Source organism: Callospermophilus lateralis, chromosome 3, assembly GCF_048772815.1.
Source record: "Callospermophilus lateralis isolate mCalLat2 chromosome 3, mCalLat2.hap1, whole genome shotgun sequence".
NCBI classification, from domain to species: Eukaryota; Metazoa; Chordata; class Mammalia; order Rodentia; family Sciuridae; genus Callospermophilus; species Callospermophilus lateralis.
The window spans coordinates 140,554,235-140,842,592 of record NC_135307.1 but is presented as its reverse complement, the minus strand read 5'-3'; the positions used below and the strand labels follow the sequence as shown (position 1 = coordinate 140,842,592).

Below are 288,358 nucleotides of genomic sequence, written 5' to 3'. Positions count from 1 at the left end.
AATATTCTTCCTTACCAGTGATGTTAACATTCCACTTCCATTATCATAGAGTCATTATTAATACAAAGAAAATCATGTCGAATTTTTTTTTTTAATCCTCACTGCATTTGGCACAATGACTGTGTTAAAAACCTCGTATCACTCTTTGACCCTGTTCTCACCAAGGCACACATTTACTTTGAGATTTATTTCTAGATTTCTGATAACCAAGGCAGTGCTTTAGTATGTCTCACAGAATATAAACTATGGCACCATTACCACAAAGTATGGAGGCAGACTTTTAGAAGAACTGACTTTCCCTATTAAATGTATGCAATTGGCTGGACATGCTGGCAATTTATCGAAAAAATTAATAGGCCCTCTATGTGACATTAAATAGCCTTTTAACAACAGTGCACTTAGATCCCACACCAACTTCCACAAAATAAATAGCACTGAATTGCCTAACAATCAAATAAGGATTTGTCTTCCATTTCAATTTAAATTACTCTGAAAGATAAGCAAACCTAAAAAGCTAATGGAGGAATAAATCCCTATCTATTATGTTCTATTTGACACATATGTAACCCCAGTTGTCTTTGGGAAAATAAAGTCACATAATTTATTTTGTATTTTCCATACACCACTCATTAAAGCATCCTCAGTAAATAGCACTAAATGGAATACAATCAGGTTATAATATTGTCACAAGTGATCACAGAGGGAGAAGAACTGGATGTTTCCACAGAGAGACTAACCCTTTTTTTGTGCTCTGAAGGATGAAGAAGGGTCGGAGGGGGAATAAGAGTTGATATTTGGAGAGGGCAAGAAAGAAAACTAACTGAACTTGAATCAGATGGCTTGAAATGGCTCACATAACCTAGAACTTATTACCCATGGAAATGAATATATTCACAGAAGGAAATACACAAAGAGAAGGGTGGGATGTTTAATGGCCATTCTATCATGTTATGAAGTCAAGAGATGAAAGAATATAATGGTGAGATCCTCACAAAGTTATAAACACATGGAAGACATGAGGTCTACATTCTTTTCTCTTCCTCTTTATTCAGGGATTTAGGGAGAAAAGCAATAGAAAATGATGAAAATGGCTGTCAGGTGGATGAGAATTAACAGATAACAACATTTGAGCTGACCTGAGGGTGAGGAAGATCCTGTGGGACATAAGACCAACCATCATGATGGAGTAAGAGCGAAGAAGGGTCCAGAGGTGCTAATCATAGCAGTTGGAAGTACTGACCCACCTATTGGCCTACTCTTTCCCAGCAAGAGTTCTTCTCCACATTTTCTATGCTTCTGTACAGGTGTACAGTGGCCATATTGATGTTGAGACTGGCCGTAGAACTTAATCTGGCCAATGTGAAGTTAGTACATTTCCTATGCCCAATAGAAGACACAAGAATATTTAGTCAATCAGGTCTTACATTTTTCCTTTGGCCATGAGAATGGTACATCCCAAGGAATAAATCAAAAAGGGGCTGAACCATAGAATAACATGTGAAGCAGCTAAAGAAACCTGACAACATAAAATGAGGACTTTGTGTTTTTCTTAATGATTGAATATATAAAGCTAGGCTACCACTTCAGGATAGATTCTGGACTACAGATATGTAAGAAAGAAGCACAGCCAATTCAAAAGGAGAACTAGAGAGCTTTCTTATGACCCAAGAATGAGGCTACCAATGACATTAGTAAAAGTATTTTTGATACAAGGAAAAACAAAGAGGACTTCAGCATATTATAAAGTAGTTGGGAGGTATGGGCCTGGAGCCCATACCTCTTTATATTACCTTGCTATATCTTCCTGGAATATACAGCAAGGTGATATGGAGGTGAAATATAAATTCACAAGGTAATATAAAGAGGGGAAATAAAAATTTCACAGTACATGTGAAATTTTCTTGAGACTTGAAAATGAGCAAACTGAAGTGGTTAGTAAATGGAGTGATATTGGGTCCAAATCCATATTTCATACCTTTTTGTTTATTTGCCCCAGTGGTGGGAAAAATCTGTGGGCTGACAAGAATGATGCAAATTAGGTAGAAAAATTAAGATATTGGTAGATGAGGGGGTGCTGGGATTGTGCCTCAGCTGTAGAGTGCTCACCTAGCACATGGGAGGCCCTAGGTTCAATCCTCAGCACCACATAAAAATAAATAAATAGAATAAAGATATTTAAAAAAAGATATTGGTAGATGGGAATAGGAATGTAGTCCAACACCTGTGAGCTAGTGCATAGGCAGGTGGATCTTCCTTGGATGGGACAATGAAGGAGAGAAATGGAATGTCTTCTAGCTCTTAATGACAGCCCAGCTTAGATAAGTGATTAAAACACTTAATTCATAATGATCTCAATATGCCTAGTAGCATAATGGGAGTTGGCAGTAAGGCTTAGATTTTAGAATAAATATAAGATGGAGAATGCAAATGATTAGGTTCACTCTGGATTAGGATTTTTCTCATGATGAGTGAGCAAAGAGGCAACAAAGTTGAGCACATTTGCAAGAATGTATTTGCTTTCATCAATAGGTAGGCACCCTGTGCATATAAATTTAATAAAATAAAGACTAATTTGTGAAGAGATAGGGAGAGTTTAAGATAGAAACTGCTGATTGGTTAAGTACTGCAGTATAGGAAATTGAACCCAGGATCTGGGAAATCCAAGGGGTTATCTTGGGAGAATTACATGTTTCCATTGGTGATTTCAGATTCAATTCAGTTTCTGGAAATGGAGATGATAGCCCATGTGCTGAAGTTCTTAGTAAATAAGGAAAGGGACAAGGAGAATAGTAATGTTTGCAATGGGGAAGAAACAAGGAAGATAACAGGTATTGGGTGTGATAGAATGCCCACTATTTTGCTCTACTCTGAATTCTTAAGGAAATTCAGGAGTCTCCTAATTCTCTGTCCTAAACTGAAACAAATGTGACACATGGCTCTGCTCTCCTGGCCACTCACTACAGACAATAGCTGTGTCCTCAGGCCAGTCTTCTGTAAAATCATAATTGATTGGGAAATGACATCAATCTTACTTCTGCACCTCAAATCAGCTTCATACATTTTTGTACCCGAGTATAAGGTAGCTTGAGTAGTGGGAGCTTCCCAATTATCAGTGTGCTTAAAAATTAACTTAATTGCTGATTAAAATGCAGATTGCTAGGCTTCTGAAGGGCTGAGTACATGGGAGAATTGATAATGTTAACCAAAACCTCCAGTGACTCTGAACAGGAGTAGTTGGTCCACACTTTGATAAAGGCTACTGTTACAGAAGGAAACATGAACTTTGATTGAGGCTTCCACCAACCACTAATGCAGCATTTTGGTGGAGAGTACATTACCTTCCTGAAACCAGGTATTATATGCAACTGCCACTTATTGGTTAGAAACGGGTTATACTTCTTGTCACTGTGAGCTCCAAATAACAATTCTTATATTAGAGCTTCGTTTCTCTGTCATACCACAGAACAAAGGAAAGCAGTACAGGTTGATAGGGTAGCAAAAAGATTAGCAGGGTCCCCCAGCTCCTTCCATCCTCCTGCCCTACCATTCCAGTATTCCTCCCATCATTTCTAGAACTCTAGTCTTCATACGTAAACTGAATTCCAAAAGAATTAAAAGCAGAATAGATTAAAAATGATCATATACACAGCTCCCTTTCTTTTAACTAGTCTTTTTAAAGCCTCTACTGTTCATCTGTATTCATACAACTGGACAGAGGACCCTAGCCAGTTGCAAAGAAGGTGGGAACTAGAGGTATTATTTTAGGTAGCAATGTAGCTAGCCCAAAGTTCAAATTCTTTTACCAAAGAACAATGGAGACTAGATATTAGAAGACTCATCTTATTTGCGTTGTGGATAGACCTACTATGTTAGTTTGTTGTGGCTGCTATAACTAAATGCCACAGACTGGGTGGATCAAACAACAGAAACGTACTAGTACATAGTTCTGGAGGCTATAAGTCAGAGCATCATCCCTATCTCTGCATTCATGTCCCCATGTTGGTCTTCCTGTATGACTGTCTGTGCCTAAGTTTCCTTTTTTATGTCAGAACACTACCAATCATTGGATTGGGGACTGTTCTGATGACTTCACTTTCTAACTTAATCATCTTTAAGACCCTATTTCAAATAAGATCATATTCACTAAGTGTTAGGACTTCATTATGTTTGGAAGGGACATAACTTCATCCCTAATATCAAAGTTGTAATGTTTGTGAACCCTCAAAGCCCGATCCCTCTCCTATATGACCAGTTCTGCTCTCTCCACAAATAGCTTCTAGTCCATGTCAGTGCCTATAATCTCTAAAATCTGGTTCTCAGAACTAGAACCCCAGTGCCTACGTCTCCTGTTCCTGCTATAATCTTGGATTTGAATCAGCCCCGGATTGGCTTCTTATCCAGTTCCCTATCTGCTTTTCCAATACACCACCAAGTCCTTGACCATGCCAGGCCTCCTGCACTTATTAGCTGAAGATGGCTTCAGCTAAACTCTGACCACAAACTTGGTCTAATCAGATCTGCAACATACCTGTGGTCCAATGGCACTCCTGGCTGATATGTAGTGCTTTGTTCAGCTCAGAAAGAGAGCACAAGACTCTTGTTGCTAACCAGGCAGGATTTATTTATTTTTTTCACCCTTTGGCTCTTACTTCATAAAAATTTTGTTACCTATGGCTCCTCAAATTGGCTGCTGGGGTGGATTGTGCTGTTTTAAGCAGTAGAGAATGGCATCCGATGGGGATTAAGAAGCCTAGGCACTCCTAAGAAGCCTGTATCCAGCTTAGATTCACACAGTTTCTGGAATGAAGGGATTGAGAGGAACTCAGGGCAGCTGAGAGAATCTATGAAGAAAGAAGTAGCTCTAAATTAAATATTTTTCAAAGTTTTCCAGGAGGCATAGGTAGCTTGTTAAATATTAAGTCGAGAAATCTCCATCTGACTGTTAGAAGCGCATGGCAAGGGAGCAAACACAGTTTTTACAATCCCTGACATGGTGAGACAGGGAGAGGGGCCACAGAGCTGGGAAAATTCATTAGGAAAAAAACAGTGGCTTCCAGCAAAAGGTTCACAGATGCTGCCTTCTAATTAAATTTTTTTTTTTAATTTTAGAATACAATTTTACAGACTATACCTGCAAAAGAATGCCTCACACCACATGGCGCCTCCCAATGAACTGTGAAGGGAAAAGCCAGGGCAGCCTTCAATGCTCTGTGCCCTTGGATCTTCTACTTCCTGTTGCCAGAAACCAAAGAAGGGAGAATTTAAATTAAAATAAAACACTAGGAGTCCAGTATGCATTTCCAAGTTGTCTTGGCCAGGAAATGAGATTGTGCTTTTTAAGAAGGCAGGACTGAGTTTTATAGGCTGTTTCTTTTGCTTCTAAAAAATTAGGAAATTTAGAGGGACACTGATCCTTAATCCCAGAGAATTGTTGAGCATGGTGTGGTCAATGTCATCCAGAAAATGGTTGTTTGGGGAATAAGATCAAGAAGAAAAAGCATGACAAAGGCCTGTCATCTTGACCAGATTCACCTTTTCATTCAGTCCAGACATAACCTTAGTGGCCTAATGACCATAATCCAGTAGCCACTACTAGTTAATCAGAGTTAGGAACTTAGATTTAGCGTATTTCTCAGCTTTGTCTAGAGTATTAGTTTTACTGAGAAAGCAAGATCCTTAAACAGCTGGCTAGAACTTCTCATGGATAATCTAGGAGAGTTTAAAACAGAAATGATCCAAATTTCTTTCTTTTTTTTTTTTTTAAGTTTTAGTTGTAGATGGGCACAATACCTTTATTTTATTTATTTATGTGGTGCTGAGGATCAAACCCAGTGCCTCACACATGTGAGGCAAGCACTCTACCACTGAGCTACAATCCCAACCCCCAACTTCCTTTCTCTATGAAAAAAAATAAGAACAGGAGGATTCTTTTGGTATGAAGTTCCCTGTTCCCCAAAGTAAAACTGCCAATTTATTTTCACCCTGAATGCTTATTTGTGGTTATTGGAAACACACTTTAAATGGCTTGAGAATTGGCATTATCTGTGAAGAGAAAGACACCTTGATTTATTAGCCTCTCTCATGGGCATGGAGAAGATGAGTGGTCCATATATGAAGGTAGTCATTCCTAAATTTTGTGCAACATGGGGTAAATGGGAACTCAGATTTGGTTTTAGATTGAAGAACTCAGACTCAGTTCCCAAGTCAGAAACCTCTGACTTTTGGGTTGGTATCAGAGGCTGAGAACCTCTTATAAAAAAAACTCGATGAAGATACTTGTGAAGGAGCTGAATTCAAGAAAATTATGTTTTACTACTGCAGTCACTGACTTACCAACCTTGACTTATAGGGCCTAGGAATAGGGGGTGATGGAGAAGCATTTCTACTCTGGGTCATTTCTCAGGTTAAAGACTAATGGATGTTGGAACTCTATTATGTTAGTGTCATATTAGCTGGTGGCCCTGGAACCCCAGTGATGCCCTTTCTTATTTGCTCCTTTCAACCCATTTCTGACTATGAAATGGAGAAAATTGTACAACATTGTTTTTCCCATTTTTTAAAAAAATATTGTTGATGGACAAATCATTATATGTCCACATTTTATGTGTTATGGCTTGTTTTTTCAGGTGGAAGAACATCTTAGGTACAATAAGATAGTTTGGTATACTTATACTTTGTGTTATAGCTAAGCCAATTAGCATATGCATCATCTCAGTTACATATAGTTTATTTTTATGGTTGGCTATTTTGAAATGTATAACACATTATTATCAGCTATACTCACATTGCTGTGCAATAGACTTAATACCTATTCCTCATGCATACCTGAAAATTGGTATGCTTTGATCAAAAACTTCCCATTCCCTTTTTCTCCAGCCCCAAGCTGCTGATAACCATTGTTCTACCTTTACTTCTGTAAATTCAACTTTATTGGATTTCACATTTGTGTGAGATATTGCACTATTTATCTTTCTATTCCTGGCTTATTTTATTTCTGGTCCTAAATTTCCAGATTCATTTATGTTTTCACAAATGATAAGGATTTCCTTGCTTTTTCAGGTGGAAGAGCATTCCTTGTGTATATATATACCACATTTTCTTTATCCATTCATCTGTTTATGGACACATAGGTTTTTTTTTCTATATACTGGTCATTATGATAAATGACTCAATGGACATGGGAAAGCAGATATTCTCTTGCATGGTTTAGTTCATTTGGATATATACCCAGAAGAGAGATTACAGAATCCTATGGTGGTACTGTTTTTAGTTTAAGAAACCATCTTACTATTTTCCATAAAATTACACTAATTTGCATTCCTTTTACAAAGCTTATGTTCCCTTTCCATCTTCTACAGCTCATTTCAGTATATAAGTCTTTATCTGTATGGATAAATTTACATTAGTATTTATTATTGCTGTTGCTATTATAAAGTGGGTTGTTTTCTTTTGTTTTTAGATAGTTTATTATTAATATATCAAAGTGATATATTATGGGTGTGTTGATACTACACCCTCCAAATTTATTGTGTTTGACTATAAGTTCAAATAGTTTTTGATAAGGATTCAAGGTTATCTTTATATAATGTCATCAGTAAATAGACATTTTCATTACTTATCTTTTAGGATGCTTTTTATTTCTTTTTCCTTCCTAATTGCATTGGCTAGGACCTCTACTATTTTGAAAAGAAGTAGAAATAGTGGGTATTATTGATTCCCCCCACCCCAGTCTTTGAGGAATATCTTTTAATTTCTCATTGAAAACAATGTTCATGTAGGTTTCATTTGCCATATATTGCTGTCATTGTTTTGAGGTACATTCCCTCTGAACCTGATCAGTTGTCTTTAACATGAAATTGCATAGAAATTAATCAAATGCATTTACTGCCTGTATTGAAATAATTATGTAATCTTTCTCCTTTTTAATGTACTACATTTATGGATTTGCATAAGATGAACTATCTTTGTACCCCAGAGATAAATCTCACTTGATCATATGTAATGTTTTTTTTTATATGTTCCTGAATTTGATTTGCTGATATTTTATTGAAGATTTTGCCCGTATATCAATCAGGGAAATTGGTCTATACATTTTTTTTCTTTTTGTGTACTGTTTCATGTTCTTCCTTGGTTTTGGTACCAGGATAATGCTAACCTCATAAAATGACTTTGTATATATCCCCTTTACTGGAATTTTTTGGAATAGTTTGAGAATAACTAAGATTTCTTCTTTAAATGCCTGGTAGATTTCAGCTGTGAAACTGGTTCTGGACTTTTTAGAAGATTTTTTATTCCTGATTTAATACTCATTATTGATCTGTTAAGATTTTATATTCATGATTCAGTTTTCATAGGCTATATGTGTTTACTGAGAAGAATATGTACTCTAATGTTGGATGGTATGCTCTGTATATATCTGGTATGGCCATTTGGTCTAAATTATAATTAAAAATATAATATGATTAAAGACCTTTTATAAAAATTATCTGGTTGCAGTGAGGGAAATTAAATTTAAGAAAGTAGAAGTACAGAAACCAGGTATATGACAGTGATGCAGACAGAGTCTTAGTACTCAGAGCAGGAGGATAGAGGTGGAGATGGTGAAATGGTAGGAATGGGATGCATTTTAAAGGTGAAGTTCAAAGTCATTGCCAATGGATTGGATGTGGAAGTAGAAATATAAAGCGTATCTCACTATTCCAACACCCACATAGGCCTGACCTTCTAGAACTTTATGAACAATTCATTGGGTACCAGAGGAAACCAGGATGTTATGGATACTTCTAAGATGTCCCATTGCCCTGTGAATGGTACCTTTTTATAATTCTATTTCCTTGAGTACGGGCAAACATGTGCTTTTCTTCTAACCAATAGAATATGGAAAAAGTCCCATGCTTATGGAACCTTTGATAAGATTCCATGTGAGCAGACTGGAATGGGAGATCCTCCTACTGGCATGAAGAAACAAACAGCCATATTATGAAGAGTTCTTGGAGAGGCCCAGTAGGCAAGGAACTGTGAGCATACTCTAGAACCTGAGGCAGCATTCAGATGACAACCAGAAGATGGGTCTTTCGGTTTTACTGCCACAGGGAAGGAAGTTCTGCACAGAATGTGAATGAGGTAGGTGGGAGTAAATTTTTCTCCCATCTGCATTAAGAAGAAAAGGCAGTCTAGATAATACCTTAATGGCTTCCAGAAACCTGAGCAGAGGACCTAGGTAAGCCGTGCTTGAACTCCTATCTCAAGGAAACTGTCAGACAATAAACTGCCAGTGATAATTTGTTATACTACCAGAAATTATGCAAAATGATAAGCTTTAACCTTCAAAGGAGAGGATGGATCAATCTGTCCTAGTATGAGTCACAAAGTTTGGTCTCCTGGCCCAACCCAACACCACTGCATTCCATAAATTATATCAGGGCAGAGGGATGGGGATGAAATTATAAATCTAATTTAAAACAGTGTTTGAAGATCAATTTTCCTCACTGTGTACCAGAAAGAGTAGAGCTGTCATCTGGGCTCTGATGCCCCAGGAAGTCCCCGTGAACATAGGGAAACCTAGAAGAAAATAAGTGATGTCCACTGGAGATGTCTATCAGTTTCCTCAGTGCCCAGCACCCGACTGAAGAGGTAGGAGCCACACTTCCCCCATGAAGGCAGTGGTCTCTGTTCAAATTGTTACCTTATTACCTAGAGGTAATACCCAGGGGAGATGGAATCAAATGGAAGTATACATCATAAATGTGGATACCAAACTTTCTGAACAAACAGACAACCAGAGTCACATGGCTTATTAAATAAACTGTGCTTAAAGCAGTGTGAATAAGCTGTAATTTTATTTTTCTCTAATCATATTCATGTGAGAAAATATCTTTCTTCCATATCAAGCAATGATAGCTGAGACTGTCTCTTCATACTAGAAGAATCTCATTTGAGGTGTTAAAAATTGAATCCAATTTAACTCAACAGGTAAAGATCTTTTCAAACTCCTGTGTTTATCCTTCCTTCTTAACTTGATTCAGAGACTAGGATTCAACAGCAGGGAAGGAAGGCAAGGTCTGTTTTGGGATTTGCATTCACTTCTCACCCATTGTAGCCCTTTTGTCTCCTCCAACACTGGGAAAGGGGGAAGGAAATTGGAGGAAAACTAAAATGCTATTTGAATAAGTAGTTTTAAAAATAATTTGGAACCCATACTCTCTGCATTGGCAGCAACTTAATTGTTAGCTCTTTTTCATAGGCATAGAATCTTCATTGGCTGTTTGGAGAATGCCTCCATGATCTCTTTTACATAGTGTATCCTGAAGTATATTCTGTAGGTGGCTGCTGGCACACACCCTATGCTCTTGAGCTGCAGGATGCCCCAGAAGTATAGACTTCCTGGTAGCAGTCTACTCAAGAATCTTCTACCCCTTGATGCTTCAGAAGGTGGGCTTGCATTACATGACCCATAGCAAAACTGCATTCTGCACCCACCAAACTGCAAATGTAATTCCTCTCAGGCAGTTTCTGCTGGTTTCCTCATTTTCTTCTTCCCTTGATGGATCCAGAAATCTGTCTCTGTACTCACACAGCATGCTGAAGCTCTCAGGATTTCATGGCAGGTTCTCTATACTTCTCTATACTCTGCTTCAAGGCTGTACATAAGGACTCGTCATGTCCCCTGATCTGCCAGTACCTTTCTATGGGTGTAGAGCACAATGGTCTCCTCTCTAGAATGCAGCCACAAGCTCAGCTGATGGTTCTGGTTCCTCCTGCAATGCATTTTGGGAAAGAGGAAAAACACTCTCTCTTCCTCCCTCTTTTCCTAGAGGTTTCTGTTAAAGGACTTCATTTAATAAATCGGAGACTTAGTTTTGAAAGTTATTTTAAGGTCTTTATTTGCCTCTGGTCATCCTTGAATATAACTACAACTTAGGAGAATCAGTCACCAATGTATTAAACAGTCTCTTTTAAAATACTCCCTTCAAATGTTTCAATATTCACTCAACTTGGCAAGAAAAATAAAAACTTGCTTTCTGCACCCCACTGGGGAGGTGAGGAGAGACAGCCAGATTCTAGGCTGCCAGTCTTTCCTTAGAAATACAGTCTCATGAGAGACTGCATTTTTATACAAGGAACATGTAATAAATGCCACAGATGATAATTTTTAGGGTAGTCTACAAAGGACTTGAGAAGGGATAAATCTGTTGACTCTAGAATAAATTATTTCCTCTAAATTAATAGAAAATGCTAAGAATCACATATATAGCACATCAAACACTGGGCTACACAAATTAATTTGACTTTCTGATTTCACTTATGAAACAAAATATCAGGTAGGCAGCATCCATATCCTACCATTATAAATGTCAGTGAATAAAACTAATCTGAAAGTAATTTAAGTGGGAAATCAGTTAAGATAAAGTCTCAGATGTCACTTGTGCATGAAAATAGAAAGAAAATAACAAATATTCTGCTTTCTCACCTAGATAAGTGAAACATGAGCAGCACACGTTGTTAGATTCTGGGCTACTCATTAAACATTCAGAATTGGATGGCATGCGTGATATATATTTTGATGACAGTTAAAAGAAATACCAGCCAACATTCCTCAACAGAAGATTCTTTATTTTTAAATTTTACTAATTTACTGATCAAGCTAATATGTGTGTTTCAGTTTGTTTTGGCTTGATGCATTTTTCAGTAACAAGTTTTATATTTTTCCTGAGTGATCAGAAGTCAGGATCAAGTGAATACCCAGAGGCAAATCAGTGTACAAAAAAAAAAAAGTTTAAAAACTATCCTGTCACAAACTCAGATGTCTCTTTACTTTAATCCTGTCTTTAATTCTCTTTCACCATCTGCCCTTGAGGATTCCAAGGAAACTGCTCAGATCTACTTTTATTCATATTTCAGTGAAAACAAGCTTTGAAACCCTAAAGAATAAGAATCTAGCTCCTATATGTAATATTATATATGCACATATATGTAATTTTATGTTTCATATATAGTTTATATCAGTTATTTAAGTTTATTGCTTCGTGTTTTAGTAGACCAACCAGCCATTCTAAAAAGTCAACCCATGTTTTGAGGTACAGGGGACCTGCCTTTTATGAATAAAAGATCCAGAATTCAAGTGAGAACCCACACCTCTGGTGAGAGCAGGAGGCCCAGGCAATGTGAACATCTCAATGCTGAGTTTCTGCAGTCATCATGTGGCAGTGCCCACTAACTCCCCTATCCACTATCATGTGGCAGTGCCCACTAACTCCCCTATCCACTATCATGTGGCAGTGCCCACTAACTCCCCTATCCACTATCATGTGGAAGTGCCCACTAACTCCCCTGTCCACTAATCAGAGGGCTAGGCCCAGATTGCCCCTCTGGGAACCTGAGATGGGCCAAGAAGGCTCTACTTATCAGAGCCTCCACAACACAAGACAGGCCATATAGAGGTGACCAACTATTGATAGGAACATTCTTCTAAGTCAAGTCAACTATAGACCACGTCATTTCAAAATAAATTTTTTTTCTGGTAACAAAAGTTATATAATCTCACAGAAGAAAAATTTCAAGGTACCAAACAATTAGGAGCAAATAAACCTCGTAATTCTACTTGCTAGAAACCCCAGTGGTATATCAGAGATAACTAGTTCCAAGCAATTTTTTTCTTGCATACATAACCATAAAACTATATGACCATGTAATCATATCCTACATAGTATTATGTACAGTATTTGTATTAAAATGTTTCCAAATTATTTAAGTTTAGTGATGCATGATATTGTAAGAATAGAATATCATTTGATTCTTTACTCTCAACAAATATGTATTGAATACCGACTCTGTCAGGATATGTGCTAGTCCCTGGGAGTATAGAAATTTACAAGATATGTTTTCTTTTTATAAGTATCTTATACTTCCCTTACTAAACAGTAGTGAGGAAAATAACTGTCAATGATTCAAAAACACAAACATATAAGCAAAGAAGATTTCTACAATATGAGTAAGTGAAAACTGGAAACAGAAGTATCTGACACGAAAGAATTAATTTCTCTCTTCATTCATCTGTTTCAGTTCAAATGTCCTGGTTTGCTACTTTCAGCTATTAAAACATATTTAATAGTTATCATGTGGTAAAGATACTTTGGATTGTTAAAATATGTGATAGGGACATTGACATGGTTGGGGAAGTCAGGGACATTGACATAGTTGGGGAAGTCAGGGTGAGGAAAAGATCATTGTGCCAAGATAAAGACAATGGCTATTTTATCTGTCTGGGTGGCAATAAGGGTGAGTAGGTTCGGGCTTCAGAGACACCCTTCCAGCTACACTGAAGAAACTGGTGGCAGCCCAAGTGGAGTCAGGAGATGTATAACAAACCAGTTTCAGGGATTCATAAAAGATTGGTTCCAAGATGATTTGTGTAGAGTTGTCATGGAACAAACTAGAGGGGAAGGTATCATCTAGGATTGTGGATTTCTCAGACACAGAACTGCTGAAAATATAAAGGCAAGAGAGCTTAAAATAACAAACCAGGACATGTGAACTGAAGCAGAGGGATGAAGAGAGGAACTAATTTCTTAGTGTCAGATACTTCTGTTTCCAGTTTTTCACTTACTCATATTGTAGAAATCTTCTTTGCTTATCTGGTTAATGTCTTAAGGCATAGCACTTAAAATGGAAGAATCAAATGATACAGGCATTGTAAAGATTACAAAGATATGCTCTGTTTGCTCCAATAAAAAGCTATATTTCTTAAGCATATTTGGATATGCATAGCTTCTCCAGCATTTAGTTTTTTCTTCTAAGTAGATAATCCTAAATTGTTCTACTGTGCATTTCTTTGATTCATAATAAAGTTGCCTGAGACTGGGGGTTTTGTAATATTTTCAGTTAACTTATGTTCATGTCCCTTGCTCATGTTTCTTCCCTAAAATTTTGAAGTTTTCCTCATTAGGAAAATCAATTTACATATTATGCATACCAGTACAATGGAATTGTTGTGAAATAATTTTCCCTTATGATATCTGTCTTTTAGTTTCTTTATCTTCAAACACAACATGGTAATTATACAGTCAACTCTACTGGTGTTTTCCTACTTTTATTCCTATTCTTAGAGTACAACCTTCCATTTGGAAACTTTTCTTTAGAAATTATCTTTTCCTTAATGTTTAGATTTTCTTGTTCATTTTATTCAATCTGGAACTAATTCTGATGGTGGCTTGTTGTCAAAATCTAATATTTTTCCTACCACTTTTCTGCAATGGACATTTTGGGGGTTGTCTATTTAGCCCCATTTCCCTTCACTAGGGAACTTCCCATGCTGTTCTCGCACTCACCAAACCACAGGGCCACCTCAGTGTTTTCATATTCTTGTACAACCCTGCCCTCCCCAGGCCACAGCTAATCAATTAAGAAATGAGCAGTTGGCAATCAATTCCTGGGATTTTTCAAACTAAAACTGACAAGGTAAGCCATTCCCTATTTGGTTGAACCTTACAATGTAGAGCATGGGCCCATCAATAACTAAAAGAAGAAATAAAACCTTAGCACTTGTATAGCATCTTAAGTAAGGATAGATCAACCATGAGACAAACAGAAGTGAGGGTGGATCCCTGGCCCTGTGGACTACAGGTTCTGGTATTTGAATTTATCAGCTATTGAAAACGTCCTCAAACTCATGATTCAATCATATTTTTTTCTACTCTAGTTTAAGTTTAGATGAGTTCTCATTTTCAGAAGGATGTCTTCCTTGTTGTGAGCATATATGTGTTTTGACTTTATTTTAAAGTAATTTTTCCTTTTTTATTATGTATCATCAGGGTTGTTGTTCCTGTTTCTTAAGAAAATTCTTTCTTACATGTAATATTAATTTGTTTTGGCTTTACATGTGAATTTATTTTTGTAGTATATAGGAAAGCCTTTCTATTTAATGATTTGAGTTTGAATGAGGACTCTTTCAGCTGAGTCTGCTCAATCTGGAGGCAAGAGAACTGGACCATCCAATACTCTGCTGGTGTTTGACATCTCAAAATACTTTTTCACCTGATCATGTGGGTCCTCTACCTTCAGGATATGTGGCATCCCTCAGAGCCCTTCCGTTGAAAGAATCACCTGGGCATCTGTTTCTCTGCTCACCCATTGATCTTTGGTGATTTAACGCCCCTCATTTAATAAAACATTTGAGGGGATTCTCACCAAAATATTTGAATAGGAAAATGGACCAATAGTTTTGCTCATTAAAAAACTACCAAAAGACCTAAAAAGAGCATACTACAGGGATACAGCTACATCAATGTTCATAGCAGCACAATTCACAATAGCTAGACTGTAGAACCAACCTAGATGCCATGCCCTTCAGTAGATGAATGGATTAAAAAAGTGACATTTATACACAATGAAATATTACTCAGCACTAAAAAATAACAAAATCATGGCATTTGCAGGGAAATGGATGGCATTAGAGGATGCTAAGTGAAGTTAGCCAATCTGTAAAAAAAAAAAAAAAATGTCGAATGTCTTCTTTTATGTAAGGGGGGCTACTCAAAACAGAGCAGGGAGGAAGAGCATGAGAAGATTACCATTAAACAGGGACAAGAGGTGGGAGGGAATGGGAGAGAGAAGGGAAATTGCACGGAAATGGAAGGAGATCCACATTGTTATACAAAATTACATATAAGATGGTGTGAGGGGGAAGGAAAAAAAGAGAGAGAAATGCATTACAGTAGATGGGGTAGAGAGAGGTGATGGGAGAGGCAGGGAGGGGAGGGGAGAGGGGATAGGAAGAGGATAGGAAGGGCAGCAGAATACAACAGACACTAGTATGGCAGTATGTATAAACGTGGCTGCATAACCAATGTGATCCTGCAATCTGTACATGTGGAAAAATAAGAATTCATACCCCATTTGAATCAAATATATGATATATGATATGTCAAGATCATTGTAATGTTTTGAGCAACTAATAAAAAATTAATTGATTAATTTAAAAAAAACTAAGTTAGGTTTAAAAGACTTGTAGTAGTGTTAAATTTCATCACATTAAGCCCTTATCTGCAAAATAAGAGTAATACTTCCCTGCTCAAATTATGAGTTGTGTTAGGGATAATGAGATGATCAGGTGTAAGCTCTTTGCCAATTATACAGTGGTATATAAAGATGAATTGCTTGTAAAACATTCTCTTTGCTCAATGATTGACTGAGAGCAGATCACAGGAAGTATACCCTGGTTACAAACAGGACAATGGTTTTCAGAGCAGCAGCTGGGGCCTTGGCTAATTAAGATCCATGACATTCAATGTCAGGAAGGCACACTCTTGTGGCCACCATAACTATTGATGCTTTTAGTTTATCGCTATGATCCACTAGAATTAATTTTGTGGGGCTGTTTGGAAGTTTCAGGGGAGAGAGCAAACATAAAAAAAAACAAAAGTTCAAATCCCAAATGCTTTGCCAAGTAATGCCAAAGTTATGTTTAACTTCAATGAAAATGATTTTCATAGAAGTATTCCCAACCATTTCATGAACACTTCTTATGCAAAGTCAGTTGATTTTGTAATTGTGCTTCAAAAATATTGATATATCTTGGCACAAGAACCCAAGAATAGATATATCATCAAACACTGAATGGTTAAGCACTAGATTACAAAATATGATAAAATAAATACATTGGTTTGAATTAGGTTCCTTTTTTATATACCTTTCAAAAAATTTATTAACATGTATTACAAATATTGATGGAGCTCAGTGTGATATTTCCATATATGTATACGGCATGCATGGATAAAATTCAACTTCACTCCCCCAACTCCAACCCTTCCCAATCTCTAGTACTCACAATTCTACTTTCAGGTTAATTTTTCTTTAGCTTCTATATATGAAAGAATATGCATTACTTATCCTTCACACTTATTTCCCTTAACATAATGCCCTTGAGTTCCATCCATTTTGCTAAGAATGATAGGATTTTTTCTTATATTTGAGTAGTACTCCATTGCATATATACCATAATTTCTTTACCCATTCATCTGTTGATGTGCACCTATGTTGATTCTATATCTTAGCTATTATGAACAACTCTGCAATATACATAGGCATCCAGATGTCTCCTTGGTATGCTAGTTTCATTTCCTTTGGATATATATACCCCAAACTTGAAAAACTGGATAATAAACTACATCTAATTTAGATTTCTGAGAAAAATCTATATTGTTGTTCATAATGGCTGCACTAATTCTCATTCCCCTATTAGTGTACAAATATTCCACTTTCTCTGCATTATTATCAGGATTTTTTAAATGTTTTATAATACCTGTTGTAACTAGGATGTAATGATATTTCATGGTTTTGATTTGCATTTCCTTATTGACCAATGGTATCAGGCATGTTTTTCATATTTGTTGGTCATTTCTTTTTGAGAAGTGTCTATTCAATTCATTTGCCCATTTTTTTTATTATTTACCCTCTGTCACATGAATAATTAGCATATATTCTCTTCCATTCTGTTTTTTTTTTTTCCTTGTTGATTCTTCCTTTGCTTTGCAGAAGCTTTTAAGTTTGGTGTAATTCTGTTTATCAATTTTTGCTTTTTCATGTTCTTTTGAGTCCTATCCAGAAAACCATTGCTTCTACCAATGTCTTGAAGTGTTTCCCATAAGTTTTCTTCTCATATCAGAATTTCTTTAAGCAGTTTGAAAGATTCAAGTCTTATATTTAGCACTTGATCCATTTCAACTTGAATTTTTGTCCAGGGTGAGAGAGAAGGCTCAATTTTATTTTCTGCTTGTGGATATCCAGTTTGTTGAAGGGGCAGTCCTTTTACCACAATGTGGTGTTATTTAAGCACCTTTATCAAGAACCAGAGAGCTGTAGATATGCACATGTTTTACTTAGATCTCTGTCCTTTTCCACTGTTTTGTTTCTGTTTTTATGCCAATACTATGTTTTGGCTACTCTGGATCTGTATATCCTGAAATCAGGTATCGTGATGACTCTTACTTCGTTCATTTTGTTAAGATTGCTTTGGATATTCATGGTCTTGTGTGCTTCTGTATACATCTTAACATTGTTTTTCTTTGTTCTATGAGAATGTCATTAGCATTTTCACGAGAATTGAATTTGTAGATCCCTTCAGGTAGCATGGACATTTTAACAATACCTCCAATCCACGAATATGGGAGGTCTTTCCAACTTTATCTTTTCATCAGTGTTTTGAATGTTTTATTGTAGAGGTCTTTTATTCCCCCAATTAAATTTATTTCTAGGTGTTTTTTGTAGTTATTGCAAATGAAATTGATTTCATGATTTCTGTCTCAGCATATTAATTACTGACATTTAGACAAATCATTGGGTTTTTTTTTGTTTTGTTTTCTTGAGTATTTTTTTATTGTTATTGTTGTTGATGATTTTTGTATTTTACTTCACTGATTTCATTTATCAAGTCTAATGGTCTTTGTAGAATCTATTTTTTTCCTACATGTAATGTTATATCCAAACAATGATTTGACTTCTCTTGATATTAGTGTGTATTTTTTTTCTCTAGCTTTATTGCTCTGAATAAAACTTGCAGTTCTATATTGAGTAAAAATGGTGACAATGGATACTTTGTCTTATTCCTGATTTTAGAGAAATGCTTTCAGTATTTCCCTAGGCAATATGATATTACTGTGCATTTGTCATACATAGCCTTTATTATGTGGAAATATGATCCATCTATGTCTAATTTATTAGGAGATTTTATAATGAAGGGATGTTGAATTACATGAAATGCTTTCCCTGAATGTATTGAGATAATCATGATGTTTTATGCTTCATTCTGATGACAGGGAATATTGCATTTATTGATCTGTGTGTTTTGAAAATATCCTTGTCTCACTGAAATGAAACCAGCTTGGTCATGGTGAATGAACTTCTTGATGTGCTGTTGAAATTTTTTATATCTTGTTGAAATTTTTTGTATCTATGTTCATCAGAGATATTGGTCTTTGTTTTTCTTTTTTAGCTGTAGCCTTTATCTGGTTTGGATAACAGAGTAAATTCTGGCTTCATATAATAAGTTTGGAAGTTTTCCCTGCCTTTGAATTGTTTGGAATAATTTGAGAATTGGTGATAGTTCTTCAAAAGTTTACTAGAATTCAATAGTAAAACCATCTAAAGTTTACTTTCTTGAAGTATCTTTGTCTGGTTTTGATGTCATAGTTACAGTAAATTAATGGGGGAGTGTTTCTTTCTTTTCTAGTTCATGGAATAATTTAAAGAAGGTTGTTTTATTTAATTGTTTATTAGAACTCAGCTAAGGATTCATCTGGTTCTGAGCTTTCTTTGTTGGAAGGCTTTTAATTGTCTTTCAATCTCATTGCTTGGTATTGGTATATTTAAATTTTTCTGTATTCCCATGATTCAATGTGGGTAGGTCATATATGTCTAGAAATTTGTCAATACCATCTATATTTTCCAGTTTATTTGAAGAAAAAAATTTTAAAGAGTTTCTAATGATCCTCTGGATTTCAGAGGTATCTGTGGTAAAATCTTCTTTTTCATCATTTTTTTTTTATTTTGGGTCTTCTTTTTTTTTTAGTTTGGTTAAGGGTTTACCAATCTTGTTTTCAAAGACCAACTATCTGCATTAATCATTTTAATTGTATTATTCTCAATTGCATTAGTTTTGTCTCTGATCTCAATTATTCCCTGTCTTAAATTGATTCTGAAATTAGTTTGGTCTTGCTTTTCTAGGACCTTGAGGTATACCATTAGATTATTTAAGGCTCCTCCCACCTTTTCATATGGACACTCCATGCTATAAAGTTTCCTCTTAAAATGTTGTTCATACAATCTCAGAAATTTTGATATGTTGTATTTGTTTCTTCTCTTTGTCTCTATATATACCAAAAAATGTGAGATATATATATATATATATATATATATATATATATATATATAATCAAGGAAGAAAGCAATACACACACACACACACACACACACACACATTGCTTTCTCCCCTGATTGCTTCTGACTCATCCTTTATTTGAAAGCAAATTATTTAAGTACCAGGTATTAAAATATTTTATTTTTATCTTGTTATTGATTTCTAACATCATTTCATTATGAGGTAAAAGGAATTATGTTTACCTTTTTGCATTTACTATGACTTACTTTTTGTCCTAAAATATAGTTATTTTAGAGAATGTTTCATGTGCATGAGAAAGTGATTTTCATGATTGCTTGAAGAAATATTCTACAGATTTCCCTAGGTACATTCAATTGATGGTATTTTTTTTTTTATTTCTGAAAGTCTTAATTTATGTCTGGATGATTTATCTATTGGAAAGGTAGCTGTGCTGAAATCACATAATATTTTGTTAGGATCTATTTGAATCTATATTGACCAGGGTTTTTTAATGTAGGTAATTATACTAATGTTCAGGCATAAATACTTGTAATCATTCTATCTTGTTCTTCAGTGATTCCATGAATCAGCATGTATTCACTACCTCTTTTGGTCAATTTTGGCTTGAAGTCTACTTTTTCATATATGAGAGTAGCTACTCCTGCTTGCTTTGGTCTTCATTTACATGGTATACAAATTTCCTTCCTTTTCCTGTAGCCTGTAGATGTTTTCACCTGTTAGACTTTCTTATAAATGACACATTATAGGGCTTTGTTTTTTAATTCATTCATAAAAACTAAGTCTTTCAGAGTGTTTAGACCATGTGTATTCAACTAGATTTAGTGGTTGAATTCTTAAAATTTCTGCTCAACATTGAATATTTTTATTTCATCTTCAATTCTACAGGAGAGTTCTGCTAGATTTAACAATCTTGATTGTAACCCCTTATCCTTTAGGGCCTGGTTTACATCATTCCAAGCCCTCCTTGCTTTATTACACTCAAGGTTGAGAAATCAGAAGAAAATGTAACTGCCTTACATCTAAATATCATTTTTATTTGCAGCTTTAAAAATTCTATCCTTCTGTATATTAGAACTATTTTAATTGGAATGTGTCTCGGAGAGGGCCTTTTCTTATCTGTGTTTGGATTTACATATCATAACTAAGGTTTGGCTTATTTTCTGGTATTTCATTGAAAAAATTTTTCATTCTTTTAATTTGTATTTTGTTGTCTTCTTCTACACTAGTAATTCTTAGACACGGTCTTTTGGTGTTATACACCTAGGTTGGTTCCTTACTTTCCTTATTGTGAATTTATTGAATAGTCTGATTTATTTCAAGATTTATTGAAAAGTGAAAATCTTTTTTTTCTTTTGTTTTGGCACCTGAATCAGTGTTTAATTAAACAGTTTTATCACTCAGTCAGTACAAAACCTTAGTTTCCCAAATCAAAATAGGCCATGTAGACCTTGTTCCTTAAAAGGAAGAAAAAAGAGGAAGATAAAGCAGCTCAGCCTCAGTGCATGGGGTTATTTTTTAAAACTATTTTTATTTGTTTTTAGATATACATGACATTAGAGTGTATTTTGAAATATTATACATACTTCAGAGTACAACTCATTCCAAGGATCCCATTCTTGTAGTTGTACATAATGAGGAGTTATACGGTCATGTATTCATATACGCACAAAGGAAAGTTATGTCCAATTCATTCTACTGTCTTTCCTATTCCCATCCCTCCTCCCTTCCCTTCATTTCCATTTGTCTAATCCCTACCTACCCTCCCTTGTTGTGGGTTAGGATCCACATATCAGACAGAACATTTGGCCTTTGCTTTTATGGGATAGCTTATTTTATTTAGCATGATATTCTCCCGTTCCATCCATTTACCAGAAATTGCCATAATTTCATTCCTCTTTATTTCTATGTAATATTCCATTGTGTATATATACCACATTTTCTTTATCTATTCATCTTCTCAAGGGCACCTAGGTTGGTTCCTTAGTTTCCCTATTGTGAATTAAGCTACTATAACCATTAGTGTGGATTCCTCCTGTATTATACAGATTTTAAGGCTTTCCAGTACAAATGGAAGAGTGGGATTACTGGGTCAAATGGTTCCATTCCAAGTTATCTAAGGAATATCTACACTGCTTTCCATATGTTTGCACCAATTTGCTGTCCCACTAGCAATGTATGAGTGAGCCTTTTCTCCCCACATTCTCACCCACATTTATTGTTATTGTATTCTGACTAGAGTGAGATGGAATATCTGTGTAGTTTTAATTTGCATTTCTCTAACTGCTAGATATGTTGAACATTTTTTTCATATATTTGTTGACCATTCATAGTTCTTGTATGAAGTGCCTGTTCAATTCCTTTGCCAAATTATTGATTGGGTATTTCTTGTTTTGTTTTTTTGGTGTTTAGTTTTTTAGTTCTTTGTATATCCTGGATATTAATGCTCTAGCTGAGGTGCAGATGGCAAAGATTTTCTTCCATTTTTTAGGCTCTCTGTTCATGTTTTGATTGTTTCTTCTGCCATGAAAAAGCTTTTTAGTTTAACACTATCCCATTTATCAATTCTTGATTTTACTTCCTGTGCTTTAGAAGTCTATTGAGGAAGTCCTGAGGCAATGTGAGGGAGAGTTTGCCCTAATTTTTTTTCTAGTAGGTGCAGGGTCTCTGGTCTAATCCCAGTCTTTCATCCACTTTGAAAAAATAGTTCAATGTAAATCGACTACGTATAGATTTCCAGTTTATCTAGCACCATTTGTTGAAGAAGCTATTTTTCCTCTGATATATGTTTATGGCATCTTTGTCCAGTGCAAGATGACTATATTTATGTGGGTTTGTCTCTGTGTCTTCTGTTCTATTTATTTTCATGTTTAATTTGGAGCCCATACCATGCCATTTTTGTTGCTATAACACTGTAGTATAATTTAAGATCTGGTATTGTGATGCCTCTTTCTTCACTTTTCTTGCTAATGATTGTTTTGGCTATTCTGGGCTTCTTATTTTTCCAAATGAATTGTATGACTGCTTTTTCAATTTCTATGAAGAATGCCATTGGGATTTTAATAGGAATTGCTTTAAATCCAAATAGCACTTTTGGTAGTGTGGCCATTTTGACAATATTAATTTTTACCTGTACAAGAACATGAGAGATTTTTTCCATTTTCTGAGTTCTTCTTCAATTTCTTCCTTTAGTGTTCTGAAGTTTTCTTTGTAGAGTTCTTTCACCTCTTTTCTTAGATTGATTCCAGTATTTTTTTGAGGTTATTGTAAATGGGATAGTTTTCCTGATTTTTCTTTCAGCTGATTCATCCTTGGTATGTAGAAATGTGATTTGAGTATTAATTTTACATCCATTTACTTTCCTGATTTCATTTCAGGTCAAGATGATTTCTTGTGGAGATTTTGAATATAGAATCATGTCATCAGCTAATAGGGAGAGTTTGAGCTCTTCTCTATCTAGATCCCTTTATTTTTGTTCTTTTATCTAATTTCTCTGACTAGGGTTTCAAGGACTATATTGAATTGGAATGGTAAAAGAGACCATCCCTGTCTTATTCTAGTTTTTTGAGGGAATGTATTAAATTTTTCTCCATTTAGAATGATGTTGGCCTTGGATTTAGCATATATAGCTTTTGCAATGTTGAGATATGTTCTTATTATCCCTAGGTTTTCTTATGTTTTGAACATAAATGCGTGTTGAATTTTGGTTTTGTTTTTTTTTCTGAATCTACTGAGATCATTATTTAGTTCTTTAAGTCTACTGATCTGATAAATTATATTTATTCATTTCTGAATGTTAAACCAATATTGCATCCCTGGAATGAAATTCACTTGATCATGGTGAACTAATTTTTCAGTGTTTCTGCATGCAATTTGTCTTATAAAGAATTTTGTATCTATGTTCATCAGGGATATTGGTCTGAAGTTTTCTTTCCTTGGTGTGTCTTTGTCTGGTTTTGCTATCAGGTTGATACTAGCTTCATTGAATGAATTTGGAAGCATCATTAAATAATTTTAGGAGTATTGGTACAAGTTGTTCTTTGAAGGTCTGGTAGAACTTGGCTGAGTTCCATCAGGTCCTGGGCTTGTTGTTGTTGTTGTTGGTAGGCTTTTGATGGTGTCTTTAATTTCATTTCTTAAAATTGATCTCTTTAAATTTTCTATGTCCTTCTGATGCAATTTGGGTAGGTCATATATTTCTAGAAATTTTTCAATGTCTTCATGATTTTCTGTTTTATTGGAGTACAGATTTTCAAAGTAGTTTCTGAATATCATCTCTATTTCAGTAGTATCCATGTTGATATTTCCTTTTTCATTACAAATTTTAGTGAATAGACTTCTGTCTTTTTTCTTTGTTACCTTGGCTAAGGGTTTATCATTTTATTTATTTTGTCAAAGAGTAAAATTTTTGTTTTGTTGATTTTAATTGTTTTTGTTGTTGTTGCTATTTGCAATTTCATTGATTTTGACTCTGATTTTAACTATTTCCTGTCTTGTACTGCTTTTTGGTGTTGATTTGTTCTTTGTCTAGGACTGTGAATTGTAATGTTATTACATTTGTGACTTTCTATTCTTTTAACTAATGTACTCAGTTCAATGAACTCTCTTATAACTGCCTTCATAGTGTCCCAAAGATTTAATTATTGCTATTCTCATTTACCTCTAAGTATATTTTTATTTTGTCCCTGATTTCTTCAAATATGCATTAGTTTTCAATAGTGTATTATTTAGTCTCCAGGTAGCTTGTATTTTTTTAATGTTATAGTTGATTTCAAATTTCATTCCATTATGATCTGATACAATGCAAGATATTGTGTCTTTTTTTTTTTTTTTTTTTGGTATTTGCTAAGAGTTGCTTTGTGGCCTAAGATATGGTATATTTTAGAGAAAGATCTTTTTGCTGCTGAGAAGAAAGTTTATTCAGTCATAGATGGATGAAATATTGTATGTATGTCTGTTAAGTCTAAATTATTAATTGTATGTTTTAGTTATATAGACTTTTTTTTTTTGAGGATCTATCCAGTGATGAGAGAGGCATGTTAAAGTCTCCCAGTATTATTGTGTTGTGTTCTATTTGATTCTTGAAATTGAGAAGGGTTTGTTTGATGTAAGTAGGTGCTCCACTAGGCATAAATATTTATGATTATTATGTCTTGTTGATGTGTAATTCCCTTAAGCAGTATGCAATGACCTTCTTGGTCCCTTCTGATTAATTTTAACTTCAAATACACTTTATCTGATATGAAGATAAAAAACCCCTGCTTGTTTATGAAATGCATGTGAGTGATATGTATTTTTTCATCCTTTTACCTTCAGCCTGTGAATTTCTTTGTTTATGCGGTGGTGTCTTGGAAAGAGCATAATATTGGGTCTTGTTTTCTAATCCAATCGGCTAGCCCATATTTTTGATTAAGGAATTTAGGCCATTTATATTCAAAGTTTTTATTGACATGACTTTCACTCACTGTCATTTTGATTCATTTCTGGTTTTTAATTTGAATTAGTTTCTCATCGATTGACTGTTATTCTAGTGTAGTTTCCCTTTGCCTATTTTCACTTTTGTCTGTCATTTTTTCATGAAATATCTTATTGACTAGGTTTTGTAGTGTTTTAGTCAGCTATTTTGCTGCTGTGATTAAAAACCTGAAAAACTGTAGAGAAGGAAAAGTTTATTTGAAGGCTCACAGTTTCAGAAGTCTCAGTCCACAGAAATCCAGTGCCATTCCTTAGGGCTCCAGATGAGGCTGAACATCACAGGGGAAGGGTGTGGTGGAGGGAGGTAGCTTGCATGATCATCAGGAAGCAGAGAGAGAAAGGTCTCCACTTTCCAAATACACATACATACCCCAAAGCCATGCCCCAAATTCCCAACTTCTTTACCCACACCTCACCACTTCAGTGGTAACTATCAGGGGATTAATTCACAGATTGAGTTAAAAATATCACAAACCAATCATTTCTTCTCTGAACCTTTTTTCATTATCTTACATTTGAGCTTTTGGGAGACATCTCACATCCAAACCATAACATGTACTCCAAGTTTCTAATTGTGAATTCTTTTAACTTGTGTTTATCATAGGACATTTTCATTTCATCCTCAATTCTGAAGTTTAATTTTTCTGGGTATGCTAGGCTGGCAACCAGTTTACTTCAGGGCTTGGTATATATTCTTCTAAGACCTCCTATCTTTGAGCGTTTGTACTGAGAAATCAGCTGAGATCCAGATTGGTTTCTCCAAAAAGGCCATCTTTCTCTGGTAGAAGTTAAAATCCTTATTCTATGTGTTAGGTGTGTTCATAATAATGTGCCTTGCTGTGGGTCTGTTGTAATTTTCTATAATTGGAGTCCTATAAGCCTCCTGTACTTAGTTTTCTATTTTATTCTTAAAGTTTGGGAAGTTTTCTGATTTCAGTTGCAAAGATTGTACATTCTTTTGATCTGTATCTCTTAGTTTTCATCTGTCCTGATAAATCTTATGTTTGGTCTAGTCATGTTATTCCACATTTCTTGAAAGTTCTGTTTATATTCTCTTAATATTTTTTCTCTATTGTCAGCTTTCTTTCTTTTAATTTTTAATTTTTTTGTTTGTTTTAGTTATACATGACAGTAGAATGCATTTAGGCACTTTGAACTACCATTTGACCTAGCTATCCTACTCCTCAGTCTACACCCAAATAATGTAAAATCAGCATAGTACAGTGATGTGACCACATCAATGTTTATAGCAACTCAATTCACAATAGCTAATCTATGGAACCAACCTAGGTACTCTTCAATAGACAAATTATAAAGAAAATATGGTATATATAATTAATGGAACATTACTCAGCTTTAAAGGATAATGAAATTAGGGCATTTGCTGGTAAATGGATAGAGTTGGAGCATATCATGCTAAGTGAGATAACCCAATCCCCCCCAAACATGCTAATTCACAGTAAGGGGGGATAGGGGAGGAAAGAATAGGGTCAACTTTATTTTCAAAATTATATATTTTGTCTTCACTGCCTGAAACTCTGTCTTTCAAGTGTTCTATTCTGCTGGTGATGCTTTCCAATGAATTTTTAATTTTTTTATTTATTCCTTCATGTCAAGGATTTCCAAATGATTCTTCTTTGGGATCTCTATCTCCTTATTGAAATGATCTATCACTTCTTGTATTTTCTCTGATTTCATTTTTTACAACATCTTTTATTTTGTACATAAGTTTAACCATGAACATCCTAAATTCCATCTCTGACATTTTCTAGACTGCGGTGTTAATGAAGTCTATTGTTGAGGTATTCTGTGTTGTTTGCAATGGTTTGTTCCATTGCTTTTTCATATTATTATGTGTATGCCCTTATATCTGAATGGATTTGATGTTGTAGAGTTTCTTTTACCTTACGATTTTATACTGTCCTTCTATGTCACCAGTACTTCACAGATTGGGAGAAGGCCAATGATAGCAGCATTCTATGCAAACAATATAAAGCAGTAGATTGATTCTTAGTTCTTATTTTGATATTTAGTGTTAATTGGTAAAGTATGTAAAAATAGTAGGATCCCCAATTTCCATCAGTAAAACCAGTAAATAATCATGCATTATGTCTGGATTAAAACCAAATAAGTGTTGTCTATGACTTCTACCATATAAATTATTGCTATGACATTGGTGGAAGGAGCAGATGTTATATACATCAATTAGTTTAAGAGGTGTCAAGGATAGAGTTGAGTATGAGGAAAGAAGTAGAGAAATGAGGGTAGAAAAGTGTTTGCAATTTCAGTGGTTGAATAGGGCAGAAGCAGTCATAACTTAGAATATATTGTTAATGTGAAAGGGGAAGAAAAATAGAATATAAAGAAGAAGAGAGAATAAAATTTGAAAGTCAACAACAGAAAAGATAAAGAGAGATAGAGTAGTGGCAAGGATGATACAAAATAATATCAAAATATATCAGTCAAAAATTCTAACTCTCAAAATCCAGGGAATGCAAAAATAATACCTTGAAGAAAGAAAAGGAATTTTTTTAAAAAAGTCTCTTGCAATGAAATCTACAGAAAGCAGTATGGAGATTCCCTAGAAAACATGCACTGGAACCATCACTTGACCCAGTTATCCAATTCCTTGGTCTATACACAAGGGAATTAAAAACAGCATACTACAGTGACAGAGCCACATCCATATTTACAGTAATTTAACTCACAAAATCCAAGCTATAGAAACAATCTAGGTAACCTTAAGCTGATGGATGGATAAAGAAAATGTGGTATATATACACAATGGAATATTATTCAGCCATAAAGAACAAAATTATGACATTTGCTGGCAAATGGATGGAACTGGAGAATATCATGCTAAGTGAAATAAGCCAATCCCAAAAAACCAATGTCTCAATGTTCTCTCTGATTTGTGGATGCTAAACCACAACAAGGGAGGGGGGGAGGGGAAGAATAAGTTCATTTATTAGACAAAGGGAAGGAAGAGGGAAAGGGAATAGGAAAGACATTAGAATTAATTGGCCATAGTCATAACTTTTCTAGCCTTGTATTGGTATACATGACCAGGTAACTCCACATCGCACATAACTAAAAAAGTGGGAAACAGAATAGAATAAGGTATACTCTATATACACATATTCTGCCAAAATACATTCTATTGTCATGTATAACTAAAAAATTAAAAAATTAGAAAATAATATTATAAATGTTAATTAGGAGAAAAGGCTAGAAATTAGAGAAAAACAAATATGTATATGTGTAGGAGTCTTTGAATCAATCAGTACCTGTTCAAATAAAATGAAAACCCAATATATAAAAACAAAAACAAAAAGCAATACAGAACAACAGCAATCAAAATCTTAATGAAATGCTAAGATATTTCATAGTTGTTCCCACTATGGACAAATTTTACCTCTCACACATCAGATATAAATACTAGGGTATATAAAGAACTCAAAAAGCTAAGCACCAAAAAAACAAATAACCCAGTCAACAAATGGGCCAAGGACCTGAACAGACACTTCTCAGAAGAGAATATACAATCAATAAACAAATATATGAAAAAGTGTTCATCATCACTAGCAATTAGAGAAATGCAAATCAAAACTACTCTAAGATATCATCTGATTCCAGTCAGAATGGCAGCTATTATAAAGACAAACAATAAGTGTTGGTGAGGATGTGGGGGGAAAGGTACACTCATACATTGCTGATGGACTGCAAATTGGTGTTTTCCATATGGAAAGCAGTATGGGATTCCTTGGAAATCTGGGAATGGAATAACCATTTGACTCAGCTATCCCTCTCCTTGGTCTATACCCAAAGAACTTAAAAACAGCATACTAGAGGGACACAGCCACATCAATGTTTATAGCAGCACAATTCACAATAGCTAAACTGTGGAACCAACCTAGATGCCCTTCAGTGGATGAATGGATAAAAAAAATGTGACATATATACACAATGGAATATTACTCAGCAATAAAAGAGAATAAAATCATGGTATTTGCAGGTAAATGGATGGCGTTGGAGGAGATAATGCTAAGTGAAGTTAGCCAACCCCCCAAAAAACAAATGCCGAATGTTTTCTCTGATATAAGGAGGCTGACACATAATGGGGTAAAGGAGAGGGAGCATGGGAGGAATAGATGAATTCTAGATAGGTCAGAGAGGTGGGAGGAAAACGGACGGGCAGGGGATTAGCAAGGATGGTGGAATGGGATAGACATCATTATCCAAAGTAAATATATGAAGACATGAATTGGTGTCAACATACTGTATATACATACAGAGATATGAAAAATTGTGCTGTATAAGTGCAAGAAGAATTGTAATGCATTCCACTGTCATTTATTTTTTTTTAAATCAACAAGAAATAGACAGTATACATATGCCCGGTCTGTGCCCAACTGATTTTATTTCTTTTTGAAGTATGAACTAAGCATTGAACTATGGGCCGTGGGCTGTTGGGTACTTCTTTTTTATTGTGTGGCTCACTGAGATAAAGGTTGGGTTTTAAGATAGCCCAATTTTCCTTCTTGGGAGATTAGTGTGGGTGGGTCAGTCTGCAGGCCAGGTATGAAGCAGCAGGCTGGGCCAGGCGGGCCTGGCAGTGAAGTGGCATACTAGGAAAGCTGGGTTGTGGGCAGGCAGCAAAGCCACAGGCCTAATAGGTGGAGCAGTGGGCCAGGTCAGGGGCCAGGGGGTCGGTATACTGGGATCTGGGAGCCTGGAGGGCCCTTGCAGGTGTTGGACTAGTGCTGAACTTGGTGGGCTTTGGGGACATGGGGACTTGTGGATACTGGACTGGGGAGGGAGCCAGGGACCCACCAAGTGCTGGTCCTGGGGTCCCCCAGGAACCCAGTGGGTGCTGGACCACCTGCCTGGGCAAGTGGTCCAGCAAGCCAAATGCCCTCACACCCACACTTCCAACCTCCCAACCCACTATAGCCAGCCCTGACAGTCCCCACGAGCTGCACGACTCCAGCCTCTCTAACCTGTGTTCCCTGAGGGATGTGCTCCCAGTTTCTGACTTTCCACAGGTGTGTTGTTAGGCTCAGCCAAGTCCTAGCTAGGTCCTGGGATGGCTCCTAGATCAGTTCTGTGCTAGTCATATTCTCTTAACATCTTTTCTGTATTGTTGATTTTATTTTCAAGATTATATACTTTGAAGCCTGAGAATCTGTCTTCCATGTGGCTTAATCTATTGGTGATGCTTTCAACTGAATTATTTAAATTTATTGAGTCTTTTGTTTCCTGGATTTATATTTGGTTCCTTTTCATTGAAATGATATTTCTCTTTCTGTATTTTCTCTTAGTCCATCCCTTGTATCTTTCAGTTCATTTTAGGATCTGTTCTGAAAGATCAAAGAAAGTCTTATTGACTTACCTCTAAATGTGTCCTACCATTTTTGCAGAGAACTTCAGTCCTCATTTTCTGCTACATTATCCAAATTTCAAGTCCCTTCAAGTCTCAAACTGTCCAGTATTAAGTTTGAGTGCTTACTGTATCACCCATTTTTCTGGTGAGCTGTTACTTCACCACCTTTTTTTGGACTGTGGAGGAGTTGAGGGTTCCTACTTAGATTCACTCTGCCATCTTTCAAATCTGTACATCTGTATCTTTTAATTGGAAAATGTATTATGTTTACATTCAAGATTATTTCCAGGTAAGGATCTTTTCCTTGACATTAATTTTATTCTGGTCATTTTGAAAATTCTTTATTCTTCCTCTCTTGTTCATCTTTGTGCTGTCCTGATTTATTATACTGATGTTGGGGTTTTTTTCCTATATAATTTATGTATGTTTTCCTCTGGTGGGATTTATACTTTCAAATGTTTTCAGGGTGCTAGTTCTTCCTCGTTTACTTCTGAATGTAGTTCTCCCGTGAGCACATATTGTAAGCCTGGTCTGATGGTCAGGAATTCTCTCCATTTTTGTTTGTCTCAAATGTACATTATATCCCCATTTATAAAGGACAGCCTTGCTGGATGTGGTATACTTTTTTGGCAGTTATTGTTTCAGAAATTGGACTGTGTCATTCTATTCTCTCTATAGGGTTTCTGCTGTGAAATCTGCTATTAGTTTATAGAGATACCCATAAATGTCATTTGACTCTTTTTTTTTTTCTCACAGGTTTTAGAATTTTTTCTTATGCTTTTGAAAGTTTAGACTACTTATGCCACAGTGAGATCTTTTCTAGTCTTTTCTATTTGAGGTCCTATAAGCCTCCTATATATGAGTGTCCACATTATTGCCATGATTGAGGGAATATTCTGTTGAATAGGATTTCCATTCAATTAACTTTTTTCTCCTCACCTTTGTCTATTCCAAACATATGGATATTTATTTTGATACGTGATTCCAATATCTTAAATGCTGTCTTCTTGTTTTTCTTTCTTATTTTTTCTTTTGTCTGAGATATTTCAAAAGATCTGTTTTCAACTTCATTTATTTCTTCTGATTGATGTAGAGGATTATTGATGCTTTCAGCTGTTTTGTGTTGTTTTTTAATTTGACTTGTTGAGCTCTTCCTTTCCAAGATTTCTATTTGGTTCCTTTTCAAAATCTCAATCTCTTTACTGGATTTCTAATCAAATTCTGCATTACTAAATAGTAACTCTATTGGACCATGTTGATTTCACAATTCTTTTTAACTGTGTATCCATATTTTTGATAATTAATTAATTTTAATTATTTATCAGCATTTCAACCATATCAATTTCTTTGGGATATTTTGCTAAAGAATTATGGTGTTGTCTTGGAAGCATCATATATTCTTTTTTATGTTTCTTGTGCTCCTATGTTGAGAATTGAGCATATGGTAGATAAAGTTTTTCTATAATTTTATGGAGTGATCTTCATAATATAAAGATCTCTAGAAGAGACAGTCTTGGGGTGCCATGCAAGAGTGGGGGTCATTCTAGTAACTCAGGCAGGTGTGGTGCAAACAGCAGTAGGTGTGGGAACTCACTGTGTTGTTGTTCTTTTATTGGGATTGATGGCCTTTGTCAGGTTATGGAGTTTACTTGGGCACTGTTTACTTGGGCACTTTGTCAGATGATAGGGTTTATTTTGTCAGGTGATGTCAGGTTACTTGGGAACTCATTCTCCTACTACAAAGAGCCTCTGGCACTGGATATCATAGCATTTGTGAGAGGCCTGAAACATTTGTCCTCTGAACAGTGAATGTATGCTGTTGGCTCTGATACTGCACGGGGCAAGTTTGTGGCGAGAATTGCAGCACACCCTCTGTGATGCACACACCCATCTTGACAGGTATGCATGGTCAGACAAGGTGTGGGTGTAGCCCCAGAACTGCAATAGACAAGATAGTAGCAGGAACTATAGTGTACTTCTCTGCTAGTAATAGTGCATACCTAAGAGTAGAACTCCAGCTAGCACCAGGTAAGTTTTTTCTGTACTTCTTTGGCCTTGTATACCTGAGGTCAGGCCATGAGCTAGGGTTTAGTTTTTCCCACCCCACCCCAACTCCTTTATTAGCTCAGGGACAGAACAATAGCTAGATATATGGAGTTTCTGGGTGTCCCTCAGAACACCACTATGGGCAAGGAGGGAGCAGGATCCATGGTTTCCTATGCATACCTTGTCAGTAACAGGTGCTAGAGCATGGTGCAGAGGTAGGAGTAGCAGAAATAGCAAGGGCACCTGCCTTTATTCCTGACATTGGCACAAGTCCACACACAGTGGGCCACATACTTTGTCTCAGAAGCAAGTGCCCTGATCTTGTTCTCAAGAGTGGCATGCTCTGTTATCCTCCACCTTGCAACAGACTATCCCCTATATTGCTCAGTATCCAGTGGGCTTACTGACTAGTCACTCTGTTGGACGATGTTGAATTGTCAAGGCAGCTGCTTCCCAAGACAGTATACCAGGTTATCTATGTAGTTCCAGAGATGAGAATATACAGGGATTTCTGATCCATTGATCTATCCAAGCTCACTGGATCATTTCCCAAGATGGCTCTTGGCTACAGCACCCTGGGAGGTCACTGGAAGGTGATGTGAGATCTATTTCCAAATCAAGAACACTGGGCAGATTTCAGGTTACTCTTCTAGGTGGACTGCAAGACTGTGATAATTGTGATACTTTCCAGCAGCTATGCTTGCCAATATCTGTGCTGATGAAATTTTCCAGGACACTCTCATTAACCCTTATACCTCACTCTCCCTTTGTTATGGAGAAGATGCTAGGTAATTTTGTTTCTTTGTATGCTGTTGTCCCAGGTCTCTGAATCTTACAAGGTTTGTCTCAGTGATTTCTAATGTTCTCCCACTATGGTAGCCTCAAAATGCAGTTATACATTAATTATAGCTCAGTGTATGAGTAAGTGCTGGACGCTTCTGTTCTACTATGTTGGATCCAGATCCCTTCTTATAAATTCTCTACTCAATAGAAATGTTAAATATTTACATTTTAGGTATGCAAAAGAAAATGTTGGAGAAATGAGAGGAAAAAAGTAAAGTAGACCTTTTGAAATCAGTTGTAGAGAAATTCATGAATAATATTTCAATAAAATTAAGAGTTCACATTGCCTTATCTTCAAAACACTGAAATAAAAAACAATTGCTTCAGATGGAGCTATACATTTGTTGCTAGTATTGGCATAGCAATATAGCAGGACCCCATTGGTTTACCTGCAACGTGTTATAACTCAGAATATGTAACAGAAATCCTGAGTTAACTTTGCCTGAAACTTTGAGTCATACATGTTATGACTAAACAGAAGTACTAAAGAAGAGTAGGGAAGAATACAGAGAACTGAAAATGGTTTGACCTCCCGACATTCTCCCAGATTGCCATCTTTCTGGCAATGAAAAGTGCAATCAGGGTATGGTCATTTCAACCTCCTCACTCAAAAGGAAGAGTGAGTCAAAACAGTAGCAAAATGGTTCCAATATGGTAATGATATTCTACATGAAGAGTCTCAAACAAGGACTCATTTGTCACAAGTCAAATTTAGAGAAGACTAAACCTTTTATTTTCTTTTTTTATTGATGACAACAGTTCCTTCTTCCTGAAGGCTCTGATTTAAGTTCTGTCTCTGCTTTCCACAGAAAGACCTTGTGTAGAGAATTTTCCCTTAAAAAGTAAAGGAAAAATCGAAGCCATATAACTTAATTTCCTCCTAATAAATTTTCAATATTTGAAAATTAAAACAAAAGAAAAGAGTAAATTTAAAAAATAAGAAAGGAAAAAGGCTGCCTTTTAAAACTTCTAGTATTTATATCACTTTGTTTTTCATTCACACGAGGGAAATAACAAGAGGTCCTCTGATGAATGTTGCAGATCGCCATGGTTACGGTTCAGAGATGCAGCAAAAAGCAATTATGGTGGAACAGAAGAAAGAAATGCACCTCTTTGTCAGAATTTCATAACAGCTGTAATAACACTAGCGCACCCAAATGAATGTAAAATAACTGAAATATTGTGGCATGTTAAATGCCAGCACATTAAAAAATTGTATTTCAATGTCACATTATTTAAAACGACAGGAAGCATTAATTCCAGCTGCACCAAGGAGCTTGTTAGGAGATACAGGGTGGGGGTGGATGTAAACCAGCATGCACACAGGGAGAGGATTTCAACAAAAATATGAAAATACAATACTTTTAGAAGAGAAAAAGGAATGTACAAGACCAAATTTAACCTTATACTCTGAATTAGTTCCTTTATGTATAATAGAGCTTAGATTTCCTACATCCTGACAAAGCTACTTTAACATTGGGACAATCTCCTAACCCTTTCCTTACAGTGCAAGCTCCAAATATTTAATTAAAAGTTCTCCTAATATGGAATGTTAGCCCACTTTACAATAGAACAAAATTGGGAAATGATGATCAGATTATGGTGTGTACTTCAATCTTATGAGCTGAATTTGAACATGGGCAGGTAAGTTTAGAGATGCTATTAGTTATGCAGTGAGAAAATTTTCTCATTCAGCTTGGATAGTTCAAACATTCTAGCTTTGAAATGTTGGTGACAGAAGATAGAATTTCTAACAATCACAAAATGCCATTTGTCTATTCAATGTCCTACAAATACAATTTCCCCTGGAGTAAAAATAAGAAACAGACAAGAGCTCTGTCAAACACAAAGAAGGTACCTTTATTCCTCTACCTTTCAGTTTGCTGCTTCCTCAAACCACAACTTATGCTCATTTTGTGGCTCTAATTCTAAGAAAACAGACTCAAAATGGACATTGAACAGTGGCTTACAGGTTTATGGCCAATATGATGGTAGCTCTCAAAAGGCCAATGATTCCAGATATTCCTGTGGTTGCTCACACTTAACTGGGCTAGAAGATGAACAACTGTTAATATCAGCATGAAATAATGTTCACCAAGGAGAAAACATAGCTCTTAACAGCTACTGTTTCCATAATGATTTATAATTTAGAAGGTACTTCTATAAGCTTTATCAAGGTTCTTATAACAACTCTGAGATGATGCTAGGGAAAGTGTCAGAAGTCCTCTCTTAGCAAATGACACAACTAAGGCTCAGATTCAACCATCATATGTGTCATCAGGACCCATGGCTCCCCACTGCCAATATCCTGTGACTTCATTTTACATTCCAGGAGGCCACAGCTCACTGTTGCACATACAAAGAAAGCCCCGTCCCTTCAGCAGAATGACACCCAAGTCAATTGAAATTTCAAATTTCCTTATGCTCTTCTTTGGATAAGTTGCTGTATAACAAGCAAGAATTACTGACTTAAAATAACCATTCTATTTGGCAAAGGGATTCTGTAGGCCAGAAATTCCATGAGGACACAATGGCGGTAACTACTTTTTTGTTCCTTGGTGTCTGGAGCCCTACCTTTGAGGACTTCAGTGTAGGATTTGAATTTTCAGAAGGCTGCTTAATTTGAATGACTGACATTTGGGCTTCAGTGACAAAAAAACATGATTCTTTATGTACTATGATTTCTTCACAGCATGGTAGTCTTATTTTCCCTATATAGCAGCTCAGGACCCCAGGCCCAAGCATTTCAATAAATTAGAAATTGTCCCACATCTTATGATTCAGCCTCTCAACTCACACCATACTGTACTGATCCAAGGATAATCACTCATAGTTATTGTATAGGAAAGTATCCCTATCTTCTCAATGGGAAGAAACTACAATTCAATACAGTACCTACAGCACTACACCTCTGTGATTTTGCTTATTTTGTCTTGAGGAACCAAATTTTAAAGCTACTATATCCATTAGTCAAAATCCACTTACTCATCTTTAGTTATATGGCTTTAACAACAACGATGACAACAAAAATGATAAAGAGAAATACAAGATCAGAATCAGATTGTATTTGATAATTTAAGATAATTACACTTGCTTCAAACACAAGTAGAATTATTTCTGAAGGGCATATAGATATATGGAGAAATTATAGAGCATGCCAGTTAGTATTAATGCTACTATAGGTACACAGGGCTGAAGACGAGCAGATGTTACTCTAAGTTGGTTACTTTTATTCACCACTAAATGTCTCCTTACCCATTTTAATGGGGAGGACTTCAACAGGCCTTCCATACATCCACTAAACTTCAAGGAAGTAAATGTCTTATTATCTACTTTTCATAGAGAATGACCAATGGGAGATCTCCTGAATCAAGGCATTAAACTGATTTTTTTTAGTTCTTCCAAGACAACTTTTTGCCTTGGCCCTAGAGTCAACTTTGAAGACTACACATTAATACTCAACCACCTTACTTTTGAAATTCAGGCAAAGATTATCTCCTATGGAACAAAAATATGTAAATGTTGTAAACATTTGTAAACAAAAAATATGTAAATGTTGCATTGAAACACAGAGAAAGGCACAACTGATAAGAGTTTGATGCTTTTTCACAGAGAATACATATGTGGAACCAGCTCAGATCTAAAAAAAATGGAACTTGATAATATTCTGTGCTCTGGTCACTCCTATTCTCCAAGTGCTCACATATCATGTACTTTAAAGTTTGTATTCTTTACAGACTATTATGTGTATAAGAATCATCTAAATTGTCACTACAATTCCTTGGCATCCTCGAAATTTGATGTGTCTTACTTTTCACACCTTATCAAAATGGAGTGATTACTGAACATGGGTCCAAGGCTGGCATTACAATTCAGTACAGTACCTACAGCACTATATCGCTGTTATTTTGCTTATTTTGTCTTTTAAATCCACATGCTATCAACATATTTAAAAATCTATGTAGTGGTAGGAACAAAATTGCAGAGCTGAGGAGCTTGTCCCATGAAAATTCTAATTGTCTGTATGCCCTTGAGGTTAAGATAATTTTAAGAGAATTTTTGTCTCTTAAAATTCTCTTTAGTAAAGTTGGCATGATCCCCAGGCTTATTTCTACCACCCAAACCCTCTGCCTTTTAAGCCATTCATACTGATTTTAAGTTACCGTACTTCTGGGTCATTCTTTAAAAAAAGAAGGAGTTAAACCTCCTATAAGCCAACTCTAGTCAAAAGAGACTATCATCCTGGAAAAGAAAACCCAACAGGAAAGTTAGGATATTTATAAATTGCAACATTTATAATGTGATAATTTTCCTATATACTAAGTAGACAAGTGTCAGTCTTCTTTAGGATGATTACAATTTTTTTTTTAAATCCTATAATGTAAGCCAACATGGCAGTGTCAAAATAATGTTGAATGGGTTACTCCTTGGGGTAGTTTCCCTCCTGCTTGTAGCAGAATAGACTGGAGAGAGGAAGCAATTTGAGCAACCACTACCGTGGCATCTGCTGGGGCCAGAGATGTGATTGTCAAGGTTTCCTTTGTGTGACAGGCTGTGGAGTTTCAACAGGGAGAAGACTGGATTTCAAAACAAAGGTTTCGTTTCAGAGTGGGGGTGCCTCATCACTTCATCATTGGCTGTGTGCTCATGTCAGATAAGTGGGCTTGCAAAGCACCTTAATTAGAATTGAGGATTATGCTGGGCAAGAATCCACTGGACAGCAGGCCTCTCTGTGGGGACAGAAAGCACAGCCTCAATAAATACTGGGCAGACGTGAGGATTTTTACTGAGGAAATGAACTTTAAGTAGCACAGGCTTCTCCTGAGTCTTCTGCATACTTTCACAGTCTATTAATAATTTTCTCTTATTGAATATCTGAAAGGAAAAGAATATTTTCCCCCAAATATTTCAAAGATCTCAGAAGACTGACAGCACAAGTATCCATGTATCTTGTGACTTCAGAGATAATAAGTTAAAGCCATGATTAAAAAAAAAAAATTGTTAGTTAGCTGCAAATATGGGGGTTGCCAGTTTCTAAGGTTCTTATTTGAAATTTCCTACAAATCTTGATTCATCTCCCTTTTTAGCACTGTAGTTAATTATTAATGGATTTTTTTCTGCCATGTCCCTCTGCCTCACCAAAATATACTCTCTACAAATGAAGGAACATGCCTCTCTAGTTGTCTAAGATATTTCCAGCACCCAGAACATTTTTCATCTTTGAGAATTGTTCTTTATGATTTTAAATTTTTATTCTAATTTATTATATATGACAGCAGAATGCATTACAATTCATATTACATATATAGAGCACAATTTTTCATATCTTTGCTTGTATACAAAGTATATTTACACCGTTCCTGTCTTCTTCATACATGTACTTAGGGTGGTTATAATGTCTATCTTATTCCATCATCTTTTTTTTTCATACCCTCTTTCCCCCTCCCTTCCCCTCCAACCCCTCTGCCCTATCTAGAGTTTGTCTATTTCTCCCATGCTCTCCCTCCCAACCCCACTAAGAATAATCCTCCTTATATCAGAGAAAACATTCGGCATTTGTTTTGGGGGGATTGGCTAACTTCACTTAGCATTATCTTCTCCAACTCCATTCATTTACCTACAAATGTCATTGTTCTTTTTACAGAAAAAGAGAACCAGAACCACTCCATATTTCAATAACTAAGACTTTATTTATACTGGTTGGTACCTTCCCTACAGGTATAAAATCCTTATTTACTTGTGTTGTGGTTAACTGAGCAAAAACGTATTTATAGGGACAATGCCTGCAGATGATCTATTGAGGGAATTTCCTGAATAAACAAGAATATGCAGTTGACTCCTTGTTTTAGGACTACTCCCCAAAATACCTTTATAAACTTCCCACTAGATTCCAAACACGTTACAAATCTGTTTGGAAGCCTCATTCTGGAATTGATCCACAAAACTTTCCAAGGTCTTCATTTATGGGTTTGTGGTTGCTTTGGGGTAACAATTACTGAATGAAGTGAAAGTTGGGAAAGAAACCATAAATTAAGTAGGATTCCCAACACCAATGATGGTTTGAAGAAGTACGTTGAGTCCCAACACTGGGGTGCTTGGTCCTGACTTACTGTAAGTTTGAGAAGAGAGCTGGAATTGCCTGATGGTGTGCTGGCTCCATGTCACAGGGCTTCTCCCTGCTCTGGCTTGGTGTAGGTAATCCTGAGAGGGGAAGGGCTCCTTAGAGAAGCATCAGAGTGTCTGAGGTTGGTGGGTTTGCACATTCTGCCCCCTCCTCCTCCCATTTTATAACTTATAATCATTATTTCCCTTGCTTATACCTAAGTCTGGACATAAAGCTGTGCAGGGCAATACCATTCTGTAAGGAGCTCTAGGGCCCACAGCAGACCCTGGTATAGAAGAGCTCTCAGTGACATTTGGTGGGTAGGTGAATTCCATAGGAAGCAGGGGCCTGATCACTCTTATAGAGAGAAGCTAAATCTCAGAGGGAAAGGTCACTTCATCTTAGGATAAAAATAAATTCTATTTATAATAGGTATCCTCAAAATATATAAGCTTGTCTAAAATCTAAAAAATTTTGGCAATTTTGTCTGTTTTCTCCATTCTTAGAATGAACCACATTACCACACCTTAGAGTATATAACCATCTCACTTGAGGGGTGGAGAGAGCTATGACCTTCATGGCTATGGGTCACTATGGCTTCTTACTTCCATGAAAAAAGTAAAAACAAAAACAAACAAACAAACAAAAAGGCTATGACTCAATCCTTATGCAAATAACTGAGTTGGAAAAAAACTCTTCTTGCCTCAAGCTTGCAACATTTAACTGCCTGGCCAAGGTTGACTGTTTAAGCAAAGATAATTATTTACTTATCACTGAACTTCAAGTCTCCTTCCAAAAACAGTTTAAGAAAGCATATAGCAATCTGCCACCTCGGGTCCATAATCCCCCTTTTGAAAAGGGCTGGTGCAAGAACTGAAGTGGGAGGTCCCTGAAAACCACTCCTATTGATTTTACAGGGTCAACTTGGTGGGCTTTTAGCCAAAGGGCATTATGGACACGAGCATCAAACTCTTCTAAAAATGTTCCTCATTCTTATCTAACACTACCTTAGCCTTCTTTGGCTAAAAAGATGAAGAATTTGGGTAATGTTAATTGGCGGGTCAACTTAAGTTTTTATTTCTGGGTAAAATAATGTCGCTAGAAAACATTTTTAAACTATGCTAATATTTTGCTAATACTACAATGTTAATATTGTGAGGCTTAAAACACCAGAGAACATCCACATCTCATCATATCTAATTGTTCCAGAGTTTTAAAAATAACATTCATAATTATCATTTTTGACCATCTTCAATGCACAGCTCTTATTGTATTTCTTACAAAGAAAATTTCAGTTCTGTGCCTGAAGCCATGTGATGGTGTCCATTTAAACACTTACTATAAACAGCAATTATGTATGTTCATCCCTCACCAGTAGTCTTGAAAGGAAAATGGGGCAGAGTATGTCAGACAAAATCAAATTTATTTAAAATAAAAAAGAGGGAGGATACTAAAATCATCCTGGCTATTCACTTTCTAGATGAGAAAATGGATTTGCTCCTATAACCAACAGAAAGTCATTTTTAAAATACTAACCATACATATAATCCAAATCCCACCTAACCCTGTAGGTAACTCGGTATCCCAGGGAGCCAGGAAGTATGTGATTGTTATAAAACTTTCTTCTTTAAACTTTCAAGAAATACAAAATTTTGTTAAATTCTGAAAAATGAGAGGGGAAGTATAGGGAGAGAGTGATTAATGTGAAAATAAGAAATTGACAATGAGACAAGTATTGATAACTGACACGACATAGAGATTATCTTCCTTCTCAGCCATGAAGGGGGCTTGGTGTAACTAAGCCAGTGGAGGACATCTTGCTCATGAGGTTGTTGTTTGGATCCCTTACTGATGACAGAACTGAAACAGATGCTACAGAGCTATACCCCACCCCAAACCTCAGCTCTCTCCAATGTAGAATATACCAGTGTTGCTCTACCCCAAACATCTACACCACGCTTCTTCCCAAGAGTTTTGTTAAGCAAGTAAGTGAGGTAGACCAGAAGTTCTGGAATTTTAACATCACCTGCAGAACTCCTATTCAATGAGGGATAAAAATTGGATTACAAATACCTCAGCTTCCTCACTCTTCTGCCAGATTCTTTATCAAGATGGATCTCCAGTTACTTGCAAGGCTAACATGATCGTTAATGCATTTTGTTATCTTCCTTCTCTGTTCCCTGTTCTCATTTCCCCATTACCCTATTGGTGCTCTTGGGAAACTACTTGTTCCTGGTCTCAGGATCTATTTGTGGGAGAACTGAGTTTAAGAGAATGAACCTAGCCAAAAATAACCACCACAGATCATATTCAGATTCTTTTATAAAACCTCACTTTCTAGGTGAGTTATTTAAGTTTACTCAAGTAGCTAAGGCAATGATAACACATTGATTTAACTTCCTCTACTATCAGCTCTTTAGCCAACTTTTAAGATATAATTATCTAAATCAGTCTATGGTGTTGGTCTCTTATGCTCTCCTACTCTCTGATGGTTAATTGAGGGCTAGGAAATATAGCCAAATATTTATATATTTATTTGCATTAAAATATGCATGTGTTTGAAAAAATATGATATCTGAATTCAAAGAAATGGCAAGACTTGTAAGAATTACTTAAAAAAGAAAAAAAAAACAAGAAAAACCAGAACATCCTTGTCTTTGATCCAAAAATCTTAGAGGCAAGAAAAAAATCCTAATGGATAGCATACAAATAGACTAAGGAACTCACTATCTTGCTGTCTCTAAGATGTGATCCCACAAGTCACTTTTGATCCCTAGGATGGCAAAAATTGCTGTCAAACATGACCTTCTTTTTTTTTTAACTAATTCATAGGAAAAAATGTTATTGGGTAGCATTTTATAAGTTTCACATTCTTTATTTTTTTAAATATCTTTGGCACCTTCTATTATCCATCCTAGACTTAAGAATAGCATGTATTCTTTTTTAGCATGTTTATATAACCAATAAGTTTTATACATTTCTTTCTTGAAAGAAAAATGTTGGATACATGTGAGCCACTATTTGACATTGAACTATAATGGAAAAAAGAAGGCTGCTAATCATATGGATTATTTGTATTGGTGATGTGATGCAAGATATTAAATAGGAAAATTTATAAATGTGAAAGGCTATATTAAATAGTAATAACAGCTGGAGAATATAAGTTAGGGTAACATAGAGAATGACTAAAATTGTAAGTAATTTAAATTGGGTTATCAGGAAATGCAATGAAGAGACAATGTTGAAATTAACAACTGAATTATTAGAAAAAGACCAGACCTTTTATATACAGATGATAGAACAATTGAAAAAGAACTAAAGTGTTACTGAACTTGATGTGTTCTATTAATGTCACAAAAATTTCAATTTCTGAAGCATGATGTACAATGGTGTCAGTTCAAGTGGTGTGTGTTTACTGAGTCATGGTATTTTAAAAATTAGACAAATTATAAGGATTTAGACTTTTGGGAAAGAAAATATTCTGTTTATTGACTCTAATTCCATAGTTCCCAAGCTATGTGCTAACAAGGCTGTGGTGGGTGTGAGGGACAATAAATCACATGGGAAATTTCAAAATTTCAAGGAAAATAACCATACTCAACAACGCTTAGGAATCATGCAAGTTCCTGGTCAAGATAGTTCACCATTTCAAAATGGAATCAAGCTACATTCATTTTGGTGGGGAGAGTCCTCAAAAAATGGAACTGTTGTAGAACCCAGGAAAACCACACCTGGGTATATACCCAAAGGAAATGCAATTAGCATGGAGAAGTGACACCTGGGTTTACTGCAGCAGTATTCACAATTATCAAAATATGGACTCAAACTAAATGCCCACTAGTGGACAATTAGAGAAAGAAAATGTAGTATATACACACTAGAATATTATTCAGTCATGGGAAAGCATGAACTCCTGTCATTTGTGCAAAATATGGCTGGACTGGAGAATGTTAAGTAAAATTAGCCTTGAGAGAAAAATACTGCCTGATATCATTCATTGTTGAATCTATAAAAGTTGATCTAATAGAAATTTAGAGTAGACTAGTGGTTACCAGTGACTTGAAAGAGAAAGAGGTAAAGTGGCAGGGAAAGGTTGATCAATAGATGTAAGATCACAGTTTAGATAGGAGTAAATTCTGGTATACTATTGCATAGAAGGGTGAACAGTTATTAATGTATTATATAAGTCAGAGTATTTAAAAATTTTTTTTGTACCAGGGATTGAAACCAGGGGTGCTTAAACACTGAGCCACATTACCAGCCCTTTTTAGTTTTATTTTGAGACAGGGCCTTGCTAAATTGCTTGAGACCTAGCTAAATTGCTGAGGCTGGCTTTGAACTTGCAACCCTCAGAGGAAGATTTTTAATGTATTCACTATAAGGAAATGATAGAATTTTAAGGAAATGAATATGTTAATTATCCTGATTCAATTATTAGCCAACGTATACATAAATCAAAACGTCACATTGAACCTCATAAACATGTACAAATACTGTCAGTCAAAAATTAGGAAAATGATTTGAAGGCTTGATACATAAAAAAGAACTAGTACCTGCTGATGAGTAGAAAAGTTATCTCTTGCACTGCTCCTTACAGTCTATCTCCTCCTCCCACTTTGGAAACCTGCTTTGTTCTCTTGTGACCTCTCCATGGTATTTAAATACTTTTAGATTTCGCACCTGATCTTCAACACATTCTCTTGACCTCACTTTCCTTGCAGTTTTCCCTGTTCCTCACATCCCCTTCTTAAAGCTCTTACAGTTGGCCCTTATCATTCTCTGTACTCACTCCTCAGCCCCATGGCTCCCACCCAACCAACCCATCACCCCACTGCAATCTCCAGGTCACAGAGACATACTTGATTTCTTAGGGATTCCTTCATTATTGACTGCCCTGTCCTTTTTAAGAAACTCTTCTACCCTCATATTTCATTACTTTAAATACCTCTGATTTTCTTCCTGTGTCTCTGTTCTAATTTCATTTTTTTGCACAATGTATTTCTCTGAGGCCCATCCATGAAGCATGGTGTTCTCCAGGTTACCCACCTGGTCATCCTTCTCATCTCATTTTCTGCCTTCTTGTCTATGCTAGTCATTGTTTTATGTCCCCAGCCAGGACCTTATTCCTGCCAGGTGTAGAGTTCTATTTACTTGTTGCACTGTACTCCCAATCAGTGGGTCCATAGTTAAATTCACTTTCTTCTCCCATCTCATATACCCCAAATCCAGCCTACTTCCTATGTCCTCCAAGTTAGTAAAAGTTGTCACTATGCATCTAGTGCCCCATCCCTCTGAGGTTCCCCCAGGCAAAAGGCTACTGCTAAAATGAAAATAGCATCATGCACTCCTACATTCTTCATTACCCAGGAGGAGGTTCTGAATCCCTAACCTGTTTCCAAGGCCAATTGTGACCTGCCCTGTTTGGATTCGTGCTGAGCCTTCACCCTTGTGCTAATCAGCTTTGTATCTCATCACCAGATCACTAACAATAACAACTCAGAGAAGGAAAGTTTACATTGGCTCATGGTTTCCGAGGTTGAGTCTATGGTGGCAGATTCCATTGCTCTTGGTCTTAGATGAGGCACAATATCACAGCATGACAGAAGGGAATGGTAGGGGAGCAGTCCTCCATTCATGATGGTCAGGAAGCAGAGAGAGGGAGGGAAAGGGGGAACAGGAAAGAGGAATCATTTCGGGGTTTGCCTTCAGTGACCCACCTCCTCAAACCATGCCCCAAGTGCCTACATTTACCACTACATCCAAATGAGTGTGGACTGATTAGGTTCTGACCACCATATCCTAATCATTTCACCTCTGAATATTCCTGGACTTACACAGGAGCTTTGGGAGGATACTTCATATCCAAATCATAATACTCCTTTATAACTAGTCAGAAAACATTTTGATCTCTCCCACTTCCCTTTCTTCTTTCCCTTTCTCTCCTCCCTACCTCTCCCTCCTCCTCTCTTACCTCTCCTGCCTCTTCTTGTCAACCCCTTCTCCTCCTCACCTGCTTTAACTCCCCTCTCCTTCCCCCAGTTTCTTTCCTCCTCTCCCCTCCTATTTGTATATATTCTTCATTTCTACTGGTAATATTTTTCTTTTTCTTTTTCTTTTTTCTTTCTTTCTTTCTTTTTTTGTCTTTAATTCCTATCCACCTGCCATGTCTCAGCTTAAAGTCACTGCTTTTCATAAGCCTTCTCTGGCCAATCAAAACTTCTTTGATATTGCAGTTTCCACTTTAAACTATTTTCATTAGAGCTGTACAGTATTTGGGTTCATTCCAACAAACACATACCTGCATGGAAACCCATTTCAGCTCATGATCCCCCCCTTTTCCCTTCCCCTTTTCTTCCCATCCTCTCTCCCTCTCCCATTTGCCCTCTTCTACTTTACTAGACTTTCTTTAGATCATCTGTTAATTTGTATTTGATTGGCTCTTTGTTATTCTATCCTTGCCACCAGCTCTTCTGTATTTTACTTTAGCTTCTGCGTATGAGAGAGAACATTCAACGTTTGAGTTTGACTTTCACAAATCCCCTTTTGTTGTTTGTTTTCATGTAGGCAGAGACTCTTGCTTGCTCTTTCATCTAATCACCCCACTGAGCATGGTACACAGCAGTGACATATCATTTAATCAAGAGGAAATGCTTACCATGTGCCTGACACACTCCTAAAATTCTAACAGCAAGCCCTTGCTAAAGTTACTGGTGTTGTCTCCATTTACAGAAGGACAAACTGAAGCAGGGAGTATAGTGAGTAAGCAAGAAATCAAGGATCAAATCTAGAAGAGTCCAGAGACCATACTCTTCCCATTATTGGTTGACTGAAGAAAGAGAATAAATGAAAATATAGGGGACTGGATCCAATGTAGAACATCTAACTTGATTTCTTTGTGGCACATAGCTTTGAAGTGCTAGAGCTAGGGATTCAGCCTGAATCTTCAGACTCCAAATTTTATGCATTTAGTGACTGATCCACCCAGCCTCTTATATTTTTAATTGTTTTAAAAGCAAATGCATTTTTGCTCTCTGTGGGCACAGTTTTAATAAGCCTGTTTAAATATTCATAATTCAAGTGCAAATTCCCCTGCTGCAGCCTTCTGTGATTCGCAGACTTCAGTGCATGGCCTCTGCTCTTGGTGGTGAGGACCCAGTGAACTGACCCGCCCGGTGCTTATCCCACTTCCTGTATGATCAGACGCTCAGAACAGACTGCTGAGCCAAGAGGTTAGCATAATCTGTCATAGCTTCCAAAATATTAATTGGATAGTAATATTTTTGCTCTATAGGCAGCTGGTTCATAACCTCACTGGGAAAGTACTAAATGGTGATAAAAAGTGTCTCAATTCTAGGAAAAATAATGTTTTAGAAATGTCTCAGGAGTTAACTGAGCTGGTCATTTTTACTTTCTTTTTTCCTTGATTCTCCCAAATTCACATTCATTGAGCATCATTAAACCTACGATAAGATGTTCATATCCAAACCTGTGATTCTCTGGCATTTCTGACTTCCATATCCCCATCAAATTCAAAAGCTAAATTCAGGTTGTGTGTGTGTGTGTGTGTGTGTGTGTGTGTGTGTGTATTTTTAACCAAAATCTTCCTTAATTATCTGATGTTTAGAAAGAAATTATATTAAAGTTTATATTCTCTGTGCCTGAATTAATGTCACTTATATAATTGTTTTCTGAATGAATGCACAATTTCTTCTAAAGTATTTGGCTAATTTATATGTGTATGCATTCAACAAAAGAAGAAATACTCATCACTTTTAAGGTCCTCGTTTCTGCCACCAGTCACATGGGCACAGAGGCATTCATAACTACCCTTTTCCATTATCCATTCTGCATTCCCTTTGTGTTCAGTAAAAGCCTCTCAGATAATCCTGGTTCTTTGTCTGATGGGGTGACCTGCATATTGTCACCCCTTCATTGTATTCTCGTTTCTTTGAAGCAGGTATCAAATATTTGGTTTGGAGCACAAACTTTTCCAACATGATTTCCATATCTGTTTGCATAGCAGACAAGAAGAAAGCATGCTCCTCTTTGTGAAAAACAAATGAAATTCAAAATACTTGTGTAATCAAGCATATACATTTTATTATGTTCCCACATCTTGGATAAGCTCTTCTTTTCCTTGGCTAGTTTGTTTTTCTTTGCTGCACCCCATTTCAATTATCAAAGTTTCTGTATTACCTTCTTTTTCTTTTTTCATCCAGTCCTGTGGTTCAGACACCCTTTGCATATTGATTTACACATTTTTATCTACATTCCTTATGTGTCCACATAGCACAAACTCATTTATATAACTTGACTACAAACTATCTCTCTTCTATATTCATCATCTTAGCAAGTGAATATTCCTTGGAGACACAATCCCAGAAATTAGGTAACCAAATGAAACACGAGACAGCACATATTCTGTGAGTCCGCAGAGGGATTTTGACAAGAGCAAGCAGGGAAGTCAAATCCATCCCCAGCCTAAGTGCTTATCCTATTAAGAGCACAGAGCCGTGCCTTCCATTATTGGGGCTGCCCAGTATAACCCACCTGTCCCCACACCACTCATACTTCTAGATCAACAGGCAGAGAAGGGGTTCACTGAACCCTCCAGGGTGATTGATCCTGGTTATCAACTATAAATCAAGCTGATACTACACAGTGAATGTGAGAGGAGGCTGACTGGAGTTAAAGAGATACCCAAAGAGTATGACGAAAATCAGTTGAAAATTACAACAACCCAAATCAGGCAGGATTAGTAATAGTTCAGATATTTCAGGAAGCGAAATGCAGGGCACCCCATCAATAAAAGAACCAAGAGTATCAGAGAGGTTTTTACTGAGCACAAAGAAAATGTAGAATGGATAAAGAAGAAGGTAGTTATAAATATCTGCTTCGACCATAGTATTCATAGCTACCAGAATACTGGTGACTATATTATTTTACTTAATATGTTTGCAAAAAGTCAAGTATTTTTGCTTTCTCCCCTCATTTCCTTATGTAACATAAGATGTATTGATGATAGTTAACTATGATATCCTGTAACTTAGATATTTTAATACAAAGGAGAAGCATGACCATCCCCAGCTGTGCTGCATTCTCCAGGGAGAGCAGCAGCATGCTTTCCTTTGGAGGCAGGATAGTAGCAGTATTGGCTGGAAGCATAGCTTTGCTATAGTCACTGTTGGAGAATAAGTATGGTTTCAAGTTTTTATGGGTGCCAGGTGATCAAGAAGTGGACTATGTGGTTTTTATGTCTTATTTTGGCATTGCAACAATTTTCAGTTATTCCAGCATTAATCTTATGTTGCTGTGAAGGTATTTTGTGAATGTGATTGAACTTCATAATCAGTTGACTGAAAAGCAGGAGAGAGTATCCTTAGGAATCTGTCTCTTAGGTATTATAAATCTTGGTGAGCCTGTTTCAGTTATATGAAAGGTTTTCAAATGCAGAGCTGAGGCTCCCTGGAGAGAAGTACTCCTGCCCACTGAGGAGACTGAGGAGAGGTTCTGAACTTGCCAGTCTTGTCAATCTGCTGCTCCTGATGGCCTGCCCAGTGAACTCTACACTCTCCTAGCCAGCGCCCCCTGGCAATACATTTCTTAATATAGATCTTCTCACTGTAGTTTAAATAAAATTCTTACTTCTTACTATAGTAAGAAGTAGTAGTAATCTAGACCAAATATTTGGTCTCAGGGCCAGAGTTTTACCTTCTTAAAACTGAGAACCCTCAACAGCTCTTGTCTATATACAATATATTAATAAATAAACCCTACTGGAAATGAAAGTATTTAAAATATACATGTCAAGTAGCCCAGTCAATAAATGGGCAAAGGAACTGAACTGTCACTTCATAGAAGAAATATGATCAGTCAACAAATATATGAAAAAATGCTCATCATCTCTAGCAATTAGAGAAATGCAAATCAAAACTACTCTAAGATGTCATCTCACTCCAGTCAGAATGGCAGCTATTAGGAAGACAAACAACAATAAATGTTATCGAGGATGTGGGGGGAAAGGTACACTCATACATTGCTAGTGTCTGTGCAAATTGGTGCAACCACTATGGAAAACAGTATGGAGATTCCTCAGAAAACTTGGAATGGAACCAGCATTTGACCTAGTTATCCTACTCCTCGGGTTAATACCCAAGGACTTAAAATTAGCATACTATAGTTACACAACCAGATCATATTTTTATTGATTTTTTTAAAAAGTAAATGACAGCAGATCACATTACAATTCTTATTACACATATACAGCATAATTTCTCATATCTCTGGTTGAAATATAAAGTATGTTGACACCAATTCATATCTTTATACATGTACTTTGGATAATGATGTCTATCACAGCCCAATGCACAATAATTAAACTATGGAATCAACCTAGATGCCCTTCAACAGATGGATAAAGAAAATGTGGTATATATGCTCAGTGTAATATTACTCAGTCATAAAGAAGACTGACATTATCATATTTTCTGGTAAAAATGGAACTGGAGAATATCTTGCTAAGTGAAATAAGCCATTCTGAAAAAACCAAAAGGCCAAATGTTTTCTCTGATATATAGATCTAACTCACAATGCAGGGGGTGGGGGTGTGTTGGGAAGATTAGAAGTACTTCGGATTAGACAAAAGGGAATAAAGGGAAGTGAGGGGGAATGGGAACAGGAAAGATAGTAGAATGAATCTGCTATTACTATCCTATGTGCCTATAAAATTACACAACCAATGTTATTCTATATCATGTACAATCAGAGAAATGAGAAGTTCTACTCCAAATATATATAATATGTCAAAATACATTTTACTATCATGTAAAAGTAATAAGAACAAATAAAAATCTACTAAAAATAAAAAAATAAAATACACATGTTAAAATAGCATGTTTAATGATGATTCCTATATTTTTCAGATAATTGGTACAGAATGTAATATTGCAATTTTTGTAGACCTTTAACATCTAAGCAGAATATAGGCATGTCTTATCTCTGTTTTTAAAATGTTATATGGCTTTTGTTCAAGTGTATAGAGGTTTAACCTTACCAAGAAATGTAGTTAAAAAAGGGGGGGAAATATTTTAATATCCTGTTTGAAATATTGGTACCAAAACTCAACAAATGATAGTTTAATTTTAAAGGTGAGTCACAATGTGGTATCTGAAACTACATAAATTAACAGTAAAATCCATTACTTTGGCTTTCAATTTAAATTGATTTTTACCCATCCATGAATTTATAATACCTTGCTTTGGTCTTTTGGGGAAAAATATTAGTTTGACATATTAGATAAGCATTTCAAATCTTGATACGTTTTATGTATAATTAAAAATCATCTTCATTTAATAGTTCCACAGATCTCTTCAGAGATGCATTCCATTCACAATGGAAGATACAAGTTTTCTAAAATTCCAATTGCCTCTTAAAAGTTTATATTTTACTTTTACAAAAAATAATGTCAGCTGTTTACCTTTAAGTGACAGGCTAATTTTGTTTTTCTTTCATGAAAATGTAGGCCAAAGAGCCAAAACTGAATAGTTTTATTTAGTCAGCTGTTCTTTCAAGTAAACATGGTTTTCTAGGAAACATTGGATAGTTCAGCTAGCAACAGAAATAATTATATAAGTGGGGTTTTGTTGTTGTTGCAATATCACTATTATCTTCTAGAATGAAACAGAAGTGCTTCATGTGAACTTCCCAGTTTGCTAAAAGAAGGAGTCATATTTGATAAGATTAATAATTATCATTGCTCTCTCAAGGGCATTAGTAATTGAAATTGCTTTTTATTTCCCTGCTGGTATGTGGAAGTAAGGAAACAATGTTTGGGGCTATTGTACTGATTCCTATTAAAACTGATGTGCCTTATGTCTCATTGTTTTTATGCAATCAATATAAATGTCAACACAATGCAATAGACAAGGAATATCTTAGCATCATTATGACAATAAATGTGACATTATGGATGCCCTAAAAGGGTCTCAGGGAGCCTCACAGCATTCAAAGTCTATACTTTGAAAAATAGATATGCCTGTTTATAGTTCTCCACCCCCAGCCACTGTATATTTTTTTGAGCATTATAGTTATACATAGTTGGATTCATTTTGACAAAAATCTTATGTGCCTGGAATTTGACACATTTCAGTTTCCTTTCCCCACCTCTTTCCCTCCCATTCTTCATCTATTTTCCTTTCTCTATTATTCTATTTTTTTGCTCATTTATTTTTGATTGATGCCTTGTGCATATACATAAATGTCCCAGTGGCATATTTACATATGCACATAGCATGATCCTTTCTCTGTACCACGCAATCTCCTTAGACTGCACTAATCTTCCTATTGTCTTTACAGTACTCAATATCACCCCTTTTCCTCCTGATCTTACTCTGGCTTCTGCATATGAGAGAAAACATTTCACCAGAGTCTGGCTTATTTCACTTAGCATGACATTCTTCATTTTCATTCATTTGCTGACAAATGGTATAATTTCATTCTTCTTGAAAAATTCATTCATTCTTAATCTATTAAGATATTTATGGCCATCTGGACTGGTTCCATAATTTGGCTATTGTAAATGGTGTTGCTATAAACATTAATGTGACTGCATCAATGTAGTGTGCTGATTTTAGTTCTTTTGAATAAATACCAAGGAGTGGGATTGTTGAGTCATACAGTGTTTCCATTCCTAGTTTTCTGAGGAATTTCCATTCTTCTTTCCAATTTGGTTGAACTAATTTCCAGTTCCACCAACAATGTATGAGTGTACCTTTCCCCACATCCTCACCAGCATTTATTATTATTCATATTCCTGTTAATTGCCTTTCTGACCAAAGTGAGATGAGATCTCAATGTAATTTTTATTTACATTTATCTGTTTGGTAGAGACGCTGAACATTTTATTTTCATATATTTGTTGGCCACTTGTATTCTTTCTTTCTTAGAAATGTCTGTTTAATTATTTTTACCATTTATTGATTGGGTTATTTTATTGATGTTCAGTTTTCTGAGTCTATATATTTTGGATATTAATCCCCTGTTAGAGTAGCTGGCAAAGATTTTCTCCCATTCTGTATGCTCTTTCTTCATACTCTCTTAGATAATTTTCTTTGCTGTGCCATGGATTTTTAATTTGATGCTATTCCATCTATGGATTTTTGGTTTTATTTCTTGAGCTTTAGGGGTCCTGTTAAGGAAATCAGTGCCTAAACCAATAGGCAGTTGCATAGTTTCTGGTCTAATTTTTAAGTCTGATCCACTTTGATTTGACTCTCCTGCACAGTGAGAGATAGGGATCCAATTTCATTCTTCTACATACAGATATTCAGTTTTCCCAGCACAATTTGTTAAAAGGCTATCTTTTTTCCAACATAGTTTTGGTGATTTTGTCAAATGTCAAATGACTGTATTTGAGTTTGTCTCTGTGTATTCTGTTCCATTATCTTCATGTCTATTTTTATGTCAATACCATGCTGGTTTTGTTACTCATGACTCCATAGTATAATTTGAGATTAAGCATTGTGATGTTTCCCTTATTGCTCTTTCTTTTTTTTTAATTTTTTAATTGTAGTTGTATACAATACCTTTATTTTATTTGTTTATTTTTATGTGGTGCTGAGGATCGAACCCGGGGCCTCGCAAATGCTAGGCTAGCACTCTACCGCTGAGCCACGACCCCAGCCCCTCCCTTATTGCTCTTTCTGCTCAGGATTGCTTTGGCTATTGTGGGTTTCTTACTCTTTCAAAAGAATTTAACAACGTGGGTTTTTTTTTTCTAGTTCTATGAAAGATTTTATTGGTTTTGTCATGGAGATTCCCTGTGGTAGTAGGGCCATTTTGACAATATTCTGCCTTTGTAAACAAATGGGGGTCTTTTCATCTTCTAAGGTAGTCTTTAATTTCTTTCTTTAGTGTTCTATAATTTTCATTGCACAGATCTTTCACCTTTCTGGCTAGATTTATTCCCAACTTCATTTGTTTGTTTGTTTTTGAGATTATTGTGGTTGGGAAGGTTTCCCTGATTTCTTTCTCAGCAGAATCACTGTTGGAGTATAGGAAAGTTATTGACTTATGATGTTGATCTTCTCTATGTCCCTTTATTGAATTCATTTATCAGCTCTAGAAGTTCTTCTGTTGGAATTTTTTGAAGTCTTCTGAATGGAGGAACAGGTCATCAACAGAGATAATTTAACTTCCTCCTCTCCTATTTATATCCCTTTAGTTTTCTTCTCTTGCCTTATTTCTTTGACTAGAGTTCTACAAATTATACTGAATGAAAGTGGTGAACATGAACATCCTTGTCTTTTTCCTGATTTTTGGAAGAAATTTTATCAGTTTTCCTCTGTTCAGTATGATGTTGGCTTGGGTTTGCTGTATATAGCCTTCATAATGTTGAGGTAAGTTCCTTCTGTTCCTAGTTTCTCCAGTGTTTTTACATGAATGTCATCCAATTTAACTTGAATTCCATGGAAAATTGAGCCCTTCAGAATCAGGGTGAGCAGTAACATGTCATGCTGTTTACATTCTCTAATGTACAGAAATCTGGGTGTCTCCCAACCGTCTCTCCATTATTGATCATAAATAATGTATTCTATGGAATAGTTTTGATAGGTTTCATCTGTATACTTGTGCTGGACTAGATAGTGTATTTGTCTGCTTTCTGATGCTAGTAACATACCAATACAGTGGGGAGGTTACAAAGACGGGACATTTAGACTCATGGTGGTGGAGGTGAAGGTTGACGGCTGCTTCTTTGTGAGGCCCTTCTTGCTGGAAGAGTCTCACGGCAAAGGAAAGCATCTGATGACAAGGAATGTGGATGTGTGTGTCTTATGGTTTCTTTCCCCCATATCCTTATAAAGTCATTGGGATTTTATCATAGTCCTAATCACCTCTAAAAGCCCCACCTCTAAATACCATAGTCAGATTAAATTTCACCGTCTTAATACCTTGAAATGGGGATTGAATTTGAACACATGAAACCTTGGGAGATAGAGTCAAATTTTATCCATATCATAGGAAATAGTGTATTAGTCAGGGTTTGTCAGAGAAAGGGTTTTATGTATATGTGAGAGAGACTGTTAATGGTTTAGAGGTGATATCCTCTAAGAGCTCATGTGTGAGACAATGCAAGGAGGTTTGGAAGATAAATGATTGATTTTAGCCTTAAACTGATCAGTGATTAACTGAATAGTAACTCGAGGCAGGTAGGGTTTGGAGGAAGTGGTTCGTTGAGGCATAGCTATGAGGTAGATATTTTATATCTGGAGAGTGGAGTCTCTCTCTGCTTCTTAATCACCATGTGAGCTGCTTCTCCCTGCCACACTCTCCCACCGTGATGTTCAGCCTCACCTAGAGCCTAAAGGAATGGAGCCGACCTTCTACGGACTAAGAACTCTGAAACCATGAGCCCACAAATAATCTTTTCCTCCTAAAATTGTTCTGGTCAGATCTTTTAGTCACTGCAATGGAATATCTGACTAAAACAGAGACAGAACAAGAGACAGGTGTTTGTTTTGTTTTGTTTTTAAATAAGTGGTTAATATGATTATGGAGGCTGGCAAACCCAATATTTGCATGCTGATCCATCATACTATAGATCAGAAAGAGCTAAAGTTCAAGTGTGAAAGCCCTCTGCTGGCCTTCTCTTTTCAAAGAAGGAAGTCTTTTTTTCTAGTTAGGCCTTCAAGTGATTAGATAAGGCCCACTCTGTTTTTATCAAAGTCCACCAATTTAAATGTTAGCTTTATCCAAAAACATTCTCATAGAAATATCCAGAAGAATATTTGACTGTATATCAGGGAACTGTGGCCTAATCAAATTTACATAAGATTAACCATCACAAATTGATCTTTGTCAGAACCTCTGAACGTGATCCTAGTTGGAAATAAGAGTCTTTGAACATATACTTAGTTAAACTAAAGTCATACTGGAGTCGAGTGGGCTTTTTGTAAAAGGCAACTAGTGTCCTTATAGGAAAAGAAGGAACACAGAGAATAAATACAGAAGGAATATCCTGTGTTGAAGGAGGCAGTGATGTGTCTATAAGCCAAGGAATGCCCAAGGTTGCCAACATACCAGAAGCTAAGTGAAAAATAGAAGAGATTCCTCCAGAGAGCCCTCAGAAAGAGGATGGCTCTTCCAGTATCTTGATTTCAGACCTCAAACCCCTCAGATCTGCGAGGGAATGAACTTTCCTTGTTTTACACCACCTAGTTGGAAGTGATTCACCGTGGCAGCCCTAGGAAATGAATATGCTTGCCCTTTTACCATATGCTATAAATTGTAAAAGGTATGAGCAAAAATCTCTTCTCGGGTGACAATTCATAAAGAATCAGGATTTCTCTGAAAAGGGTGGAGGGACAGGGATAAGACCCCTGATCCGAACTTGCTCAGTGACCCGGGGTGTGAAGAGAGAGAGAGAAAAGCTGGGGATTGAGCACAGAGCCTGGCAGAAGAGAGAGGACAGCCGCGTGTGGTATTGAATGGAACCAGCTGGAGATAGCCACAAAAATGAAGGACGCCAGTCAAGGGCACGGGGTGGAAGGTCAGGCGTGTTTCAGTCAGTTTCCTTTTTGATACAGGTATCTACCCTGGAGAGCTTTTCAGAAAGATATCTGAGAGTCACTCAGAGGGTCCCAATGTTGCCTCCTGCAAAATTAGGAGTAAGAAAGGGAAGAGAAAAGAGAGCCCGAGGGGTTGAGGGAAGAGCCAGACCTGCTGTCGCTCGGGAAGGGAAAAGAAAGTGTCAGATCGCAGCTGGTAAATAAGATGTTACAGCGAAGCTTGAAAAGCCGGGTTCTTTCTCCTTTATAAAGGCTCTACCTGCATAACATGAAGGGGCTCAGTGACAGACACATTAAAACACCATTAAACTGTGAAATAGAACACAGTGTGAAAATAGATTTAACCTTCACAGCGTATCGATCTCTACCCCGCGCCGTGCCCAAGTTCTTGGACAACTGTTTTATAATAGGTTTTACTTATTTTCCTGTTGCTATTCTGACTTCCTCAGAGGAGGGTGTTATTTCTAAAAGCTCCTGACAGCTGAGAGAAGCAGGCTTGCCTCTCAGGGAGCGCCTGGCCTTGGAATGCTCCTGCCAGCTGCTCCACAAACAGAAATCCGTTTTGTGAAAGTGAGGGATGATTGTGTGGTGGCCATAGGGATGACAGACGCCCACGCACGAGGAGGAGAGCATTGCCAGGTTTGGGGGAGGGGGGGGAAGGAGAGTGGGATGAGCCCCCCCCGTACCACTGCAGATAACCGCAGGCGTTGGGTGTCTAAGCCTCTTGTGACTTCATCTGAGCACCCAGGGACACGGCCACACTGCTACCCTGTAAGATGGCTCTTAGGCTTTATTTTGTTTCCTTCAATGTGTGCATATACACAATCAAATCTTTTTTATTCCAAGGAATCGGAGATTCAGATCTCTATCACAAAAAGGTCAAGGAGCTGTGATTCTCCAAATGATTTTCTGAAGACGTTTTTAACCCACACAGCATACTCACAAAAAGGAACAAAGATGGCCTAATCACTTACTTTTCATGGAAGCATTTATAATTAATTCTGCAGTGTCTTAGAGGATGAAGCAAATTTGAAGATGCATTTGTACATCAGAGCAAATGAGAGTTCAAGCCTCCATTGTAAGTGGGAATTTTATTACTTTCTTTTCAATCATCTTATTTACAAAATGAGTACATAAGGAACAGCCCCTTCCTACATTGCAGTGGAATCAGAGAAAAATTATAATAATGGAAACAGTGTTTAGAGGAGCATTCAGTAAACCAGAGGACTTGCAGTGTTGGCTGTGAAAAGCCAAAGAGACCCAGACTCCTTGGTGTTTTGTGCAGCTCAGAAGGCTGCACAGGAGTATGCCATCAGAGGCAGACAAGGTGCCCACGTGGACACTCACATTGCAGCTTACAAGGATGTTTCCCTAGTCATATTTCTTATAATTCATCTTTTTTTTAATGTTTGGTTTTTTTTAGTAATAGTTGAACACAATACCTTTATTTTACTTATTTATTAAGGGTCTTGCATGTACAAGGTGAGCACTCTACCACTGAGCCACAACCCCAGCACCATCTTATAATTCATCATATGAGGGATTCAAATATGTTTGATAAACTGGCTGCAGTATGCACACACATAATCCAGCTACTCAGAACCTGAGGCAGGAAGATTACAAGTTTGAGGTCAGCATCAGCCACTTAGGTAGACCCTAAACAGTTTAATGAGATTGTCTCAAAATACGAAAAGGGTTGGAGATATAGGTCAGTAGTAAAGTGCCTCTAGGTTCAATCCTTAGTTTGTTCCCCACCTAACCTTTCATACATATATATAAGATTACTTTCCATATGAAAACTCTTTTAGAGGAAATATAAATTAGTATAGCCATCCTGAAAAACATGCAGATTCCTCAAAAAACTAAAAGTAGAGCTATGATGTGATCCAGCAGTTTTACTGTTGTGATCTGAAAGAAATGATATCACAATATTTGCACTCTTGTTCATTGTGGCACAGTAGCAAAGAAATGGAATTAACTAAGGTGTCCGTCAATAGACAAATGCATAAAGAAAATGCTATGTATGTTATTTGTGTATGTATACATGCATGTATATATACAAACACACATATGAAGGAATATGATTCAACTGTAAATGGTATGAAACCCTATTATTTGCAGCAACATGGATGAAACTGGAGGTCATTATGTTAAGTGAAATAAGCCAGGCACAGAAAGACCAATGACATGTTACCACTCGTTTGTGAAACTTAAAACAGATCACATAGAATAGTGGTTTCCAGAGACCAAAGAGCAGGGTAGGGCAAGGAAAGGTGTTAGAGAAACCAAAACAAAGGAGGAATAATTCTGTATTTCTATGGCCCAATAGAGTTACTGCAATCTGTGATATATTTCAAAATAACTGTAAGAGTATGAAATTTCCTAACTCATGGCATGATTAGGATGTTTTAGGAGATGGAAGTGCTTATTACCCTGAGTTGATCATTACACATTATACATATATCAAATTAGTCTGCGCCTAATCAAAGTATACAAATATTTTGTCTTAATAAAAATCAAGAGAAAACAAAACCCTCTTTGTAAAAGGGGATAAAAATTTTCTTTTTAGCTTGTCAACAAATCTGTCCTAGACTAGGACCTGCCACACGTTGAATGGTGAAAAACTGAATTCACTTTAAGTTTAGAAACATGATAGAGTTACTCTATTCAGTTATTTAGATTTTTTGTGTAAATAACAACTAATGAAATTAAAAATGTAATAATAGCTCTAATAAGGAAAGGGAGAAAAAGTGGCTCTTTTAGAGCTTGATTACCTAAATAGAAAATTCAGTATGGTCTAATACTAAGTGATTAAAATAAAGTTTGTATTCTTGCTGGCTAAATGTATGTAGTATAACCACTGGGCACAGTGGCCTATGCCTGTAATCCCAGTGGTTCGGGAGGCAGAAGTAGGAGAATTGCAAGTTTGAGGACAGTTCAGCAACTTAGACACTGTCACAAAAAAAAAACAAAGAGAACTAGGGATGAAGCTCAGTAACAAAGCACCTGTAGGTTCAATCCCCAGTGCCCACTCTCCCCCCACAAAAAAAAACCCATATGTAAATACTTCCTATGTTACAAATATACATATTAATATATGCATAAATATATGTACATATATACATATTATAAATATGTCTACTTCTAAAATAGAAAAAGAAAATAAATCCTGCCCTTCCCAAAAGGTTGCATTCAGTTGCAACCAAAAATGTTAATGGGACTGAACCCCACAGAAAACAGGTAGAATCTTCCTGAATAAAACAATAAGGTATTGTATCATGTCATATGTTGAGAGAACTGATATTGTGAAGACAGCAAATTGTCTCCAAGGAAGTTCCATTTGGATGTTTAGAGTGTGAAAAGAATCTTACCAAAGTTTACATAAAAGAAAAAACTTGGATTGTATAGAGGGGACCAGGGGAGGGGTAGGGCAGTAGGAATGGGAAGGACAGTAGAATGTGACAGACATCGTTACCCTATATACATGTATGATTACACTACTGGTGTGACTACTGGTGTGGCTCAGCACCATATACAGCCAGAGGAATCAGAAGTTTTTTCAGCTTTCAAATCTGTATAAGCTGCACTGGGATTGTAGCTCAGTGGTGGAGCACTTGCCTAGAATGTGTGAGGCACTAGGTTTGAACCTCAGCACCACATAAAATAAATAAGTAAGTAAATAAATAAATAAAGGTACTGTGTCCACCTAAAACTGAAAATATTTTTAAAAAACTGTATAAGCTAAATGAACTTCTTATTTTTATATTTTACAATGCATTAGATATTTTGTTACAGCAACAGGAAACAAACTAACACACAGGGGAGGGTCTATAGAAAACAACTATCATTCTGTAATCAGTGTATACTAACTAGTATTCAGTTTATTGTTGAGTTGTTTCATCAAAGAATATACCACTTAAATTTTCCCCAAACTTTTAAAAACTTTTCTATGTGTGTTTGTGCATTATAATGATATACAACAGTGGAATTCATTGTTCCATAATTGTACATGCACATCCCCATTGTGTCTATATACGACATTTTCTTTACCCATTTTTCCACTGATGGACATCTAGGTTGGTTCCACAGTTTGGCTTTTGTGAATTGTGCTACTATAAGCATGGGTATGCAAGATCACCCTAGTATGATGACTTTAATTCTCCAGGATAGTTATTGAAGAGTGGTGTAACTGGGTCATATCCTGGTCACATGCCTAGTCTTTTGAGTAACCTCTATATGTGTTTCTGTAGTGGTTATACTAATTTACAATCCTACCAACAGTATAAAACTGTTCCTTCTTTTCCACATCCTCATCAGCATTTATTATTATTGTTTATATTCTTGATGACTGAAATTCTGATTGGTGTGAGATGAAATTTCAGTGTAGTTTTGACTTGCATTTCCCTAAGTTTCAATAATGTTGAATGTTTTCATATACTGCAAGCCATTTTTTCTTCTTTTGATAAGTATCCATTTAGTTCATTTGCCATTTATTAATTGTGGGATTTGGATTTGGGGTGATAAGGTTTTTTTTTGAGTTTTTTATATATTCTGCATATTAATCTGCCAGAAGACTATCTAGCAAAGTTTTTCTTTCACTCTGTTCTCCCCTCACATTCTTAATGGTTTGATTCTATTTACTGAGCTTTAAGAGTTCTACTGAGAAGTTTGTTGCTTATGTTTATGAGTTGGAGTGTTGAGCCTATGGTTTCTTCTAGCATTTGCAAAGTTTCTGGTCTAATTCCTAGGTCTGTGATCCATTTGAGGTTGACATTTGTGCAGGGTGAGAGATAAGGATCTAGTCTCATCCTTCTACAAATGAATAATCAGTTTTCCTAGCACCATTTGTTAAAAGGGCTCTCTTTTCTCCATCATATATATTTTTGGGTGCCAGTATGATACTTTATCTAATACATTTTCCTTATGTCCTTTAATTTAAATTTTTTTTTCTCCAAAAATGTGTTTATTGTTAAATTAAAATCTAGTTACTCTATAGCTTTTATTGTTCTTTTAAAAGTAATATTCTTTCTATTTACTTTTCTGAATGATATTCCCAGTGCAAAAGATTGCTTTTCATTTTTAAACTTTATTTTAAGTGGAGAATATTAAATATTGGATTAGGGAGTGCTTTTTAAAGCATAATGCCAAAGCAGGATGCATAAGGAACACGTTCGTTTGCCAAGCACACCTGTCAAAGTCAAAAGATAAATGACAATTTGGGAAAAAATATTTGCTTACATATATGACATAAAAAGGGCTAGCATTCTAAATATATAAAACATTATTACAAAGCAAAAAGAAAATTATTCAAATACAAGAAATACCACCAAGAAATAACTAAAAAGAAGAAATAGAAATACCCAGGAAACATGAATAATATTAAGTCTTTTATGCAAAGACCTGCAAATGAGATCAAAGCACATTAGTATTATCAAATGTGTTCACTGGGATTCTTGCTTTAGTGACAGAGACCCAACACAGTGTAAACTGTTTGAAAAGAAAACCTTTGGATCAGTTAACTGGTGTAGCTAGAAGTGGCTCTTGTTTCAGCATGGTGATTAACAATCCCACCGTAACTCATAGAGATTTCCTTCTAACAGGGTAACTTAAACACATACGATTTCACACTCTTGGTTATTTGGTGGAAACAACCAGTGCATGTGTGAAGACGAGCACCACAAAGGAAATCGGCTGAGAGGGTGTTTTTAAAGTTTCCCACGTTTTCTAAAATCACAAATCATTATAAACAAACAAAACCTGTAAACAGAGAGGATCTGGTACGAATTCAAATGTTTCCAAGGATATACTTGGTCTCCTTGTAATTTTCTTTAGGACCCCAGCGGCAACAAGACCTCATTACGCTGAAAGTCACCTCCCAAGCCACTCATGGGAACTTGTGGGCGAGAGTGGCTTGTTGTAGACATTATATCATGGTCCTTGGAGAGGGAGAGGGAGAGAGAGAGAGAGCGGGCGAGCGAGCGCACTTGCACAAAGAAGAAACAATTCCATTTGGAGGGGAAATGTGAGCCTTGGAGAGGTGTAAGATGGAGAAGAGAAAGGGACAGCTGATCTCAACTCTGCCAGAACTAGGCTCTCAGTGAACAATGTGGTGTGTGCTGAAGGTTAGTCACAAACACAATCTCAAGCATCTGTGAGGCACACGAACTTTTATTTTTTTCCCCCATCTCTAAATTGATAGGTTGGCAGGTGTTGAGTCCTGTGTCCTTTAGAAATCCCACTGCATAGCTCAGATATTTCATACAGCCAGAGAGAGGCAATAAATAGCACAAAGGTCATGGTAGCCTCTATGAAGCAAAAACATTTTATTTTATGAAAAACACAAAATACAAAGAAATTTGAGCCTACAAAAAGATATGAAGACTGTAGAGAGCCCATAATGAAATTCTGAATTCCCACAGAATTTTTCAGAAAAGTCAAATTCCTTTGATGGCAGGTCTGCCATCTTCCAGACTTAAATGCATTCAAATGGTAAATGGCACTTGAGTTCTACATGGAGAAATGAGGTTCAGGAAAGTTGCCCTGGTCATATGATTATATAGCTCCTTCTCTGGATTCAGGGACATATGAGCACAGAGAGAAATGTATGGATAAGGAACTACTCAGAGCCTGTCGTGTCATGAAATGACAGGAACCCTGAAAACATCTTCTCCACATTTGTTTTGCTCTGGACTCAGTGTTTCATAGAAGGTGTCCCTACTGCATCCATATCAAGAAATTTAATACTAAATGACAGCACCAGATAAGTTAGGAAGTACTGAATATTACTTTTAATTGTCCTATTTAAAAGGCAGAACTAGATTGTACTTGATTTCTGTTTTCATTCATGCCTAGCAACACGACTTGGCACACAGCCACCTGTCATAAGTCTTGACTAGTTTATTGAATAAATTTTAATGAATGAAATAGACTAGGCAATGCTTGCATTTTGGGATGTTTCTTTCCATTCAACCTAACATCTTTACCATATGGCCATCTGCAAGCCTCCACATTTAAACATATTTAGAGGCAAGGAGGCCACAGTCCAAGAAGGGCTAGAGTGGGCAAACACATTCCTCTGATGGAGTGGAGGGGGATACCAGTACCACCAGAAAGGTTCTAAAAGATACACAAACTTGAAAGCAGTAAAGATCATGCATGGTAGTGGGGATAAAAAATGTTTTGTAAAGAGGTATGATAACAAGAAAAGCATTAGAAAATGGATCAGATGGCCACTGTGAGAGAAAGAAGAGAATGGACTTTTCCAGATTGAGGCAGGGATTATGTACTTAGAATTGAAGAGCAGTGGACTTTGCTGGAGATCAGCTATATTTGGAAGCTAGTGTTATACAGGACTGGAAAGTTAGATTGGGGTCAACTACTTCCCATATAGTCTAGCATGCTCCACTCACTGGAAAAAGTTGCTCACATATATTGTTATTGTTTACTTATTGCTATAATTCCTGACTGGCAAGAATCTGTGAGTGTATTCATTTGTCTGTCTCAATCTCCTTTTAGGAAGGGTCCCTTACCCTATGCCTCTACCAGAGAGAAAACTATGAAGGGAATGGTGGTGGAGGGGATTAGAATAATAACTCTAGTTCTTCTGGCTGACTTTGGGGGGAAAAGAGATCTAGTTTCTATGACACATGTTGGGGAAGAGGACTATAACTCACTTCAAGGGAGAAAAAGAAGCAGGTCAGAGAATCCATTCTGGACCCTTGATATGTCCTTTAGTTCACAATACTCTGTATGCAAAACCATCATCCTTTAGTATATTTTTTCCTGAGCCTTAGAACATGGGCCCCCATGGTACAAGGACATACTTCTTAATTATAATGTTTGCACTTAGAACCTGACTTCATGCCCCACTCCTCTCACAGGGTCATCCATCCTGAGGATATTGTCCAGTCGATTGAAGAACAAGAAGTTTTGATTTTTTTTTTTAAACATCGATGTTTGATTTGGATTTTATTTCCTTTTTGTATATACTGAGACCTCTAGAAACTTCACATTTTGTCAGGAGCATACCAATGGAAAAAAGAAATCCACTTGCAGTTGAAAGCTTGTATTTTAATGTTCAGATGGCTGCCTGGAATTAGATGGTCATCCCTAGATCTAAAGAGTCTTTGAAAATAATGAAAGCCTGAGATCTCCAGTACTAAAATAGTTGGAGTTTGGGCATGTGATGGAAAAAAGTGAAAGGCATTGTGAGTTTACTTCCTACAGATCTCTGGACAGGAATGCATGAGCATCAGTGTAGAATTAAAAAGAAAAAGGAAAAAAAAAAAAAAGGTGGGGAGTAGAGCCCATTGAAAATGGAAAAACAATTAAAAATATATTGAAAGTGGAAAGAAAAAGAGAAATCATTCCTAATTAATTCTGGTGCCCTACTCAACCCCAGTCTCTTTGTAATCCTACTGGGAACATCTTTATTGATCTGGGGGTCCTGAAGCAGGCTTCTGATGCTTATCTCAGCATAAAAACAGGCTCTTGTGATGAGCAGTGATTTAATTACATGACAATCACCGTTAACAATGCATGGCGAATACCAAGAAATATGCAGAGCAAGACTGGCAGTGATAAATGTAAAGAGGTGGCATTGACTTTCAGTAAAGTTTCTGGCTAAAACTCAACTGACTTTTCTCTCATAGGAAACAATATTCAGTGACCTATAATGTCTGAGAACTGACTTCATTGGCTCATGTTTAGGTAATAAGTTTAATTTTAAAATATTTTAATATATTAGGACCCTTTCTAAAACCTGGGAAATATATCTAGCACTAAGCTATTCCACAAAATTGTGAGATCTCTAAAAGGCAAGAACTTCTTGTCAACTGTTCAAGATTTCACTCAAGGCTGATGCTATAATCAGTCCTGAAAAATTAAGAAAGAAACTCATAGAAATTGGATGTACTCTCATGATCAAACCTTTTTAGAATAAAATTCCAAATGACATCAGAAGTATTATAATACCTTGACTTTTACATAGGCTGAAGTACATATTTAAGTCTAGGTATATTGAAAATAAATGTCTCTCTTTATCACTAGATGATTAAGATTAGTAAATTGATTCCTACCTTAGAAGGATTATGCCATGTTAATTGACATTGTTTAAAAATATTTGAGCAGATAAATATGTGAGCAAGGAACACAGATTGTGCTTAATTTGTGTCACTTAAAACCTAGTTTACTGAACATTGTAGAGTGAACTTTGTTACAAGGACAGAAGTTGAGAACCTAGTATACAAGAGAATAAATTCATACTAAGAGTAAGGAAAGAGCCATCTCAGACAAGAGCTATGTGGATATATGTAGATGACTAGAAAATGCTGGTGTTCCATGGATAGCACTGAACTAGAGGCCCCCCTATTGCCATCAGTGGCCCTTGAAAGGCTTCAGCTAGGAGATGGTGGGATTTAAAAAGGGCCTGGATGAGAACAGGGATATTCACAAGTAGTTCATAGAGGTACACAACCAATGTGGTCCCAGCTGATAAAGCTGGAGGTCCCTTGAAAATGTCAATGAGATTACTGAAGAGAGTCAAGACCTTAGATGTAAGGGTCAATAGCACAAGGCCAGTCTGGGGATTCAAAGCCCAGGTCTTTGACTTACCAGTGTGTGGCCTTGAACAATGTCCCTAACCTATCTGTAACATAGAGGATTATAGAGCTAAATAATGATTTTTCAGCTTCATTGAAGTATAATTGACAAAGGTTGTATCTATTGAAAGTGTACAAGATGATATTTTGGTATTGATGTACAAATGCACTACAGTCATTACCAAATCTGGGTAATTGGTTTCTCCACAACATCACATAATTGCCTGTTGTATTTGCAGTGATGAAATATTTAAGATCTACTTTCTTAACAAATTTTAAATATACGTCATTATTAACTACAGGCACCAATGCTGCCCATTGTCTCCATAACTGACTCATGTTATTACTGAAAATTTGTATACCCTATGAGTAGCACATCTTCTCCACCTCTAAAGCCCCACTAACCACACACACCTACCACCTCCATCCCTCTACACTGTTTCTATCAGGTTTTTTGTTTGATTGGTGTTGGAATAACTTTCATTTGCAGCTAGCAGCTGTGAGCAGCTTGGAGTGCTTGAAGAATATACACTCCTTCAGTCCTGATAGGAATGCCTCCAGGATGGGGTGTTGTGCTCTAGCGAGCCATTAGTGAAACCACATCCTTAGCACTTGTGGTTAGCATTGCCAAGCTACCAGGCCAGGAAACCAATAGTCAGGAGCTTCAGAGCATGAAACCCCTAACTTAGAAAGCCCCCTCCCCTAGGGACAAAGACCCTTCCTGATGATACCAATATTTAGAGCATCCTCATAGTGTGGTTACATTAGGCATAAGATGATTGGCTTATTGATATTATCTTGCTTAATGTATGATTGATGGGCCCGCCCCACCTGAACCCTATAACAGTTGTATACATTCCAAAAATAAATGGGCTGCTGGATGTTGACTGCCTGCCATTGTCACCATCGAGCTTCTCACCAACCCCACCCCACCCCCACCCCCGTGTCTTGTGTTGACTCCGTGTCTTGTGTTGACTCCGTGTCTCTGCCTCTCGCAACTGAGGTAGCCGATTGACTAATTGACCACATCAGGTTGTTTTTTTGTTTTTGTTTTTGTTTGTTTAGATTCTGCCTATTTAAAAAATCATGCAGTATTTTGTGTCCTGCTTGTTTCACTTAGCTTAATGTTCTCAAGGCTAATTCGTGTTATGATAAAAGACAGGATTTCGTTCTTTTATGGATGAATAGTATTCCATTTCTTTATCTGTTTATCTGACAGAATGTATATAGATTGTTTCCATATCTCCCCCAGCCCTTGGTTCTAGGGATTGAACCCAGGACCTTGAACATGCCAAAAATGAACCTACCTAAATTTTCAAATAAAATTTAACTTCTTCCTTTTCAATTTGTATCTGTTTAATTTATTCCCTATTCTTACCTAATTGATTTGCTAGAAACTTTCAGTTATAATTTGCATAGATTGGCAGAAAGGACATCCTTGTTTTCCACAGAAGGCTTTTTAAAATATGAGGTTAGCCAAGTATTATATTTTGCCTGCATTTTTTTGAAATACATTCCTTATCCTCTTATATCTAGTTTACTGAAAGTTTTTATACCAAGATGTTCAGTTTACTGAATTTCCTTATCTCTTAAAATAATATATTTTTTTATTCTTTTAATGGGATGTACCAGATATTTAAATTCATATATGTCAAACCATCCTTGCATCCCAGGAACAATTTTTCTCCCACCAATTTTTCATAGTGTTTCAACATTTTTATGTGCTGCTGAACTCAGTTTTTCAGTACTTCTTTTGAGGTTTTTTTGAATTTCTGTTATTCAGGAATATTGGCATATAACTTTTCTTATCTGGATTTAGTTGGAATAATGCTGGCCTCACAAGATGAATTTGGAAGTATTCTCATTTTTTTTTTCAATTCTTTGGAAGAATTTGGTAAGCATTTCTTTAAGTGTTTCATTGATTTCTGCAGTAAAGCCCTTAGATCCTGGACTTTTCTTATATCATTGATTCAACCTCTTGTTTTTCTGTGTACATATTTGGATTTTCTATTTCTTCCTAAAGGAATATTGATAGGTTGTAGGTTTCTAGGAATTGATTTTATCTGGGATATCCAGTTTGTTAGTATATAATAGCTCATACTAGTATTTGTGAGTCTTTGAATTTCTATTTGTTTTAATGTCTCCTCTATCATAACTGAAGTTTTTTTGAGATTTCTGTATTTTGTTCTAAATTATTTGTCAATTATTTTATAAATTCGTAATTTATTTTATTTATATTCATAATATTTTTTTTAATCAATCTTTTTTTTTCTTTTTGCACTTATTTCATTGATTTCTTTTCTGATCTTTACTCATTCCTTCCCTCTAACTTAGTCTTTTTTCTTTTTTGCTTTTCTTTCCCTAATTGTTTAGCTATAATTTTAGGTTGTTCCTTTAAAATATTTGTTCTCTTTAAATGTAGATATTTTTTGTTATAAACTTGCCTATTAGAACAAATTTTTCTACATCCCTTAAGTTTTGGCATGTTTGTTTCCATTTAAGTTGTCACTAGATACTTAATTACCCCTTTGAACTTTTTCTATGACCCTGTTGCTCAGGAGTATCTTGTTTAATTTTCCTGTATTTGTGATTTTTTTCAGTTTTTTTCTCCTGTTATTAAAAATACAGTGACTAGAGAAGATATGTGATATGATTTAATATTCTCAAATTTAAAGATTTTGTGGCCTATGTGGATCTTGGAGAATTCCAGGTATGCTTGAAAGTAATGTGTTATTATTAGAGAATATGTTCCTTATATGTCTGCTAGATCTTTGTTGTCTAAAGTATGGTTCAAGTTCAGTGTTTGTTAATCTGTTTTTAAGAGTGAAGTGTTGATTTCCTCAAATATTATTTTGTTGTCTATAGTCCCTTTGGATTTACTAATATTTGCTTTATGGGCTCCAATGTTTGGAACATATATATTTACAATTGTTATATTCTTGTAATGAGTTAACTCCTATGTCATTCTATGACAATCTATCTTCTTATTCGTTTTTATTTAAAGTTATATATTTGTCTTATATGTGTACAGCTACTCTTGCAGTCTTTTGGCTATTTTTTTTAATGGAATGCATTTTCCTTTTCTTCATATCACACTGTGTGCTCTTAAAGCTGAAGTGATTCTCTTGTAGGCAGCTTGTAGTTGTTGATTTGTTTGTTTGTTTGTTTTTTTAATCTGTTGAGCCTGACTTTGACTACAAATTCTACTTCATATTTACATTCAAAGTTCACTGTTAATAGGTAAGGACTTTTCTGTTTTTCCTTTCTGCTAATTGTTTTCTGGATCTTTTGTATATCTTTGGTGCTTTCTTCCTCACTTCATATATTCCTTTGACATTTTTATGGTTTAATATATGCTTTGGTTCCTTTCTCTTTATTATTTGTGTGTTAACCTTATATTTTTGCTTTATGAATGTCATTTAGTTTATCTGAAATATCCTACAGTTATAACTATCTTATGATGCTGACAGCTTTACTTGTATACACTCTAATTTATTCCCCTACCCACATATTCTATTTTTGATAACATAATGTGTATATTTTCTATTATGTACCTCAACTTATTGATGAAAGTCTCATCGTATGCAGGAAGTCTTTGCCACTTTAAAGGTTATCACTGTCTTTGATTTTGATAATTTGATTATAGTAGGTCTTGGTAAAGTTGTATTTGGGTTGAACCTGATGAAAATTTGTAAAATTCACAGATGTAAATGCTCATATCTGTCTAAGATACAGGAAACTTTTCGGTCATTTTCAGTCATTTGAGCATCCTGTTCTTTTTTTTCTCATTCTTCTGAAACTTCTATGTGAGTGTTAAGTTTTATGGATTGTGTCCCATAAATCCCTTGAGATTCTGTATAATTTTTCTTTTTCCCCCCTTGTTTTAATCATCTTTTCTTAATTCCTTAGGATAATTTTATTAATTCAGTTGAAATATGATAATCACACAGAATAGTGAATTTTATTGTGTTATATTCAAACATTCATATAACATAGTTTGATCAAATTTCATTCCACATTACCTCTACTTACCATTCCCTCCTTCCTCCCCATGATGCCTTCCTTTACCCTGGTAGTCTTCCTCCTGCTTTCATTATGTACTTTAAAAATATATATATTAGTTTTAGGTGGACACAATATCTTTATTTTTTTAATTTTTATGTGGTGCTGAGAATCAAACCCAGTACCTCATGCATGCTAGGTGAGTGAGCTACCACTTAAGCCACATCCCCAACCCTGTACTTTTTATTTCTTTTTATCCTAACTTTTATGTATGAGGGCAAACATTTGATACTTGTCCTTGTGAGTCTGGTTTATTTTATTAAACACAATACTCTGCAGATCCATGTATTTTCCTGCAAAAATGTAATTTTATTGTTCTTTATGGAAAAATAAAACTTCAGTGGATATATGTACCACATTTTCTTTATCTAGTCATCTGTTGATGACTAGGCTGATTCCATAACTCGCTTATTGTGAATTATGCTGTAATTAACATGGGTATGTAGGTAGTAACATACGCCGATTTAAATTTTTTAGATAAATAAGAAGAAGTTATATATCTGGGTCATAGGTAGTGTCCCATTTTTGTGTTTTTTGAGGAATCTCCATACTGATTGCCACAGTGGCTGTACTAACTTACATTTCTATCAATATTTTAAAGTTCCTTTTTCTCCACATCACTGCCAGCATTTATTGTTTGTATATTTGATGATTGCTATGCTGACCAGAATTAAATGAAATCTCAATGCATTTTGATTTGCAATTCCATAATGACTAAAATTGTTGAACATTTTTTCTTTCTTTTTTTAAGAGAGAGAGAGAGAGAGAGAGAGAGAGAGAGAGAAATAATTTTTTTAATACTTATTGTTTAGTTTTCGGCAGACACAACATCTTTATTTTTTATTTGTATGTGGTGCTGACGATCCAACTCAGCACCATGCGCGCTTGCCAGGCGAGCGCGCTACTGCTTGAGCCACATCCCCAGTCCCACTGAACATTTTTTTCATATCATTTTTTGCCATTTGTAATTCTTTGGAGAAGTGTCTATTTATTTGTTAATTTGGGGTTATTTGTGTTACTTGCTCATTTGTGTGTGTGTACATGTGTGTGTGTTGAGTTTTTAGAGTTCTTTATATATTCTAGATATTATCTGTTGGAAAAGAAGCAGAAAACATTTTCTTCTATTTTGTAGGTGATTCCTTTATATTGTTGTTTCCTTTTAAGGTTTTTTTTTTTTTTTTTAAATTATACTATTCTCTTTATCAATTCTCTTTTTTTTTTTCCCTAAGAAATAGGGATCCTATCGGTAAATCATCGCCTGTGCCCTTACCTACTGGTTATTTCAAAATGACCTGTCCTCAAGCACACTGAGTTTCTTCTACTATTGATGCTTCTGATTATGTTTTTCATTTCATTTTTTTCAGCCCTTGAGTTTGCTTGGTTCCTTATGTATTTGTTTCTCTGTTGAATTTCTAATTTTGCTCGTGTGTTTTCCTTATTTCATTGAATCTCCTAGCTACACTATCTTGGAGTTCTTTGACCTCCCTTAAAATAATTGTTTTTAATTTTCCATCAGGCCATTTACAGATCTCCATTTCTTTGGGACCAATTACTAGAAAATTGTTTTATTTGATGCTGTCTTGATTTTGTGTGTTTTTATTTGCTGTTGTTTTCACATTTTTCACTGCAGTGCTTTAGTGTCTGTACGTATGATGAAGCAGTCACTCTGCAGAACTTCACAGACTGGATTTGGAAAGATTTTTGTTTTACATCTGTGGAATGAGAGGGCCACAGCTGGGTAAGTTGCAGAAATCTCAGCTCCGATGAGGGTACAGCACTGTGGACACTGTGAAGCCCTGCCCAAAGCAGCTGGTGTTGGCAAAGATTAAAGGCATATTAAAAACATGAGTTTAGGTTTCTGTGGTGATGGTGAGGGCTGTCAGGGTCTTAGGTGGTGAAGAGCCCCACTGATACATCTTTCCCCTTATGGGGGAAGCCATCACTAGATCTATCCCTTTTGGTGTCAGATTCACTTGATGGGCACACTGGCAGTGACAGTGACAGTATTGTGTGATGTACAGTGCCTGTGAAGCAGCTGAGTAACCAGGGTTATACATGGAAGAACCACAACTCTGGAGTCTTGTGTTGTTGCCTTAGAGAAATCAAGAAAGAAAAACATCTGTGGCCCCAAAGACCATGGGTATTACCCAAGACCTAAACATAGAAGGTATCATAATAATTTGTAGTTTTTCAATGTGCTTAAACAGCTTAACTCAATACCCCAATACACTTTTTAACTGCATGAAAATGTTAAATTCTATATACATGAAAATACCAGTTCGGCAGATCAGAAAACCAAGGCCCAGAGAAATTAATTGAGTTAAGATTACCCAGCTAAGAAGTTAACTTTTCTCTCTTCATTCAGCATTAAAAATCCTCTACAAATGTGAGTCCAGTTAAATTTATGTCCTAAATGATACTAAGTAGGATAAGTAGTTTCCTACATTGGAACTTTTGTTCATTGAGTGCTACAATGCAAAACTGATTTCCATGTGGGCACTCACATTTAAGACCAATAATAACTACAAATGGTCCTTCATGACAATAAGATAAACATATTAAAACATGAAGAATTCCTCAGGCGAACATTTCTCATTAGCCTGACCTGTTGTCTATTTGCTGAAAAGCATATGTGCATTCCCAAATGTATGCACACAATGTCTCCTTAGAAGAGTTCTGTGTAGCTTGTGTAGCTTGCTGATATCACTAGAGTCCAGAGTCAGAAAGAAATCCTGCTAGTCAGTTTAAGCGAAGACTCAGGTCTGTAACTCAGTTTAATTGGCATTTATATTATGCAGTTTCTAGCTTTGTGGTTTCTAGTTCCAACATAAATATTTCCTAGTGAGTTAAAGTAATGCAACTTTGTGTTTAACATGTAAGTTTACTATTAAGATGATCAATGACTTCAATCCACTCATGGCCCGAATCCAGAAAGAAAATTCTCTAAACCAATCTATTTAAATTACTTGAATATTTAATTTTTAGCCCCCCAAACAGCTTGTTCAGAAAGAATGATGTGATTATGGTTGCCAACTTGTGATTTCCTGAAATAGCAGGAGATACGTATAACATGGATAATTGAAGTCCAGAATTGGAAAAAATATAAACTGAAACTGTATCTAATGGTCAATTTGAACATCTACTTTTATTGAACATTGAGAGAGCATTGTTACGGAATAAAATGGACTAATCCAATGCTAAGATCTCTGTAGATGCCAACATTTTGGGCACCATGCCAATATTAATGGCTTCATTCTAAATATATCATCCTAGTAGTTAGTGGAGAAACTGAGGGTAAGGTGTCTTAGAAGTTTGGATTCAATGCCTCAATAATGAATTGTAACATCAGGAGTGAGAGCTTTGAAGTCTGGCTTTTCTTCAGCTGAGATGAGCCTCCTGACCAGGACCAACTATGTAAAACCACTTCCCTCTCTGTTACATTTGCACTTGGATTATCCTCCTTCCAACCTTCACCCAGACTAATCTTGAGACTCTCTAATGGACTTTAAATATAGTGACTATCTTTGAGATAAATAAATGCCCATGACTCTACCAAGGTCTTTCAAGTACTACCCCTACAAATGTTTTAAATTTGAATTTAACAAGGGCTAATACATATTGAGAACCTGGAATATTTGATTCCCAATTGGATATTCTTTACATCATCATATGATGCATTTCATCCTCCAATAAGCATATTTTACCATAATAATAGATAATAATTCATCACATAATTGTTTTTTGCAGTTGTGCCTATAAACTAGGAGTATGTTTGTGTTACATGTACTGTTATAACCCACAAAAGTATAAAACATTCTGCTTTGAAAAATAATGATAAAATCTGCCAAGGAAGATACACAGAAGTGTGTTTCTGTGGACACTCATCAACTTTTAGCTTAGATAAGCCCTGGTAGGTATTGAACACAGAGTAATGACCCACCAAAGATGTCTATATCCTAATCTCCAGAACATGTTAGGCTACATGATTAAGGGGAATCCGGGTTGCAGGTGGAGTTGATGTGGTTAATTAGATGTCCTTAAAACAGGGAGAGTATCCTGTGGTATCCAGGTGGAGCCAATATAATTGCAAGTGTCTTTAAAAGTGGAAGGAAGAATTGGAAAAGACAATCAGAGAAATGTCCAAGTGAAGGACCCTGCCCAACCTTGCTTGCTTTGAAGTTGCAGGAAGTGAACCATGAGCCAATACCTGGGTGGACTGTAGGAGGTGAAAAATTCAAGGAAACAATGATCTCCTATGGACTCACAGGGAGTACAGCCCTGACACCTGATTATAGCCAAGCAAGACCTGTCAGAACTCTGACTTCCAGGGCTGCAATATACATCTGCATGTTTTAATCCATTAATGTTATGGTCAACTTTCACAGCAATAATAGAAACAAATAGGACTCTCTTCAATGACACCTGTCAATTTTTACCAAAAGAGAAGAAACTGCATCAGAATTAAACTTCACTGATTCTGTCTGTTTATAAATTTGGCTTTTATCTTTTAATGATTCTAGTGGACTTTGCACTTTCAGATAGTTTCACTGTAGTTCTTTATTAAGCTTTTGCTCAATGGTAAAGAAATGGAGAAACATCATCTGCTATGTAGTGTTTAGCCAATTTCCATCAAATGTTGCTTTCTAAATAGTTGTTGTTTTTCCAATTCAGTTAATGTGATATGAAACTTCAGTAATTTGTATTTTCTGTTGCATATGAAATTCAGATATCTACAGCAGCAGAATACACAATGTGAGAACGAGTTGTTTATAATTTCTCATGTATTCTGATTGTCTTCCCTTATATTATAGCAACTGGCTATTATAAAGAAGATGAAAATGATTGTTTGCTAAGATTCTTATTTTCTTTTATTATACTAGTACTCAAACATCTTACTTTCACATAATTTAATGCACAGTGATTATGTTACTGTAGCTTTGTGTTTTTAAACACTGTGAATATTGAGAAAAGTGTTGTAAAAAGCTCTCAATAATTACAGATTTTGTTAATTCATAAATGATAAATATATTCAAGTCTATCAAGGTATTTGGTACATTGTGAAATTTTCCAATGGAGGAATTTTTTGAAGAAAATGAGATAAAAACAAATATAAATATACTATAAAATATCGTAAGTAAACCAGCTATTATAGACTCATTTCCCCAAAATTGACTTGCTGAAACCTAACCTGAATGTGACGCTATTAGAAGGTAAGGCCTTTCAGGGACAATTAGGTCATGAGGGCAGAGTCCCTGTGGCGGGTTTAATGTCCTTATAGAGATGCCAGAGACCTCCCTTCTGGATCTGCAGGTACCTTGATCTTAGACTTCTCATCCTCCAGAACTGTAAAAATAGCCACTCAGCTTATTGTATTTTATTAGAGCTGCTCATGTAGATTAATTCAAAATTATCAAACTTGTTGGAATTTGTAGAGTTGGGTTTGGATTATCTTCCACCCATCATCATTATCTGGATTTGACCAAGACATTCCCAGGTCTCAGTTTTGCCTATGTAAAATGATGATAGAAATAACTAAAACAAAATTCAGGGACGATGATGAAAATGATTTAAAAATTGTCTCATAAACCCTGAGAGGGAATTTATGACAACATAACCAGAAATGTGACTACAATGTAAGCCACCCCCAAAAAGTGTCATCACATTCCCATGAACCCCAAAATGCAAATTGTTGGTGACAAACTACTGGTACCTTCAAATACTACAGGGATACCTCAGAGGAAACATGGATCACTGATAAAGAATCTGTTATTTAAAAAAAAAAAAAAAGTCTTCAGATTTCTTACAGGTGCTCAGAGAAGTATGGCAGGAAAACTGAAATTGAAAAGATCTCTAGGTTTCAGGTAAGTGCCTGATAAGCTCAGAGGGCTGGAGCTGTCTTTGCACTAGAAACTCTGAAGTCTCTCAACAGACCAAAGTTTACTCTCTTCCACCACCAAGTTTCACAATGGGGAAGAACTGCTGAGAAGGAACTGGAATTGAATAGAAAAGCAGAAACAATAGGGCACAGTAAAAGAAAGGTTAGATAGCAGTGGTAGAGAAGGGAAGCAGAGTGAGAATTCAAAGTGCAAGGCTATGTTTTTAAATCAATTTGCAAAGAAAATAGCAAAAGCTGTCTTGAATCAGGTCACCACCCTAAAATTTCAGAAGAGATAATTTTGTGTAAAAATCAATTATAAAATGTTCACTGGATAGCCACTTGGAAAAACCAGGTCTGAGCATTATTTCATACAGCAAACCAAACAAAATTCTGGGTTGATTTTAGATCTAAATGTAAATGTAATAGAACAAAGCTTTCAGAGACAAGCAAAGAACTTCTCCCCTGACCTTCTGACTTTGGACTAAACAGGATTGTCTTAAGATATAAAAAAAAAGTCACAGACCATAAAAAATGACAAATTGTACCATGTTAAAATTTAGAACTTCTTTTCATTAACATACCATAGTAGCAAGATGTACAAATTTAAGTTGAAGTCATATAATAAAAAAATGTAAAACTTACTCTTAATGAAAGATTCACAAATAGGTAGAAAAGTTCTAAAACCCAGTGAAATAAATTCAGAGACGTTCACGTTGCAAAAGGTGACAAGTGTCTATGCATTCTCTTATCAAAAGGGCATATTGAAATAGGAAACACTTTAAAAAATTACCCAAACTTCTTTAGCCATTGGGGAAAGGCAAATTAAAACCTATGCAATGAATTCTACTACACAATAAATGAAATACTACTGCACACGTATCTAAATGATTGAGATGAAACACATGGATATAGCAAATGTTGGAAAGGATTTGGGATCATCAAAACTCTCCTACCTTGCCTGTTGAAATGCGGATTGGTACAACCACTTTAGAAAACTTGATCACTTATGAAAGTTTTGATGCCAACCTGTGACTTGGCAAGGGTACTGCTAGGAAATAACCAGAAAAAAAAATTGCATATTGATGTGAAACTGCATTTTGAAAGGACTTGGAATAAATTGAGTTAAATTAACACTGAGATATTTTTCTCTGGAAACTTGGACTTCCAAGGAAAATAATTCATTAATTATAATTAATAAATATTAGAAAAATCAGACTGATTTCAGACATTCTGACAACACTCTCCTTGCCGGAAAAGAATACCAACAACAACAAAAGGCAAAGATTTAAATATTTAAATGAAAATCAAATATTAAAAAGCAAAAAAAAAAAAACAATAAAAAAAATCATGGGTGTGTTCCTCTACCTATGAATGACAAAACTTCCTTAATGATTAATCAAAATCCAGGACAATATGAAACACTATAGAAAAAATGGCTCCATAAATCACACACAAATATAAAAATTATAATTTTTGCAAAAGTACTATAAGTGAAATTTTTAAATAACCAAATTGGAAAAAAATTTACAATGTATTTCCCAAAGGGTTAAACTGACCAAATAATTAGTTTTTAAAAATACAGACTGTACAAATATGGGTCACAAAAATTGATTAGACAACTAATTGAAAAAAATGCAAAGAGATTTTTCATATGACTAAAGCATTTATTCAAAAGAAGAACAATACAAATTAAAACTACACAAAGTAGCACAGTGTGTATATATACACATATATATAGCACACTGTGTATATGTTCCGCCATGTATATACGCCACATATTCTTTGTGTTCATCCACTGATGGGCTTCTCCACTGATTCTATATTTTAGCTATTATGAATAGTGATGCCATAAACATGAGAGCACAAGCATGTTTGGGGTATAATCATTTCATCTCCTTTGGATATGTATGGAGTAGTGAAATTGTGGGATTATGTTATCTAATTTTAGTATTTTTGAGAAATTTTCATGTGTGCCACAGTCTGGCTGGGCACAAAATAACCGAGCCGCCACTAGGCACTGGTAGGTTCAAACTTCAAACAGGAACTCCTTTATTGCCAGAACTCCACCAGCACTCCACCCACACTCCCCCCGCCCCCAACTCTCTCCGCTCTCCACAGGCTCCTTGCGAACTCAACCAGAACTAAACCGGAAACTCCACTCCCAACTCAAAAGTAGCGGGCACCAGAGGCAGCAGGAGCGGCCCTATTGCTGGACAGCAGGGGTCCATATACAACTGAATACACAGCCTGCCCCAATCCAGCATCATCCAGTCACAGCAATTATACACAGCTTAACTTAATTATCATCATCTTAATGGCTCACTGTTCACTTCTCAACCACTCCTTCTGGCAAAGCCAGGTGTCATCCTGACTTGGTTGTGGCTCTCAACACATGTGGTTTTCTATAATGAATGTATGCATTTACATTCCCACCAACAATGAATAACAGTTCCCTTTTACCCACATCCTCACCAGCATTTGTTGTTTTCCTTCTCTTTTTGATGATAGCCATTCTAACAGGGGTGAGATGATATCTCATTGTAGTTATGATTTGTATTTTCCTGATGATTGGTGAGATTGATCTTTTTTTTTTTTTCCATATACTTGGCCACTTGTACATCTTTTTAGGAGAGTCAATTCAGTTCTTTAACCAGGTTTTTAAGTCAATTCAGTTCTTTTACCAGGTCTTTGCTTTCAACTTCTAGAGTTCCCCCTAAAACTTTCTGATTTGAATGTTCCTTCTTTCTCAGGCCTTGAAGCACCTTATTTGATTGTTTATTTGAGATCTTTCTATTTTTTTTTGTGTGTGTGTGTATGCATTTATTGCTATAAACTTCTCAGTGCTAATTTTGCTGAATCCCACAGATTCTGATATGCTGTTATCATTTGCTGTTTTTGATTTGTAGTTTTATTCTGCTCTTGTCTAGAAGATATATGATATGATTTCAGGTTTTTAAAATTTATTGAAACTACATTCATGGCCTAACATATAGTCTATCCTAGAGAATATCCCATGTGCTCATAAGTAAACCTTGCATTATACTCTGATTGGATAAAATTTTCTATAAATATGTTAGGTCCATTTGCTCTATAGTGTCAACTTGGACGCAATTTTGTTGGATTTCTGGGCAGGTGATCTGTTCATTGATGAAAGTGTGTTTTTAATTCCACAGTTGTTAATATATTAGAGTCTCTCTAATCTTTGATCTAATACTATTCACTTTGTATATTAGGGTGGTCCCATGTGGGTTAGCTATAATATTAACAGTTGTCTCAACTTCTTACTTTTATTGATCCTTTCTTTCATTATATGATGATATTCTTTGTTTCTTTTTACAGTTTGTTTTAAATTCTGCTTAATCAGTTATGAATAGATAGCTACTCCTGTTCCCTTGTGTATGTCTTCCTAAACCTTCTCTTTTAGGCCATGTGTATCTTTATCAGTGAAGTGAGTTTCTCATTAAACCAGTCTGTCTTATGACAAGGTTATTACTGATAGGTATGACTTATTTCCTGTCATATTTATTCTGCTTGTTTTGTATATTTTTTGGTCCTTGCCACCTCTCCTATTTATTTTTGTGATTTGTTGGTTTTCGTCATGTAATGATTTGATTCTCCTTTTCTTTCCTGTAATTGGTTCTAGTGATTTTTGTATATTCAAGTTTTCATGATGGTACTTATCTTCCCTTTGTTTCTAGTGTAGGACTCTGTTAAGAATTTTGAGTAAGGCTCCTCTGGAGGTGATGAGTGCCTTTTCAGCTTTCTGGGAAAGGCTACATTTCTACTTGGTTTCTGAAGGTTAATTTTGTAAGGTATAGTATTCCAGGTAGGCAAGGTTTTTGTTATTGTTGTTGTTTCAGTATTTTGAATGTAACATTCCATTCTCTTCTGACCTTTGTGGTTTCTGCTGAGAAATATGTATTTCCATTGGGCAATGTGTTTGACACCTTTCTATTACTTTGTTATGGATTTTCTTTTTCTTGTACTATTAACATTATAATTTCTTCATTTAATTTGGTTGAGTCTAGTTGGGATTCTTCATGCTCCTTGTATCTGGATATACAAATTTCCATGAGGGTTTGAAAAGTTTGGGGCTTTTATTTAATGAAATAGGTTTTCAATGTTTTCTTCCCTTTGCATCATTTTCTGGAATTGCTGTAATGCATAGTTTGAGTATTTGTTTGCTTATTTGTGGTATCCATATGCCTTGTAGGCACTTATTCTTTTTATTTTTTATTTATTCATTTATTTATTTTGATTTTGTATTAGTTCAAACAACCCATTATCAAGTTCAGAAATTCTTTTATCTTGTTCTTATCTATTTTTAAAGCTCTCTATGTTTTTATTCACTTAAGTTTGAAGCTCTACAATATCTGATTGATTTTTTTATGATTTCTCTTTTTGGTGAATTTCTCATTCAAATCCTGAATTGCTTTTCTCATTTCTTCTTATTATTTATCAGTATTGTCTTTCAACTTAATATATTTCTTTGGGATCATTACTTTGAATTTTTCAGGCTTTTCATAGATTTTCTTCAATTTGGGATCTATTTCTGGAGAATTATTACTCTCCTTTGTAGTTATCATGTTTCCTTTCACATTTCTTCTGTCCTTAAGTTGATACTTGCATATCTGGTATAATGTTTGCATCTTCCAGTTTTAGGAATTGTGTTTTATAGTAAAAGACTGGGAAATAAGATATCACTTGGGTTAGTATTTGAGGTTACGTTATAGGGAAACTCAAAAGCATATCCCATGTGACTTCTTTGTCTTTGATTCACATCAGCAGTGTCTGATACCTCAGTAGCCTGAATGGCAGCAGTTCATGGGGGTAGTTGGATGACTTTGTAGTTGACTCAATCTTCAAAATTTATATGCCTCAGGCTCCACAGAATTGAGCACTGATGGCACTGGGTTTCTACAGGGAGCTGCAACAGGCTCTGTGGTGCAGGGTGTGGAAAAAAGTGTCCCCAGGTCCCATGGGACAAGTACAGGTGATGTTAAGCATTGTAGAACTGGCAGCCAGTCACAGAATATGAAGGAGATCTTCTCCGTGACTCTCAGAATAAATGCAGAAGATATCTGTGATTATAGCATCAGTATCCATACTTCAGCAGACACAAAATTGAATGGGATCTTCCCTGGGTCTTGTGGGCTGGCCTCAGGTGGTCTGTGTTATCAGGCAATTGTGATCTCAAGGTTGTAGAAAAAAGGAGGACCTTACCTACATTTTGTGGAACAATTGTGATCATTTATAGGACTTCTAAATCTGATAGCTGTTTTTGTGGACTTGTGGGATATGGAATATACCTTTTCCAGGTCTCTGGGAAAAAGAACAAGGGGTACCAGACCTTTTGGCACTAGCATCAGTGGTCCCAAGACCTTGGGCTGTGGAGATCTTCCCTAGTCCTTCAGTGCATGTGTAGGTGATATTTGGGTGTGAGTACGGTAGCCACAGTTCTGGAGCTGTAGGACATGGATGGGACCTTCTTCTGGCCCCTAAGGACAAGCGTGTATTGTGCTAGGTCTTTTGACATTAGTAACAATAACCATTTATCTCTCACAGTTGTGGAGGATGGCAGTTGTAATATCAAGGCACTGAGAGATTCATTGTCTGGTGAGAGCCATCTGCCTCATAGCTTTCTTCTTACTCTAACATAGCAGTAGGGGCAAGGGATCCCTCTTGGTCCTCTTTCATAAGAACATTAATCCCACTTATGAGGGCTCTGATCTTACGAACTCATCACACTAAAAAGTTTCACATCTTAATATCCTCCTTTTGGAGGTTAGAAGTTTAACATGTAAAGTTTGGGAGATAGAAACATTCAGATAATAGTAGGTAGTAACTACAAAGGGGCATAGGGGAGACTCCTGGGCTGCTGGGAGTGATATTTCCTGGTTTGAGTCCTGGATATTCAACTACTGAAAATTTGCAGTGAGGATATTCAATTTGTGAAAATTTTCCAGGCTGCAAAGTTATGGTGTGTGTGTTTTATATATGTAACCTGTGATGCATATATGCATATACACATGTATGCATAAACACATGTGTGTATATATGGATATGTTTGTGTGTATATATATATGTAATGCCACAGCAGGGAACCAATGTACCTGCCAATGTACCGAGTGTTCTTTATTCAAATCCTTCACAATTTGGATGCTATTCTTTACATTCTCAAAATAAAGAATGAGCTTAAGAAAAGTGAGTTGCCCAAGACACACAGTAAGTTAATGCCAAATAGCAAATCTTGAACTTGAACCTTTAGCTTTCTGGCTCCCTGCCTTTGTGGTCGTCTAATTCTAAGCCAATTACTACCGGACACTAATAGCAGGCAGCTGGGAAGAGAAAAATTGTTTTCCATTTCCATATAATCCAAATTTGGGATTGACCAGACAGAGTTTTCTCCCCTTTTAAATTGCCTCTTTTAAGACATGTAAATGTTTCTATCACTGACTCACAGAATGTGCAATGGTTAAAAAAAATAAGTAGATGAAATATGGATAAAATAAAGTTACAATTTTATAGACCATCAGGAGATTGGAAGAGAGATCTGAAGTTACTAAAGTCAAAAACATAATGGATAGTTTTAAGACTGCATGAGAATTGAACTTATGATACTCCCATAGAATTAAATCTCGTTTAAAAACTAAGGATTTGAAGAAGAGGGGGCATTAATTAAGGTGAATGAGACACTATTCATTTTGGAAATCTTTTACAGGGGTAGCCAATATGCATAGTATGTTCAACCAGCCCAATCAATTCTGAAGGAAATGGTGGTAAGAAGGAAAAAGTCAGGAAACACTGTGGTTCAAATGTCTCTTTCTAAAGTACTCAAACCTGCCACTCCTCTCTAACCACAACTCTTTTGAAATGGTTCACATAAAATAACAAACTGGAGCACAGATCAACGTCTTAAGTCTGTACCAGGCTAACTATGCAAAATATTTTTGTAATTGATTAAAACTGATTTTGAAGTGCTTTAAATATGAACGATCTTCAAAAAATCATAGCGCTCGGTGTGACTGAAACTGGTGGTAATGATAAAGCTGAAACTTGGGAATAGACAGTGGAGGCAGAAAGTAGGGGAAGCAGTTAACTAGAAATAGCCAAAAGACCTACTATGTATTATTTAAGTAGATGATTCAGTGGAGTCTCACAAAGCTCCACTTTTAAATTTAATTAAAAAAAAAAGACTGATATGTTGTAAATCCCTTATATTTTAAGGTAGCGATCATAATAAATGCTATAGTTCTAGTTAAAGAGAGATTGTCTGACCATGAGCCAAAGGAATCAAGGTCATATGGTGACCTGTTTTAGCATCTTTACTAATTATTTAGAAGAGAGGAATATACAATACAAACATTTAAGGAAATTTAAAAATGGGGGGGTGAACTAGCATACATTGACAATCTGAAAGAGAAGAAAGAAAAATCATAGACTTTTTCCTTAGAGCCATATGATAGGTAGAACTTCCAAATTCCAGGAATCAAAAATTTCTATACCAGAGGGTGATAATAAAAACAGTCAAGGACAAAAATGATAGTCAAAATAACATAGGCCTGTGTCTCTCCCTTTATGGGCTCGACTATGCCCTACATTATGACTTTGTATGAACAGAGGACATGTTTCAGTTATTTTTTTTTTTTTTTGTCTCTGTGACCAAAGACCTGACAAGAACAATTTAGAGGAGGAAAAGTTGATTTTGGCTCATGGTTTCAGAGGTTTTGTCTATGGTCAGCCAAATCCATAGCTCTGGGCCTTAGGTGAGGCAGAACATCATGGCAGATTGGCATGGCTGGAGAAAGCAGCTCAGGACATGACAGCCAGGAAGCAGAGAGAAGGTTCTGCTCCTCACAGACAAAATATATGCTCCAAATGCACAGCCCCAGTGACTACCTCCTCCAGCCATATCCTACCTGCCTATGGTTAAACTCAGTTAATTCCTCTCAGGGCAATTAAAACACTAAGTCAAGACTCTCATAACCCAATAATTTCTCCTCTAGATGTTCTTGCACTGTCTCCACATGAGCTTTTGTGGGACACCACATATCAAACCATAACATTGTGGTCATTGTAATCCAACTTTATCTCAGTCCAAAGAGAAATTGTGTCTTCGACTCCTTATACCAGATTCTAGTCCAGCAAACCCCGTTTCTATCCTGGATAAATCCAACCCAATACACATATAAAATGTGATTCATGTTTCAATAAGAAACAAAAATTATCTTCTTGAAGTACAATGAATACTGCACTATTTCTGTTAATTTTTTCAGATCTTTCGGGGTTAAAACAAACAAAAACATGTAAAGTGTGCAAAGTATTTAGCACTCTTTGGATCAAAATTTATGTAGTGGACACTTACTAAAAGAGTTATGTTACCTGTTTATTATGCAGTTACAAAAATGAGTCATGTGTTTTTACTTTTCTAACCCATTTGTCTTATTAAATGAGAATACATGGAGAAGAGGAACTTGTATTTATTACCATAATGAATTAAAGGAAAGAAAACAGGGAAATCTCAGGATTTCTCAATTATAAAGAACATAACAGGATAGGGTTGTAGTTCAGTGGTAGAGCACTTGCTTCATGTAGGTGAGGCATTGGGTTCAATTAGCACAACATATAAATAAATAAAGGTCCATCAACAAGTAAAAAACCATTTTTTAAAAATGGACATCATAATAAAATATTTCCAGAGAGAAGCTAGATTGAAGAATGTATTACATTCCAACCTTGAGCAGGAGCAGGCTACTGCCACTGGGGTCCCAGCAAAACACTTTCTCTAACTGGTGGTTGCAAAGGCAGCCAGAGGGAAACATAGAATACTTACCCTGAAAGTTGAAATTCTTGGAATCTTACTCAGTGTCAAGTTACTAAGTTTTGGAAATATATGAAATTAAAATTTGCGTGTGTGTGTGTGTGTGTGTGTGTGTGTGTGTGTGTGTGTATGTCTGTTCATCTAATCTATTTCTTCCTATGGGGGAAAAACTATGTAACTGTCCTCAGATATTCAAAAAGCAGTAGGACCTTTTTCTCTACAAATTTTAATGTGTGAAAAAAAAAATAACTTATATGAGAAATGAAGTCCCAGGCTGCTTAGCCAAATGAACATAAATACAACTTAAAAATATTTTCTGGAACATTTCAGATGCTGAGGTTATATTGGCCAGTTTTCTCACATAAAGCAAATTTTCAATGCTTTTGTGAGTAATAAGCTATTACTCTTGGTAATAAAGATATTTTGAAATGATTGATTTGTATTAAGATGAGAATTAAATATTCAACTACTATCTGCTTTGAGTTTGTTTAAAATGACTCCAAGCCCTTACACAAAATTTAAGTGGTCATTTAAATTGGTTTATGATAACACATTTAAAATGTTAAAAATGTGACTGGCTCTTTCTTTAAAATACTTAAGTGTTTGGCCTCCATTTTTTTAACTGTAAAATAGGAATAAAATTGTCATACTTTAGTTTTTTTCTTCTCAGTGAACATGCAGAAATTACACAGATAATAAGTTCATAGCTCAACAAATTTTTAGCAGTTGACCAAGCTCATGTAACTGGAATCTAGACCTAAAACAACACAATGTTGGCATCATCCCAGGAGTCTGATTTTGACCTCATTTAGTCACTGCTCTCCAAGCATCCTCAATTCTAGAACTGGAGATAACATTTTGTCTGTTTTCAAACTTGATGTCAATGAAATTATACATTGTATCAATTTGTGCTGGAGTATCCAGTTCAGCATTGTTTTTGACACTCATCCATATTGTTATAGGTAGCATTAATCATTCACTTTTTTATTGTATTCCATTTCATAGTAGCAGTTTGTGGATTCACTCAAATATTAATGGAATAGGAGTTTCAGTTTGAGAATGAGAGGGAGTGGGCTACGAATATTCATTCATGTCTTTCATTAAACACACACACACACACACACACACACACACACACAAGTGTTGTTTATATACTTAAGTGTGAACTTCATATGGGGCAAGGGTATAGGGCATATATGTCAGTTTTAATAGATACTACCAAACTTTTCAAAAAGTGGTTCTACCAATTTTCATTCTCAGGCACCTCAATGCAATGCTAAACCTAGCTCACAAATTCTTCCCATGGCTGTTTCTATAGTTTTGTCAATGAAAGGCAATACCATCTCCTAGGCTTGGCATCAAAGTCTATAAAATATCAACATTCTTGCATTCTTGAATATCCATTGAGTGGCCATCCTTGACTCTTCTCTCCCTTTTCTCATAGTCAAGAATGGCCAAGTTCTGCTCATTATATCTCCTAAACTCCTGATTTCATTGTTTTCTGTGCCAGTTTTTGAAAGTTCAGGACATCATTAATTTTTCAGGAGCATTACAATTGCCTTATGATGTCTCTGAACATTCATATTTGCTCATAAACCCACTGCACATAAAAGGATTGTTTTCTTGAAACTGGAGTGTGAGCATGTCATGCTGTTGCTTGAAAGTATCAATTTAACATCTGGTTCTACCAGGGGAACATTGTCTGTTTCATTCAGGTGCATTATCAGTGTTAATCAATGTTTATTAAATAACGGTACAAGGAAACAAAGAATGTAAAGATTGTTTTACTGTCCGCAGATATTTCTATTAACATGAAGGTAAGAAGTCTGAATATAAGACATAGTTTAATTTAGAAGTTGGTAATTAACATTGCCAGGGATTATAAATAATATTGCACAAGGTAAACTTCCTATTTAAAGCAAGAAATACATTTTCCAGGATAGACTACACTGATCTGTCCAGGTTAGAACTATGTTCTAACAGGAGCACATGAAAGAGAACAATGAAAATTTGTCTGTGAACTGGTCTATTAGAAATGTTGTTCCTTAGATTGAAATGTTATATCTTAGGTGTCAGGATGCGAGGTCCAGTAGAAGACAGTGGGAGTCAAGCCTTTTGGTAACTCTAGCAGAATCTGGCAAATGCCAGCATAATTTTTCTATGGTTTGGTGCATCCTCCAGAATTTACTTATTGGAGACTTAATCCTCACCTGGTATTGAGATGGGGACTTGGGCAGGAAATTAGGATGAGATGAGGCCCATCCATGAGGGTGAGGCTCCCATGATGGCAATAATGGTTTCAGAAGAAGAGAGACCCTAGTGGGCATGATCACTTATTCTAGAATTGTTCTTAAACTTCTGATAGTTCTTCCTTACCCTCAATTTCACTTTCAGTGGTTTCAGTTGCCCCTGGTGAACCATGCTTCAAAATTATTAAATATAAAACTCCAGAAGGAACAAAACTACACATTCAAATGTCAAAGCACTCCAAATAACGTAACAATACCTTATGCCATTGTGCTCCATTCTGCCTATGATGTGAATCATCCTTTTGTCCTTGGGTCCATCCCGTATATGCTGTCAGTCACTTAGTGCCCATTTCAGTTATCAGACTGACTGTAAGTACTGCAGGGCTTGTGTTCGTGGAACCCTTAATACTGGCTCCAAAGCCGAGGAGTAATAATGCTGGGAATTTGGATGTGCCAGAAAGTACTTCCTTTGAGTGAAAATATGCAAGTTTTCAATTTGATAAGTAAAAAAAAAAAAAAAAAATCTTATGCTGAGGTTGCTAAGATCTAGGATAAAAATGAATTTTTATACATGAAATTTTAGAAGAAAAAAATTCATGTTAGTTTTGCTGTCACACATCAATCTGCAAAAATTATGACCAGAGGGTATGATAAGTGCTTATTTAAGGCATTAAATTTTAGGGGCTGGTATTATCTGAGGTGTCAAGCACCCACTAAGAGTCCTAGAACTTCCCCCAAGGATATCAGGGATTCCTGTCATTGCATCAATATTAACATTTCACCTATAACTAACATTGATTTTTTTTTTAACAATCAGTATCTATTTAATCAATTAGCAATGTTTTCCATATACAATCTATTAAAGGTTGATTTGGTCCTGATCTTATATCTCAGCTAATGTTTGTGTCCTAAACTTAAGGCTGAGAATTCCAGTCAGGCTAGAGAGGAAAAATGTTTAAGGCATCTAATGATGCCTTCTTGTAGGGAAAATTGTTTCATTTTGAAATTGTATAGCAAAAGAACAACAATAAAGCATTGGTTCCACTTTTAAATAAATAAGGGGTTATTTTGCTGCTGAAAGTTTTCATTGAAATGACTGATCAGATCTCACATGTCTGCTTAAAAATGTCTGACTTAGGTCGTTACAAAATGACAGACTATGATAAACTGGATGATAGTTGGGAGCAAGACAATGAGGCATTGTTTACACAGAAGATTGAGTAACCGGTTTAACAAAAGAGGTTCTTGGGTATCTATTGTATGTACAACTAAGAGATTTACTGGGGCTTTTATAATTTCTGCAAGGCTCTTTTCCAGCCAGCTTCATTAACTTGAAGTAAATCAAATCATGCAGAAATCTGGCTCAGCCAGAAAGAAACCCAGGAAGATACAATATGAAGAAAAACAGACACAAGATGATAAGGTTTAGAGTCTTTGGCATTTTTCATAAACATTTTGTTTGAGATTATTAAATTACAACCCAGAAACAAACAAAAAAAAAAACATAGTAAACTCACTATTAAATTAGGTCTTTTTACCTCAACTTTACTTTACAATACATATACATATATAAAATTGCACATACAAAGTATGTGTCAATAAAATACATTCTTTAAATATTATTTGAACAGAAAGATTTGCATATATTTTATATATGCACAAAATCAAGATTTTTCAGGGGATTACTGAGGAATTGTGGGGTATGCAGGAATCAAATGCCATCAAAAGAGGACTTTGGGGTGCTACATTCTAGGAACAGGGTTCTAAAATTTTCATGGCCGATAGCTTATTTTTACCAGAAGGGGAACCAAAGATAAATTTGGACCATCAAAATACTCTAACTTTCTGTTCAAAACATTTGAGGAAATGAAATGATTATATTTAGGGAACACCCTGATTGATTAGTTTTTCTCTTCATATTTTTAAATACTCAGAATTCATTTATTCATCACCTAAACCCTGTCTTTCAGAAGCCAGCTATTGACATTTTATTTGGAAATAAATAAAGTGAGAAGAAATGGCTTTTTAAGGCAGCCAAATACTTTCAGAAAACCCTAATTCTTCCAAAGAGTGGTCCCTTGGGACCTCCTGGGGCATCCATTGCCAGCAATGGACCATAATGTAGGCTGGTATCCAGCACCAAGGGGTTACCAAAATTTACAAGTTCACGGTAGTGACTGCTAAAGATTTGGGTGTAACTATGTTAATTATTATAAAATCTTTTTGTAATATACATTATTTGAATAGATAGCTACCATAGACTTAATTCAGATGAAACTTGCATGAATGATAATCTGAAAGGAGGGTGGGGGTGGGAAGTAGAAGTAACTGAATCTCAGAATCTGTTGAAGGTGTGAAAACCAGTCTGTCACTCTCAAATCCAAGTGGTCTCTTGGTTGGTCTTAAGGAGGGACTTCAGATCCATGGGAGCCTTGCTTCAACTCCTATTTGAGAATGGATGTGTCTTTCATAATCTCAGAACTGGTTTCTTTTGCTGGGATGGACAACTATGCAAATGATAGAACACCCCATGTGGAGGGGTGGGCACGGGAGTGTCAGCATCTGTGCACATGAAGAAGAGAAGAGCATATATCATGGTCTCCACCTGGCACACACTTCAGGTCCCAGAGGACCACTGAAATAGCCGTGACATTGGTCTGACCGAGTGCACAATATAGGATGCTAGAGTCAAAAGTCTGTGTGCATCTTAGAGAGCGCTGCGCTTCTTCCGAAGGGGGCTGCCACTGCCACAGAGTTTCAATTCCGCATACTGCACCTGTGAAAACAAACAGACGTTGCTGGCAGTTAGGTAACCCTAGCTCACCACAGAGTGTGTTAATGGCTCCCCAAGGACAAACCAAGGCAAAGGAAGGAAGGTTCAAAGGTAATGAATCATTTTCTAAACACAGGAACATGGAGGGATTAATTGCAGGAAGGATTTGAGAAGTCATGCATCATTTCTTGAAACCAAAATATTAAAAGCAGATTTTTCTAATGAGATGCATGGGTTTCTACCTGCTCTGGGCACTGCTAGATGATCTTAATTTTGTGCGCGTCAGTTCTCAACCATAAGTAAGTTTAATAACTGCCTCTTGGGAATGTTTATCTTAGTATATGATATAGCAACTTAGAATTATTCATTTAAAACTATCTAAAATCTTGGGGAAAAAATCGCAGCCAATTATGGACATTTATTTTGTCTAACGGGAAAAATGCTGAAATTGATACTGGGTACCAGATTTTATTACAGATTTCTCTTAAAAATTAATTTCATTTACAATATAATGGCTAAAACATCTGTGATAAATATGAGTGCTTGGTGATTCCCCAGGGACACACTGTCAAGGTGTTATTAGACACTGCCCTTGGTGAGATGGGGAGGATCTTACTAGCATGCTGCGTGTCCTTCTCAGATGCTCTTTTGTTGTATGTCTCTGTGTTCATGCCAACTCCAACTGGATGACTGCTCAGAGCTGTTGCTTGGACTATGCACAGACAACCCTTGGGGGCTTGATGGAAATTGCTATTCTTCAAGGATAGTGTATGAACTCACACTGCGACCCAAGTGATGGTACAGTGCAAATATATTGCTTTGGTGTGTGAGCTTTGATAGGCTGCTGGTGGAATGCCTTTATTTAAGCTATTGTATTACAGACCACATGTGTTCACTATTTTTAGCATTTGTGCTAATCTCCCCAAGGACATGAGGCCCAATCACAGGTTAGTCTATACTTTGCCAAAAACAGATAAAAGAAAAACAAAACAAAACAACAACAACAAAACCACCGTTTTCTTCCAGTGTTTTGTAAAGGTTTAGTTAGGGGAGCAGAGAATGACATACCTGTCAGTCTTCAGTGCAAAACACAAGCAAGGTTATTTTTTAATTATATAATTTAAATGTTAAAATACATTCTAGGAAGATGAATTTACTCTTTAACGGTTATAAAGTGAAGATTAAAGAAAAAAATAGTCAATTTTAATCTCCAGAACTTGAAATGAAGGGGAAAGGAACTCTAAGACCTTTAAGCCCTATTTCTCCATGATCCACTCAGATGCTGGGGAACAACTACATCACAGTGGCCCAATGGTGAAAACTGATACTTGATTTGGGATTCTCTCAGATAACACAATATTGTTATCTTCGATGATATTTCATCCAATGTCTCCCCATCAACCTATTCTTCATTAGTGAAATTGCTGCCTGCCTTCCTTCCTCGGGATTTATACCAGGCTAATCTGCAGGGACCCACGTTGAGCTATTCTTCGGGACTTTCTCTTATTGTTGTCTTCATTAATCTCCGAGCATCCACAGAAATGAGACGCTGCTGGATTAAGTGACCATTACCTGTGAATAATACCTGTGATTGATCTGAAATTATCTCATGCCGTCTCTTCCTCTCCATGTAGCAAAGTAAGTGGGGGATTTGCCCTTACCATCTTTAAGTCTTTACAGGAAAGGGGATAGAAAGGAGGCCCAGGAGATAATCAGGGCAAACAAGAATAAAAAGAATAATCCTCTTGTTCCCTATTCCCTATAAATGCCTGCCATCCGGAAAAAGGAAGAAAATAAGTATCACTCCTCAGGTTTGGATCTCCTGCAATTGCACTTACTGAGCCCATCTTGTCCTCTTTAGGGAGGTAAGCAATCAAAAAGGGCCAAGCATCAGCACACTGCAGCTGCGCGGTATGAGTTCCAGATCATTCTTTAGTAGCTCTTTTTCAGGATAATTTCCCCCAATCATCTCATGCTTTGGACAAAGCTGCCTTTTTTTTTTTTTTTTTTTTTTTTTTAATACCACCTCCCTGCAAGCCAGGCCTCTTTAGGGCTTTTCAGATTCCTTATCTCAATTACTCACATAAGCAGAGTCTCCTGGTCCTTTAGCTCTGGGGCTGGCTAGAACTCAGTGTTGGAGCCCCTGTTGTTGGTGAGCACTCATTACATACCTTTTGAACGTCGGAAGGAACCCTGGAGAGGAAGTCTAGTAGCTCATTATTGTCGATGGCAAAGGGATTTCGGAGCTTCTTGGTAAATTTATTTATGCCTGAAAAAAATAGAAACACCAGAGAGCTTTTTGTCTTTCTGTCTACCTACATCCTTATTTTTAAAAATCTTGCCTGACTTGGGTGTGTGTGGAGGGGTATTCACAAGTAAAAATTAGTGTGAAAACAATTACTAGACTTCAAGTCATGCACATGTTGCTGTCATGTGGAATCATTCACAAATGCCTTTTCCTGGAAGAAGGTGGAGGGGGCGGGGGAAGAGGGGCTCTTCCTTCTTCAGCTGTGAAAATCCCATTACAGTCCCAGCAGCAGGGCAGCAGAAACAAGCACTAAAACTGGAGAGCTCATTGGCTTTTTTGGAATATACTGATTAACAGCCTCCTTTGCTATGAAAACAAATGTCCCAGATGGGAAAAGGCCTTCATTAGCCAAAACAAGCCCCTACTTGGAGGCTCGGGACCCCGGTGTAGCTGTGGGAGGTGGAGGGCGGGACTTTCTTGTTGTTAGAAAGAAACTGCGGCAATCTCTCTCCCCCCACCTCCAAGTCATTTTCACAGGATTCTCTTCTCTCACAGCAGAACAGAACTTGACATGTTGATTGTACTTTGATGCTGCAGGAAACTGTGAAAAGTTATTATTGGAAAATTATCTTACTATGGTTGCTAACTTAATTTGGGGACTGTAACACTGGAGAGTGGGTTTGTCTGGACAATGGAGTATGTGCTAATTTAGGATGGGGACGATGGTTATTACAGTGGGGTTCAACATTTAAGTTGTGAGTCCACTGTAGAGCACCCACCTTTGGTGGCAGCACTTTTGGTTCCTGTATCTGCCCAGGACACACTCTGCCCATGGTTTCCTCTTTAGCGAAGAGGTCCTCTCCACCACCTTTTGTCTTCCACTGTGCTCCTTGGGGCTACTTTGCATGTACCCAGAGCTCACAATCTGTAGTCTTTTCACCAAAATGTCAACCCTTTTTTTTATGTTGAGTGTTAGAAGCAGAAAGACTAGGTGGCCTTCTGAAGTTTTGCCACAGGGTGCTTGTTTAACAAGGATCATATCTGAAGGCCTGTCAGTCCCAATGACCGCTGAATGGATTCTTAGCTTAGTTGTGCTCTGAATGGCTCCTACTCAGAAGCCAAGTTCAACAGTCCCCCAACACATAAAAGGGTTTGATGTTTTTCTTTGTTCATTAAATATTACTTTGCTTTCATCTCAGGACTGGACTTCCTGCATGGCATTATACCTGACACAATGCCAACCTCCAGTCCATTCTTTGGGGGGTCAGATTTACATCTGCTTTGCAAATGGGGGCCAGCCATTGTTCATGAGTAAAATGGTAGCTTGGTGGCTGGGCTAGGGAAGGTTCCCAGCAAATGATTCCCTTTTCCTCAAGTCAAAGCTGCACTTTGCCTTTCTTCCCTCTACCCCCACAGCAAGCTTCATGTTTCTAACTAAAATTTCCCCCAGTGTTCCTTTAAACTAAAATACTCTCACTGTGTTATTCTAAAGACATTTAATTGTAGCATGGGCTTTTTGGCAAAAGAAAACAGACAAGGCAAAATGATGAAGGGAGACAAAGACGTATTGAGAAAAGATATATCTTCTATTGTTAATTATATATAGTGTGCGCATCTGGAGTCTTTACAATGAACAGCAAGGCAGGGATAATATCACAGCCGATCAAAACACGGCATTCTCAGCCACTGAGAAGATTATAAACCTGCACAGTAGCTCAAATGCACCGATAAAGGCCGAAGTAGTCCACAATGCACTGAGACTGTCTACGTTTGAAAAAGTTAGAATAAAAATTACAAGGCATTCAGATTGCATGCTTCAAAAGCACACCTTATTTTTTAAAGGTATCCCAGGTTTGACTAATACAGTAATTCCAACACACTATTTATTATGTGAGATCCAGGGCCAACGGGAGATCACGGACTTCTTGGTCATTTTTAAGGGCCAATGAGGGATCACAACAAAGGTGATGGTGCAAGAATCCCTGGGCCTCAGTTTCAGCTACATGATACATTAACTGTGTGATTTCAGGCAAATCACTTAACCCTCCTCTGCATTAGAACTGAACCAAGGCCAACCTCTAAACTTCTCATGAAATTTTAATGAAAAAAACTGCCCTATGTAATGTCTAGGGTTGATAGTAGAATCATGCTGGATAAGATATGTGAAAGAATTCTGGAATTCCACATCAGTGGAGGGGCTGCAATCATTACTGTGGGTATTAATAAGCTAGGAAGCCAAAGAAGGTCCGTAGGGAAGAGTTTTCATACTATCATGCGCATGATCACAAAAAAAATCTGAATGTGTGGCATCATCTAGTAGGATACTAGATGTAAATTTAAATTTCAACCTAAATGATACACATAGAGAGGTCTATCTGCTGTTAAAAAAACAACAACAAAAAAGCAAAACTTTTTTTTTTTTTTTTTTTTTTTGCTATGATAAAACAAGTGAGATCTAAGTCCCAAAGGATAGCATTTGGGAAAGAGACTATCATTCAATGGTGCTGGAGCACAGAATAAATAGATGAGTAGAGTGGAAGGAGGGCTTCAATGTAAAAATAAATAAATAAATGAATAAATAAATAAATGTGGGGAAAGAGGATATGGAAAATCTCATGACTGCCTTATACTCAAAAACTTGAAAATAAGCACTCAAAACAGAATAAGAGGTTTTCAGAAACTTCTATAAGGAATGGGCACGTAACTCTTCAGTGTGATCCCTTGGGGTCTATACAGGATCCTTGCTTACTCATTTTTCAAACCCTGAGCACCTTTCATACGAGAGCTGTGGTGCTATCAACTAGAGATACAAAGTTAAATCCTGGCTCCCCCTTGCAAAAACGCCCCAAACTGAAAAGTAGAGTCCAAGATTGGGAAGCTATAGCTAGGATCTGTGATGAAAAACATAAAGAATATTGGAAAACTCTTCAACAGAAAACATGAATGCAATCAAATCTTAGGACTGCATGACTGATGTGATTCTACAACACGTACAATCAGAAAAATAAAAAATTAAACCCCATTTGTGTATGATATATCAGAGTGCCTAAATGCATTCTATAGTCATGTATAACTAAAACAAATTAAAAAAAAATTTTTTTAAAGATACTTTACCATCTGGATATATATCAAGTGACTAAACTCCAGTAGATATTTTTCTACAGAAAACTTCAGATATCCCTCTTGAAATCTACTTCTCAATTTATAAAAATCACAGTTCCACACAAGAGAAGTGGTGGGCTCAAGAAAGAGTCACCTATGGAGAGTGCATGTGTGGAGGCTGAGACTCATGCACTCAAAGGATTTTTTGACTGCTTACTAAAGATTTATATCTATGTTGCTGCATCAAGAATCATAAAGAGGGGGAAAATCATTAAAGAGGGAAAAAACGTGTTTCACCCATCCAAACGTTACAGTAAATTGGAGTCCAGGAATATTTTCATATGCTTATGTCAAATAATTGATTTTAAAAATAGTTATACCAAAACATTATTTCCAGGTATAGAACATGAATATCTAGCAAAATGCTAGGCTTTTATTCATATGTTGAAGACTCCATAAAAATAAGTAACTTCATATGGTCCAGGAGACATTCTTAAAGGATCATTATAAATTTGACATATATCTTTTCTCATGCGAGAAAGCATCTGCAGGGGACAGAATCATATAAAAGATATGCAAAACATTCTACTGGACCTACAGTAGCTAGTAACTACCTTGCCTTGAAAATGAATAAGTTTTAATGCAACTGCAGAATATATTCCAGGATGGAAAGGCAAGTCTTACATGATGAAATCATGGATTAATTGTCAAGACATTTGTCCACTCAGTCTTTAGTATGCTCATCAGTAAACTATGAATTCCAGTATAGAAGGTGGAACCAAATCTCCAGAGGGTAAAGCTCAAAGGGTTACTGCTGGCTTGCGAGAGAATGATAAAGTCTGTGCTGTTTAATAGTTTCATCCATAAACTGAACAAGAAATAGAGAAACGTTTCACTAAGTAGATGCAAAGAGTTGTTGGAAAGCTGCCAATATCTTGGAGGAAGTCAAAGTGATTTAGGTAAATAGAGCGGTTAGAATCCTAACATTGACAAAGGAGGAAATGGTACTGTTGGCCCTCTGTGTCTCTGGGTTGTACATTTGGATCAAAAATACTTGGGGAAAAAAAACTTAACTTCTGTAATGAATGTATGCAGAGATTTCTTGTCATTACTCCCTAAACAATACAGCATAACAACTATTTACACTGAGTTTACAGTGTATTAAGTATTATAAGTAAAATACAGGGGAGGATAGGTATAGATTATGTGAAAATACTGTGAAAATAGAGGACTTGAACATCTGTAGATTTTAGTATCCACAGGAGGTTCTGGAATCAGGGATGACTGTATTAGTCGCCTTTGTGGAGGAAAGGAGCTCTATAAATAAATCATGTATGTACTAGTGTTTAACAGCAGACCATGGCATTCAAATTAGATAAGCTGCTTGAACAAAACAGTAGTCAAAGAACTGTAATTTTGAATCACACGTGGTTAGGGACAGACAGCTCTATGAAGGTATAAATTGTAAATGTGGTCAGGAATTGGAAACACACACACACACACACACACACACACACACACACACACAAACAACTGTGAAAGAATAAGATTATCCAGTCTACATAGATAATATTTAGCATATAAAGTACTCATGGGAATATTTAAAAAAAAAAAAAACCTGCCTCAATCAATGAGCCATTAGAGAGGCCCATGCTCTTTCCTAATGACCAAAGTGCTAGCATTGTTGCAATGTAAAACAAACCTGTGCATGTGAGGACTTTTCCCACCTTGCAACAAGAGAGCTTGCAAGGAGGCACATTGTCTGAAGCAACAGCAGAGAACCAAGTGTTAATTCCTACCCCTCAGGAGAGGGTTAGAATATGTTTTTTTCTTTTCTCTTCCTAGTCTTGCAACAAGGTCAGAGGCTTCTTTAGATAAGATTTTTCAGCTCTAAATACTGTAGAGAATGATTGGGTTATGTTCTCAAAATCCTTCTAGTTAGTTCTAGTAATTTTATGAGTTCTATTTTTCCCATGACTCTTCCCATTTCTGAATGTCCACCTTTGGCTTTCCTTGTGTACAGGGTTCTACCTTTTAGGTAAAATCCCTTTTAGGGATTCTTGTAATGGTTCTAGAAAAGTTGCAGCTTTAATCCAGCATTTCCAGGCTCTCTGTCCATGCATAAAGATGAGTGCATCTCACCACAGACTCTCAATTTTATGACTTCCCTGAACATCCTGACATAGGAAGCTCCCTGCAAGTAATGAGGGAGGAGAGCTCAGCAACAGTCACAAGACAAAGGCTGCCAAGTCCCCAGTCATTTAGTGCAGTGCATTCTCCTTACACCAAGCAGGGGCCACCCAGCAACAAACACAAAGATCCACAAAGCTTCATGAGTATGAAGTCAGGAAATTTATTTCAAGTTTGATATTTTTATGTTTTTGTTTCTCCTTTTTTAAAGCAGCTAAACTTTTTAAGCATCCCATTTCCCCTGGTAAACAACAGCTTCCTCTTCTTTTTTTTTTTTTTTAAGGAACTGATAGATACTCACAGAATGTTCTCTCCTTCACCCCCACTCACCCCCACTCCTTCTGGATTTAAGTCCACTAGAGACGAAGTGTCAGGAGCAACCTGGCAGTGATCAGATCTACTTTGACATTATATAAAGGGCAAGATGCAGGTGTGTGCTCCCTGTTTGAACCACAGTGTTTCCAGAAAATTACTGGGCCACAGCAATATATTATTCAAGGAGATTTATGACTGGCAAATCCCAAAGGGAAATAGCATGCACTATCACATTTTTATTTGATCACAATTATGCAAGGGGTCTATAAATATCCATGCTGATCATTCACTCCACTGGCCTTTCCAGGGAGGTCCTGGAAGTGTTTGTTCCTCAAAGGCTTTCCTTAATCTCATGTTTAATTGCCAGCAAGAGCACATTTAAAGTTTATAGTCACACTTTAAAAATGAGTAATTGGTTCTTACCTGAAATTGATTGCTAGCAAAAGGACCATGTCAAACTTACCCCAGATTAAAATGATGTAGCGCAGTGGAATGAAGTACAAAGTGATGGTGGCTACGGCCAGAATCAAACAGGCCAGGAATGAAAGGAACGGGACCGTCCAGTTAAACGTGCTGTAGACAAACCACATAAATTTTATTTCCTTTGAGGCTCAACAACTTCTGGAGTTACCTTGTCATATGTATTTCATGCTCAGTTGTATAAAATGTCTACTTAAATTTTTTTATTAAATACTTGTAGATACATATTAAAACATCACACTGTGTTAATGCCAAAATGTTTGAAGGTAAAATGATTAGATTATGAAAGCTGTTACCTCTTTAGTGGAGTAATTCATTTGATGAACTAATAATTTGAAAAGACTACTCCAGGCAGTAGGATGTGCCCAGAGGAAGTAGGTAGCTGGGGGCATGCCCTTGGGGATTATATTTCTTGTTTTCCTGGCTGCTGCTCTCTCTGCTTTCTGGCCTCCTTGAGTTTAGAAGCTTTCCTCCTTCCACCATGCTCTTCTGCCATGGTGATCTGCCTCACCTCAGGTCCAGAGCAATGGAGTTGGCTACCGTGGACTGAGCCTCTGAAACAGTAAGCCTGAATATACCTTTCCCTCACCTAAAGTGTTTCTGTCAGGCATTTTGTCCGCAGGGATGCAAACCTATCACAAATCTCAGTGATTTAAAAACTGTGATACTGCCAAGATGGCTCTATGCATGGAAATCTTCAAAGCTTTGGTGGAGTTACTTTCAAATCAATATTTCTATCAATGAAATACATAGTTGTAAATATTTAAAAAGATTACTACGGTGCTTTCATGCTTCTGCATTTTCTAATATCTTCTATTTAGAACTTCCAAGCTCATTTATTCTAAAAGACAGAAATAAGGTGCTCTCAAATGGGTGGGGGGCTTTGGCTACAAACCATCACACCACTAATCATAGGTATGATTTTACCATACAATATTTTCATGGGGCTCTTTGATCCTTTGATTACATGCATGGCTTGTTTGGTCTTGAAGACCTAGACCTTGGGATGTGGAATTCCATGTAATGTAAAGATTCTTGAGTAGTCCTAAAAATAGAGCCCTACTTAGGATACCTAGAGTAGTTCTTCTTACTAATCTTCATCTTCCCATACAAATTTACATGTTTACTCTTTGCCTTGTTCTAAAAATACCAAGAGGTTTCTTCTGTTGTCTTTTGTATGAGTTGAGGCAAGAATTTGGGCAATTTTGGAGGAAGTAGCATGTTAATAGTTACCAGGCATTTAATTTGTGCTAGTATTGAACATATATTTAAACTGCAATGCTCGTACTAATTTTGCTAAGTAAGTATTATCCCCATTTTACAGATGAGCACACTGAGAGGCTAATTTGTATATAAACAAAATTCCATCAACAGTATCGAATTAGGTACCTCATACTCTTAAGACTATTATCAGTGTTTCATCTTTGCCCATGGAGATAATATTTGTGTATGCATTTATTTTTTCCCTTAAATTATAAGTAGATTTGAACAACTTTTAATATGCTTGTTGATGATTTTTATAGTAGAAGTTATTAAGAAATAAGTTATTTCCTTGCTCAGCATCACAGTATATAAAAGCATCTAAAAAAAAGGAGTTTACAAGCTGAGCAACTTTGAGAAAGTGACTACATCAATCTGAACTATAATTTCCTCTGTGCAAAATAGAAACAATAACACCTATGTCATAAATTTTGTTAGAATTAAATAAGAATTTGCATTTCAATAGTTAGTTCAGTATTTGGCACATTATAAAATCTCAAAAAAAAAAGGGGGGGGATGCAAAGGCAATTACTATTTGTGAATTTTCCCTGAAGCCGTTTTGCTTGACTTTGTCATAAGTGTTTTAAAATATGTCTTTGGATGGTAAAGAAATTGGTCCTTTCTCATGTTTGTTATCATATTTTTCCAGTTAGAGGCTTTGTCCTTATTATAAATTAAAATATTACCAAACTTAACACTGATTTTCCTTTTCCATTCCTGTATTTGGTCAGACTTAGAAGATACCTTCCTGAGTTTAGTACAGTAATGGAACCATTTATAAAAATCACTGTTTCCCATACTCCTTGAATATGACATCTTTGTTACTTGTCATAGACTTGGTTGATTTTTATAATGGATGTACAAAAAATAAATATTAAGCTAGGCACTTTTTTGCATTTTTAAAAAGTAAAAACATGAGTAGCAGATCCTGAATTGAATTTCCACATATATGTTGAAGCATTTCTGACCTCTCTCTTCTAGAGTAGAACATTTTGGATGGCAAATTTGTAGTATGTGTTCTAAGGAATTTAACTTGCAGTCATCTTTGCCAAAGGCCACAGAGGCAGTACATGAATGTCTGCTCCAGTCTGGTTTATAACACATACAAACTGGGAACCTCATTATCATTAAGGGGGGAATCTCTAGAAATATATAAAGAAAAATAATCGATAAAATACTACACAAATTCTAAAAACTGATATGATTTCCACATTCTACCATAAAGGCTCAAAACTAGAAAAGTGGAAAACAAATGCAGAAATAAATGTGCATATAATGATCATATAATCATTACTAAATATATACAAGTATCACATGTATAAGTTTATCATACTGAAAGAGAATCTGAGGATTTACTCCAAGTTAACCAATTCCAGTTAACAGTTGCTAAATATGATGGGGTTGGGGGAGAGAAAGAAGAAGGTAGAATGGGAGACTTGGTTGATTTTTATAATGGATGTACAAAAAATAAATATTAAGCTTGGCACTTTTTTGCATTTTTAAAAAGTAAAAATATGACTAGCAGATCCTGATATAAATCTGCGGCTCTTTAGTCACCTCTGAAGATTATTTATTAACCTGATAGTTTATAATTTGAAAATCTGTTCTAACGCTCATGAACTGTAAGCATAACCACAAGCAATGTACTCAACTTCTCTGTGCTTTACTTCTCCCATTTGTAGGATGAGAATAGCATCTTCCCATCCTCTTGTGGAGATGTTGAGGAGATCAATGACTTAATAAATAGAAAGCATGTAAAACAATATCTGGCACTTAGTAGGTATTCAAGAACTGTCCACTGCCCTCATTTTTTTGTTACTGCACAAAAGTGAAGAATATGAAAACGGATTATATCAGGTAACAAGGTAACATTCTGAAAATGGAAAATTATAAAAGCTACACAATATGTAATATTACTTATTTTGTCAATAAAAAATGAAGTTCATTAATAAAACAACCAAATTGATTTTTAACTAAAAATCATGCTTTCTGCTGTTTTCCACATCTAGAAAATTACTTTTTAGACATACATGTTTCCCCTCCTAGCAATACACCTTTAAAAATACGAGATAAATAGCCATCATTACACAAATATGAAAATAAGAAAATAGAATAAAAAATAAAATTGTAAGAACTCTGAGGTAATGAAGTTTCAAAGTCAGTTTTCACTCTAATAATTTCTGCCAAATATTGGGATTTTGAGCTTCTGTTACCAGCATAGTGCATGGGGCACAGGAGGTAAAGCCTAGAATATCCTCAAAAAAAAAAAAAAAAAGAATTGAATTGGGAACCATTGAATAAAGTTGATGTATGCAGGGTAAAGATGAGTGTGAGTGAAAGAATGAATGGAAGGAAGGGAAGAAAAGAAACTATCCATGAGTAGACATAGAGAACTATGCCTGTTGTCACTTTAGCACAAGCTAGAAAGAGTTGCCATCTAAGATTATGCTACCAGTGTAGACTGAAAAGCTTCAAGTATAAAATTTAAGGAAGATAAAATGATCCCATGTTGATAATATCCCAAGGTCACTCAAGAAATAATAATCCTGTGCCCAGCATGGTGGTGCATACCTGTAATCCCAGTGGCTTGGGAGGCTAAAGCAAGAAGATTGCAAATTCAAAGCCACCCTCAGCAACTTGGGGGAAGTCTGTCTCAAAATAAAAAGGGCTGGGGATGTGGCTCAGTGGTTAGGTGTCCCTCCCTTCAATCTCTGGTATCTAATAATAATCTTCCTTAGAGATATGCAATATCAACCCAGATATTTCAGTACTTCTCACATAAAAATCCAAAGAATATGAATTCACAGTTAAATATGCAAAAAACATGGCACAATTAGAGGAGCAACAGCAGACAGCAAATTCCAAAGTAAAATACTGCAGGTAGAGATCCAAACCAATATATTAAATTAAATATTCAATATGGTAAAAGTCAAACTAGGGAATGAAAAATGACCAAGAAGCACTGAAAAATGAAAACTATAATGATTACAGTTAGAAATTCAATGAACTAAACAGAAGTTTTGCATAGGAATCTAGAGAGTGCAAGATCATGCAAAAAAAAAAAAAATACTTAGCATCACAGAATACAAAACAAGGAATGATATCAAAGAGGTTCAGAGACATGGAACACAGACAAAGAAGGTTTCAGACAATTTTAGACCATGGGAAATCATGCTCTTAACGTAGTGTGGCAACTGAAAGAATAGCAAGAGTGCGTTAGTGTTTCCATTCCTAGGAAATAGAGGGAAAATGTAGAACATAAAGAGCAAGGATGAAGAGGGTACTTAAAAATCACAGGTTTAAGTCTATAAAAGAACACAACCTCTGAATAGACTACATGGTACAACTTGAAGTTTGTGATTGCCATGTACAGGACTGAGATCTGAAAAAAGTAGGTTTAAAGGGAAAACTGGAAAGGTATTTATCAGGAAGTAAAAGAGGAGGTGACAAAACCACATGAAAAATCAAGAAGATAGGAAAGTTTTATTAGTTTTAGAAAGGTTCCTTCATATTGATAAATAATTCAAGAAAATATGACAACTTTGACACATAAAAACGAAATAACAGCTTCAAAAACATAGTAAGCAAAAACAAAACCGCAGAGAAAGATAAATTCACAACCACAGTAGAAGGTTTTAACACAACTCTAATTGATAGAGGTAGCCTCCCAAAGTCCAAAGATACTATACATGTAAAAGGTCTGAACTTGAGAAAACCTAACAAGCAGATAGCACAATAACCCAATAATCTACTTTTTAACCTTGAATAAAAATATGCAAAAGTAGGCCATAGTTGTATCACTATTTTGTGAACTTAAAGTAATTAAACTAAAAACCAGAAATAATAACTAGAAAATCCCCAAAGTGTATTGGAAATTAAAAAATACACTTCTTAGTCAAGAAAGAAATCAAACTAGGAATGAGGAAATGGCTTTACCTACATTTGAAAAAAAAATTTAAATTACTACATGCCAAAATGTTTGGCATGGAATAAAAGCTGTGTTTACCAAAAGTCATAGAACTTTAAACCTTAAATTAGGAAGAAAGATTGAAAATAAGTGACTTAATCACCAATGTTAAAGAGGTAGAGAAAGAATAATACATTAAGGCCAAATAAAATGATGGAAACAGAAGATGAGCATAGTAATTGCTGGTTCCTTCCAAGGACTGATTGATAAATGTCTGTCAAGAAGAAAAGAGCGTCTGGGGTGGGGTCAGGGGACAATAAAAATCACAACAATAGACCAGCTACAGATTTTGATAAGTTACAACATATAAATAAAATGGACAGACTCTTTAAAAATTACAGGCTTACATAAACAGATGAGAAAAAAAATGGGAAAAACACATGAAGAATATATAACAACCTGAACATTTAATTAAAAACCTCAGAAAGAAAACTGCAAGCCCAGATACCTCACCAGCAAAACTATCAGGTCTTACAGGAAATGACTCCAGACTTACACACAATTGCTTCCAGGAAATAGATAGAGGACAGTCCATTCAACCTTATTTTATGTATTTAAAACCTTCTGTATATGAGGGATTTTCACAAATAGAAATTTATAAATCAATTTCATTAATGATTATAGCTACAAAAATACTAAGGGGGCAGAAATAGTAAATAAAAACAAGCACTATATGAAGGAATTGCATAACAGAAAAGCTGGATGGTTGAATATATTCCAGCAATGTAGATTGGCTTTATACTTGAAAAACAATCATTATATTACACCATATTTAAAAAAATGGAGGGAGGCACATATGATCCTCTTCAAGAATGCAGAAAAAAGAAGTGTTTGACAAAACTGAACTCACATTCATGATGTAAAATTCTGAGCAAACTAGGAATAAAAGGAAATTTCTTTAATTAGATAAATCATCTTTACAAAAACCAAAGCCAATATCATTCTTAAGGGTGAACTGTTGAGACCTTTCTCTCTGAAACTGCATAAGAAAGTGAATGCCCGTGAGCTCCAATTCTGTTCAGCATTGTCTTATAACTACAAACCAGAAGTATTGTAGGGCACAAAAATTAAAATGTGTAAGGACTGGAAAATTGAAAATTAGATGATATGTTAGTTTAATAGATAATCCAAAATGATCTTCCTAAGAAAATTATGATAACTAAGCTTACCAAGGCTATTAGATATAACGTAGTCAATATAGGAAAATTAACTTCACTTCTACATATAAATAAGAGGTAGAAAATAATACCAAACAAACCAAATCTTTAGGACTCTATCTCAAAAAAAAAAAAAAATCAGAGTTCTATAAAGAAAAATATTAAAAAATACAGATAGAAATGACCAGAATGATGGAAGAAGACAACAATTTTATATATGAGCAAACTTAAATTGTCACCATACCAACTTTCTTCCAATGGGCACAGTCCTAATAATGATCCGAACACCGTTCGTGTAAGAAGAGTCATATAGATTTATGTTGTATGCAAGAAATGGAGTTGTGCATCAGATTTCCTGCCAGATTTGTCCTCCCAACAGCCAAGTAATAGACTTTTCCCCTCAGTAACCCACAACCTTAAAGTGCTTTCAGAAACTGAGGTGTTGTGGGGACGGGGTAACATTCACTGGGTTTAAGACACAGAGGAAGAAACTTGAGGCAATTTGCAAAAAATAGTATGTGATTACAACATGCTATCCAGAGATAGATTCCTAAGGATGAATGCTTTTATGTTATTCTCCCAAAAAATGTTCTCTAGGAATAATTGTCTTTTCCTTTTCACAGTGAAAGACTCACCCAAGATCACTTATACCCTGTCTGACAGAACTCAAAAAATCTGAACTCAAAACCGTGGCTCCAGAGCCACTGTTCATTTTTTGCCATGTCTCCTACATGGTATCTTCCTCACACGTGTGTAGTTTTCACACTCACTTATGAATGCTTTCCTCACATCTGGTTGCTGGTTCCCTCAGTGGTCTTTCTGTCTCTGTTACTTTAGGCATGTTATTCTCAAACACAACATTCAACCATCAGTCATTCCCAATGGCCTTCCATTGGGAATGTGATTTCAGCTGCTTTCCCATCTACATGGGTGAGTATTTCACAACATCAGTGCTAGCGAGGACAGTAACTCCAATTCATATGAATGTACCTTCTAAGATTTATTCTGGAATATGTGTAGAGATGGCTTACTCTGGCCTTAATCTCATCTCCTCCATGGAGGTGACTTTGCCACTAAAGGTTTGAAGCCATCAGTCAATGATGATAAAACAGACAATATACATCACTCTTTTGACCCATGCTCTCTACTAATATAAATGCTGCAAGTTGAATAAATGTTTCAGTCTGACATATCTGTATATTTAAAATGTGCCTAATATTAGAGAAGCTGATTAGAGAAGGTAGAGTAGGAAAAAAGAAAATAGTTTTTTATTCCATGCAAATATAGCCCCACTGGGTTTCTCCCAGTTAGTGGCAGGGAAGCCTTGCTCTGAGAGTTTTATGTAACTGTGTTTATTTGCTAGTTGCCAAAAGTTGGGTAAAAGTCTTCCTGGTTCTTGAGCACTGAATTCCAATAGAGTTACACATGAAATCCCTCTTGAATGCACAGCAGGGACTCTAAGGTCACTATAATCATGAATGGCCAAAGAATTAATAGGAGTTGAGCCGTATGAGCCTTCCTGTGTTGCAGCTGGGCAGAACAGAGCCCTGTTGATGGGCTGAAAATGCATCCCAGACATGGTCGCCGCAGCTGTGCTGGGCACAGCTGCCCCTCAAAAACACCGTAGAGTCGAGAGTCTGTTTAAATCCCTCTGCCCTCTTCTCTCATCAGACACATTTCCTTTAATGTTATCAACTGCACAACAGCCACGCTTGTGTTTTAGAGACCTTTAAGAATGGACCCAGTTTTACCAAACCACATGATCTTCCTTCCTCGGCCTTGCCCCCACTCCACATCCTCTCACCCTCCTTGCTGCCAGTAGTTCATCTTTTTTTTTAATTGACTTTTTCCATCCCCTGAAGGCCCTGCATGAAACACCTCATTTCCAGGCATTGCCATCTTTATCCCCTATAGCAGGGACATATTGAGTCCTCCATCTTCCTGTATCTACCTATCTTTTGCTTTGAGCTAGTACACAAGGGCTCGCACCTACTGAAGGCCCCACTTCTCCATTCCTTGCCCAGTCATCTCTTCCTATTCTTGCAAAGTTGTTGCTGCTTCAACAACTGTTCCTTGCTGTGTCCCTTGTGTCCCTTGTGGGGTGGGTCAATCCTCTTCAGCAGCCTGTCTTACCTCGTTCCACCACCAATGCTACTGAAATCTATTTGGCAATTAGTGATTTCCCTGCCTCATGGAAAAGCAGAGAATAATGATATAATATAATAGTGAAGAGAAATGACCAATAAGGTAAGTGTTAATTCTTAGAACTTTCCTGGCACAATTCTGGATTAAAGGAGGAAAGAAAACCTCCCTGTTTTAATGGTATCAAATGAAGAGCATGTAATACAGATTTTAATGTGTGAAAAGGACATGAATCATAGTCTTAACTTGGACTCAGTTAAAGAAGTTATCATGTATGCTCAAAAGTGAAGAATGATTTGGGTTTGAGCAAAACCCAGCCTGCCTTCTTTGTAAATAAAGTTTTATTGGAACACATGTAACATACCCAATCATTTATGTATTGACTGTTCTATTTTTATGCTTAAGTAACAGACTTATGTAGTTCTGTCAGATTATGAAAATATTTACTCTTTGGTCCATTACAGAGGAGTTTGTCAACTCCTATCCTATGCCATGCACGTATGCACTGAATTGACTTGGTGTCTACCCATCTATGACAGTGTTAATATTGTACAGTTTTTTGGAGAATTGAGTGAAAAAATTTCACAGTGTTTTGAGGTTCTGATATAAAAAGTCTCTGTTAAAGCATACTTGCTTCCTTTTTTATTTCTGCAGAGGGCAATTCTATTTTTTTAATCTATAATTTATCACCCAAACCAGGATATTTCTGAAAGTGAAAGAGGACACTATTAATAGTTATGCTGGGACAACTAGTGTAAACTAAGCCATATGTCACCCTAGTTCTGAGGCACTACCCAACTGTGAAGCTGACAAGCCCAAAGAACAAGCGACCAAAGTCAAACTGGTTTGCACAACACCACTGCTTTTGTTTTTTTGCATTTTTCTGATCCCATTCCCCCTTTCTCCCATCATCCTTGTGAGTGGCAAATCTACTTTAAATACAACATATATGCAGAACTTACTTTTTAATTCTTTCTCCAAAAGAAGCTATTTCCTCCAAGATGTTTTGAACAGTGGAAACGATATCTTGTACCATGTAGATTCTCTCAATTAACCCCTTTCTCTCAGATTCCTGGGAAACATGAAAGATACAAATCAGTAACTGCATTTCTCATCATTCCGTTATGGAAATTATTACGCCATGCTATAATAATATAGTTCTAACCAACAGAATGATTTCAAGAGATCACATTTTTCACAACCTCAATGTTTATTGACTCCCAAAATGATTATCTGTTCACTTACCTTTCATTCATAGTGTCCAAGCTCCATCGTTACCTCAATATCATGTAATGAATGGAAGTCTTTTGGAACTGGGGACTTCAGTTCCCTGTGGACTTGTTGATCGCCTCAGGGAAATCTGCAATTCCTTAAGTATGGCCAACTGGTTTCCTCAGTCCACATAAGGTTACGTGTAAATTCACCCCAGTCCTCTTCTATCACAGTCCTTCAGAAATGCTCCCATAGAGACCGAAAGGTCATGTTGGACTTACACATAATATGCTTCCTAGACCTGTGACTTCTGAAACTCTGCTTACCACCCAGACACAGAGCAAGCACAGACAGCCACAGTATATAGTGCTAAGGGCTGCAGGCTAACTAAGTTATGCCTTGAAGGATGCTCAATAGTTTTGATTTCTTCAGAAAGTTGGAAGCAAATGTAAGTTCATCTTCCTCAGTTTCCAATTCTTCCCACAAATGAATTCAGCTTTCATGTAGAAAACTTTATATTTTACCATACTAGGTAGCTATAATGCTATAAAAATGGAAATCACTCAAGTGTTTGAGGAAGGATAATTCCCCGGAGAGTTGTAGTTTGACACTGTTTCTTATATTTCGCTGGTATGTGCTAGCTTCCCTGTAATTGGGATTTATTCAGTGTCCTGCTTGTCTGAGTCATCACTGTCACTATACCAGCTACATGAAACCTCAAGCAACTCTACAAAACTTAGTTCTTATCTAGAATTTTACTTTGGTTAGAATTATGCTAAATTACTGAACAAAAGCTTCTAAATTTAAGGAGGACATTCCTATAATAAAAAAAGATTATTTTCATCCTATAATCCCTGTTCCAAATCAAAATGGAGCCATGAATGGAGTGAAGGAGTATCCATCACCCTAAGGATTTCTCATAAAAGCACCAATGTGGCAGACATATTGAGAAGTACATGCTTCCTTTCTTGCCTCTGCCCTTATTTGTGAATCTGGAGTTTAAACAGACCAAAAAGAGAATCAGAGGTTGCAAGCACCTTTGCCAGCCTCTCTCTTGTGAAGGGTGCTGGCTGGGTGTTTAAATACAATATACGTTCAGAACTTTTGGTAACTTCCTGCCATCTGGCCTATACTTTTATAGTATCATTCCATAGTCCTCCATCTAATCAATACATAAAGAAAGCAAAGTAAGGTTTATTATTTCTTCTTGTATCATCAAATTCGAAGATATTTTCACTTTTAACCCTAATTTTAAATGCTTACTTTCCCTTACTACAATTCCTCAAGCAGTTTTTGTTAAAAATTAGATATGCTGCCACAGTGACCTAATTCACCATCAGCAACCCACTGATATGTTTTAAGGAGAACAATGGTGAAAACCCATCTCTGTCTGCCAAACAAGTATTCACATTTGTAAAGAAGTATTTGAAAGCACTGGGGAATTTGACCCAAAGGGCAGAAGTGGCTTCCTCTTTTCAGTGGCATCCAGTTTAGGTCAAAACAATTTCTTGGAAAATGACTCAAATTTCCATGTGATTGAATTGCATAGAAACTTCCTATTTCAGTTGTCCATTTTTTTTCCCCTATGAAACAACCAAATACAAAGGTTCTGGTTGTGAAAAAAGCATGAATTAGTACACCAAAATAATAAATGAAGTGATTTCCCAAATGTCCTTTTGGTTTTTATTGCATTTGATGTTTTAATTTGAATCTTCAGTAGCCAAAGATGAGGGTAAAGAGCACCAGTGTATCTAGGGTCAAGGAATATCTTATCAGACATACCTGTGTATTTTAAGGGTGAAAACAAATGAAATTATATAATTTTTAGAATATTTACCAACTAACAACTTGGTTTACTTACATTGAAGAACTAGAAATTCATTTTTTATAAACATTGTTTTAAAACATAAAAATATTTTGTGTGCATTAAAACAAAAACTTCTCTTTATGCTTATTATGTGACTGTTTTATAATCTGTGAAGAATAGCTATTAATAGAAAATAATCATATATTTTGGCTGATTTCCTAAGTTGTATCTGTCAATACTCCCACATAAGAGTTACTTTTCAAAGAAAATACAATTATAAAGTCATCTGTTCATTTCTAATATTAAGTAAAATTGTTCTTAATCATCTTCAAAGTTTAATGGTCATTAAATTGACATCTTATAAGCCCCACTGTAGACCACAATTAAGATAAAGTCTCTCTACAAGCACTTAGATACTTTGAGAACTCACAAAAATGTAATACATGGAGAATATTCTCCCTTCTCTATTTTAAATATTAAATGTCTATTTCAGTCCAAATATTTTCAAAGCCATTGTATTTTTTATATCCATCCATATGACTTTATCTGTCAAACAATTTTCAGGACAATATAAGATGTCTCTGTGATTCCTTTGAACATTTAAGAAAATTTATTACAAAATATAAATGGCTTCTCAATTTCTTTCCATTTCCTGGCAGAATATATTTTTATCCTAACAAAAATCAAAAGATTTCCCCTACTCTTTGAAATAATCTAAAGTGTCACTTCAGATTTTAAGAAGAAAATGGTGCATATAGCATTTTGACCTCATAGTTTATTTTGTACGTATACACTTTTGCTTTGGTAGAGAATAAAAGTTGCCTTTTTGACACCTTTTTATTCACTTCTGTTCATGAAAATTTCCAATAGTGAAGTTAATTAGCACTTTAGTCATTAAAAATGTCCAAATAATTATGACAAAAATGCATCAAAAATCTAAAAGATTTTTTTTACAAGAGCAAAATAGCTTTAGAGAATGTATAGTTTGAGAATTATATAGAGTTTCAAGTACTCCAAAAATCAAAGGGATGACGAGCAACAAAAGAGACATTTGCTGCTAGGCTGAAACTTAGGTTATATATATGTGTGTGTGTGTGTGTGTGTGTGTGTGTGTGTGTGCGCGCGCGCATGTGTATGTATATATATAAGGTAGGGTGTATAGCTCAATGGTAGAGCATATGCCTACCATATATAAAATTTGTAGATGGACACAATACCTTTATTTTATTTGTTTATTTTTATGTGGTGCCAGGATTCAAACCTAGTGCCTCACACATGTTAGGCAAGTGCTCGACCACTGAGCCACAACCCCGGCTCCACCTTTAGCTTATCTTGATCACAAATCCTTATTATCTCAATTTGGTACATATGAGACATGCACAGCTGTGTGCACTACAACCTCTAATTGAATTGGTTGGTATTATCACTTGCATGCATGTGATCGTGGATAATGAGGGCACCACTGCCAATCCCAAGTACATTTCTGCCTCATGGATTCCTTATTTTGGAAGAGTATCTTGTTAGTTATGATATGCTCCATCAAAATTTACATTCATATTACTAACATATTAATCACCAATGTCAAATATTAAAATTTGCAATGTCATTCTTGATGTCAAAGATTTTATTATTTATAAAATTCACTGCAAGAGGCAGGGGGTATAGCTCAATGGTAGAGCATATGCTTTGCATGCCTGAGCCCTGGATCAATCTCCAGCACCCCAAAATATTTACTTGAAAAAGATTTTTTCCATATATGAAAAAAATCCAGATGATTTCAGAATTTGCTAATTTGAAAATCTGAATACTTTCAAGGAAGCTTAACAACAGCTTTCCTATTTTTAATACCCATACAATGAAACTGGAATAGAAATGGATTAATGTAGAAAAAGTCATTTGATTTAATAAAAGTCATTTGTCCCACAAAGATAGATGTAAATATACATTTTTAGTTGTATTATATTTTAAAATATTTTCATAAATAGTTTTCTTAAATACGTATTTTCTGTTGAAATAGCTATTGTGGCTTCCTCTGCAGGTTTGTCAACTTAAGCTTACCTATGTTAATGACATAAGCAGGGTCTTTGGGGTGGTTAGGAAATGGAAGCAACATATAAAAGTTTGCTATGTTTGGATGTGGTTTCTCCTGTAAACAGTTCACATACTGGAGGCTTGGTTCTTAATGTAATGGTATTAAGAGTTGATGGATCTTTTTAAGAGGTGGGGCCTAATGGGAGGTGATTTGGTCATGGGGTTACCACCTTTGGAAGGAATTGATATTCTCATGGGAGAATATCATATTTCTCATGAGAGCAGGTTGTTGGAAAGCAAAGCCACCCCATGTAGCCATGCTACCATTTTCATTTCTATTTCAACACATTGGGAGACAGCTGGAATTAGACTTTCCAGCCATCAGAATTTTGAGCCAATGATCTTGACATATCATACATTTGAATCAAATGTTGTATAATCATTGTATTGTCATGAGCAAAAAATCATTGTATTGTCACGTCACAAAAAAAAGTGGGAAATCCTGTCATTTGTGAAAACATGGATGAACCTGAAAGGAATTGAATTAAGTGAAATAAATCAGGCACAGAAAGACAAAAAAAAAAAAAAAAAAAAAAAAAAGAATTTTGAGCCAAATAAGTCTCTTTACTTTACAAATAATCTAGTCTTAGGTATTTTGTTATAGCAATATAATACAGACCAAGACACAGTTAGTTCAACAACACCTATATTTAGAATTAGAAAATCAGTACTTGATTATTCATTAAGTACTCTTTGTATTTTTATTATTTATGGATTTAAAAACATTATCAGTTTTTAGAAGTTCATATTTACTGAAAATAATGAATTAATCCACCCATGCAAAGAGGAAGTTAAAGATGGGATACCTAGGAATATCTAGGTTGTTTTGTTAGATTTAACTATTGTTACACTTTGAGAACTCTGGTCCCAACCTATGTATTTATGGAGTACCAGTAATGACCTTAAAAAATGCTAAAAGTATACCATGAAAAAGTCCAAGAAAATTATTCCAGCTTGTTTTAATAGAAATATAAAATTTAATACTTGGTTTAAAAATGGGGTAAATCATTAAGTGGGAATTTTCTGGGCAAACAGAGATATGTGATAAGCATAATAAGTTTTCCCTATAATGTATTAGTATAGAAAGGAACCAATTCCTTTCAGGGTATGATTCTATATAGTGAGGAAAAATATTTTTTTTTCATGCATTTCTATGCCTTCCTTAGAACCCTGTATAAGGCATTTGCTACTCTTGTCTGGGATGGCAAATATCATCATGAAATGGGCATCATTTGTGATTAATAGCAAGTGTAGTCTCTGTTCTCTGAATGATTTCAATTGCCATTGGACGATGTCTCTGTGTATTGGTCAAGGAATGGGAGTTTCTATGCTACAATAAGATAATATATAGGTCTACCTCAAGTTCCATGGTTTTTGAGAAGCATCCTAAGGGAGCCAGTCTACACTGACTACCACCTTTGTTCTCTCAAGTGGCATTACATCTCTGTCCTTTCAGTCATTCCAGTAGCAAATGTTCTTTTCAGTCTCTGCACTGCAAACTTAATCTCTGTTAAATCATCAATATGCCAACAGACATATTACCTAGGCTTCAGTACTAGTAATTCTATTTATATGATACCAAGGTCCAGAGAGATTAAATCATTTATCTATGTTCACATATACATGATAAAAAGATCCCAGCCCAGAACTAGTAACTCCAAAGCTAGTTACACTTATTATAGGAAGTCCTTTAAGTTTTGGTTGGACATTTCAAAGCAGGCATTCAGCTTATATTTTCTCTGTCTGCCATTTGTTCCTTTTGTCTCTCTGGGTCTTTGTTGTCTATTTACCATTTAAGACACAACGTTCAGATGTTTGTCCAGCTATGCATATCTACCTACTGTTCTTTTCCAGGACTGGTTTGCCCAATATTTGTGAGAACATATACCCTGACTTTTGACAATATTGGGGGAAAACTATCTCTTTCCTTTCTTATTTAACAACCTGGTAGGTAATGAAAGATTATTTTAACCTAATAGATAAAAAAGTCAAAAATGAGAAATATAAAATCTTAAAATATACCTAAGATATACCAACTCTATTGGCCTACACATTTAGAAAATGTGTTTATGTGTTACTATAGTAACAAATGTTCTTTTCGTTCTCTGCCCTGCAGAATTTATATCTTTTAAAATAAGATATTATCTTACAGGTGCAGTGGCACACGCCTATAATCCCAACTATTCCAGGGACTGAGACAGGAACATCGCAAATTCATGGTCAATCTTAGCAACTTAGCAAGTCCTTGTCTCACAATTAAATTAAAAGGGCTGGGGGCATAGTGTAGTTATAGAGGGTTTGCCTAGCATGCACAAGACCCTAGGTTCAATACCAAGTACCACAAGTAATAAGATATTGGTATTATAGTCTGTTTTTTTAATGATATCTGCTAATATAACAATGAATACATTACATAGCCTTTGGTATTAACTGTAAGGAAACTGAGATATGCCTCTGCAGATCAGATTATGGAATAAGAGAAAACTGGGTAACTCTGGTGTTGTCATCTACTTGCTTTGAGATTATATTAGCCCATTTGTGTTGCTGTGACAAAATATCTGAGTAGGGTAACTCATAAAGAATAAATTTGGAACACAGGGTTCTTATGAGGGAGGGTCCAAACAGCATGACACAGGGCTCTCTGGTTGTGTCACAACATGGTAACAAAACAGAAAGAAAACTAGCTGTTTGTGCAGAAGGGGCCAAGGATAAAAGATAGCCTCAGTTTATGATCATTGCTCTGGAGAGCACTCTCTAGGAGACCAGCATGAATGCCTTCCTTGGGTGGTGTCCCAGGACCTAATTACCTTCATTAGACCCCACCTCTTGAATGTTCCACTCCATCCACATCACCACACTGAGGACTAAGTATCCAGTACATGAACCCCTTGGGGACACAAACAAAATGTTAACCATAGTAGTGATCATGTCAAGATCTTGCCCTCTTGGAGTCCCAGATGCATCTCTGGAAAATAGAGATCATAATCTGTACCCTAACTGGAGGATTAAACATGATCATATATGCAAATTACCTGTGGTAGTCTAGTTTAGTCTACTTCCTAAACATAAGTCTCTTTCAAGAAGGCTAAGAGACAAAGAAGGAACTACCCTTTGTCTAGTTTAAAGGAACCATGGTTAGTTTGAGTTTCAAAAGAAATGATCTTTCAGGACAAGTCTACTCATGTTGTCCTGAGTTGTAGGAAAGATCATCTGGCAGCTCTGTCTGCATCATGCTGGCTTTATTTACACATTTCAGATTGAACCAGGGAATGTGGTGATAACAGAGTTTAGCAAACACAACACCACACCGCGTCTGTGGCTGCTGCTACCGAATTGCTTAGGAAGACCACAAACAATCCATTCAGAAAGACAGAACCGCTGTCACATACGTTTATATTTCCCTTAACATGGAAGCTTCTGATTATACAAGGACATTTGTAATAAAAATAGTGATAACCATGGGTGAGATTAAACAAATAAACAAGATAATTGTGGATAAACATAGAGCTTTCCATTGATATATTTGAAAAGAATGGAATTCTACCTGTCATTGCAAACCTCCAAAACTATAGAATCTAATGGCAAATTCATGTGATACAGGGCCAACTTTACAACCAAGCATGTACTACAAGCAGAAGCAGCAACAAAGGATATAATCTACCTAATCCAGAAATCAAATTTCATAAACTTTACTTTTTCAAAAATACACTCTAAAGAATGTCACTGATTATAAGACAAGTAACAAGCTCCAATTCTAACTAAAATTTTATATGATATAAAGACAAATGCAAGAGCGTAATTTTTAAACTGCTCATTTGTTTATGAAATGTCAAAAGCATTGAGGATTTTGACTAAGTTTTATAAGCAGCTGAATTAGGAACAATTAATGTGCCTGTGGTATAACATAGCTGTTCGTTCTCTAAAAATAAACCAAAAACATAAAGAATAATTCAGAAGGCAAATCTTATTTTTTTTTCCTTAAGGTCTTGTTTCCTTTCCAGTGTCTCCAATGAGACACTGCAATAAACTAGCTTCGAGCCTCTGGGACAGAATTAACACCATCAAAATGAATTTACAACTGAGAATTAATTATATAAGCAGTATGTTACTTTAAATCTTTCCTGCATGTTCTGATTCAGAAAAAAAAAAACTCTCATTTCTCTATTAATTATCTAAGCAAAACCAGAGAGATATTCCTGAAAATTGACCCTGTCAGAAAAAAAAAAAAACCCTTTTGACATGCTTAAAAATTGAGTAGCATTTGTCACAGGATACGCAGGATTCCCAAAAGAAATCGATGTAAAATTTTCTCTCATGATCCTCCCAGTAATTACAGCCACCAAGACTAAAGATACAAAAATACAACTTTACAAAACAGGAATGTTTGGTCTGTTTCATTTCAGTGAATATTAAAAGCCTGGAATTTGAAAACTTGAAGAATTATAAACATTAGAAATAGTTTGAGTGGCATGTAACATGAAAAAAACTTCTGTGTCTGTCATAACAAAGAACAGGAAGCAACATTTATATATGAGATTAAAAATTATTCTTTAGGAATCCCAGCTTAATGCACTGGGAACTGTGTTTAGGATTTCTTCCCATGGGGCATTTTGTTGGCAGACAGACACACGTGTGGTGTCAACACCATGGTTCATGCTATTAAAGTGGGGGTGGGAAGAGAGAAATCTGTCCTCTTTCTGCAGAGTGCTTGTTTCTCAAGTAACTCTTTTACTTTAGGAAATGTATATAAAGCAGAGTGTTTGGATTTGAATCAACATCATTTCTAAGGGCCTTTCCCCTGCTCTGGTCATTATGGAGCTTATATACTTCATGTAACACCGTTTTGGGCTTGCAATAGTAACCTCTGGTATCAAATAAAAGGATTGAAAAAATTAAAAAAAAAAAAAAAGAATGAACACCACCAAGAGAAAGAAATTCATTAAAACAGAACTAAAAAATTGGTCACATTTTATAAATCAATCAATCTATCTATCTATCTATCTATCTATCTATCTATCTATCTATCTATCTTAGATTCTGGTATTCATTCAGTTCCTCTGAGCCAACTGACAGGATGCTGTGCCACCACAAGGTTAATAGAGCTGTTTTCTATAACTACAACTATTGTAGACAAATACACAAAATGCAACAGTTGTTTAGTTTCTATGTGCCTCCTTTAGCTTCCTCTCAGGTAGGAGAATAAAGCGGGTATAAGGTAAAAATATTTACATCATCAAGAAATGCAAAACGTAATTCTCATTACCCTAAATCTGAATTTAAACACAGCTTCTGTTGGCACACCTGATTCCCCCAGCATTTCCTCTCCAATTCCCATCATCATTTACAAATCCTGATGAAAGTGTAGTAATCACACAGCAAGACTGTTGTTGAGCATGACCATCTTGCTTATTATCGCAATCTCTGTCCTCACAGAGATAAGAGAAATCAATAAATATCAGCAACAATAATGTGGAAAAGGGAATGAATAAATTGATGATATGCTCCATCATAATGATGTAGCACAGTGAAATATAAATAAGACTTAGGAAATAAGATCTGGGTTTGAATCTTGCAACTATCCTGGCTGAGAAATCCTGGACATGTTACTTAATTTCTCTTAACTTGAGTTTGTTCAATTGTGGATGGGAAAGATAATATCAAAAGTAATGACTTGAATACTCAAAGAGTTAAAGGGTACAAAAGCACTTTGCAAATTTGGAACACTCTGAAAATACTAGTATTTTAATTAATTTCACTATTTAAATAATTCTTACATATCACAATTTTGTTTTTAAATTAATACTTGTGTTTCATTCTTTTTCATTTATTACTTAATTTTTCATGAAGGAAAAATGTGCTTCCACCTTTCTGTTAATTATCTCCATAAATTTTATTTCACTTTTCTAATAATTTTCTTATAGTCTTGTTGATGATTGGTACTTAGATTGGGCCATATTGAAATAGAAGGTTTCATAAGAAAAGACAAGAGGAACAGCTACTGTGCTCAGAAAAAATTACTTGTGGATGATTGGGATACAATGTCTAGTGTATTCCACTCTAGCTTGACATAAAAACTTTAGGCAATGAGAACTTAAACACCATGATGCAGCACAGACTACTAAATATCAGAGCCTTATACTCAATTTTGTACATATTAGTTAATAGAAGGATAAACAATTCATGCAATTACAGTCTGGTATATCTTACTTCACAAAATTTGAAAGTAAATACTAAGTACAGTCCTTACAGTAGACAAGGCAGATAGTATCTACTAGTATTAGGAACAATAGTTTGATAATAAAAAGGATATTTTGAATATTCCCAAGGGCTAGGTTAGTATCATTTTTGCATTACTTCTAAAGGAAATAAAATCAAACCCTTTTAAGAATGGATGTTTGAATTTTAAAAAAGAATGTGACAAGCTGATATGTCAAAGGAGTATAGGAACTGGGGAAGGCACCCTTTTTCATTCAGAATGTTCACAAATTGAGAATTAAAAATTGGCTGGAACCCACTTATTATTAAAATCTTTAAAGTAAGACAATATGGTCAAAATGTTATCAATTAAATCACTTAGCCAATAAAAACCATATGAAATAAATCTAAAAGGACTTATATCAGAATTTCCATTTACTTTAGTTCCCTAAATTTTATCCATAAGCAGATCTTCTATAACAGGCCCTGTATGTGGGTTGTATATGCGCTGAAGGAGTGTGTGTGCACAGATACCTACATAGGCACATCTACAACTCTTGTTAAACATCAAAAGTTACGTCCTGGCTTTTGATTTTCTTACTATCATCATACTTCATCATCTCAAAGTAACACTGTTAATGGATGAATTAACAAAAATCACTGATCAAACCCATTTATTGAGCGTTGGACATCTTTTAAGAAGGCAAGAAGAATAGTAAGCAAACCACTCTTATTACTAGATTGTAAGGTGTCTCCCATGAACAATAGTTTTCCCAAGTTAGAACAGTAGATTAACTTCTCCCTCTACAACAAGAGGATGAAAGCAATGAGCCTCAGTGGACCGAACAACCCCACTGAAAGGAGTGTGCAGGTTAATTTACAGAGAGAACTCCTGGGTACAGAGGCCATGGTCTTATTCCTTGATGGCTCTGCCTGTGTAATGCTAATGTCATTCAATAGATTGCTGGATTATGAAATTCACAGTTTAAATGTACTTAAGTTTTAATGATGACATCCTAATTTGTGCAAATTGTAAATATAATGTCCATTTGCATCATTTCATTAGAAATTGTTCCTCAATCAACAAAAATGCATTATGTTTCTTATCTTCTTCAAGGAAAACATCCACGTCTGCTTTTAAATCAATTACTGATATAAAAAGATGATTTTCTTTTTTCATAAACTCTATCAGAAAATTCTGACCTCATTGATGATCCTAAAAGGACAGATCATTCAAGTCCTATTTCTGTCAGCCTAGTTATAAATAAACCAACCCACAATGCAGGCATCAGAGTAGTTTCTTTCTGATAGCAATACACTGCTTTTTTTTTTCTTTTATTATATGCCCTATGATTCCTCTTTCCTGATGCTAATAGTAAATGCTGAAATATTCTATGTAAGTGGTTGTTGAGCTGGAAAAAGAAAGAAACTCTTAATAGAAGTATTTATACCTTCAGCAATGAAAACAAGATATTATTGTCTTGCATGACCTTTCCTAAGTACAGGATACAGCATTTTACACAATAGTTTCTTGGTTCATGCTTCAATTACTGACCTTTACTGTGTAGAAAATTAATGCAATTTTCATTGTAATCCATCCGTACAAATAAGGTCCACACGGAAGGATTCCACATATGGAATCTAATACAAATAGGAAATGTCAACTGATTGCTGTTGGCTGAACTTAGCCATTATCTGTTTGTTCTGGGGTCCCTTGCAAACTACACTTGCAACAAGCAATTTCTTACATGGGCCATCAGGTATAAGAAAGGAGGATTTCCTCTCTTTAAAGTTTAGCTTGTATGCTTCACTTCCTGAAAGCCAAAAATTGAGTTACCTGAAACTTCTATGCTCTCATTGAAAGTTCGCGAAAGAAAAGGCAAAATTGTCCAGTCTAATCTGGTTTCTAATACAGATCACCACTAAGCACTTTTAACAATAAGAAGGAGCAAGAGGCTACAGTGATGTCATTTTGCAACAATCCCTGTTCCAGACAATAAAAGTATGACAGACCCCAGACCATGTCCTGGTCTGTGCATCCAAGACAGGCAGAAGATGAGAGTACATTCATCTCCTGAGGAAGTTGGGCCAAGGGGCCCAGGCAGCCTTTCATCTTTCACAGTCATCTGTAACGGTATGTGGTGGGAAGGGGTGCTGGTAATTAAGGAGTGTCACTTTTAAGATGGATGGTTTGGGTAGAAAGGAGTTTCTCTCCTCTTCTGGTTCTGTAAGAAATGGCTGTGTGTTTATAATTTGTAAACAGTTCCTCTTGGCATGGGTGTGTTACAGTTCCCAGAAGCACAGTCTGTCACATCTAACACACAACAGAAGCCAGAAGGGCTCAGTGGGGAAGACCTCTCTGACAGTCCACTGTGGTGGGGAGTTGCCTAGTCACTGTGTATCCATGTCTACGATGAGCACATGTCAGTGGTGGAGGCTGCTGTACGTGGAGAAGAAATGACACTTTGCACACCTGCAGGATGTGCACTTGAGGAGCCTCCATGTTGAATACCCCTTTAGTTCAACAGATTTACAAGAGAAGGTATAGTGAAAAGAAATGAACAAGGACTAGAAAGCCTGCCATTCTCCCCAGCTATTGAAAGGTATGTTAAGCAGAAGAGGCATAAACAGAGGTTGAATTATTTTACACTCATTCCTTTAGAGGATTTTATAGAAATATAAAACTGAAGAAGTAAAATCACCATGGTTTTGCATTACCTATTAAAAGGCCCTATTTGAGCCAGGTGCATGCCCGTGATCCCAGCATCTCACGAGGCTGAGGCAGGAGGATCTCAAGTTCAAAGCCAGACTCAGCAACTTAGCAAGGCCCTAAGCAACTCAGTGAGACCCTGTCTCTAAATAAAAAGGCTGCAACTATGGCTCAGTGATTGAGTGCTCCTAATTCAATTCTCAGTACCAAAAAAAAAAAAAAAAAAAGAATCGCTATTGAAATACTGTAATAAAAACATGTCAAGAATGAAATTGCCCTGGAGGGAGTGAGGAGAGCCCTGCTACAACCCCTTTCACCATGGGACAAGTTGATGCTACTGTCATGAGCAGGGCCATGCTGGGATGGATGAACACATGCCAGGGTGCTGCCATTCACACTCTCTCCTCTGTCATCCTTGCCCAGAAAGACTTGAAGCACATTCACATAGCTCTGTCTGCAAACATCCAGGACGTCTGAGGAAACTCAGTGGAAGATTAGACCTTGACAACCAATAATCTACGCTTCATGGCCTAATTTTGTTGCTTGCCACACAATTGCCAAACAATACTTTTCCATTCCTAGTCTTCTTGTTAGAAGCTCTTCTGCTTCAGAAGGGCCAAAGACATGTGGTCCAAATGATCTCTAAAGGGTGGGCAGGGCCTTATTCTTGGGGTGACTCATTTAAATAGACTTGGTTAAATAGAAAAAAAAATTTTTCCTCTCTTTTGAGCTTTGGTTTATGAAAATTTAAAATTTTGCCTAGTGTGATATTGTGATATAATAAGAAATATATATTTAGCATTTGTTCCTGGCTCCTGGCCAGAGCTCCTAAAACTCTTGGAACTGCCTAAGTGATAAGAGTGGTAGGAGTATGTTTTGTTATATTTGGTTTTGTCTCCAGGTCCTGAAATAGCTGCAGATGTAGAAAGGTGAAAGGAGAATTTTTTTGTTGTTCATTAAAAAAAAAAAAAAAAAAAATGTCCATCACACCTAAGTTTAAGTTAAGGAGACAACACGTTTAAAAATCCCCTAAGGATGGGGGGCTGATTGCTAGAGGAATCCACCATGTGATTAGAGGATTAGAACTCAAAGGCCCACCTTTCACAAATGCTGACTTAAGGAAGCGTCCAGAAAAACAACCACTAAAGTAAAAAAAAAAAAAAAAAAAAAACTATGTCAGGAGGCTTCTGTGCTGTTGAATATGTGCAGGAGCCAGGATCATGCAGTGCCTAGAGAGGGCAAGGAAGCACCACACCCCAGCCCCAATCTTCCTCTGTGTGTCTCTTCCAATTAGCTGTTCCTGAGTTGCATCTTTTACCACAAACCATAAGTGTAAGTAAATGTTTTCTTGCATTTTATGAGCTATTCTAGCAAATTTTTAAACCCAAGGGAGGGACTGTGGGAACCCATAATTTATAGCTGGCTGGTAGAAAAACTGTAGGCCCAGACTTGCAACTGGTACATTGTATAGGTTTATAACTAATTCATTAATACTGGTTATTTTTTTTCACCAAACATCCCTTATGCACTTTAGCCAGGCAATGGCAACTAATATTCAATGACGGTCACATGGTAAACCCTCTCATCAATGCATCAGGATGAAAAATGTATCTGTGTGAACTCTAACCTGGAAAAGGAGGATTTCCTTTTTATAAATATTATACTTTATTATTTTGCTATTAACGATCTTCTTAGCACAACAAATACAACTTACTTTGTAACCCACCCCATTTGCCTTAAATGGGCGAAACCATCTGGTCCACTCAATTAATTTTCAGGCTCTTTGTGTCATGGAGCCAGTATCTTTGAATTAATTTCTATTCAATGGGCATTTATATTGCACACTTACTCTTAAGGTTCTCCCTTTTGCCCTTTCCTCTCCCAGAAGCCTCCTCCATTCTACCATCCCTGGCCCCATATACCCACAGGTTTTAGGGGACTGGAAGTCCATTAAGCTTGAAGCATCTCATTTGGCACTTCCCTTTTTTCATTTTATTCCAGAAGGTTTGTCTGAAAGTGTAATGACAACAAAAGCAGCAGATTTGAGAGATTCTCCCAGGAGAAGTAAAAGGACAGATGTACACAGACATATAGCTGAAAACGCTGCCAGCAACAGCTGGGAAACTGACAGGCTCGGAAGTGGGTGACCACCCCACAGCGCGCCGTCGTGAACCTAAAGGAGCAGCAATTTCACTTGATTTCCTTTTGACTTCCCAGGCTACCTTTTATCTACAAAGGGGAGGGCTAACCTTGGCTTTCGTCCAGAGAGCAGCCTCCGATCGGTATGCTGTTTAGAACATTTCAGTTATTCCTGACGTTATATCCCCTTTGAATCTTATTATGTGAAATCTTAGGGCCCAAATATCACACTATACCCATAAAGGTGTACAAATATTACCTGTCAATTGAAAAAAAATAGTATTTGTAAGACAGGAAAGGCAACTGCTACTCCTAATCCATTTGGGTAAAGAGTCAAATAGAGGATTGTAACTGTTCCATTTTTAATACAGGAGATTCTGGGTTTTTTAAAAAAATATTTTAATATTATTGTATCATTTGATTTATAGTATTAAAGAACCAAAAAGATGCAACCTGGCGGGGCAAATCTGCTGCCCCCATTCGTGTCCCTGTCCAGCTGTTTCCTTAGAAGACTCACCCTCTCTTCCTCCTCTTCCTCCTCCTCCACGTCCGTGCTCTCCTGAAACAAAACCCCACAATTTGTTAATTAAGCCTCAACCATAATCATCCAAAGAAACTGAATTGCATGTACATTTTAAATTTTGTCTACAGAATTCAAACATTAGTATTTTTAAAATTTATTACTAAAGTCTTGAAAATGCCATTTAAAAAATTGAGGGACACCACAGCAAGACCACAAATGGTAGGCATCACCATCTCCATAGAACAATTAATGTTTTAAAAAAAAAAGCTACAAGGAGAGTGCCCTTTGAAGGCATCCAGCTTCACAAATACATTGCTGACTTTCACTCTTCTGTAAACGGTTTCGTTCTCATTCTGACAAATGAACCAACTGCTCTGTTAAGGCTGAGAATACTGTATTCCGTTTGTGCTGGGCTCATGGTTATAATGACTCCTCTTTCCCTTTGGGGTCATTACTGAAACATTAGACAGTAGAAAGTGCATTTTTTCTGAATATAATACATCTTAAGGATAAGTTACAGTTTCTATGTGGCTTTATTGTTTTCCTTGGGCTCTGAGGTTGGGAGAAGCAGGTCAGGGAAGAAAACCCAGGGCTCTGATGTGGACTTGTCCACTTCAGCTCAGGTGCAAAATATGGTGCTGCCAATGGGCTCATTCAGATCTCTTTGGGAGTCTTGGCTATTTAATAGGTGAATTTTTAATCATATCACTACAGTGTCTAAAAACACACATAAATGTATACACAATCAAATGAATTAAACAGCTCAGAAAGAAATGCTCAGTATTAAATAACTAATAATTAATATTAGGGTCAATTTTCAGCTTGAACACTTACCTGGTTGCTTAACTGTGCAAAGGTCAGGAGTACTATTTAGTATCACTCCAGCAGTTCAAAAAATTGTCAGTAGTATGCTAAGTTAAATGATTAGATCCAGAGTACTCTGCTATAGTACACAAAACCACTGAGTGGTCATCATCTCCAGAGTGGGACAGAATTGTCATGATGTTCAGCTGGCAGTATGGGACATTCACTGACCCTCTCGGGATCTAACCTGTTTACCATTGGCAGTAACCATGTTTCATGCAAGCTGATAGATAAATAAGAAAGTCATGAAACTGGGTTATGAGAGGAAAAAGCAAGTGTAATTTGGGAAGTTGTAAGTCTTCAGCTTGAGTCACTGTCTAGCACATTTTCGCTCTGTGACTTTAGGGAAATTGTTTTGCCACTCTGAACTGTAGTTTCAGCAAGCATAAAATGAAAAGAGTACCTCTTCCACCCTTATGCTTTACTATACAGATCAATGAATTTGAATGTTTTATATACAGAAAAGGCATTATATACACACTTAGATCCATACATATGCAAGTTTATTTACACACATGCGTATGTACACACATGCACATATAGATACTACAAACACACATCATGCATGTAGTGGGCCAAATGAAATCTGATTAAACATTTTAAAAGTGTCAGTTGATCACATTTGTTATGACAGATGCTTTTCTGTTAATTTCCCTCATTTATATACCTCAGTAAAACACTGTCTTTCAGTGGACCTAAACTTTAAACCCATTTATTTATTTGGTTTCATTATCTTATTATTATAAATCTTACTGTTATAAATCTATCTATTGCATTAAATAATCAAAAATGAACAGAAAAGAATTTTGAAAGTGCCTGAGGTTTTACCTTTTACTACAATATTCATTTTCTCCACCTTCCCTCCATCCTAAATGAAACCAGAAATATCCCATAAACGTTCATGGTTTCAAAGACAAATTTTTTAAGTGAGAACGTAAGAAAACATATGTAACAATGGTTAGCATTGAGTCTTGGGAAACCCCAGGTGTAAGTAATCACTTGCTAAAGGAAATGATAAAGTCGAAAACTTTGGGTTTCTGTTTTTTAAACCTGGTTCTCGATCAAGGAATAGCAAAATTCATCCTAAAGCTAGTCTATAAATACAAGTTTCTGCACGCTGGAGCACAAAAATGTTCTTTGGGCCTAGATGAGGGGAGCTGAGGCAGGAGAGTCAGAGAGGAAGCAAGATATGTATATGCTAAAGGGATGCACAGGAGAAGGGCCCTTGTCTGGTCTTCCTTCTACATGACAGAAAATGAGAGAATTACAAAAAAAAAAAAAATTAAATTAAAATTAATTTGGTCACCTGAGAACAGAAGAATCTACGTCCACCTGCTTTTACTCTGATTGCCCTGGGAGTTGACAAGCTTCAGAGAATCCTCTGATTCTTCTGACCAAAGGAGAACATTGTGTGGGCTGCCCATGTGGAAAGGTCTGAGTCAGCTCCCTGGAGTGTCCCACAAGACCTGAAGGGGGTCAGGAGTCCACCAAAGGTTTTTCTCTAGTGGTTGAGGAAATTGTTCACAGGAACCTTATGGCGAACTGGATGGGTGCACACAAGTATTGCCCTCATGAAAAAAAGACCAGCAACAACAGGGCTCCAGTCATGGGGAGGTTGTAGGCTGAGACAGGAACACAGTTAACACAGCTGCCACCAAGGGAAGACAAAGACCTCCATTGCAAAATAGGGATGTGTGCAGGGATGCTCCCCAGGTCCCAACCAAAACAGACTCGGGGAGTGATTCGGTGGTAGTTGTTGTTTCCTAACGTGAGCACATTTTCCACAAGTCACGTGCCAGAACTATGTCCATTTTTGCTCACCTGGCTGTCGTGCATGCTGCTCATTTTGCCTTTCATGGGTCTGATGAAATTGTAGACAAAGAGCAACAATAATGCCAGGGGGATCATGTACAGTTCAAAATTCCAGACTGTGACCAAAAATACCTGATTGGGAGACAAAGAACACAGGGTGACTGATAAAATAGTAGGAGCATAATCTTAAATCCTTACTCATTGACTTAAGATTAAACAATCTAGGAACATAAACAGGTGTAAACACACACAAGTTCACATGCAATTAACTCAGTTTTAGAAATAGTAGCAGAATAAGAGCCCAGAATTACTTGGCCAGTGAAAATACTGAAACAGACAAATACAGGGACTTCACCCTATTCTATATTTTGGCACCTAGATTTTAGTGTGCATGAATTTAGGGAAAACAGTCTGGAAAAATCCAAGGTCACAAAAAGGCAGGCCATGGAACACATTCTACCAAAAGTGAAATTTATTTGACTAGAGAAAGCGATTACTTCTGAAATCTATCCCAAATATTTACAAATCCAAGTATTTCAGACAAAATCTTCAGATTTCCAAATATTCATTAAAATTCTGCTGATTTGGGGAATGTAGGGTAACAGGAAAATGAACAGTTAGCACTGTCTAGATCAGACAAAGCACACACTGGCATGCCCAAGTTCAATTAACTTATGAAATTCACATCCTCTACTGCAGAAGAAAAAGTGGGGTTTGAACACAAGGGCCAGTGCTTCAGTGGATGCAAGAGCATGGATGCAGACAGCAAGAGCTCTGCCTCCAAGGAACACACTAATCAGGATGAACAGAACAGAACACCTGATGAGTGCCACAGGCAGCAGGAGTGAAATCCTGGGCAAGTTACTTCCAAACTTGAGCCTCACTTTCTTTTTTAAACTCACAGGTAGTCTAGTTGATGAGATAAGATAATTATTTTTATGAGCAGCAGCGAGAAAAACTCACTTTGTGACCTATTAACTTAGAAAGGACAAGTTACTGACTCTTAAATATTAAATCTCCCCTTCCAATAGTAATATGGTTTTATTGCTGGATGCTTTTCAAATTATTAAAAGAATTATTTTTATGTAGCTATTATATATTTCTTGCTTGTTTTATTTTTGGAGGCTAGGTAAATAAAATCATCTCTTTCATAATATTTTTTGAAACTAGCCATGGTTAGCATATATAAGGTAATAATTTGAATAAATTAGTTTTTTTTAGATTTGCCCCCTTGCTAAGTTTTCTTTATTGTTTCAAATGGCTTTCTATTTCATTCTTCTGGGGGTTTCTAAGATTATAGTCACAAACTATTGGACCAATATGGAATCTCTTCTGTTTTTACTAATATTCAAAACTTAATTTTTTCTTATTTAAACTCATTACTCCTACAAAACAATGTCAAAACTGATGAGAAGGATGTTATTGTGTAATTCCTAACTGTAATGAAAATTCTTCTAGTGTCTCATTTTTCTACCATTAAACATGAGGTTGGCTTCAGTTTGAACTATGTACGTCATATCACATTAAGAATACAAATACATACAATTAGTACCAGAAAATTCACATAACAGTATTGATTTTACTACACTTGATATCTTTTAGCTATTTTTTAAAATACTGTTTTGTATCCATCCCAAACTTAATAAAAATATTTCTTTAAGCAGGAATACTTGTATCAGTTCTAGCCAGGGCTTATTTCACTATTATTATTTTCAAAATCAGGAATAGATGGTTGTTCAACTGTTTTATTTTTATGTCTTCTGAAAGAAGGAGGATTTTTACTTTTCATTTTAATACAATATAATGTATTCATTATAATGTTGAAGCCACTCTCATATTTTTTAGAGAAACCCATTCTTTACTGGGATATGACAGTCTTTTAACACATGGTGTATCTTATTTAATAATGCTCAAAAATATTTTTCATATATACCTATGATTTTCATTTATCTATTACTTTCTCTTTGTATTAAATCTAAGTTTTAGTGCTAGGATTATTTGTACGTTGTATAAAATTTCAGTCTATCCTTTCTCTATGCTACAGATAATATTTGTTATTATATTGCAAGATTAAAAAAATGCAAACTATTTAATACCACCCATGCATTAACACCCACTACTGTGCTTGCTGTCATCATTTACTTATTATTCTTCCTTAAAAAAAATGTCAAATACTTGGCTCCTAACTAACCTAGTCTTCTCATCCATGACGTGACATTTCTTAAAATTTATGAATCTATAAACAATATCAAAACATTCATATCAATTTAAAATTAACTGTTTTATAGCTGTGTTGATGGTATATACATAAGTCAAGTACATTATATTTAACTGATACAGTTCCCCATTCAAATGAATGTTATGAATTTCATCTATGTATGCTTTCTTATCAATGAAAACTTAGATTGAAACTTTTATCTAGTCAAATATGTTAACTTCGAGATTGGCACCTTCAATGTTCTGTACTCTACTTAAGGAATGCTATTTGACCTTAAGCTGATAAAGCTTTGTGTTGTGTCTTCTTCTAAAAGATAAAGTGCATGTGATCTTTATTTGATTTTCTTGCTTATAATTAGAATCAAGCATCCAATTTAAAGTTTTTTTTACTCCTAGTCAACTTCTACAACTAACTTCCTTATAATGACCCATACATTTTTCACTGATCTACATTGTCATTTCTGCACAGAACAGCTGAAGAAGTCTTAATAGCTATGTCAACATGAAATTGTGACTTTAAGAAAACTATTTGAGAAGACATTTTAACAAATATAACAGGAAATCTATACTTACATATCCCTCTGTGGAGCATGACTCTTCAGTTAGATCAAATGACTGTTCTTCTACATTAATTTGTCTTCTTTAGCACGACTTCATGTCTGCGTATTCCCTCCCTCATCCCATCCCAAGTAGTCTCATATCTTTCTGTACTAGTTCACCCTCCAGCATAAATTCATTATTCATCTTTCTTTTGACCCTTATTTGCTAAACACTGACTGTGGACCATATCAATTTGGACAAGAGTGAAGAAAAAAAAAAAAGAAAGAAATATAAAAACACACAAAAACCAGACTTCATGGAGCTTATATTGAGATTTTGGATAATACATATAGAATAACTAGGGAAGCTATATATTTTATATCAGGTGATAAAAAGAGCTACCATGAAACAAAATGAAATCAAACAAAAACAAAAGTAAAAGGACATGAATACCATCCACTGGGGCTGATTCTACAATTATAAGCAGGTGGTCAGGGAAGGCCTTGCTTGGAGAGTGACATGAGAGCCAAGCCCTTGGTGGAAGTGTGTGTGTCCAGATGAAGGGTGTTTCCAGCCAGAAGCAGCAGCAAGCACAAAGGCTGGGAAGTGGAAGGATGCCATTTTCTTTCTAGGGTATTCAAGGAACAGCAAGGAACCCTTGTGTCTGAAGCGTAAGACACAATGCAAACTTAGATTGAGAATGTTATGAGCACAATAATAACGTGATCTGACTTGTATCTAAGAAGGAACACTGACTGCATGAGGAGGAAAAAATAGAAATAAATTTTATGAAAAAATATTTTAATGACCCACTTTAATGAGTATATTGTAGCTTAGAACCACAATGATGGCAAGAGAATTGGTAAGAAGTGGTCATGTTAATTGTTGATAAAGTAGGGCCCAGATGACGTGCAGACCGTTTGGATGAGAAAATAAAAATGGAATGTGAGGATACCGAGGTGTGGGGCCTGAAAAGTTGTAAGAATGGATCTCTTCATTAGTAGAGAAAGTCTGATGAAGAGTGAGTTTAAGGAGAGGGATGGGAGGTGTCCCTATGAAAACAAAGATGACACTGGATACATGGTTTGGAGCTCAGGCTAGAGGCTAGGGCTAGAGACAAAAATTTATGTATTATCAGCATCCAGACAGTATTTAAAGACATCAGATTGAAAAAATCTTAGCAAGCAAGCAAGCAAGCAACTATAGAGAGAAATGGCCTAGAAGTGATCTTTGGTCCAAATTTAGAGATTGAAAATACCAGAAGGGATCAGAGAAAGATGCTGAGGAGCAGCCAGAGAAATAGGGATATAGTAGGAGATGGTGGTGTTCTGAAAATCAAATATAGTATTTAAAAAGCCAAAGTATTTCTCTAAGTAAGATGATCCCTAACTCAATATTAAGGGATAATACTGAGAAATGCAGTAAGGACTCTGCCAAAGAGTTTGTCATAAAGGAGAGCAAAAAAAAAAAAAAAAAAAAAAAGTGCCTGCAAGAGAATAAAGCAATGTTCTAGGAAAGAAAGGGACAGAAGAGCAAGAAAAAAAGGTAGACAAAGAGAGAAAAGACAAAGGGAGAAAAATTGGAGAAGGAGGGAGTTAGAAAGGGAAAATGATTTGGAAGAAAGAAGAAAACAGTTGGTACAATATTCTTAAAACAGTAAAAACAATGGGACCCCAGCAGAAAGTTGTAAGTTTGGTCTCAGCAACAAATCAGATCATCCACAGTTAAGAGGGAAAGCAGAGGACTCCAACAGAGAGGGTGATGAGGGATAGAGAAGGAGCCAGTAGGGTAGCAGGGGGTCATTTATGTCAATCTTGGTCATTGAGAGTGGAGATGAGAGAAGATATTAAGTTTGAGAGGAAAAGAGAAGCAACAAAATAGTCCAGAAAAGTAGAAAGATTATTGTAGAAATGTAATAGAACTGTCAGGGGCATTAAATATGGTTTTCTAGATCCATGCTTACCTAAGATTTTGCTAATTTAATATGTGCTAAATTATTGGGCAGGAACACCATAAAGGAGAGGGGATAAATTTAAACACACAGGATGTACAAATTGATAGAAACTAAAGGGAATTGAACAGAAAATTAGCAAATTGAGAGAGAATTCCAAAGAAATGATTCAGAATGCAGACAAGAGACAAAAAAGATATATGAGAGGTCAAGAGACATGGAAGACAGAAACGGGGTGTTCTAATTTATGTTTTATAAGGGTTCAGTGTGGGGATAGACTATTCATGTGAGAAAGAGGAAAAAACATTACATGAAAATAAAATGCTCTAAAATTTCTGATAAATGTTGAAAGACACTAATAAAGGAAACTCTACCCCACTTAATACTATCCTTATTAGGATAAATAAAGACAAATCCAGTCTTAAAATACTCTTGAGAAAAACACTTGGGGAAAATAGAAACCGCTAGAGAGACAAGAAAATTCAACTATAAAGAAAAAACAATTTGAGTGACGTTATATCTCAGTGCAGCAAGGGAGGAAAGAAGATAAAAGAATAATTTAATATGTATGTATTTTTCAGTCTTTCAATTTAGAATCTTATATATAGCAAATTGTCTATAAATAAGAGTTAAGCAAAGATATTTTCATAAAAACATGAGCCAGGAATCCCTTATCTCCAAAAGAGTCTCGCAAACACATATATAAAAAAATGCACTTTAAATAGAAGGAAAAATGCCCCAAGTGTAAAGGCTTCATGGGAGATATGTGTGGTGCTCAAATACAATGTTGCTGATTTAAATGTGTGTGCCAATACAAATAGACATTAACAAAAAAATGAAGTCTCATTTTTATGTAATAAAACGATCTAGAACTTTGGGAATAGCAAAAGCCTATAGATTTGGACAGGTATGCTTTGCTTTAAATAATTCTAATTTGGAATCTGAATTACTTTTGATATTGGTTTTGTCTTTTTCTGTATTTGTGGAAGACAAAAAAGTTAACTCTTATGTGGAAGAGAATAAAAATCCAAGAATTTTCGCCAAAGCATTCCTAAAGATGAAAACCAAGTCAGAAATAACTATGCCAAAGCCAAATAAAATTTGAGTAATACTGGTAGAAGGATAGGTAATAGATCAATGGAGATGTCTACCTATATATGTAAAGTTAATTAATTAATTAATTAATGTTTTAAACTTTTATTTTTTGTTGTAAGTGGGAACAATACCATTTTATTTTATTTTTATGTGGTGTTGAGGATCAAACCCAGTGCCTCATGCATGCTAAGTGAGAGCTCTACCCCTGAGCCACAATCCCAGCCCTAGTTTATTACTGCTATAGTATGGATCATGTCTCCCAAAGGCCAATGTATTGAAAGCTTATATTACAGTTCATGGAACTACTGGGAGGTTATGGAACCTTTAGGAATGGGGGGTAGTGGGAGGAAGTTAGGTTATTGGGGGGTGTGTCTTTGAAAAGGATATAGAAACCCTCAGTCCCCTCCTGACTCCCTTTTTGCTTCCTGGTCACCATGAGGTTAAACAATCCTCCTTTACCATGTGTTCCCACATGATGTACCCGTGCCACCTCTGGCCCAAAGCAACAGGGCCAAGAGCCAAAATAAACCTTTCATCCTTAGAAACTGTGTATCTCAGGTATTTGTCACAACAATGGAAAACTGACTAACATAATGTCTGAGTGGTAATTGCTGAGGAAAGGTAGAGTATTTCATAAGTGGTATAAGTCAATTGATACCAAGAAAGCTAAAATGAAATCAAACCAAGAATAGATTAAAATCTTTAATGTAAAAGTTTAAATCATAAAAAAATATTAAATCCTATCTTAGTGATTTTGGGGGTCAGAGAAGGATTCTTTAAACATCCCATGAAATGCACAAACCATAGGAAATATAACTGATTAATTTGATATTATACATTTTCTTTGTCAACCTGCATGTAATCCCATCAGCTCCTGAGGTTCAAGCAAGAGAATTGCAAATTTGAGGCCATTCTGGACACCTTAGTAAAACCTTGTCTCAAAAATAAATAAATAAATTTTAAAGAAGGGTTGAGGATATAGCTCAGTGGTAAAGCACCCTCTAGTTCAGTCACCAGTGCCAAAACTTTTTAAAAAAAAATAATTAATTTTGTTCATCAAGGTAATTAACTTTGTTCTTCAAAAGATAAGATGAATAATGATAAAAGCCAGAAACCTCAAGAACATGTTTTAATTGTTTAAAAGTGTATCATGACTTCTTTTATATAGCCTTCAAAAATAGGCATAATTGAATACATTGTTCAGATATAAATACAGAGTTGGTGAAAGCATTCAGTTCCAATGTTACTTCTTCTGAGATGGAGAAAGGAGGTCGGATTCAGTCACAGAAAGTCAGAAAAAGAACTAAAATAATGAGAATTTTTCGATTTTTAAATTGATCTTTTCTTTTTATTTTGTTTAGATAAATAAAATGTGTGTGCGTATATATAAACGTATGTGTGTGTGTGCGCATAGCTTTATAACTCTTGTACATGTGAACCATTTTGCAATTTTTTTTAAAGCAGTTCACATAACTCAGAACCAATGCATGTGATTCTGCTCTCACCTTCCATAAACCATGGATTCAGGGTTCCCATGTAGCCACTTCTATTGGAAGTGCTACAACAGAAGCCAAAGTGCTGATTTTTAAAGTTAGAATGTCCAGAGTGGGGAACAAAGAAGAGGATAAAAAAACACTAACCAAACAATACTCTTATATCAAACTATGATGGTTACAAAGTCGTGGGGAGATGCTGAGGTCCTGGGCTTGGATTTCTACTGTACTTGGCCATAGGTTCCCCCTTCTCCATCAACATACGGGGGAAAAAGGCAGCAGCCAGTTTCTTTAACAGCCTTAACCCTTGACCTCTGAGACCTCTACCTCATACCTGTACAAACTCCTTTGTAGTAAAAATCATTTTTAAAATAATCTGTGGTTTAGTAAATGTGCAGGCACTGCAGAAATATCATAGAACACACCATGTTTTTTTAAAAAAATGTAATATCAAGTCTGACTCTGACACATTGTTTCTCAAACTTGCCTCAGCAAAGGTACCTTTCTTTTCTTGGATCACATACAGTGATTCAGAAACACTGCTCCTTTTATATCAGTGTAAGAAATGTTAGCCACTGCCATGGGTTATAGACCAAAATGCCCACAGAGATCAAACAAGTAGTACAGACAGACTTGCAGGAAACCTAGGTGGTAGACCACAGGGTAAACACCAGGGTACTATCAAACAGCAGCTTCTCTCTACAGGCTCCATATCCCACTCAGTTTTGACTGATTGTTCATCCAAAAGTAGGTGTGACATACCCAGTCCTCTTATCTTCAAGACAAGAAGAATGAGCTACTGATGTACACAATAGGGATGGATCTAAAGATCACAAAGTGAGAAAGCCCATCTTAGTGAATTACATATGGTATGATTCTTTTTTTTTTTTTTTTTTTTTTTTTTTGGTGGTACCAGGGATTGAACTCAGGGGCACACATCCACAGCCCTATTTCATATTTTATTGAGAGACAGGGTTTCACTAAGTTGCTTAGCACCTTGCTTTTGCTGAGGCTGGCTTTGAACTTGAAATCCCCCTGACTCAACGTCTGGAGTCACTGGGATTACAGGCATTCACCACTGCACCTAGCTGATTCCTTTTACATAACATTGTTAGAGCTACAGTGATGAAAAATTAGAGTTATAGCGAAAGAAAATAGACATGTTTCCAAGGTTGAGTTTGGGGTGTGTGGACATTAGGGTGTAACAGGTGTGAGGTTCTCTATGAAAATAGAATACTTCTGCATCTTGATTATAAATAGGTTTATCTGGTATGTAAACTAGAGTGCACCAATACCAGGTACATGTAAAAGCTAGTGAAACTTGAAACAGATCTGTGTCTGAGCCAATAGTCTGATGTCAACACTAGTCTCCTGGTTTAAGTGATTGTAAGCCCTCTGGTTATGTAAGATGTTATCACTGGGAAGATTTGGCTTACTTAAGTAGGCATGGGAATCACTGGACTTTTTTAATTTTTAACTTCTTTCGAGTCTTAATTCATTTTAAGATAAAAAGTTTTTAAAAGAGTTCATGATATGAACTCTTCCAATTTCTAAATATAGGAAAGGAATTTCATCATTTTAAAATAACTTGTTTGCTTCTTTCTCAAACACAAACGCTCACACACCACAGTAGACTGAAGGGGGCTCTAACAGTTTGCCAGTTTAATAGGGTCTGGATTATTCTAATACACTCCTAAATTACATATTATTCATAATTTTCTATACTTCTGATCCATTCTACAGTAAGTTCTCAGCAAAGCATTTTATTCTCAAGGCCTTTTATTTCTTCCCACTGCAGATAGAGTCTAAAACTCTGTTTGCTATTCATGGCCCAACAAATCAAAATAAGACCTGAAATTACATTTTCAATGCTTTCTCTCTGTATTTCTTTCCATAGTTCCTACATTCTGGTCACATGCATTGGCCATTCTCAAAAACTGTTTGTTTTCCTTTGATTCAAAGCATCTCTAGGAATGATTCTTTTTCTTCTTCACCAGTTTTCCAAGTTGGAACAAGTCACTCTTTCTATAAGATACTAGGAACATAGACTTTTGAGTAGGATCATGTTTATTTTGGTTCCATATAGAGTTTTCTCAACAGATTTTTTTTTTACTCATTCATTTCTGTATTCCTTATAAAACACATGATGTAGGCTTATATGGAACAGGTACGCAAATATGCATCAAATTGTAACTGGAGGTCAACATTTGAGCATTTAAATAAAGGTCTAATCAAATGCTATTCATTGTTATCCAACACTGTAGTTGGGCATTGTCATAGGAAGCTCACAGACTAGAGTGTAAAGGGTAAATGGGGAAGCCTTGAACGCAAATCCAAAGTATGGCTTTGGATAATACAAATGCAAGAGAACAAAGCTAGCATCATTTCAGAATGCATGATTACCAAATGTTCTCCTAGTGCCTTCTCAGTGTGGCCACTTGTGTGTGGCTTGGAAAGTGTGAGCACGATTAAGTTCCCATGAATGCTTCATTTCGGGTCTATACTCTGCATCAATGCCCTGGAAGCCAAGGTGCTCAAACACATCACAGATTCCAAATCAACTAAAACTGCAGAATTAAATCCAGACATCCAATCAACCAGTATTCATGGAGGATTTGCCATATGTAAGGCATTATACTGCTGTTATTTATTGGATTAAAGAAAAGAATAGTTTTCTCACCTAGCAGCTACTGATTACATGTAGTCCCATGTGATTTATTTAGATACAGTTTTTGGATAAATTATTAGGGTATATTATAGTACCCTAATAATAAAGTTTTGCTTTTCTATTACAACTTTATAGTTATACATAGTAGTTGGATTCATCCTGACAAAAACTCATAAATGCATGGAAATCGATTTCAGCTCATGATCCCCCCACATTTCCCTCTCATCCTCTCTCCCCTCTCCCATTCTCCTTCCAACTACGCTCAGATTAGAATGACCAGAATACAATCTCTTCTCTCCTCCCAAATCCACATCTCTTACTAAAGTACTTTCTGTGCATGAAACCGGAGCTTGCTCCAGAAATTCTTATCCATTAGGAAGCAATAAGGATGTCAGACAGTAATGCAGAACCTAGCTAGAGATCCATGAACTATCCCCTAGAACCTGTTATGTGACATGGCAAAGGAGAGTAAGATTGCAGATGGAGTTACATTGCTAATATTTGACTTTAAAAGAGGGAGATGACGGGGATTACCTGGGTGAGCCACATGTAATCACAAGAGTTCTTAAGAGTGGAAAAGGGGAGGTAGAAAACGGAGCCAGGAAAAGACCTAAGGACTTCAGACTTGCCTTGTTGGCTCTGAAAATGAGCTAAGGGAGGTGGAAACAGATCCCTCCAGAGCACAGCCCTCCCTTGGTGTTAGCGAGGTTAGAATTCTGACCTCCAGCATGATGAGATAATAAATTTTTGTTGTCTCAAGCCACCTAAGTTTAAAGTAATTAGGCATAATAGCAATAGAAAATGATACAGTAGCAAAATATAAAAAGGATAAACATACCCAGGGAAATTATAGAAGGCCACTTGTACTGATAAGGGAACCTATTCTACACCTCTGGAAGGTTCCTGTAGGCACAGAAAGGTCTTGTTCTTCCAGGCACAGTTCTTACCTACAAGAAGGTAGGGGAACCATTCACTCATCATGGGAGAAAGGTCTTGGCAAACTGCAACTGGTTTAGGACCCAGAGTTAAATGCCCTTCCCTGCCTTATCCTCCACAAAAACCTTCTCATTTCCACCTGCACCTCCCAAGTCCTCCTCTGGTTTTCATGAATGATACAAACTTTACCAAATCAGAATTCATTAACCATTAGTTTTCCTGAAATCAATGTGCATCTGAAAAATACTATTACTGGTATCTAAATGACATCTTCTTCAATTAATTCTACACAGCAAAGTAACCTGATTGGTCCATTAGGGGAAAAATCAATCTTGGTGTCTTGCCTCCTCCAAATTCAACTAGTTCATTCTAGTTTTTTTTTTTTTTTTTTAATTGGGGGTGGGGTGGGGTGGTCCCAATTGGTAGCTTATTCCTGAAAGTATTTTGGGCAGACACCTGGATTGTATGTTTCTTACTTTTATTATTCTCTATGACTTGTTAAATAAACAATGCATATAATTTTCAAACTGCCAATTTTACATTAACACTACACTGGACACTTACATAATAAGAATGTGGCAAACTCCATTCTAATGATAGAGGAAGTCTATGTGTGTAGAACTCCATGTAATCTTAATGTTAAATACAAGTTGGGGATTTTAGACTGGAGTCTTTTAGAAATAGAATTTTTGTTCACAAACCCCTTTTGAATGTATTAATGGATTTTTAAGGAGGCAAAAAAGGCTTACCTACATTATTAGGCATTTCATGTTAAACAGTTTTCCCATTTTAAGTGTGAAGCATTTATTAAAATCCCATCATTTTAATATTTGCATCATGCTTCCAGCAATCCTACACTTTATGTTTCTTGATGATTTTATTTAAGTAGGACAAAGTCCAACAGTCACCTGTGGCCCAATTAAAAAACCCCACACCACTCTCAAAGGCAGAACAACTACTTTAAAAATTAGAGAAACACAAAAGTAATTGAAAGAAAAAAGCATCTAATGTGCCGCCACTATTGGCTTTTTCCCCATATAATGATCAAAATTTCAGGTGTAGAATCAGATAATAAATTTCTCATTATGCATTTTTGAGAAGCTGGTAATTGAGCAGTTGCAAGTCTGATTTTGGTAAATACAACTTTCAGGGCCATCAGTAGGTTCTGTGCTCTGATTAAAGGAAGGGATGGAAAATCCTCATACCTCTCTCTATTCCCTATAAAGCTGAATATCCAAAGAGGTCTCTCACACACACACACACACACACAAAAAAAAATATCCCACTAAATGTACTGATACGTGTCACAGTCATTTCAGAAGTGCATGTTTGGCACCATAGGACCCTCCATAGTGGAAATCCAGTGGAGCTCTAATTATCCTCTAAGTGGACAGAGCTGTTTCTAAAAGTGTTCTCTGGCTTTGGTCACATGAAAATCAGGCTGCAATTGTGACTAAAAGCTTAAACTTAACACTAACGACGTACTCCTCCATGTTCATAGAAAGATTAGATCAGAATGAATACAGAAAAAGCGCTCTGGGTAATAAAACAAGTGTATGTAATTAGCATTAGTGCAGTGATGGAGTAAAGCCGTTCACTGTATTAAGTTACTTCACTTGAAGCTTTATGTCTGGCACTAAAAGAAGCAGGGTGGCAGCAAGTTCACATTAAGCCTGCAATAGCTCTGTCTATATTCAGCCTGCCTGAAACAGACTAAGGTGCCTTAATTTGGGGACCCTCCAATAGTGATTAGTGAGTGAAGCTATTTATAACAGAATACAATTCCTTTAGGAATCCTATCAAGAATGTCTTGGATGGCCTCCCATTAGACTACCTATTTGCTTAATTGAAAAGCAAAATTGTGTTTGTATCAGAACCGCACATACTTGACACTAAAACAAAAAGGATGCCAAGATTTGGGTCCTCCTTCCCTTAGCAATGCTTTTAGAAGTCTTAAATTTATTCTGATCAGGATAAATGCAAGAAGCCTTTTTATAATGCTGAGACATCACAACAAATCAGGAAGAAATAATAAAAAAAAGGTCTTTATGCATGTGCATCTCACACACATACATGCACATGCACACGCACACACACACACACACACACACACATCCCACACATACACATCCTTAAACAATCCTTTGCTCACCAAAAAGAAAGTTCAAATCAAAATCCAACCACCACAAATTCAAGTTTCAGCTTATGATGTTCAAAATCTGTTGCATAATGTAAATAAATATGTGTATGTGTGTGTGTGTGTGTGTGTGTGTATGTGTGTGCATTTAAGCTACTGAAACAACAATTATCCTATTTGGATTTTAATATCTTTGGAATTTTAATGTCCTTATTATCAGGCAAAAGTATTAAGTTTGATGGCACGGGGAGAAAATGAAGTATTCCTCAGCTATTTTAGGATCTGGTCCTTTTAAGCACAAAATGAAAATATTTTAAGAGCTTCTTTAAAAATCTAGAGGCAGATGTTCAGGTAAAACCAAAGCCAGGAGATTGTTTATTTTAATAAAGCTATTATATGTGCAGCCCCAAATTAGGAGTGGCATGGAGGCCAGGGAATGTCTAAACCATCACCACCTGTTTGCCCTGAAAAATCAATTAAAGTCACACTTTCATAGCAGTTCCCTTCTAACCAATAAAACTGAGACAGCTTCATCATGAGACCTGAGTGGCTCAGAGGGAACCTACTTGAAACCTACATCCTTAGTCTCGTATTACTTCCCCGCTCATATTCATATAAACTACCCACAGTAAAAGCAGCCTTCAGGGGCCATGTGGAAAATGGCAGGAGAAGAGGAAAGAGAGGAAGAGGAGAGAAATTCCTGCTTCTATCAGTTTCATACTGAGGATCCTACCTCCGTTTGGTGAATTGCATTTCCTCAAAGCCCCTTTTCTTTACTTCTCTTGTACAGCAGAATTCTCTGCTACATTTTCTGTGCAACAGAAGAGATCCAACTTTGCAAGTTGAAAGCAAGGGCAGAAAAGCCATCGCAAGTGTTTTAGTAATTAAATGAATATGCATAATGAACCATATGCCCAAAGGGCCTGTTCTTCATGTGGGCCAGATTTTTGTTTGAATTTTTAATTTTTATATACAGATGAAACATTCAGTGTAATCTACCAACAGTGTGAGATAACACACAATAAGAAAAAGTGCGAGGGACAGTCCGCGTAGAAGGAGGGACAAGAGATCCTAAAGAAACACAATTCTGGAGACTTTGATTCGAATGTGTTTTTCTCCCTCCAGCAATTGTTCCCATCATCTGCTCAGAGTCTTCAAGAGACACATATAACGAATACACTGACAGCTTCATACAGGAGGAGGAAAATACAACGCCGTCAGTCGAAAAGTGTGAAAATCCCATGGGACAAACAAGGATTTCTTTGTTAAAAAAAAAAAAAAAAATCCTTCTACACCCATCACTCAGACTACCATCTTGAATTACAGGGAATCCTCCCAGGTCTCTTTCAGAAGCTACATAAATATTATATTGCAAGCTGTAGGCCACATATACAATTTGTATAAGCAACTGGGACTGATCTAAGGCAAATTCCTACCTCCTAATGACGCAACTGACTGTGCCTAGTGGGGAGAGGAGACCCAGGGTGGAAAGCAGGCTTGCCTTCCCCACTCCTCTGGCCACAGACTATGAATTTAATGACTTCATTATGCTCCTCTGAACACACAGCCCCCACTACTTCCTAAACTGTCACTGTGAAAGAATTGGTAAAAATCTCCTTTTAGCTTTCTGGTGTCATTTAGAAAATACTGAGATCTAATCAAAGCAATGTAAGAGATACAGAGTCTGATAAAATCAGTGTATCAGCTCCCAGACACACAAGAGTGAATCAGTATACTCCAATACAGAGAACAGAGCTTCTTAAAAAGATGGTTGTGTATTACTTGAAGTTTACTACAAAGGTCTGGACAAAGTTATCAGGTCCTGCATGTGAAGGGGTTTTGTACATGCCTAATTCGGGGTAAACATTTCAGAAGGAGGTATGTGCACCCATTTGCCTTTTGGGAGGCAGGAGGCGGCACAGAGGAAATGCTAAAGTTCACCATTCTCCACATTTAACAGAAATAAACCCAATGCAAAATGCCACACTGGGAATTACCACTCTGAGAAAAGATTATGAAAATCTATCTGATCAAAAGTCAAAGTAAAGCCTTAGACCCTTTTCAGCCCTCCTTTTGAAGACAGAGGTGCCATCATTTCTACAATGTAAACACCAGAAATGGAATGCAGAGCATTTAAAGAGCAAGTAATAATGGAGCTGTAAATAACATCTCTCATTGCTTTCATTCCTAATTCAGAGTTTATGCCTTTGACACTGTCTAGGAAACTTGATCTAGTGGTCTCAGTGGAAAGACAGATAAACTTCAACTGCAAGCAGAAGACAAAAATTGACAAGGAGCGTCACCTTCCCTGACTGTTTAAATCCTTTAAGGAAGTGTCTGAGCAATTAGAGAGGGAGTGTAATCTTTGCAGAGTGCATTAACACTCTCCGACCTCCCAGACAATAGATCAGACCTCAGACACATAATGCTTCCCTAAGGCTTTTTAGCCAGTGTATTTGATCTCTTAGTCACTTGGCGTGTGTTACCATAGGTATCATCCACATAGAAGGCATTATTCATGAGCACTACTGTCCACTCACAGAGGCTGGACTGTAATCAAGCAGAAAGCTGGAATGTCACCATAATCCTCAGCAAGATTTTTCTTTTTTTTCCTAAATTTTATTTTATTTTTCGAGCTACAAAGCCTCTTCTGTCAAAGTGAATTAGTCACATTAATATTCATAGGTCATTGGATGATCATGGGGTGTGGATGGGGTCAACCCCCCCAAACATGCCAGGCTTCTGGCTCATAAAAATGAAGTTCATAATAGATTCATTGAGAAGAACCTCATGTGTGATAAACAACACTGTTATATGCAAAAGAAAGCAAAAGGGGGAAATCAAACAAAATCCTTACACTGCAAGCTTTTAAATCCTCATCTATCCTGCAGGTTTCTCTGCAGGACAACTGGCCAGGCAATAACCTATTTCCTGATGAACACATCCTGTTCCAACTGCTAATCTCACAGTGGAAGCTTGGCTCTTACCATTTATTATAAACATTTTCAAGAACTGCTTACCACGATATATTTTTAATGGATTAGATTTTGGTCAGCTGCTAACAGAGCAGAGAACTGAATATTCTTTATATGAAGGCAGCAAAATAGGTTTTCAGAGGGTCTGACTTGCCTTCCACTCTTCTCCCTCATGAGTAATTGGAAGAGCAATTGAAACAGAATATAAGAAGGCCAGAAGGTTTCCTTTTTTTTCCCCCACCCCCCTCTACTATTACAAGGAAGTCTGGATTCAACGGTATAGTATACAAGACCTTATTGGTTTTCAACTTTAACATAAGACTTAGTGAAATGTTCAGAAGAAAGACAAAGACTGAAATTCACATAATTTGCTAAAGACTATCACAGTTGTCTGATGATGGCACTCAACATTGAAAGCCTAAAGCATTTAAACCAAAATAATTACATTTTCTGAGAATCAAGGCAGTTCCCCTTGAAAATGTGCACTGCAAGGTTTTTTAAATGAGACTTCAAGAAAATAGGAGAGCTGAAATTAGCTTTATGCTTAAGCAAATCACTCCAGAGTTAGCAGTTTTAAACTCAAACTTAAAAAATGCTAAAGGAATATATATATATATATATATTTGTATGTGTGTATATATATACAAAAAGCAATTTAAGAACTTTTGAACCTTGAGTAGCAGTGAACAATGGACTCCAAAACAGTTGATCCTCTAACTTTGCTTTGATAATGTCTAATGTCCAAAATGAAATAACTAAAGTAATTGAAAACATAAAATCATATTCACTATGATTTTTCTAATGTTTTAGAAGAGATTTTTTTTGTGTTATGTTTTCAACACTGGGTAGTATCGTGAGAGGAATTTGTGATTCTGAACATATTAAAACTAACCTTAACTACTTAAGGAAGGAAATACCTCTAAAAACAACTGTGTTTAACACTGTGATGCGAAGCTGTGTCTTTGTGTGCGCACGCGCGCGCGCACATATACACACACACACACACACACACACACACACACACACAGTCACACAGCATTGTCTAACCAAACAAAATTCTCCATAAAAGCCAAACCTAGCCAGAAACACTTATCTGAAAATTAAGTACAAATAAAACATAATAAAAAGGCTTAAAATGGTTAATTGAGATATGAAATCTGTACCAGTTTGGCAATAATCTGGATCTTACCCCTTCTGCATAAAGATGAACATGTCATAGACTATATGAGAAAATTATTACAAAAAATGAAGCAGAAAATTACATATGGAAATTTAAATTTTTTTACTAATGTAATAATTTCTGCTTGCAGATTATTGTATCAAATTAAAAATAAATTGCTGAAATTAAAATCCCCAAGAAGTAGTCCATAGAAATTTACCTTGGCAGTTTCATCATTTATGAGTTTCTATCGCCATCTGCAGGACTATCTTTAAGTAAACTAAAGCAATCATCCAGCTATTTGCTATTCTTTTTCTCCTTCTCCCTCCTTTTCTCTCCCTTTATTTTTTCTTTTCCTTTGTTCTTTCTTGAGGTATATGTCAAATTTCCAAGAAATCAAGCACTTTGTTATTGAAAACATTCACATCATTAAAAGATGAAAAATCACCAATGAAATGCAAAATTAACTTTGCCAGAAAAGGTGCACTTAACAAAGGCACAGGCAACTCATTTTTAAATAGCTGAACACACAATTTATTATCTTGTTTTCAAAGTAAAATTTGGAAGAAAGAAATTAGCATATAGAAGCTTCCTTACAAAAATGTAAGGAAATAATTGGTTTCCAAGGAATAACGGCTTTTGCTATGAAATAGTTTCCAAAATGTTTATAACCAATGTACCTAGATTAATCCAGAGCAGGAGAAAAACTGCTATTAGAAAATGCATGCTTTGTTTTCTGTTTTTTTCTAAATATTAAATATTGAATACTTCACAAAAACTGTTATCGTAGCCCAACAAATCAAGAACAAGTTTTTGAAACAGAACTCAAAACTCAAACACTTTCAAAACACACACACATAAAAACCCCACAGGTTATCATCTTTGTCCTTGTTGTCATTATCATCACCTTCATTATCACCATCACTACAGCCATGACATCTTGATGAGGAAAATTCATTTGCTATCACAGAAAGGTCAGCCAAGTGCACACAAAATAACAACACAGATTTATGTTCCTCTATGGCACACTACCCTCCTGAGTGGCAACTCCACAGACTTACAAAATATTTCCCCAATGTAAGGTTCAGGAAAATTTACTTTAAAAGAAATACCAGAATCTGTGAATACTTTGGAGATAAAGTTCCTACTCAGAAGCTAAGACCATAATTATAGAGCTTTTGACGATAAAAATCACACCTTGTAAAAATGGTGTAAGGGCTGGGACTTCGGTTCCGACAAACTGTGAAGCTTGAGGAAAACTGTTCACTCTTTCTTTCCCTCTGGATGAAATGAAAGCTCCTCCAACTTTAACATTCTATGGCTCCCTGTTTTCTAGATTAAAACTGTAGCCATTGACAACTTACTTAACAATGATTGTCCCAAGTAGTATATTTTCCTGCCACCCCTTTGACAAAAGACAAAATGAAGCATTCCTGAAAATAAGTTGAATCAAATTTTAAAGAGCTTGGGCAGAAATAACAAAGTCATTTCAAAGGGCCAAAAGAAAAATATGGATTTATAGCATAAGAGAACCCCAGGGAGACAAAATTAGTCAGTGAAGACTCCAAGAATATAGCTTAGATGATTGCAGCGTTGGACCTGGTTTTGATTTGTCTTTATATCATATTTTTGTATAAGTGAGATCTGAACTATCAGACCAATGAAGGCCCCCCCCAATAAATCTGTTATTTCAAATGCCAATGACATAACCTCAAGATAGAGACAGAGGTAACAAAACACACCTTTCCAAATCATAAATCAAATGGCAAAAGTACAATACGATGTAGTAAACCCTAAGCAGACCACAAAGAAGGTTTCTCTCCATAAACATCAGATCAGGCAGCTAGAATGATTACTGGGCTCTCTTGTAACTGTCACCTGTGGTGGGTCTAATTACAGACTACCCAGGCAAGCACGCCCACATCACACAGCAATAAAAGGGCCCTCCGCGTGCCAAGCCCAGCCAGACAATGAGAGCACACGCCACCTGATGTGGAGCCCCAAAAGATCAGCCAGGGAGACTAATAAAAATGACAGCTTAGAAACAAATAACAAAGCTCGGACTGCAAAAAAAGGCAGTATCAAATTAGCCAGAAATGTAAGTGCCGAGCATGGTTCTTCTACAGGTCAAAACCTGTGCAGAGAATGGTTATGACTGTTTTCATACACACCAGGTCCCTTGCTCTGTTTCAAAATATTCTTTTTCATTTTTGCATCACACAAAATGTTTGCACATCCAGGTGTCACATGCAGAAACAGATGGAAGGGGGAAAAAAGCACTCGGTTTTGTGAAAATAAAAAATAAAATACCCCTAGGTCCAGGGGCTGTTGAACCTGGGTGGAGATTGGCCACTTCCCTTCTGCCTATTCCAGCCCTCCTACTGCTGACTGCCTCTTAGTCATTTTGGCTGCTAATTAGCTCCACCCTGGATGGGCAGGGCCAGGAAAATGCACATCAGACAAAATGATGAAAGTCCTTAGTCTGTCTGTAGATTTTACCCACTGATGGGACCACCATCTTCCATAGAAGCTCCACCTTCTCTGAGGAGAGGAGTTGGATATAAAAAGAAAACATCTGATAGCAGATGATTTGCACTAATGCTAGCATTTTCCAAGAAGCATTGATGGGATGCTTACTGTGTATCCAACACTATCCTAAGCAGTAAGGGTTTAAGACTGGGCCTTTGCATTTTGCAGTTGATGCTATAAATATATCGAACCTTCCATCATGTAACTGTGCGTAATTCTTTAATGTGTGATATTAACCTGAAGTATTAGGTCATCAAAATAAAACCATCCATTTTTTTTTTTTTATATATGAAGAACTTAATCTGCCAGAGCAGGCATGAAGAGAATTATCATTCCCTTGAAGGCAGAACATGCTTTGGTGTTTGAGAGTTGCATGTACCTTAGTCCTAGAACTGGTTAGTTCTGCTTGATATTCTCTACAGAAAGAAACAAATAAACAAAAACAAAAAATGAGGTTTACATTTTCACCCTGTCATGGAACAGTTCCTCCAGGAATCCTCAAATCATACACCCTTTGGAATAAAACTCTGTGTGTGTGTGTGTGTGTGTGTGTGTGTGTGTGTGTGTATGTGTTTTAAGAAAGCTTTTCTCTGAATTAGAAGAGCTTCATCTTTACTCATTAGTAGTTACATTAGATAATAATTCCTACTGGCACTTGTAGTTCAAAATTTTTAAGTACTTACATATTTAATATTTAGTTTGATCCTCAAAGAGCAAATTTTCCTTATGATGGAATTTAAAAATCAAAATATTACCTTTTGTTTTCAAATGTAAGGGGGAGGTAGAAGGAAAGTGGGAGAAGAAAAGTGGGGGACAAAGAAGGTGAGGAGGGGTGCTGGAGAGGGTCTGGAGGGAGTGAATGCGTGGGGTGAAAGGAGAAAGGGACAGAGGAAAAAAGGGAGGAAAATAGGGGAGAAGCTAAATGGACAAATGACTGATCAGCATGACAATTTCATCTTTGCATCTTGGTAGTTAACAGTATGTCAGACACTCTGGGCCAAGGAGGGAGGAAGAGGGTCAAGGTTAAAGAAAGCAGTCAAGCATTAGCAGCATCAAGGAGCCACGTGACTTCTAGAGGCTTTTCTTTCTCTAAGATTTAAGATCCTAAAATGAGGATCCCATTCCAAGTTAACAATAAGATATCTCCAGGGAGAAGAATGAACTGCACTGAACTCATTGGGATCTACAAAAGCCAAGGGCTCCTGCATAGAAAACTCAAAGGTGGCAGAAAATATGTGCTTTCAAGGACACTCCAACAGAAAGCTCAGAGCAGGCAGTGGTGGTGACAGGGCACGCTGATATAGGGGCTGGACCTGTGACACCAGAGGAGGGTGAACCATTCACTCACCGTCTCACACAGTAATATGTCGATGTATGCTTCTCTAGATTAAAACAAAAATGATCTAATGTTTATTAGTCAAAATAGGAATGCTCTAAAATACCAAGTGATTTCAGTCAGTCTATCTATGATTCTGTCTGGAAGCTCAATTCAATTATAAGGTTGAAAATATAAACATGAAAATATGCTAAAACAGTTAATAGTGTCTTTATACATTTTCAACAGATAATCTTTTAATGCAATTACTGTAATTTTATTAAATGGCATAATTAGCTAATGCCTGAGGAGTTGTCAATAGAAGGTACAATTATGTGGTACAAATTATAATCACAATGCGCAGTGATGGATTGTTCTTATTTTTAAAAATGCTGAAAAAAACCTTTAAAATATTTTTGAAAGTATATTATGTAGTCTTCCATGAAAAGGAAGATGTGGGAAATCAGCTAATAAATGTTAAAACAAATAATAAAATGCCAAATATTTTAAGCATTTTATACATATATATTTGCAAGTATGTACACACACATTTAAAATTCTCAGAAATCCTCTTTTGTATAAAATGCTTATTTTAACTGTGTAATTTTTCTTTTCCTCTTTTATAGAAATTCTGTTCATCTTTTAGTGCCAAGTATGCAGACACCTACCAAATGAACAGGGATGTCTGTGTCTGCTTTGTGTATCCAATGGTGACTTCTAAGGGGTGCAGTCACAGACACCCAAAGAGTGTTTGTCATCAAATGCAAGTACAACCAGTTGTAAACAGTGATAGAACTTTTGTAAATAGTAAATCTTCTAGACTCAGTTAACACATTAATATGTGAATCATTAAAAAAGATATTTGACAGGCATTACTTGAGGAATCCAATCTTGAAACACAATCACAGGTGTATTTGTCATTTGTACCAAAGCAAAATAAATCTGAATGTTCTATGAACCACAGGGGAATCATGAGCACAAGCAAATTTCAAAGTCTTACATCCAGTTTTTCCAAAATGTTCAGCAGGGCAACTTTATGTTCCTGAGTGCTCTACACTTCATTTTTTTTTTTTTTTTTAATGTGGTACAAAGAATTGAACCCGGTGCCTCACACATGCAAGGCAAGCACTGAACCACTGAGCTACAACCCCAGACCCCATTCTCTGCTTTTTACAGTGCAAATGAGTGTAAGTTGTGTGTACTGTGCAAACATGCTTATTATGCATTAGAAAGGTTGATTCTGTTAACTGCTACTATTGGTTTTAAGTTCCAAGTGAGATTATTTTCTGTTTCTCAATATTCTAGGATCTCTCTAAATGCTAAATCCTATAAATGTTAAATAAGGGACAGAAAAAAGAGATGTATTTTTTAACCTTATTGGTGGGAGGTTGATTGATGCCTTAAATTATATATCATATTACAGACTCTGCCAACTCTGAAGAATAAATTCTTTATTTTCCTACACTTAAAAAATTCAGGAAAAAAAGTCATAGATGTTAAAATCATAGCTTTATGAAGATACCATTGATATATGGTAGATTTAGATTACTTTTAAACATCAAATATCCGAGTAAAAATTTAATAAAACAAGGAATCCATCAATGCCCCACATGCTTGCCTCTTTGGACATAATAGGTATGTCTGAAAGATGGAGGAAAAGGCAGAACTACATAAACAGAATCCTATTTTAAAAGCATCAGAAGAACTTTGCTATTGAAGATAACCTTCTCATGATGCCATCTCTTGAGTAAATGCTCTTTTATCATATGAAAACATGAAGTTATATCATAAGTTTATATATTTTTATAGACCATCATGGGGTTTGTAACAAAATAATAGCAAAACAAAAACAAAGTGAAACCCCATACATATAATTGGTTCTATAATATAAATGTCACAGTGCTAAATTATCTCTAAAACCAAATTTGTCTTCATTACCATCAAATGAGGTACTTCCAATAAGACACTAAGGATATTATATAGAATGCCCCACATACATCAAAAATATGGAGCTATTTCTTGGATTGCTATTGTTTTAAAATATTTTGAAGGAAGGTATTAATTCAGACTATAACTCTCCTCTACCCCGTTCCTTATTTTGAAAAAAATCTTGAAATATGTATTGATTCATTTCATGACCCCTCCAATTGGTTATACTTAGGTTTCATTTTATTCTTTCCTTGATAACTCTTTCACATCATCTAAGAAAAATCCAAGAAAAGAAAGAAAAAAACCTCAGACCCAAATCTGGGTCTAGCGCCAGATACTAGGGTTTTCCAGGTCATCCAGCTGGATTCCAAGGATGTCACATGTGTGTAAATACCGATGTTTGTGTTGTTGCCCTGGAGTTTTACAGATATTTCCATGTTTTGCTTCTTTTCCTTTAGCCCTATCACCTGTAAACAAAGTGCTAGTGATTGAGAATCTTACCATCCACAAAATTAAGGTTTCTTTCCCCAAAGGTATCCTGGATAAGCTGGGGAGTACCCCATGCATATCATCTAAACACATATCTGAAATGATCAATATAGTTGTTTCTAGAGCCACTGCCTAAATACAAGGATGACAAGCACTGTGTCCTGCTTTATTTATTTGTTTATTGGCGTACTGGAGATTGAACCCAGGGTCTCTGTGATTGCTAGTCAGATGCTCTACCACTGAGCTACAATATCCTCAACACTCCTGGGTTTAAACCCAGCTCTGCCTCTTAAAAATATATTAGCTCTGATAATTTACTTAACCTATAAAGCCTCATTTTTTCATCTGCCAAAAGAAGATAGTAATTATTACGTACATCAGCAAGTTGTTGTAAGAACTAAGCAAGTGAATGCTTGTAAAATGCTTGGGACTCTGCCTGAAACATAGAAAGCAGTGAACTAACACAAGCTACTAATACGCCTGAAGCTCAAAGCCAGTGTGAAAATAACCATGCACATGTGTATAAAATGTCATCTATGTTTACACATCTATTCATAGGAAAATATACAGATGCACTTAATTTCCAGAAAGATATTTTAGTTACATTTGGTCTTTGTCAATAAATTGACATCTCATATCAGTTTGTCTTTCAACTGGGAGGGTCAAGACTATGACTTTTTTCAAGGGACAAAAATATATATTTATTTTAGCACTAATAAGTAAAACTTGAAGAATGTAATGCACCAACATATTTAGAAAACTTAGGAGAAGGAGAAAGACAGAACTGAAAGAATTTTTTTAATATTTATCCTCACCACGGGGGGGGCGGGAGAACAGAAACATGATCTGGAATGTTTTGACCACTAAAAAAACTTTTTTGAATTTAATTTTGTACAATAACAACAAATTCAACAATATGCAGCAACATTAGCACAGAAGGTTCAGTGAAAATTCAGGATAACTACTTTTCTTAGTGTTGAGAATACAACCACCATGTAGGTGTTAAGAGCATAAATCCCACACGTGGAAAATCTAACGAGATAAATTCTCCCACGGCTGTCCATCCACTTCTGATTCAACACCTCAGGAACCGTAAAGTCTGCTTTTCTTCAACTGCAGCTTTCAACAAGATATGATCTTGGCCTACGCACACACATACACACATACAGAGGAATCCTTGGAAAATGTATGGTTTGCTTTTATAAGGTCTTAAAATTAACACCCAGAATATATTGACCATGATCCCCACAATGTACATGTTTTTTATCATCTTGAAATAAAGGGAAGAACATGAAACTAATAGGTTATTTTATGTTTCCTCACAAAACAGAAGGGGAAAAAATCCCTTCAAGTGTGGGACCACCATCACTTCCTGTACCTCTGAGGGAAGAAGACCCCCGTCTCCTGCAGAGATGAGAATCTGTGGATGCTCAAGTCCCTTACATGAAATGGCACCATACTCAGATATCGCCTACACACATCCTCCCAGGTAATTTCAATCACCTCAATCAGATTACTGGTAATGCCAAATATAAATGTTATGCAATTAATGGTTATACTGTGTTGTATAAGGCAAAAGAACAAGAAAAGTGTCTGGTTTGGTATCATACATATACAATATTTTTTTTTATTATATGCCTTGCAAATCAGCCATAGGGAAACAAGCAAGAAGAAGAGCACCTTTATTTACTTTCTGTGGGTCTTGGGCACTGGAAGGTACGATGCAGCAGGCTGCTGCAGAGGGCTCTGTTTCAAGGTGGTGCTCACTAGGGAGGACCCACCTTAAAGAAGGGGCATTGAAGAAGTGCCCCCCACCTTCTGCCAAGGCTCCCTTCCCATCTAGAAGTCCTCTCTCCTGGCCAACCTGTTTCTGTTCATTTGTTCTAATCTTTCTTCGGATCAGGCCAGCAGTCCATTAATCATTTCTGTCATCCCCTACAGGATCCAGGGCAACAGACCTGTTTTTCTAAAATCACAGTGCCAGAAACGAAACTCAAGGAGGAGGAAATCCTTTGCTCCTCGCGGCGGCTGGCTGGCGTGAGGACTGGAAGAAGCTACCAATTGTGTTCACTTTCCTCTTCTGCCCAGAATTGCACAGAACATTCCATGGAAAGTTTTGAAAGGGAATTCAGGTGGGAAGTGGAATTGGCAGGGCTGAAGAGGAACCCAACACATAAAGGCACCCACCGGCTAAGGAGGATGTGAGAAAAGGGGGTGGATAAATATATGTCAAGACAATGACAGATATAAATTAACAAATTCCTTATTTTCAAGGCCAAATATTTTGACAACTCCAGACATCAGAGAAGGTATATTAAACATAAAACTTGTAGACAGCATAGTCCTCTATGCCCTGATGTGATGGAAAAACTGAAATTAACTAGATCAAACAAGATGCTCCCCAATGGCAAGGAAAAAGCAAATCAAATATATCCAATTGAGAATGAGTGACTATAGAGAGAGGGTGAGAATGACCTTGGCCCTGTTGACATCTTGAGCTCATTTTTTCTAAGTCTGACCCAGTGGGGTAGCAGAGATTATTAAGGTAATACTGATGTTAGAAAACAAGAGATAGAAGAACCATGTGAAGTGCAAAAGTCAGACTGTGAATCATGACCTGTACTTATTCATAGGCCACTCATTCACCATGTCAGCCCCTATAGTAATCTCCACTCAATACAGAAATCAGTGCCATAATACCATCATTCAAAATTTGCCAGTGAAAGACATGGTATCTCCTTCCATGGGTAACAATGCCAATCTGATTAAGAACAAATCTCTTTACAAATAAGAGAGAATGTCCAGAGAGTCAAAGCAAGGGTGTTGTAACAACTGCCAAATCCTTCCAGGATTCTTGAATACTCTGTGATAGTTAGGTGGCTTTAAGTTCTATTCCAGTTCTTTGATCCTATTATTATACATATGCTCATAAGAATGAACCAATGTTATCAGAGAAAAGAATATACTTCATATACATGAATATTTCTCCATTATGACATTGAGTTAAATGGTAATATGTATCAGTTATGCAGCAAGTGGCTTGATAGGAATAAATGCTTTTAATATCAAAGTTTGTTAATACTTACTTAAAACCTAAATCAGAGCCATTTATTTATAATCATGTGATTATTCAGCTGCCATTTTTCATAGTAGGCATCAGGACAACAACCGTACAAATCTGGCTATATAGAAACTACAGAAAATTTAAACATATATGTGTATATATTTATATTATATTTGCAGTATACACATGTATGTTTAAATTTAAATACATATACATATGTATGTAACATTGACTCTCTTAAGCTCCTCAAGAAATGGTACATAAGTAGGATTTTGTTAATTTAAAGCATTTTCATGACTTAAGTACAATCTTAGACAAACCCAACATAATCCTTATGCCATAATATATTTTATAAAGACAAATGGCTACAAAGAAGCAGCAAATAATTTTAACATAAAAAAGAAAGCTTACCACAAATGCTATGGTACTTCTTAACGTGGACTCCCACTGGAAGCAGCTCTTAAGGAACTGAATTGTATTCCATACTGCCATAGTGAGTCTTTTCACACGGTCCACATCTCTTGATAAGATCTGATTTAAAAAAAAATGAAAATGGAGAACTTGATTTAAATACTCCAAGTATTCCCTTTAGATCAAGTAGCCTGATCATTTAAATTATCTTCTGTAGAGGCACCAATTAGAAAAATTAATAGAAAGGGAATGTCTGATATACAAAACTGTTTAAAAATATTATCATTCATAAGAGGAAAAACAATTCCAGTGTTAAGTTACAGCTCATTTGATGAAGAATAACTCTTTCAATAATATTCAGCACAAAACTGGTCTGGTGAAAGGTATAGCAACTGGGCTTTTGATGTCATGGAATGTGTGAAAGTGTATGCGTGAGACACAGGAAGAAAGAGAGAAAGACAGATGGACACAGAGAAACGGAGTCAGAGCTCACAGGAATGGGAATGAATGCTGATATTGTTTTTCTTTGGAATTAACTGCACAAATTCATAGTGGAAAATTCAAGTAATGCAGCTCATCTTGTCTATACGCCTATAAGAAAGTATAGTTCTTGGAAGAGAATCCAGTCCTCCCTCTTCCCAACTATACAACCCTAGGCAAGTTACTTAACTCCTTCACAAATAGGACTGCTATTAGTCTCACTTTACAAGTGGTTGTAAGAGAGTTAAGCACCTTAGAAAAATACCTGTCACATAGTAAAAGGTTTTAAGAATTTGTATCAAAAGCAAAAGTTTCACCTTTGTGAAAACTGGGGGTTACTAAGTGGTTAACGGCACTCGGGAGAGTTCTGACCTACTCCAGGATTTCAGCCTCAAACCCTTCATTTTTCTCAGAGCCCAAATCCACCCCACTTGGAGGTCATGTTTTACAAAGGAAATGTCTTTTCTCCCTGTTTTAGGCAGATTCGTTTCAATTTGTTTGCAAAGCAGCTACACCACCTACCTTAACTCAAGTATTAACTTTCAGGTAAACAGAGAAAAATGCAATAATAATAATAATAATAATAATAATAATAATAAAAGGCCTTTACTCAGAATATACAAAACAAATATCACAGACTGCCAGTATTAGAGCAGACTGAAACAAAACATTTATTTGGATGCTTCCCTTTAGAAGATGGTTAAGGCCTTTTCCAATGTGCCCAGAAGTTCATGGGAAACAAAAGGTTGATAAGATGCCTTTATATTTAACTGCTTTGTTTCATCCACAGCTGCTGAGCCCAAAGGAAGTAGTGGAAGTAATAAACGCTTTAAAAAGGGGACACTTTGTTCTTTGTTACACAACTGAAGAGGGACAATGGGTACAGAGTGAAATCCTGAACTGTATCTAAAGAGGACAGGCAGGGACTGGGGGGTGAGGGGAAGGTAAAGGTCATGGTAAAAAAATGTAAAACTTCCACTACTTGTCCCTGATCTTCACTTTTTGTTGGACCGAAGAGAGGAATTTCAGGCAACAGGCAGAGGGAAAGTTAGACAATTCAGCATGGGGTAAAATGTCAACACAACCCAAATTTAGACAACACATGAGTGATAAGAAAAGTCTTAGGGTAATCCGAGGCCAGAAGTCTGGAAGAGTCCTCTGGGTTAATTCCCTTGTCCACTCATCAGGCAGACCACCTCCCTGCAACTTCAAAAGCTAGAGACTGAAATAGCTACAAGTGAAGGAGGGTGGACAGGCAAGGGAATTCAGGAGGATGTCCATGCTAGGAATTGTTCTTTAAGAATGATTCAGGAGAATACTGGAGGGCTGGCTGAGGCTTCTGCTTCAACCCATAGGTTAGTTTTAAGTCTCTGTACACCATTCTTATTGAACTGCCTAATGATCTTATTTGGGGAGAGAAGGAAAGACAAATGGAGAGAGAGGGAAGAAAGAAGCAGACAAGCAGTGAGGAAGAAGCACTTGGGTGCTGGGAGTTTATGTGCCCAGCAGCCAGCCAGTCTAGGGGACCAGCCTACCTATTTTTTTTTTTCCATACCTGGTATTGAACCCAGGGGCACTTAACCACTGAGCCACATCCCCAACCACCTTTTGTATTTTATTAGAGACAGGGTCTCACTGAGTTGCTTAGGTCCTTGCTAAATTGCTGAGGCTGGCTTTGAATTCTCAATCCTCCTGCTTCAGTCTCCAGAGCCACTGGGATTACAGGTATGCACCACTATGCCCGGGACCAGCTTACCTTTTTGGACAGCTTCCTGCTATCTTCAACAAAGCGCTTTTCTCTGGGAGTAAAGGTCCTAATACTTGCCTTGACCTAGAAAGACATTAGTTGTTACAAAGAACAGCATGCAAGTGGCCTTTAGCATCCTTCTCCTCTGTCTAGTAACTGGACAAAAGATGGAAACCAATGCCTTTGGACCCTGAGGCCTCTGGCAGGGTCCAAAGGCAGATACCCTCAGCTCTGCCTGTCTTTGTGGGGCATTTCAGGAGAGTCCTTGGGTAGGCTGGATATGGGAGAGTGTTGCCTCCACTTCAGTAATTCCTATGAGGTAATTTAAACCACCACAGAGAGTGATGTTCATACATTCTCAAACTAATGTCCCTGGAAGATAAAATTTCCCTCTCATATTATTTTGAACTTAGCTTACACAGATAATACCTGGTACATGCACATCAATTTTCAGCTTATTAAAGGAAAAAAAAATCTTTTCCACAGAGAATCTCAGTTCTTTTCAATGACCTGGAAAAATAAATGGATGTACCACATCATTCCCATTTTATAAGAAATAAACTGAGGCTCAGAGGGATTTAATGATTTATTCAAACCACCAGAGAGAGAAAAAACACACACAATAAAATTCAAGTTCTTCTCCTCTGCATCAGATGGACAACTGAAAAGTCACTTAGGAGAGATATTTTGTTTTTAACGCTTTAATCCCACTTGCCCTTAAGCCCAGATTTTTTTTTTTCTTAATTTTTTTTTTTTTTTTTTTTTTTAGAGAGAGAGAGAGAGAATTTTAATATTTATTTTTTAGTTTTCGGCAGACACAACATCTTTGTTTGTATGTGGTGCTGAGGATCGAACCCGGGCCGCACGCATGCCAGGCGAGCGCGCTACCGTTTGAGCCACATCCCCAGCCCTTAAGCCCAGATTTTGTCTGAGTATAATCACCTTTATATACAATGCATACACAAATGCTTGCCAGAGAAAGGCAGGAATGGGGGCAATCTGTCCTGTAACCTGTAACCTCCTTATGTTTGATGTTCTTAAAGGTACAGGGGGAGATGAAAAAAAAAAAAAAAAAGGAGAAACATGCTCTTACACTGAAGACTATGCCCAGAGTTCTAGCACTACTGAGAGCCAGGGAACATAAGGATAAAAATATATTTATATCATATATAAAATTTTGCTTTATATATTGGACAGATAACATATAATAGACTATGTAGAGATTTTTATAGATATCATACATTTTACCTTGTATGTAGGTTATATGTTTATTGTATAAGTTTCATCTATATGTTACATAAATTTTAGATATATATTTATGTAATGAGCTATACTTTATATAACATATAGATATACCATCTTTGGTATATATACCCATATATTTATATAATATTGAGCTATGTTATCTACCTATGTTTATATGATATACATTACATAAATCTATTTTTTTCCTTTTGTTTTTACTCATTCCTTAGCATTTTATTTTACTGGAGAATTAAACACCATTGATTCTGCTGATGGAACCTGAAAGCTGTGATTCTCAGCACAAATTTTAGGACTGAGGTTTTAAAAATGATTATCCCCTCTCTCTCCAGTCATAACAATCAAGAGATACTGTTCATTAGTTTTAGTCTCTAAAGCCTGGTCACCTTTATTTTAAGTACAAAAATGCTAGGAAGTATGACCCAATAAGACTTACCGGATTATATATGAGGTCCATCTCTAAGTAAATAACTCCTTTAAAAGCTTGTTCTAAGTCTTTATTCTTTAGTACATAACAATTTGGTTGCCCGTCTTTAATCTGTTATAAACAAAAGATAAAATACACAATAGTACAAACTTTCTATAAGGTTTAAACAGAATAACCACAACTAACTTTGGTAACGTTGCAAAGGGAGTGAATTTATTAAACAGAACCTAAATCTATCATGAATCAATTTTTAATTCCAGAGACCTGTTATAATAGATAAGAAGGTAAAGTAACAACTACCAGGAACAAACTTGTGTGTTGATAGAAAATTATTGGTACAAATCGTGACAGAACCACATAGCCACATAGCCTTTTCCTTCAAACACTGCAGAGGTTACACACTTTCATGTACCCCCCAAATGATTAATATTCTCCAAAATTCCTGGCCAATACTCCTCAAGACTGTCAAGGTCATGGGAAAAAAGGAAAGACTAGGAAACCATCATAAATCAGAAGAGAACAAGGAGATAAGATGACTGAATATAATGGGATACCCTGATCTGGATCCTGGAAAAGAAACAGGACATTAAGTGCCAAAGCTAGTGAAGTCCAAAGAAAGATCAGAGTCCAGTTATTAATAATGTACCAATGTCATGGTGTCTCTTAGTTTTGACAAAACTATCACGGTCATTTGAGATAGTAACATTAGGAGAAATTGGGTGGAGGGTATGTGAGGATTCTCTTGTCTTTACAATTTTTCTGTGAGTCTAAAATTATTCCCAAACTATTTTAAGGAAATAAATAACAAATCTTTATTTTTTCATAAAATGATAGTACTTCACTAACTAGCAAAGTAAATTAAATAAACCAATCAGCCCACCTAATATTGAGATCAAAATCATTCAAAATCTAAATCTTTAAAATAAACAAGTTCCTCTGATGTCCTCTTTCAACCAGTATGTCACATCTAAGTCACACACTTAGCTACCCACTGACCCAGCATATATGACTTCTAAGGAAAACATCCCCTGTATTGTTTTAGAAACCATTCAGCTCTCTCTCTTGAAAGGCATGTTAATTATCTAGATTTAATCACTCTCTTCAGATTTGATAGCAGCCCTGCTTTTCATTGTACACATGGAGGTATATGAAGTAATTAAACTTCTAGCTTTTAAGAAGTGTATCCATTAACTCTATAAGGTCCTCAGCAAAACTTGAGTTTTTCAAAAATTCTATCTGGAATTGTAATGACCCCATTATTTAGGTATCTTAGGAAATTTGAGGGCCTGAAATTTGAGCCATATTTTAAATGACTATTGCCATCTCCACCGACATTCACACAAGTGTTCTTATAAACAGTGGTGGAAATGAGTTGAGTAAGTCACAAGGGGAAACGGCAATTCCACTTTACAAGGGAGAGGTCATCTTCCTTCCCAAAGTCACTCCACCTCTCTCAGATTGAATAGCTTTTATACAGAAAGATGGTTTTCCTGGCCAGTGGCTAAGAGGAAGGGGGTGCCCCATAAAGACCTGGTTTCCTTCCTCAACGGTGTCCAAACAGGATTCTGAGCTTCCGCTTTGATACACAGTCTCACTTAATAAATTGTGGGTGTTAAAGTTGAAAGAAATAAATACAAAAACAGCATTGCAGTTTGCCAAGCTGAATTTGATCCAAATTAGCTTTGCTTCAAATCCATAGTCATTGTACTGTTATCTTAAAATTTCCATGATTTCTTAAGGGTTAGGGTGGGTCAAGAGAAGAACAAGAGGTATCAGTATAAAAAGAAATATTTCATAGCAAAAGAAGATTTTTGTTTTTAATTTGGTAAATGGCCATTTCCTGTTACTCAATGTCCCTTGCATTGTGTCAGCAAAACCCAGCATCCACCTAAGGACATTAAAGCCGTCATCAAAGTTAGAGATATAATTAAAGCAATCCATGTTTAGCACTTTTGGAAAAAAAATTCATTTAAAATGTATGAATTTTAAAAGTTTGAAAATTACAAAAAATAAAGTCCCTTTGAACTTCCACAAACATCACCATTCTTTCCTCTGAACATAAATTAGAATGTGACAGGTATTTTAAAATTTTTATTAAGAATTTATACTTATAAAAATATCCTTGAAAAAAAGTGTTAAGCATTTTTTTTGCCTAAGTGATATGCTGGATGTATCTTGCAACTTCATTTTGTATTTACCAATATTATTTGTAATTTGATTACATTCATAAACAGATCTCATTTATAAACTACTCTTTATGTTCAACATGCAAATAAGCAAAGATTTATCAATTCTATTGATGAACATTTATTAATTTCACTTTTTTAATCTGTTCACCATAAGGAATATCTTTTGGGTCATAGTTAAAGATAAGTGGAAATGGAAACATATTGTAATAGTTTGCACTTGAAAGGTGTTTGGGTTATTAATAGGTTAATGCATTTGAATATTTAGTGTTAGAATTAAATACTGAAATAGTAACAGAAGAGACTAGCTTTTAAAATATCTTCACTTTCTACTGTCTTTATGTAATTAAACTTCTGACAAAACAATCTAGGATTACAAGTTCTTCTATAACATCCTAACTTGTCAAATTCTTGTGTGAGTGCATGTATACACAGGAAATTAAAACAAAACATACACACAGGTATATATCACATGTGTATATCACATCATTTATGCTTATTATTTGTACTTAGACTTTTGAAGATTATTCCTCATTGTAAATAATTTTATATTTATGTATAAATCTCAGAACTTTACTTATCATATTCAGTGAGAAAATAAAAGTACAAAGAATATTTAGAAGAGAGCATATACACAAATTTTCATCCCTGGCTATAAGATAATACTTCAACTTAAAACTCAGTTTAACTTTCAGTTCTGTATCAACAAAGGCAAGAAGGAAAGATAGTTACGTAACTCTGAAGAGTCTTCAGGGGCTGAATCTGAGAGGACTTCATTTGACTCAAATATAAGTGTCTTGGATCAATTTTGTCAGTAACTCTTTAAATCAACATATTATTCATCTTTTTATATTGAATTTTTCATATGTAAAGAGTGTCTGATACTATGCAGTAATTTTTGGCAGGCATCTCCCCACAGCAATAATATAGTTAACCTCATTAGGAACTAAAACGCCCATAATCAGAAAAATGGGTGTTTTCATGTCTCGTAGATGTTTTTACACATTTTATCTATAAAGCCTATATCAGGAGCCTAGGTAAGCATTATTTTATTGGCAAATTAGGTAATAAATGAATCAGTACGGGAAGTTTGCTTCTGAGTAATGATTCAGAATTTTGTAATCAAAAAGAAAGTAACTGAGAAATTAGTCTAGTTTAAAATTTTTAATCTGACCCACAATAATTCTCAAACTATTCAACATTTTCGTAAAGAATGTTAAATCTGCTTAAATGAGCTCTAAGCAAAGTCAATATGAAAAGCTTTTTTAAACATTGTTTGGTAGAAAATAACTTTGAGTCCAATAAATGCTATAACACTCATTATATTAGAAAACTAACCTATTTTATAATCAGCATGTAATAGGCACAGGTATGTAAGAATAGAGAAAAAAATCTGCATCTAAAACTTATTAAAAAATAATTATTTTCCAATAACTTGACATTTACTAGAAGAAAAAAAAAACTTTGATGCAATGAGTTATCAAGTGATTCAACAGCAAAATTGATCAAAAGCATTACAAAGGAATAAATCCACCAGTTGATTTAAGTAGAAAAGACACACATTTAAGATCAGAATCCAAATACAGAGTCATATTGATTCCTTCATTGTTTGACCTAAAAATTAGAAAATGGAGAACATTGGGGTATAACCTAGCATTTTCTATTACATGTCTTTCATTTCATGCAAAACGCAAAACTCATAACTGTGAGAACACCATGGTGCATGCTTAGTCCCAGCTGATGTAAATGTAATAAAATGTGACGAGGACAGACATGTGGCTTGGCAAGAGTACAATACACTTTATCTGGGGTAGCTAGTCATCCATGAGCAAGAGGGTGGGGACGGACAACAAGTGGCAGGAACTTACAGGGAGGAAATCAGACACATACATCCAAGAGAGTCCACAGGTCACAGGACTGGGAACCCACAGGGAACCTTATCAAAACAGCCATCTGGAAAACTGGAACTGTTCTGCCAAATCTCCCCTAGTCCTGCTAGTTAATTTTTAACCCCTTAAGGGAAACTATCGCTTCAAGATCATGTCATACCCTCCCCTTGTGTCTAGGTCATCAAGACAAAGGGGTAACAAACAGGACATGAGGGGACAAGAACAAAGGTACCTCAAATCCTTAAAAGTCCTAGGTTCTAAAAGCATCATGGTGTTTTCCCTAGAAGGGACCCGCCCAGTGCCTGTCCTGAACATCTGTACTCTTGCTCTTCCTGGTAAATTCCTGCTTGAAATTCATCCTGCAGGATGGCAAGAACTGGTGGCTACAGATTTTCATGGTCTCTTTGGCTCCATGGGTCTCCTCTGCAACAGCAACAATTCAAATTTTTCACCCCACTTGGAAACAGGCCTGGTTCCAATGACAGGAGTTATAACCAACAGGAGAGATTAAACTGTCCACTAGGTCACTGTTTGTTCTGCAGGGAGTACTGTCACCAACCAGCCAAGGCAGCACAGAACTCCTTTTAAATAAAAAAATATATAGGAAACATTCCCTTATATAATAACCCATTCTCCCACATTGTTCAGAATGGTTCTTTACCTCACAAATATTCTGTAGTGAACCTGACTAATCCTCAGTTGTAATTCATCAAGTTCATTTCCAATTTTTAACAGTTGTAAACAGTGTGATGAATTTATTCACAGATGTCTCTATGCATTCATGATACATTTCTAAAGATAAATTCCTAGAAATGGACTTGCTGAGTCGTGGAATACATCTATTCTCATAGTGCAGGCAAGTAGCCAGTTTGCCTTTCTGAAATGCTGTGTTAATTCACATTCCTAGGCTCAGCGAAGAAGCCTGCCTGTTTCCCCACAGCTTGGCCAACTACAGGCATTTTAACTTAATATACTTAAAATTTCATAGAAAGAAAAAGAGTCTTGGATTAATATGAACTTCTTTTTTTGTAACAAATGAGACTGCACAGTTTTCACTGTTTTTTTTCATGTTAAAAAACAATAGACCAAGGTAGGGCTGTAAAACCAGACCCATATAGATATGATTCCCACTTCTGGCATTTAACATTGTGTGACTATGTGCAGTTACTGTACCTCTCTGAGCCCCAATGGTCTCTTCAAAATAGATAGACTATAAATGCTCAAACATATGTGTATATTAATTTTTTATCCATTTTATCCAAGTTTCTTCTGCAGACTTATACCAACTCATACTCCCAAAAACAGAATTTGAGAGGATCCTTTTTCTATATTTGTTAAGCTGATTACTTAAATGAATTTCATCATTTAAATTGCTAAACAAGGTAGATGAAGATGACAGCTCATTCTACAAGTGGTCATTATATAACAGGGACTGTTAAATGCTTTATATGGGCCAACTCATTCAATTTTCACCATATATACCCACTGCATGTATAATGATAATTTTACCTTTATTTTATTAACAAGGAAATTCAGATAGAGAGGTTAAGTTACTGGACTAAAGTCACACAGCCAGTTTAGTTGAGGAGCAGAGGTGCCAACTCATGCAATCTACTTCCAACAACTACATTCTTCCCCACCATAATCATAATTGAATGAATCATGAGACATTCATATACTTACAGGCTATTAGGATTTCCATTTAATTTAATTTTCTGGTAGGTTGAATTGTCGTTCCTTATTGATTAAAGATAACTTGTAAATTAGTAATGCCTATTTGCTTATATGTTATAAGTATTTTTATATGCTCCTAAGTCTATATTTTGTCTTTTAGTTTATGATGTTCATTTTTGTTTTGGCCATATCTTAAGATATCTTAAGATTTCTCTGATCATTCCTCTTTTCAGTTTGTTTGTATAGAATTTCTCTGCTATCAGAGTGCTGTAATGCTTAGTGTAACACACTGACATTTTCCCCTAATCGATCAGCAACAAATTTTCCCAGAATCTCTTAAGTAGTTCACCATTTCCTCAATAACTTCATATTTCAAATTTATAATATATTAAATTATCTCCAATTATTTAGTCTTCTTTCAAGTACTTCAGTATGCTTCTAGAATTCCCTCACCTAAGTCTTACACATTCTAATTTGCTTTCTATTGTAGTCTGATGCTTTTTTAGATTTTTTTTTTTAAATCATTCCTATGAGTATAGCCATTGATCTTGTTTAGTTAATATTGATCTTAGAGACCTTTTTATTTTAATGTTATGTATTATTTTTTATGTTTATAGATATCTGACATCAAAGAGTCTCTACAAATGTGTTTTGTTAAAATACACATTCTTTCTTTCTTCATATAATTCTGCATTGACTGGAGCTAACATAAAAGCCTTAATTTTCACTTGTTAATTCATAAACAAACTCATTAAATTCTCAAACAATCTGATGCAGAGACTGCTATTGTTATCCTCTATTTAAAGTGAAGAAAGAGAAGGAATACAGCTGGTATTTCAGCAATGACTCTTAGGCCTTGAAATTTCTGACAGATATCGTCCATCACATTAAGAAAGTGTCTTCAATTAGTAACTTATTAGACTATTTTTTCATATTATATTGTTGTTTGTTTTCTTCTTTTAACATATAAGTGATGTACATTACACATTAAAGTTCCTAAACTTTCTGATAGTCCAAGAAAGGTATATGAACAATTTCCTTCTTATTACATCTGTAATTTGGGGGCTGGGGATGTAACTTACTGATATAGCACTTGCCTAGCATTTGCAAGGCTCTGAGTTCAAACACCAGCACTGGAAAAAAAAAAAAAAGTGAGTTAAATGTGTTTTTGATGTCAGGTTTTCTAGTCTCAAGTAAAATTCATGAATTTTCCAATTTGTTTTGTTTTGTTTTGTTTTGGTTTGGTTTTGGTCCTTAACCACTGAGCCACATCCTCAGCCACCCCGCACCGCCCCGCCTCCGCTTTTTTTTTTTTTTTTAATGAGACAAGATCTCACTAAGTTGCTGAGGCTGAACTCAAACTTGCTATCCTCCTGCCTCAGTCTCTCTGGTAGCTAGGATTACAGGTGTGCACCTTCATGCTCAGCTCATTTTTATGTTCTTAATGAATTTAAAGAAGAATTACTTGACCCTTTAAGGTTTGGAAAAAACACACTCATAAAGCAAATTATATCTGTTATTTTCTTGTTTGGGGAAGACTAGGATGCAGGGAGTAAAGAACAGAAAAAATTTGATTATGTGTTCTCGTTTCTGCATAATTAGTAATTTTCACTTTACTGTATATTAAATACCCAATATCCAAGTTAGTCCATACTTGTTAAGATAAATTTCTTTGCTGTTTTTCACCAGTCCATTCAACCATGTGCAAAACTGTATTATATTTGCAGTTCATTTGGAAAGACTCCACATCTTTACAGAACACAGGTTCTCAGGATCACAAGTTCAAGGTCAACCTCAGCGACTTAGCAAGGTCCTAAGCAACTTAGTGAGATCCTGTCTCAAAATAAAAACCAACCAACCAACCAAACAAACAAACAAAGGCATGGAGATGTGACTCAGTGGTTAAGCACCCCTGGGTCAACCCCTAGTACAAAAAAGAAAGAAAGAAAATACTTATACCACACATTCTCCCAGTGTGTTTCTGCACTTCATTTCTCGGCGACCCCTCAATAAAGTTTGGTAGTAGTCTTCACAGCAATATTCTGTGGTGCTGTTTTTGTGTGTGTGTGTTGTTTATTTGTTCACTGTTTCCTCATTCTTGATGTTTTTCCTCTTTTGGCATTAACTCTGTAAGTTCCTGTCCATTTTGTTATTATTTGGGGGTGGGGGGCTGATACTTGGATTTATCTTATTCATTGATGACATCTATTTTACATTGTTGGGGTGTGTGTATTCTACAGTGCAGTATCCAATCTAGGGCCTTTACATGCTAGGCAGGCAATTGAGCTACACCTCATGACCTGTCTCTCTTTTATCTTCATCATTCCTTCCTAATTTTTTTAGTTTTATTCTAGTTTCTTTTGTTGAGATATATAATTGATTTTTAATCTTTATATTTAATGACAAAACCACCCAAGGTAAAAATTTCCTTTGAATAATACTTTTGACTCTTACTCTTAGTTTTTATGTATAGTATTTAATTGTTACTTTTTAAGTAGTCTAGATTGTAGTTTTAGTATCCAAATTAGTTACTTTTCCCCACCAAGTACTTAAACATGTGTTTCTTTTGATTTTTAATTTCTATTTTCATAAAAATATGATATTGGAACCACAGTACAATTTCTGCCTTTTCTGAAATTTATTGAGGTATTTTTGACCCATACAATCAATATTTGAACATGTTAAATGGATTTTTTGAGCAGAATAATTTCTATACTTATTTGTATTTTATTTTCAGTGGCTGTCACAGGGATTTTCACTAACAAACAGTTCTTAAAATTTGTACATTTGAACATTACAATCTCCAGGAATCATCACAGCTTGCTTTTGTTTGTGATATTTTCAAACATGGGTAAATAATACACATTATCATTTGGTGATTCTAATTTTTTTCAATTTTTTTCTTGTATTTTATATAGGAAAGAAAATGGGAAATAATTCATATACAGGTTCATGTTTTTTATAATCTTACTGGTAGTTCAGTCTTTTTTTTTATAATGACTAGAATAACTCAGTGTATCATGTTTTTGACTCACTGTTTATTTACATTTATATTCTATACTTTTACTATTTAATTTTATTATTACTATGTTGTAGGTATCTCAATGCAGCAGCATTTAGATTTTACTCTGTTCAATGTAAGATTTTTTTTTTCCATTTAATAGAAAAGTTGAGCCTATCCGACATCTACTCTCACAAGCGATATGTTCATTGATACACTGTGTAATGGCCATGTTTTTTGTTATGTTATTTGGTACTAGGGATTGAACCCAGGGTGCTTAACCACTGAGATACATCCTTAGCCCTTTCTTTTTGTTTTGTTTTTTGAGTCAGGGTCTCAATAAGTTGCTTAGGGCCTTGCTAAGTTGCTGAGACTGGCTTTGAATTTTCAATCTTCTTGCTTGAGTCCCTCAGCCACTGGGATTACAAGTGTATGCCATGGTGCCCAGGCCATCTTGTTGTTTGATGTTAGCGCAATCCCAGTAGGCCCTTCTCTCCCTTTCTCTCTTCTCCCTCCCAGCCTATCTGTCCTAACCAATATACTACCCAGTCATTATACTGCATATGTTTCATGATAATTCAAACATATTAAAGGTGCCATTACCTAGGTTCCCAGGATGCTGGACAAAATTGCCCTATTTTATTTTTATTTATTCCAATGGACTTATTGGAACAAAAGTAAGGGGTAAGAAGAATTGAAAGTTTGTGTTAAGAAATGACCATCATTGTCCACATTGAGATTCAAGTCTTGCCTTTATCAAATAAACTCTCAGGTGACCCATCTTCTTTTCCTTATTACTCATTTTCTATCCTCAAAGATGAATCACTTGGGATTCCCTGATCAAATTTATACCCTAGAAAATCAAATCTTAGCCACAGACCACTTTACATTGTATTAAACCTAATGATAAAGCCATTAACATAAAGTTAAATATCAATATTATTTACTTTAATGGTTATCATTTCGGCTTTAGTCTAAAAAAATCTATGATTATGTGAGTTTATTAAATTGGGCAAAACCATCACAGGTGAAACTTGTACAGATAAATACTTAATTGAAAATGTAGAGATATTTGCATGGCATTTATTTGGTATAAGCAACTACAGAAAATTTGTCTCATAAAACTAGGTGAAGTTGCTGTTGGTGCAGCTACTTATCAAGTACCTGAATCCACTGAGGATGCTGGGGCTTTCTAATGGCACTGGGAAGGCCCCAAGATTGTGATGACACACTCTTGTGTCCATGTTGTTCTGACCCATACAAAAGGACTCATGTTTGTTTCAAAATGCAGTCTCTCAAAGTTTGGATGATTCTTTCTTGGTTATTAGAAAATAATAAATGTATGCTTTTTCCTATTTTATAGATCAAGTCTGTAAGGCAAATTTTAGTCATCCTAAATTGGCCCATTAGATAACTCTAAGGGAACAATTGTATGAATGAATAAGAAGGACTGACCTAGAGGAGAATACAGTCCGATTTTCAAGACACATTTGGTATCACTTAAATTGAGGATAGACATGTTAAATAAATAGATTGAGCCAACTAATTATTAGAAGAGAATGTCTACTGCCCAAAATATTTTGAAAACTCTGAAATGTGCTTATTGCTTTCCACTGTGTGTATTTACTATATAGAAAGTTCACTATATAGTAAATTGACTGATTAGAAGAGTACAGGAGCAAAGTGAAAATGAGGAGATATATGTCCCCTTTTTTGCTCTCACTGACCAGCCATGGAAGAAGTCTTCAGATGGTAATGCAGTCTAATCTCAGTTTCCCACTGTTCTTAATCACCTGTATTTGATTAAAGAGCTTTGAATATCTGTAGAATAATTAATTTTTTTTCAAAACTAAGAGAAATAAAATCTATGGAAGGAGGGCTTACTGGCCTGGATTCTTTGAATCCTGATATACGACCAAATTGTACATATACATCTTGAACAATTCACCACCACTAATAAATATACTTATTTCAGTATATGGATTTTAAATGAACCAATAGTCAGCTAGTACTTTCACCCTGATTAAAAAGATATAGTGAATTTAGAACAGGCTCTTTATTTAACAGGCTTAAATGCACTTAACACATTAACATTTAGAGTAAGATTAAAAGTTAAAGTACCTTCTGCACTTTCTACTTAGATGTTAAAAAAAAAAAAAATGTAGTTTGCATTGTCTCCAAAAGCAAGCCAAATTTTAGTTTATGACTTGACAAAAAAAAAAAAAAAAAACTCATTTTCACAAAACTGTTCCCATTCCATTGGGGACAAATTGTTAATTATAAATTAAAATAAAATATTTGTTTTTAAACATAAAAGGATACATTATTGAATATTGTTCTGTATTCTGTAGACATGATAGTGAAGCACCAATAAATTCATTTTTATACTACTTTCTCATATTAACCGCCCCCCCCAAAAAAAAAATAAGTCCTTCTCCTAAGAAGCATACAATTTAATGCTTATTTAATTCTAGGAATTTCAGTGAATTCCTCTCAGATTTGCTTAATACTGTAGGAAAATTTTCTTCCTAGTCAATTGCACTGATGTCTCTGTCCCATGGTCAAAACCTTTCAGCAGCTTCCTGCTGACAGAATAAGCCAAACCTCCCTGCACCCTCCACAGGCCTGAGTGACCTTCCTCCTCCCCTCCCCTTCTGTAATCATGCTGAGCTCCAGACACAGGCCCCTCCTGGCCCCAGCATGTGTCCCTCCTCTGCTTTACTGCTCACATCTCTCTTCTACATAGAAGATCTTCCCTCTTGACCTCACTGAAGTCACTACCAACACCCTATTCCCTCCTGACCCAGTTCCAACTCCTTGTCTTCTAAATGCTTACATCCATACTTCTCACTTCCTATCGTCTAGTTCCTTTCCTGGGGCCCTTGTGATTTGAGGTCTTGTTTGTCTACTGCTTTGGGCACAATATTCATTTCATGGGTCTTTACTGTGCCCATCTGACATTTCTTAGAAGCTCAGGCTCTAATATGAAACTGCCTAAATTAAAATCCTGCGTCCATCACTCAGCAGCTATAGGATTCTTTCTGTGCCTCGGTTTCCTAATTTGTATATTGGCATAATAATAAAGCATGTCTTATTAAGTCATCAGAGAATTAATGATTCAACATATGTTAAGTGTACAGCACAGAGTTTGCTAGTTAGGCATCAGTCAGTATATATACTAAAGAAAAAAATCCTAGATCTAAATAGGTAGCTTTTAAAATGTACTCTCTAAACCACAAGTTAGAATTACTTGTATATAGAATGATCAATGAAATAATCAGCTCAAAGTATGCCAGTGATAATGAGGGTCATAGCATTTAAAAAAAACATATTTATATCTCCATGTAACATAACAGATCAATTAATTTGGAAATGGCAGGTGGAGCATAAGATGTCAAGACAAGCACAGGGATACACTGTGGGGTCTGATCGCTTCCCCGATTTATGGGTCAAAGAATCAAAAATAAATCAGAAATGAATCTGAATCAGATCAGCCACACTGAATGGCAGCAGCTGAAGTATCATATTCAATGCCAGGGACTCCAAAATCCATAAGGAAAAAGGACCAGCCATGCTGCTTCACAAAGCAAAGACCTTTCATATTGGCATATATTTCCAGATGTGCCACAGCCCATTTATCCTAGAAACAAACAAATAAAGTAAAATAAATCAAGCACTCTCTATCTCGAAACACCCTGTGGTTCCTCATCTTCCAAAAAGAAAAAGCCAAGTTCTTCAAATTTTGGCTTTCCAAGTCCTCCAGGGTCTTTTCCTGTTCTGCATCTCAATTTTCTCCAACTGACTCACACCATTCTATCCACAGTGGTACCCAGAGATTTCTGGAATCTGACAATCAAGGTCCTGCTGCAAAGCAGGAAGCATGCATGAAAGTTTCCCCAGATATCATAAGACTCACTTCCTCATCTATATTCTCGTTCAAACGTCCCCTTTTTTGTGGCTCTCACTGGCCAGCCATGGAAAATTGCAATCCTCCCTCTGCTTGATTTTTCCCCATCTAACATACTGTGTACAATTTGTGTCACTTTGTTTATGTGTCCTCTTCTACACATCTTGAAGCCATGAGCTCCAAGTGAGGAGAGATCTCCCTTAGGGTCATCATTGGTACTGTGTCACCTAAAACAGCGCCTGGTGCACAGTGACACTGGATCAATGTCTATTGACAGAATGATCAACAGACCTTAGGAAAGCTATCATGAACCTGAAAAAAATGTCAAGATGAATGGCTATTTGTATTTCAACCAGCTCTTCCACAAAATATTTCACCTTGTATTTTGGAGGAATGTTTTGAAAAATGATTTAGTTTAAGTCAATGGTTCTACACTGGGAGGGATTTCCTGACTCTTCAGGATCTTTGGAAATGTCTGCAGATTACTTTGGTTGTCATAGCAGTAGTGGGTGGCAGCTGCTATCCATTGGAAGTCATGTAAGTAAGTTATGTAAGCATGGAAGTCAAAGGTGTTTCTGGACATTCTACAATGCAACAAGAAAGCTCCATGTGATGAAGACTATTCTGGTTCCAAATGTCAACAGTGTTAAGGTTGAGAAGCACTGATGTAGCTGAAGTTAAATTCTTAGATCTGCCAAGTAGAGCACGCGGGAAGAAAAAGAGAAAGAAGGAAGGAAGCAAGTAGACTAAGAGAGTTGTGGCAATTGTAGACCACAGGCATGAAACTTTCACAAACAAAATGGGAGAGTTTTAAAAAATCAGCAAATGTGTTCACCTTGCAAGAAATAAAATGTGCTACTAATATTTATGCATGAAAGTAAGAAGAGAAATGTCAAAAAAATTAGTGAATAGAGGAAAGTGAATTGTAAAGAAGAGTTTTTCTCCTAGTACCTTTAGGGTCTCTAAAAGCATGCCCCATATTCCGTTACATGTATTCTTTCAGGAATAACTGACAACACTGTAATAAAAAAAGGGGGAAATCCCAAATCACCACCTCCTCTCTGTGAGCCCCGCAGTCTGCTGCCGACAGCTCGGAGCATTTGGCAGGAGCCGGCTGTACGAGGGAGCAGATGCTTCACGCAGGCTCTTAGAGTAACATCAGGGATATGAGAACTTGGGGAGAAATTAACCAAGCGATCAAAAACAGACGAAGAGATATTAAGAGGTATAGCGTTCCCCTTTCTGTAAACATTGTGTGAGCTAGACTAACCTCATGGTTAAATTACAGAGTGCTCCATCCACAAAGATGCACAAGTAGCTTTGAAAAAATAAGTCTTTGGGAAGAAATAAAATCTCATAGGCTGATGAAGCCATAGTCTACAACAAACCGTGTTGCTAGTTGAAGGAAAAACATAAAATTCTCTCAGAACAGTTCATCAGACCTACATGTTAATGCCCATTTAATGGATGGGGAAATGTGCTCCATAGTTTTCCTTTTTGCCCACGTTGCACATGTTTTTGGCTTTCTTTGATGTTTTCTCTGCTGTGTTTTAAAAGTATTTTTTTCATTCAGCATTTCCTTTTTGCTGACCCCAGTATGTTCTCTTTAAACCAGACTACAGAAACACTCTCCCATTTCTAAGAGACATCTCTTGCTTTCTTCCACAAAATATTTTTGGAGGCTGCAAATGAACAGGCCAAGTAAAAAAAAAAAATAAATACAAATGGAACTTTGGGATAAAAGGTCTTCCGCAGAGCTGAGAATGAACGTGCAGTTAGCAACAATTTAATTTTGAGGAAACGTAGGGTAAGGAGGTATAAAGAAATACATATTTTCCATTAATAAATGGAAATCTGAGTCGTAGATCCATATTCCTTGAAATCAAATGGAAACTCCAAGCTTAAAAATGAAGAGAAAGACTGAGAGTGAATTGACAGACTGGACAAAATGTTGTGGTTGATTAAATCAATACTGGACTGACACAGAAAAGATGATGTCTCTTTATAACTCAGACATAAGGAAAAGGAATAAAATGGTAGTTTGCTGCTACAGCTACAAGAATATTTCTTTTTCTAGCACTGACAAGGACAAAGCAACTCTGGATCACAGAAACTCATCAACTGTTAAATAACTTGCAAATTGTTGATGAACGAAGGGAACTTACAGACAGCAAGGGAATGGCAACTTTTCCAAGAAAATCAGGGGGTTTATCTCCATCTTCATCAAACACTGTCACTTCCAAAACATCATGGATGTCTTTAATGGGACTGAAACAAGAAATATCAGGTCTTATACACAAAAACACACAAGTGAAAGTCTGTTGCATGAAGATCTGAAAACACCGTTTCACTAATTAAGTCTGTGTGTCCTCAGAGTATAAAACTACCATTTAATTAAATTCTAAAAATTAAATCAAACTGACTGTATTCCCAAGCCTTCCATCATAGAAGACTCAGACATCCACATGAAAAAAAAAAAAAAATCAAGTCAACTTTTTTACTGACATTTTCTTTCCATGTAGATGTGCACTTGAGGGTGCAACTGTTAGAGGAGCAGAATAAAGGAGACAAAGAGTGAGAGGAAAAGGGAAATGATTTCAGAAAGTTGCTTCGAAATGAGAAAAGTAAGCATCACATTTTCTTTAAGTTAATGAAAAGGAAAGGTAAAATTCACATTTAATGAAATAGTGAGAAAGCCTCCTGTGGTCGAAACACAAATGCCAAAAATCCAAGGCATATTTAGAAACTTTTGTTGTTGTTGTTGTTGTTGTTGTTGACCAGAAGGCAGACACCAGTGAAAATGAAAATAGAGCCATGATCACTGACAATGTGTTAGAGAGACAGACACTCTTATTTCTGGCCACTGGCAGACCTGTTGGCAGAGCTGATCCACTTATCATTGGTCTTTGGGAGATTTCTACTAATATCATCAAATCCACACAAGCAAATTTGACTATTGTAGACTAAGCATTTATTCAGCTTTGTGAGGATAACGTACCATCATTTCACTCAAATTCATCCCTTGATGGTCCGGTGCCTTGAAATCTAAAGTAGGAAAATTAAGTATATCCTGCCTCCTTAATAGACAAGTTTGATGGAGTGGGCAGGGCATTGCTATGGAGTGGGTCATTCAGCTAAATGTAAATACAAGGAGGCTCTGGGAGTCATTAAAGATTCACAAATAATATGTATTTCCTAATGACTCTGGCATAATACAAGCTTTCAAGCATTTAAGATAATGTTAGAGCGTACAAGCTCCTTGAATTTAAGGCAGGTCTCCATTTGTGACTTTATTTAACTGAGGAATAAATTGGTTTAGATACATGGAGGCTTCCATATACCCACAGATTAATTTAGTCACTTGAAAGATCTACTTTACAAATGCCTTCTATAACACTCCCTTGCAGTTCCAAATGGTCTCTTCTATTATTAACACCACACTCCATAAAATAAAAGTATAAAAGGTTTTAAGGAAAAAGAAACAATAAAATTCACTCTTTGCACATAAAAATGGACAAAAAGTTCCACTCAAGAGCCCCAGCCTGCCCCAAACATATCAAGGATAATTGCTTTAAGTTAAAGCCACTCCTCTGTATTTCAGAGGCTAAAGCACTTACAATGTAAAAACTTTGTTCCACTCCGGGTTGAGGTTTTTGTAAATGGTATGTGTCTGAAGCCGGTCATTGCCTACCTCCAACAAGCAAAAAGGATCACTCTTCCCTGGCAAGAGAACAAACATTGGTCAATGACAACTGAGTACATAAAGAGTCAAAAGCACAGTAAACAAAAGCCATGTAGTTTTCCAACAATGAAAATTTCATGTTTGGTGAAAGAGGGAAGGTGAGACTTTTCGAAAGCTCTTTGGAAGCCCTCTTTGGGAAAGTGGAAGGTGGACAAAGTCTATAGGTCTTTTAGCATCTTAACAACGTAGGACCTGATACACAATACCCAACTCAGCTCAGATACAGCTGAAAGTCAGTAACCATACAGGTCTCACAGGAGGACTGTCAGTTTGACCTGTGAGAGGATCCAGTTCTTTGTTTTATTTTAAAAAGAAACTCAATAGCAAAAATAAACAACAACAACAACAAAACAAAACAAAACAAAAACCCTCAAAGTCCACACACAATCCAGTTTAAAGATGGGTAAAAGATCTGGGAAAAAAAAAAGGATTCTCAAAAGAAGACATGCAAATGGCCAAAAAATATATGAGTGTTCAATAGTATTAATCATCAGAGAAATGCCAATTGAAGCTACAATGAGCTATCACCTTGCCCTAGTTATTATAGCTACTATCAAAATAAATAAATAAATAAACAAATAAATAAGTGTGTGTGTGTTTGTGTGTGTGTGTGTGTAGAAAGGGAACTCTTACGCACAGCTGGAGGGATATACATTAATATAGTCCTTATAAAATTCACAGGTTCCTCAAAAAGTCAAAAATATATCTATCACATGATCCAGCATTCCATTATCAGGTATATATTTAAAGGAAATGAAGTCAATAGGCTGAAGAAATATTTGTACTCCCATGTTTATTGTAACACTATTCACAGTAGTCAAGAAATCAAAATAAGGGTCCATCGATGGATGAGTGGATAAAAAAATGTGGCACATGTACATACATGAATAATATTCAGCCATAATACAGATGACACCTAGTTTTTTTTTGCCGCAGCATGGATGAACTGGGAGGACAATTTTATTAAATAAGTTAGGCACAGAAAGAAATACTGCCTGATCTCCATTCACATGAGATCTAAAGAAGCTGCTCTAGTAGTGACTAGAGGCTGGGCAGGGTAGGAGTGACAGCTGAGTGGTCAAGATTCATCAAGAAGTACAAAGTCACAGTTAGGCAGGAGGAATGCATTCCGGCTTCTCCCGCATAACAGGGAAACTACAGTTGACAACGTTGCATTGAATATATTTCAAAGTAGCAAGAAGGAAGGATATTGAAGTTTCTCACCAATAATAAATGATTAATCTATGAGTTGATAAATATGGTAAGTACCCTGATTTAATTATTACACACTGTATTTATCAAAACATCACCCTATATTATAAAACTGTTACTATATGTCGGCTGGAAACAAAAGGGAAAATGGAGCACATCTCTGCTTAGATCCTAAACTTTCTTTAGGTCAGAATGGATGGTTACTCTTCTGCAATTAAAAGCCTATGAAAACTTCCATCATGTACATGGCTGTGAGAAGACGTGCAAAAGAAGTGTAGAAATGACTCTTTAAGATTTAAAATGCTGCTTTTACTGACCACAAACATGTATGATTCTATATACTCAGTGTATTATAAGACCACGTGAGTTACGTTTTTGGTGCTATGAAACATACAGACACATAATTCAATGAAATAGTTTGGGAATTGTATCTTAAAATATCTTAAGCTTATCCCTTACTTCTCATCTCTTCTTTTTTTCTGCCCTATCTCCCACACCCTCCAAAACCACACACACAAAAGTAAGACAATTCTAAATCTGAAGTTGAATTCAGAGTGCTACCAAAAATTCTCTTCCCTTTTGTCAGATTTGGCAGAGGGAATGTAGAATTGGAACTGTCAGGGAAAGAATGAATAGCCCCATAATATCCTTACAACATTAACTCATTGCCTGTGTCCCCAGCACATTGGTACTTTACAAAGCCGTGCATGCTAAATTAATTGAGGGCATAAGGACAGATGCTTCTCCAACAAATGCCAAGTAGTCCTGGGCCAGGGCCTAATGCAGAGAGTGCTTGCGCCTCTTGACCTGTTGACCTGCTATTCAGGTCAATGAACCAACATCTAATTCACTTAATAACCAGGAGCTCTGAGGTACTGCGTATTGAGAGAGACACTAAGTATACAGGAGCCTTCATGAGGATAATATTTTTTTAAGAAAATGGAGAAGAGCAGACGTATGGTTGAGGTTCAGTTTGAAACAGAAGATTCCATTCCACTGACTTGTAGTCTAGACACTTGGATACCTGGCCAAACCTTTTAAGTCAATGCCATTAGACGCCATTATTGGTCAGTTACCACTAGACAACAATCAAATCACAGATCTAAATGAATGAGTTTGGGTCTTAACTGCAAACAATGGAAAGAAGCCCTGTCTAAATTTCATAGAAAAAAATAATTTATTTAACTAATTCAGCTCTCAGAACCCCTGCAAAGCCTGGAAAATCAGAATAAAAAATTTGCTGTCCACCAAAGAATAACTTAAGCACATAGTGTTATATTATAATAGTTAATATAATATTATATTATAATAGCTAATGCTATTATAATAGCTAGTATTATATTATAATTCTATAGGATACTCCTGTCTCTAAACCCTGCCTGTGGCTTCTTCTAATATGAATTCTCTTTTCCTGCTTCTTTGCTTTGTTTGATGCACAAAGGCCTCCTATGAAACATCTGCCTAGCCATGCACCCATGCCCCAGTATCAGAGCTCAGAAAGGGAGACTAGGCTTTCCAGCTTCTAAATGCAAGTGGGTTCTGACATAGTCTCCTCCAGATGCAATGGGAAAGTCCTCGAACATAAGAGGGATTTTAGATGCTAGACAGTCAAAAATCAAATGATCACACAAATCCATCTGCAAAAAGATTCTGGCTTATTTAAAAAACAGTTTTCTCTGGAATGTACTCTGCAGGGGATTTAGATGGGGTAGAGCCTGCCAACATAGAACAACACTGAATTCGGAGAGAACACATGCTCTGGGCTCCATGCTCAGGTATGGCATGCTTGATTCCTCAACCCAAGCTGAAACAGCTACTTAACCGTTTGTCAGACTATTAGTAGGTGTCAGCGCAGCTCCTCCAGAGACACCAACATGACATGCCATCAGCACTTGCTCTGGGGAAACCGCCTGACACTTTTAATGAAAGCCCTGGGGTTACTCCACAGCAGGGCAGAGACAAGGCCTCGTCCTGTTGAGGCACAGGTGGGCTCATGCTGTGGCTCCCACTCTTCTGAGCAAGCATGCTCTTAGCTGTCCCAGCTAATGAGGAACAGACTTCCCTCCAGAAACTGGGAACTTCGGTTATGTGTCTCCAAGGAACATCCTGCACCAACTCTCTGAACGTAATTCAGTCAAAGCTCATTAAAACGCTGCATTTATTAATATTACAGTATAAACAAGCAGAGAGAAGAAACAAAGACATTAAGATGCTTATGGAGTAATCTATGTACACTTTTTAGTTTGATCTTTCTCTCTTATGTAAAACTTACAGATGAACATTTTTATTGCAGACAATAATGATTTCCCATAATAAACGGAATGTCCCTATATTCTCATTGGCACTGAGAGAACAGCACTGGGCAGACTGCTGTCCAGACCTTCAAGGATGTACTTTTCCTTTCCTCTTCACATGTTTTTTCCTGTAAAATACCTCCCCGATGTCCAGATGACATGTCACCTAGATGTAGTGATACCAATGGTGATTCAGTTTCACATTGGAATTTCAGCACCTTCACATGGTAGCCTTTTCTATTCTTTTTAACATCAGTTTCACATTCATTTATATTCCTTGAATAACGACTAAGGGTTTTTGATTTGAAAAATTCCCATTATATCAATTATAAAAGTTGAATGACAAGCAGTAAATGTATTTTGAGGGTCATAGTTTTCATTTGAAAACCATTCCTGAGCACAAAGTCTGCTCCTACCACCAAACCTTGTTCTGATATGTAAAGACCACCAAGCTATTACCTGTAAGAAACTCTCCTCCTGGTCTCTGCTGTTCTGCGAGTATCATCTTTTCAGTGGAAACTTCCATTACACTCACACTACAGCACATTGAGCTGTCCCTGTCTCTGATCTCCAATTATGTGTTGTCTTTTTTTTTTTTTTCTTTTGGTACCTGGGATTGAACTCAGGGACACTCAACCACTGAGCCACATTCCCAGCCCTATTTTGTATTTTATTTAGAGACAGAGTCTCACTGAGTTGCTTAGTGCCTCACTTTTGCTGAAGCTAGCTTTGAACTTGCAATCAGGGCTCAGGGGGCTCCTGTCTCAGCCTCCTGAGCCCTTGGGATTACAGGCATTTACCACTGTACCAGCCAATTGTGTGTTGTCTTCACACCTCTCATATCCCACATCTGTAGATCTTTTATCCATATTTAGCCTGTTATTTTACTTAAGGATCTTGAAGCTGGCAAAACCAACATATGCTTGCATGCCCTTACCATCCCTAGGAAAAGTGCCATGGCCAAGTGAAAGGGGCACCAGTTAGGAGTGCAGCCACAGGGAGCCATGCTTCTCCCATCCTTCGACACTCCCTGCAAGAAGCCATATTTCTTTATCTATATTTCCTGTTTGTCTCCCATCCCCCAAACCCATGTGCCATTTGTTCAGAAGTAGAAATGAGAGTTCAGAGAAATTTAATTTGGTTGGGAAAATATTTCATAATGGAGGTGAATCTTAAGTGAGGCTTAGAAGGGGGAGTGTTTGCCTGGTGCAGTGGCACACGCCTGTAATCCCAGTATCTTGGGAGGCTGCGGTAGGAGGATTGTGAGTTCAAAGCCAGCCACAGCACAAGCGAGACGCTAAGCAACTTGGTGAGACTCTGTCTCTAAATAAAATACACAATAGGGCTAGGGATGTGGCTCAGTGGTTCAGTACCCCTGAATTCAATCCCTGGTACCAACAACAACAACTAAAAAGGGTGAGTGTTCATTTAACAAAACTGGATATATCCTTCTTGGGCAGATTCCAAATTTATTAGGAAGATATATTTCTATACATATATACAATTGGCCTTCTGTATCCACAGGTTCCACCAAGGGTGGATTATGTAATATGTACTTGGCCCATGATAGTTCCCTCTATAAATGAACAGGTACAGACCTTTATTTTTCCTGATCATTATTCCCTAAATAATGCAAATATCACAACCATTTACATTGTATTATGTATTGTGTATTATAAGTAATCCGAAGGTTATTTATAGTATGTGAGAGAAAGTAAGTTTTATATAAATACTATGTCATTTTATACAAGTGATGAGAACATCCTGGAATTTGGGTATCTAAGGGGCAGTGCTAGAATTACTCTCACAGAGTTATCGAGGGACAACTATATATTAACAGGCAAGTACTAGCCTGAAGGTCATGACCAGTACTTTTCACTCAATTTCAATTCATGTTACTCATCCAGCAGCCAGGAGCCACCATACCCTGTTGACTCAAAACCACCATACCCTGTTGACTCAAGGGTTTATAGAGGAAGATAATTCCTGAAGCTATGTATGGAGCATTGTAGCTCAGAAAACCTGGGAAAAGAAGAAGGATGACAGCACTGCTGTTTCAGAGAAAATTTCCAAAAACTGCTTTTAGGCCCTGTTTTAACCTTTTATTTATAAACTCTTCCATCAAATATGAAAAAAAAAATTAAATTGTCATTCTGAAAATTTGTATCCTCTGTCAACTGAAGCCACAAGATCCATCCTGATCCGCCTGCCATTCACCAGTTCTTTAGCCAGGAATGTGTCTCTTTGCCCCACTTCCAACCACACCAGGCTGCCCCATCCTATCTGGCAAACAGGAACAAGGCTTATTCATGCTTCCCACTTTGCATGCAGAGCAGCTTGTCTGTGCAATGTTCTTCCAACTGTGCCTCTTCTCCAGAAATTAGAATGCCAGCTAACCTCCCAGGCCTAGTGCAGACATACACTCTTCCTGGAATTTTCCCTGCAATCTGCAGGGAGGCCCGGGATTCCTGTGGTAACTGGCTCAGGGATTAGAATATCTCCCATATAATCTACCTGTTCATTGCTTCAACAGATATATTATGATCCCTGCAACATGGAGATCCCTGTGCCAGGAGCTGACAAGGATTAAAAATAAATAAATTAATAAATAATAATAATAATAATAATAATAATAATAATAATAATAATAAAGAAAATGCCAATCTTGGTTCTTGCTGGGCCTACTTTTTACATGTGCTCTGTGTTTTCAAGTAGGTCACAGGTTCCTTTAGGACAATGTGGCTTCCTCAGCATCACACAGGCAAAGAGCTATTCTGTTTGTTGTGACAGATTTTCTGAACAAAGGGTAGCCTGGTCCCCACTGGGAAGACAGCAAAGGACAAAGAGGACGTCATCTTGATGCAATGTTATTTAACTAAATTTCTGATGTTTTCATATTGCAACACAAATGTAGAAAAAACACAGATTAATGACATCAGAATTTTTACACCCACTCCCCTGCCACCACTCATGTTTCAAAACACACCAGTATCCCCTGCATTTGCTTAATATCACCATGATTTCATTCCCTGTGCCAAAGCCTTGCTGCCCATCAGTGCCAGAGTAAACTTTTAAAGTTCATATCAGATCACTTCACTCCCCTACTTAAGTTGTTTCCCAAATTCCTTTACCTGGCCCCCTAGCTCCCACATGGTTCAGTGTTACCTAAGCTGATAGTTTTCTCTCCCCAAAGGTCCCTTTGCTCTCTGTTTTCAAGTCTCACTTGATTTCTTGTGGCCCCTCAGAAAACATGGCTTGGGAAATGGTACTCCCTCATTTAAAAATGCTGGACCAGCTCTTCATCCTTGATATCTCTACTAAAACATGACTTGCCAAAGCAACATCAGTTAGGTGTCTTTTAATGAGTCTTAGCACCTATTCTTGACCTTAGCAGTATGATTATAATCAAATAGAGAGTCACTGGTTTAGTCACCTAATGTGAAACCCAGAGCCAATTCCAATTCTCCACCATGTTAGCAGGGGCTATCATAGGAGAAATACATTTGCTGACATAAATTAAGATCTTCCTAAGAACCCAAACACTAAGATCAAAGTGATACCTGTAATTTGTAAAGTGCCACAAATGAACTTAATTCATATGGTGTCATTAAATTACAACTGCTAAATCTTCTACATACTCCTAAACTTTGCCTTGACTAGAGAGTGCATTCTTTGGCAGACAGTTAAAACAGCCTGCCAAAGGTAGATTTATATAGTTTTTAATGTATTTTCAAAAGTTCTTGATTTGGGCTCAGTTATCCAGGAGGATCACATGAAAATTAAAAGCATTCAATCACTACCACTGAGCTTTCTAGAAATTCCAATTATAGTCGTCCCCTTGAAAATAGGGCATCTTTAAGAGGAGAAGTATTGCTATGGATACAGCTTCCAGAGACAGGCAATGAAAATAAACCATACAGTGGGCATGTGGTTTAAAATTCCCAGTGAACAATAACCACAGGACCACTCTTTTTCTGACACAAGTAGCCTTATATTTCAAAAAAAGAAAACAAAAACAACAAAACAAAAAACTTAATAGTCACCATTATAATTTACAGAAATAACTCAAAAGTAAGTATCATAGCATATGGCTGGAACACTGTTATTGTGTATTGTGTGGTTTAAATGCAATATATTGGTCAACAGTTTCAGAGAATAGCACTTTACACACAATAAAAATCAGATGATCCAAAAAGGTACTTTATAGTAATAAAACTATTATCCACATTATGAAAATGTGAAATGAAAGCACTATATTAGGTTAGCATGAGAATTTCTCTCCAATGAAGCATTTTTGCCTTCATTTCTAGTAGGTAATAGAAGCAGAAACAAATTCAAAAAAGGCATCTTAGTGTGATAGCTGTAGATTTCTAAAAGTATCTGAAGACCTAAAAGTGATCAACCATGCTTTTATTTCTAGCTTTATCTAAAATTAGAGAAATTTATAAATAATATATCAAAAAGACAATCTGTAGGGCTGGGGCTGTGGCTGTGGCTCAGTGGCAGAGCACTAGTCTAGCATGAGTGAGGCACTGGGTTTGAGCCTCAGCACCCATTAAAAAATAATTAAAATACAGGTATTGTGTCCATCTACAACTAAAAATATTTTTAAAAGACAATCTGTGAAATTCTCCATATAACTACACTCTAATAAAATAAATTTAATAAAGAATAGGAAAAACATTTCCTAAACACATAATATATATTGGGCATATTCAAGATACCCATGAATGTGTGAAGGCTTAAGAGTGGACCCCAGGTTAGTCCGTGATAGAATCAAGACAACACATGGGATTCTGCTTCTCTGTATACTTTGTATATTGTATTCCCATAATGCACAGGGATTAACATGTGAGGCTACCTCAAAAAACAAAGCGCCACATCACCACCACTAATTTTCATCATCAATGAAAAAATCATTGAACAGAACATCACTGTACTTAGGGCAGGAGTCACAGGTGCATGGAAGGACTCATGCACTTATGGAATGAATGGAGTGTTTCCCTAGTAATGGGAACTCAGGCCTGTGTGGGGGACATGCCAAGAGCTCCTCCTAATGGCACACCTAAGGAACCACTCCCTAATTTCGATGAGGGTCCTCATCTATTTTGATGGTGCACACCGCCTCCTGCATCAGGAATTCTACAGCAAAGGAGTGTGAAGGGAAGGAAAACAGAGCCCTCTCTTACGGTTTCAAAGCTCACGAAAGGTTTGTCTGTTCACTGAGTATAGGCATTCAGTGATATGTCTTCACCATCACATCTACCACCAAGTTGAGTTTGTTTAAATTGAGAAAAACTTAAAAAGCAGGTCAGGGCATTATACTGAATTCACCAAAAAGCAGCAGGGTGTTATGGAACTGAATGTATTGTTGTTCTTCTGAATCGGGTACTGGAACTCTCCCCAACATGCTTATTTATCAACTAAGGCCATCTTGTAATAACCTAGATTTCTTTCCTGAAAACATGTTGTTTTTACCATTCCTCTGATAGATATTTTGAGATTATGTTAATTTGATCATTGACTCATTTGTCAACACTGGCAACAGAGAGGGGTCCAAATAATGACATCACTACTCATAGGTCAAGAGGATCCTCATAGATTTGGAAATTTTTGTTGTTGTTGAAGGATGTTTTTTCATGGCAAGAAGTGCCAATAAATCTCTAGCATGACAAAAAAAAAATGTTGATTTTTGGAGAAAAACCAGGTCCATACTATGAGTAAAGTTGATCCTTCCAGCTTTGTTCTTCAATTGCTTCCTGACAACATGACAACTCCCCAGCTTCTCATCATGACACACAGATTATTAGAATGATGGAAACATAAAAAATAAAGATGAGAATGAATTACAGAAGGAGAGGATAATGAGGCTTATGTGATATTATTTTGTTATATTACTTAATACCATCCTACCCGAACTGCCATGGAATTCTTATCATTTCCTACTATTGGAACAAGTTTAAGAAAACTCTCCTAAGTTTCTAACAGTTCTATACTTTGAAAGCATTCTAATGGGCAGACACCATCCTGGTAGCAATAACAGTATATGGGTAGCTGTAATAAAGCTGAGGGAGACCAACAGAACCCATGTTGCCACAAGAGGATTACTTTAGAGGGAGTTTAGCTATGTAAGAATTATTTTAAAGAACAAAATCAACAAATAGAAAACACTGTTGACAGGATGGTACACGCTTGAAAACACTTTTTGATTCTAAGAATGAGAGAGAAGAGTCATCGACTAGATGTTGAATATTTTCATGTGCATTATACAAAAGATGGCCATAATGGTCTCCGTCCTGAAACAATGAAATAACCCCACAAATTACAACATTCTATCAATCATAATCAGGCTCTCTTGAATGACTCTGCAAGCATGTCAAAAGAGTTCCCTTCTCTTCATTGGCTAATCTCTTTCATGTATAAGGTACGTCTTCTTATCTAACTGTACAATTATGACCAGAGAATACTTCAATTCTCTAAAGCTTTTCTGTGAACCCACTGGGTATTTTATTACCTTTTTATACTTTATGAGATTAAAAAATCTGCCCTTTTTCTCCATGGTATTAATGCATGAATCTGATATGCCTCAGGACAAACCAGAATATACACCACTGGTCTCTGTGAGGGCTTCCACTGCAGATAAGGAACCTGTTGCACTATTTTTCAGCTTTGTGCAGAATAACATGTCTGTCTCCCTTTTAATCGTTACAACATGAGCTTCTTTTCTTGAAATACTCCAAGTGAAGTATGTTGGTCTCATTAAACCTTTAGACACAGCTATATTCACCTTGATTCTGAAAGCATGGTATATCATTTGTTTCATGAACGAAGGCTATGGTTTGGTTACTACAAAAGTAATTACATCAGACTGCATAACCTATTACTTAAAGATTTTAGGTTGTGCTGTGTGCAAAGGTTTTGTGAAGAGATATCTTTAATAAAAATATCTGACACGCTCTTCTATTAGAATAACTGTTCATGTATCCATGACTAATGTAAGCATACACCTGAGAACATTAGAATATCCTTCATCAGTTTTCAAGTGATGTGCTCTAAGACAAGACAGCTTAATTCAAATTCCCATAATTAAAAAAGCCTCTCTTTTTTAAAAAAATAAATTTTAGAAACTCTAAAAAAAGCCAAGATAAATTTAAATTTAAATTTATGCATAATTAATAGTTTTTAATCACACAATACCATATTTACAAAAGGATGTATAATTTTAAAAATAAATATATTTTTTATACTAGAGCCTCATCTTTTCTAAATATCTTTATAAACATATGTAGACTTAGGTTATTAATATATTTTGTGACATTTGAATACACTAATCATTTCCTTCATATATGATAATGTTTTATGGAAAAGAAATTCACTTTAGTACATGAAAGTTATCCCAATTTTCTAAAATACCAGCACAGTAACAAGTATTCAAATTTGATTTCTTTTTATGACTATGTAATCATAACATCAATAACAACTGATGAGGAATACCTGGTTTAGTCATACAGTCTTGCATGGCTCATTTTCTTTTTTAATTGTCACTTGCAAAGAGATAGGTGGCTTGAAGATTAGCAAGTTGTGACAACAGGTCTTGCCACCTGCATTCATTCCTCCCCTGCAGTACTTGAGGTCCTGCACCCTATAAACAGTGACTGTGGCCTTGCTGGTGGTGACCACTGCCCCAACTACCCCCCTCAGGCTTGTACTTCATGAGGGTTTCTGACGCTTAATTGAAGAAAACTGGAAGAATCAGTTATTTAGCATTATGTTAAAGAAGCAATTTTGTATGGATAGATAAAAAGTGGAAAGGCTGGGGAGTTTCCTTTTGTACCCTTTCTAAAATGACCATGATACTTACTTGTACTAGATGTATTCCTTTTTAATTTGCAGGTGAATACTTTGTTCCCTTTCAATCACAATATATGAACACCTGGTTATAAAATAAGGCTGCCTAGAAAAGGCTGGATATAAACAGTCACTTATTTTTTTAGTAATTGGCAATAATTCATGCCTGGCAATAATTCATGCCTCTTCTAATCCACAATCAAGTGATACTGATTTTTTTTTACCTATACATAAGGGAATTAGTAAAGATGATAATAAAAGAAATAAAGGTGGAGCATCTAATGTATGTTATTACTGTTAACCTCCAGGAGATACAAACTGAATCCATGGTGCCATCGTACTGAAATCTGAATGCATTTCACTTCACACATAGAAAAATGGCATGACAACTGTGTGGAGTAGGTCCACTCTGTCATGGGAAAGCAATGTCGTAGTTGGGAACACACTGGAGGACTCACCTACAATCTTGAGAACATGTAAGGGAAACAGAGATTTCATTCTAAAAACAAACATCAATGTGGTCGAAGGACATGTTTAGCTAATGACAAATCATTTTGTCTCAATTCAGAATACTGATAATTTTATTATCAGAGATGGTAAAGCAGTAGGACATTTAGTCAAACCACACAGTGTCATTTCATTGTTGACTGCTGCTTTTAGACACTGCCATCCTTTGATACTCTGCTTCACCACTATAAAACTGTTAGATATTTTGAATATAATAAACAAAAATAATTTTTCTCCCCCCAAATTGTTCTTACATAAAGAGGGTTTTGACTTATCTTCTAATATTTACATTCATTCCTTTGTTTTCTTTCATATTTACCTTAAATATTCAAAATACTCTTAGGAGATCACATATTGGCCTGAAATAACTCTCATCAATACTAGTTTGGGGGCTTGAAGGACACCTGATAATATAGAAAAAATAAAATAGGTTGTAAAAATGTTTTCCCACAGATGGATGTTATTGTAAAACAGCCTTTAAAATAAGGGAAAAAAAAACTTTGGATGCATTACAATTAGTTTTTGCAGATTAAAAAACTACAACTACAAAAGAAATCTTTAAAAAATACTGCTTGAAGGCATAAATAATTTCTTGGGGCTTAAGACATTTCTTGAGATAGTAACAAATGTGGATTCAAAGAGGGCTGCTCTAAACACTTAGAAATAATAACAATTTGCTCTAGGAAACTAGTGAATAACTCTAGACATGTTCTAGTAATGACAAACTGCTAATGTCAAAGACACATGTTAAATAGTCAAATTAACTGTCAAAGGCTCACTTGAAATATTAAAACATTTTCATAAAACATAAGTACAAAGAAAGGAGCATTTTCAAATTAACATGAGACTATAAACATTTGCAACTGTATTAATGATTATCAGAAGTAACCATTTTAGTATTTCATCTACAATCCTTACAATTTATATCATCCATTTGGCCAAATAAATGTATTATATGCAATTGCTCACTGGGCACTTCTTTCAGGTGGTAAGCAGTTTATATAAAGAGACTACGGAGTATTCATTTCTACTGAATTGGTTCACTGAAGCGGGTGGAAAGAACTCCTGTTTTAAATTAAGTTTATATTTTCCATAATTTTGTAATAATATGTGCTTAAAATTAAAATTCACTTCCCCAATGTTTGAGTTTCCTTAAACACAGTCTCAGAAGTTTAGAAGTTATACAGGTATTGTATAATTGTTTCTGTATGGAGGAACAAAAAGAGTAGACCACATTCTAAAAATACAAATGTGGGTGGGGGACCACCCAATACAGTGTCAATAGATGAGAACTATGGATGTTGTACATTTTCTGTTTTCATCAATTTGCTTGGTAAATAGCATCTGTCATGTAGGTATTTAAATTGTTAGTCAGCACACAGGGGTAATTTGGCAATGAGCTTTGCTGATTAGATGCTGGTGAGTCTGGATGACTCTACATGCCATACAGCACAATTCAGCACTACATACGCATACCTGCTCTAAACTTCACCTGAACCACCAAGAGAAACTTCTGAAAAGACGATGTCTACGGCAAGGTGGTCCTAGGGTCTGAAATCTGCTCACTGTCACAGTGAGATTCCAAATAGACATGCTAGCACACGCAGGTCAATAAACCACATTCTGTCTGCTGTGAAGGATGCAGCACATGCAGACCCAGAAGGGAAGAGGGGAAGGGCTCCAGGGCAAATAGCATGATTTGAGGTGCTGCAGCAAAGTTCAACCCCCGCGTTAATTTAAGAAAGAAAGAAACCAGACATGAATAATCCACAAATATCTCTGAATCCAAACTAATCTAATGCAATACTGAATCAGACTGAATCAGAGTATAAGTATTTGAATTTTTTTTTTTTTTTTTTTTTTGCAAAAAAACAAAAATTGTTCAAGTCCGCATTGTTTTTTCTCCGGTTGTTCTTTCTAAAACTGCACAGTGGGTATACATTTACTTCTATGTATTCCACATCTTACTTTGCTATAATATCATTTCAAAGCATGAAATAAATGACAATAACAATGTAAAGTAATTAATGAAAATGTTCCATACCTGAGAAATCTGCAGCTAGGAGATCTACCGCCTTCAAAACCTTCACTTGTAAAATGCCAACATCCTTCATATCTTTCAGAGAGTTCTGTAAGCACTGAGGGGAGAAAAGGAGATCATAAATGAAAATAGTTTTTCAGTATACTATTAATGCTCTGAAGGCCTATGGGGCATCCATACATTCTATTATCTTCTCGTCTCATGAAATATTAGAAAAGTTTCAAACATGCACTATGCCAGTCCACAGGACAGTTAGGCATTTACAGCAGCCAGATTTTTTTTAAAAAAAGTGAGAATTAATTAACTACAACTCCAAAATTAACAAATTAAAAGCACATACAATCTACTTTTAACATCGCCCCCTGGTGTTAGCAAAGATACCCCACTGGGAAAATGTGTGGGTAGAATGACATTCATTCTCTTTCTTCTCTCTTTTTTTCTCTTTAATGCAAATTTTAAATCACACTAAATGCAATATTATTCTGACCTATTTAGTATAAACTTACACGGATGCAAAAGTACTAAATTTGGACCAATGTAAAAATTTATTACCACTGGAAAGAGTGGGGACAAAAACAGAGTGAATTTTCTGATTCATGCCATAGCCAAGTTCTTTAGATATTCAGTATCTAATATCAACCTATATTCACATTTTCTGTAATTTTTAGTTTGCATTATACAAAGTTTGAATATTTGGTCTGGTCATTCTTAAGCATATAAAGCAATATTGAGATGTCTAAATATATGATAGCCTGAAGAAATCATGCATGAAAAAGATAATTATATAAACCCTCTTCTCAAGCATACAGAATGCATCCAGTGAAAAAGATCCTGTTTCAAAACCTTCAGATACACATTGTTATTACCTATCCAAAAACCTGTCATAAGCAGATCCCCAGGGATTGATATTGAGACAGTAAATTCCATTTTATTTAGGCATCTCAGGGTTGACTAGGAAAAGTTTAGTAAGAATATCAACAGGCAGACCTAATACACATAATTCTTAAGAACTTTTCAAAATTGTTTTTCTGAATTTTCAACCTAAACCAAACAAAGTTAACTAGTTCTTAAGCTAAGAGGAAAACATGAAACAATATACTTTTATACAGCAGAGAGAAATACCTTAAAGGAATATCTACTCTTACAACCTAAAAAAAAAAAAAAAAATCCCGCCTCTTAACAGTACATTATTGCCTTCAAATGCTCTGGCCACCTATTAGTTGAAGAAACACCTGGCATTTCTATTTTCATTATAGCTTCTGTAAACCTCAATTATTATCCTGAAATTCTAAGGCATTATTCAAATACATAATTACTATGCTATATAATGTTACTTTACAAATATACGGCATACCCCATGAATTTTGTAAATTGTGCAATTCATTCATTGGAAAGCTTGGGGATAGTTTTAGTTTTTACCATCAAACTTTCATTTGCTCATGTAAAGTCATCAGAGAGACTACCAATAGTGTATTCTGTCCAAACTTCTTCAGAGTACATCAAGCTGGCATGCAAAATCCGTGACACTGAAATATATGTGGTTAGGCTTTGTACTCTCCAAGATAAAGAACTATTCAATTAATCAATACATGCATACAGTGAAGGATTCTGGAGGCAACAAAGTTTATGCTGAGGATGATATTGCCATTGAATAAGGATTCATCTTTGCTTCATTTTCATGCCACTTTCTTAAAACGTGCCTTCCATGTATGGAAATCAGGTGGATGTATTGATTTACAAAGAAGATGGGATAAAAACAGAATACAAAGAAAAAAAAGCGCTTTTAGAAAGTCAGCATAAAATAAATAAATAAATAAAGATAAGACAAAACAGGTATTTGATTTTAAAAATGTGGACTGGACTGTTAAGTACAGGGCAACTACTTAGGGAAGAATCACATTGATGTCATCATCCAGGTCTCAGGATTCGATGGTCTCTGCTGCCTGTTTTAGGCTTTCTGAGACAGGAACATACCCTCTCTTGATTCTAAAATAACTTAGGAGTCCATAACCTTGCAACCAATGTCATTAAAATCCATGACATTACAAACATTAATGGTTGGTTAAAAAACAAAAGTTCCACTTTTGTTGAACTTCCATTAAAATTTTTATGCCCATATCCAAACATGCTGAATTGAAGCCACTTCCATAAAGAGACTTGCTAAAGGCTAAAAATTCAAAATATCTTTTTGGGATTTAAAAATAACAAGGCAAACTCCAAGTCTTCTTTCACCTTCCTATAAGTATATTAATCCGTAGGTCCAGTGCCTTCTTTTAGGAGACACACAATGAAACTTGGGACCAAAATCTCTTTTGATGTAGTTTTTGATTCATAGACTTTGTTTTAATTTAAAACTGGGAGGAAGTAGGAGTGGTGTAACAAGGCAGCACACTCACATATCGTTGGGAAATCTGCTTTCTTTCGCTGGGGTCCTCAAAGGGGCAGACACACAGATCTGAGATGGAAACTCCCGCACAGGGTGTAAGTGTGATCAACATAAGGAGAGCCCCCAGGCAGCTCTCCAGCGGCAGCTCCAAGCAGTTGGCTTGCTTCAGCGGGAGTGCTGCGATATCCACTTTACACCTAGAAATGTTCAGAAGTCAGAGAAAGAAAAGTGATTAACTCAAGGCCACTGTAGAACCTCCAAAGCACCTGTCTTGCATTCCATCATCCCCAAACCTCACTTTGTCTGAGCTCAGGTTTATTGAGCAGTGAAGGTTCTAAGTGCTCCCCTGGCTCGGAACACTCACTCCCAAACCACCCCACTCTAAAAGGAAGGAGAGGAAGAGATAAAGCAAAATCCAAGAGCAGGTAGCATGGGGGTGGGGGGGTGGGGGGGCAAATGCAAAAAGATAAGTCAGGTCTGTGTCAAATAAGGCCTGCAGAAAGACAATAAGATCAAGAATTAAGTAGAAAAAAGTTTCCAAGTTTAAGGATCATAAATATAGATATGGCTTCCCTTTGTTGTGGCTTTTAGGAGTAAGGAGAATAAAAGAACATGGTTCAAATAAAAGAAGGAATAAAGAGAAATCCAAGTGGGAGAGGGTTAATAGAAAAAGCATTTTCTTCCCGATTGATGCCAACTGGCAAATTTTTATTTAAAGAAACGTGTTAAGGTGTTTTCCTAATAGGCACAGTTCCACAGGGTTTCCCCAGGTGGGTTTCTTTTGGACAAATGGAGCATGAAGTGTTGTTGATTGATCCCATCTCCCAGCACTGCCAGGAAGGGCTGTACCCATCTGCTATAAATTGCATGTTTTCTGCCTCTTAACAGCCAATGTTCTGGAGTTGTTGAAAACCTCAAACACATTTAAATACAGAAGCAAACACCAAAAGGGTGTGTGTGTGTGGGGGGGGGGGTGTGCTGAGGTGCTAAGTAATTTATTTGCTTTAACTTTGAAAGCTCTGGGTTTGCTTGGACCACACCTACTATGTTTATGTATGCAGGTGGGTGAGGAAGCCCTGATTGAGGCAGGAGCAGACAATAGTTCTTAGATTATTTTTTAACAATATTCGTATTTGTGCTTCACAATTATAGAATAGGATGAATATTCCAGACTTTAGGAAAGGATAGAAGTATTGCAATAACGATGCATGCTTGCCCTGACAGCAGATAACCAGAAAGAGGTAACCAAGGTATATATTATGTAAACAATGATGACTTTGAGGTACCTAGATATAATAGACAGAACCTTCCAATTTACTATGAAAGATTGCAATCCTTTTCCCAATTAAATGGAAAGAATCAATTACATTAAAAGTCCATACCAATTATTATTATAGGATGAAAATACTTATTGATAATTGTCTATAAAATTAAATAAACATGGATAATTATTTCCTACTCACCTAAAGTGATCCCACTTAAGGGAAGTGGTTTTCTTTTGCATAGAGTAAATTTGTCAAGTATGTCTATTGAAGGAAGATTACATATAGATCTACATATACTATTTTCTATGCTTTGTATCAAAACAATATTTTCTATAGCAAAAGGAAATCTTAAAAAATACTAAAACTAGGGCCTGGAGTTGTAGCTCAGTGTTGTTGATTGATCCCATCTCCCAGCATTTGCCTTGCATGCTTGAGACCCTGGGTTCAATGCTTAGCACCACATAAATAAATAAACAAACAAACAAATAAAAGAAAGAAATTGTGTCCATTTACAATTAAAAAAAATTAAAAAGCTAAAATTACTCCCATGAAGAGAGAGTTAATATTTCTATATCACATGCATTTATGTAAGTAGGTAATTAAACATGTTTGGAAATAAACATTAAGTGTTTATATCATTTTAAGACAACACACACATTCTTAACAAATTTTGCCATGTACATGCACAGGAACACATTATTATTTTACGCTGTTATATGCTTTCATTTATCAATAATACCCTTTCTTATGGAATGATAAAAGATCCAAATTTGTAAGAATTTTAATGGTCACTTTAATTAGTCCAAATTCTCACTAACTCATTGATGGCACATGCTTTTTAATGTCATTAGTAATGGCAATATTTGCTCTTTGAATGTTTACTGTGTGGTAATAGTTCGTTCATTTGAACAGTCAGAAGTTATTTAGAGGCAAGCACTCTGAAGGTTTGTACTATTTGGAGGTCAAAAGTAATACATAAATAGGTAACAGCAATTATTTTATTGGATAATTCAAAATGGTTCTGACATGTTTCTAGAGTAAACTAATAATGTTGTGACCAATGTTAGCATATTTATAATAACTTTACAAACTCTCCTAGTGTCTACTAAAATGCACAACTTATTAGAGAAGTTGATTTTAAGCAAAAGCTGACCACACACAAGACAAAATGCAAAGTAAACTTTGAATTTCTTCTCAGAAATTATACCTTTGCACAGCCTTTTTAGTCATCTTTGTCCACTGAGAAAGCTTGGATTTATCGATTATGTAATTAACTAGGAAATAACAGTTTTATGCAAAACAACCGTATTTACATTAAATGCCAGAGCTCCATAAGCAACAGGTTAATGATACTGGTACCAGTTTAATGTGTTCCACATTCTCCACTAACTAATGAGTACATACTCCAGTTTTCTTTTTTCAGTGACTTGAAAGAGCAAGTTAAATTGGTATATAGGTATCACATCAATCAAAAGGTTTAAAAGTTTTGCACATGGATTTTGATCTGTTCGGGTTCCTGCACCAACTACGAGTATTGATTCCTTAAGTCTTAATAATTAAAGTTCCTTTTTCCTGATTTTAACAACCAGTTCCTCTAAAAGGATGACTTTCTACAAAATGTCTAAACTTCTTCTACCCACCTTGCTTCCCATTTATTCTCTCATTCAAGAAGAAAGAAGGAAATATAGAAGAAAGGAATGCATCTCATACAAAATCCTCTCCATCAGGCCTCCCATTTTTCTGTTCCAACCTCAGTCCACACTGCTCCAGCTTGCTCTACAGTTAGGAGGAGAACCACCAGAAGTTCTCAGGTGAGCCAGAGGCAGGGAGAATGATCCACATGAACACCAAACTAGGAATGGGCAATATTAGCAACAGGTAGTAGAAAGAACCTTTAAAGAAGTTTTCCTTCAGAATTTTAAAGACTTTTAGCACAATATCCACCCAAACTTCCTAAGAGGAGGGAACAATCAAGTGAATATAATAACTCTGTGGGGTATTTTTAAGGTTAAAAGATAAATGGACTAAAATCTAAAATATTTAAGATGTAAACATTTTGTAATATTCTCGAAGATATTTTTAGTATAAAAAAATCCTGAAAGGAGAATCCAGAGACTTCTTTTCCATTTTCCATTATTGTATCACATTCTCTCAGAGTATTTACTAAATATTGTGGTTGGTCTTTTAATTTCTTCTAGTTGTTATTGAAGCCCTAAAAAATATTTTGTTGTTTTCCAAGGCTTTCTGTCCACTATGCATCTACTTGTTATGGATGGGACATAGGATTTTCTCACATTTAGACCTTTTTCAGTGAAGGACAAAAATTTTAATACCTTCACTTGGAAGTCCATATGGTCTCTGATGAAATCATCCAACTCTACCCTTGATGCAAGAAAGCAGTAATAAATATTGTAAACAAATGAAGAGAATTGTTTTCCAATAAAGTTTTATTTGTAAAATCAGGTAGCTATCCGGTATTGGCCCAGGAGGCATAGACTGCATAATTTTGACCTACAGAAATGTTAATAATTTAGTTGTGGTGAATGATAGCAACAGAATTATTTTTTTTAATCACAATGTTGCAGAAAATAGAAACAAATCAACTAAGATAACAGATATTAGTCTAAGGATAATGTTTTATAAACAATTTTAACTCAACACAGCCCATGAGACCATGGCCAAATTATGCAATGATCTATTTGTCAATAAAAACTGATATAGCATTAAAACTGCTTTTCTATCTGAAAAACAATGTGGAAAACATACTCAGAGCATCTCTGTAAGGAACATGATCAATGAGCATTAACCAAGTAGGCCTGTCCCATGGCTGGCTGTGTGACATCAGATTCAAGGTGAGTGCCATGCTTGGATAATAATTCCCAAGGTATAATACACTGATGCTCAAGGGACCAGAAAATTCTCATTCCAATGTCAGATCTTAGAAAATACAATTGATAAGAGTTCCTCTGTGATTACTTTTGTTATGAAAATAAAAACAGCATAGTCACTGATGTGTGTGTACCTGGAGAGGAGCTCCCATGATTCATTCATGGGACACGGAATCCCACAGCTTTGTCACCTGCCCTCCTCTCCAGCTCCAGTAGGTAACATTTCCAACCCATTCCACCCATCAAGTTTTTCAGGGGTATTGTGCCCTATCTTCTCTGTAGACATCTGTCCATATTGTGTGCTCTTCCTAGAAAATTCTTTCAATCTCCTTGCCAAGGTCTCTCCCAGCCATTTTAGAGGTCTCTGTTTGTATGCTATTCTTCTAGGAAGCCTCCCCCTCATATCCTCCCCCCATGCCAAGTTGGTTTCCATGGTACTGAGATGCTCAGCCCTCACTCCACAGTACCATCACTGCTGGCTGACTTATAGTACCAAAAATTCAATGCCCAAGGACAGCAGCCTTGAATCAATGAATCCTCTGCACTTTGCTGCCCAAACAACATACAGCACAGTCTATATATTTGAATAAGATGAAGACAGAAACCAATGAATGTCACTGGTGTCAGGAAACTCCTGAAGTCAAGAAATTCAAATCAGAAAATAAGTACTTTCTGTTAACTAAATCTTCTGCAGTCCTTTTTTTCTTTCCATGTTAGAAAAACAAAAAGTTGAAATAAATGTATTTCCTAGGTGCCTTTCAGATTAAGAATTCCACTTCTACTCACCTGAAGGAAACAGGAACTAAATTACTTGTATTTTTTTTTCCTGGAACAGGCATATATTAGAGCTTTCTTCTCTCACCCACAGGCAGTTAATGTGCTGACTTAGCATTTGCTTTTGACCTCCCATACTTGTCTTTCTCCATTAATCCTACAGCATTTTGATGTTTTAATTCAACACATAATTTTACCATATCAGTCAGCCAAACCTGCTCAAGTTTTACTTGCCATGATAGCTTTTAACCTCATATTCATTACCATAATTCTGTTTTATATTATAGACTGGTCAGCTTTTAACTTAAATGCAAGGGGCCAAAAAAAAAAAAAAAAAGAGTGCTATAGTTTTAAAAGCTGTAAATCTCAGAGGCTAAGGAAGCAGGAGAACAGGAAGAAAACAGTGAATGTGCGAAGCCCTGCTGTCAAAGCAAATCAACGACATGGGGTGCAATTTGTCCAGAGAAATACTCCAGCTCAGATTTTTCACTGCCTCAAAGTCCCTAATAAACTGGTAGAATGTCAGAGCCATTTTATAAGACACCATTTGGGAGCGAGGAGGGACTGTGAGGCAGGCCAGTCAAGAGAGACTTACAGATTCTCATTCTTAACCTTCCCAAACTGAATTAAATCTAGAATATTCTATAACAAGTTAATGTCTGCAATCAGTTTGGAATGGAAACGAATCATTGAGAAAAATGATTGTGATTTCTTTAAAACAACACAAAATGAAATAATCAATATTAATCTATGTTCATATTTTTGTATTTTGTTAAATAGCTGGAGCAGGTTAAACCTAGCTTTATGTTTTACTCTCCCTAAATGTTCCCTATCACTGTCTAAGAGCTAATACTATCTCTCTCTCTCTCTCTCTTTTTTTTTTTTTTTTTTTTTTTGGCTTTGACCATGAATAGTGAACTCTAGAGGCAACACAGTTTCAGGGGATAGTGGGTTTTACTTAACCACTTTCATCTCCCTTACCCAAGCCCACAGCAGTTTCCCTGTGGCTCAGCCAGCACCCACAGGTGAGAGGAAGATGGCACAAAGAGAAGTCAGAAAGCCCCACATGACTCAGAAGAGCTTAGAGGTCACTAGTTGCTGGCAGGGCCATATTTTAGTCATCACGAAAATAGTAACCTACTAGTGATAATGGAAGTTCTCTTCACGTAACCAATCATCATCCCAGCCTTTCTATCCACAGCTACAAAACCCCAGGAATTGTTTAAGCTAATCTATACAGATCCATTCTTCATTCAGTATGCATCCCTTCCACCAAGTCCTTGAAGACATTCACTGCTCACTTCTACCCCACCCCCCAAAACATACAACAATAAAAAATTGTTTGCACTATTTTGAATAAATGCTGAATTTTGATAGTCACATTTCATTCACTTAATTGCATAAGTTTAGTCACGAATGTTGTGGGATCTAGAATTGCCAGAAAGAAAAATCTAAAAATTAATAATCATATCCAACATAGATGATGTTAAATAGACATTGTTACTGTTGGACATGATGATCCTACAAGATGGCCAGTGGCCCCATTTTACAGCTAGAGAGCCAGTCTGCACAAGCAAATTCATTGCCCAAGGTCATATGGCTATCTCCTGATAAAATGTTATTTTCCTCATGGCAAACTGCCTGTGATGGGAAGCTCTAACAGTTATTAACATGAAGATGTTATCCAAAAAGAAAATATGAGAAGGTCATTAGGGGACACTTAAGGATCATTCATACAGTCAAAGAGCCTTCTGATGTCACAAGGTATTTTCACAACAGTTGGAATATAAAATAGTTGAGCCTCGGAATGCATAACAAAAAAGAAAATGTGTGTGGGGGGGTGGTACCAAAATATTTAAAAAATAACTAATGAGAAGGAGCCACAACACATCAGTGATAGGCTCAGCACAGTATCTCCTTTACATCTGAGGGGCCATATTCTATTTTAGTATAGGTCTCTCCCCACTGGCACAGCAATACTGTGGAGCCTGCTCCCAAGAGATACTTTTATTATCTTTTGTACAACAGGAAAGGAAAAAAGAGTCCAAAAAGGGGGGAAAAACAAAAAACCTTTAAGCATCCATGAAGAGGAAGGACAGAAGGACAGAATGACCAGAAGACAGGTATATTTTCCAGTTGCAAACAGGAAATAGCTAAAATAATAAATGAATGTCCAAATGACAAAACCTGAAGTGAAAGGAACATCTTAAAATTATATTTTTGTCACAATCATTTTTCTCAATGATTCGTTTCCATTCCAAACTGATCCTTTTCCAAATGAGTGCAACCCAGCACTCATTTGGAAAAGGATTTCCTCTCAAGTGATGGAAACTAAAGGCAGAAGGATATATGAAATGCAAGGGCATTATTCCTTGTACTACTAAAATAACACTCTGGCCATTCATCACCAGAGAGACAACTTATCCTTGATCCATGGCTAGGACTAAAGTTTGTGATTCTCCTATAATCTGCATTGTTAGGACCCTATCATGTCACAGCAGTGACAATGCCAGAAGTACTGACATTACTAGGTCTGAGTCAGTTCAGGTACCCGGTGTGGGCACAAAAGGGAGAGAGGTCAGACCAGTAACCTGACAGGCATCATCCATGAGACGCTGGCCCATAGGAGGTGTCCTGCCTGAGGTGGCGAGTTTGGCATGGCCTGGTTTACTATATAAATACATAAACCTGGCTTGGGACATTGTGAACAAAGCAGTGACTATTGCCCACCAGATAAGCCAGATTGCACATGAGGACATTGCATTAAACAATGGAACCAGGATATGGCACATAGCGAGCGAAGAGCAGAGATTTCAACTGATAGAGGTCCTGGCAGTGCCGGTCGCCTGAAGCATATAGACTTGTGTATTGCATTGCAGGTATTCTATATGCTTGTGTATGTGCAGATGAATGTGCATTCCACCCAATAATTGGGGAAAGTTATTGGCATCAGGTGAATGAGAGCCAGGTTTAGCTAAAAATATCCTGCAACATGTCAGAGAGTTCCTTACAACAGGGACCTTCTGTTGAGAAACACTGGAAGAATTTTCAGTGGATATTCAACTCCCCACCCATCTATCTCAGAATAAACTCCTGAGGGAGGGTGAGGCAATGACAGCAAGAAGAGCTAAAACCCTGGGCAGTGGGTACAAGTCTAAGACCTTTACAAAGTATTGTCAGACATATTTTTAGCTGGGTGACATGGCATTTCTGCCTCTAAAGTCCTTGCTACCTGAAAAAAAATTTTTTTTTTTTTGCATCTCCAGGCCTCTGTATTTACTTAAAATTAAAGAATTATATTAGATGGGTCACTTTCAATCTTCAGTTTTCTATAATAAAACTCTAGGCCAATTTGAGATGCTGTGGCCACAGGGGAAGAGAAGTGGAAGGAGGACTTCCCATTGCCAAGGCATATCCTTGACCCCAAGTTCAAGGTTTGAAACAGGAGATCCATAGCAATTGAGATACTTTTAAATGTTTGTGTTCTTAAGATATGCATACAAATTTTATTTTTGTGGGATAAACAAAAGGCGATGATGACTTGATTGAAAGAACTAGGCCTTTGAAAATACAAAATCCTGACTCTGGAACTCATGGTTCTCAAGTCCAGTTCCAAGTCATGTGTGATTTTTTAAAAAATATTTATTTAGTTGTAGATGAACACACAGGATCTTTATTTATTTTTATGTGGTGCTGAGGATTGAACCCAGTGCCTCACACATGCGAGGCAAGCACTTTCCCACTGAGCTACAGCCCCAGCCCCTCATTTGTGAATTTTTGCTTCACTTTCTCATCTACAAAAGGAGCTTGCAGGGCTAGTTCTGCAGATCCAAGGTGACCTGTACTTCTAGCAGCATCTCTTTTGTGCTTCCAGTACACTCTTTATTACACCCTAAGAGGAAGCTGTAAAACTTGTTGTATGTGGAGGAGTGTGTCAATGAAGTTGGGAGAGTCCAAGGTAAAGAAACAAAAAACAAAACAGAATTGGCCTTGGTGGATTTCATTATAGTCTGCTACAAAGAACATTGAAATTTAAGAGACTACGTCATATATAGCAAAACCCAAATAGGATATACTGGAAAGTTTTTTAAAGCAATTTTTAAAATTTAGTATACATTTATTTATTTTATTTATCTTTCTATTTATTTATTTGTTTTTATGTAGTGCCGAGGATCAAACTCAGTGCATCACATGTGCTAGGCAAGCACTCTAAAACCCAAACGAGATATACTTGAAAGTTTCTTAAAACAATTATTTTATTTATTATTTACTTTTTTATTTATTTTTATGCAGTGCTGAGGGTCAAACTCAGTGCCTCACATGTGCTAAGCAAGCGCTCTACCACCGAGCTACAACCCCAGTCTGTATGCTGGAAATTATTACAAACATAGTCCCCAAAGGGTGAGTTGGAACCTCATCTTTCAGAGAATTCCTGACACAAACTATAGTTGGCCCTTTGGTTCCACATTCACATTTTGAGGGCATTTTTATTCAATGAATAATATAGTATAACAACATTTTACTTGCCATTTATATTGTATCAGTAGTTATGTTAATATAGATATGATTTAAAATGTAGAGGAGGAAGTACATGGGTTGTACATAAGTACTGCACCATTTTATACAAGGGACCTAAGACTTAGGGATTTAGGTATCTACAGAGGATCTTGGAACCAATGCATCGTGAATATTGAGGGACTATTGCATTTTGTTCTCTTTTATCTATGGTTTTTAAATACTAAATTTATCAATTAAAAACAGGAAATTCTTGGGGTGGCACAGAAGCTATTTCCCTCAGCCCAACCTCTCTGCACCATCCCCATGCACACACAAGCTCCCACAGGTTAGAAGCAGAGCAGACTCACGTGCCCAGTCGTTCTTCATGCTTTTTGCTGTCTCTTCCCCACACTTCAATGTCCAAAATGCCCATCCTGTCAGAGAAGTAGTGAAAGTCAAACTGTTCCTGCCACTGCGGATTTGCACTCTTACACAGTGTCTAGAAAACATGCAGTTATAATATTTATTTTCTTAAAACGTCATACATTGCTATAGCAGCTACACATTTAATTTCATTTCTAAATGGCAGGAGGTTGTGACTATGGCCTTGCCCCTTATTAAGTTAACTTCCTTTTATTAAATAAAAGTGACTTCGAGGGTTCTGAAATTGGCAAAACATGGCTACTTTAACTGGTCTTAGATTCAATAATTTATCCAAGTTCAGAAGAACGACGTAAGAAACCAAAAATAACATATTCACACCCATTGGTATGTGTATATAGTGGATGTACATCAATAGACAGTGGGCAATTTTTCTCTCTTGAGAAGATAATACTAATTGGAAAATCAAATGCAAGTAACGTATTAGTTGGCTTATACATTCAGTGCTGGCTTAGGAACTACATAAATTAACTGTTTTGGAGTCTTAATTAACATTGATCAGATGCATTAAATGAGAAACCCATAACTTGTACATTGATGTCTGTTTCTCAAATATAGTTACTGGATCCAGACAGTAAAGTGGGGATAAGACATGGAAATTCCACTGCAGCCATACTTGAAAATTAATAAGAATAGTTTGAAAGTCCCACAACTATGTCTGTATTCTCTAAGAATAATTTCAAACCATATATGTGTTTGGTTCATTGGCAGGATTTTCATTTTTCTTTCATCTATGGAGATCCAATTTATGGATAAGGTATGAATAAAAATGTTGGACACTGTATATCAGCTCTAGGGACACAGCATCAACTACTAAATCCTAGCAATGACTATCTATGCATGAGAAAAACATGGGCAACTCTGATCTCAGGTGTAGTCAATGTCACAAGAAGTCGTTTAACTTGGCTTTCACATCACATTATATCAGATCACAGAATTTGGAAACCAGGAAGAAGAAGGGATGTATTAGAACCACAAATTATATGCAGTGTTCCCCAAAGGGGAATGTGGCAGATACGGGACAAATTCTACACTTCACCTTAGTCCAAAGAGCTGTGTTCCTTGTGATGAATAATTTCCCACAAATCCTGAGCCTGACCTTGACCGGCTAAAGGAATCTTAGTGGAGAGATGTGGTCACTTCAGATCCACTGGTAATAAAGTACAGTCTAAAACTACCAGCTTAAAATAATTATCTGTGTGTTTCTGCTATAACTCACCCTAGATTTTTCACAATCCTTATAACTTATTCTTCAACATGTGCCTATTCCTCTACTCCTTTGTGCTGAAATTTTAAAAATGGCTAATATTGGATTTTGCAGTAGAAATTGTGCAGCATAAGACAACCTCTTGCCTTCTGAAATCATTTTCCAAGTTTTCTGTTTCTTCTGTGCTCTCAATGCTGGAAAGCCCAAACTGCAAATATCCTGGGTCTATTTTCAAAAATTTCCACTGAATTTTATTCTATGTGGCTTTTGACAAGTGACATAACTTTCAAGTACCTTAGCTCTTTTGATTTATAAAACATATGAAATATTCCTGTCTGACAGTTATGTAAAACTAATTAATTTCCATGGTTTAGAGACTATGGTTTGAAATAAAATTCACACCAAATTACTAAGATTAAAAATTAAATGGAATTTGGATTTACAGAATAAGAAGATTTAAAGACAGCTAAAAATGCCATTATTTTCACTTTTAATACTGTAGTAGTCTATTTTTAAAAAAAAAATCACATCAAAACCAGCAGCACTTAGATAACTATTTTTGGTATTCACACTAATAAGTGAGAAACAGCAAAGAGGTATATAATTTTGAAAAAATTTTTTCAGTTATCTCTTATATTTTAATCCAGATTTCAAGCGGTATGTGATTTTATTTATATAGGATTTTGGAGACATCCAGCTATTTTTTTCCCTGAATTCTCTGAAACCATTTTTATTTTCAAAATGAAAATAAACCGTGCATTCAAAACTATGACTCAAAGCTTTCTCTAGCTCTGAGTTATTATATTAAAACAAATTACACTAAGCAATCAAAGCAATACTCATATTAATTGACTGCATCTACACCATTATTTTGTTTTCAGTAATGTTCTCTATTATAGTTAAGACAGCTAAAAATAAGTCACTTCTATTTTTGTGAAATTTATAGTAGAAAAGTAGTTTTTAGCTAATTTTTTTTAAATTCTGAAAGACATCATCATTGTCGTGGCATTGATAGAACTTACCTTGCTTTTATACCTCTGATCTCCCAGTTTTAACTGGACAAACATTTCGGTCATGTTTCCTCCTGAGACATTCTTCCCTTCCAACAAAGTTATACTTATAATTCCATTCCAGAGTTGGTTCTTTCTCAAGGACTCTGAGAGCCGCAAACTGCGTATCAAAGAGGACTAGAGCAAAAAATAAAGATGACATATAAATGTACTGATAATTATTGGGAGTAATTCTGGCCATCTTAGGAATTCCAGCTTTCAGTATTAGATTATGTAATCACTCCTTGCCTGAGGAGAAGTGCTATTCTTCCTTGGTTTCTCAGCCCTGCAGTCATAGTTATGTGACTTGCTTCTGCAGCTTTGGACTTATAACAGTATAGCGAAGGATGAGCATAAGCAACACTCTAATTTGGCACTGGTATACACTCCCACCCAGTTTGTTCTTTGCTAAGAACCCTTGAACTGGGCCTTGGACTGTTTTAATAGTAAGAAGGGAAGAAAAGCATTTGGGGAAACAGAGATATCAGAAAGAGGCTTTGCATGCCTGGGAGACATGGTATCCCTGGACATTCAAACTGACTATGGATTTATCCTTCACATTTGAATATGTCTCCATGTCCCCTTATTCTTTGGACCAATTTTGGAAATCTCTATGTCCCTGTGAGAGTAACAGTTCCAAACTCAGCTTGTAGTGACCTAGCTGACCAAATGAGCCTTGCAGATCGAGTGGGTAGGGTGGGGTAGAAAGGAGGATACACTAAGTATCATATAGCAGCTGGACCTAGAAGGGGGTACTTAACTATTAACCTATTTTTTTCTTTTACTAAATTATATTATTTATGCTTACCCATAAATACCTTGAACAGAATGCAGAAAAAGGCAAACATTACTTATTATTAAGTGATAAGGATGATCGCATTCTAAGTATTTTTAATTTATTTCTATTATGTAAAAATTTTAAGCATAACCAAAGGTAAAGACAATAAGCAGCATGATAAATATCCATGTATTTACTCACAGAATTCAATATTTTGCCTACATTAGTTCATTTATCCCTTTATTATTTTTTCTGGCTAAAATATATTAAAGCTAAATTCAGCATTTGTTTTTACATAATCATCATACCATGATCACCCTCAACAAAATTAATCATAAAAAAGTTTCCTCAATATTATTAAATACCTGCACATATTCATGTTTCTCTGAAGGTCTAGACAATGTCTTTCTATGATCTGTCTGAGTTAGGATCCCCACATGATCCACGTGCTGCATCGAGTTGGCAGCGTTCATTTTTGTTCTCAGCTCGATGAGAGAAATGGCACAAGCATAGACTTTTTATTTGAAGGAGAAATAAATGGCTAAGGAATGTAAATGGTGCTCAGCATCATAGTCAAGCAATGAATTTTTAACACTATATATTCACTCCTGTCGTCCCCTCACTATATTTTCAAGATCATTTAGACACCAATTTTCTTGGACACCAGTTAGTAACAATTTATCACAACAAATGGTATGTCAGGACAATGTTAATTATATACCAGCTTACCTCAGCCAGCCCACGTCATCCGCCATTTCAATAAACTATGCAACACCACCATACCAGGGCTTTTGTTGATCATTCAGGGAAGATCTACTTCCAAAGCAGCAGTGGATACACTCTGCTTTTCTCCAGAAACACACACACACACACACACACACACACACACACACACACAATTTAGAGGTGCTGATTCAAAACAGGGTGAGCAAATGGGTAAAGAATTAAAAAAATAAAAATCCTCCTCTTACATCTTTCTTAACTCCCATTAGCAATCATGAACAGATAGAAATATACTCAACTAAAGTTTTGTGAAAGAGTTAAAATTAAGTAACATTATATTTGTTAATAACAACACACCATAATATGAAGACAGGCATAGATGTGTTTACATTCACAGATGTGTATACACCTACAAAATATACTTACTAGATTTTATAGCTTATATAGTATATGGGTCGAAAGCTTCTACCTTTAAAACAAAAAGATTTTGATTCATATTTCCTGCTGCAATTCTTTCTTTTCCTTTTTTTTTTAACCCCCCTTTCTAAAAGTTTGACTTGCCAACCAACAAGCTAAGGCATGACCCGTCCCACGGCCATGCTTCAAAGTTCCGACAGATATATTCCTCCCTAAGCACTGCAACTATTTCAAAATCCTTTTTATAAAATAGGGAGTCATGTCCACACAGGATCAAAGGGCATCCTACAGTCTGGCAATTGCCTAAGAAAAATGGCAGCACTTCCATGAAATATGCCCTAAAATAATTCTGTAGCTTGGTATGTCCTAATTTCAAATTGGATGTTTATCTTGGAAAGGCTTCTATCTAACTTGTCCATAAAACAGCTCCACTTAGCTCTATGAGCTCTGTGAAAATGGAATCCAAAGCTGGTTATTAAGGGGGCCTAGAGATAGGTTCCATATGGCGGAACAGCATGGGAGGGCAAGGCTGAGGCCTATACAGGCGCGGCTTGGCTGGAGCTCCTGATCTATCCATGGACACTCGTTGCATTACACCATAACATCTGGATTATTGCTTGTAATGTCCCTGGGAAATATCCACTTTCCATCAAAGCCTTTATCTATCTCAGTCGGACTTTGAACATTTTAGTATTTAACGCAGTCGTGTTTGATCTGATGGACTTGTTCTCTGCTGTCCAAGTTTTTTTTTTTTCTCCTTCTGAAAGGCTGTATAGAAGAGAAATTTTTGTAGAATTCACAGATAGAAAAGGACACAAGACCTTTATTCTACTTATTTCACCCTAAATATTTCTGCAAATGCCACTATAAGGCTATGTCCAAATGTTTTGTTTGTGAGCCATATATTCTCTGTGTAATTTAAAGAAGTTTTTTTTTTTTGTTTGAATTACTTTAACATTTCTCTTGCACCCTTGAGAGGTGTGCTGAGGCAGAAGGTATAACAGCAGAGTCTGTGGTTGGGAGCGGGGCGGGGTGGGCCATTCTCGATGTGCTGTAACAGAGCCAGCTGGCAAAATCTTCTGTGTTCCGCTCTTTCTCCCCACAATAAATCGATTCATCTGCACTCACTCAGTTAGCTGAATTGCTCAGGTTTCCATATCTGTGCCCCCACCTATAAGTGAAATTTGTCATCTTAATGCAGCTGGGGATGTGAAAAGAGAGGAGATGACCCATCACAGGGGAAGCCCACTCTACCTGAACTGAACTGAAACAAGCACCAGGAGATAGAGCAAAGTTTCTGGGTCCTGACCCTAATTCCTCAGCAGACATAACAGATGAAATATAGTCCATCAGGGTTTTGTTATTTTTCTCCTTCCTCCCAAGAGATCGGAACCTTTTGCTATTTCTGTGTTCATTCCATTCATGTGCACTCTTCCTCAGCCCCCATGCCATCATATCGACACCCACTCTTCTAAGAGAGAAAAAGTGATTTCCACGTAAAGCACACGGGTCAGCTATGAATAGTAGAAATAAGGCATAGTGTTCAGCTTATAAGCATACGGACTCTCATGAACATGAAACAACCTTGAAAATAGTCATCTGCCTCCGGGTTATGACAAACCATACTCGAGGCAGAATGGGAAGAAGGAGACTGGGCCTAGAAGTATACACTATGCAGCTTTCATTCACTTCAAGTAGTAAAAGGATTCACTTCTAAGGCCTCAAAAGTTTGTGATCTAGGAATACTTCGTCAAAACAGTGAACGTGCTGTATTCTAAAGACATACAAAATGGGCTACAACTTAGCAACAGATATTATTTGGGGCTATATGCTAACAGGCATAATGGGGAGATGGTGATATGGAGTCCAGTAGCCTAATTCCTTGGTGTGGCTCCAAAAAAAAAAAAAAAAAAAAAAACAAAAACACCCAGGGATGATGTAAGGACAACTCAGTACCTCCTATCTGTAACAAGTGGCAGAGAGAAAGGAGTAGAAACTGGTGTTGGACTCTGCAGCCATTGATATCAAGGTTACATTCATTTGTGACAAACTCTTTAGCTGATGATGGTGACCAACTCCATGGAGTGATTATCCAGTATACTTCCTTACATATAACAAAATTCAAAAATGGGATGCAATGAGAAAAGACAGTGACTAGGGTGTATCTACAAGGTACCAAATACTGTGCCAGTATCCTCTCAGTGATCAAAGATTAACAATATCAGTGTCCCATACTGCTAACACATCCTACATTGACTCATTATTTCGTTTTCAATGAAAACACATGCACAAAAAAATGAACTAAGCTTGTGAGAAAAATGAATGGTAAAGCAGGATTCCAGCTCTGCTGACCATTGCTTTGAAAAGCGAAGGGGAAACATGGGTCTATAAAAGCTTTCACTGAAATATTCCTTTCAAGTATTTTCAACATGTAAAACTACTGTTCCTTGTCAACAGCTTTTATAGCAAGACATGAGAAGATCCATACATCCAGGGAACAGGCTCTCAGACAAGACCTTCTTCGGCAGCTCTTTTACATCATCTGAAGAGGATCCTATAGCCATAAATTCTAGAGCTACACAAAAATCTTTGCATAAGGATAAAAAAGAAAGCCTTTTAAATTTCCCACATGTGCATGAACACGGAAGATGAGATTTATATTTGTAGGTGAAAACTCTATCACAGTTCCAAGGACATAAATAATCTGTGTGTACAAAGACATTAGCTATAAAAGTTCTGTTTTAAATTTAATATTTTGAAATCATAAGGGACTGTCATCACTCAAGTTTTCCACTTAAAAACAACAAAAAAAGAATTAACTAAGAAAAGATTAAATAAATAGATAAGGATTATAAATATCCAATGACACTCAGAATTTAAGACCAGGGAAATATTTTTAATGCCATTTCCTACCATTAAAAACTAGAAGAAAAAAATGAAGGTCATGTGATCCAACAAGGTTATCTTTTTGTTCTGACATCTAGGAAACTGAATGTTGTGTCCAAAGGCAATGATGTTAGTCATCTAGTATTTGATTTTTGTGTTGTCCTAATTGTGTTTACATCTCTGTTCCATTTGTCTATTCTTCTCCTTTACTTAAAGTACTACAGAAGCACCTTTACTTAAAGTATTTTGGAGTCCAGGATTGGTTACTCACACTCAAGCTACTGAATGTGCAGAGCTGATATCTAAGCCGGAGTGTCTTCTTATGTTTTGCACAATGGGTACCTCCTCATTGCACCCTAATCCTAGCCCCACCCACAAGATCTACGGACTTGCAGCCACAGCTGATGACCCACAAGGGCTACCCTTTCCTACACCTACAATTTGACTCCTACTATTCCAGCATCCCACTTAATTCTCTAAATCAAATTCCCCATTCCCAATCAAATGCTAATTATAAAGACTCTTAGGTGAAACCTGTACCTATTTTTGAAGGCAATCTCTATATATTTCCTACATCAAAAGTGGGGCAGAATACTAAGGAAACAGTAAAGAAGAGGGTCCATCAAGATTCTCCCATTCACCAATATCTGGGATGATACAAAATTATAAAGTTATGGGAAAAGAAGCAAAATCTAAACAAAATTGCTATAAGAATTACTTACACTGAGGTTAAAAAAAGGCAATGATATTTTACTCTAATCCACTATATCAGAACTAGTAAAATTTGATACTCCTAATGAAGTAAACTTCATGCCAAATATTACTTAATATGAAAATCCTAAGAAAGAAACTTCTAGTTAAAAAATACCAAAAAGGCCAACTAGGATATTTTAACCATTTTTACAATATTAATCAGAGTGCCTACAGTTTTTATTGACTTGTTTTGATAAGTCAAAAAGGTATCTCACTTTTTTCTTTAAAACTGCATACTCTCAAAAGCAAAACAATCAACATAACTATAAAAAGTCTTCACCAATCCATAACTTACATGTCACAAATAAGATCACAAGGAGCTTTCAATGAACTTTATCCATCTATGATCTTAACTAAGTATAAATACTAGGTTTGGGCATTTATTACATTCCTGAGCCCAGTATACTGAAGTCAAAATTCTGGAAACTACCATGACTAGGAGGAAAAAAAAAGACAACAACTCAGTTTTGAGACACAACTCTGCAGTATATATATAAATACTGCTCTCTGGATCCTCTGTTCCCTTCATATTTTTGATATCTTTATCCAAGCCGTCAACATGTTTTCTATCCCTCTTCATTCCTTGGGCCATTCTTCCATAACCTCTCCTATCCTCCCTAGACTCCAATATTCCCCAAGCTCACAATTTTTCTTTCTAGCCTTTATGTTCTTCAACAAACTGCCAGTGCTCTTCCACAGACCGAAGCTCCCTAACTAAAGATGGTTATTGATGTACAGTACCAGTGTTTTAGTGCGGCAGCAGAATCAATAAATGAGAAAATACTGCTTTGTCAGGTTTCAACAAAGCATTCTGGGAAACTTTACTGCTTTGGGTGGTTACAGAAACTCTTAATACAGAGAGCGAGAGCTGGGCTCCCTTTTGTGGTGAGAAATGATGTTCTTCTACCCTCTAGTGACTATAAAGGAATAAAGCAAAAGTTGGAGGAATTTTAAAGACAGTGTTGCACTATTATTTATCATCTCTTAAGTTTATTTTTTAAAAGAACAAGAGTGTAAGGAACCAGGCGAACTGGTAGGATAACAAATCATTTTATCATACTTATTCTAAAATGTTCAAAATGCAAAGCATTTTAGTAAATGCGTGTCAGAACTTTGGTTCCTTTGGATTTTTAAAAAATACAATGGATTATAATTGCTCTCCCTCTCACATACACACACATATACATCACAGAATCTCTGACCTGGAGGTGCCACCAGTTTCAAATTCCTTACTTTACAGAGAAGTTGGCAACTGAGGTACATTAGGTTATAATTTAGAGATGTCACATGTGTATTCAGATATGTGGGTATATACATGTATACAGAGAGATTGTGCAGCTTCTTCCTGCCACCTGCAAACCACCCTACCACCATTCAGAAACTGAACTGAACAGCTTGAAATATTGCATCATTTAATAAGAATTATTTTTTATTGATTATTAATCTTTTAAAAAGTAATAGAGGTGCTAAATTAAGCTATAAATACATTTTGGGTTTTGCTTATTTCTAAAATAACTTTTACACTTAGTCACCTAAGTTAAATTTTGCTAATTTGATAACAATTAATTATTAAATAATGCATTCCTACCTTGATACACTTTTGCTTTTTATAAATTAAATATTTATAAATTTTGCTTATAAAGATACTAGGAATGTAAAAAACAAACAAAAGTATTATATGAAAAAAAAATCTTTAAAAGAAATTCTTACCAAAAAGTGACTTTTTCCAAAAAATATGGAGACTTATAAAATATAACATGTATTCAGTCCTTTCAATCAATTATTACATTGCCCCTATAACATCAAAGCTGGTGTCAAGCTAATGGTAAATAACTTCCTAAAGGACTAAAATGAACCATGCTACATTATAAATAATCCAGCTTAATGAAGTGTAAACTTCTAACATGGCCAATACATATAAAATGTCATCACTCCAAAAAGTGTAAGTTCAAACATCTGGATATGCCTTTATTTAATAGAATGTTAAAGGAACATTATTCCTTTCTTATTCATTTTGGCAGTAAAAGGCAGAGAATGTGGTTACAAGTAAAGGATGGATAATATCAATTACATATACGTCTGTATCTGTTACAAGCATAAAGTTTTAGTCAAATAATCTAAACAAAAAAATAAGCGTACTTACCTTGCTGGCACTCAGGCGCTTTCGATTTGACCATCGCTATGGATCATGTCCATTGAACATTGAACATGGCAAAATGAAAGAGAAACAGAATGGATAACAATGTAACCATATTATATTATATGGTGCAGATTACGTGCACATGAGTGATAACCAAATTTGGAAGGTACCATGAAAGTGCATTTGAGCAAACAGTAACAGAAAAAAAAAAAATCACCACGTTTATGTTGTTGTGTTACATAATTTTCTCAAAGCATTTTGTATGCAAAGGCAATGACAGATGAATACTTTTCAATCTCTAGAAGTACATTTGTTCCTTATTTTTTTAAGAACTTAATCTTTATTTATTTGTTGTTATTTATTTGTCTTTTTTATGTGGTGCTGAGGATCAAACCCAGGGCTTCACCTGTTCTAGGCAAGTGAAACCCAAAACCTGTCCACATTTGTTCTTTAAGTTATCTTAAGACAGTATAACTTTATCTCTAAAAAAAATATTTCTCCTGTTTGAAATTTACAAAATTTACTACCAATGTTAGTTCATGATTAGGGGTCCAAGGTTTTGATAAAAGAAAACACAATTTTGTTCACTTTCATAGCTCATTCAATATGACACAACATTCAATATGACAGAAAAATCCTAAATCATTATTTTCCAATTAATAAAAATGAGTTAATATAACTGTGTAGGAGGGTAGAAAAATTTTCTGAATAGCAAAAAACTTCACCCCTTTTATCTTCTGATCTCTCACTTGTCATTCGAAGGCTGCTAAATTTCATCTACAATTAAAATTCTCTCCCAGCAAAATCCTCTCATCACTCCTGTGACCATCCAGTACTTCAAAGCTCTACTCTGGCTGGTTAACCAGCTAACTGGATGTTAAAACTTGGATGAATTTGGGAGATTACAACTCAATTATGTATCTAATCGAGCAGACCCCATTTACTGATATGCTTAAGAAAAAAAAATACTTTTAGGTAAATGACCTATCCACTTGGCCAATAATGTCTTCCCAATAAATGAGAATTCAAAAAAAAATATTCTTTAAGGGAAACCCATTTACCCTCCATTGACCAGCAACTAGAACACAATGGTACAGAACTGACTTGAAAATATTCTTTGTGAATAAGGCTTTCCTTGGTGAAATAGGATTCAACATTTAGCACACGACATGGGGTTATGATAATACAATTAGGGTATTAAAATCAGGTTTCCTGGTATTTTCTCAACATGACAATGAATATTTTCACCCAATTCAAGCACCAAAATTAATTACCATCTTACAGGTACACAGGGCTCTTTAGGGACCCTTTGATGGATAATATTTCATTTGATTTTTGTAACGATTATAAAAGACAAAATAGATCAGGATAAAAAGGGAAGTGACTGGTACTATTTGCTGACTTACTCCTGTGCTATGAAATACCACATACTGAATGTCTCTACAGCATGCCAAGCACCCTGTTTGGTAACCTCAATCTTCATGACCATATGAAAGATACTCTTCTTATCCTTATTTCATACATAAGGAAACTGTAGCTCAGAAAGGTTAAATAATTCTGAGAATTTTACCAGAGCATTGGTGGTACTGGGGTTTAAACACAGGCAGTCAGATGACAGAGTCCATTATTTTAATTACAATCCTATTTTTTCAAAGGAAAGGAAAAAGCATGTTTTTCTGTCTTCCAGTCTCTTCCAGCCAAAGCCTTACCTTCTGACTGTACCATGCTCACATATATTTAAATCCTTAGACACAATAGTAAATTTAAAAATATTGCATAGATGAAGGTTTTTGCCAGTGTGGTTCTAAAGCAACAAAAACCAACTCATGGTGTTGTAAAGAAAGAACAGGTACGAGAGACTAGGAATTTAAACTGAAATTTCTCCAACAAAGTTTAATTTAAAATAATATTTAAGGACTGCAGGGTATAGCTCTGTGGTAGAGAGCTTTCCAAGCATGCAAGAGGCTCTGGATTCCATCACCAGCACCGAAAGAAAGGAAAAAAAAAAAAAAGGAAATTTATAAATTACTTTGATCAAATAATCTAGTGCCCTCCAGTCCCAAGTGGTAGTCATGCCCACTTAAAAACTCTATATAAGATTTCCTTTAAATATGAACTTAAACTCAATGAAAACAACAAACATTTTCTTTTGTCTATTATTCCCAAAGGGCCCATGACATGCACTGTAAGTTGAATAACCACATATGGCCTCCAATAAATTATGCTTCAATTAACTGTTCCTTGATAATATTTTGATCAAGTATACAAAAAAAAAACCAGTCAAAATAAATGCAAACAGGCAAGGTTTTCTCTGTTATAATATATCTATAAGAATATACAAAATAAGTATATTGTACATCAACCCTTGCCAGGAAAAAAGAACAAGAAAGGAAACAAGTGAGCAGAAAGTCTGAAAAATTCTTCAACCCAAGGGATGGGGAAGGTCAAGTAAAAGGAGAGCCAACTATAGTGATATTCTTTGAGATGTTTCAGCAAAACAAATCTATACTGCATCTGATATTAATTGACCTGCAATTTGAAATAAACTGAAACTGTCATGTCACTAAAATTCTAAATTTTAGCAATATTTATAAGTGTATTTTAAGAGCCAATATGACTGTTAAATGTAATCAAATATACTACAGAAAAATACACAAAAATAGTCATTTCAATACATAACTATTTTTATTGGGAAATCATCTAATTTTCAAAATACCACTGAAGTATGTTAAAATTTTTTTAACAGATATATGTTAACAAATATACAACCATGTGGCAAATTATACTTATTTACATGGTATTTTATTCTAACCTAGTATCCAACTCATTACCTGCAGTACCATTGACATAGAAGAAGACTGAGAGGAAGTTAGAGAACAACACTCCATCACCACGTGAGTAAGGAAAAAGTTTATTTTTAGCATTAATAACACATTTTAACATCAAAATATCAACTTTATTGATATCCTAAATGTGAATAGTGCCACATCTTTAAAAAGCAATTAATAGAGTTTTCTTCTGTTGCTGTCAAGTAAATTCTCACAAATAAGGAATTTAAATTTAAAGATCAAGAGTTCAGTTGACCCTCTGGCAATTAAAAGTTTAGTGTTCTAAAGCTGTCTTTATGAGTTTCCTAGAAAATTATTCACGATATTTTTAATTAAATAAGTTACTTAAAAATTACTAGTTATGCCAAAACAAAAAGCTCTCTCCTTAAGCAACCCACTGCCTCAATTCAAGAAACATTTTTAAAGGCATTATTATTAATAAGCTTCAGATTTTTACAGTGGATTCTGCACATGTGAAATTGTTATACATCTTACTCTTTTTCAAATAGGTATTTAGCTGGCTTTAATAATATCTTTCAAATAAATTAGTCAAAACTCATTTTGTCTTATTTTAATTCTTGGAATTATCATGCATAATCCCTAAAAATAAAATGACATTATGATTCTTATAAACAAATGTGCTCATAAAAAGAGTCTCAATTGATTCTATCTTGTGAAGTCTAATGTTTTGTTGATGTTATAGGCATCTTCAGTGAGTAGGACATTAATTAGAAATTTCAATGTAATAGACCAGAGAATATTAAAATTTGTATCTTTCTCAAAGCAGTACCAATAGAGCACTTAGCAGCTAAAGTTTAAAAAAAAAGAGGAATGATGCAAATGTATACTCAATCACCTTAATAAAATGCAATCAATAATTAAATCCTGAGAACTGCTTTTCATGACAGAAAAATATCTCCGTTATCTGGGACCTAAAACATTATTACTAAATAATTAAAAGCATATTTTGTGTGATAGTTATGAACATACCATATGTATCATGTAAGTTTTAATAACACTAATGCTAACCATATCCATAACTAAAATAGAGATTAATTTCTAAGTAGATTTTCTTTTCAGGATTTCAAAAGAGAAGATGTATATAACCACAGATAGGCACTTTAACTCTATGAAAGTGTTTCCACTCCAAAATCATAGTAAAAATGTCAGTTATCTGCAGCCCAGCAACCAAAGGACAATCACAATGACAAGTTTAAAAAGCACAAAAGGGTCACACTTACGTGTCTCTTGAAATCACCCTGTTTTACTACTAGGTTCAAATTCAACACAATCACTCCCATGTCATCTTCTAAACTGTTTGGATCTTCCAATTTTAAAATATGCTCAGTTGTTCTACAAGCCAAAAAGGAAAAATAAGTGTAGCACTTATTAACAGTACCACTTACTGTTGTAGTTCATTAGGAGTTTAAAGTAAAAGTTTCCTACTCCTGGAAAACTATTAGACACAAGCTAAAAAGGCCCTAAATTAACTGAATGTAAACCAACCAGAAAAATTATTTGGAATTGTCTAACTCAATAGTTGGTTAACTTATCTCCCTCTCCTAACACCCAAATAAAATATACATGTTTATTTTAAATTAGGTTAATGACCCTGAATATTAATGAATGAATGATCAAAACCCCATACACATTTTAGAATACATAATATATGACTTAGTGCCTGATTAACATTTGACATCTAGAAAGCAAGTCTCAGAAAATATGTTGAGAGTTATAACACTTTAAAGCACTCTTTCTGTCATTCATATTATTTTGTTATTTGATCTAAACAAGTACCATTTAACATCATCTTGAGTTCCTTCTAAAATTGCATTAATGACAATTAAGATATAAAACTACAATACCTGTTAAGTTCAAGATCACTGAGAATGATAAATGCAGAACCCATGAAATCAGATGTGGTTAAATCTCGATCATACACCTACAAAAGGCAGAGGCCAGTTAATGCACATGAAAATGGTAATAAACCAATCAAGTTTATTAAATGATTAACAAATGCAATAGGCTAGAAATTTTGAAATCCACCTTTCAGATCTTAAAATAATCCACCCAGTACAGGTAAAGAAAAATTTAGTCAAGCCTATTCAGAGAACAAAATTATCCAGTATTGCCCATTTTGCCTACACATGGACCAAACAACAGTAGAAAAGACTTTTAAGGCATATTCATATGAATTAAAATGCTACACACAATGTACTGCTCTTTAGTTTAAATGGCCTCTCATTAAAATTTAGTATTTTCCATGGTGAGTAGATCTGCCAATTAAATAAGAAATTTGCTAAATATTCTATAGCAATCCCATTCTGCACTCAACTCATGCAGTGTTAACCCAGATGTTAGAACAATTGATGCTTGCACCCAGTAGCTTGAAACTCTATTAAGTATAAAGTTAGTCCTAATGAGAAAGGCTTTAGTACCTGTCACCATTGCACTACCAGTAATAATTCTTCCACATTCAGTGAATTTGAATACAATCAATGGAGATATTATTTTCACTCTGATTTGCTATAGAGCCTCTCTCATTGATTTGAGAGAAACATAAAGTTTCTGCTAAGGGTATAAAGAATTCATTCTCTATCATTAATACCCAGCCTTGAAGATTAATAAGGGCAAGTTAACTTTTAAGAAGTCATGGAAAAACTACTGAGAAATATTTCTACTAGAGGAGGAGATTTGAAAAGCATCTATGATTACCTTCACCCGCAGCTTTTGATCAAGGCTTTGTATTGGCAACACAACTATCTCATCCCAAACTGGGTTTAAGTTCTTATATATGACCTTGCTTTTGTACAGCGTCTTCCCATTCAGCTTAAATTTCACATATGGATCACTTGTGCCTTTAAAAGAGAAAGAACAAGACAGAAGTTTTAACATCCAGGTATAAGTCTAGAATCTCCATTAAGTAAAGATGCTTCCCACAGTCCCCAGGCTCAAAGCAGTCTACAGAGAAACACCCAGAACAAACATCTCCTTGCATAGAGATAGAAGGCCCCAGAAAAATAAAAAAATAAAAATGGGGGAGTGAATGACTAATTCTCCTTTGCCTTTACAGTCAGAATACCAATGGGTTCCCTGAGCTTTTTCTGTTTGGTTTCATTGTGGATATATCATTCCGCCCCTCCCTACCCACAAAAATTCCAGAAATCAACATCAGTGTCAGGAGTCATGGGGAGAAGCCCACCCCTCCTAGGGATAACAGAGAGTCACTGAAAAGGGAAAAAAAATTCCAAATATTTAGCCAGATGGCTGCTTCAACAGAACCCCATACTTTGAAATATAATCATAATAAATCAATCTCCAGAATCAGTGGCTCAAAAGATGGGGCGATGGGACTCAGACTGGATCTGGGGACATAGAGATTAAAACAGCAGAGTTGCCATTCTCTGTGCATCCAGGCACCTGCAGGACAGCAGAGAGCATTGTTTCCCCCCTGCCAGTGGAACTCCAGTCAGCCAGGCCCTCAGCTGGCCTCAGCCCTGACACCGCTGACCTGCTGGGTTCTTCCCAGGGGCTGTGAAATGGACACCAAAAGGGAAGAATAATGTCCCTCCAGTTACTGTGCTCAAAGCAAAATGAAGGGCAATGGCAGATACTCTTCCATAGTTTTCAGATCAATTGAGAGGGAAAAGAAAAACCAGGCTTTAGACATAACATGTGAATTATGGGCTGTGTCCGTGTGTTACATGCATAGGCACCATCGTACAGTGCCTGGGATATGCTAGCTCATTAATACCTGAGGAAAAGAAAAAAGAAGGCATAAATGAATGAAAAATCAATGAGGGGATAGATGAAGATCATCTGAAAAATGCTATAAAGAAGAAATTCAAATTTGAGGCATTGTAGTTCATTCTGAAGCATAGCACTATGAAAAGGTATATGAACAATCTACCCCAAGTGGCTTGGACAGGGAAGATAGGTCCCCATAAATATTTACTGAAATGAATTTCTAATATCAAAGTGAAGCAAATATAAGAATATAAATTATCGATTAGGTTACTCTGGCACAAGCATTTATAGAATTTTTTAAAAAACTTTTTAAAGTTGTTGATAGACCTTTATTTTATTTATTTATATGCAGTATTGAGAATCTGACCCAGTGCCTTACAAATGCTAAGCAAGTGCACTACCGCTGAGCCCCAGCCCTAACCCCAGAATTGTTAATACCCATCATTAATTAATTGAATTATTTTTCAGGTCCTTTTGTGTTTTTATTTAGCCCCATATTAAAAATTACTTTAAAAAAATGTTTCCCAACGATTTTAGCTGAAAGTAACATCCCTATAGAGAAAGAGAGGTGGGGAAAGGAGATGTCCTGGGAACAATTGCTCAAATTATGTTATATATACGTACAGATATGGCCTAACAAATCCCACTTCTAAGTACAATCATAATATAATGCACCAATGAAAGAAAGTCTTAATAGGTATACCAAGGTACAATCTGAAAAGTCAGCCTTCCAGCATAACAAGGCTACTAACTTTTTTTTTTCTTTTTACTATGCTGGGGATGGAACCCAGGGCCTCTCAGATGCCAAGTAAATGCTCTACCACTGAGTGATTCCCCAGCCTCCAGGATAATAACTCTAAACAAAAGAAATTAAGCTATAGATACATGTATATATTCAACTCTCACATTTTAAAAGTTTGGCAACACAGAATATGGGTAGAAGCCCAGTTCCTCTGATTTGAAACTTGGACACACACACAACATGTTGAGCAGCAGCTCTTAGAGGGATAGTGAAAATAGATGCATTCACAGTCATTCAGTGGAATTCTCAGTAGCGAGTGAGCAACCCGCCCACCCGCCTCCCTTTAACAGTCCAAGAGAAATCCTCTGGCTAGCCAGACTTTAACAATCATTCTGATATATATATATATAAAAAAAAAGTGGTGGAAAACTATAATAAAAAGAGGCCTTTAATTAAATGAAATTGCCACTCTGGGATCAGGCCTTCATGCTTGTCAGCGTACTCTCAAAATAAACATCTCAAAACTCGGCCTCCGTGGTGTCACTTTCTCACAGGCAAGGCATACTGGGTAATCCCCAGGCATCTTGACAGCTACATAATGTTCAAACTGTTTCACGGGTGAATGGCGGCAGTTGCGTGAAAGAAAATATTAATGTCTGGAATTAATAGAAAAAAAGGACCTGGGTTTACAAAGCCAAACAAGGAAGAGGGTGTCAAGTTAGTGCAGCGTTAATTGTTAGGGAAAATTTGAGAAAGGGAGGGAGCGCATGGTGATTTTCTCTCTTGGAGCCTAAGTGCCTCACTGTCAGGGAAGTGACATCTCAACTAGGCAGGTTCTGAAAAGAGGGTCGGCTGCTCAGGAATGCAACTCCCAGATTATACAAATGATGAGATGACACCTGAATGGGTGGACTTTAACCTTGTTTGCTGGGCGCTTCCTACACAATGAGGCTCTTGTGGTAGTTGCTACCGTGGGTGGAGAAGGATGGGAGTTAGCCCAGAGACGGGGTCTCCATGCAGGCGCTGCTCCCAATTCTGCCACGTGAGCCTGATGGAGTCTCAAAAATTCAGAATATCAAGATGTCCAGAATCCATGGCCTAAGTGTCCTTCCCTTTTTAAAAACACTGGCTGCTGGGCAGAGTGATACACACCTATAACCCCAGGGAAGGTGAGGCAGGAGAATGGCAAGTTTGAGGCCAATCTCAGCAATTTAGAAACCCCCTATCTCAAAATAAAATTAAAAAGGGCTGAGGATGTGGTTCAGTGCTTAAGTGCCCCTGGGCTTAATCCTTGGTACCCAAAACAAAAACAAACAAAAAAAAAATCACTTTGGCTTCCATATCTACCAGTTCTGCATCGGTAGAGTCAATCAATCATGAATGAAAAATATTTGAAAATAAAATGCATAAACTGCATCTGGACTGAACAAGTGAAAACTTTCTTTCCTTGTCATTATTCCCTAAACAATGCAGCATAACACCTCTTGACATAGCATTTATGATAGTTATTATAATTAATCCAGAGATTATTTAAAGTACATGGGAGGATGCATATGTAAGTTATATACAAATATGATGACATTTTATATGAAAGATTTGAATTCCATGGATTCTGTTACCTGCCAGGGTCCTGGAACCAATTCCCTGTAGATGTCTAGTGATGAATGTAGATACTGAGAGAAATTGATGGCTAGTCATTGGTCCTCCAAAAATGCTACATCTGTTCCTGCTCCTAACACCAGGCAGGACAGTTCTTTTCTGTGTTCAGGATACTGACATTACTACCAATGGCCGTATCTTGCTTGGCACTGAGCCTGTCAGGCAGCTGACATCACATCTAAGCCTGGCTCTGTGCTAGGCATTCTGGGAGGTTTCTGAAGTACAACACTCCCACATCCTGCTCCTCTGTTCCTGATAGCAGCAGACACCCCGTAACAGAATACCAAGTCACAGAGTGACTGTCCAAGTAGAACTGAACAAGGTAGGGGTTATGCTAGTTCATGTGCAGGAAACATTATTTTCAGCTCAGGTATCAGTGGAGACTGAACTAAAGGACATGGGAGTTAAAATAAGAGTGGGTGCAAACTTGAACAGAAGGACCGAGGTCACTCCAGCAGGAGGTACTGGCACCGAGAAGGAGGTAGGGAGGGGACCCCAAATGAATGGAGACGTTTGGTACCAAGCAAGCAGCCCAATGGATCCAGAAGTTAAGGTAGAAAAATATAATGAGAAATAAAGTTTAATAGGCAGGTTCTCATCAGAGGCCCAAGGGCCCTAAAAAAATAAAAAAGGAGATTAGTCATTATTCAACAAGAATTATAGGTGTTTTATTTACTGTCCTACTTTTCTATTTTTAAAAAATAAAAGTAATATGAGCACAAAACCCTGAAAGGTATGAAATGAAAATTAAGTACCCTATTACTCTTCCCTGATTCTGTTTGTCTGATGTGCTCACCATAAACAGTTTTATGGGCATTTTAGGGAGAAAAAAAAACACCCAAGAATTTGTGTTTTCACAAGTAATGTACCTTGGAGTTGTTTTTATATTAGCAATTTATGTTGCTGGGATTTATGTTGTTGTTGCTGTTGTTGTTTTTTCAATAATTTAGCATTTGGTTTTAATCAATTTATTTACTAGTCACTAAATAATGGATATTTACATCACTTCCTGTTTTTTTTTTACTGGTACAAGCAATATTGCAATAATCATTTTTGCATAACTATAAGTTCAAAGATGATTATATTAAGAAGATTTAATACTGGAACTATTGGACAAATGAAAATGTGCCATTTTGTTTCTGACACTTTCTTTTTTTTGAGAGAGGAGAGAGAGAGAGAGAATTTGAGAATTTTTTTATTAGTTGTTCAATGAGAATTTTTTAAATATTTATTTTTCAGTTTTTGGTGGACACAACGTCTTTCATTTTATTTTTATGTGGTGCAGAGGTTCGAACCCAGCACCCTGCTCATACCAGGCGAGCAAGTTACCGCTTGAGCCACATCCCCAGCCCGTTTCTGACACATATTATCAAATTGTTTTCAAACGTTTAGCAAATTTATGTATTTCTCCATCAGTGAAATTCTTGTTCTTATCTTTTGGCAATTTTTCAATGGGCTCATGGTTTGTCTTTGGCTTACAGGTTTGGAAGAACCCTTCACCATGGAAATAGTTATTGAATATAAATCTTGTCAAACTGTATTTAAACTTATTATTGGCAAGGTTAAGTTCATTTTTATTTAGTCAAGTATACCATTTTTTAAAAACTTGAGCTTTGTTATTTAACATCCTGCTTAGAAGCAATTTTCCCACTACAAGATTTCAAATTAATTCAGCCATGTTACTTTCCATTTGTTCTGGTTTTGTTGTTGTTGTTGCTGCTGTTGTTGTTGTTGTTGTTGCTGCTGCTGCTGCTGCTGCTGCTGCTGCTGCTGCTGCTGCTGTTCTTCTTATTGTTTTTAACACTTAGGCCTTTGGTCCATCAGTAATTATTTTAGTATGAACAGTGAAGGAAATTCAGGTTCACTCATGAGTAGGAGAGTAAAATGATCAGAGCCAAGCATTAGAAATATAAATCTGGCAATAGCTCATAATTTAGAATGAAGAAGAAAGAGGATAAAGCAAAGAAACCTAGCAGCTGAGATACACAGTAGATTGTTGAAGACTGAGGAGGACGCTGGACCCCAACCACACGAGGTGGCTATCCAGGGTTTCACCGAGTGCCATCCAAACAACCTCATCTGCAGAGATGCTCTGCAGGCTGAAAGAGGTATACCATCATAGCCATTGGCAAAATCTGCCTGTAATTTTCTTGCTTGGAACTTATACAATGTATAATATTTTTTTTTTAAAAAAATGAAACTCCACTAAGAAATCCAGTAAGACAAACAAGCAGCTTAAAACTTTTTCACTCTCTATATCAGAAAATATTGTTGAAACATAGAGAATGTTACATGGAGAATTGATGAATATAATGTTAAACTCACCAAATCAAAGTTTCTGGAAGGGAAGATATGAATGGTGGACCATAAACAGGATGAATGAATGAATACACTCTGAGGTTAGATGGACATGGTAGGTGCAAATCCCCAGCCTTCCTTCTAGGAACTGTGTAACTGCGGACCATGGATTAGATTTCCATGTACTACACTGTCTTCACCTATAAGATGGAAATCTGCGAATCTCAAAGGGTTATCTTGAGAGCTTAAAGGACTTATACACTTTAATGACGGCAGGCCCCAGCCATTTGCTTAGAATGCTTCGTAGTAAGGGCTACTATTTCTAGTATCACTACTCAATTAAGTTAAAAAGGAAGAGAGTGTATAACCATTTAAGTGGTACTAATATTCACTTGCTTTATTTTAATGTCAAGGATAACACCCACTGCTAATTTTCTCTATAATGTTCCATTATTGCCATCTCTAAAGGCATGAAATTTATTTCACTTTCCTTTCCTTAAGTTGGATAGAACATTTTTTATCTTATACATTTCTCACAGGGATTCAGGTGAATTGAATTATTTTCTGTCAAACAATTTTAACTCCCCTATAAGGAAATAGGTGTATTAAAACTGAAAATTTCTAAGTCCTCACGAACACTGGCTACTTCCCTATCTGAAGTCCTTGGGTTACTCATTGAGAATTTCAGAGCAAAGTGGAGATAAAACCTGATGAAAAAAACTGGGCTGCTTCATTAAGATACAGGGCAATGCAGGTCTGCCATCAGAAGGGAGTCACTAGGAACCAGAGAACTTGAGCATTTTATTTTCCTTTTGGCTTTATCATCCTTAGAGGTTTTTATTACATTATGGGTGCAATGAAAAATTGGCCAGTATCAATAAAAGAAGTCATAAACAGAAGGCCACATTGAATAGCTCAGGAAAACCACTGTGATATGCAAATAAAATACAAATAATGCACCTCGAATTACAAGCAACTTCTCTTTGTGGTTTCTGATATAATAACTCATGGCTATTACGTCAAAAGCAAAATCAAGATGTGGTTAAAGAAAAAAGAGCTAAGGAGGAATGAAAAAGAAAAGCTTAGTGCTGATGTTTATTTATACTTTACACACTTATACACACACACACACACACACACACACTTTTCACAAAAACAAATTGGCCTTCAGACAGTTTTATTTGTCTGCTTTCTTCAGTCAATAATATCAGTTTTTTTTCCATGCCCATAAATATATTTCCATGACTCAGTTTAAATGTCTGCACATATATATGAAAACTCACTATATAATTTCTAAATACTAGCATTTATAATTTAAACTTAAAAAGATCCATTATTTTAAATAGAAAAGCATTATTTGTAAATAAACTACTTCTTGGCCATCAGAAAAGCTCACGTGCCAAGTTATAAAATTTAGACTTGCAATTTCTCTGAAACAAAAGCAGACGTAAGCTAGTTTAATTGCATGTATCTCTTAAAGGAGTCAATTGTTCATAAAAAAAAAAAAAACACCATTTTTTAATATGAAGTTCACATTTTTCAACATCTGGTAAATTTCTTCAATAGAGTTTAAAATTTCAGATTAAAGTAAGTCAACAATTTTTCACTCAGTCTTTACAGAAAATATGAACTCACTGCATATCAGTATATGCAAACATAAACAGTGTAAACCTGACTTTGTCTCATCTTCTAGGGCCAGAGTAACAAGGGATGGTTCATTCTATTTATATAAACACATTCAGAATGTTCTGAATATACACACCTATTTAGGATCCTTTCTCCTTGCCAGAAAAAAAAAAAAAAAAAAAAAATGAGCTGCTTTTACATGGGGGCCCTAAGTTCTTGCTTTCCTTGAAGTTAGCTAAATAACAGAGCCAGACTTGACTTTGAGAGAAGGGAAACAAAGGCAGTGCTGATTTTTGCACAGGGGCTGCTGCCCTCTCTCCGGCAGTTAGGCTAAGATACCCTGATGGAGTAATGTCCTCCTGCTGTATTCTTCACTGACCTCTTCAGAGACGATAATGGGCATTATGGAAACACAGAGGTCATTTTCCCTTAATTATATAAGGAGATTCTCCTATGGAGAGTAAAATTTATACTGCTTAAGTTACTGGCAGATTTCTAGCCTAACACAAGTCCTAGCTAAATTATATCCCATCTATATATGATATATCAAAGTGCATAAATGCATTCTACTATCAAGTATAACTAATTAAAACAAATTTAAAAATTAATAAGAAAAAAAGAAGTCCCAGTTAGTTTTTTGTTCTATTTTTTTCCATTCAAGTTAAATGAGGGCACATACACATTCCCAGCTAGGCCCTGTCCCATCCTTCCATAGATGGCAGCTTGATGCGTCTGGGAGCTGATTTTAATTGCCAATTTCAGGATTGTTTCTTCCCCAACCTTATACTGGCGTTAACCTCTTTGGTTTGCTATTTAACACACCCCAATCGAACTATTTTGGAACTATCTCCCACCTATGTTTGACTTCTCCCCTCTAAGGGGACTCCCAATGCAAAAAAAAAAAAAAAAAAAAAAAAATCTCAGTGGTACCTTGAGCCAGAACTGTCCCTGGGGGAATCCTGAGATGCTGTAGCTCCAGGCAATTTCAAAAAATCCAGTTTACTGAAAGATTTTTCCAAAGACCAACTTATAGTGGATGATCAATGATCTGAAATTTTCAAATTTATCAAAACTTGCTTTGACAAGTTTACAAAAGTTTATGGAAACATATATGGAAGAAAAAGCAGATTATAAGGAAGCCCTGGGGAACTGGGCACTGAGGTTCTCTTAGGGCTTCTGGATTATCTACCTGCACCAGGGCCTACCCAGAACTTCCTCAGACCTCCCCATCACCACCGCAGACTCCCTCACCCCCTTTCTGTAAGTCCCATCCCCACCCGACTTCCCCTTAGTACCTTCTGTTTTTCTTTCCTTAGGCTTCTCCTTTCTGGGCTCTGCAGTCTAGGCTATCATCTGCTCTGTTTCTTCTTCTTTTTTTTTGGCATAAAAAAATTAAATCTTGTTGAATCGCTACTTTTGTTAGGTCTTCATAAAGCATCAATGATGTGAGCCAGAACTCCGTGAAAGGTATTTTTAAAAGTCCCCATCCCAAATTAAAATATACAACTTGTATAACTTCTTTTACAGATGAAAGAAACATGCCAATATACTGATAAATTCAGTAATTTTAGTAAATCTTTTATTTGTGAGTATATGAAGGAACAAACTAGCTTTTAATGAGATAGTCATGAAAGACTGGGTTTGGGCCTCATTCTTGGTCAGATGACCAGAAGCACTTGTGAGGTGGGAAGCTTAGGTAGCTCACACACACCATCCCCCGTAACATCAAAACAGGAGGAAGGACAGCAACCTAGAGAAAAGTGAGAGAAGAGGAAGTGGATGGAATGCATCAGTAAAAAGTAGCTAGAAAGAGCTGGGAGAAATAAGAAATATAAGAGGAGAGCAAAGCAGATAACCAGGGAATCTCTAAAGGGTGAAACTGCCATATCTGTGTTCATGCTAGCAATCTGTGTTCCAGAAATCCATGTTGCCAAAGGACACATAGTTATTGATATGCTAATGTTTTCCTTTCTATTAAAAACACACTAAAACATCCCCTGCACAAGCTACTCTTTAAGCATAGAACTAAAAAAAAAAAAAAGGGCACCAGCCCACTTGGAAAAGATGGAACAGGATTGAAGTTTGGTAAGAACACTGACAATGGGTGTCATCTCACTTCATCCCACAAAACCCATAGAGACACGCAGGATTTACACTGCTGCTTTAAAGAGGAGAAATTCAGCATTATAAAAGGAAATACCGCCATTCACGACAAAAGGGATGAAACTGAAAAGCATTATGTTGAATGAAATAAGCCAGGCTCAGAAAGAAATACTGCATGATCTCTCCTACATGTGGAATCTATTTCTTAGAATGTTGAATACACCAGAGAATAGAACAGTGGTTCCAAAGAATGGTAGAAGGAGCAAACAGGGACAGGAAGACAAAAAGATACGAAGTTATAGTTACATAGGAAGAAAAAGTCTGGAGAGTTAATATATAGCACAGGGATTAAAATTAATTGTGTTGTCTTGTACTCTAGAAATGTGATAAATTTTAGATGATCTCTCTACCCAAACACACAAAAGGATAACTATATAACAGATATGAAAATTGGCTTGATTTTTAGTAATCATTTCACTAGATTGTGTATGTATGTGTATGTGTATATATGTAGATAGATAGCAAATATCCAGTTGTACCTTAAATATATATATAACTTGGGCTGGGATTGTGGCTCAGTGGTAGAGTGCTCACCTAGCACAGGTGGGACCCGGGTTCGATTCTCAGCACCACATAAAAAAATAAAGGCATTGTGTTGTGTCCATCTACAAAAAAGATTCTCTCTCCCCTCCTTTAAAAAAAAAATATATATATATATATATATAACATTTTTAAAAGAATAAGGGAAGTAGAACATCACACCTAACCATTACTTAGCAGGGTGTGAATATGTGCTGAGGCTGAAATCACAACTAAGCTTTATGTAAATTATGGACAAATGGGTGGGCCACAGGTGTACATAAACATGCATATACTGAGTCCAGAACACCCCATATCAACATCACAGACACTGGGTCAAAAGAAGCAAAAAGACAACTTGTAGTACAGCATGCAGCATGACATACATCTTAGGAGTAGAAACAATTAATATAAGCATCCACTGTAAAGAAGTCTCCTTCAAGCAAATAAGAGGTGTACTTTAAATTCAAATCAATGATCTCTGGTTGGGCATAAGGCATTTTATGTAAAGCAAACCAAGGACCATCCCAGGTTTTTTTTTTTTTTCCATGTCACCCAGCAGTTTATTAGTGGTAAAAATTGCCTTGGTCTAGGCAGAGAGGAGGCAGGGATAAACAAGTCCAGCGCCCTTCTATAGGGATTTTTCCAGAATTGTTTTGGTGCTTCATAGGAATTGAGACAGGATTCTGATGAAACAGCAAAGAAACAGACTCAATAAGGTTGTGAGTATCCAGAACATCCAAACCAACTCATGAGTTTGTAGAGCCTCAAAACAAAACCAAGCAACACAACTCTCCATAGGGCAAACCTCAGTGACAGTGATACATTAAAGCCTGTTAGGAAGACCCTGCCTGCTCCTGATGTGTATCTATTCACAAAAGAATAAACAAACTGATTTCAAAACTCAGCTTCACCCTTTGCTCCAGGACCTGGGCACTGCTGCCCACATTACATCTTGGAGAGTTTCTGGTTTGCCCTATGTTTCTGCTGCTCTCACACGAGCATCTCAATGAAATCATGCCATCTGGTGTCCAGAGAAGGTATTACACTGAGACACAAACTCCAATTTTCAAAATAAAGTGTCTAATTGTGTTCTTTCAGCAAAACTGTGGTTGGTGTCTGACCCCTGTACAAAGGAATATGTCAGCTGGAATCAAAGAGAATTACAAGGTGCAAACCCCACATGTATAGCATTTCAATATATGATAAAAGGTGCCAGTCAAATTACTAGGGAAAGAAATAAATAGGTCTAGGTTGTTTTACTTTTGCCAAATGGATACCTAAGTTCCTACACTGGACCAGAAATCAAAATAAACTTGAAACAGATGAAAGAGATAAATAAAAACTATAACCAGACAGAAGGAGAATAAATAGAGTCTCATGTGTATGACTCTCCAAAAAAGTCCTTTTTCAGTGTGAAAACAAAGGAAGACCATCTTCAGAATCAGATTGTGAGACTAAAGTGATGCTTAAAAAAAAACATTATAAAAAATAAAGGCAAATGACAAATTAGAAAAATAGATGTGAACATGTCAAGGCTATAGCAGAAGCAGTCACAACAATAGATGGAACAAGATATGTACAATAAAAGCAAATGCCCCATAATCAAACATACTTAAGGTCCCAAATATATTAATACAAACTAAAACAAGAACAAAATCACTATTTTCCTCCATCAAAATAATAAAGTTATCCTTTATCCAACATAGGTAAGAAATAGAAATTGAACAACTTTGATGCTTCTAGTGGGTAATAAAAGTAGGTCTTTCTCAGGACTAAGCGGGAAATTCTGTAATGAGAATCTTGAATAGGTCATATCATGTGGCAGAAAAACCCCAATCCACTCCAAGAGATGACTTCCAAAGAAATCAAAAGCGTAAGTTAAAAATGTAGATTTAGACAGTTCACTGTGATCTTATTCCCAGTTACAATTTTTTTTAGAAAGAGTGAGAGAGAGAGGGAGAGAGAGAGAGGATTTTTTAATATTTATTTTTTAGTACTTGGCGGACACATCATCTTTGTTTGTACGTGGTGCTGAGGATCGAACCCGGGCCACACGCATGCCAGGTGAGCATGCTACCGCTTGAGCCACATCCCCAGCCCCAGTTACAAAAATTTTGAATAAACTTAATCTGAATCACTGATCAAACAAAGTATAATGTACTATTAAGCTTTGGATTTCTTCTCAAAATGAAAATCTTATAATATAGAAAAAAATATGCCTGGGAAATAAAAGCCCATGACCCACCAATATGAAAACCAGATCCTGTTTTACTTTAGAAAGGAAAGCATCTTTAAAGAATCTGGTGAAGTGTGTGCTATTTAAAATTCTAGCAACAACCTGTTGACATGGCTTCACCCATGCCAATTTTTCCCAGTTCATTATTATATTTGAAGGAAATTTGCTGCATCAAATTTAAGATGGAAAAAAGAAACCACCAATCCACAAGAGTCAACATTCAAAAAATATACCTTCCAAAATAGTCTTTTTCATTTCTCCCGTCTCTTCAATAATAGGAAGTGGCTTCAGAAAAGACCTCAACAACCATCTCCACCCTTTGCCTGGATTAGAATGTGGAAGGAGCCAAAATCAATTTCAAAAACTAAAAAAGCAAAATGCTCGATAAATTATCAAAAACTGGGAAGAAAGAGCCCATAATAAAACCTGAAAAATTCTGAAATCATTTCCTTTCTATAGGGAGTTTAAAAAAGTAAACCAAAACAAAACCAACTAAAACAAGAATAAGAATATCCATAGCAATCACAGCCAATGCTTATTGTACATTGCCATATCACCCATTACCTCTCACCCATACACACACAGAGGTCCCATAAATGCACCCACCAGCTCAATCCTAGTCATCAGCTAAGCCAGTAGGCTCATGGCTCAATAGTGACCAAGGAAATGGTCAAGTTCAGATGGACTGTGTTGAAAGTCCATACTTGTTACTAATTATCCAATGCTTTATAACACTTCACATTATGGCACAAAAGGAAACGATCTTTTTTGTGTGTGTGGGACACACAGCAAGGGACATGGGAGAGACTGCAAAGGAGCTGGCCAAATCCCAGTGGATGAAAACCTCAGTATACCCCTGAGAACACACCCTTTGAGATGTACAGGGCTCCTTGTCAGTTCACAGAATAGAGGTCTCGAAATGCCCCCTTGCCCCATATGATAGCCACAAGGAGAATGTATTTTTGTCTAGATCTAATACAGGAGTATATTTTCTTTATAAAGAAAAAATGTATCATCATAAAAATGGTATGATCATAAAAATTAGCCTACTAAATCATAAAAGCTGAACAGAAGTTAAATCAGAGGAACCTTATATTGGAAAATTTTGGTAAGAGTTTGGTAAGTTACTAAGTACCTACTATGTTGCAGAATCCTATCCTATTGGGAGAACTTTAAATCTTTTCTCTACACCATTCCTTTTGGATATGAAAATGTCTTGTCAAGTCTATTATTTCGGTCACCTGCAGAGGAAGCTGTAGCTACTCTATAAACAAATGTCAACTATCTATCTGTGCTAGCAATCGAGAACGGAACCAGTTTTATGGATATACAGATCATGAATTTTCATAACCTAAAACTCACATCAAAATGACGACCATCAACCCTCAACTCAGCTGGAGTGATTTTTATGGCCCTAATAATGTGACAGGAACTCCTTCAATCGACTTTTCTTTCCCTTTTGCAATGCTGAGAAGTGGCCACAAGAGGGCACCAGCAACATGCTAGTCTTCCAGTCCTCAGAGGGGAACTCCTGCAACTGGCTTACTCCTGGGGAAACACAGGGTGTAAGTGCAGGGCTACTGTTTTCCAGCCAGTAATGCTGCAGGATTTCAGAGGATATGAGCTAACTGTCACAAAGCCAAAGCTCAAGCTAGGCCTAGAACCCAGCTGCTGACATAAGCACAAACTTGCTCTGTGACACCAAAATACTTTCCTCAGTCAAGTTTCTTCCTGTAGGAAATTGAGTCCAATTTCCCTCTGTGCATCAAGGAAATTATGAGGCAGTTGGATTTAAACTTGAATGGTCATATCATTCTTTGTGTTTTACCAACCTCAAAATTTAAGACCAAGAGCTACTAAACAATGGCTCAGATCAAAAATTTAAAAGAGGTATGACGTATGGTTAAAAATAACATAATCCCAGCAGCTCAGGAGGCTGAGACAGGAGGGTCACGGGTCTAAAGCCAGCCTCAGCAATGGCAAGGTGCTAAGCAACCCTGTCTCTAAATTTAAAAAGAAATACAAAATAGGGCTGAGGATGTGGCTTAGTGACCAAGTGTTCCCTGAGTTCAATCCCTGGTACCAATAATAATAATAATAATAATAATAATAATAATACATCACATCTAACTTCTCATAAAAAAATGGGAAGGAAATGGGGAATATAAAAAGGTTTATTTAAGGGAAAAAGGATTAAGAGAAGGGGTAAAACATGATCAAAGTAGAAGCAGCAAATTAAAAGAAGATAAGAGGGAGAAAAGGGGAGAAGGGTCAGACAGGGGAAAATAAGCAATGACTGAGGTAGAGGGAGACGGCCATGATTTTTATCCTACAGACTGCTAAACAGGATAAGCACAAGGCCATGCCTGGACAATTTACAGAATTTAGGAACGTCTTGTTCTATAGTAAGCAATGTTTCCCAGCAAAATCAAAAACAAGCCAACAAAAACTATTGGTCTGCTTAACTGAATAATGAGCTTTCCAATTCAGGGTCTAGTCTAATAAATGTTGAAGGAACACAAGGAAGAAATTCAAAGGAAATCTGTGAACTAGAAAATGACCTGCAAAGAGCAATCTTCTAAATCTGGCCATACTTCTAGAATGATCTAATTAAAACTCCCCAGTCACTCCTGAGTGTATAGGGCATGTTTAGGACAAGGACTTATTCCTTCATCACTCACTAACTTCGATTCTTTTTAATGATGGGCAGGCTTTTTCTGGGTTTACACACACACACACACACACACACACACAGTACAAGGGACAGAGGACAGAGTTGATCATTCAGCACCCTGGGTAGCAACTATACAACATGACTCCTTCCCAGACACCACTGCCAAATCTGCCCAGGATTCTGAAGTCTGAGCATCCTTCTAATTTCTCTCCAAAGAATAATTTACAATTTTGTAGGTTAAAAAGCTTCTTCGGGGAAAAAAAAAAAAAAACACAGAAAATCTCAAAATCCCACTTTGAGAGTCTACATAATAAGCCAAGAAGCCAAATGTATTTGAGCCAGAGAAGTGAAGAACTGTATTAGATAAAATGATCACAGCATTTTAAACAGTGAAGTCCACTGTCCAGCCAGGTCAATGGCACCAGCAGACGGAGCTCTGCTTTCCAGGACCCCAATCTCACCTGCCACCTTCCATTGGTCCAAGGGACTGAGGTTCCAAACATCACTCACAAACCCTGTAACTACCATTTAACACTCATTCTTGAGATTTGTCAGAGCTGTCTTTTTCTGAGAAAAATGCCATGTCTTTTCCCTCTACCACCCAGCGAAATATCAAAATGATGACTTTTTGCTTCTCAATCTCGAGATATTGCACATTATTTTAGATCATATTACCACCAAGATGCTTCCTACACAGAAACTTCCATTGAAAGCATAAACTTCCAATATTGATCACTGCCTAATTAAATGCTGTACCTTCTTTATTCCAAATAATTAGTTTGCTACACTAAAAAAAAAAAATTTAAAAAAGTTTCATAGAGCAAGAATCTATAGTAAGCAATGTAAGACCTTAATATTTGAGATCAGCAAATCCATCCCACTGCTTGTTGATGAAATAAGATTATTGGTACACAGCCATGCTTCCTTATCTACTTCTTATCTACTGGTGTTTTCCAACTATGTCAAGACTGTTGAATAGTTGTCACTTATGGCCATTGAAGTCTAAACTGTCTAATGGCTGGTCTTGTACATACAATGTTTGCCAACCATGTTCTAGACAGAGGTTACAAAAACAGTAATGCTTATGTAACAATTCAAAGAAAATGCTGAACTCTTTCATTACAAGGGAGTGAGTCATCAGAAATGACTTTTCTCCTCCCAAACTCAGAAAAACAGAGGAGACTGCACAACTAGAATTAAAGATCCTGCAGCAGCAGCACCTCTACCATCAAGGGTGGCAACACAGCCGAACGCTTTGAGAGGACATTCTTGTTGTGGCTGGAAATCAGTAGCTGATCAATTGGAGCTGTTGTGTTTTTAATTAAAAATACATGATTTCATATCAGGAAAATAAGATGTCCCAAGGAAAACAAAAACAAAAACCTGTGTTCAAGAAAGAGAGGGCTCAGGGACATTGACAAATTGACACAAGGGCCCAAGTTCACGGATGGGTGTGACGGGTGTGTTCCCGTGGATCACAGGAATGAGCTCTATACTGGGCGTCAGAAATGCAGGAGATTTTCATTATTATTACTAATTAATAGTAGTAAAACACACTGGTGCACATTTAGGGGACATAAAAAGGTTGGAATGCTGTCATTTGTGACATGATAAACCCCCGATGGACCCCTATATTAAAGGAAATAAATCAGGTACAGAAAGACAAGTGCCTCATGTTCTCACTCAGCTGTGAGATCTCAAAAAGTTGACGTCCCAGAAGTTGAGAGAGACCTAGCAGCTGCTGGGAGTCACAGGGCTAAGAGCCGGGTGGGGAGGACTCAGCCAATGGGTGCTACAGTTAGAGAGGAGCAAGCGGCTCTGGTATTCTGCTGCAAAACAAGGTGACTATAGCTAATGACAACACATTTCATATCTCATGTAGCAAGAAGAGAGGATTTTTGAATGGTCTCACAACAAAGAAATGAGAAAAGTTCAGGTGATAGATATGTTGATTACCCTGACTTGATCATTACACAATATATACATGTATCAAAATATTGTATTGTACCCCATAAGTATATAAAATTATCATGTGCCAATTAAAAATTTAAAACAACGGTGTATGGAGCAACTGCACGTGAAACCTGTTGTTTTGTTCATTATGTGACATGTGCAGTTATCCACTGTGCTTCATGAACATCCACTGTGTGTACTGACTACCCACTAAGAACTGTGCCCTAACTGTATCAGTAGGGTTGACCAAGGTCAGTGAAGCCCTAGAATAAACCAATATAGAAAAAAAGGAACATTGGAAAAGCAATAAGTGGCCCATAGTAGAGATCCAGAGCTGTAAATCCCCAACATTTCATACTTGGGGAAAATTCCAAAAATTCAAAATAGGACATGAATGTGCACGTTTAGGACACCTTCTTCCCAATAAAGCTAAATATAGTCTCTCTAGAACTCTCTTTTAGTCTATGAGTAAGTGGTCACAAAATGGACTTGATGTGAGCTTTATCTGACACAGGTACCTACTGGACACCATGCAGCCTCAACACAGAGTCAGGATATTGATGGGAGGCAAGTTCACATTGACTGATGACCACACCCTATTGATGTTATTTCAGGAGAGAACACTGTCTATGCTCCATCAGTGAAAACAGCATAAGATATCTATTTATTCATGGATTTGTTTATGACAATGATGGGACCCAAGAAGAGGCACAAGGCAGGGATGAGCAATTGTGATTTACAGATAAAACTACTTACCAGAAAGTAGAGAATGGAATTGTGTGGTTATTTTGAAATGATACATCTGAGAAAATAGGAGAGAGAAAAAAAGAAGAACATGAGAGAAATTTTGTTTAAGAAAAAAAAAGTGGGGGACATCCTTCACACAGCTTGAACAAATGGAAACCAGGTGAGAGCAGATTTATGAAAGAATCCAGGGTCCAAACATAAGCAGTAGAAAGTCATAGCCAAGAGGTTTCTAGGAGAGGTGGAATGGATGAGAAACTGCAGGGCAGTCAATCAGGGATACGCCAAACACTTAGGACAGCAGGTACAGGAAACAGAAATCACCTAAGCAGGGTTGGTGTGATGTTTGGAGAGAGGATAAATGGGTCACTAGGCTCCTTTCCCTTGATGTTGAGCAATGACTAGTAAAGGCCCTTGCAGGGGAGCAGGAGAGCAGGCAGGAAGCCAGAGAGAAGGCCTTAAGTGTCACTTGATAACCAGGAGGAACAGGAAGGAGGACTGGGAAGTGTTCAGCCTGAACTACTGGCTCATCTTGTCCAACTGCATGCCCCAGCCTCCTTGCTGTCAAACAGGGCAGGACACAGCAAAGGAAAATAGCATCCATAAATGGGGGACCAAGGACACATGCATAACAAGATGGACACAGCTCTTCAGAGAATCAGACCTGCAAAGGAAACTAAAGTCCCACAGTAAATACAATGGACTGCTATCCCAGGGCAAGCAAGCACCAAAGAGATTTGAAATGTGTCCTTGATATTCTCAGATGGCTATGGCATTATTTCCTCTGAAACACAAAATCAGGCTGTGATAACAATGAAAACATGACAGCTCAATTAGTGAACAGAGGAGCAAAAGGTAACAACCAACCAGAAGATGGATGAGTGAAAACCAAACCAAGGGATTCCTCCCCAAAGGAAAAGGCTATGGGATGGAGGAGAAAGGAGAGGTGAGAGACACAGAGGACAGAGCAAAGACCCTGCATTCTGCGCAAAGCTCTTCCAAAAGGAGTAGAAGCAACAGGAGAAAGAGGCCACGGCCTGAAGCAAGACCCAGACTCCTCAGAATAAGAAGACGTCAACCACTCAACAAAATGCATGGAAAAAAGAGACCATAAAAAACACCAGTGATATTTGCATGATGAAATGCAAAACCTCTGAAGGACACAAGAGGCCATGAGATTAGGGAGAGGCAACAGATGGGGAGGCAAATATTTGCATCAGACAATAAATGTAAATGCTGAAAATTATGAAGAGTTATAAAAAAAGAAAATCTCAACTAAGCACATGGGACTTTATGTAAGTGAATGTCTACAATCCTCCTAAAAGCCTAAAAAGTTTTTGATTGTTACCTTGTTTTAGTATTCTTGTTTTATAGGTGAAGGACCTAGGAGCCTATAAATCAGACAACAAAGAATAAAGAAGCCAAAATTTGATTCCAGACAGTGTGGCTCACTGTCTGCTCTTAAACCCATGAGATTTTTTTTTTTATGTAAAGTATAACCTTCTCTGTGCACAGGGGCATACACATCATTTATATGGCCAACAAAGTAGACAAAAAACAGGCATCATGATTAGAAGAGATAAATGAAATTTCATAGTATGGAATATTACATTGTCTTTAAAAAGATATTTACATGGGAAAACTTCAAGATACTATTATCAATCTTCAAAATACTATAAGGTTAAAAAAGAGCTTATTCTAGGATAATGTGGGCATTATAGTTCCATCTCGATTTCAACATATATATGTAGGTATGAACATAAGGAAGTGTATATAGACATGCCAGGAGTTTGTCCAGAATCATCTCAGATAATAACTTTTAGAGACAGTTCAGTGGAATTTCAAGGGAGAAGGATGGGGTGTGGATTTACGGGACATTTCTATCAATGTGTCTATTTGATGAATCCATCAAAAAAAATGTATTCACAGCTTTCTTATAGATAATTAAAGAATAGGGTCAAGCAGAGGTGCTTATGAACAGTTGCTATGTGCCAGGCATAAGTGTACCATAGTTATTCATTCTAAAGTAACTTTATGTGTCAGTGTTGTTAATTTAATAATTTTTAAAAAATAACAGCAGGGTTCAGTGCATTTAAAGAATTCCCTGCATACGCCTTGTGCCTGGAGATGCTTAGGCTTCACTTCTGGTGTGTCCTAAACCATGCCGACATGAAAAAACATGACTAACAACCTTCACGTAGGGTGGACAGCAAAAGGTTCCCAGGCTACAAAGAGCCAACAGAACCGGCCTTACCACAGCGATCTCGGACAACCAGGTTGCGTCCTTCCTTCAGGTGTATGGTGAGGAGGTATGCAAAAGGGCTGGGGAGATTACTTAGGCCATCCCCAGCCTCCTCGAGAGTCTGTAGAGACAAAGGAGGCATATATATCACCAAGTCTTGAAACCAATAAGAAAATTTCTGCCCAAGCAAAGACATTCTTAAATTCAATAAGGAAAAAGGTCACAACCATTGTCAAGTGTTATCTCCAAGCCCCACTCACATTGATAATTTATTTACATGGCTCTTGAGGGTTAGACCTGGATTGTCCCCCAACCCTCATGTATTCAGAGGTGGGGTTTTGAGGGCTCTGATCTCCTTGATGGATTAGCCCATTGATGGTCGAATGGACAACTCAGAGGCGGATCCTAGCTGAAAGAAGTTGGCTACTAGGGGATGCCCTGGAAGGGTTTGTCTCCTCCTGACCCCTTCCTCACCCCAATACCACCCACCCTCTCTGTTTCCTGACCGCCATGAGCTCAGCAGATTTTCTCCACCATGATGTTCTGTCTCACCTTGGGCTCAGAGCAATGGAGCTGGCTGACCCTGGACTAAGTCCTCCAAACCTATAACCCCATATAAATCATTCCCCCTCTAAGTTGTTCTTGTCAGGTATTTTTAGTTACAGCGATGAAAAGTTGATTAACACCACAATTTTATTAACAAATCCTTCTTATTTCCCCCAGTAGGATCTTATCTGAATTCAAAGGCAATCATAATTATTTCTTCACAGGATGAACTTCCCAATGATTCCATAAGGGATATGCCAATCTCTGAAAACCCTTAAACTCATCAATTTTATCTGGGATTCCTTAGAGTATGGTAGAGTTCTGAGAGGAAACAGCATGCAGAAATACAGCTGCCAGCGTGGCTCCATGCACTTGTGGCCACACTTCCAACCTCAGAGATAGAAGGTCCCCCATTCTCCACCTTCACACCCGTCCCCAACAGCTCTGGCACACCTCCTCCACCTGTGGTAAGCTTTTCAGTGCCTGACACTCAGCAGATCCCTCCTAAAAAGCCCTCACGACCATCAGACACACGTCCCTGGCTTGTACCCACATGGGAAATCCACACCGTCTCTGCCCAGCAGGCTCCCAGATCTGCCACATGTTCTTTCCTTCTCTGGCACCCACTCTTGGGGTCTCCTCCTCTTCCTTTCCTTCTCTCACCTCCCACAAACTGCATTACTTTCCTTTCCAGAAACATACCATCTCCTAGGGCCATAAAGTTAAAGTCGATTTTTTAATATATATAACATGAATCCAGTGAAATTATTGAGCCAGTTTAAATGTTTGCTGAGGACAGATAAAAATATGTATCATTCATTTATTAGACAATTAATTGATTCTGTGGCCAAAGCCACCCTTGACAAGTCTTCTTTAGAAAATTTCAAAGGACTTCAAAATGGCTTTGTCTCCTTTACCATTTCTCTCAATTTCATAGCTTCTGTGTATTTTTAGAAGACTCTATTCCAGTATGACCAATCAATAGATACTGAATTAATTTCTTCCAGCTAAAATTGGCAAGGCCAGTTTGTGAAGGGGGGTAGAGCTTTTATATTCTTTAGAAGTAAAAGAGACAAAGAAATATGAACATTTGATGAGAAACACTTATAATGTTTACTTCGGTGTTTGTTTTTAAGGAATGTCACTCACAGATTGTTCATCAAAATGTTGAGACATCAAAGAAGCATTCAGATCACCATTGCCTCGTAACTTCTGCAAAGAAGAAGAAAAGCCTTCATTTAAAAAGCAAATGAATGATTGTCCATGATGATATCTGTTCTCAGGTCTTCCCCTTTGGAAATCTGATATTTGCATATCCAGTTTCAGGTGTGTGGGCTGCTGTCCTGTTTGTGTGGGCAGAAGAAGTGAACTTAAAGGCATTAATTTGTCCACAGCTTTTGTCAAAGTCATTGACTGGAATATTGGGACAACCAGTTCTATTCTCCTGCTGGACCATGGGTAGCCCTAGTTCATCCATGTGCTTAGCAAGCAAATACCATTGATCAAGTGAAAACAGAAGGGTGGGCCATCTGGACTTGATCCCCCCCAGGACACATGCAGTCTTATTCAAAATGTGGTAAGTCTTCCACTTATAACAGCAGGGAAATTCAGTGTGAGGAATGGCATTAATTCAACATTATGCTCAACTCCAAGGGAGATGAGCAACTTGAGATCCAGAGAACTGAGCATGTCAATAATGTAGGAAGCATTTCAAGATGTGAACGACCTTCCTCAAACCAGATCTCCATGGGCTCAGCAACTATATAGTCAGTCACTGACCCAAAACTAGGAAATGCAAATTCTGCACAAATGAGCTCACAGTGAGAGATATACCTTTCCTAATATAAACATACCTCCCCCACGCTGGATGTGATTCCACAAGGCATTAAAACTTGCACAATTCATTAGTTAGTAGGGGAACAGCAGAGATCTTAGTTGTGTCAAGTCGTAAGTGCACAAACGAGGGTGTGCACAGAAGAGCTTTCATGCTCTGTGAGGACAGCTGACTATAATAAAAGGCAGGATGGAGAGGACTGAGAGGAGCAGATCCCACCCACCCCCCAAGCCATGGGAGCACATTCCAGTTTTTCTGGTACATCAGCCAGAGCTGATTTCTTGTGTGGAAAAAAAGATGGGATTTCCCCCTCCAAAAATGGTTAGATAACTCCAAGGTTTAGAGACCACTTTGGAGACAGGAAAGAGGTCTGCAGAGATTGATTAGATGACCATGAATCATTGGGGATGGGAGCCAGGACCCAAGGCACTGAGGAAATGTCCTTTGTTCTTCCATCCATAGTGACCACTAGGAACATCTTGGGCACAATTAGAGATCCTGGATGGTAGGGTGCCTTCCAAGACATACACGCTCAGAGCTAGATGCGGCAATAAAAACCCCAGTTCCAGACAGGGAATCAGTTCTATTCTCCTGCTAGAGATCTTTCAGACCCCAACACTGATGGTGAGAAGTTTGCTTCCACAAAAAAAGGAGCCCTGGGCTCAACCTCCCAGCAAACAAGAAAGGGGGCAGCAGGTACTTTGCTAAACTACCAGTCCTTTGTGTTGTTGGTATCTCCTTTATGTGCTATCTCTAAAAAGACACTCAGGTGAGTCAGCAGGCCAGTCCAAAAGTTGCTTTATGATAAGAATCAATTACCTTACTCAACTTTCACAACGTTAAAAGATCTCTTCATATATCTTTAATACTGTACACTATCAAATCCCATGAATTCAACTTCTTCCTGATTACTATGTCAATAACTTTGACTTCACATGCAGAGCCAACAGTCACCAGTGTTATCTGATGCTCTGCAGCCTGAAAATCCCCCACTATTGTTCTCAAGTGGGTTAAATGAAGTAAGTTCCATTTGGCCAATCCTGTTTCATGACAATTTTTTTAAAAAAACTACCAGGTCTAGGTTCAGGATTTCTGTTTAAAATATCTGTTATTAGCCACAGATCATGTTGGCCTGGTATCTTCTACTTGCAATGGGAAAAGAGGCCAGACGGATGCCTAAATTTGGTCCCCCTACAGATTTATACATGATATATATTCTCCCAGGTTGGCCTCACTGTACTTAATGATGACGTTAATTAAATGACAAAACAACCACCATCATTTACATGCTATCAGAAATGAACACAGAGCTCTTATTCAAAATGTGGTAAGTCTTCCACTTATACCAGCAGGGAAATTCAATGTGAGGAATGGCATTAATTCAACATTATGGCTGGTTTTACTCACAGAAAAGTCACAGAACTTAAAGTTATGATTCCCACAGCCACTGTAACTGTCATACACCATATATACACACCGAGGCAGGAAAGTGATTACCATAAAGAACAGGAAAATGTTCCATATGCACGAGAGGACAACTTATAGCCACTAGGGGACACATATAACTTTGAATATTCTCCTACACGCTTACATAGAGTCTCTGGTATTATTCACTGAATAGAAGTTGTATTATTTTCACCTTATTTTGTAAACCTAATAACTATATCAATGACTTTGTTTTTACTAAAAAAGAGCACAATTAATATTTATGTCATCATGAGTCACTAGTTTACCTATCATTTGAAGATAATTTTATGCTCTTAATAAGCATAATTGACATGTTACCTGTGTGAGAGTGCTGAGATTTTTAACACAGAGACAGATCTGACTAATGCCTGCACAATTAGGATACAAAACAGTTCTGTTACTCCAAACACCCCTCTCTGCCATACCACTACAGTCAGAACTTCCTCCAATTCCTAACCCCTGGCAGCCCCTAATCTGCTCTCATCACATCTTTAATTTTTTTTCCAGAATATCACATCAATGGTATCATACAGTAGGTAAATGTTTGAGATGGGCATCTTTCACTTAGCATAGTGACTTTTAAATTATCAAGTTTCTCTCTATCATTCCATTTAATTGCTAAGTGGTATTCTATCATGTGGGTATATTACAGATTGTTTATCCTTTAAGCATTAGTTATCACAATTTTAAACCTATTGGGCTTAAGTATGTACTTGGGAAAAGAAATAATTTTGAATGTTGAAGCTAATAAATTCCCACATGATGAGCTATATAATTACACAAAAGCATTCAGAAATACAGCTTTAACATACTGGGATGAACACTAATATAAGGGTGTCATCTCTCACATGAGTCTTACCACTGACTTGTAGCTAAACACATTTTGGTGTTGTTTTTCAATGACTTGAGTTTGCAGTGGTGTTTCCATTCTACCTTAGAAAATTGAAATTTATGGGAAGGTAACACATATTTTGCATTCCTTTTATAGGAGGATCCCCAGCTACAAGAATGCAAATCTATTACAATTCAGCAGAATATAGTAAGATACAAAAATAAACTCATCATTTATTTAAAAAAGAAAATCTCATCTAGTTATGGGAAGATTTTGAGAGCAAGACACTGATATGAATAAACAATATTTTCCTTTTGTATAAACCGCTTGTGATCTTATACAAATACCACCTCCCCTGTGGCTGTCGGAAAGATTGTTTTATAAACTACACACAGGAAGCCAAATCACAAACTATGTTCGCAATTACTGGCTATTTAAACTTTAGTGGAAGACAACATACACCCACGTCCAGAAGAGCTACCTAAGAGTAAAATGTTTGCTAAGAAGATCAATTATTTTGTTTTTGGAAGCTACTCTATTTTAGTTTAGCAAAGGACATATTTATTTCATGCTGTAACTCACTCCAGGCTTTTGAGAATATGCATATTTAAGACTACAGGAATCACAAACATAAATATCTACAGGACAAACAGTAATAAAATAAGCAAAAAGATTTGGTTGGCTAGAGTGACCATTAGCAGCTTCAGGACACAGTGAAAGGATAAAAGATAAGTCAAATGGCAATTAGAGGTCAAAATAATAATATCTATTCCAAAATTAAATAAATAAACAGAAATAATCAGGCCTACCAAATAGCTGTATTTATTCATATTCAGCCTTTGCACCTTTTAGGAGGCTATTGAACATACAATCAAGGTTTATATATTTAATTTGTTCTCATCTCCAAAATTGTTAAAAGTGGTAATCCTGGAATATATCTAACAAACTTAACAAAACATAAGTGTGTGTGTGTGTGTGTTTGTGTGTGTGTGTGTGTGTGTGTGCACGCGCGCCCATCTACCCTGTTTAACCACAGGTCATGCCATCTTGCCCACACTGCATTTCATAAATTGCAGCCTGTGAGGCACATCCAACCTACCACTTGTTTTGACAAATAGTCTAATTGAAAACCAGCTCTGCCTGCTCATCTCTCTACCATCCACGACTGACTTCATGCTACATCACCAGAATTAATTAGTGGTAACCAAGGACCTTAGTGGCCCCCAAAAGCCAAATGCAATTAATATCTGGGTCTTTACAGAAAAAGTTTGCAAGTACTGGTACAATGCTTTAAAACCATTCTTTACTTATCACTAATATTTCTCCACTGACTTTCCATAAATGTTTGCATAATAATTAGCAAGAGAAATTTTAAAAGAATAATAATTCCCTCTATATTTGCTTAGTACTTCCTAATTCACACATACTCACTCTTGTTACCTTCATATAAGAAGTCCACCGGTTGTCATTTGTAAACTGGCAAGTTTGCAAATAAAGAAGCCAGAGGTAGAAGAAAAATAAATGGTCGCCAGTGGGCAGTGGGAAGGTGAGGGCTTCAGGAATACACCCAGGACTCCACTCTATTCACTCTACCACAACGGTGCCTTGAGCATCCAGAAACAGCCCACCCTGTCTGGTGTGCTGGGAAAACAGCACTGCACAACGGTAAAGAAGTCCTAGAATCATGAAGACCTAGTTCCAAATCCCACTTCTGCTACTTCTTAGCTCTCAGTTCTGGGGAAAAAAAAAAAATGTACTTAAAATTCAAGAAACATAGACATCTCTCAAAGTGGCAAAACAAGATGCTTACTTTATAGGTTACTGAAAGAAAAATTGATTCCTTCACTGGATATTTGAATGGGATTGTATGAATGGACATTAGAGTGGATTCTCTGCGCCAGACACTGGGCTAGGTAGGCTCTTTGTATAGAAAATAGACCAAGTAAAGGTGGTGCCAAAAGATAGTACCTACATAGCAAGTAGTGGAGCTCCTTCCACACAACCTCACAGGAAGCGGTATTAGAATGGAGTTGTTATGTCTTTTTATCACTATCATTATTGTTGCTGTTATTAAAACAGCAGATGTGTTTGGGAAGTAACAAAAAACTCTCTGAAGAGAAGAAAGTGATTTGATTTGATCATTACTCATTGTACACATGTATCAAATTATCACGCTGTACTCCATAAACATGCACAATAAGAAAAAAATTAAACTCCATGAAATTGTCCAGCAACCCAAGTCCCCTCATTCCCACCAACATTCGCAGCTTATGACAGAGGGCTGGCTGATGGAGCCTCAGGTCATGCCGTCTTGCCCACACACACCCCATCAGCCTGGGAAGTCTTCCTCCAGTGCTCCCTTCTGGGGCAGAGCTTCTATAGATTGCTATTCCCAGTGTCTACAGCAGGCACTGCCAATAAGCTGCTGCCTCATTCTGCCTGCCTGTGAGCGATGCAGCATTGACAGGAGGTGCTTTTGCATCCTGCCCACTCAGTCCCCCAGATGGGTGCTCTAGCCTACTAGTTGCTTGGCAGATGGGAATGCACTGCGTGAAATGATCTCTGTTAACTTCCTGATGTCTCCCAGCATTGCCCCTCACACCCTCCTCTCCAGCCACAGTACTTCTTTATTCTTCTTGAAACACACCAAGCCCACTCCTGCCACCCAGGTCCTTTCCACTGGCTGTCCTCTCTTTCTTAATTTTTTTTTTCTAGATAGGTACATGACTATCTTCCTCACTTCCCCTATGGCTTGGTGTCAAGGTTATCTTCTCTGAAGAGGTCTTTCCTGACCCCTCTTTTCAAAACAGTGACAGCTGAACCCCAGCACTCCCTAGAACTGTCTCTGCTTTATTTCTCTTCATAATATTTATCACTTTCTGATCACATCTGTAGCCTGCCACTCTTCAGAAGAGGCACTCCAGGAGGGAGAGGAAATGCTGCCAGAGTTGTTGACTGCTGTGTCCCTAGTGCTGTCCCTAGCATCAGCATGTGGTCAGTGTCCAGTCCAACAGATGGGGAAGGAGGGAGGGCACAAGAAAGGGGAGGCCATGTTCATGAAGGGTCCTGGGACATGCCTGCATATCTGCCTCACTGACACCATGATATGGTGGTATGATTTGGAGATCAAACAGAAATAGTTCAGAAGACGTAAATGAGGGGTAGTGAGACTGACGCACTTGCTTCACTTTGCAAGCTGGAGACCATTTCCTCTCTTCAGTGGTTTGATACTTCGCTTCTCTGTGGTCACTAAACTGAAGCTCTGTGGTTGCCAAGCAGGGTTTCTGGAAACATCTCAATGGGAGTAACTCGAAACCGCTAACTCACCCACATGAGCTAGCACCAAAGCTAGTTGTTTACAATTCCAACCACCAGATGAGATGTCAGGGAAGGAGCTACTCCATGGAGGAATTGCTAGATGACAGGGAGAGAGAAATGATCTTTCCATTCCTGATCATTTGGTTTTGACCATGATAATAAGCTCCTCTGACCACTATAATTATCACTGTGTTTAATGGGCCACAGTAGATGCAGAAAAAAGAATGTCTTCCTTTTATGATTGACTTGTGTGGCTCTCCAGTTCTCAGTCCTCTGAAGTTGTAAAACTGTACTTACAGATTTGTGTTGGAAACATAATTCTGTGCACAGACTTAGGATTCAGGGTATCAATCATGAATTTATATTTGGGTTCTGTCTCTCATAGCTGGATGATTTTAGGAAAGTCTTTAAAATTCCCTAAGCAACTGCTTCATTCTAAACTAAAGCAGATAATTAAAATAATGCTAATACATGCAACCAGAATCAGAGCAGTGAGCATTTTAGGTACTTGTGACTGCCAGGTGCAGGGTCAAAGCCTTTTATCTGTGTAACCCCAGACATGCAGCTTAACTGCCCTGCATTGTGCTCCACTTGTGGGTCTTACTCATCATCCAGAGGCCCCTGCGGTAAACATTTCCCAGTCATCCTATGCAGACTCCTCCCTCAGTCACCTAACACTGGTGTGAGGTTGCTTAGCATTTTTTAAGTATATTGGTGCACTATAATTATGCACTGCACTGAGATTCATGTCATATTTATATATGTACTTAGCATAATTTGATCATTCTCATTCCCTAGCACCTCCCCTTTCCCTCCATCCTCCCTCCCCACCATTCACTTTCTCTACTCTACTGATCTCCCTTATTACTATTCTTATTTTAATTATTGTATTATAATATGCGTGTGGGGGGGATTCTTTGTAGTACGTTCATACATGGATATACTATAATGTTCTGCCTAGCATTATTGCTCAGTTTTTTCCAATATCTCAGACTAATATCAATTTCATCATAAACACCAAGGTCAACAAACTCAGCCTTTCCTAAATACCTAACTTATTACCGAGGCTACTGCTGTCTAAGAAAGGAAGAAAGAAGAAAAATGAAGAAGAAGAAAATAAGCTCCTGTCCCTCTCAGGTCTCCTTAACTTTAGCTTCTTTACTCTTCTTCTGACACTGGAAACTCCTCAAGAAAGCATTCTGTGTACCCAGGGACTCCCTGGGTCACCATATGCCCCAAACCAACTGAATTTCTTATGACCCTCAAAGCACCTACCATTGGCTTTGGCTTTGGTTTGAAAGCCAACTGCAGAAACAACATAAATTAACATATATTCATATACATAGAGAGTGTTTGCAGAAAGGCTGAGAGGTGGAAAAAAAATAAGAAGGCATCGTTTCTACCCCTTGGGAGCTCTCAGATAATGAAAAAAAAACCTTCCAAACAACGATTTTATACGTGTGTGTGTGTGTGTGTGTGTGTGTGCGCACATTTGACTATGTGTGGGAGTGGAGAGGGGTGTTTGACAGTATTCTAAAGTGTTCTTACTTCCTCCTCAGCCTCAAGTCTCAGATGATCTCATTGATCATCCTCTGAGAATGAAACTGTAAAACCACCATCTCAGTAAAGTCTGTGATAGCAAAATACCACGGACTGGGAGCTTCAATAACAGAATTCTCTTTTCTCAGACTTCTGGAGTCTAGAAGTCCAAGATCAAGGTCCTGTCCCACTGGGTTCCTGTTAAAGGCCACTTCCTGGCTTGTGGATGACCAGCTTCCCTGTAATGTCCTCACATGGTGGGGGAAAAAATCTCGGAGGTATTTTCAATAAATACATCACTTCTATTGGATCAGGGTCCCAAACTTATGATCTCATTTAACCTAAATCACCTCTTAAAGGCCATATCTCCACTACAGTTGTATGGTGGCGGGGTGGGGGCTAGAACTGCAACATGTGAATTGGGGATGGTTCAATTCAGTCCAGAGCAACCATTCTTTGTCCATCAAAGCCCAGATGTACAAAGTCACATTAAGGAGATAATGTGAATACCAGTTCACCCTGATAAGGCATCAGCATGACAGAAAGTGATAATATATAATCAATGAAACAGTGTGTCAATCAGAAAAAGAGGGGCCATGCAAAGAAGCCTGGGTAAAAGTTTAGATGTTCTCAGTGGGAAGAGAGAGCCTCTGCGGCAGAACTTTGAGAGTCCGAACTCTGTTAGCTAGCTGGGTCACCTGTAGAGCAGAAGGAAGGTGACCCTGAGGTGGGGTATGAGGATGTCCCGTTATCATCAGCTCAATCCTCATTGTGAGACAAACTTCACCAAATGCCATTCACAGAACCCATCCACCCTCCTTGCAGTGATTCACTTGCACAGGCCTCCTGACTCTAAAGAGACTCCTCATAAAGACTGGCACTGGGGAAACATGTCCAGGCCCTGAGACAACCAATTAATAAAGTTGACTTTGGTTACAATTTGACTTCCAAAGTACCTTCAGAACAATAAAGAAGGAGCTGTTTACATCAAAAGGAACCTTAGTGGCTACACAGTATTTCATTCTCATTGAAAATTACTTCTGATAGCTAATGGTAGAGTGGTGTCATGACCAATTGGTTAGTATGAGTCAGTCCTCAAAGCAGCTGTCCACTAGACAGTTGACCCAGGTCTTGGAGCAGAGTGATCTTCTCAAGGTCAGTGATGCCCTTACCCAACATCATCCTTGCCCAGCACCAATTCACTTCCTCTCCATGTGGTCAGCCCTTCCTCTCTCTATTACTTTCTACACAAAGACTGAGGCTAGTGTTGAGTGACAGGAAAAGCAGCATGCTGTGAAAACGAAAGCAGGTGAGGCTACTGTTTGCAGAGTTGGGAAAAGCACCAGAGAAAAGGAAGAGGTTACCTTGGCCTTGGAGGATGAAAGGGATTTCTGTAAGGGAAGATGAAGGGTGAAAAGGAGGATGAAGCAGATGGGAGATGGATAAACAAACGCTTCATAAAGTGTGAAAAGAGAGGAAAGAAAAACACTCCCCATGTTGTTCACAGGACTTGGGATTGAGCAAAACGCTGTGACGACAAAGTTGCTGAGAAACAATTGCCTGTATCTGGGGGAACACTTCAGGGAAGTGTCAATTGTTTTGACAGAAAATTATGTCAAGGTTTCTGGGGGATATACAAACAATAAAAATCTGGGGCTCAAGAGGGGGGGGTCTGGCAGGTTCCTCTTCGTCCACTACATCCTTTCTCCTAAGTCTGCTTTCTCCACTTAATGGCTGGTTTGAACCCCTGCACTGGCAACTCGAGGCTGCACCTCTCTTGTACACCCCGACATCCCATCTCGCTTTCACTGCATCTCCGATTTCCTACTTTGTCTCCTCATTCCATTTCCCCATAACCATTAGCCAATATTTTTCACTTCTTGTGCCGACATTGGCAGGACTGGAGAGTAACTGTGGAATTCAGACATGACTGATAATCCAGGTCCCATCCCATCGCTGTTGGTTCAACCTGGCACCAAACCAGCACTGGCACAAAACAAGTGAGACAACTCTCTAATGGGTCCCTCAGACCACAGATGTCCTTTGCCTCATCCCCTCTGGAAAGCTACAAACAAGATAAGTTACACCAAGGATATTTGGCAAGCCTCTGAGTGTCCTTGCTGTACACCAGACTGGTCACATGCCAACCCTTTCCTTCCTCCTTCTTTCTTCCCCCATTCCATTAAAGTTGTAGAAAGCCTTAGGCTATTCATGAGAAACAGATGTGCAGATCCAAGATACAGACTAACTGACTTCAAGACTCTCAGATGACATGCATTCAGCAGGACTTCTGTATTTAAAAAAAGCAGAAAAAAAATCAGATTTTAGATTAGCATCAGGCTTGGGCTAGGGCAGCTACACCTGCCCAAACTTCTTTGTAAGTTCACTTACCATCATATTAAAGGAGATTTCATTTAGAGTACAATTTATATATTAACAAAAGGTTGATTCAATTAAATCCTAGAGAAAATTTGTGGCAAAAACAGTAACAAAAATTCTATTCATGTGAGTACACATATTTCCATGATTAGTGTTTACATTAAACAAGTGCTGGTTGAGCTCAAATTGCCTGTTAGGTATGAAGCTAAGCCTTGGATACAGAAGGCAAATTAGAGGATTCTCTCCTGGCCATGCCCATTCTCCACATTAACCCATCCTAGTAGAGAAGATAATTAGGGGCGTAGTTCTTCTCTACCAGTTATAAACTCTGGATCCTCAGGTAGTGGGACAGGCCCACACAGTATAAACAGTAGTAGAGAGAGAAGCAGGGGAGGAGGGGAGGGTGGACAGAGCTGCACACTTGACTGCAGGTAATCCTAGGGGTGATTAGCTGCAGCTCAGTCCCTCCATCCTCTGCAGAAAAAAAATGAAACCAGCAGATAAATGACACTTGAGTGATGAGAACCTCAATATTAGGTAAAATAATTGATATTAGTCTCTATCTCCTATCACTGTAGAAGGGAAGTAAAAGATTCTTTTTTAAGAATGATACTTTTTAAAAACAAAATGGCCAAATTAAAACAGAAAAATCAAATGATCCAGAATAAACTATTCTTGAAGGACTCTTCTTATTTCAGGATTTCTGTATTTAGCCTGTGAGCAAACAGCCAACGCCCACTAACCATCCTTCCTCCATCACTTCCAGAAAGCTTCCTAAGAAGCCTGTTTACCCGATAGGACAGAATAGCCAAAAGCACCCAGCCACACTTCAGGTCAGCGTTGGTCGCATTTCCTGGCTTGGCTAATGTGCTATCCCTCTGCAAGACTGGACACTGCCTCAACATGATACTTGCCCATCCCCCACACATTGATTCCCCTCCACTGGACTAAGCTGCCAGGGGATCAGACTTAGAAGCTTTGCAAGAATAGCTCTAATATCTGATTGCCTCAGGCTGTGTTATGCAAGGCTGTCTCCCCAAAGCTCATAGCTTGAGCACAGTCACCTTCTTACCCATGTCCACTCCCAAGCTCTCCATTTATAGCACCTAGTCTAGAGCAGCATTCAAAAACCTACACACATTCAAACAAAGGGGAAAACAGTTCCACAGTGCTCAGTTTGATTGCAGTTAATTTAAAAATCCTTCTAGCTGGAAAATTTAGCATATCAAAGCCAAGAAGTCCACTTATTTTTGCTTATTGGGTAATAAGTAAAAAGATAATGAAGATTAATTTCAGTATAGAGTTCAACATGTTACCTCACCATACTGAAATAATTTAGTAATTCGCAAACTTTGCATTTTGTTTAGTGGAAACACATAATTTAAATTTGCATACAAGAGTTAAGTTTTACAAAAAAAAGATTTCATAAATGTTAATGTTCAAGAAAAATATAGTTAAGTAATTTACTGAGTAGTGGTACCCTAACATAGTAACGTATCCAAAAGAATACAGCCACACAATCTTCTGAGCCTTCATGATTCCATTATCCACCCCCCGAAAGACCTAAATAAATTTAATAATCAACAGGCTTTTATTTGAATAATAAACCCAAAATCCCAGTTAAATAGTTTTCTATTTAATTCTAACAGTAACCTGGAATAGAGAAACAGTTAACTTTCTTACTTTAACACTGAAACATACTTTACTGCCATTACTGCAGGAATTTAAAAAAATAAAAACTTCTGATTACATTCATTATTCAAATCATGATTTGGTAACTGGATGGTGATAGAACTTAAAATTAAATCCATCATAGAAATACTAGCTTTGTCTCATAATTGCATTTGACTGACTAACCTTGTTGAAATACTAAAGCTGAATCACTTTATTTCTTTATTTTTAGAGAATGCAAGCAAAGCTGCTCATATACACATACTTACATATCCTCACACATAGAAGGAAGACCCAACCCTGTCAAAGTCAAAGGGAGTCACACAGTCATAAATTTCTTAGGCATACTAATGTACATGATTTGTCTATTAAAAAAGAGACAGACAGACTAACTGACAGAGACATTTAAACAAAAAGTTAAATGGAAGTTAAAGTCCTCATTTCTTTGCCAGGGATTGGAAAAAAAACTCATTCAATAGAGCATTTAATGTCTTAAAATGTCTTAGAGAGGCTGTTTGTAACAGTTTTTAAATACTTAGAGGTCAACTCGAAACTAATGGGAACCCTGGGTGCAATCGATATTACATTAATTTGAATTCTTGTAAATGACATTCTCCCTATCCAAGCTAACCACAAAAAATGACCCCTGATCAAATTTTCCAAGGGCACATAATACATTTTAAAAAGGAAAAGAAGGAAATGAAACTGGAAAGTGCAAGCCCTGGTCTCACCTCAGGCTCTTCTTGTGCATCCACTCTGAGAGGAGGTTTCTGGAACTCAAAGATGCCCTGGCTGGAGGCCCGATGGTCCTCAGCGGGAGAGGAGTAAACCTCCTCTGAGTCTGTTTCCACCGCATGGAGATGGCTTGCTTCTTCCTGGCTCCAGTCCAGTTCTTCTTCAGACTGTTTCAAAGAGCTGCTACTACTTTTGGGAATGATCCCTGCGGTGGACAGGCTGCTGGGAACTGAGGTGTAGGACGACTGGGGACCTGAGTAGGGTCGACCCTCTGGAACCAAGTCCTCAGCCTCTAGGAGGTCAGGAACAGAGAGGCTGAGCCTGCGGTCCAAATGGTGGCTTGCCCTTAAGTCTAAGGGCTTGTTTGGGTTCTTCTTTACCTTCTTCTTGCTCAAATTGATTAGCAATGGCCTGGTCCGCTGTTTTAATGAGTCCCAGACAGATGGTTTATCCAGATCCATGGTTGCATGAAGAACAAAAGAATTCACTCTTCAAAAGAGTGTGCCTCTATTGAAAACAACTTCGGTGACTCCTATAAAACAGAACATAAAGAGGAAACATGAGCCTTCTCGGTGGGTTCAGGGCACATCAAGTGGAAAACAACTCAGAAATCCCATGCTATCTTCTGAGTGATCAAGATTCAAACATTCAATCATAACTTCTACAAATGCCAGGAAAAGCATTTTTTCTTCTAATATTCTTTTTATTAGCATGTTATAGTTGTACATTGGGAATAGAAAGAACTTTTAAGAAAGAACTTTTTAAGATTTTTATCAGAGCCATGATAGAAAAGTTGGAAGCAGTGAATGAGGCAGTCAAGTTGATCCAAAAGAAAGCTTCCTAGGAAGACCACTGTTTATTCCCTTCCCTGGAAAAGCAAAGCTAAAGGCAATTACTAGAATAGTGCCAGGGGCAGTTCATCAGCATGATTAAGGGCAGGGGACTCCCTTTAAATCAGGGTCAGCCAACAGCTTCCCTAATAGGCCACTTATTAAATATTTTTACACTTTGTGGACAGGTACTATGTACTGCAACTTCTCACCTCTGCACTTGTGACCTCCAAGATGACGTAAACATCACCTACATGAAAGAACAGGGCTGTGCTCTAATAAAACTTCATTGGTAAAAACAGGTAGCAGACTAGCAGTCTGGTCACCAGCGGTCACTTTAAACATGCCATCTTCCTCTCCAGAGTCAAGTATGTGTTTTGAAGGACAAAAATATGCTCACACCAAATTGGATTCTGCCTGGCATTTTTAAAATATATAACAACAACAACAACAAAAATGAGCGACTAGAGAGAAAAACATTTGTAAAAAAGTGGGAGTTCTGTCTTCATCCATAACTGGCAAAACTCTACACTGGAACCCTCACAAGAGCAAGCCTTGGAGATTCAGTCTGAGGACATGAGGGGGGAGAAAAGTGATTCTCACCAACAATTGTATGTGAACAATAAAAAGGCTTCACAAATAAATATGCCATCACAATGCTGCTGTCCAAAAGTAGGGCTTCAGAGATGACAGGTCAAATTTAGCAGAGATCAAATCAAAATCAAATTTGGAAAAATAAGCCTTATTTTATGTGCCAAATGGCTCATCATAAATTGTTTCAATGTGAAAAGATCTGGCCAGGCCACTGGGACCTGCCCTATAATGACTTTGCCACATTTGGCTGAGAAAGACAAGTCAGGAGCCTCCACAAAACAGATTTTTCTAAAATCAAGAACTCCATGTTTTTTGTTCTCCTATCAAACTGATTTAAGGAGAAGATATTGAATCATTGAAAAGAAAAGGCTGGTGAGTCCACACATCAGGATTCCTATGGCCATTTGCCTGGTGAAAGTCAGGACGTTATTCTGTACTACGACCATCAGTACAAGATGAACTCAGTTCCTTCAGTGAGAACCAATGCTGGAATCAAGGTAGTGGGCTCTAGAGACCAATTCCAGGTTAGAATTCTTCTCTGCTTTGTTACATTCTACTGAGATGTTTGAGAGCAAGTAACCTCATAAGGCCAAGTTTTATCACCTATAGCTTGAGAATTAGATTACAGATAAAACGATAAGCATAAATCATAGTATCTGCTGAATTAATGTGTTCAGTCAAGGAAAGCTCTTTTTATCATTATCAATATTGTCATTATGCCTACTTTAGATAACTTAGTCAAGTTACGTAAGAGCTCTATGTCATTATTGTTCCTACTTCATAGATTAACTTAATACTAAATATTTCTGGGACTGTGGTAAGAACTGAATGAATTCATTCAGATAAGAACAGTGCTTAAATAAGTGTTTAATATAATTTTATCCATTTTTATTAACTACTCCATAGTGGATTATTCTGACTTTAAATATTCAAAATATTTTATGACATTTTGCTGACATTGAAAAATTTATTCTAAACAGAAACTTGTATTTCACATTAGCAAAACACAAATACATTATCCAAGTCATGTATTGTACTTTGCAGATATGCTACGGTGCATGGTTTCTATGTTTACTTATAAATATTTTCTTTCAGTTAGCATGCAATGGAGGTGGGAGATATAGCACACTACCTAACACAGGAGAGGAGTCTGAGAAAGGAAAAAGCCAAGCCAACAGATATATCTGGTACATTCACCATGTGACAGGCACCATAAAGGTCCCAGGACACCCATCATAGCCTTGAGAAAAATATCCTAGGAATGAGAAACGAAAGAATACAAATAAAAGCTCTGAGCAAAAGAATTTATACAAATTCCAAGCTAATTTCAACCAGATAGTTTTTGACCAAAAGAAACATTATTCTGATCAACTAAAAATTGAAGGCAGAGGAAAAAACAACAATTTAGGTAACTAAAAGGTTGTAATGAAAGTAACATGTATTAGAAATATAAAAATGAGAGGGTAGCTAGTCACAGGTGAGCAAGAACAATGGGATTAGGGTTGCTTATAACACATGTGCTATGAAGTCTCTGACCACAAAGACAACAGCACATGGGTGGGATGAACACAGTACACTTCAGGTGACAAGGAACAAAAGATGGAAACTTTGATGGGTGTGGCAATACTCAAGACTCACTCATGTGACAGAATATGACGAAACACTGTGATGTGTAAAACAGCCAAGTAGAGGATTATGGATTTCAGACAAGTAATGAGAGTGAGAGTCAAAGACAGAGGCAGGCACACAGATATCCCCCAGGTTCAAATCCCACATGATTTCACAGAGATTGTCCCTGCACCTGCTGACACAGACTTATCAAGAGTGTGTTAGGATCACTGGATGCTGGAGACAACAGTTTCATCATCTTAATTTAATAAACATATATATATAAATAAAATATATATATATATATATAAAAAAATAAAATATATATATATATTTTATTTTTTAAATCACCTTAAAGGAAAATAGGCATTTCTTCCCTTTCATGTATAGTTTTGTAACTTTAGCACACATAGAGATTTGTTTTATAACCATCACAATAAGGAGAAGGATCTTCCCCTTAGAGTTATACCCACCTCAGAACCCCCCATCCAATAATCATTGATCTCATCATTAGAATTCAATCTTTTTGAAAATGTTTTATAAATAGAATAATGAAAAAAAACATAGTTTTTTTGGTCAACATAAGACCTTTGAGAATCACCCAAGTTGGTGCAGGAGTCAGTCATTAATGAATATTCTTCACTGCCGAGAGTATTCCATGGTCTGAGTGTATCAGAATTTATCTATTACACCTTAATGGACATATGAGTGGTTTCCAGTTTTGAGCTCCTAAAAATAAAACAGCTGTAGATTTCAGATGTTTAATTTTCACTTTTCTAAGGGGTGTGATAATGGAAACCTTTTTATGTATTTATTTGCTATTTTTATGTGTAGTTTAGCAAACTACAAGACTTTTACCCAATTTTTTAAAATTGGGCTGCTCACTTTCTTTTTACTGATATATTTTGGGTACAAGGCCTTCCTTGAACACATAACTTGTAAATATTTACCATTTTATAGGTTGACTTTTTTTATTTTAATGGTGTCTTATGATCAAATTTTGGTTTTTAATTTTCAGTTTTAAAGCTTGATGAAGGTTAGCAGACACTATTTTTTCTTTTATGGAAAATACTTTCTAGGTCAGTCGTGTCTCCAAACTTATTGCTTAACTCCAGTTAACAAAAGTTTCCCTCATTTTCTACTAATAATTTTATAGTTATACCTTTTACATTGGGATTTATGGTCTATTTTGTGGGAATTTCTACATAAAGTTTATGGTTCCATCTAAGTTCCTCTTTAACATATGGATGGCAATTTTTTCTAATATCATGGCCTCATTTTTCCACTGAATTAATCTGCCTTATCCTGAACATCAAATGCCACATTCATGTGGGCATGTTCTTTGGGTCTATTCTGTTCTAGGAATCCATGTGGCTATCAGTTTTTCAGTGCTATCTTGTTTTGATTACTGTGACACGCTAGTCTTAAAATCAGGAAGTGCAACTCTTCTAAATTCATTATCTCCCTACCTTGCTTATCAACTCTAGTTCTTCTGTACTTCTGTATGAATTTTAGAATAATTTCATCTATATATGCCAAAGAAAATCCTGCTAGATTTTTATTACATTGTATTAACCTACAGATGAATTTAGGAAGTAAGTACTGACATGTTTACTAGGTTAAGTCTTCCAATATAAGTATATTGTATTGCTATGTATTTAGATCTCCTTTGGTTTCTTTCATCAGTATATTCTGGAGTGAGCATACATATCCAGTATGTTTTATTAGACTTACAAGTATTTAATTTTTGTTGAAATGTGAGCATATGTTTTTTCATTATTATTTTCGATTGTACAATGCTAATGTAGAGAAATACAATTGAATTCTGTGTGCTGACCTTGAAACCTTTCTTAAAAAATATTTTGTTGTTGTAGATGTATACAATAACTTTTTTATTTATTTATTTTCATGTGGTGCTAAGGATGGAACTCAGTGCCTCACATGTGCTAGATAAACACCCTACCACTGAGGTACAACCCCAGCCCATGACCTTGAATTTTTTTAACTTGCTAAATCTACTTAGTTTTAGAATTTTTATTAGATTCCTTTGGCTATTCTATCTTGAAAAAAAATCATGTTTTCTGTAAATGGGGATATTTTTATTTCTTCCATTTTATATGATAAACCTTCATTTTTTGCCTTATTAAACTGCTTAAAGACTTCCTGTAAATGAGAGTGAAAGTTCTTATGATTTCTCTGATCTTGAAGAGAATGCATTCAACCTTCCATTTTTAATTAAGATGTTAGCCTTTTATCAATTTATTGACTTTTTCCCCCAAGAAAAAAGTTTTGCTTTAATTATTTCACTATTTTCAACATCATTCATGTTTGCTTATGACTTTATGACTTCCTTCCTTCTGCTTGACATTGGCTTCATTTTCTCTTTTGACTTTAAGGTGGTAGCTAAATTCAAAAGGTGAAAAACTATAGCCCAGCAGATAAGATCCACAAAACCACCTGTTTTTTCACATAAAGTTTTAATGAATATAGCCACACCCATCAGCTTACACATTGGCTATAGCTTCTTTTGTACTTCAGTGGCACAGTTTAACACTTATTATATGCCTCAAAGCTTAAATATATACCATATGAACATTTACCAAGAAAGTTTGTCAACCACTGGTTTCGAATGATGGATCTGAGCTCTTTCTTCATTTTGAAAATAAAGTTTAAAACTACATATTAGCTGCATTCCATAAATTGTGTTATATGGTATTTTCATCTAGATCAAAAACTTGTCTAATTTACTTGAAACTTCCTCTTTAAGCCATGTATTACCTGTAAGGATATAATATTTTCACTTTCATTTTTAAGTTTTTCCTTTTCTTGTTTTAGCTCATTTTTATTGCTTCTTGCATGTTTATGTCTCCAATATTATATAGTACAACTTAAGAGATAGTACAAGGTACTTTTTAAATTGATTTTAGAAAATGACAGCGGAATGCATTACAATTCTTACTACACATATATACCATAATTTTTCATATCTCTGTTTGTATATAAAGTATGTTGACACCCAATTTGTGTCTTCATACATGTACTTTGGAATATGATGTCTATCACATTCCATCATCCTTGCTAATCCCCTGCCCCCTTCCTTACCCTCCCACCCCTCTTCCCTATCTACAATTTATCTATTCCTCCCATGCTCCCCATCCCTACCCCATTATGAGTCAGCCTGCTTATATCAGAGAAAACATTTGACATTAGTTTTTTGGGGATTGGCTAACTTCACTTAGTATTATCTTCTCCAAAATGCCATCCATTTACCTACAAATGCTATGATTTTATTCTCTTTTATTGCTGAGTAAAATTCCATTGTGTATATACACCACTTTTTATCCATTCATCCACTGAAGAGCATCTAGGTTGGCTCCACAGTTTCGCTATTGTGAATTATGCTGCAATAAACATTGATGTGGCTGTGTCCCTGTAGTGTGCTATTTTTAAGTCTGTTGGGTATATACTGAGGAGATGTATAGCTGGGTCAGAAACTCTGTCTAACAGAAGAAAAAGTAGGCCCTAATCTTCATCATGTGGGATTAGGCCTCACTTTCCTTAATAAGAGTACTAAAGTGCAAGAATTAAAACCAAGAATCAATAAATGGGATGGAATCAAACTAAAAAGTTCCTTCTCAGCAAAAGAAACAATCTGTGAGGTGAACAAAACGCCTACATCCTAGGAGCAAATTTTTACCCTCACACATCAGATACAGCACTCATCTATAGGGTATATAAAGAACTCAAAAAGCTAAGGACCAAAAAACAAATAACCCAATCAACAAATGGGCCAAGGACCTGAACAGACACTTCTCAGAAGACGATATACAATCAATCAACAAGTATATGAAAAAAATGTTCATCATCTCTAGCAATTAGAGAAATGCAAATCAAAACTACACTAAGAAATCATCTTACTCTAGTCAGAATGGCAGCTATTATGAAGAAAAACAATAATAAATGTTGGCGAGGATGTGGGGGTAAAAGTTACACTCATATATGACCGCATTTGATCAGCCAATATGGAAAGCAGTATAGAGATTCCTTGGAAATCTGGGAATGAAAGCAACATTTTTAAGTTTTTCTTGAACCTTCCTTTTTGAACTAGGTTTTAGTCAAAAATAAAGTGTTAATTTCCAAATATTTGGAGACTTCTCAGATATATTTTCACTAATTTCTAGTTTAACATCAGAAAACACATTTTACATATGATTTCTATTATTTCAAGTTTGTTAAGGTTTGATTTGTGACCCAGACTGTGGCCTATCTTGTGACTGCTCCATATGCCCTAAAATTACTGTTGGGTAAAGTTCCATAAATGTCTATTTCATCTAGTCCCTTGATGGTTCCGTTCTACTACATCCTTGAGGATTTTTGTCTAGTACTTCTACTGCTGAGAGAAGAGAGTTAATATTTTTTAACTACAACTATAAATTTATCTCTCTCTCCTTTTATTTATATAGTTTTTTCTTTTTTATTTTGAAGCTCTGTGGATAGTTGTGTACACATTTAGAACAATTATGTGTCTTGCTGAACTGACCCTTTGGCCAATATGCATTACCTGTCTTTCTCCCTCATAATTTTCGGTGTTTTGAAGTTTGTCTTGTATTATTTTCATATACCCATTCCAGTCTTCTTTTAATTTGGATCTCTGTGGTATTTTTCCATATTTTGCCTTTGAGCCACTCATACCATTACCTATATCTTACAGAAAGTACACAGACAAATTACATAAAATGACCTAACTATCTCTACCTTTTAGTTGGTTTCTTTAGACCATTTATATTTAACATTACAATTGATATATTTGTTTGGGGGCCTGTTTTACTCTTTGCTTCCCATTTGTTCCTTTGTTTTTCATTCTTCTGTTTCTCCTTTTCCTACATTCTTGGGTGTTATCTGAACTTTTTCTTATTGTTCCATTTTGTCAATTGTAATTTTGACTGTACTTCTTTGCACACATTTTTAGGGGTTGCTGTATGGGTTACAACAGGCATGGTTAGCTTTTCACACCCTACTGAGAATATTTTGATACTTTAATTGGAATAAATAAGACCACTTGCATTTGTTTTCTATTGCTGTCATAAAAATTAATGAGAAACTTAACGGTGTAACAAGATAAATTATTGTTTGGTTCTAGAGGTCAGAAGTCAAAACAGTTCTCAGTGGGCAAAAAACCAAGGTGCCGTGAAGGCTGCATTCCTTCCTGGAGGCTCTGAAGGAGAGTTCAGTTCCTAGATATTCCATTCCTAGGCAGAATTCCATTCCTGGCTGCGAGGACCAAGGTCCACAATGTTGCTGAATGTCAGCCAAGGGCAGTTTTCAGCTTTCAGAGGCTGCCCACATTCCTTGACTCATGGTCCATCCCTCCATCCACAGAGCCAGAAATAGCAGCTGAAGTCCTTCTTGTGGCACATCACTCTGACCTATTATTTTGCTACCTTTTCCTTTTTGAGACTCATGATGTTTGATTGGGCCCACCAGAAAACTATATAGACTACCTCCCTATCTCAAAGTTTGTAGTTTGAATTGCATCTACAAGTCTTTTTTTGTCATAAAATACATTTTCAGAGGATCCTGGGATTAGGTGTGGGGATAAATATAGGAGTGGGGAGAGAGATTGTTCTACCTACCATAATACCACATAGCTCTCCAATCTGATTAATAAATTGTCATATATTAATCTATATACATTGAAAATTTTCACAGACAACGTTTGCCTGTTTATTTCAGCCATGAACTATACTGACTATAATTTAAAAGAAGAATCTATTGTATTTATCATTTGTTCCATTCTAGCTACTCTACATTTTCTTCTTGTACCATTTTTCATCGAAGAAATCTCGTTAATTGATTATTTTGTAGTACTTCTGCTAGCTCCAAATTCTTTAATTTTTTCCTTATGTGAGAAAACCTGTTTCACCTTGCACTTTTGAATAGTATGTTAGCTGAACATTTGAACTTTTGCTTTAGAACTTTAAAAATGGGGTGCCATTTCCTTTTAGTCTCCATGATTTCTGACATGATATCTCAGTCATCTGAATCTGCTGTCCCTATAAATTTATCATTACTCCTATTATTTTCAATATTTTATCTTACAATTTTGATAAGTTTATGATGTGTCTTGGTGTATGTTTCTTTACATTAATTTTATTCAGGGCTAGCTTAGTTTACTAAATCTACAAATTTGTCTTTGGCCAAATACAGAAAGTTTTCATCTATTATTTCTTTAAGTACTTCATAATTGTTCAGCCCCACTCACTTTCTCCTTTCCTTCTAAGATTCCCATGATATAAATAGTATGTCTTTTTACTGCCCCAGAGTCTCCCCATCTCTTTTCATTTTTTCTCAATATTTTGCTCTATTACATTCAGATAGGATAATTTATTGCTTTATATTCAGTTTTAAAGACTCCTCTGATATTTCATTCTGCTATTAAATCCATATAGTAAAATTATTGGATTCTTTTTGGAAAAAAAGATAGAGATATGAGGTGGCTATCATATTTTCAGTTCTAAGATCTCCATTTGATTCTATTTCACATCTCCTATTTATTGATACTTTCTATACTGATGTTTATTTCAGGATTCATGATTATTCACTCAAAACATTTATATAACAGTTCCTTTTACATAGTATTTTTATAATCATGTGTTGATTACCTTCTTCCATATAATTCAAATTTTTGTCATTGTTCATATGTCAATAAGGATTGTACCTAGGGCATTTTCAATGTTTTCTTATGAACCTGTGGTTTATTTAAATTTATGGAGAATGTTGATATCATTGCCTTAGGAGGCATTTGATCTGGTTAGCCTCTAGACATAAATTACAATCTAGTTTCTGTGGGCTCTGATTATAGTGTCAGTCTACTTTTTATACGCTATGCAGACCCATTTGGATCTTCTTTATACTGTACAGCATAGAGATAAGTCTGGGACTCCAGTGGAATTCTATTTCAGTTAGCTTTTTTCACTATTGTGACAAAAAGACCTGACAAGAACAATTTTAGAAGAGAAAAAGTCTATGTGGGGGCTCACAGTTTTGGAAGTCTCCGTCCAGCAAAAGCAGTTAACAATGTAAAACTGCAGGGGCCAAAGCAATGGAACAAGGGAATACCTTCAAGTGGCAGTTCTAAACCACAAATTTGTTTTGTTCTTCTTTTAAAATTTCTAGATCTTTTGGCAATGATTATAGAAGTGGGTTGTTTCTGGGAAGAAAAAAAATGGTAGACTCATCTCCTGTTCAGTGGTATTTTAATTCTGGTGTTCCTTAATCCACTTGTGAATATTTACTTTATTCCATCTTATCCAGAACCAGGGCTATTTTAATAAGTTTTGCAAATGTGTTCTGTCCATAATTTCCAAGTGCATGTAAGCAGTACAGAACTATGTATATTGAATTGCAAACATATAACACAAAAACCTGTACTCAGAAAAAATAAGGTTCTTAAAGATGTACATAAAGCTAACACACTGTTGGACTATCTCTTTTGTCCATAAAATTGCTATTCCTTCAATATACAGTGTGTTCTCCAGAGTAAAAGAAAACTTAAAAAAAAATAAATCAAAGATTAGGTTTGAAGAAAAGCATGGGGAGAAAAATCCAATTATTTGAATATTTTAATATATCTAGGTTTCCTTAATTAAAAGCATACTTAAAAAGAAATGTGTTATCTGTTCCATTTTATATTAAGACACAAGTTCACAGGTTATTGTCCTGAACACCAAGAGGGCTACATATTATAATGCAAACTGCTATAACTCAGCAGGACAAGGATGGTTGACAACAATTAACCGAATATTTCAAAACAGTTAGCAATGTAGATTTTGATGTCCCCAACAGAAAGAAATTATAAATGTCTAAAGTGACAGATATGCCAATTACCTAATCTGATCATTACAAGTTGTACACAGGTATGGAAATGTCACACTGTGCTCTGTATGTATGAATACTCTGTGTCAATTAAAAATCTTAAAATTTTAAAAATACAAACAAAGCCCGGCCCAGTGGCACAGTCCTGTAATCCCAGCGGCTCGGGAGGCTGAGACAGGAGGATCACAAGTTCAAAGCCAGCCTCAACAAAAGCGAGGTGCTAAGCAACTCAGAGACCCTGTCTCTAAATAAAATACAAAATAGGGCTGGGAATATGGCTCAGTGGTCGAGTGCTCCTGGGTTCAATTCCTGTTACCCCACCCCCAAAAAAGAAAAATACAAACAAAAATGTAGCCCATACTCCATCAAGCATCAGGACCAGAAGCACCATCTAAATAAGAAGCCTGTGCTACCCTATCCGATAAACTTTAGCTTTCACTTAATGAACAAAACAGCGTTCAGCCTTCTCCAAACCACTAATGGTAGGATAAGGACTTTACAGGAAACAGCCCCAAGTCAAGGAGCCTAATGGAAGTTTCATTTATTATGGTTTTAAACCAGACACCCTCCCCAGCTGGCTGCTAGCAATTGCCTAAATGGAAAAAGAACAATGAGCCTTTTAAACACCAGCCACAAAGTGTCTGATTGAACCTTGACCAGGATGCTATCTGAATAAGAGCCACCAGGAAAGAAAGAGTGTCTCAAAATGACAAAAGCCAAGTTTTGAAGAGCATATCACAGTTGTTCAGTAACACTGATGCAAACTGTGCTTCTCCAAGTTCTTCTTAAGTGTAAACTGAAACAGCAATTGCTTTCACAATCTAAATATCAACTCAAATGAAAGAGCAGCGAGCAATGTTTTCTACCATTTTTTTTTTAAATCAAGTCATCTCCATCTAGAATTCTGACAGGACAGAAAAATCCAACTAAATACATAATTTGGGAAATTTATCTCTATCTCATGAGAAGTAAGGGAAGGAAGAGAGAGGATTATACTGTGAATACCTGGTGCTCATAGTTTCTGTCAACTTTCAAGTTAGCCAGTAAAAGAGTATGGGTACTAAACCTCTGAGATGACAAATGCAAATTTCTTCAGCACCTGTGGTTCACTTTGTGTCTAGAGAAATCACATCACTTTGAAAAGCTGAGTAGCAACCTGCAACCACACCAAGGATCACAGACTTGCCATTCTGCTTTCTATTGTTTTATGGTCAAAAATTCCTTGTTAAGATCCAATAAGATTGTATTAACATTAAATACTAATCCAGAGGGCTTAGATACCATATTCTCTGCTCTGAGGTCTGATCTTACCTGATTTTTCTTGTTCTAAGTAATTTTAAAGCCTTTTAGCTTACACATCACCCTGCTATTTTCCATATGACTCTCTTTATTATGATTTTTCAGACCCTTGGACCCGCACTCAAAGACTCTCAGCTTTGGTTATGTATTTCCCCATGAACTTCTGATACCATCATTTTATACTTAGTTTTCTTTTGTTCTTTTTTTCTTTTTTAACTATACAAACATATGGAAGTTTTTATAACACAGAGATACTGGTGATGTAACCCATGAAATAAAAACAAATCCTTGGTACATCTCTGATGATTCTCTCATCAAGCCTTGCTAGAAGTAACCTTATCTTAAAATCATATTTATTACACCCATGTATTTTATTGAATATTATTTAGTGATAGATACACATAGAACAAATTCTCATGATTATAAACATTTTTTATAAAAGTTACAAGTGGTATATTACTACATCCTTTTCGATCAATATTACTGTCAGGAAATTTATCCACAATGATAAATATAGTTTTATTAAAGCCATTTTAAAAGATGCATAGTATTTCATTGTGGGAAGATCTATAATTTATTGATTAATGTTCCTTCAGATGATACTTAAGATGCTTACCTTATTTTACCACTACGGAGACTTAAAGAAGTTTCATAGACTCTTCTGATGCACATTCCAGTTTCTCCCATAGTTTTTAAGTCAAAGATAGATGTCTGATTAGAAGAGATTGAAAATGTGTGAAGGATGTTTGGTTGTCAGAAGGGACATGGTAAAGGAGATAACTCACCCATTGTATGTGCACATTAGGACTTGAAAGATATCCCCCTGGATCGATTTGTCTTGCCCAGTTTACCAATAAGGGCCCATTGAGAAACACTAAATGTCAGATAAATTCCTGGTTTGTAGCTTATGCATATCTTAAACTTGACTAGCAAGGTATTGCCAAACTGCTCTACAAAGAATGTTTATTAATTTGTATACCTGACATCAGCCAGCGAGTCCCCATTGTGCAACATCCTGGCCTGCACCTCATATTGTAAGGCTTTATATCTGCTAACCAAGAATTGTAGAAAGGAAACCAAAATCATATTTATTTTAATATTATTCCAAGAATCACATTTTTTAAAAAATTGGTGAGTTGAATTTAACAATATCTTTCATGTGCTTTAGGTGTGGAAAGTGTAGGCTTTTAAAATCCTCAAGGCCACAAGTTTCTTAAAAAGGTTCTAAAGAGTTATTTTATATAATCAATCATTTACTCTACTTGTTTATAGTTTATATACTCTATTGTTTATAGTTTCAGATAAGGATTCTATTTCATTTTTTATTCATATGGATAATCAAATTTCAAAGAACCTGTTATTGCAAAAGCTTACACCACCCCCAAAGATTTGCAATGCCATATCTATCAGGTGCAAAATTTCCATATATAAAGTCTATACCTGGTTACCTATATCTGTGTCATAACATAGTAGTTACTGCTATAGATTTAAACTAACTCTTGGTATCTAGGAAGGTAAGCCACCTATCTTGTTGTTCCTTCAAATTGTTTTTTATTTCTTTGTATTTCATGTAAGTTTTAGAATTCATTTGTTTAACATTCCTACTACTAAAGGAAATTCTGATTGGCAATGCCTTTATACATTGATCTGATAACATGATTCATGATTTTGTATCACCATAGCAATGAAGATGGTTACTTTCTGTACATCTTTTTTTCATTTTTAAAAATTTTTAACCAGGAGTGCCCTACAAACGAGCCACATCCCCAGCCCTTTTTTAATTTTTTTTTTTTTTTTTGAGACAGGGTCCTGCTAAGTTGTTTAAAGCCTCACTAAGTTGTTGAGGCTGCCTTTGAACTTGCAGTCCTCCTGCCTCAGCCTCCTGAGCCACTGAGATTACAGGTGTGTGCCACCATACCTGGCTTATACATATTTTTTAATAATAGACTATTTTTAGATCTAGATTTAGGTTTACAGAGAAATTACACAGAAAGTACAGAGGGGAAATTAACTATATAACTCCTCTTTCTCCTTATCCTCAACAGTTTACCCTGTTATTTACATTTTTTGGATCAGTGTGGTACATTTGTTCCATCTGGAGAACCAATACTGGCCCATTATTAACTTATTAACTACAGCCCACAGTTTAGGTGAGGATTCTCCCATTGCATTATGCACTTCTATGAATTTTGACAAATGTATAAGTCATGTAAAGTTATTAAGTAATATCAAAGTAGTTTCACTGCCTTAAAAAAATCCCCTGTGTTCCATCTATTCTTCCTTCTCTCCTTTCACATTGAGCCCACAGAAGCCACTGATATTTTTATATTCTCTGTAGCTTTGCTTTTCTAAAAGACCATAGTGTTGGAAATCCCACACTGCATGACCTTTCCAGGCTAACTTCTTTCACTTAGCAATGCACATTTAAGTTCACTCTTCTCTTTCCATAGCTTGAAAGCACATTTCTTTCATCACTGAATAATATTGCTCTGTATGCATCACAGTTTATCCTGTAGCCTACTGAAGGGCACCTTGGTCACTTCTAATTTTTTGACAATAGAAATAAAACTGCTACAAACATCTATGTGCAGTTTTTTTTTATTCATGTAGCAAACACCAAAGAGGGTTGTCTCTGGATTATATGATATCAAAGTAGCCTTCTGTAATCAGATTTTAAAATTTGCATAAGAGGGATATTGCCCATATTTTGCTCAATCAGTGCCTAGCCACTTTAGATTTGTAGTTAATACTTATATTTTATCATGATTTACTAGTATATAGGAAAGTAGGTTTTTATGTGTAGATTTTAATTCCAATCATCTCATCGAAATCATTCTCACACTAAAAATTTCTCTGATAATTACTTCTAGTTCAGTGTAGATGACCAAATTATTTTCAAATGATAGGTGGATTGGAAAAGGTGAAACAGAACTATTTTTTTTCCTTTCTGCATGATTGGGGATTCCAAATCAACGTGTAACAGTACTTATAATGGTAAGCATCCTTGTAATATTCTTTGAAACATTTTAAGGATATGTCCTTTTCTTATTTTACTAATAGTTTATGATTAAGTTGTTGAAGTTTTTCAACATTTTTCGTTTATTAGTTGATCATATTTTTTACTTCATCTATGAATATAGTATATTACATTGATATTCCAATGTTCAACTGTATCTGAGATAAATTAAAATGTTTATTTTATTTGTATCATATTTCAAATACCATTGCCAAGATTCAGACTGCAAATATTTTACTTAGAATTCATTCGTATATGTTTACATGTAATACTGACTTGCAATCTTTTGTTGATCTTTTTGGTTTGAGAGTCAAGGGAAAATTTAAAAGTGAAATTTTGGAAGTGATTGCTAGAACTCACCTATACATATGAGTGTGCATGAATTGTTGGGGACAACAGTGATTTTGCTGTTAGTTAAATTCCATTGTTGGTTTTAAGTTCTTGATTTATGTATCTTGGAAATTTTATAAGTGAGTGTAGAATTTTATCGAGGTTTTCAAACAGAGTCTAAAATATTTACAGTATTGCTATTTCATTCTTTGCCCTATATAATGTGTTCCTATTATTATTTTTCATATTATTTGGGGATGTAATAAAAAGAAAAGATAAAGACAAAACTGTTCCTTTAAAGATGCTCACAAAACCTGACAAAACCATGTTTTATTTGCCAAAACGTAATGATATTTCTCTACTGATTTTTAAATCAGTTTTATCAATATCTATCTTTATTTTTCTTACAAGTTAATTTAAAAATAAGTTTCTTATATATAAAGGGCCCATAATAGGCAAGACATCTTAGATAAAAACAAATTAAGTCTGAATCTTCAATGACCAATATTATCATAGAACTTCAGTGAAGAAGGTATTGCTTCATTGGTCCCAGTATGCACAATTAGATAATGTAATAAAAAGGAAGCAAACTTAGTGGGGAAAATACAAGAATATGGAGCAAATAATATGGAGCTTTAAAATTTCTCACTATTTAAAGTTTTAATGTAGGTACTTTTTTATTTTTCATAAGATGAAATAAAAATATATTTGATAATAGCTTCAAAAGTTTATCTATTATGGGCATATAGGAATACAATTTACTTTTTCTTATTGACCTTATATTCACTGGTCTTGCTGAGCTCCATCTGTCTTTCTAAAAGCATAGTTGTTAACTATTTTCAGGTTTTGCATTCGTAAAATCTCAAAGTCAATGATTAATGAGTTTCCCTAAAAAAACTTATTGTGCTAAAACTTATTTGACTCCTTTTTTTTTTTCATTGTTAAACACAAGTGTCGATGGGCATCCTTCTATTGTAGTTCCTCTGAGAGGGAAAAGTTTTGAACTTATGTTATTTAAGTATGATGTTTTCTCTAAGCTCCTTAAAATAAATTCTCATAAGGTTAAGGAAATTTCTATTTCCAGTTTGATAAGAGTTTCTATTGTACAAGGAACTCGCTAGATAAACTATCTTCTTCAAACTTCAAAGTGAATATATATTTTTCTCCTTTAATATTAATGTGAGAAATTGTAGTGATTTGCAAGTCTGTGTTCACCCTTGCACTGCTGAAATAAACCTTACTAAGATAATATTTTACATATTTCTGGATTCTATTTGCTAATGTTTCTTAGGATTTTTACCCCTATATTCATAAGAGGGTAATCATAATTTTTTGTAATATCCTATCATACTTTGTTAGGAATAAAAGAGGAACTTCATCTGCCTTCATAACTATCTTAGTATTTGCATAAAATTGTTTTTCTAATGTTTAAAAGAATGTACCAATGAAGTTCTCTGTGAATTTCTGTGTGAAATTTTTAAATAATTCAATGTATTTAATAAATATCAATCCATTCAAGTATCTCTTTCTTCTTTGACAATTTTGTCATTTTTTGTTATGGAGGACAAATTTGTCCATGTCAAGGTATTAAATTGTTTGAGATAAAAGGTATTCATAAAATCCTGATTTTCATTTAGTAAAATTAACCCTTTTGTTACTTGAATTAGAAAATGCTATGTCTCAGAATTAACTGATTCATTTTACATGTTTACTTATTTTTTTCCTAAATTTAAAGTTTTCTTTGTTGATTTATTGACTTTTTGATTCTTTCTATGCTCTTTAGATTTATTTGATATTTTTTCTAAACTCTTGCAAAGAAAAATTAATATTGACTTTCAGACCACTTTTTTCTTGTTTATCCCTTTAATATGTAAATTTCTCTGGAAATCCTGAGATAGTTGCATCCTACAAATTTTGGTGTATTGTATTTTCATTATCTCTTACTTATATTTCCTAATTTCCAATTTAAACTCTTCTGTGACATACATTTTTAGAGACAGTGGTTAATTTTTATACAGAGATTGACTGTCTTTGGTTATTGACTTATCTAGCTTTATTCTTGAGAATCAAGTCAGAAAGCAAATCTATAATTTCAGTCCTCTGAAATTGGTGGCTCCCCTAATGGCTTAGGGTATGATTAACTCTGCAGTTGCTGGAATCCGTACATATACATGCCATTTAGTTGAAGCTGGTTGCTGTGTTGTTTAGATCTGTGTTCGGATTCTTTCCTCTTCCTGTTCTAGCAGTAAGAAGACTGGCCTTGAGAAATAGTAATGGTATTAAATTGATGGGAATGAATAGAGGGGATGAGAAAGTGTGTCAGGATGGAGTCCAACCCAACTAGAACTAGTATCATTCACTGAGAAGTTCATATTTTGAATGGATAACCTGAGCGCAGCCTTGATTTCTTTGTTTCAAAAGTCCAGCTGTAAAAGCCAGTTTGGCAGTTGGACACCTGACCGTGAAGCAAAGAGGTCAGACTGGAGAGAGATGTTGAGAAAATTGGCATTCAGATTATGACTCAAGGCATGGCAACAGAGAACATTTCCAATAAAGATATAAGATGAAAACATGGAACTACTTTTAAGGAACTTCAACATTTATGGGCCAGTTAGAGCAGAATAAACTCACAAAAGAAACTAGAATGAACAACCAAAGAAAGCGGGGAGAGGTGTGATATCATCTTATGACAAATAGAACCCAAGACAGAGAAACCAAAGGAAGGGTGTTTGGAAAGGAAGTGGTCAGTAGCACCAAATGCTGCTTGCAGACCAAGTCACAATAATATTGAAAATCCCCATTTGATGAGATGGAGATAGTTGATAATCCTGGTATGAGTGTCTTGTTGGCATGCTGGGAGCAAAGCATCTGACAGGAGTGGGTTGAGAGGAGAGTGTGTGAGGAGGAAATGGAGACTACCGATTAGATCACCTTCACAACTGGTCTGAAGGGGAAAAGAGATGTAGGTCACTAGGGGGGATTTGATCATGTTGAGAGGAAGACAGTCATATTAAAAGCACATAGTGTCTTCATTGCAGTGATCTGTCACTCCTGACTGCTCCCATCATTTGCCAACACACACACACCCAGAAGTGCATACACTCTCTTGACTCTTCTTATCAAAGTAGTTATTATCTGACACCAGCTATAGATCCAAGTTTTCAAAAATCAAATACTGTCAACAACTTCAAAGTCTCACCAAGTGTAAATGAAGGTATTTCACTTCTTCACACAACTGAGTTTACTGGCCCCATGTTAAACCACAGATAAATGTTTTCATCAGTTCCTCCATTAGAAAACAAGTCAAACTTAAAGGTCCTGCCTAATATTATTATCACATTTAAAGGTTTCCCTTTTCTAGAAATTACCTGCAGAAACAAAACACACCTAAAGTATTCCATGGCAGATGAGACACTAATTTCTACTATCAAATGTTATTCAATCTAGATAAGGAACTATTTTAAAATATTAAATGTATTGAAAGATTAACTGAAAATCAACATTAATTTAGAATATGTAATGACATATATTCTTAAACCATTTCTGATGTTAAGCAGAGCATATTTAATAAATTGTGTATATTTTTGAGCCACCAAATCAACAAATTTTTCAAAGATCAAAGTGAAGTCTTTTAAATAAATGATTGCAGCTACCCAAAAGAAAAAAACTTAAATGAAAATATCTGTATTTTAAATAAATATCTCACACACTTTATCTTTTACTTGCTTCTAAATCATTAAGTCAATAGTTTCTTTCATAACATAACCTTTCAAAACATTTACCCAACCCACACCTATATCCACAAAAGCATCACACACCTATTGTTTACATAGAAAGCAATCCTTCAAGCAGACAGGAAAACTCAATAATTCCAACATCATATAGACAATTTTACTGATAAATTCTAGAGATTGGCAACACATTTCAAAACATATTCAAAGATACCCTGAAGGTAGTCTCTATAAAAATTAACATATCAAGTTTTTTTTTTCAATTAAGATGAATTAAGAATCACAGTGTTAAATAAATATCAAGAAATATAATTTTGGAGCAGCCTGATCTATGCTATCTCTTGAAACATTTCTCAAAATTGTTCAGATGGGAAGGCTCTGGTAAATCATTCTTTCCCTCATCTACATTAAGAACTATTTAACTAGAAGAAGGGGAATCTCTTTATACACACATTCTCTCTCTCTTCCTCTCTCTCCCCTCCCAATACACAGCATATGTACACAACCAAGCATAACTAAATAATTTTGATTTATTTTCCAATTTTATTATTTGTTGAATAATTCATTTATTCAGTAAATATCAGTGGCATCTAAGTAACCAGGGGATATGCCAGTCTTTGGGGATATATCTGTGAACAAAACAGAGTACTTGATTTCATGCAACTTATGTTCTCCTTGGAAGAGACAGACAATAAGTTAATGCATATTTAATAGGTTGGCTGATGGTAAGAGAAAGAGCAACATCAACGGGAAGGGTGGCTGTGGACAGCCAGGCTGCCTTTTCTATACCATGCATAAGGGAAGCTCATCTTGAAAAAGGGCACAGGGTAAAGAGATATGAAGGACAGAAGTCTCTCACACCTTAGGTCCACAGGGAAGAGTGGGCAGGCAGCTCACTTGGGAAGACTAAGAAATAACAAGAAGGTTAGTGAGGTCGGGGCAGAAGCAGAGAGGGGAATCAGTCAGAGATTAATTCAAAGGGGCAGGATGTATATTAGTCAGGTCTATGTAGTCACTGTGAGGGTCTTGGCTTTTACTTGGAATGGGCTGGAAAGACCCTGGGGGTTTAAAATCTATGCCAAAGAGTGCCGCAGTCTCTGGCTGGGCACAAGATCACGAGCCACTCAAACAGGAACAAACTTTATTTGAAAGAACCGCCAATAACACGTCTGCCCGGGAAGCTTCCGGATCCACCCACGCGGCGTTCTGCCGGTCCCTTCCCGGCATTCCAGCGCAAGCGCCTCCCCGGAATTCCCTCCTACTGCACTTTCCCAACCAATGAGAACTCTCCAGGAGTCCCGAAGCAGGAGTCCGGTATCCATATGAATGTAATTTTTAACATAATCATATCATCTCAATGGCTAGCTGGCATCACCTTTCAATCAAAAATGCCATGCATCATAGCATCATATTAATTGGCTGTGGCTCCCAGCAAAAGAGTCTTTACTGGTTCCTGCTATGTGTCTAGTCCTGTGTTCATTGCTTTACATATATTATTAATCTTCTCAATGATTTTATGCAATATGTATTTTACTACAACTTTACAGATGAGGACAACGCAATGTGTTCAAGTTACCAGTGTCAGACATTGGACCCAGGGCTACGTAACTCAGCATTGCTCAATCGAGCATTCCTGGCATTTGGGCTGGGGATATTTTTTGTCATAGGAGACTGTCTTATACATTATAGGATGGCAGTGACCACCCACAGCCCACACCTTTTATGTGTCAGCAATGTCTCTGGCATCATGACAATCAAAGACATCACCCACATTTCCAAAAGTCCCCAAGAGGAACACTCCTTCCACTGGCTAGAGCCACCAGCACTGTCCCTGTCCACACCTAGAACTTTGTTCTGCCTCCAAGACTTCATTCTGCTATCAGAAAGAAGGCAACTGGAATGATCTTCATAAGGTTGATAGGTGTCCTGAACAGTTTAAAATTGGACTATTTTCCCCACATTTTTAGACTTTTATGATAGGCACTCTCCCTTGAACTATGATAAGACAGTACTAGTGTTAAATATAAGAGTTGGAACATGATTTTCTAACCCAGAGAATAACACAATATTCTTTAAGTAGAGACTTGAGCCCTGAGAATCCTTGGGGTAATAAAACAATTGCCTGAGGACTTTGTAATATAATAGGCTCCACGGAAAATACTTAGAGATAAGAAGATTTGGCTCAGATCCTTGGATATATTAAAACGCTTTTGGAGGGGAAAACCCCACGTGAAATACTAGAAAACAGTCTGCAGCAACACATAATCGTATATAATCAAAAATGCTATTATCACCACATGAGAAAGCTTACATGAAAAATGCCCAAAATACTGAGATATCAGTCTTCAATAAACCTTTATAAGGTAATCATGGAAAGCATGTGACACAAGATAAGTAAAATGGTAAAGATAAATCCATTATTATCTATCTATATGATCAGTTATGGTCACAATTGAATTTAAAGACCTAAATACCAGAACTTGAAAATATGTCAAATTTTTCATAAGACAATTATTTAAAAAGTTAACTAAATGATAACAAAGTTTGTAGGGGAAAACCTTTATTATTATTTGTTGAAATCATCAATTATGCTTACAACTGAATTGAAGAGAGCTTGGAAATCTGCAGCAGTAGGGGACATTTCTTTTTTATTTTTTTAATTTGTTTTAATTAGTTATACATGACAGTAGAATGCATTTATGCACTTTGATATATCATACATAGATGGAATATAACTTCATTTTTTCTGAGCATACATATTGCAGAATCATATTGGTCATGTATATAAATATATACATATAGAAATAATGTCTGTTTTATTCTACTATCTCTCCTTTCCCCACATCCCATTCCCTCCCATCACTTCCCTCTATCTAATCTAAGGTAATGCAATTATTCCCTAAGTAGGGGACATTTCAATGGGAACTTTAGAAATAGCACATGAAGCTACCCTAAGAAAACCAATGTTGTCAGATCACTTAAAATTCCTTATATTAATAACTTAAGCATTGTTAAGTTTTGCATCAATCCATCTTTGATTCAGAATTGGAAATCTGACAATCCTGCTTCTCTTAGGTTCTAAAAACCTATCAACAATATATTATACACAGAAGGATAAAAATAAGAATACTTTATTAAAAATGATTTTCTCAGGGCTGATTTTACTTAGTTATCCCCTTAAAATAAAATCAACAAATATGATTTGTACCTACTGGTTTTGATGAGAGAAGCACAAAACCTGTCCACAAGAAGTTTACAATCTAATGGCAAGAATTCAGTGGAAAACATACATTGATAATTGTATTTTAAAATGCAAAAAATAAATAAAATACAAAAAATAATTCAGTGGAGAACTGGTAGTATTTAATTTATATAATTCATATAACAAAATACAAGTTCTGACACTATTCAGAAAGGTATTAGCCATATAAACTTAACACAAGGTGCCATTCTGACTGGAGTGAGATGAAATCTTAGAGCGGTTTTGATTTGCATTTCTCTAATTGCTAGTGATGATGAACATTTTTTCATGTATTTGTTGGTTGATTGTACATCATCTTCTGAGAAGTGTCTCTTCATGTCCTTGGCCCATTTATTGATTGAGTTATTTGTTTTTTTGGTGTTTAGCTTTTTGAGTTATTTATATACCCTAGAGATTAGTGTTCTATGCATACAAATAACAATAAGTGTTGGTGAGGATGTGGGGGAAAATGTACACTCATACACTGCTGGTGGAACTGCAAATTGGTGCAGCCAATATGGAAAGCAGTATGGAGATTTCTTGAAAAATTGAGAATGGAACCACCATTTGACGCAGCTATCCCTCTCCTTGGTCTATACTCAAAGGATTTAAAAACAGCATACTACAGGGACACAGCCACATCAATGTTTATAGCAGTACAATTCAAGATAGCTAAACTGTGGAACCAACCTAGATGCCCTTCAATATGTGAATGGATAAAAAAATGTGTCATATATACACAATGGAATATTACTCAGCAATAAAAGAGAATACAATCATGACATTTGCAAATAAATGGATGGAGTTAGAGAAGATAATGCTAAGTGAAGTTAGCCAATCCCAATAAACCAAATGCTGAATGTTTTCTCTGATATAAGGAGGCTGATTCATAGTGGGGTTGGGAAGGGGAGCATGGGAGGAATAGAAGAACTCTAGATAGGGCAGAGGGGTTGGAGGGGAAGGGGAGCATGGGGTTATTAATGATGGTGGAATGTGATGACCATTATTATCCATGTATGAAGTACATGTATGAAGTACACAAATTGGTGTGAATATAATGTGTATGCAACCAGAGATATTTTTCATAGTGCTCTATGTGTAATAAGAATTGTAATGCATTCCAATATCATATATAAATAATAATAAAAAACTATCCACAAGGAGTCAGTGAATGGATGAAACAAAGAGAGGGGACTTTCTGAAGAAAAAGAACAATAACATAGATTTAGAAAGAAAACAAAATTAAAGTAAGTCTAAATCAAGATCTTTACCATTACCCTTGAAACTAAATGACCTTTTGGAATGACCAAGAAGCAACAACAAAAGACAAACTGACAATACAGAGTGCTGATGTGGATGCAGAGCATCTGAATTCTCATATTGCTCATAGGAATGCAAATTGGTACCAACACTTTGGAGAACTGTGCAACAGTTTCTTTCACAATTGAATACACACTTAACAGATGATCCAGTAATCCCACTTATCAGTATTTATTCAAGAGAAATGAACATAGATGTCAACACCAAGACTTACACATGAATGCTTAGGAAATCTTACTCAAATTGTCTAACACTTAAAAGAATTACCTAGTAAATGGATTCTTAGAAATATGGCCCATCCCTAAAATGGAATACTACTCAGCAATATAGAGCAATGTACTTCTCATACACAAAACACAGGACTATGAAAGCATTATGCTAAGTGAAAGAAGCCATATATGAATGGGTATGTTTAGTATGATGCCATTTTTACAATATTTGGAAGACGGTAAACTATATGGACAAAAATACAACCAGTGGTTGTAATCAACTATAAAAAGGAAACAGGAACTTTGGTGGGAGTGATAGAAACATTCTAAGTTATGGTTTGTAGTGGGGGCTATATCAATTCAAATCTTTTGAACTCAGACAACTGTATATGTAAAAAGGGGTGAAATTTACTCTACGCACATTTTACAATAAACCTGATGACCCCCAATTCAAAAAAAAAAAAAAACCCAAACCAACTGAATTTCAGACAAGTAACAAGCAGTTCTTTCAAATGATTTCTAGGTGGAAATGATGCAATCACCTGAGTACTTCTGGTCTTGTCAGTCATACCAGTATGGACACATCACCTGCCACAACCACCATTAAATATGTTACAACATATGCTTCAAACATAAGCAACTCCTTTGCACAAAATTTCAAAACGTTTTACATTGTTCTGAATAAGATATTGCATTTACTTATTTTTTTTTCTGACTATACTTTCACTTCTTCCCTCTAAAAGGGAGGACAGGTAAAGTGGTTCTGACTCAAAGGCCAAATGCCAAGCATGTCAATAAACATTCCCTGTTGACTCTGTGCCTCTCTCGGACCTTCCCTGTTTCTCTTGCTATACTTGCCCTGCCCTTCTGCAGGAAACTGTCTCCCATGTTGGCTGGCAATACTTTCCATGTGGGCAGGAAGAAAGCACCAGAACTTCAAGGTGTGTGTATTTTTAAACTGAGGAACATTTATTGATAAACTTAATATGCAAACCAGTTCACTCCTTTGGCAACAGAGGCAAGAATTTGTGCCAAGAACTGTTCAAAGTGCTGAGAATACAACAGCAAGCAAGACAGAGTGAGTTCCTGAACTCTGGAAGAATATATCCTAGAGGAGGAGACAGACAAGACATCATTATAAAAACAAACCAAAAAAGATACTCAAAAATTCACACAGGCAAAGGTGCTAATAAAGAAACCTGCTGCCAGCAAAGGGAGGAGAATGTGTTCCCCTCAGCGGTTGGGTAGCAGTGATTCAGAAGCTACTCAGAGCTTCACGGTGCACAGAGGTATTCACAGGCCACACACTCTCAGGATCATCCTGTGTGCCATGGATCTAGAGACTATGGGGCATGTGTGTGCTTGCACTTCTGGCACATCTGGCTACAGATATTTAAAGATGCTATTTAGTTTTACAAAAAATATTCTTAAAAAGAAAATGCAGAATGAACATAATATTCATGAGAAGCATAAGTATCCCCAGCATGGTAATTATACTCCTAGTACGAGATTTTACTGAAATAATTAAGTGATTAAAATTGTTGAAGATGGCATGTTTAATCACATTGCTCTTACTACAAATGAGTGAATAAATTAAGTGAGCAAAAGTTTTCTTATATTTTATAACTTTAAGAATGCCGTATCTAATTTCACCTTCATCTCCTTTGGCCATTTTAAGTGCACCAATAAATAATAAGTACTTAGTAAATTTACTGAGTTATTCACTGCCTCTGTGGTTTACATTTAAAACAGTCATCCTTTTTCTTTCACTTCTCAGTATGGAACCCAGAGTTTCACACAAGCGAGGGAAATGCTTTACCACTGAGTCACACCCTCAGTCACCCCCAGTTTGTTTGAGACAGGGTCTAAGTTGCCCAGGCTGGCCTCAAAATTGTGATCCTCCTGCATCAGCCTCCAGAGTAGCTAGAATGACAGGTGTGTACCACCACACATGGTTTCCTTTTTTAAAACATCTCTTAATGAAAATCGTAGTGTATATATGATAAATTTTGAACTATGCTATGCAATTTACAGGTAAATAAATGCACACATGGAACATGTGGTTTAAAATATTTATTAATAGAGGTCTTTATTAGTGAAGCCTTTACATGGAGATCTTGACTTAAAGGCCCTAGCCACTATGTCCAAGTCCATGTAGTCCCCTACACAGACTCAGTCCCTTTATCAACCTCACTGTGCCTTTAACATACGTGTAATATCCACAGGGTATTTTTGGCAATAAAGTTGTATAAAAGCAGTCCATGATAAAATTGAAGGAAAGGGCACACACTATTCTTATAGAAATTAAAGTATTTTGGCAATCACATTATCAGAAGACAGAGTTCTAACATTGTTTTGGCTTTAGCTTTTCATGCTCTCATTTCTTTCACTCAAATTTTTCTCTTTAACTTTTTTGATTTGCTTTTGTTGGCAGTGCATAATCCAATCCTTAAGGAAAAGGAAAAAGAAAAGTTGAGCACTAATACTAAGTGAATCAATACTTAAAGTTGAGGACTTACTAAATGCCAATCCCTGTCTTAAATAACTTAAATACAGCAGAGAACATGAAAGAACATCAATCATCAACATTACAGCATAAGCAGACTCATTTTGATAAAAAGTGTGCATAAAGAGGTTCAGGAGCCTGCCCTAGGGCACACAGACCTTAAGTGATAGATCCAGGATTTGAACCCAGTCCACCCAAAACCACAGCCTGCTTTTTTAATCATGCTGTAAAACCTTCCAAGTCAGGGCATGTGATCGGGTGGGCAAGCCAACTGCAGGGCCCTAGGGAGTAGGCAAAAAGCAACTCACTTGGGCAAGCAGAAGTGCAGCCTATGACTCAGAAAAGGTGAGAAACTTCTATGACATTCCAAGTGTTAGCACCAAATAAAAGAAGCACCAGGGAGAGAATCAGCCTTCCAGGGAAATTACCCTCACAGATTAAGCTCTAGATAAGAAATGGTTTGAGAGTTCAACTGACAATTCAAGGCATTGAAAACTTCAAATAACTTTAGCCTAGCCAATGTGGACCCTAATTATTCAAGAATCCCTTACTTGTGAATCATCTCCTAAAATGTATTCGCAACCATAACAGCACTTTCATGATCCTTCTCAGACACATGTGTGGGGGAGTACTGGTCACCTGGCACTGGTGTGTTCCCATGTAAGACCAAGGAGGGTAGCGTTCTGCCTTCTGGCTTCAGCTCTCATGCTGTAAAGAGGCATCTTTTCTGCAGTCTCTTTAGTGCCATTTCTCCTTATGTAATTTTTTTTTTTGGTGAATTCACTGTTTAAAATGGTTCCCAAGCATAGTGTTGAAGTACAGTCTAGAGTTCTTGAGAAGGCTCTGACCTGCCTTACAGAAAAAGTATGTGCACCATTTAACCTTTAATTAGGCATGAGTGACACATATAATTCATATATATTATATATGTGTATTCTATATATAATATGCACATAAGTCATATTTATACATATAAGTATTATATATTACATATTGAATGTCTATTATAGTAATACATACTTTAAATGTATTATGTATAAATACCTATATTATATAAACATATTTTATTTTACATATAAAACATTTACATAAACTATACATGCAAAGCCATATATAGATAGTAAATAGATAGACCCCCTTCCACTTTATCTCTGCTTCCCTCTACCCATGAGGTGAACACTTGTTCTCTAGCACGTTCCCACTGCCTTGATGTATTGTATACAACCAGAGATATGGGTATATGTGTGTGTATACATATGTATATATGTCTATTTATACATTATATGTCTTTAAACAAAACCACTTATAAAACAAGGCTATGTGTTAAATAGATGAATTAAAATTTTGTGACCTGAGTTTTACATGAACTGAAGGGTACATTTCTGCTGGGACAATGGTTTAGTCACTTATTCTGTGTTGTTGTCTTTTCAGAACATAACTGTCAGGACGTCTGGGACCAAATAAGTGTAGTCTGATGAACACTGTCCCGTCAGTATTCCGTCAAAGCTGAGTGTATCATGTGTCCTTCCTTGTTTAATTAACAGGCTTATTGACATAAAGGATTATCATGAGTCTATTTTCCTCAATAAAGAAAAATAAGAGATCTTGTCCAGAGGGGGAGCTACGTGTACAAGTCTATTTGTTCTACAACTAAAAGAAGAACACAAACCTTTAAAACAAGCTTTCAGAAGCTTTCCGCTTTCAAAAGCAATGGATATTCTGAATGTATTTAAACATATAAAACCTGCAGCTATGACTTTCATAAATCTTGAATCACTATTAGATTTGTTTGCACAATTAAACTTAAAAATAACAGTGAACTCTAGATAGGGTAGATGGGTGGGAGGGTAAGGGAGGGGCGTGGGGTTAGAAATGATGGTGGAATGTGATGGACATTATTATCCAAAGTACACGTATGAAGACACGAATTGGTGTGAATATACTTTGTATAAAACCAGAGATATGAAAAATTGTACTTTATATGTGTAATATGAATTATAATGCAGTCTGCTGTCATATATAAATAAAAAATTAATAACAAAAAATAACAGTGAGTTTCACAAACTATTGATCTTAATAAATAAAGTTAAGTCAATGTGTCCACCAACATCTTAGTTATATCCCAAAAGAAATGAATAGCAAGATAAATTTCCAAAAGACTAGGAAACACATGATACACAAACTAAAATTGTTAATCTTCAATTATTTTTAAATGGAGTCCAGTTAGCAAACATTGTACATATTTAAAGTATCCTAAAATAACACTTAATCATAATTGTACAGACTATCATAAAGTTTCATGTAATAATACTGAAAAATTTTATCTGACATCAACTAAAAGCCCTTTAAATATAATTTATTTATATCTTTCAAAACAACTTAAATTACCCTAAATAAAACAAGAGTAGATTATATTGTTGGAATTAAATGTGTAAAGATAACAAGTAGAGGGGAATAAAATAAAACATTTCAGATTCCAAAAGCACTTAAATGTTTGTCTAAATAATTTTTTTAATATTTATTTTTAAGTTTTTAGGTGGACACAATATCTTTATTTTACATTTATGTGGTGCTGAGGATCGAACACAGTGCCTCATGCATGCTAGGCAAGCACTCTACCACTGAGCCACAACTCCAGCCCTGTCTAAAAGAATTAATTCATATGTACAAGAAGTCATAATGTTTTTCAAAATCCTAAGTAAGTATAATATAGTTTCTTAATCAATAAATTCAACCTCACATAGACCACACAGGCTTAAGTGAGATTTTCCATCCAGTATCATGTATAATAAGAAATAATACTACATTCATCACTGACTTTAAACTATGACATGGATTCATATGTAACAGACATAAATACTAGGTAATCATGGATTTTGATAGCCTAGTAGATGGTTAGAAAATTCTTCTTTTACTAGGATGATCTAACCAATAGGATTGGTGCCTATTAATAGAGAGTGTATTTGTAATATCAAAATCATCAACTTTTTATGGCTAGATTTCAGATTGTAGTACAAATATCTCATAGTGTGTGTGTGTGTGGGGGGATAATCAGCAACATTTATTGAGCTATTCCTGGCATATACTGAGCTATACGATGTTGTAATTTGGACATTCAGTATCCCCTAAAGGCCCATGTGTTGAAGGGTTGGTCCCTAGCCCAGTGCTGTCAGGAAATAGTGAAACTATTGGCAGGTTGAGTTTAGTGAAAGGAAGTTGGGTTTACTGGGAATACTCCTAAAGCCCCTTTCACTTTATCTCTGCTTCCCACTGCCCATGAGGTGAACACTTGTCCTCTACCACATGTTCCCACTGCCATGATATACTAACTCTCCACAGGCCCAAAGCAACAGGGCCAATCATTGACTAAAGCTTCAGGCACTGAAAGTCAAAATAAATCTTTTCCTCCTTATAAGGTATCTATCTAAGGTGCTTTGTCACAGTGATGGAAAGCTGACTAACAGGGCAAAAACTTAATTCATGTTCATAAAAATTATGTAGGAATTAGGAGTAATCATGAAAACCTTACTTCCTAGATTAAAAAACTAAAAAAAAAATTATGTAATTTGCCCCAGCCACCAGCTAGTTTTGGTGGCAGTTATTATTAAAATCCACAACTGCCTTATAAAGATTCCATTTTCTTTCTACTCCACGAGGCTGCTTTATCCATCAAATGGTAGTCAATTAGGTTAACATTTTGAAATTACAAGGAAAGAAAGGTATATTAAGGATATCCAAGATTTTGTTCTGAACATCTGATCTCCTTTATCAAACGTCATTGGATCTTTCCAAAGTAGCAAAGCAGTCACCTGCAGGGACTCCTGAAGAATCGAAGACTATAATAAAGTTAAAAATCCCTAATGTGAAGGCCCGTTTGCTATCTGGATCTACTAGACGGCTAGGACCTGTATTCCTAGACATTCTGTCTGTGTCCAGAGATGAGAGAAAGTGAAAGGGCAGGAGGTTGGGACATGTCACTTGGAAATCATGCCAACCTCCCATCGAGGAATGCACCCTGTGATCAAGAAATGCTCCCCAAAGCTGAGCAGCAGGATTGCTGAGTGGGCAGGTTTCAGTGGGGGGAGACTAGAGGCTGGAGGAGGAATGACAGATGGCAGAGACTTCTGGTGTTGAACACAGCACACTGAGGCTGGGCACCTGGTTGGGGAGAATGTTTGCATACATCTATTATCCCAAAGGTTAGATGTTTCAGTGACCAGAATTCCCAAGAAGGGCAAATGAATTTTCTGTAAATAGACAAAACAGATGACGAGGGAGATGTTGAACTCACAGAAAGGGAGTACAGTAATAGAGGCAGGGTTGTTCATGTGTGCCTAAGAATAAAGCCAATGATCCCCTGGTGAACAACCAATGAGGAAGAAAGGGGTTTATGCAATTAAGAGAAGGGTGACTGGAGGTCAGAGGATCCTCACCCAAGGTGTAAAATGTGGAAAGGGTGATTCCATGGTCATGAGGGAATATTTCAGTACATACGAGTTATACCTACAACCATCTACCATTCCTGTTCAATCATAGTCAAAGTAGAAAGGACTATATTGGTACAGGTAACCAAATCAGGTTAGGTACTCAACTTTTCTACAGTGCAGAACTGAAGGAACTATGCTAATCAGCTTTCTATTATTCTAACAAAATACCTGAGGTAAGCAACTTATAAGGAGAAAAAGGTTTTCTTTGGCTCACAGTTTCAGAGGTTTTAGCCCATGATCACTTGGTCCTGTTGTTTTGGGCCTATGACAGCACACTACATCATGGTAGGACCAGGTGGTGGAGAAGACTTTTTCAACTTATGGTAGTCAGGAAGCAAAGACAGGCAGGAAGTGGCCAAGGTCTCAATATTCCTTTCAAGGACATGCCCCTGATGATTTAACTTCCTTTCACTAGGCCGCACCTCCTAGGGTTCAACTGCCTCCCAGAGAACCACACAGGCTGGGGACTAAGCCTTCAACATATGTGCTTCTAGGTACATTCTAGATTAAACTACAGCAGAAGCCTTTATGAGTAATCCTGTCCCTTGATGACCAGTGTCCTTTACCAAAAGATTTTACATCAAGAACCCAAACAACAGGACAAGAGGCTTCAAAGTGGGAATGATAGTGTGCATATCAGCTTTCCCTTATATGAAAATCACAGGCCCAGTTTGCTTTCAGTTGCAGTATACCATCATCAAACTTGTATCAAAATTCAATCTGAATAGGATTTATGGACCATAAATAGCTTTAGAAGTATTCAGATGAGAGTCTGCTTCCAAATAAGTAGGAAAAACAAAAACAAAACTTTCCATTTTCAGAAGTTTTCAAATTTGGAATTTGGGGAGAAGAGATTTATGAATCAGGCATGACAGCTGCAGGAATAAAACAGCAGCAGAAATAAATGCTGAATGTCAGCTTCCGCTTCCTGACCACCAGCTGGCACCAGGACCATGGTCTCTTTAAAGAGGAAGGGTTTAGAATACAATGACTTTCCTTCAGGAACTTTAGCAAGTGGTTCTCCTCCCAGCGTCCCCCATGCAGAGTTCTGGCAGCTGGTACATTTAGAAGTCCTATAAACCCATCACATGCAGGAGACTAGATTGTTAAAGGGGGACCCCAGAGTAGACTGTGTATACCTAGGAAGGTCCAGAATAACTGTGGGATGTGGCAAGAAAATACGGGAACTTCCACTCAGACTGGATCTAATGTGTCTTTTTAATTTCTATTTTTGTCTATGTTTAATAATATATGCATTATCATTACCACAGTACACGTACATAATTTATAAGTAAATATGCAAACTTATGTCTCAAAAAGTATCTGCTGAGAGGGTAAATGAGCAAAAGAATATGCAGAGAACATTTTTAGAGCACCTGAACAATTCAATCTTTTAGTCTGCTGAAAAACTCAGAACAAAAATAAACAAAAAGCAATAATAACAAGAATTTGGTTTTCTCCTTTAGGCAGTGACTATTTTCAGCACTATGTCTTTTCTTCCAGTAAGAAGGATCAGGTAATGAACATAATGCAAAACAGATGAGCTTAAATAGACAAGGTGCTCATTTAAAAAAAAAAATAGAACTGCAATTTAAATAGAGTTTGGTATATAGTACTGTCACCTCTGCTAAGGAGTGTTCCTCTTGAGAAATTCATTAAGCAGTAATTTCAACGAGTGATCATTTGCTTCAAGTTTACTCTAACATTTGCAAATAACATTGTGTATGACTTTCTTTTGCTTCCTCTGGCCCATTTGTATGTTTTGCATTTTCAAAAGTAGATGCAGATGTCTTTCTGTAGACTCAGGTGATAGGGCAGAGGTAGGGGGGAGAAAAGATGTGTATCTCTTTGAGAGAGGATTGGAGCAAAACCGTCAACTAACAACATTAAGATAAATCCATTTACCATAATGTGAGGGTAGAGAAATCTGGAGACAGAGCCATTTTACAGAGAAGGAAGTGTCTTAGCCCAGTTTTGTTTCTATAACAATGTTTTGGAGACTGGCTCATTTGTAAAGAACAGAAGTTTATTTGGCTCGTGGTTCTGGAGGCTGAAGTCCAAGAACAGAGTGGAGCATTAAGTGAGGGCCTTCCTGCAGCATTGCGACATGGCCAAGGACGTCACATAAACAGAGCAAATGCACTAACTCTGGTTTTTCCTCCTTTTCTTAATAACCCACTAGTGACTTCTTGTGGGCCCCACTCTCATGACCTCGTCCATTTATGATCAGTTCCCAGGGGCCTCCAAATATCATCAATATGGGTTGGGCAATAAGTTTCCAACACATGAAATTTAGGGGCAAAATTCAAACCATAGCAAGGGGGTACTCTGTGAGCAGGCATCTGAGTGAGGAAAAAGAAAAACAGTAGCTATTTGAAGAAGAGGATTCCAGATAGAGGGACAAGTCCATGCAAAGCCCCAAAGCCAAAACCGCAGTCCCTGAAAGAAATGACAGAGAAGTGGCAGGAGCTGTCAAAGGCTTGGGATTTTATTTCATGTGAGCCAGGAAGACACGGGTGGAGAACAGCAAGCAAAGCTGAGCTTTATGAGAGGACTGATCAGAGTTTTCACCTGTTTTTAAGGCATCTCAGTGGCTGCCGTGAAAAAAAAAAGTTTCACAAAGGGACAGAATCACCGGAGGGAAATCAACTAAGAAGCCAATGTCCAAGGTTCTTTGATTTACAATTTGCACCTTTGGTTTTAGTTTTCTGGTTTCGACACTGCTAGAAATGCGATTTTGACACTGATGGAAATTTGAAGCCACAGACCACATCTCAAATTATCCATTTCCTGGGGCATCTACTCAGGAAGTAAAAACGTGGGAAAGTTGTACTTCCTTTCAAAATGGTCCTTTACTTCTCTGAGACTGACCCTCTCAGAACAGACAGCAATTTGGGGTTTCCCACCCTGATATTCACTAGTGACAGGATAACAGACTCTCAGTCTAAGTAATGTCAAGTTACTTTTTGTGAGTATTTACTAGGACTTCCATTTCTATCTGAAAGGAGCCCCATATTGTGTATGGGAAGAGCACATAAAGTTAAATATATTATTAATAAAAGTTCTCCATTCAACAGAGGTGTATGAAGGAGTGAGGAAAAGTGTGTATTTTTTCCTACCATATATGTCAAAAAGAACTATTCTGGGCACTGGAAAAATGGGGTGAGAAAAACAAATGCCTTCCTAGGTATTTCAGAAAATAGAAGTTATCCCTACTAATAATCAGAATGGGATGGACAAATCCAAGGTCAACACAAAGCATTTTCACCAAGGTCAACCCATAGTTGCCCAAAACTGTAATAACCACCTGTTTAGAATGATTACTTCATTCTTGACAACCTCGTAGGTCCACTTCTTTCCTCATAATTCCTAAGCAAAGATCACTGGGATACACAAGGTCAAGATGTTACCCAGTGCAGAGCTAATCCTGCCTCCCCTTGGTTCATCCTTAGAACCCTCCAGCCTGAGCCCAGATCCTCCACCTCTACACCCTGTTATGTGCCCTTTTATCAAACCCTCTAGGATTCCTCCAGGAGTCCAGCCTCCCTTAGTGGGACTAAAAGCAGGTATATGGAGGTCTGTATCTAATTCATCACTACCCAGAGAAAACAAGCACAAATAAAATTATTAAAATACTTATAATATAGTGATAAAGTGTTTTGACAAAAGGTATTGGTTAAAAATTCTTCATCTGTATTCATCTATATTTAAGTGGTTGCTGATACCAAAAATTTCAGTTGTACAGAAAAGAGAAAACACACTCTAGATTTAATACTAGAAACAGTATCAAATCTTTTGATCCTCTTTCTATACTGACTCCAGAGTACTAGGCTAACCAAATCAGAAACTTAGTAAATTTCCCTAAAGATATGTTTGAAATCATTACTGCCCTCATTCAATTGATGATCTCACCAGGAAAATCAGTATGCAAATTATAAGATCAAAATGCTGAAGACTATTTTTCAATTATTGTTTTTATCCACTGAACTATATTTTTACAAAAAAGGAAAACTATGCCTTATGTTTGAATAAGAGACTTTTAAAACATTCTGTATTTATAAAACCTTGCTTTGTGAAGCCCGATATCACATTTATTGACCTTCTCCATGACTCTCTTTCATATAAGTGTTATGTAAAATGTGTCTGGGAACTTCAATCTTTAGAATAATACAAAGTGTCTTTTAAATTGTAAGCAAAATGATGAGTTGAAATTTTCCTCTAGTTAAGTCATTAGTTTCTCAATAAATGGTCATCAATCATTTAAGGTTGTTGTCAATGACAAATTAATGATCAATTCTAATTAGGACAAGTATACAGTGTAATGAATTCAATACAACTCACTATCAGCATATAAAATCTGTGATTTCTTAACCTTTGTAGAGCTCAGTTGTGTTGATTTCAATTTCATTTAAAAATATAAAAAAATTACTCCGAGAAAACAAACATTGGCCTCATTGGGGATTCCCAAATGAAGAAAGATAATTGATTTAGGGATAATAGAGCAACCCTTTGTTTTGTGGTGACCATGTGCAAGCATTATTCTGAACACTTTTTGTTTATGATTTTTCTGAATCTTCATATACATAGTAGAGTTGAGTAACACTGTCCTGGTTCTACACAGAAAGAAGACTAGGATTAGAAATTAGCCACCTGTCAGCTAAGGAATGGCAGTGCCAGGATTAGACCCAGGCTCCTTCTAATGGCACTTGTGCTGGTATCTACTAGGCTGTGCTATCATCCCCAAGAGGGTATTATCTCATATCTCTTCTGGACATGATTCAAAGGAATAATTAAATTCCCCTAAAAGAGTCATTCAACATTATAATTATTGGTTCATCAGAATGGGAAACGGCACAGAAAATTACAAAAGCTAATTCAAAAGTGTTGAAATTTAAATACCCTATAAATTAAGTAGCAATAATAATAAGCAATTAGGAAGTGACTACAAGAATATCTGAATGCCAGCAGCTCAGGAGGCTGAAGCAGGAGGATTGCAAGTTTGAGGCCTGACTCAGCAGTTTAGCAAGGCCCTAAGCAATTTAGTGAGATGCTGTCCAAAATAAAAAAATCAAAACAGCTGGAAATGTTGCTTAGTGGTTAAGTTCAATCCCTAGTACCAAAAACAAAAAAGAAATAATATGTGAATGCTATGAAGAAAAATTGGGGGGGTCATCAAATACTATCAAAACATGTCACCCACTGTTGTCCCATCCTTTTAGTACATGCATGTGCAATTTTAACTTGTACAGTTGGAAATTTGAGTCAATGAAGGTGAAAATAAACAGTGTGCTCTGGATCATAAAGAGCCAAGTTAAAAGCAGGTATTGATTTCCACCCATCACTGAGCTATAACATCATTATACATTTTTAAACTGAGAAAAAAATTTGTTCTGAGTTTAGTGGATATTTGTTATAATAGCATTAGTTCTATAATATTCAAAGGAAGCTATTATATTGCTTATGTTTTCTAAGAAAAAAAAATGAAGCTGGAGTACAATGTTGATGAAGCTATGTTTTTTTAACCTTCCAGTTAGCCCAAGGAATAAAATATATTCCAATCATCTTCTGCAAGCACTCAGTTTAGTAGGAGAGATGGGTACAAAGGCAATGACAAGAGCATGATGAAATCTATAGGGGTATTAAAAATAGGATGCTAGAGCACACCGTAGATGTATGAATCCAATGTAAGTAAACTGTAATTAAGAATGAAGGGGACTGATTGAGAAGGTGAGCTGTGTCCATTCAGTCCCTATATCCATGGGTTTTACATTCATGGATTCAACCAACCACTGATTGGAACATGGGAGATTAACCAAAAAAAAAAATTGCATTTGTATGAATAGACATTTTTATTGCCATTATTTCTTAAAAATACAGTATCTAAAAATCTATTTACATAGCATTTACAATGTATTTGTAAGTAATTATAAGTTATCTAGAAGTGATTTAAAGAACATGGAAGGATGTTTGAGGGTGTATGTAAATTCTACACCATTTTATATAAGGGAATTGATCATCCTTGGATATTTGTATTCACTAGGGTCTTGGAACTAGTCCTTCCCAGATACTGAGGGATAACTAATTTGTTAGTTTTTTTGTGTTGGAGAGGTATAAAAGAGCAAAAACATATGTTTAAGGTTTCTGAGTGGACAGTGGGGATATGGCGAAATCACCCATTAATACAGAGAAACAAGAGCAAGAGTCACTGACAGGTGATAAGGTACAGTTCATGTTGACCATGTTCCTTTGGATGCACTGACAAATTATCAAAACTGAAACAGACTAGAGTCCAATAGGATATTCAGGGTTGGAGTTTAGGAACAGGTTTTTTTTGTCGTTGTTGCTGTTGTTTTTTAATTTGTTATATACAACTGCAAAATGCATTATGATTCATATTACACATATAGAGCACAATTTTCATTTATCTGGTTGTACACAAAGTAGAGTCACACCATTTGTTTCTTCATACATTTGCTTAAGGTAATGATGTCCATCTCATTCCACCATCTTTCCTGCCCCCAAGCCCCCTCCCTTCCTCTCCTTCCCCTCTGCCCTATCTAGATTTCATCTAATCCTCCCATGCCTCCAGCCTCAATCACATTATGAATCAGCACATGAATGGTGTGAATATACTTTGTATACAACCAGAGATATGAAAAATCGTGCTCTATATGTGTAATATGAATTGTTATGCTTTCTGCTGTCATATATAGCAAATTAGAATGAAAAAATGGAATATTACTCAGCAGTAAAAGAAAATAAAATCATGGCATTTTCAGGTAAATGAATAGAGTTGGAGAATATAATGCTAAGTGAAGTTAGCTAATCTCAAAAAAAAAAAAATACTGAATGTTTTCTCTGATTTAAGGAACAGGGTTTTGATAGAAATGTGGAAGGTTGGGAAGTTTTGCTCTTAAACAAGTGAATAAAGTGAAAAGAAAGTAGGATTCGTGACCACGTCACTGGAGTCTCTAATTTTTAGTGACCACACAGGAAAAAAAAAAGAGAACTTTTAACCAAAACAGAGGGCATCTGGCCAGGGAGGGACAGGAGGGCCTGATAAGAAGTGGAGCAAGATCAAGGAAGCCCAGAGAGGAAGAGGTCCCCAGGAGGGAGTGAGCAAGTATTTCAAAACACAAAGAAGTCAGCTGAGGAAGACTGAGGCGCACCATCAGATTTGGCAGTAGAGGCCTTGGGGACACAGAAGCCTGCGGTGAGCTGGGAAGGCAGGGAAGTAGGCTGTAACAAGAAACAACCTTTCAAGAAGCTTGTAGAGGAGACACTCAGTAATCCTGGGCCAGTGAATACATAGTGAATAACAGTATTTGGTTCAAATAGGTTTATTTAAAAAAAAATTTATAAGGATACATGAAATCAAACTATTTAGAAGTTTTAAATGCATAAGATTCAGATTTTAATAGCAAATTCCCCCCAAATCTCCCAATTGCCTTTCTCCTCCTGCATTACAATTTTCTTGTCCTATTCTCATAGTTTAGATATGAAGTGTCCCACAAAAGCTCATGTGTGAGAAAATGCAAGAAAGCTTAGAGGTTTAATGATTGGTTAATCAGAGCTTTAACGTAGTGTGTTAATCCCTGATAGGGAGTAACCCAGTGGTAACTGTAGGCACATAGGGTGGCTGGAGGAGGTGGGTCATTGTGGTGTGCCATGGGGGCATATATTTTGTTTCTAGTGAACAGTTCAGTCTCTCTGATCTGAGAAGATTTCCTCCAGGACATTCTTGTGCCATAATGTTCGGCCTCATCTTAATCCCAGAGCAATGGAGTTGACTGCCTATGGGCTGAGACCTTTGAAACTCTGTTCACCAAATTATGTCTTCCTCCTCTAAAATTGTTCTTGTTGGGTCTTTTGGTCATAGCAGTGAAAAAGCTGACTAAAACACCTACCTAGGTCTGAAGACACTGAGTTATACTTATAATTTTAGGTTAAAAACTTTAGAATTAGAAAAGATGTAAGCTATGGAGGCTGAACAAAAAACAAACAATAAAAAAAAAAAAAAACACACATTAAAACACCACCACCACCACACCAAGAGAACTCTTTCCAGAAACAAGAAATATATAGACCAGAGAAATGAGTGGAAAATTTGTAGTTTATTTTTCTCCTCTCTGTGGTGCAGGGCTCAGCACTGGGCAGGGGCCCTAATTAAAGTTTGTTAAACAGAATTGAAGGTCAAATGGCTAATTCGAGATGGAGACATGGCTAGAATCCAGACCTTTTGGCTCTCTAGGTAATTTCCATTCAACTATAATTCAAAATGTTACATATTGCAGATACAATGAATGTCTTTGAAAAGAAGTTATA

At 36.4% G+C, this 288,358-nt stretch overlaps 1 protein-coding gene across 4 annotated transcripts; it reads right to left on the bottom strand.

Moving 5' to 3' along the window:
- Nucleotides 1–88,578: 88,578 nt before the first annotated feature.
- On the bottom strand, nucleotides 88,579–249,448 carry Mctp2 (multiple C2 and transmembrane domain containing 2). Of its 4 annotated transcripts, XM_076848831.2 has the most exons (22): nucleotides 248,984–249,448; nucleotides 236,362–236,424; nucleotides 234,679–234,787; nucleotides 214,776–214,918; nucleotides 213,926–214,002; nucleotides 213,302–213,413; nucleotides 209,236–209,271; nucleotides 201,509–201,673; nucleotides 199,207–199,337; nucleotides 189,425–189,611; nucleotides 187,032–187,125; nucleotides 173,002–173,104; nucleotides 171,550–171,652; nucleotides 156,737–156,838; nucleotides 155,047–155,121; nucleotides 152,811–152,930; nucleotides 125,912–126,034; nucleotides 123,221–123,262; nucleotides 107,512–107,621; nucleotides 98,007–98,116; nucleotides 91,860–91,957; nucleotides 88,579–89,691 (listed from the first exon to the last, which is right to left on the bottom strand). In XM_076848831.2, exons 1-22 carry the CDS (start codon nucleotides 249,446–249,448, stop codon nucleotides 89,623–89,625), a joined length of 2,637 nt encoding a protein of 878 aa, XP_076704946.2. In that variant the 3' UTR covers nucleotides 88,579–89,622. The 4 variants fall into 4 exon arrangements, with proteins under 4 accessions (XP_076704946.2, XP_076704947.2, XP_076704948.2 ...); XM_076848832.2 differs by lacking the exon at nucleotides 123,221–123,262; XM_076848833.2 differs by lacking the exon at nucleotides 125,912–126,034.
- Nucleotides 249,449–288,358: the final 38,910 nt, after the last annotated feature.

Bases quoted from the DNA above. Each gene is read 5' to 3' on its own strand.
- Mctp2 (XM_076848831.2), bottom strand. From the start codon at position 249,448: ATGGATCTGGATAAACCATCTGTCTGGGACTCATTAAAACAGCGGACC. The intron at 189,612-199,206 runs GTGAGTCTGCTC...GAACATTTCTAG, and splicing joins CATGAAGAACGACTGGGCAC to GTGTAAAGTGGATATCGCAG. The intron at 126,035-152,810 runs GTAAGCTTTCTT...TCTCCCAATCAG, and splicing joins GAAGTACCATAGCATTTGTG to GTATTTTTGGTCACAGTCTG.